The 288358-nt window shown below is 41.1% G+C and overlaps 1 protein-coding gene, 1 non-coding gene and 2 pseudogenes across 2 annotated transcripts; 1 reads left to right on the top strand and 3 right to left on the bottom strand.

Moving 5' to 3' along the window:
• Positions 1-87661: 87661 nt before the first annotated feature.
• On the bottom strand, positions 87662-249257 carry CD109 (CD109 molecule). Its single transcript, XM_055135354.1, has 33 exons — positions 249071-249257; positions 247717-247901; positions 222545-222573; positions 212138-212368; positions 207722-207847; positions 174689-174728; positions 170345-170429; positions 161273-161369; positions 160851-160992; positions 159494-159603; positions 158092-158313; positions 157224-157325; positions 157071-157133; positions 155147-155323; positions 149823-149975; positions 140203-140277; positions 139061-139121; positions 136688-136829; positions 135671-135788; positions 132855-132968; positions 130829-131047; positions 128695-128839; positions 125192-125368; positions 113664-113745; positions 111301-111529; positions 109641-109806; positions 107030-107220; positions 106435-106590; positions 105607-105672; positions 103448-103590; positions 99581-99728; positions 95916-96018; positions 87662-91106 (listed from the first exon to the last, which is right to left on the bottom strand). The coding sequence occupies exons 1-33, from the start codon at positions 249145-249147 to the stop codon at positions 90931-90933; spliced, it is 4350 nt and encodes a 1449-aa protein (XP_054991329.1). The 5' UTR covers positions 249148-249257; the 3' UTR covers positions 87662-90930.
• LOC105942856 (60S ribosomal protein L23a-like) lies at positions 120332-120845 on the bottom strand (annotated as a pseudogene).
• Positions 190062-190155, top strand: LOC129404606 (U6 spliceosomal RNA; annotated as a pseudogene).
• Positions 194809-194941, bottom strand: LOC129404744 (small nucleolar RNA SNORA84). The gene has a single exon (XR_008630100.1). It is a non-coding gene; the product is annotated as a small nucleolar RNA SNORA84 (small nucleolar RNA).
• Positions 249258-288358: the final 39101 nt, after the last annotated feature.

The following is a 288358-nucleotide window of genomic DNA, read 5'->3' as shown; positions in this document are numbered from 1 at the left end:
GATGCATAGACGACAAAGATAGAAACTGCAGGCAGTGAGCCATATCTCTTCAAGCATATCGTCCGATTCAGGTTGTTAAGCATTCGAATGAATCAATGCTCATGGCTAAGTTCGTGTTGACAAGGACACCGACACCACCAATGCCTCTGTTGTGCATGTTCCAAGGAACAATTCTTCTCCAATGTCGAAAATGGCATGATGTGATTGATGCCTCCTCATTTCGGTCAGACCAATAATGTCATACTTGATCTTCTGCACTTGCACCATCAGGTCCTCGATGGATGCTTCTGATGCCAGTGTCCGTGCGTTGAAAGTACAGACAATCATTTTAGTCTTTCTTTGTTTTGGCAGTCTAGTTTGTCCCCAAGATTTTTTCAGCCTCTCTTTGCTCATCTTTCTTAACGCTGCCGTATTGGGGGCTCTTTCGGTGACAGGTGAATGAGGCCAATTGTTGTTACTGTTGTTGGCATATCGAATACGCAACGGATTCTATATGAGGGAGGGGTTCCAACCCAGACGCCCCACCCTACCCAAGCCAGATAAATACCTCACTGGCCGACCCCCACTACATCCACTACCTAGTGGATGGACCTAAAAGGAAATAATTTTTATATCAAAAGACTGATTTTTAGTTAGATTCCTACTTCTAAACTTGTAGTAGAATATATGAGAGTTAAAATTAAAAAGCTCCGGACTGCACAGCTGCATAAAACACTTAATACCTATTATTCCCGCACCATATTTGATAGGGTTCAAATTTGGTGTGAACCATGGTAACACCTCTAAGGGCGATTAGAGGCCACCCTAAAAGCCTCCATCCCTCTCAGAGAGCCCGGCAAGCTACCGAGAGTACCCCGCCCACACGACAGAGCCTGGCAAGCTACCCATCGAGTATTCGATATCACAACAGTAAGAACAATTGCCTCGTTCACCTGTCACCAAAAAAGCCCCCAATATGGCAGCGTTAAGAAAAACAATCCCCCCAAAATAAGAACAATAAATTAAAATCAAAGATATTATCTCACTGCTTTTAAATTCATGATGTGGGGAAACACGTAAATAAGGGAAAACAATACTGGCAGTAAAAAAAAAAGATGGATAAAACAATCACTTGACTCTAAAAACCTAAACAAATGTGACTGGGTATATATATATTTTAATAGTCAAGGTTAAGAATCACTGCTCTTTTTTAAATTTATTCTTTTATTGAATCACCATGTGGAAAGTTACAAACTTTCAGGTTTAAGTCTCAGTTATACAATGCTCGAACACCCATCCCTTCAGTGACTGGGTATATTTGATATATTTTAGTATCCACCATAGTTTCACAGATATTTTAAAAAATTGAGAAAGAAAATAGCAAAGAAAGAAAGTAGCTACATAAATTATAACTATTTTACTTCAACAACAATAAAAACAATTTTCTATTAACTACATGTAAGCAGTGTAGCTGGAGCAATAGTACAGCAGGTAGGGTATTTGCCCTGCATGCAGCCGACCTGGGTTTGATTCCTCCGTCCCTCTCAGAGAGCTCGGCAAGCTACAGAGAGTACCCCACCCACACAGCAGAGCCTGGCAAGCTACCCGTGGTGTATTTGATATACTAAAAACAATAACAAGTCTCACAGTGGAGACGTTACTGGTGCCCGCTCAAACAAATTGGTGAACAACAGGGTCACAGTGCTACATGTAAGCAATAAAGTCCTAAGTTTGAAATTATTCATAAGATTTTGCTTGATTGAAAGTCTTATGACATAAAATAGGAAACAAGTCAAAATATTACTCATATGTACCTATTTTTAAATTTTTATGTGGGTTTAGAATATATCTATAATAGAAAAGCAGAAATTTTCATAAATGAGTTCTCTTGCTGTGTGTACCACAGCCCAAGGGAATATTATAAATATTAGTGCTTAAAACATTTTTTCAGATTATTACTGGCAAATGCACTGTGAAGACAACTCTAGCTGTAGGAAGGATGAATCCAGATGTTTTAATGATGAGTCATTTCTTTGTCCAAATATGAGTCTGTAAAGTTGGTGAATCATTTTTAAATGAACTTTTTTTTAAAGTGGACATGAGAAGAATGAAAATAGCCATTATGTTATTACTATGCAGCTGAATTTAAAACGTACACAGGGGAAAATAACAATCCAAGAAAAGACAAAACTCATACTATTTTTTCTTTGTCTTTTGCCTGGGAAAGAAAAAAACTGGAAACATCCAAGAGCAGTTCTGGATTACTTTCCTGTCCACTAATGTTTCAGCTGGGATGGAGACAAGAGGGATGTAGGGTTTGGGGAAGATTGAACCATGAATGATTTAGACAACAAAAGAAATGTTCAGAGATGTTCTATTATCACCTAATTGCTTAGAAAAGTGCAATTAATAAAATGTGAATGATCCTGGGCCAGACAAAAGCACGGGGACTAAGGCACTTGCATGAGGTTGACTCCAGTTCCATCCCTGGCACTACATTTGATACCCAGGGTAGCGTAAGAAGTGACCCTTGATGTACCAAAGTTTCTTCAACCAGTCATCTGTTCTAGGGTTTTTTCCAGATTCTGGCTATTGTAAACAGTGTTGCAATGAACATATAAGTGCAGATGTCATTTCAACTATACTTTTTTGCTTCTCTGGGATATATTCCCAGCAGTGGTATTGACGCGTGCCGAATGTAGACTAGAGACTGAATGCAATGGCCGCTCAACACCTTTATTGCAAACCACAACACCTAATCAGAGAGAGAGAGAACGAAAGGGAATACCCTGCCATAGTGGCAGTTTGGGTGGGGGGAGACGGGACTGGGGAGGGTGGGAGGGACACTGGGTTTACTGGTGGTGGAGAATGGGCACTGGTGAAGGGATGGGTTCTCGAACTTTGTATGGGGGAAACATGAGCACAAAAATGTATAAATCTGTAACTGTACCCTCACGGTGATTCACTAATTAAAAAAAAATAAAATAAAATAAAAATGAGTTCAAAAAAAAAAGAAGTGACCCTTGAACATAAGGCCAGATGCAAACCCTGAGCACAGCTGTGTGTGACCCCAAAACAAGACAAAACAGTGAACATTCTAGAGCTTATTTTGCAAGTGAATTCAGTATAATAACTGCAAGCTAGTTTTTTGAACCTGATCCATATGAATGTTCATAGTCAAACTATTTTAAAGATAACATGGACAGCCTCCAGACTGAATGGGACAAAGCACAGTGCACACTGCTAAATGTATCATCTTGAAAATGACAAAAAATCAGGGAGTTTTGCTGGGCTTTAACTTTTTCACTACTTGTATGTTTCTCAGAAAGATGGTTTAAAGGAGTGGTTTTCTACCTCTGAAGTGGTTTTTGAACTAATGATGGTCCGCAGAAATTTCCTACAGGGTCTAAAGGGCTATTATTCCTTAACTAACGTTGGTCTTCTGCCACTGGTCCTCAGGTGCAAAATGGTTGGAAACCACTGGTAAAATATATTTTTATATATTTTGCATATTTTATTTATATTTTATACATGTTATTTATATTTTATTTTTATGTATTTATACATTTTATTTATATGTGTTTATATATCACAGCAATACACACTTTATAATACAATTGTACTATAATACACACTTTATAATACAATTGTACTATAAAGTACAATTAGAATAACAATACACACTTTATAATACAATTGTACTCTGGAAAATGTACTCATATGAGAGTCAGTTACTTGAATGCACAGCCCTGAACTATCTTCAACTCTTACCACTCCCCTTTCATATTTAACATCTAAGTAGGCTTTAGCTATTCTTGCTACTAGAATCAGTTTGCCTTCCCAGGTTGAAGGATTCACCATGTATTACTTTGAAATTCATGTACTGAGGACCCCACAGGCAGGAGTCTTGCAAGTGGTATGCCCTAACTAGACTTCCAAATAGAAGTCACTGTATTCCAAGGAGGAAGGGCCAAAACTGGACCTAAAAGGAAATAATTTTTATTTCAAAAGACTGATTTTTAGTTAGATTCCTACTTCAAAACATGTAGTAGAATACATGAGAGTCAAAATTAAAAAGCAAATTCTTCCTGTTTGATAGGACTGATATAACAAAGAACTACAGATTAGATGACTTAAATAACAGAGTTTTGTTTTCTCACAGACCTAGAGATTAGGAATCTAAGACTGAACTGCTGGCAGGTGTGCTTTCTTCCTCCTTGAGGCTTCAGATGACCCTCTTCTCCCCATGGCCTTCCCTCGACACATAGTTTCTCTTCTTAAAAGAGCCCACTTACAACACATCAAGCTCACACCTAATTTCCTACTTAACTTCTTCACCACTTTAAACACACTATCTCCAGATTAAAGTATAGTCTGTGGAAACTGTGTTAACATGAATTTTTTTCAGACCTGAAAGACTGTATAAGGGTTAGAGTGCTTGCCTTGCATATGGCCCACACTGGTTCCCATGGTCCCCGGAGCACTGCCAAGAATAGCTCCCAGGCATCGAGGTTATCCTCAAAGTTCCACAAAATTACAAATTTCATCATAAAAAAAATCCAATTGAGATATACTTTATGAAATAATTGGTGCAGAATCATTAAAATATCACATATAAAAAATGTTATACATGACAAATCAAGGGAATCTGGATAAGATCATTTATAAATCACTGTATCACTGTATCACTGTCATCCCATTGTTCATCAATTTATTCAAGTGGGCGCCAGTAACACCTCCATTTGTCCCAGCCTTGATATTTTAGCAGGTTCTCCTTACTCGTTTTCCAACAATCAGAGGCTCTTTTCAGGGTCAGGGGAATGAGATCTGTTATTGTTACTGTATTTGGCATATCAAATATGCCACAGGGAGCTTGCCAGGCTCTTTTGTGCAGGCGGGATACTCTCAGTAGCTTGCCAGGCTCTCTGAGAGTATATATATATATATATATATATATATGTATAGGTATATATATACCTATATATAGGTATATATGTGTGTCTGTATGTATAGGTACATACATACATATATACACATATATGAATATATGTATGTATATACATATATATTTCCCTTTATGGGGATGTGTCAGTTTTCATATAGAGTATATTTTGAAGACCCACTTCAAATTTTTTCAAATATGTCAATTTCTTTTTAATAAAATTTTAGCTGAATATTTTAAAAAGTTTTTATCCTAAGTGCTGTAAATGGCTACATGAACATAGTGGGGGGTAAAATTCTGACTTTTAAGGCATACTTCTGGAATATTATTGAGATTATTACCAAAATTTGAGCTGGGCAAAAGGATGAAATGGGAGATGGGAGTAATGTGTTCATGTTAATTTCTCAATTTGTACAGTGATACTGCTTACTGCTAGAAAAATGTGCTTGTGGGTAGGTGGGTTGATTGATACACTGAAGATTTTAAACACAATGGGCAATAAATATTTCCTCAAATAATTTAAGGAAAAATGGTCTTTGTACTGTAATATTCTTAAAATTTCCTCTCTGTGATGAATTTAAAGATAAAAATATCAGAAACTTTATTAAATTGGATAACTTTCTAAGCAAAACAAAGATGTTACCATAGAGGACTGATATGTTATTCTAAATTGTATATATCTAAAAGCTTGGAAAGTCAAAACATATAGAAAAATAAGAAAATATATTTGCAACAATTTTTAATCTAAGTCTAATTTCCTTCCGTGGAGCAGTATAAAGAGCTACTGGTCCTAATCAGAGAGAGAGAACAAAAAGGAATACCCTGCCATAGTGGCAGTGTGGGGTGGGGGGAGACAGGACTGGGGAGGGGGGGAGGGATGTTGGGTTTACGGGTGGTGGAGAATGGGCACTGGTGAAGGGATGGGTAATCGAACTTTGTATGGGGGAAACATAAGCACAAAAATGTATAAATCTGTAACTGTACCCTCACGTTGACTCACTAATTAAAAATGAACTATTAATAAAAAATAAAGAGCTACTGGTCCTCCTGTTGGTCACCCAGATGTCACCTTTTCAATTCTGTGGCATCCCTTATTCCAATTTTTTTAGTGTATCAGCAATTGAGGATTTTCTGAGAAATTATCCCAAGCCAGAAATATCACCATTTTCCAAGTTTTTGTCAGTACAGAACAAAGCTTACTTTAAAATGAGCCCATTACCTTCAAATGAGCACATTTAAAGGAGATATACAATTACCAAAATGCAAAGATGTGTGTCCTTGAATTCAGCCTCATCCCAGCTCAACTCTTTTGCCCAGTACAACTTCCTTCTGTCTCCAGAGGTATTCCCCAGTAAACTTATCCATGCAAATAAATAAATAAACAGAAAGCAAACAAAAATCTTAGTTTGTTTCTAGAGAACTCAACATAATACATCAGGTACAAGGTATCCACCTGAAATGTGATCAGTCTCCTTTTATATATACTCCTTTTTACATTAACATCATTCTGATCAATAACTTTTTTGATGGAATTTCAAAAAAATATTTTTCAAAAGAGAGGAGAAAGACTTTACTCCTATCGCCCTTTGCTCTTCCCTGTCCTTATGGCCTAAAAGATTAATGTGGCGTATAGAAGCAGACCAGCATTGAATCTCTTGGATTTATCAAAATCAAAATCACAAGCTAACAAGGAATTGTTATACAACCCTAGCCAGCTTCCCCAGAAATTCTTCACAGGGAAGATAGAAATCAAACCCCACTCACATTAGTCACGAAACAATTAGGTCCTCTGTTACTTAGAGATGAATGCATTCCTAACAGATACGTGAGTCCACAATAATCTGGCTTGAGTCCATAGAATTACATGCTGTCCTTTTCGAGCAATCATGATCAAAAGGTCAGTCAATTCACAATTAAGATCTGAGTCTCGGGTCTTGTCATGGGCAAAGTCTAATGATTGTTATGAATCACTTCTGGCATCACATTAGGACAATGCACCGTAAGTGACCTCTACTCTGTGACCAAGGATGATGATTTTAACTAATAATAGAATCTCAAAGCAAATTAAAGACACAGAAAGTTAACTTCCTGTTGACTTTCTTCTTAATTCACTTTTGTATTCAGTGAAGATATCTTTTCTAAAAACCAGATAAGTATTTGATAGAGAAGGGTTACTTTACTGCTGCATTATAACCCTTCATATTACATGAAAAGAGTAGACAAATTTCTAGTTTTGAAAATTCTCCAATCTATTATGAGATACTTAGAAATTTCTACAGTTTCTCATTGTACTGCCTATAGTCTGACATGTATTTTTCTGACAAGACACATTTTTTTGCAGCTACATTACAGTATAACCTTTTTGAAGATGTAGGTGAGAGGGATCTGATATAAAGCTTAGCAATATGTGGATGTAACAATTGGGAGAATACACTGAGGTTATAAGCATAAGAACTGATCATACCTGTGTGTAACACAGCTCTTTCACTTACAATGATCACTGTATCACTGTCATCTCGTTGCTCATCGAATTGCTCCAGTGGGCACCAGTAACATCTCCACTGTGAGACTTGTTGTTACCATGTTTGGCATATCGAATATACCACGAGTAGCTTGCCAGACTCTGCCTTGTGAGCGATATATTCTCGGTAGCTTGCTGGGCTCTCCAACAGGGGTGGAGGAATTGAACCCGGGTTGGCTGAATGCAAGGCGAATGCCCTTCCCCTCTGCGCTATCCCTCCAGCCTATTTGCAATGATAAGTTGATCAAAAGTTACTTCTATACATGACTTTTCTTCTCTCCTTCTGGGAGCTTGGATTTATAGTCTCTGGATGTTGGCTGTTGATGGGATTTTACCACGCCAGGGTAGTTTCTGGGTGTGACTGCCTAGCTACTGGAAAATGGAGGATCTGGGCGGAAGAGGCCCATTCCCAATCCAAGCAGGCTTGGAGATGTCAGGTTCCGCACACCTGGGTTCCTCTGCCAGTTCCTTCATGTGTGAGTCGTTTTTGCTTACTTGTTAAAATTAAAATTCATTTTAAATATTTTTTAACTTTCTGATATTTTGGTACTTTGAAAAACTCCCTATTTTACAAATATTTCTCTCTATACTTTATTGATATTTCCTTAAAATAAAATGAGTAAGTAGAACAACTGCTTAGAAGGTAAATAATAGCTTCCAGAAAAGACGTTTTCCACTTAAGAACACTACTGATTATATGAAGTAAAAGGTGCAAGTTAGAAAATTGTTACTGACAACTATGTTCAATATAAAGAAAAATTATGATCTTTAAAGCATATGTTTAAGAGTCCACATAAAAAATATTTTTCATGATTTAAATTCAGGAATTCATTATAATGCTTTTTTTTTTCAAACCTTTTCTTTTTTTTTTGCTTTTTGGGTCACACCCAGAGATGCACAGGGGTTACTCCTGGCTCTGCACTCAGGAATTATCCCTGGCGGTGCTCAGGGGACCATCTGGGATGCTGGGAATCAAACCCGGGTCGGCCGCGTGCAAGGCAAACGCCCTACCCACTGTACTATCGCTCCAGCCCCCATTATAATGCTTTTTAAGATATGTCAACTTTAAACACACATATTTTTGTTAAAGTTATGATGAAAATTCATCATACAAAATTAATTAAGCCACTTGAAAAAACTCAAGATGAGAAATTAGCAAAATGTTTGATATCATAATCTGATTTAAGCTTCTGTCTGTTTTAACTTTTACTTAACTGATTCTCGTCTTTATGATAAACAGTTAATATATAAATTCTAATACATTGAAAATTTTCCCACCAAAGATACTACCCACCACTTAATAGGATATGAGAGCATATTTCTCCATATCTCACCCCCTACCACTTTTATCAATTCATTAAATTTACCAATTTTGTGGACAAAATGTACCATCACATTTTTTAAAATTATATATTTTCAAAAGTTTTGGCCACTTATATTTTACCTGTATTATCTACTCATCTTCCACTCATTTTCCATTATACTGAAAGCTTTTTTGTTGATAAATATTTTTATTTTCTTGTATATTAAGGCTTTATTCTATATGCTGAAAGATGTTCTATACATCTGTTCTAAACATTCAAGCTTGAATCTTTTTTTTTTTTTGCTTTTTTGGGTCACACCAGGCAATGCTCAGGGGTTACTCCTGGCTCTGCACTCAGGAATTACTCCTGGCAGTGCTCAGGGAACCATATGGGATGCTGGGAATAGAACCTGGATCAGTCGCGTGCAAGGCAAACGCCCTACCTGCTGTGCTATCGCTCCAGCCCCTCAAGCTTGAATCTTGTCAATTCTTCCTTTTCCTTTTTTTGGCACACATCTATCAATGCTCAGTGAATCAAGTGGCACCAGGGATAAATCCAAGAGCTCTTGTATGCAAAGCATTCATTTCAGCCATTTCAACTCTCTCATTAGCCCTGTCTATATTACATATTACCATATTATGTTGCGATATTACTTTTTATCTCATTAATTAATTATGAAAAATTAATTTATGAAATTAATTTTATAATGTTTTCTTTCAGACTTTCAGCTTATCAGCTTACCTAGTTTTGATCATTTTTTTATAAAATAAATTATTCAGGACCTGATACAGGAGCAGGCTTGGGTGATAGTTGAGAAAATTGAAAATAACGATGGTGGGAAGTTGCAAAGGTAGTGAGATTAGTGTCAGATTATTGAATGTAATAAACCATGAACAACTTTATAAAAATAAATAAATTTAAATTTTTTTAAAGGAATAAGCAGAATGTCCTGACCTACACCAGGCTATCTTCACCAGGGCACTTCAGAGGTGGACGGTTTGAGTTTCCCTTCCTACCCCCAGCAGAACCCTGGCAGTCGGAAATCTGAATGAACTCTTGTGAACTTCTTTATAAAAATAAAATATATAAAAATTGTAAAGATAAAATAAAATAAAAGTTTCTGCTGTAGACCATAAAAATGGAATAAGAAATAGCAAATAGCAAAAAAAAAAAAAATTCTTGCATTTGAAAGTCAACCCAGAGAAGAATCCCAGATAATTCCTTCTGACTTTGTCAGGGTAACATCCTATCACTCATTTAACATACTATTTTACTAATAGGTGAGCAAACCAATGAGGAAATTACCATGAGTAGCTTATCATAATATTAGGGTGATTTTTATATGAGCAAGATGTTGCCAAAATTATTTTCTTGGACCTATAGAGAGGGTACAGGAATTAAGGAGCAGCCCTTGCATGCACCCAATCCAAGTTTGATCCCTGGCATAATGTGTTTCCCCAAGTATTATCTGGTGCAGATGCAGAGATAAGCAGCACTGAGTGTGGCCCTGGAGGCCCAAGACCACCACTGGAGTGGCCACTGCAGGGCCCAAGAACACGATTCCCTTAACCTTCATATTGAACTACCTGTCTGGTTTCCTGAGAATCACAGGAGTCTATGGGCCTCCTGAACATTACTTGGGAGCTCCCAGTCCCCCAAATAATTACTTTCTTTACTTGAATATTGCTCTTTGAATGTTATATCACTGGGTCTGATTTATGAGGGATCAACATACTGCAAACTATACACTATTATTTTTAAGTTTTTTATTAAGGTACTTTGTGATTAACAAGTTCTTCTCAATATATTTTCCAAAAAAAATGTTTACCACTGAAAATAAAATTAGTTCTACTATAGTCTTGGATTTTTAGTTCAGCACTTTGCAAAAATCCTGAATCCAAACAAACCTATCCTATTAAATTCAGGATCTATGTCTCAAGCATTTTTCACTTTCACCCCTCAAAGAACTAATTAGCACATAGTATAATTCAATGTAATTGAGCAACACGATAGCACTTTGAACTTACATGAGTTTCAAGCTGTTTACAGAAAAAAAGAAAAAGGCTGAGGAAGACAAGGAGAAAAACTAGCAATTGTATAGTGAAGGTAATTCTTCCATCCACTCTACAATAGATCTCCATCTGTCTAAGGGAGAGAGAGAGAGAGATGTGGTGGTTTTAATGGAAAGTGTGAAACAGTTTTCACCCCATTCCTATTTCTGGCAGCCACTCTAGATAGAATCATGTCACCCAACTCATGAGCTTAGCCTTGAAATATGCGCATTTTTCATACAAGATGACACCAGAGCAAAGTCAAATATGCTATCTATTGCTCATCAAAAAACAATTTTTTTGTTTCAACAGCAGAGGTCAACTGGTTGTGCAAAACCTCACAAGGGTGGTGAACTTGTCTCAAAAAATGACATTTTCCCAAGGGTTTTTTTGTTTGTGGTTTGTTTTTGTTTGATTTGGTTTGGGGGTCATACATAGCGTTGACAATCCTAGAATTTTTCTGTTGTTTACTAGCTGAATTCTGTCTAATACAGATCCAAAGTCACACTAAATAAGACTACCCTGCAGTTTTTATACAACTCACTATGATTTGGGTGTATAGGGGGGTAGAAGTAGGGGATTGAGTTACAACCAGCTCTTCTCAGGGCTCTACTCAGGGCTTACTCCTGGCTCTGTGCTCAAGAAGTGCTCAAGGGACCATATATGGTGGGGATTAGAACTATGACCAACAGCATGCAAGGCTAGTGGCTTTCCCCTGTGCGATCTCTCCACCCCTCATTATAATTATTGTTTAGTAACTGGCAAAGAACAGAAACCAAGGAATAAAGGGAAAATATGAGAAACACCATATAAGCACAGAAAGTAATCCTATCATCCCATAAGGAAATATGGGATGATTCATTCAAAATCTGAATGCCCAAATATGAGTAAATGTGAATAAATGGTATCTTTTTAACTTATCATTTAATGTTAGATGGTTAATTTTAATTGGAATAAAAGAGTACTATACGTCAAACCTCCACGAACAACTAAACAATTGCATTAGTAAGTAAATTAACTCCGATCCTCAGAGACTCTTTCTTCAACTCTGTAGGTTTGGAAAATTAAGCCAGATCAGTGGTTCTTAGACTCTGGGGAGCCATCAACTCATTCAAGGATTTGATAAAAACTATGGACTCTTTTCCCAGAGCAAAAAAAAAAAAAAAAAACAAGACCTTAATCCCAAAAGTTTAAATACCATTTCAGGGATTTTCAGACCCTTTGAAGTTCATATGTGGTCTTTCAAATGCTTATGGGCTGATGATTATGATTCCATCATCTAGACCCTAGATCTAGATCTCCAAAGGTTCATTTAAGCATAAAATGTGTGGGGTTTCCCATATAGGGTCAGGAAAATTTGAAAAGACTCTCATGGTTATGTTTAATGTTTCCCAATAGACTAGCAAATAATAATTTTTCCAGTTCTAGGACATACTCTCTTTCCCAAATACTTGACATGAGAAAGGCTTCTTGAAGTTATCAACGTCCTGGCCAGGACAGGGAGTATGAGGCTGGAGTCACAAGCTCCCTGAGATGGACAATGGAGCAAGGCTGCTTGCCCGTGCCTTCTGGGTCTATGAAAAGGCAAGGATAAATCCCTGGAGAAGTGAAGAATGCTAACATTTATAACATTTCAGGACAGTCACAGGAAATATGAATGAAGGTCAAGTTTGAGTCTGTTTCTATATCACTCATTTTGAAGGTGTTTTCTCTGTCTCCCACACTTCAAACCCCTTACTCCCTCACTTAAACCTCTTAAACCCCGTCAATTTCTGAATCACCGTCTGCATGAACAGATAATGCCAAAATCTAATGGCAACACTTGCCTCCCATTAAAAATAGGCAGAGATCCAATTTAAATGAAAATGCTAATAATTCTAGAGTGCTATTGAGATAGTACAAGACCAAACATCAGCTTTACTAAATTTGAATTTGAAAACTGCAGCTTTCTTTATTTTGACACAAGATATATAATTTTAATAGATCTATTTTATTATTTTTATTTTTTATTTTTTTATAAATTTTATTGAATCACCATGTGGAGGGTTAAATAGTTCTCTCAGGATTACGTCAGTTATGCAATACTCAAATACCCTTCCCTTCACCAGTGCCCATATTCCATCACCAACCACCCCATTATACCTCCCGCCCCCTCCCGCCTCCCCAGTCCCCACCCTTGAAAGTGATAAATTTCACGCTTTATCTTGGTTACATTCCATGTTTCAACACATAACTCACTATTGTTGCTAGGGTTTCCCCCCAAAAAAGAAAAGACAGTTCTACTGTCAAGGAAGTATTTGATAGCTCTCCATTGCTGAGAATGTAGAGATATTAAGTCCCGCTGTTTGTTACATAACTTTTCTATTTCCCCCCGCCCCCCTCCTCGTCCCGCGCCACCGAGTTCACGCCTGTTTAGTAATCACCACGCTGCTTGACAAAGGGAAAAAAAAAAAACGAAAAAGATGGTTATTTCCCGTCATCAGCCGGCATGGGGCTCTGGCTTAGTTGATAGTCTGGAAGAATGTCTGCCAGCAGTTTCTGGAACCAAAAGTAATACGCTGGTATCGGCCCCAGCTCGAGGTTCCACCAGTGTCCCACTGTTCCAAGTACATAATAATTTATTCCCTTGTATTCCATTCCCACGCCACCAGGTCCGTGTCAGCTTAATGGACATCATACTATGGTTAACGCCATGCCGCGTTTCTTCCCGAGAAAGAAGGATATTTCTTCTCAGCCAGCGTGGGGATATGGCTTAGTTCAGTCTATAGAGATGGCTACCACTTTGATTGCCTTCAATATTTCAGCAAGAGACTTACTATTCTTATTAGGATTTCCCACCAAAGTCCGACCAGTTAAGAAGGAACCATTTCATATTGGTTATGATTAAATGACATTAGGTCGCGCGGCCATGGCAGCGGCCTCGCAGCTTTGAATTTCTGTATAAAGTCCAGGGAAAGTACAGCCAGAAATTACACGTCACTACAAACTTTAACCCTATTATGGTCCCCCCAAAGTCCAACCCGTTACAAAGGAACCATTTCCTATTGCTGATGATTAGACGACATTAGGCTGCCGCGGCCGCGCGGTTTTGGGTTTCTATATAAAGTCCAGGGAAAATTCTGCCTAAAATTCTATCGCTACAATCTTTTACCCTTCAGCAAAAAACTCAGTACTATTGTTTGGAGTTTCCCCCCACGGTAAGCCCTGCCAAAAAGGAACATTTACACGTTGCTGACAATCAAGAGATATTAGGTCGTGCGGCTGCGATAGCAGCCGCGCGGTTTTGGATTTCTATATGAAGTCCAGGGAAAATTCTTTTGGTAATTGCATCACTCGCTGGCGGTTCAGTTGCCTCCGGGGTCGATCTAACATGGCGGCACAAAGGAGCATCCCCACATGGCTCTGTGCTTAAATATCATTGGCTCTGTGCTTAAATATCCCCACATGGCTCTGTGCTTAAATATCATTGGCACAGGGTGGATCCAGAAGAACCGCCCCATCGGCTTTCCCGGGCTTCCTGCATAGTCTAAAAACCGGCTGTTGCCTCGCTGCGTTCAAAAAGAAAGAGTTGAGAGAGAAAGGACCATACCCTGCTGGCCGCGCCTGGGCCAGTAGCTCCGAGTACACAGTTTGGAGGCATTTTGGGGGCGCCGCTCGTGTCCAAAGTGGTTCAGTTGCCTCCGGGGTCGATCTCGCGTGGCGGCACCTTTATTATTTTTAATAGGTCTATTTTAAAGTGTATATAGTATACAGTGGCTGACAGTATCAACTATAATGGACTTTAGAAGACCTGAACTTTAAGTTTCAGGTTAGCCGTTATTTGTATTACCTTAGAAAACTTCAAGTCTCAGGCCTAAAATAAATTATCTTTGAATTACATTTTATCTCTAAAAGTCCTATGATACAGTCAATATTTCTTAAAGTATAACTTGGGGAATACTGGCCCTCAGGATGGTCTTTCAAAATAAAAAGTGTAAATATGTATATTTTGCAAAATACATATTTATATAAGAAGTAATATAAATAATATTTATATTTATAAAAATATAAATAACATATAAATAAATTTTAGGGACCCTGCAAATATCTTCTCATCTCTGTTCTCTCTCTTAGAGAGTCCCTCTTAATAAAGATTAGGAGAGATCCTATAAGGAAGATATGGCGGGATAAACATGCTTGGTTTGCCTAATTTACTATTTCCTAAATTTTTTGTCTTCAGATATCTTTTATTAAGATATACCTTTCTACAGTCCATGAAACTTAGTGAGAAATATTGCTCAATACATTAACAAAGATGTTGGTGATGAAAAAAAATGTATTCAAGAACAAGAACGTGGAGTTGTAAAAAATCAGATGAGATAGAGATTTCCATATCACATATAAATAAATGGAGAAAACTATTTTGTAATCCCAATTCAATATAAATCGAGTTCAAATGTTTTATATAGATCTCTTCACAAGCACCAGTTAATCATTCTTCTAAAAACTAAAGGATTGGCAGGCAGGTGGGAAGCATATCCAAGAGACCACATCACCACCTTCTACTTTGTGTCAGCGAGCTAAGCTCCCTGCTATGCCTGAGCCCCTGAGCCCAGCACATAGTACCTTCAGCACCTAACACACCAGGTCAAGCAGAATGCAAACATTAGTGGAAATACTCATTTCTTGGAACTGTAATAGCAAAATACAAACAAAAGTGGATGAAAGCAACAATCATGGTGTCTCAATCCTTAGTACTAGAAAACTGAGATCAGGGTGTCAGCAGCAGTAGGCTCCATCTCAACTGCAGAGCAAAGCCTTGAGAGCGAGTTGAGGGGATGGGGTGAGTGGGGATTAGCAGAAATCCGGTAAATTTCTAGATATTATGAATTTTTAGGATTTACTCCATCACTCCAGTTTCACATTCTATGTGGCACTCTTCTTGTGTCTCTGTCTAGATGGGTGTCTCCCTATAAGGACATCAGTTTTTTTGGATTAGCCACCCAACTTGCTCCGTTATTATCTCGTCTCACTGTCACTGTCACTGTCGTTGACATCCCATTGCTCATCAATTTGCTGAGCGGGAACCATTCTGAGACTTATTGTTACTGTTTTTGGCATATCGAATATGCCACGGGTAGCTTGCCAGGCTCTGCTGTGAATGTACTACCTCATCTCATCTTATTTTATTTTCAAATAATTGTATTTCAAATTAGTTCATAGTCTGAGAATGGAACTTAGGACTTAACCTGTATTTGTGTACTTCTTTTTTTTTTTTTTTTTGCAGTTGGGGAAGGAGGCAAATTTGGTTTGTAGCCACAGGCCTTTAGGACTTGTTCTAAAACATCTTACATAGTTTTATAAAAGGCTTTTTCTTTTTAAGACTTTGGGTCCTTTACTTGTGGAAGTTGTCCTCTTGTCTTATTTTGCTTAGTTCTTCTGCATGTCACTGACTTTGGACTCTGGCATAGAATTTTGTACATCTTAAAGTCTATGAATTGTGGGAACTAAAATTTTTATCTTTCTATTCAGTTAGCTATGAAGAATCTTAGATTTGCATATTGATATTCTTCATCTAGAAAATTTGAAGAGGAATGAATGGGTGGGAAAAAAAGACAAGCATCCTTTGATTTTGCTTTGCACCCAAATAACCCACTTCTTAATTACATTCATTTGGGATGATGATTGAATGAAACAAGGTTTCTGTGGCAAAGTCTCAATAAGTATTCGAAGAGAACAGAAAACACTAAACAGCCTTGTCAAACTGTGATTTTAGGCTTAGACACAGAATATAGACATCTAGCCTACAATAACTAACATTACTCAAATGCACCATCTGAACATGAATGCTTGCTGTTGTGTCTATATCACACATGCAGAACTAGAAGTGCCCATTTGCTCTCAAGCCCTTTTCCCATTTGCATCGGTTTGTCTGTTGCTGCAAAACATGAGTATCACAAAATGTTTTAAATAACAAACCTAGAGTCAGAGAGATAGTACAGCAGGTGAGGCACTTGTTTTTCACACAGCCAACAAACCTGTCACCATATATTGTACCCCAAACCCTGCCACAGGTGATCCATCAGCATTGAGCCAGGCGTATGCCCTGAGCATCGCCAGGTGGGCCACCGCCCCATCAAAGAAAAAAAAGAAAGAAACAAAAGAACTTAAATGTTCATACATACTTTGAATTAATGTTTTTGTGTTCTGGGGACAAGTATGGCTACAGGTTTTCACTGGATACACAAGATATTCTTATAAGTTTATTAGTTGTAGACAGAATTCATTCATTTTCTTCCAGCTCTAGGACTGAGGTCCTTTATTTCATGACAGCTGTTGCCCAGAGACCTACCCCAGCTCCTAATAGCCACCCTAGTTCTTTACCAACTGACCACGATAGGCAATGCACAGCAAGTATTCAGTTCACAGCATGTATTTTTCTTCCACACCACTTATAGCACATTTCCCTTTCTCTTAAGGCAAAAAATGAACTTTTCAAAAACTTTTTATTGGTGTACCACTAGCTTGTACTATTACAGAATTTCAAGGGTTTAGTGTCACGCCTTTATATGTGTATGTTTCTTTCCACTCCTACAACCAACAATCCATTGTCATCCCACCACCAAAATGTCTCCTCTATTCATTCCTCCTACTCCCTCTCCCTTCCCTTTAATAACCTTCTAGCCTTCACCAAGTCAGGAGTTCATTTGTGGTTTTTTTCCAGTTTGTCAGCTTTTAATATTTACATTGGAAACAGTGAGAGGTTCTAAGTAATTATCTTTACTTCCTTATTTATTCCACCTAGCATAATCCCCTTAAGATTGATTCAATTTTTCTACCAAGGACATAATTTTATCTATGTTAACAGCATAGAATTCCACATAGTAGAATACCACAACTTCTTTAGCCAGTCAAGTGTTATGGCCATTTAAGAGTTTTCCATGTTCTGACTGAAAATACTACTGTAAAAAGGGGATTGCTAATATCCTTTCAAATTAGTGTAAAAAGCTCAGATTTTTGAAAGTAAATAAAGGACCAAACATGATGGCCTCTCAGTATCTGTATTGGAAAACCTAGTGCCCAAAAGTAGAGAGAGAGTGAGAAGGAAATTGTCTGCCATAGAGGCAGGGGGTGGGGTGGGGTGAGGGTGGGGTGAGGAATACTGGGAACATTGGTGGTGGAAAAAGTACAATGGTGGAAGGATGGGCATTTGATCATTGTATGATTGAAACTCTATCATGAAAGCTTTGTAACTGCATCTCACAGTGATTCAACTAAAAAAAAAAAAAAGCAAGCTCAGCTTTTAATGGACTTATGGGATCAAGTCAGGCCCAGTGGGATAATTTTCCTTTCACCATATAAGGTAGCTCTGTAGCACTGTTGTCCCGTTGTTCATCGATATCGATTTGCTCGAGCAGGCACCAGTAACGTTTCCATTGTGAAACTTGTTGTTACTCTTTTTTGGCATATCAAATATGCCTTGGGGAGCTTGCCAAGCTCTGCCATGGGGGCTGGATACTCTCGGTAGCTTGCCGGGCATTCCAAGAGGAACGGAGGAATTGAACTGGATCGGCCACATGCAAGGCAAACACCCTACCTGCTGTGCTATCGCCCCAGCCTGCCATTAAATGTCCTTCATCACACTGACAGCTTCTACCAACACTCAAAGGTAAGGGAATTCACTCAAAGGAAAGGTCATCTTAGGCATCACCTTAGAATCTGCCTACCACTTTATTTCAGGTTTATATTGGATGTTGTCACTACCTTGGTGGTCTAAATTTTACAAGTAGAAACAATGTGTAACCGATAATAGAAGCCATATATTTCTTAGCATGGCAGTTCTAAAACTATTGCAAATATTTCTAAAAACTAGTATGCTTGGGACCAGAAATATTGTACAGAAGGGAAGGCATTTACCTAGTGTGTGACCACTTCAGATAACTCTGACTCAATATACCCAGCACTGCTTAGTACTGAGCCAGAAACAGCATCTAAGCACTTCTAGGCTTACACTCCCAGACACACAAACACACACAAACACACACACACAAAACTAACATGTTTTAGTTAGTTGAAACTATCTGGAAATTTATCATTAAGTTGATGCTACCTTTCTGTGCATTTGCCTAAACCATAACTGGATGGAGTAGATTCAGTCACTCTTCAATGTTGCCAATCAGCAGAAAAGGAGAGAGGAGGGCAACTGTTAATGCTTTACCCCTCCCTTCCCTTTGTTACTTCTGAAGTCACCAGTGACCAAGTTTGCACCTGTTTGAGTGATACACCCTTGACCGCGGTTCTCAGCACAGGTCGGCTCTTTTCAGGGGTTGCAGATTTCATAGAAGTGGCTGTGGTGCTGGCACACAGTTGCTGTCCACTGCTCAGAGGTCATCGAATGTATTTACTGTGGTGCCAGTAAGGGCTCAGACACCTGGACTTACGGTTCTTGCCAGGAATGAGCACAGTTATGTAGAACACTATTTTTTTTACATTTGACATAACATAAGAAATAAAACTTACTGTATTTCAAAGGATAAGAACTATGTGTTTCCCAGATGAGATCCGGAGCAGCCGCGCACGACACAGTCGGCCCCTCTGCTCCTTAAAGACTGTGATCCGGGAGGTCTACTAACCCATTTTGGCACCCAGATACTTATAGAAATGCACCTAGACTGTGAGCTGAGCTACGACTACAAGCCGCCCGGGGAGGGGGAAGGATTTTCTCTCCCAACGCTTTCTTTCTACAGGGATGATAGCGGCGACTGGAGCAGCAGCACCCACATGGCATCCGCCATCTTCTAAGACTCACAACCCAGAGGTACTTGCTTATTGTGACATGGCACACAAGAGATTATGGGATGGGGGTGTTACCGGCACACCCTCGGCCCAGATGAGATCCGGAGCAGTTGCTCACGACACAGCCGGCCCCTCTGCTCCTTAAAGACTATGATCCGGGAGGTCTACTAACCCATTTTGGCACCCAGAGACTTATAGAAATGCATCTAGACTGTGAGCTGAGCTAAAACAACAGAAATCCAAAACTGCGTGGGTGCTCGAGCTCCTGTAATCTCAATGAAAAACAAACTATCAAATGAAGCCTTTTAAGCATGTTTGATTGTTGGGGGAAAATTCCAAATAAGAATAATCAGTTCTCTGTTGAAATATTGAATGTATCCAAAGTGTAGAGAGAAGAAAGTGGTCATTGGCCACTCAGGTGAGGGGGGAAGAGGTGGGAGGGGGTATATTGGGGTTCTTGGTGGGGGAACAGGTGAAGGGATGGGGGTTTGATCATTATATGACTGAGACTTAAACCTGAAAGCTTTGTAACTTTTGTCACGGTGATTCAATAAAATAAAATTAAGGAGAAAAAAAAAGAACTATGTGTTTCACATTCAAAAGAACAAAAACAACCAGTGCTGGCATGGATGTCGGGGGAAAAAGGGATGCTCTTTCACTGTTGGTGGGAATGTGGATTGGTCCAGACTTTCTGGAAAACAATATGGACAGTCCTTTGAAAACTAGAAATTGAGCTTCCATATGACCCCGCAATACCACTTCTGGGAATGTATCCCGAGGATGCAAAAAATCACTGTAGAGATGACATCTGTACCTATATGTTCATTGCAGCACTGTTCACAATAACCAAAATCTGGAAACAACCCAAGTGCCCTAGAACAGATGACTGGTAAAAGAAACTTTGGTACATCTACACAATGAAATGCTATGCAGCTGTTAGGAGAGATGAAGTCATGAAATTTGCTTATAAATGGATAGACATGGAGAGTATCATGCAAAGTGAAATGAGTCAGAAAGAAAGGGACAGACATAGAAGGACTGCACTCATTTGTGGAGTCTAGAATAACATCACTTGAGGCTGACACCCAAGGGCAGTAGATACAAGGGTCAGGAGAATTGCCCCATAGATGGAAGCCTGATTCATCAGTAGAGGGGAGAAGGCAGATGTAGTAAAGAAGGGATCACTAAGAAAATGATGGCTGGAGGAATCAGTCGGGATGGAAGATGTGTGCCAAAAGTAGATAATGGGCCAAACATGATGACCTCTCAGTGCCTGTGTTGCAAGCCATAATGTCCAAAAGTAGAGAGAGAGTATGGGGAATATTGTTCGCCATGGAGGCAGGGGGAGGGTGAGAAAGGGATATACCAGGGATATTGGTGGTGGAGAATGTGCACTGGTGGAGGGATGGGTGTTCGATCATTGTGAGATTATAACCCAAACATGAAAGCTTGTAACTATCTCATGGTGATTCAATACAATTTTAAAAATTAAAAAAAGAGAACTATGTGTTTAACACCATTATTTGTTTAACACGCTCAATAGATCCAATTAAGAAAATTAAAATCAAATGGTATAAAGGAACTAAAGAAATCAACAATTCCTAAATATCACAATCTACTTCATTCATGGCTGAAGTCTTTATCTGTTCAGAATTGTTTTAGCAATTCTAACTTTTTTTTAAAAAATTTATTTCTCTTAATGTAGGAAAAAACACCACTATTGATAAAATTCTAGAGTTGAAATTGATTACATAACAAAGCTCCACTATTACAATCAATAAGTATAAAAATGGGTGATTTTATTTAAAATTGTCACGTGATCACTGGGTTCTTAAATATTTCTCTAAGAATTTATTGTGCTACTTGTTGCTATTTGAGCTCTCTGTGTTATTGCTTTTTGTGTTGTTGAGTTTAGTTGACTTCCCAACTAATTTGGTGTCCTTCTGGAATTTCAGTGTGGAAAAATCAGGAGTTGTTGGGACCACATGGTCCAGAAATTTCAGGATCCATGATCTGGGCCACTGAATCAACATGGCGATGCTGTGAGAGATGGACATGGCTCTAAGGGCTTGTGGAAATACAGGGAGTTGGGGGTGGTCTGGGTTAAGGCTGCCCATCCCACTCCGAGACGATCCCAGAGCTCTCAGCCTGGGCACTGGGTACCTGAAATTATTCGCAGTTTGGCATCTCTGCAGAGAATATGCATGAAGCAGTAGAACTGAGTTCTTGGAGTGGTGGCAGCAGTAGGGTGTAGGTAAAGCTGCCAGGGCTTTGACAGTCTGCTCACCTCCTCAGCCCACCCTGGCGTTTTCAGCCTTGGGCACTGGGGTATCTATGAATTTTAACTGCTTGACGTGCATCTCCTCAAAGACTTGGCCAAGAATCAAAAGAGCAGTACTGGTGGATGAGTCAACATGGCAGTGGTTGTGGGGACCAAGCCTAGAGAACACTATTTTTAATAGTTAGGGTTGTTTCCATCCAAGTGCCTGATATCTGGATATCTGGATATCTGGTTGTTCCCAAGTGCCCGATATCAGGGGCTGAAGCGATGATAGCACAGCGGGTAGGGTGTTTGCCTTGTAAGCAGCCGACCTGTGTTCTGTTCTTTCGTCCCTCTTGGAGAGCCCTGCGAAGCTACCAAAAGTATCCCGCCCTCATGGCAGAGCCTGGCAAGCTATCCGTGGTGTATTCAATATGCCAAAAAATATAGCAACAATTCTCACAATGGAGATGTTACTGGTGCCCACTCGAGCAAATCGATGAGCAACGAGATGACAGTGACAGTGACAGTGACAGGGTTGTTCCCTAGTGCCCGAGAACAAACAACTGGTTAAAGAAACTTAGGTACATCTACACAATGGAATACTATGCAGCTGCTAGGAGAGATGAAGTCATGAAATTTGCTTATATGAAATTTGGATAGACATGGAGAGTACCATGCTATGTGAAATGAGTCAGAAAGAGGGACAGATACAGAAGAACTGCACTCAAAATAACATAACATGAGACTGACACCCAAGGACGGTAGATTTAAGGGTCAGGAAGATTGCTCATAGTTGGAAGCCTGCCTCATGAGCAGGCAGGGAGAAGGCAGCTGGAATAGAGAAGGGATCACTAAGAAAATGATGGTTGGAGGAATCAATCAAGATGGGAGTTTTGTTCTGAAAGTAGATAAAGGAACAAACGTGATAACCTCTCAGTATGTGCATTGCAAACCATAATGCCCAAAAGCAGAGAGAGTGTAGGGAAAATACTGTCTGCCATGGAGGCAGTGGGAGGGTGGGAAAGGTGAGGGTATGCTGGGGATATTGGTGGTGGGGAATGTGCACTGGTGGGGGGATGGGTGTTTGATCATTGTGTGATTGTAACTCAAACATGAAAGCTCTCAACTATATCTCATGGTGAATCAATAATTTTTTAAAGAGGGTTGTTGAGGTAGGGAGGTCTTTTTAAAAAATGTTTAGTTATAGTTTTAACATATATTGGATGTTATATACATATATATAGGATGAAACAAATAACTGGGTATTTTGAGAAGAGTGGGGACACACTGAGCTGTGTTCAGGGCTTATTCTTGAGTCTGCTCATGGATCATGCCTGGTGGGCCTTGAGGGATCATAGTGCTACAAGTTGAACCTGGCTTGATCATGTGCATGGCAAGTGCCTTCCTTCACACTATCTCTCTGGTGCTCAGGCAAGTAATCTTGAAACTAAGGAGATCTGGAGTAACATAAAAATGTTTTAATGAATAAAATAAATTTTTATGCATCCACAAATATTTTTGTAGCTATAAATAGACATTAACTATGCATGAGCATCTTAACTGTCATTGGTTCCATGAAAAACCCAAACCCAAATTCTCAACTCATTAGATTTATTTTTTCCCTGATTGTGGGCTGGAGTGATAGCACAGCAGTAGGGTGTTCGCCTTTCACGCCACTGACCCATGTCTGATTCCTCCGCCCTTCTCAGAGAGCCCGGCAAGCTACCGAGAATATCGAGCCCGCAACGCAGAGCCTGGCAAGCTACCCATGGCATATTGGATATGCCAAAAACAGTAACAATAAGTCTCTCAATGAGAGATGTTACTGGTGCCCGCTCAAACAAATCGATGAGCAATGGGATGACAGTGACAGTGACAGTGGGGTAGGAGTGGGCAGCCTGCCACGGGCAGTTAGGCCAATCAGGCCAGTAACTCAATGTCAGAGTGGAAGATGCCGTGCTACGTAGGCCTGCAATTTGGGGAACCACTGCGTGGTGCTCAGAGGACCATGCAGTGCTGAGGATTTAGTTAGCGTTGGGCACATGCAAGGGATGAGCCCTAACCGTGCACCATACTTATTGGGGTCAAAGCCCCATCTTCAATATTCAACTTCTCTTATTCCCACCCAATACCCCAACATCTTCAAATTTGAGAAGTGGAGGTTTACAATTCAAATGATTCAAAATTATTAACTGCATGACCAATGCTAAGAACTTGGAAACAAATATTCAAATTCAGACTGAGAAAAAAGCATAAGGAACTATACAACTTATGAAAGCTGGTCATGAAAGATCATGATATAATATTCAAATGTCATGGGGTTTATATATATATATATATATATATATATATATATATATAGGGTATTGCTGCATGACAAGTTCTAGACATCTTTCCCAAAGCATTTTCCCACAAAATAGTTCTATCTCTAGCACAGTGGGGTATCCAAGGAGAAGTAAAAAATACAGAAAAGAGTAATAATTCATACACTGTACATATATAAAGACTAACTCATGTTGTTCCAAGGAGAACTTAATAATTCAATCAAGATGGGAACTGGAGGGAAATATGCTTTAATTTATTTTTAGATAAACTTTATTTCATTTGGAATCGATTTGGCTGTAGGTAGTACAAATAATAAGCAACAGTGGTTCAAACCAGAAGGATATTTGCTTGCGTACATGACAAGAAGGGCACAGGTAGTTTCGAGTGCCACAGTATTAATGAAGACCACTGCCACACCCACATTTTCCATCTTCCCTCCTCAGCCCCACCCCCATGTGTTTCGTTATAACCCAGAGAGGCTGCAGCAGCTCCACACACGACCGTGCAGCAACCCACTGAGCTAGAGAAAAGAGAGCAATGGAAAGCGGTTCTCTCCCACAGTGCTCTTCTTAGCTAAATCTTCTCCGGTTACTCCCAGCGGACAGAGTCCTAATATCTTATTTTCCAAAAGCGACTCACATGAAAACTAAGCAGATGGACTTTTACATTTTAGTGGCCTTTTTGTTCATCTCCTGATTTTTAAATAGATTTCCAAGGTCTTTGGTGGCAAAAGGAAGTGATACAAAAGATGTTTGTAGTTTTGCTATTCCATGCCACGACTAGAATGAAGCTTCTGGCTCTTGCTAAGAGAACAGAGGTCCCCATCTTCCAGGATGATTTACTTTCACAGGGTGAAAACAAGTGGGTTTCATAAATATCCTCCCAAATATTTGCTTCATACCCTCTGATGAGTTTCTGGTGAAGGCAGTGCCTGGGAAGAGGAATTGCAAGACAGCTGTGGTTTCTGCCAAGAGTTAATCTAGGACATGCTGCTGCCTCCCTCCACCTAAATCAACACTAGAAAAACTATTGCTGCTGGAGGGGAACACAGATTGGAACAATTAATTTTTTTAATGAAAAGATAAGAAACCCCTAGAGACTGGAGCCTGCCACAAAGTGTTTTGTGTGAGAACTGAGAGTCAGAAGCCCTGGAATCACCAGTAAGAGAAAGGGCTGGAGAATTTTCAGTTATTCTCTTCCCTCTCCCAACTTGCAATACTCACTTCCTGGCTCTGTGTTACAAGTATCAGTAGCAATCACCAAGGTCATTTGTGACCATGGGAAGAAAATCTTAGTCCAGTGCACAAATTTAGCAGGTAAAGAGGTTTGAAAAACAACTGGTGACTAACTCCTCCACCTCAACCCTCCAATCCCCAAACCCATGGATTATAATCCAGGATGCTGTTTTCTCCAAGGTCTTTAAATAGTTCTCATGACTAAACCAAGCAGGAAGAGTAAGACAAGCAGAGTTTAATGAGAACTTGGTGGTTGCTGGATTCTTGACTAACCAAACCCTAATTAGTTGCTACTGTTACTGACTTGCGTTCCAGAGGGAGAATTTTCCAAGGAGTCCCAAGAAGTCTCAAAGAAGCTGTTTCCTGAATTTAAGAGCCTTTATTAACCTGCAGGGGCTGCCCAGCCTAAAAGCAAGGGTCTCAGTGTACTGAACAGCCCCGAATCTGAGTCCAGGCAAAGTTTGTGAATATTCCTTATCACATTCTGCTTGGCTACATCATTCAGCTTTCTCATTAGTTAAAGCAAGCAAGCACAATTTCATTATAGAAACCAGATGTTAAATGATTGGCTTTGACTGGTTAACTGGGGTAAAGTTTGCCTCTTTCTGGCAGCTGGAGACTGAATGCTATCTATGCAGGTTGCTTTTAGGACATCCTGACCTTGGAGCACCTCACCCCACCTCCCAGCTATCTTTTAGCACCACTAGCTTTTCTGCTAACTTTAGGTCATCCCATCATCCCTTCTTCAGAATTACTGCTATAAATAGCTGTTTCCCCCAAAAGAACACCAACTCATGGGGTCAAATATAAAACAGATAGTTTGGGGAAAATAGTACAAGTGGTAGAGGATTGATTCGAAATTTGATTCTAGCACCACCTAAGCACAACCAGTTGTAGCTCTGGTGGTTTCTCACAGAAACCCAGTGATGTTATGAGTGGCCCATATTTTTTTTTAATATTTTAAAAATTTCAAATAGACACACCTGAAGAGTAAAGAATCTTTTGGGGGGGATTGAGTTTGTTTCTTGGGGTTGTTGGAGGGGGTCCCCATATCTGACAATGATCAGGGCTTGCTCCTGCCTCTGAGAACATGAATCACTCCTGGCAGTGCTCAGGGATATGTAATGCCAGGGATCGAACCACAGTCAGCTGCATGCAAGGCAAGCATCTTACCCACTGTACTCCCAAATCAGTCTACAGAATCAATTTTTAAGTGAGCAAAGTAGGAGACATATAAAAATTCTGAAGTAGGCTTATTGTAATAGACAAATCAAAATTTAAAATTAATCATAGCATATTTTAGAAGAAATCTTCTAAATATATGTATTTAGAAGAAAATATACATAGTATGTATATTTTAGAAGAAATGGAAAAACAATATAGAATAAGGACAAGAATTTTTATGTCTAAATGGAAATACTATATATGAAAATAAAATAATTAAAATTTAAGCATAAAAGTTTGGGATAATAGGAGGTATATATTTTAAAGAAAATTGTAGTCTAGATAAAGGAAATTTTCCAAAAGGTATCAAAAAGATAAAAAAGATAAAACCTAGGGACACAAGGGGAAAGGTAAAACTACCAATAATCAAACAATGGGGGTCGTAAGAGCAGACAAAGCAAAGAAATATTAGAATAAATAATGAACATAAATTTCTCATTATTAAAAATGAACAACCAATTACAAAAAATCAGGAAACCAAACATTAAAATATTAAAATGAAATTATAGTGGTAAGAACAAATAAATTTTTTAATATTCCAGAAAAGAAAAACATAACCTAGGGGGCTGGAGCGATAGAATAGCCGGTAGGGCATTTGCTTTGCACGTGGCTGACCCAGGTTCAATACCCGGCATCCCATATGGTCCCCCAGCACTGCCAGGAGTAATTCCTGAGTGCAGAACCAGGAGTAATCCCTGAGCATCGCTGGGTGTGACCCAAAAAGAAAAAAAATACCCTAAAAAACAATAAATACCATGTCAATATCAGACTTCTCAAAAGAATAATTAGATAAAAGGAAATATAAAAGTCCTATTAAAATGCTGGGACAAATATTCCAAACTGGGATTTTAAGTCCTATAAAAATGACATTCAAAGTCTTTAGCATCCGTGTTCTTGTTTCAACACCAGCATCACTAATCCTCCTTCTCCAACAAGTAATTTTGATCCCTCCATGAACCATATACCAAGGGTGTTCAGGCAGCACTCAAATAGCGAAGTATGAGCAGGAGCTTAGAAACTGACTACAATCTCTCTTGGCCATGCCTGGGAGAAACCAGGACAGTAGTGACTTGGCTAGATACAGAAAAGAAAGAATCTTTGTAGAAGTTCACCTTTCCAAGAAAGATATCATCACTCCATTAAAGAATTGGGATAGATCGGAGAGGTAGGGCCATATTTTGCTAGCACTGCCTCTACCGCCAGGCAGGATACGAGACTATCAATGAGTATTAAAAGGACACAGCACTGCTTTCAGAGACTCAGGAGGAAATCCAGCCACGAGCCAACCCTTGTCTTAGGATCTCCCCACCTGTCTACAAGCCCTCAAAGCCCCCAACTTCTAAATGAATTAACCCCTCCTCCCAGAAGAGGTAGATCCTGAGTTCCCAAGTGCCACCACAAATGCAAGCTCCGGTAAACAAAGTCCCCTCAGGGAACTGGCCAGGATCTTTCATCTTGGGAGAATCCATAACCTTGAATTGTAGTGCCACCTTCTGGAAAATAAAAGCGGTTTTTCAAAACTAGTGAGCTGTAAGAACCAGTTTAAAAAAAAAAAAAAAAAAACCCTGGGCCAGAGAAATATCATCGGGGTTAAGGCATGTCCCTTGCATATAGATTGCCCTGATTCAATAAACAGCATGATGTGTATGTATAACCCTGAGTATAACCTCCCAGTTGGCCAAGAATCATTGGAGGAGCCACAGTACCCCTGAAGACCACTGCAAATCCCATCCTGTGCCAAAAAGGGAATGAAGAGGAATTTTTCCACTAAAATGAGAAAATATAGAGTAAGTATATACATACAAAGTTAGAAAAAATAAGATATAAACAATACTTATAGACAGTATCTCCTGCCCAAGAAAAGACTTGAGATGTCTTCAACATTAAAGAAAAAAGCAGCCATGCAACACTCCAAGGACTATGAAGAACAAGGAAAGACACTATCATCAAAATATAACCACTATCTTACATTAACCAAATGCAAAGTCATGGAATTTGTGTTTAGGCTTAAAAGTATTGAAATAGCTGCTTTATTAATATGGGGGTTCATAAGCTATTGGAATTATCTACTTCTTTCCCATGCAAATCACACTTGTTTAGATACCAAGAGGAAAGGATATAGAAAACTTCCTACAAATTAATGCCCATTTTCCCACCTGTTTGTGTTGCTCCTCTTGCCTGCTGGTTCTAAAGTTCACTTACTGTCATTATCAAGTCCCTCCCTTCACCTTACACACACATATCGCCTAACACAATCATATAAATGGTGCCCCCGCATTACAGTGAACAGACTAGTCTATTTCTCAACTTTTGTATTCTATAGTTTATTATAATAAAGAAAAATTCAAGTAAATCTGTTAGTTTTGGCTCGAGGTTTTTTGTTTTTTTTTTTAAAAAAAAGAAATAATGTCAGTAGCTCTATCATTCTAGAGTTAAAGAAAAATAAAACACCTGAGGATACTTGATTAACTACAAGGAAAACAGAAAGACTATTCAAAGAACTCAGGAAAACAATTTCAGAAACAACGTGAAAGAAAATAATAGAGATCATTTAAGAAGAACCTCACAAAAATTCAGTTAAATTAAGTTAAACAATTAAGACACTATGACAATTAAGTTAAATAATTCAATAAGTAAATTTAAAAACTGCAATGGGGAGTCAACCAAGTGGAAGATGTAATTAGTCATCTAGAGGATGGGAAATTTGAAATAACCAACATGACAAGAACAAATTTTAAAAGAATGAACAAAGCTGATGTGACCAATGACACACTATAATGGCACACTATTAAAAGTCCAAATATTATGATTGAAATTTCTAAAAGATGGGGAAATGTAGAAGGGAACTTATTTTAAAAAAAAATAATACAAGATCCTCAAATCTGAGGACAGATATTGTTTACCAAGTTCAAAAAGCAAAAATAATTGTCCCGCTATCTCAGTATTAGATAACATGTTCCAACATACATCAAATGAAATGGTGAGAGATCAAAGACAAAGAGAATCATAAAAAATAGAGAAGAAAATAATTTTAATACAAAGAAAACTTCATTAGGCTATCAGTTGACTTCAGAGCCCAGAACCTTTCAGGTCAGGCGAGAATGAAATGAAATATACAAAATTTAAAAAAAAAAAAGTCAGCCAAGTATTCTCTATCTGGCAAAATTATCCTTAGATATGAAAGAGAAATAATGACTTTCCCAGACATAAGCTAAGGAAGTTCAACACCATAAGACATGACTTGGAATAAAATGCTAAAAGGAATTCTTTAAACTCAAATTAAAAGAGGCTACAATGAAACATCTGAAAATATACTACACTCTAGAGTTTGATTTTGGAAACTATATTTCCCTTATACGGTGGTGTGTTCACATTATGCTATATACAAAGGTTTAGAAGCTTGCCACAAAGTGGGAGGGGGAGTGCAGTTAGGACAGAGAAGAGACCACTATGACAATACTTGGAAATGATCACTCTGGAAAAACTGAGTGCTGAAAGGAGGTAAAGTGATATGCATAATACCCTTTCAATACCAGTATTGCAAACCACAGTTCTAAAAGGAAAATGGTGGCGTGGGTGGGGGGGAGAGAGGGAGAGAAAAAGAGAGGAGAAGTGGCATAGAGGAAGGCTATGTGGGTGGGGATAGGGATGGGGCAGGCGTAGGGAAATTGGGGACATTGGTTGCAGGAAATGTGTATTGATGAAAAGATGGGTGCTGGAACACTGGATGACTGAAAATCTTGAACAACTTTGTAACTATGTATCTCACAGAAATTTAATTAAAAAGGGGTTTAAAATAATAACTACTATAAATTTTTAATAAATAAATCAATATGAAAATAGGCAAATTGTGACATCAAAAATGTAAAAGGAGAGAAGTGAAATGGTAGAGTGAAATTGTACTGAACTGAAGGTGTTTGCAATTTTTTTATTAGGAACTCTTTTCTCTATAAGATGCTTTATAATAATCCTGTGGTAACCACAAATCAGAACCTATAGTAGATTCAGAAAAAAATAAAATAAAAAATAATCAAAAAAACCACCAGAAAAAAAAAAATCACCAACTCAGCATCCCACAGGCTTCCTGAGTACTGCAAGGAGATTCCTAAATGCAGAACCAGGACATTACTTGGTGTGGCCAAAAAAAAAAAACAAAAACAAAAAATAAAATAAAAATATTAATTCAGAATTATAAAGATATAGGAGTACATAAAATCTAAAAGAAAAAGCCAACAGTAATAAGGGTTTCAATACCCCACTTTCAGCAGTAGAAATACTTTATTTGAATAAGAGACTTAGAGATTCTTACAGATTATTCTCTCAAATAGCAGAAGAGCGCATATTCCTCATAAGCACACCCAGGACATCCTCAATAGCAGATCACTGTATACAAAACAAAACTTAGCAAATTCTTAGATCATTCATAAAAAAGGACGTCGGAGGGCAGTCATCTTGATCTTGTATTTGGTGAAGGACAGGCGAGAATTTCGAATACTTTTCCCGGCTTATGCTGCATCGGCCAACACTGCTGTTCTTCTCTCTTTGAGGTCTTTCTTTATCACTTTTCTGCACAGTTTTGCGAGCTCGGACATTAGCTTGTGGTTGCCTGAGGCTCATGCCAAACCACGTTGACGAATCAGCTCAAGAGTTTCCAAAGACAGGCATCTGTTTGTGGCTTTTTCACTCTTGGCATTCTTCACACAGTCATGGAGGTGCTGAGCCAGTCGATCGTATTCCTCGTCATTGTTGTCAAGAACAGCATCTTCCCACATTGCTGCGATACTGCCAAAGAGCTCCCAGATGGTGATCATTCTGGAGTTGCCTTCTTAGACTTAAATTTTGCAGACTTTTTTCCCCGCTCTGTGAAGTAGAATTTCGCATGAAGGAGATGGTGGTCCGATCCCATTTGGAATTTTGGGACAATAGCAACATCAGTCAGGCAAAACCTTCAATTGAATATGATGTGGTCAATTTCATTGTGGAACTGTCCACTGGGAGACTCCTATGTCCAGCGTTTAGATTTGGCCTTCTGGAACTGTGAGTTTCCATGGACGGTCTTGATTGACATGATGAATTCACACAATTTCTCACCCTGATCATTTCATTCTAGGCCATGTGTCCCAATGTGCAGTTCTTCGGGAGACCTTCTTGGACCTATCTTGGCATTAAAATCACCAACAATGATCTTGTAGAAAGTGTGGTCTTCTTTATAGAACTTCTCCAGTTCCATGTAGAACCTCTCAATTTCTTCTTGATCGCAGTTGGAAGTTGATGCATAGACGACAAAGATAGAAACTGCAGGCAGTGAGCCACATCTATTCAAGCATAATCGTCCGATTCAGGTTGTTAAGCATTCAAATGAATCAATGCTCATGGCCAAGTTCATGTTGACAAGGACACCGACACCACCAATGCCTCTGTTGTTGCATGTTCCAAGGAACAAGTCTTCTCCAATGTCGAAAATGGCATGATGTGATTGATTCCTTCTCATTTCGGTCAGACCAATGATGTTGTACTTGATCTTCTGCACTTGCACCATCAGGTCCTTGATAGATGCTTCTGATGCCAGCATATGTGCATTGAAAGTATAGACAATCATTTTAGTCTTTCTTCGTTTGGGCAGTCTAGTTCATCCCTGAGATTTTTTCAGCCTCTCTTTGCTCATCTTTCTTAACTCATATTTTGGTGTCAGGTGAATGAGGCTGATTGTTGTTACTGTTGTTGGCATATCGAATATGGCACAGGTAGCTTGCTAGGCTCTGCTGTGCAGGCAGGACACTCTCGGTAGCTTGCCGGACTCTGTGGGAGGGATGGAGGCTTTTAGGGCCTTCGACATCCTGATCACATCTTCCAGAAAGGCAATGGAGAGGATTATTCACGACTTCTACTCGGATCTCTTTGACAGCCATATACTAAATTCTGCAGAATGGATATGTCATTCCCAACATCCTCCCTTCAGAAATCTCACACGCCACTTCGTTGGTAAAGACCCATACAGCACCTGATCTGGAAAAGGTCAGACCCGAACACCAAAGTTCAAGATGCTGCTCTGTTTAACTTTCATCCACTTAAAGAGGGCCTTCAATTCTGTTGAGACTGAAGCAGTCATCGAAGCCCTGGCCAAATAGGGAATTCAAACTCAGTATATGAAAATCCTCTGTGAGCTGTATTGTGGATTCACCACCAGGATCTCACCATTCTACAAGGAATTGATCACTGATGTAAAGAGAGGGGTGCAGCAGGGTGATACCTTTTCACCAAAACTCTTCAACGCCACCCTTCATGCTATGACTGGAATGGGAAGGAATGGGAGTGAAGATAGACGGTCGGCAATTACACTACCTCCACTTCCCTGATGACATCATTCTCATAACACCAAACATTAGCCAAGTGCACAAATGCTGGCTGACTTTGACCACGAGTGTGGAATGGTCAGATTGCAGCTGAATATCAACAAGACAATGTTCATGAAAAACAAACTAGTCCCTGAAGCTCCATTTGCTCTCCATGGAAAGAACATCTCTGAATGTGGCAGCTATGTGTACCTGGGTCGAGAAATCAACATGAGGAATGACTTGGCACCAGAACTGCACAGGAGAAAGAGAGCAGCATGGAATGCCTTCAAGAGCGTCAAAGAAGTGGTTAAGAGGACAAAGAACCTCCGACTCCGGGGACATCTTTTCGATTCCACCGTTCTTCCTGCACTAACATATGCCTCAGAGACCTGAACCCTACGCAAACGGGATGAGAACACTATTCAGGTCTCCCAAAGAGGAATTGAAAGAGCTATGCTAGGAGTATCACATCTCACTCAAGTGAGAGAAGGAATCTGGAGTTCTGACCTCCATAGACAGTCAAGAATCAGGGACGCTGTCTCGTTTGCCAAGGCAGCAAAAATCAGATGGGCCGGTCATGTAATGCGATTCAGAGACGACCGCTGGACTAGAGCTGTTACCAACTGATTCCACGGGACATCAGAAGACCGCATGGCCGCCCACCAACTAGATGGGCAGATTTCTTCATCAAATCCCTGAATAAATGATTTGAGGCTCTTCCTGTTCCTGGAGCAAGCAGATATCATTGGGCTGCACTAGCATGCAACAGGGACAAATGGCGACATTACTGGCGCCTGCTTGAGCAAATCGAAGATCAACAGGACGACAGGTGATACATTCATAAAAAAAAAATCAATTTCAAGGCCAGAGTGATCGTACAATGGGTACAAAATTTGTATTGCATGTGATCAGCCCAGGTGCAATCCCCCACATCCCAAGTGGTCACCCGAGTTGGTCAGGAGTGACTCTAGTGCAGAGTCAGGAATAAGCACTGAGCACCACTGTGTGTGTCTCCAAAATGAACAAAATAGTTAATTAGAATTGAATTAAAGATGCAAACACATGTTAACATAAAACTCTTGGGGAGCAGAGAAATAGAATAATGGGTAGGGCTCTTGCCTTATACACACCAACCTGTTAATCCCCAGCATCACATAGGGTTCCCCAAGCTCCCCTGCCAAGAGTGACCCAAGTGCAGAGTCAGGAGTAAGTTCTGAATATTGCTAGGTGTGCCCCCACCCCCACAACAAAAAAAATTTTTTAAGGGAAATTTTTGAAATAAATATAGAGATTTTTTCCAGATCCACCCTGTGCCGATATTTAAGCACAGCGCCATGTGGGTATGCTCCTTTCTGCCACCACACGAGCTCGACCCCGGGGGCAACTGATTGACTTTGGACACGAGCAGCGCCCCAAAAATGCCTCCAAACTGTGTGATCAGAGCTACTAGCCCATGCCCCACCAGCGGGGCACGGTTCTTCTCTCCAGGCTCCGCCATCATGTGAGCACCACAAAAGGGGAGTAAAAGATTGCAGTGATGCAATTACCAAAAGAATTTTCCCTGAGCTTCATATAGAAATCTAAAACCTAATATCTCTTGATTGTCAGCAACGTGAAAAGGTTCCTTTTTAGCAGGTCTTACTGTGGGGGGAAACTCCAAACAGTAGTACTGAGTTTTTTGTTGAAATATTGAAGGTAATCAAAGTAGCAGCTATTTCTTTAGACTGTGAACTAAGCCAAAGCCCCACGCTGGTCAAGGTGAGGAAATATCCTTCTTTCTCGGTTCTTTTCCCTTTTCTGGGAGAAATGCGGTGTGGTGTCCACCATATTATGAAGTCTATTAAGCAGGCACGAACTTTGAGGCACGGGAATGGGAGGGGGAAAAAAAAAACTATATACTTGGAACAGCAGGACGCTTGGGAAGTCTCGGGCCGATACCAGCGCATGCCCCGCCAAGACTCGACCCGGGTGGCCACACTTTTGTGTGGCCGAGATGCTGCTGATCAACCAGAATCCAGAGGCTAACTAGACTACTTCCAGTTCCAGAAACTGCTTGCAACCATGTCTCTAGACTGAACTAAGCCATAGCCCCACGCCGGCCGAGGACTGGAAATATCCTCTTTTCTTGTCGGGCGGCATGGTGTCAGCCATAATATGAGGACTATTCATTAAGCCGGCACGAACTTGGTGGCGCGGGAAGGAGGGGGGAAAAATTCTATGTACTTGAAACAACGGGACTTCATATCTCTCCAGTCTCAGCAATGGAAAACTAATTATCAAATGCTGCATTGGCAGTAGGGCTGTCTTTCTTGGGGGAAAACTCCAACAATAGTGAATGTTGTGTTGAAATATGGAATGTAATCAAGGTAAAGTGAAAATGAAGTGAAATTTATCAACTAAGCAGGCAAGGATGGGGGCGGGGGGCAGGGGGTGGGAGGTATACTGGGGTCTTTGGTGGTGGAATATGGGCACGGGTGAAGGGATGGGTGTTTGAGTATTGTATAACTGAGACATAAACCTGAGAACTTTGTAACTTTCCACATGGTGATTCAATAAAAAATTAAAACTTTAAAAAAAATAGAGAGAAGAAGCTATATGAGTTTAGTTTGGGAAATGATTTGTTGGCAATAACATCAAAAATAGAAGCAACAAAAGCAAAATAAACAAATGTGAATACAGCAATCTACAATCAAATGGTTTCTTAATAGAAACCACAGAGATAGTACAATGGGCAGGGTGCTTGCATGGCACACAGCTGACCCAGATTCAATCCCTAGAACCCTATATAGTCCCTCAAGCCCTGTCAAGAGTGATCCCTGAGCACAGTGCTAAGTACAAACCCTGAGTACAACTCAGAGTGCCTGTCCAGATTCTTCTAATGTAAAAGAAACAATCAAAAAATAAAAAGGTAATCTGTAGTCTTAGAGAAAACATTTCAAGCTATTTGTTTGATGTGGAGTTAAAATATAAACTATAAAGAACTGTGTCTCAATAGAACAAATCCCAATTTACAATGGTCGAGAAATCTGAATAGGCATTTTTTTCAAGATTTATAATAGGACTATAAATAAATAAAATTATATTTAAAATAACTAATCACCAGAGAAACATGAATTAAAATCAAAATGAGATATTACCTCACAGATCTTAAAATGACTTACCCAAAAGATAAGTACAATAACTACTTGTGTGGAAGAAAGGGGATGTTATAGGAATGTAAATTGGTTATGACATTATAAAATCAGGTAGAGTTTGCTCAAAAAGCTAAAAATAAGCTACTATACAAAACATCAATCCCACTTGTTTATATATCCAAATAAAATATGTGAAAATAGTTTCACTGCAATGTTTATTACAATCATGATGTGCAAAAAACCTACTTATTAACATAAGAATGGATAAATGGGTGATATATTTGCTATGTAAGATATATTATTATTTAGATTTGAGAAATAAAGAAGAAATAAGAAGTCTGGAAACAACCTGAGTGCCCGAGAACAAATGACTGGATAAAGAAACTATGGTACATCTTGGTGGCGTTAATGGGAAGGAAACTTGGGACACTAGTGTTGGGAAACATACACTTGTGGAACACTATGACTGATGAAATCTAATTATAACCAGCTTTGCAAGGGTTGATCTCACAGTGATTCAATAATAAGAAGGAAGAAAAGAAGGAAGGAAGAAGGAAGGAAGGAAGAAGGAAGGAGGAAGGAAGGAAGGAAGGAAGGAAGGAAGGAAGGAAGGAAGGAAGGAAGGAAGGAAGGAAGGAAGGAAGGAAGGAAGGAAGGAAGGAAGGAAGGAAGGAAGGAAGGAGGAAGGAAGGAAGGAAGGAAGGGGGAGGGAGGGAGGGAGGGAGAGAGGGAGGGAGGGAGGGAGGGAGGGAGGGAGGGAGGGAGGGAGGGAGGGAGGATAAAATTAAATTTAAAGAAAGAAACTATGGCACACTACACAATGAAATCCTATGCAGCTATTAGGAAAAATGAAGTCATGAAATTACCTATAAATGGATGGACATGGAGAATATCATACTTAGTGAAATGAGTCAGGCAGAGAGGGACAGATATATAATAACTGCATTCACTTATGGTATATAAAAATATTTAGTAGAACACTAATATCCATGACCAGGGAAAACAAGGGCCAGGAGGAATGCTCACCAGTTATAATCTACCACAAGTGTGTTGGAGGCAGAGGGTAGGTAAGATACAGAAAGGACCAGTATGACAACAATAGTTGGGAATGTTCATGCTGGACAAAAACTGAGTCTTAAAAGTAGGCAAAGGGATATACATGATACACTTTCAGTATCTGTATTGAAAACCACAATGGTCAAAAGGAAGGGGGAGGGAGAGGAAAGAGAGAGAGAGAGTGACAGATAGACAAACAGATACAGAGACAGAGAAAGAGAGACAGAGAGAGAGAGAAAGACTGAGGGGGGTAATTTGAGGGAAACTGAGAACACTGGAGTGCTGGGAAATGTACACTGTTGGAGGAATGGGTGTTGGAACACTGTGTGACTGAAACCTAATTATGAATAGCTTTATAAGGATCTATCTGCTCAGGCACAAAGCCCAATAGAAATGTGGCTTGGCAAGATATATAGATTAAGTTCAGATGCCCCTCCTTCATCCCCATCTTTGACGACTTCAGAGTCCAACTGCATTGATTTACTCAGTAACTCTCTCACCTCCATCCCCCGGAGGTAAGCACCATGAATATTTGAGCAGATCCTGGATATCTACCTTGTGTTTTACTCTAGATATTAGAAGCAACTATTGTGCCATTTTAGCTGGAATCTCATTACTTTCAGGATAATGTAAGTAAATTAATGAAAACAGCCATTCATATCTGTAAGCAATCATACAAATAGTTTGCTTTGATTTGATTGGCATTCAAATCACCTTATTGTCGTCATCCCATTGCTCATCAATTTTTTTCGAGCGGGCACCAGTAACATCTCTCATTGTGAGACTTATTGTTACTGTTTTTGGCATATCAAATATGCCGCGGGTAGCTTGTCAGGCTCTGCCATGTGGGCGAGATACTCTTAGTAGCTTGCCGGGCTCTCGGAGAGGGGCAGAGGAATTGAACATGGGTTGGCCACGTGAAAGGTGAACGCCCTACCGTTGTGCTATAACTTCAGCCCAATACCTTATATTTAAAAAAAAAAGTTTCTCACACTGAAATTCTAGAATACAGTAAAATATATATATACATACCTCTCAGAGAGCCTGGCAAGCTACCAAGAGTATCTCAACCGCACAGCTGAGCTTAGCAAGCTACCCATGTCGTATTTGATATGCAAAAAACAGTAATGATAGGTCTCATTCCATTGACCCTGAAAGAGCTTCCAATCATTGGGAAAGATGAGTAAGGAGAGGCTGCTAAAAATCGCAGGGCTGAGTGTAATAGAGACGTTATTGGTGCCCTCTGGAGTAAATCGACGAACCGGATGACAGTGATACAGTGAAATTCTAGACAAGCACAATTGTTTATCAGCACTTTGTTATTTTATTTCATTATTATTATAAATGAATGACATGCAGTTTCTATACTATGAATAGAAAGATTGGCTTAGCATGTGCATGCCACTTACACCAATACTATCCTTTTCCGTGGGGTAGAATATATGAAAATGAAGTATGGAAAGGCAACTGTAAGGTTTGTTCACAACAAGACTGGATGTTCCAGCTTGGCCAAGGATTTTGTGCTGGGTCCCTGGAGTGAAAACTCAGCTTAATCTGCTGTAGATTCTGCTCACATTTCAGAAATATTAAGCCATAAAACACATTCATCACTTTCTACCAAAAATGGTTACTGAGGCCAGAGTGTTTAAGTGAATGTCAGGGCTGAAGGTATTTTTTAAATCATTTATCCTAGACTATATGAGCAACTCTAGTTTTTAAGAAAGCAATTTTTAAAGGACTCCTTCTATTTAAAAAGAAGTATTTTCAGTCTCTCCACTGTACCCCAAAAAAAAGCAGAGCAATGACTTAGATTAAATATCAGACCACATCCTATGTCACAGGCACCAAACAGTAACTTCTTTGAAAAGAAGTCTTGTTCACTTGCCATTCCTCGGGGATAATTACTTTTAAATAATAAAATTAATACTCCAAGAAAGCATGCCAAAAATTAATATACCCAGATACACAAGGATGAATTATTCGTCTCTCTACTACCCTCTACACACCCTCCCCCCCGCACACACACACACACACATACACCAGGAAAGCTCTACCAGACCCTGTTCTTGGCACAATGTTCAAGTCACATGCCAAAGACCAGAAGGCACCAAGGTTTGGAGCTGCCAAATCACATCTCAGATTTTCTAGTTTATTCTTCGGTTTCTTTCTGCCTTTCAAAAGCAGGCCAAGAGAAGAGAAGGCTTTAGTTGAATGATGTTTCTAACCTGGAGTGCCAAAAACAAAAATCAACTCTACTACCAACCTTGGTTGGAAAAATAGGTTTTCCCTATATCTTATAGGGAATTTTTGTTCCTTTGTAAAGAGATGAGACAATTGGGGAAAATCTGATAAAAACCATAAATGGAAATTCAAGACCACAATACTGGTTTTGTTTTTATTTCCCCAAATTTCTTTTTATAAAAATCAACACAATTTTTACATAAATCCTAAAATCCATAGTTAGAGTATTTTATGACTGGAGAAGCTACAGAAAGATGCATTTTAAAATCCTCTCTTCCAGGAAGGCAGAGCTAGGACTTGAACCCACATGTTTACCTCAAGTCCAGAATTCTTTCCACTCAACCATGTTGCTTTTGTGATAAAGACACATATGCACATTTTCCAGATAATTTTTAAATGAACTCTCACTAAAGCCTATCATGTTTTAACTCACAAACAAGTAATGTTACTGAACAATTTGAATACACCTATGTCTTCCTATAAAACCCATTGATGATATTTATGGTTTACTTAAGTAAACATAGCAGTCATACATGATATTTAACCAGAATTTCCTGCCTAGAATTTATACTGTGAAAGTCTTTTTAATTTATTTTGAGTAAAAGGATCATAATTATTATGAACATTTAGAAATATGTAGAAGAAAATAATTTATTTCAAATGGTGAATGCAGTATATCATAAAGAATAGAGAGAGAAGCCAAGTTTTTAAAAAGAAAGAGTTGGGGCTAGAGAGAGAGTGTGTATGTAAGACACTTATCTTCCAAGAGACTGAACCAGGCTCAATTCCCAGCACCACAGAGTCCCATGAGCATTGTCAGAAGTTATCCCTTAGCACAAATTCAGGAGTAATTCTTTATCACAGTCAGGTATGCACCCCTCCCCCAATGTTTTTAAAGCCATACCTGCTCAAGGATCCCACATCTATGTTTAACTTCATGTCACATCTTCTTTTGTCATGCTGCTCTCATAATCTACAACTGCACTGAAAAAGCTTTTGCAAAGGCTTCATTATTAACCACTGTCATTATTTTTGGGATCATATGTGATGGACTTTAAAAAGGAGAGAGGGCTGGGGAAATAGAATGGCAGGTAGGGTGCTAGACTTGCACACAGCAGACCTGAGTTCAAATCTCCAACACCACATCTGATCCCCTGAGCACAGAGCCTGGAGTAAAGTACCATACCATGGACTATGGCCCAAAACAAACAAACAAAAATTCTAATAGGGGGGAGGCACCGGCCCCTTCCGCCACCGAGATGTGATCCCAGGGACCGCACGCTTGTGCGGCCTCTCTGCAGCTGCACGAGCGTGAATCCAGACCCAGCAAAACCTCTTTCGGTGTGGGCAACTCCTCGCATAATGTCTCCAGCCTGAGAACTAAGCCACAGCCCCATGCCCGCCCAGGAGGGGAAAGGTATTTCTCTCTCTCTCACCTCTTTCTCTCTGGGGATGAAGTGCATGGTGTCCGCCATATTATGGAGACCACAGATGGGGTTTTCAAGCTTGCAATGATCCAATATCTGGAAGAAATCTCCCTGGACTTAGTTGTACAGAAATCCAAAACCACGCACTCGCTACCACGGCCGCGCGAACTCATTTTTCTTCACAATAAGTCTGACTCTAGTGGGGTACTCCTAACAATAATAGTGAGATTTGTGTTGAAATATTGAATGTAACCAAAGTAAACAGAAAGCAAAGTGAAACTTATTAGTTACAAGGCAGGAGGTGGGAGGGCGGGATGGGAGGTGTATTGTGTGATTTGTTTTCTTTTTTTTTTTTTTGGTGGTGGTATATGGGCACTGGTGAAGGGATGGTTGTTTCAGCATTGTATAACTGAAACTTAAGCCTGAAAGTATTGCAATCTTCCACATGGTGATTTAATAAAATAAATTTTTATTAAAAATATTTTAATAGGGAGGAGACTCTAGAATGTTTCATATATCAACGGAGCCTTCCACCGTCTTCCATTTCACTTTTTTCTTTAGCATACCGAACCTAGTGTCAGCACCAAAATGATAATCAAATTAAACTGAAACAATTGCCCTGTGGCTGGAAAGAAAAGCAGCAGCAACTTATTCCTGACATAAAGGCGTGAGTTCTGATTAAAACAAATGATTAAAAAATCTTCAAGTTTGACTACAAATTTCCCAGAGTACTAGCCAACTTATGTCATCAACTAGGGGCTAAGCTAAAGGAACATTCCTGTGCTGACTAGACAGCTGTCTGTTCAACAATGAATGCCTTTGGCAATTGTTTCCTATCTCACTTTCCCACTAAGCCCTTCATATAAGATGGAGCCATAATCAGTTTCACTGACGTGCACTATAAAGGCTTAAATGTATGGTTCTATTTTTCTTCTAAAGAAATGTTTTAACATGTCAGTTTATATGCATGTATTAACTTAGTTCTTCTTTCTGCTTATAAAGAATTAGACAATGACAGGCGCCCCTTGAAATAATCAGTATTCCATCTGAAAACCGAGAAAAATTAAATAAAATGAGACTTATACATGGTCAATTATTCATTTCTTCATCATTGTATTGCTATTTCCCATTTTCATTACTTACCATAATAACTGTGATAATATCATAATAAAAATGATATTATATCCAGTTTTGTTATTCCACCAAACAATATGCTTTACCAGTCTAAACTCTTACTCATCCAATTTTTAATATTTCTTTATAAAATTTCACACAACAAATATCTGAATATCTTATAACTAATTGTAATTCATTTACTTAGCCAAATGCCAGTTTATCTGTAAGTAACTGACTAAAGTTATAATAATTTAAATATTACATAATAATTTTTAAATACTAGCCACCATTCCGGAAGTTGTCAACAGTACCACAAGTGTAGAAGGCTGAGGTGTTAAATGTATTTATAATACAAAAGATGTTAGGTAAATCTACAGCAAGTAAATGTGTGTTCTTTGAATTAATGACAAGAATATTCACATTAGTAATTTAGCAATGCATCAGAAATATGCTCCAGAAATATGTAATAGACTATCCTTATACTGTGTGAACAGGGAAAATGTTTCAGAGAAATAACCATTGAACCCAAATATAAATGATGAGCTACAGGAAGGAAAAGCATTTCAGCAGAACCAGCAGGGCTGGGGGATGACACATGTATTTCTCTCTAACTCTTCTTCAGATGGTTGGATATGAATTAAACTTTTCTACGTAGAATGCCTGCCTCTGTAAAAACAGGGTGTAAGTTAAATTTTTCCTGGGTAACTGAAGATGTCCTAACCATCCATTTATTCCCTCTTTACCTGTTTACTAAGACCTAAACTTGTATCCCCAAACCACTCATCATTTTACTCCTCTTTCCACCACCCAGCTAGCAAAGGGTCATTACAATGTCCCCATTGAAGAGGCGCATTATCCTAGGCACACGGGGCTCAGCAAGTGCTTGACCTGTGCTATACGCTTCAAGGCAAAGATGATAAATATAATTATAGATCAGAATTTTCCGAGTTGTACAGTATTAAGAAGGCCAGGGATGTGGTTCCATGGTCAAGAATTTGCCTTCCATGTGTAAAGCCCTGGATTCAATTTCCAGCTCAAAAAAGATGAGGAGAAGAAGAGGAAGTAGAAAAAAGAGGTAGAGAGGGAAAAAGAGCTCTTGTTTCTTCTTAAATATATCTGAGTAGTATTCTAATTTATCATTATTACATATTATCCAAAAACTTTTTCAGCATCACTTCAGAGGCATACTTTATTTTTTTTTTCTTTTCGGGTCACACCCAGCGATGCTCAGTGGTTACTCCTGGCTCTGCACTCAGAAATCACTCCTGGCGGTGCTTGGGGGACCATATGGGATGCCGGGGATCGAACCCCGGTCGGCCGCGTGCAAGGCAAACGCCCTACCCACTGTGCTATCGCTCCAGCCCCAGCATACTTTATTTTAAATAAGGTAGAAAAGGCTATGACAACTGTGTATCTTCATACCACATTTGTTTAAAGTACTCATAATTACCCAATAAATCCTTGCAGAAATTCTTAGCTGGTCATTAACATCAAACTTATGTGTATAGATATCAAAACTTTGCCTATCCAAACTAAAGGCAGATGCAAGTCCTCTTGTCCTGTCTACCCTTTCCATCAAATTGACGCATGAAATTGCAACATACCTCTCAAGGTTTGATATAGGCAAAGTTATATAGCACCAGATAACTTTAAAAGAAGTTGAAGATGATGACTGGGGGAAATATGTTATAAAATCTAACCAAGAATTTGAATGAGACCTCAGAGGCAGAAACAGAAGCACAAAGATTAGCAGTCAGCACAGACAGCTCACAGCACATCCTAAAGAGGCAAGTTTTGCCATTATCTTAAATTATTATTTTATTATTATGAATTATTAGATTTATGGTATTTATAATTATATGGTGGAATAATTAATATTTGTAATTTGTTATAAATTTATAATTTATAACTTGTTAGTGAAATTACCAACTGCAAAAATTGAAAGGTTATGAAATGTAGTTCTGTATAATACATTTAATTACCCCAGGGTTTCATTATAAAATGTTATAAAATAAGAACAGTTGATTAAAAAGACACTCAATTTCAGTTCTATGATTGTAGAATCCATCAATTCAGTGCACCTAAATGCAAGATGCATTTGAATGTACATTAAATACATATAAACTAACGCTAGTACATTCAACTAGCTTTTGAATGTACATTAAATACATATGAACTAACACTCAACAAATAATAAATAAATTCAGATGATGGAATTACACATAACCTATTTTCTTTTTTCCCCTTGGTCTTTATTGTTTCATTTTATTTATCTAGATAATGTAAGCTTACTAATTTTTATCATATAAAGTATCTTTTAAAAACCAAAGGCTAGGAAGAGATACAAATGGCCAAAAGGCACATGAAAAAGTGCTCTGCATGACTAATCATCAGAGAGATGCAGATCAAAACAACCATGAGATACCACCTCACACCACAGAGACTAGCACAGATCCAAAAGAACAAAAGCAACCACTGTTGGAGAGGATGTGGGGAGAAAGGGACCCTTCTACACTGCTGGTGGGAATGCCGACTGGTTCAGCCATTTTGGAAAACAATATGGATGATTCTCAAAAAACTAGAGGTTAAGCTCCTATTTGACCCATCAATACCACTGCTGGGAATATATCCCAGGGGAGCAAAAAAGTATAGTCGAAATGACATCTGCACTTATATGTTCATTGCAGCACTGTTTACAATAGCCAGAATCTGGAAAAAACCCGAGTGCCCTAGAACAGATGACTGGTTGAAGAAACTCTGGTACATCTATACAATGGAATACTATGCAGCTGTTAGAAAAAATGAGGTCATGAAGTTTGCATATAAGTGGATCAGCATGGAAAGTATCATGCTAAGTGAAATGAGTCAGAAAAAGAGAGACAGGCATAGAAAGATTGCACTCATCTGTGGAATATAGAATAATAGACTAGGAGTCTAACACCCAAGAATAGGTAGAAATAAGTACTAGGAGGTTGACTCCATGGCTTGGAGGCTGGGCAACTCAGAGAAGGGAACACCAAGTAAAATGTGGTCGGAGGTCATGAGGGGGAAGGGTGATACGTGCCGAATGTAGACTAGAGACTGAACGCAATGGCCACTCAACACCTTTATTGCAAACCACAACACCTAATCAGAGAGAGAGAACGAAAGGGAATACCCAGCCATAGTGGCAGTTGGGGTGGGGGGAGATGGGACTGGGGAGGGTGGGGGGGACGCTGGGTTTACTGGTGGTGGAGAATGGGCACTGGTGAAGGGATGGGTTCTCGAACTTTGTATGGGGGAAACATGAGCACAAAAATGTATAAATCTGTAACTGTACCCTCACGGTGATTCACTAATTAAAAATTTAAAAAAATAATAAAATAAAAAATAAAAATATAAACCAAAGGCTGGCAACTGTAGAGATAGCATCGCAAGTAGTGAAGTAGTGTGTTTGCCTTGCATATGACTGGCCGAGGTTCAATCTCTGACCCCAAATCTTTGAGCACCACCTGGAGTGATCCCTGAGAATAGAAATAGAACAGTAGGTAGTTCTATTTCTATTCCTTGATAATAGAAACAGAACTGAGAATAGAACAGTAGAAATGCATAAGTACATGTAAAGCATGAGTACAAAAATTACTATGCGTATGTGTGGCAATAGTAAGACCCCAACATTAATTGTTCTTTGTACCCCATGAAATGGACTGGAGCGATAGCACAACAGGTAGGGTGTATGCCTTGCACAAGGATCCGATTCCTCTGCCCCTCTTGGAGAGCCCTGCAAGCTACTGAGAGTATCCCGCCCGCACAGAAGAGCCTGGCAAGCTACCTGTGGCATATTCGATATGCCAAAAATGGTCACAACAAGTCTCACTCACAATGGAGACATTACTGGTGCCCGCTCAAGCAAATCAATGAACAATGGGATGACAGTGCTACAGTGCTACCCCATGAAATAGATGTCATGAAAGTCCATTTATATCGGGAAGGCTGTCCACCTCAAGTCCAACTTCCATTCTGGTATTTCAGAAAAGCATACTTCTTGCAGTATTTCTAAGCTATCTAGAAAAGAGAGAGAGAGAGAGAGAGAGATTCAATAAATAATAATCATGGCATTAAACTTAAATTCTTTACACAAAGAGCATTATTGGGTCTTTCAAAAGTTGTTGGTTTAGAAGAGAACTAAAGAGAAGCTGACTGTGAAGTCTCTTCTCCTTGGAAGAAGTTAAGGGCTCCAAACACTAACAGCCCAAATGCAAACCACTTACTCCAAGCAGAGCATTTTAACTTGTTTACAAGTGCCTGGTGAGGAACTGAACTTTGAAAGAGTCTTTGATGAAACTTGGCATGGCTTTCTCAGGTCTAAGAAAGTGGCATCTGGGGCTTGTTTACACAGATTGGGATACAGAGCTATTTACATTTCAAATACATATTAGATTTTGAAAGAATCAGCTTCAGATGTTTTATTGGGGGGGGTGGTATTTGTAGACACTACCAAGAGAGTAATACCACTCTCTATTTTCTGTTGTCTGAGAATCACCAAGTACCATGTGTGGGACAAATGCAAACAACCAATAATTGTGCTGTCCAAAATGGCATGGAATGAGATAAAGACAGCCTCTTCAACAAATGCACAAATAATTAAATCTGTACCTGTATTTCACACTTTACACAAAATTTAAGTTCAAAGTGGATCTAAAATGTTGAGATCAGACCAGAAACTATAAAATATACTGAGGAAAATGTAGGCAGAATACTCCAAGATCTGGACCTCGAAGGTGTCTTCAGTGATAAAATGCCACTGGCAAAGGCAACAGAATCAAAAATGAACAAATGGAAATACATCAAAAAGTTACTGCATGGCAAAAGAAATATGGGCTAAGACTAAAAGACAGCTAACTGAATGGGGGAAAATATTTGCAGTCAACACATCACATAAAGAGTTTATATCCAGGATATATAGAGTACATACAAAGATCAGCAACAAAAAATCAAAAAAACCATCCAAAAATGGGGAAAGGAAATAAACAGGGGCTTTTCTGAGGAAGACTAACAGATGGAAAACAGGCACATTAAAAAGTGCTCATCATCACTTATTATTAAGGAAATCCAAATCAAGATGACAATGAGATACCATCTCACACTAGTGAGAATGGCACATATCAAAAATAATAGGAATAACCTGTATTGGCACGGATGTGGTTCCAGAGGTTCAACCCCTATGGAAAATAGAATGAAAATAGAACTACTCGGTAAACTTAAAATCGAGCTACCTTACAACCAAAAATTCTACTTTTGAAAAAATAAAAATTCTACTTTTGAAAAAATAACATTTTAAATGTATTGGTGAGATACATTGAATACCAGCCCAATTCTGAATCTGCTAAAATAAACCTCAAAGTCAAGAAAAGGTTCCCTTCTCTTGATCATTTATCAGTAAGCAAGGGTGAGGTCTACCAGTTAGCCATCATTCAAGGCCCAGTGCTAAAGTCCCATAAAATATCAACAATGATAAGCTGGTACAGTTCAAGTCCCTGGAGATCATGAATGGACTTTGGGTCTATAAAGTTTGTTCCAGTTTGGTCTTTAAAAGTTCATTCTATAACAGAGTGGGAGACTAACACCCAAGAATTGTAGAAACAACTACCAGGAGGTTGACTCCATGGCTAAGAGGCTGGCCTCACATTCTGGGGAAAGGGCAACTCAGAGAAGGGATCACCAACTATAATGTAGTCGAAGGCCATGTGGGAGAAGGGAGTTGCGGGCTGAATGAGGGCTAGAGACTGAGCACAGTGGCCACTCAACACCTTTATTGCAAACCACAATAGCTAATTAGAGGGAGAGAACAGAAGGGAATGCCCTGCCACAGTGACAGGGTGGGGTGGGGGGAGATGGGATTGGGGAGGATGGGAGGGATGCTGGGTTTACTGGTGGTGGAGTATGGGCACTGGTGAAGGGATGGGTTCCCAAACTTTGTATGGGGGAAGCATAAGCACAGATGTGTATAAATCCGTAACTGTACCCTCATGGTGATTCATTAATTAAAAATAAATAAATTTATTTAAAAAAAAAAAGTTCATTCTAGAGGATGAAGCAATAGCACAGTGGGTAGGGCATTTGCCTTGCATGGGGCCAACACGGGTTCTATTCACAGCATCCCATATGATCCCCAGAGCAACACCAGGAGTAATTCCTGAGCGCAGAGTCAGGAGTAACCTCTGCATCACCGGGTGTGACCCAAAAAAGCAAAGAAAAAACAGTTCATTCTATTTGGTCTAAAATCTAAAAAAAACTCATTTGTTTCTGACTGTGATTTTTAACATGTGCAAAATATCTTTTAAAATTACAAAACAAGGGATTAAGTGAGAGTACAGCAGACAGGGTGCTTGCCTTACACAAGGTTCACCTGGGTTTGAAATCCCAGCACCCCATATGGTTCCCCACCAGGAGGGATCCCTGAGCATAGTCAGGAGTAAGCCCTGAATATGGCAAGTAGAGCCTAAAAGCAAACTTTTAAAAATAGAAAATTGTCATATAAATTAGATATCATTCATTTTATTCAATAGTCCATTGTGTTCCTTAAAGATGAGATACTCTACCCCACAAACCATAATTATAATGGTTTTATCTAAAAATTTTTCTGAATACAACAGTTACTGGGCTGGAGCAATAGCACAGCGGGTAGGGTATTTGCCTTGCACGTGGCCAACTCAAATTCAATTCCTCCGCCCCTCTCAGAGAGCCCAGCAAGTTACAGAGAGTATCCCACCCCCACGCCAGAGCCTGGCAAGATACCCATGGCATATTCGATATGCCAAAAACAGTAACAACAAGTCTCACAATGGAGACATTACTGGTGCCCGCTCGAGGAAATCAATGAGCAACGGGATGACAGTGATACAGTGATACAACAGTTACTACTACCTAAGAGGAAAGAGAAAACACTTTAAATAGTTCTGCATGACCACATATACTATCAAGTTTAGTATTCAGATTCACAAATAGGAAAATATGATCTACCTATGGATAAATGAAGAGAGCTTCCATCAAAGGATTTCCTATTGATATACAAAGAAGCAATCAAGTGTTTTCACTTTTATATATTAATCCAAAAAGTAATAATAAAATAATTAATATATTTAGGCTTTTCAGAAAAATTTTATATGATATAACTAAACTAGTGCACTCTTCTATCTTTCTCTGAATGAAAACCAGAGGGTAATAACTTCTTAAATAGAAAAGAAAAACCCCATCTAGATAGAACTCTTATCTCACAAAGTGTATAGAGACAGAAAAGAAAATGTAGAACATTTTCTATACCCACAGCTCCTGAATGATCTGGAAACAAGAAAATAAGTAATGGAACCAGGTTCAAATCCACAGGCGTCACCAGGAGCAATCCCTGAGCATATTGCCATGAGTAAGCCCTGAGCACAGCCTAGTGTGGTCAAAAGGAAAGAAAGAAAGAAAGAAAGAAAGAAAGAAAGAAAGAAAGAAAGAAAGAAAGAAAGAAAGAAAGAAAGAAAGAAAGAAAGAAAGAAAGAAAGAAAGAAAGAAAGAAAGAAAGAAAGAAAGAAAGAAAGAAAGAAAGAAAGAAAGAAAGAAAGGGAGAAAGGGAGAAAGAGAGAAAGAGACAGAGAAAGAGAGAAAGAAATGAAGAGAGAGAAAGAAAGAAAGAAAGAAAGAAAGAAAGAAAGAAAGAAAGAAAGAAAGAAAGAAAGAAAGAAAGAGAGAGAGAGAGAGAGAGAGAAGAAAGAAAGAAAGAAAGAAAGAAAGAAAGAAAGAAAGAAAGAAAGAAAGAAAGAAAGAAAGAAAGAAAGAAAGAGAGAGGAAGAGAGATAGGAAGAGAGAGAAAGAGACAGAAAGAGAGAAAGAAAGAAAGAAAGAAAGAAAGAAAGAAAGAAAGAAAGAAAGAAAGAAAGAAAGAAAGAAAGAAAGAAAGAAAGAAAGAAAGAAAGAGAGAGAGAGAGAAAGAGAGAGAGGAAGAGAGATAGGAAGAGAAAGAGACAGAAAGAGAGAAAGAAAGAAAGAAAGAAAGAAAGGAAAGAAAGAAAGAAAGAAAGAAAGAAAGAAAGAAAGAAAGAAAGAGAGAGAGGAAGAGAGAGAGGAAGAGAGATAGGAAGAGAGAGAAAGAGACAGAAAGAGAGAAAGAAAGAAAAGAAAGAAAGAAAGAAAGAAAGAAAGAAAGAAAGAAAGAAAGAAAGAAAGAAAGAAAGAAAGAAAGAAAGAAAGAAAGAAAGAAAGAAAGAAAGAAAGAAGAAGAGGGAAGGAAGGAAGGAAGGAAGGAAGGAAGGAAGGAAGGAAGGAAGGAAGGAAGGAAGGAAGGAAGGAAGGAAGGAAGGAAGGAAGGAAAAGAGCTTGAAATTTTTGTTAATTTATTTATTTTTAATTTATTATTTTATTGAATCACCAAGTGGAAAGTTACAAAGCTTTCAGGTTTAAGTCTCAGTTATACAATGCTTGAACACCCATCCCTTCACCAGTGCACATATTCCACCACCAAGAATCACAGTATACCTCCTCCCCTCCCCCACAAGGAGCTTGAAAATTTTAACACAAAATAATATTGTTATCTTTAGGAGTTGAAACTTGACTTTGGGTGATACGTGTGTCTTTTCTGGGTTTAAAAGGGGGAAAAGTAAAGAAATAGGCCTACAGCTACTGTCTGTCCATAACTAAGGATATAACTAAGGATATAAGTCTCATCCACCCTGAACCCACTGAGAGTCTGGGTTCCAAACTTTGAGGTGAAATTTTCTTAACTACTTGTGCTTTGGATACTGAAGAAATTCTAAGTACCTTATTTTATTTTCCCCTTTATTTGGGTAAATTTCCTTTTTAAAAGCTTGCAAACATAAAATGTCTAGTTCTATAGTTTAAGAGAAGCTGAGACACCAAAAGTATGTCAAGAGTCTCCGACTGAAACCTATCAGATTGGATGGGAGTCTGCAGGCTCTCAAGGGAACTGTGTCTGACTGGTCATGCCAGTAACTGTACACTGCAAATTTCCTACTTGCAGAAACAAACACACACACACACACACACACACACACACACACACACACACACACACACACACACCTACCTTGTTTTCCTCCAAATATTTATCTTCTAAAGAGTTTAGCATATCACTTTATTGACTAAAATATCCCAGAGACGGATTACAAATGGCCCTGGATAAGAATTGGAAAAGTCCCTTGAGAGAAAACATCTCATGCCTTTTTCTTCTAGGGTGAATTGCCTGGGTTCCACTTTGGGCCAGGACACCTTACATCATTTACGGATTGCAAGGCTGTGTTTTATTAGGAGACAACTGGGAATTTATGTCAATCTGGATTCTGGTCATGTCTCAGAAGCCAAGTGCTGACAGTGGGTGAGACACTCTATGCCCAGCTCCCCTGGAATGAAAGAAAACAGCTGTATTTGGAGAAAACAGGTGGACATCATTAGCAAGATGGCCAAATATTTATTGAATAAAAAGTAATTTCTCTCCCTGAACAGAAGGCAAGGAGATGAGTCTGTCAGGGAATGCTCTTTAAACCAGGGCCTCAAAATGTGAAGAAATTACAAAATTCTCTTCATTACTACCACCTCCCTAGAGTCCACAAGACTTTTTAGCAATGACACATCTAGTGTCTTTAATGCCATTTTGTTTTGAGAAATACGTGGAATTCCCTGATGGAGTATTTTCCTTTACTCAAAATGTTAGCTATTTGTCAAGAACACTGTCTTTAGCACCAGATGTCTAGAACTACCTTCAGTTTGGATCATATCTCAGGCTAGGAGGGCATCTTTCAACTACCAGAGAGGGAAAAACAGATGCACATTCCAATGCCGTTCATCAGAATGACTCAAGGCATGTTAAGAATCTCCCGTGCCATCTGTTACAACCACTCTACTATCACCTAATCAGTGCTTCTAATGCTTCTCCTCTGACCCCCTGGGCAATGTGCCCTTTACCTCTCAAGAGTCATAAAACAGAGAAAGGAACGGAGAATATTCCTGAATCTAGTCATACCTTCTCTTGCAAGACTTTGCATCGCTCTGAGTCACCTATTCACTCAAGCAACTATTTGAGTTTTTTAAAAAACAAATTCCCTCTGTCACTGACACCTCCCCAATCTGAATTACTAGAAGAGCCTTAAAAAATAACCCTACTTTCACTCCAAATCAACTACTGCTCACCCACTCCAAATCAACCAACATACTATATTTGTCTTTACTAAAAGGAAAAAAGTTTATTCAGTACATTTGGTCAGTAATGAAAAATATTAATTAAATAAATAACAATAAAAATATTGCTTTCAAAGTCCAAATGCCTCACTACAACATCTGATCTTGTCTCATCCTTCCTATTTTAAATGCCTGATGACAGAACATTATGGTCACTAGACAAGTCACTTCAGTGCAGCTAAACACAGGTACGTACAGTTGATCTAGACAATCTGAGGTAGGACTGGCTCTACGTGGATATTAGTGAGCTATCGAGACTTCAGCAGAGGTAAGGGTTTTTAGAAAGCTCTGTCTTAACTAAGAATGGCACAAAGGGGGACCACCATGAACAGAGTTATGTACCACCTGGGCAAAAGCAAGAACACAGCCTTCACATTTTAGCCAAATGAGAAGTAAGATACAGGGATGGGCAGAGCCACATAACAGGGACTCCCTCTCAGGACCTTAACCTTGATCGTTTTATATCTGAAGTAACCTCATTGGGGAAAGGAGGCATCCCAAAAGAAGCTGATGAACCACAAAGTCAGAATGGGACAAAGATTCAGTGAGAAGTTAAAGAGATGGTCCTTTAGGCTCCTATGTTTATCAGCCAGGTATAAAAGGGAGCTGAGTACATATGGATCTAGATTTTTGTTCTTTAGTTTTAAGACTAGAGAAGCAACATCCAACTGGCAGCACATAAATTCATTTCGCATTTCCAAAAAAGGGAATCGTGACACAATCAACCTCACAGTTTGTCAATATGTGACTGTCAGCCCACCTAGCAAAAGCTAACAAGTAGATATTGGATTTTATTATACATGATGAGAAAGACATTTAGTCCAGGAGGCAGACCTCTATCCTAATCAGTTTCACAGAAAGTGCCACTGAGACATAGGGCCAATTGGCTGCACGCAGAGAGGGAGATCAATCTGCCACCACTGAAATTTTCTAAATTCTGTAAGAGGATAACAATGTCTCAAGTACCATTTTATCAGAGTGGACACAAGGTATATTTTCCTTGAAACAAAAACAATCAAGAATTTCTCCCAATTTCCTGTGAATTTACTCATTTTGATTTCCAGAGATCTGGCATTGAAGAATATCCTAGAGAAATTTAAGTCTTTGTGACTTTTTTCACTTGGCTTATTGTTGTTTTGTTTTGACTACATACCTTGCATATAGTGGGTGTGGTACAAGCATTGCGAAGCACTATTCAATGACAGGACACCTCTTGTCCTTTGTTACACAAAGTCCTTTGTCAGAGAACTGGCATCAAAGGTTCCGAAGCTCAGCCAACTATAGCCATTCACTTTGATGGACCCCCACAGATGGAATGAAGCAGCTGTCATCCAGCCTGAGCTGAGGTTAATGATGAATAAAGGGCTAGCCAAATAACAGAAGCAGGGAGTCCGCTCTAGCAAGCAGTGAAGTTACTGTTTTTGTTTTATTTTTAATCTGAAATGATTATTACTCAAATAAACACACCAAGTAGGATGTCTTGGTAATGGTCATTGTGATCAATCTAGACAACTCCAGGTAATTCTCACAACCTCCAAGGTAAACAGCTTTCTTTTTTTATGCTTAATGATAAGGAAATTAAAATGAATAGTTGTCTAATACTTGGAAATAACCAAAGCCAGAATCAAAGAAGTAGCATGATCGGATCCCAATGCCTCCCTTTTTTTCTTCAGCCATGGCATACTGTTTGAAAATGAATTTACACAACCTTAAAAATGTGTTCTACTGGGGCATGGGGACTTGCTAAATGAAATAACTTAGAGAAAGACCTATACCATCACTGTCTCACTCATATGTGGACTATAAAGAAACAAAGCAAGGTATAGATAATTTCTAATGAAAATAAACTGTCTCTGATCACGGAACTGTGGTTAGGTTAAGGACAGTAAGAGGAGGGTGGAGGGGATGCTGAAAGGGGTCAATGGAACAGCAGTAGAGGGATATCGGCACATTCATGACAGGCATCGTATGGTAATACTATATCTCTAAAACAAAAACATTTACACTCTTATAAACAAATGTTTCCTAAATAAAATAAATTTAAGATTTATGAATAACTAAGTTCATTCAGCTCTATTATAACAACCAAGATTTGGAAAAAACCCAATTGACTAACAACATATAAAAGAATGAAGAATTTACATATATACATATATGTGTATGTATGTGTGTGTATATATACATATATATGTGCATCAAATACACACAATGGAATACTACCAGGTCATAAGAAAAGATGAAATCCTATATTTCACTACAATGTAAATGCACCTGGAGAGTGTCATGTTAAGCAAAGTGAATCAGAAGGATAAATACAAATACCAGATGAACTCAATTATATATGGAGTATAATGAAACAAATTAGGTGGAAGCCCCACCCTGCTACAAGGGACCCAGCCTCGGCAGACAAAAACCTCCAGAACTCAACCATGCTCATAGTCACTCTTCACACACACACTGGGGCCAAGCCTCAGCCACCAGTAAACTTATTCCTGGACCATGCGGCCACGACACTTCATACCACACACCCTACCCATACTCCAAGAGTACTGCACCACATTTGATGGTGTTCAAAGTAGAAGCAATCAATCTTAGAAGGAAATATTTTTTTGCATATACATACATACATACATACATATATACATACATACATAATACATACATAGGTGATAGATAGATATAAGCACACAAGACTCAACCTTTAACAATATGGTAATGATCTCTAATAGAAAGGCTTAACGGTCCCTTGTTGAAATACAACCATCTTCACACTCTTTGCCCTACAGAAACATTTTTAGCATCTTCAGTGGTTTTCATAACAAACAATACAATGTATATTATTTGGGTTCTGCTTTGAGGCAGGGGTTGAGGTTCAGGATGGAAACATCTGAAATATGGTGGTGGGAAGGTGTAATAATGGTGGTGGGGTTGGTGTTTGAATATTAAATGTAATCAAATATTCAAATATTGTGAATAAGAATAAAATAAGAATTAACATTCCCCCCAGCATTAGACATCCCCCCCTTAGTTTTCAAGCATGTGTTTATTTTCAGGCAAAAGTCATGCTGAGATTGGGAAACACAAACTGGAAGAATAATCAAAAAGCAGTGTTATTATTCAAGAGGCAGAGTCTCTTTTGCCTGAACGCCTGGCTGTCTTCTCCGGGGCTCCAGCTTCCCTCCCCACCCAGAGCTCCCGGCGGCCGAAGACCACCAGAACCTAGCTACAGCCATGCTGGAGGCTTCTCTCTACACATTCGGACAGGCCTCATGCATGAAGGTACCGGCAGAGGAACCCAGGTGTGTGTAATCCCAACAACGGCCAATATCCAGAGAGAGACTTAAAAGTAAGCTCCCAGAAGCGATATCTTTAGCCTACTTCTCCCTCTGGGAGAAACTGGCAATCTACTGAGAGTTTCCTACCCACATGGGACAGCCTCGCAAGCTTCCCATGGTGTATTCATATGCAAAATCCAGTAACAAGCTGGATCTCATTCCCCTGACCCTGAAGAGCCCCCAGTGCAACATCCTTAGGAGGGCCAATTTGAGATAGACTTCTAAAATCTCAGGGAAAGGACGAAATGAGATGTTATTGAGCCCGCCCAATAAATCGGTGATAAACGGGATACTGTGACTGTGATTATTCGAGAAAGAATGCAAAGATAAAAAGAAAAGGCCACCATGACTGAATATTGTGACAAGACATTATGTCATACAAATATTGTTCATATACCAATTAAACATTTAAGTTTTTTATTTTAGAATAATTTGTTGGAATTAAGACACAATCTTTACTATTTTGAAGTTCTGGGTTTTTTCTTTTTTTATTGAATCATCATGAGATACAGTTACAAAGCTTTCATTATTGAGTTTCAGTCATACAATGATTAAACACCCATCCCTCCACCAGTAGACATTTTCCACCACCAATGTCCCCAGTACCTCTGGCAACCTTTACTACTTTGATCAATTCCAATGTAGCAAATAATGTAGAATATAAGCCCATGTTTACCTTTCAAATAGTCTTGATATTTGTTTCAGGTATGAATATTTAATGCAATTTTATGTCAATAAAGTCATTTAATATATAGAAGGTGAAAGAGAATTCAGGATAAGACATATAACTTAGTATCCTTTAAGTAACAAAAAAAATGAGCTCAATTCAATCAATAAGGAATTTATTATCTCACAGAGTAAGAAGTCAAAATATGAAATAGCTCCAGGTCTGATTGATTTAGCAGCTCACTGGCATCATTAAGGATCAGATTCTCTGCCTGATTTTGCTCAGCTGTTTTCAGCAAATTCACCTCACGCACAAGCAAATGGAAACCACAGTTTCTAGACATATTTTCATTACAATGCATTTCCCCCCACACACACCTGTTTCTTCTCATATTATAATTGGTTAAGCTTTTTCCAGAAGCATTCTAGCAGAATTTCCCTCTTAGCCCAAAATTGTCTCATAATCCCATGCCTACACAATTCACAGGTAAGAGCAAAGGACCTCTGAGTGTCTTGAACTATTGGTTTCCACTGATGTAGATACCACCATTGACCTCTACCCCAACCCCACCCTTAGCTAGCACTCATTCATTCCCATCACCATCCTCTGCTCGCATGGGAAATCTAGAAATATTTGGGGGTAAATTTTAGTTCCCAGGTGAGAGATATTTTGGAGCTTATATGGTAGCCAGAAATATTAAATGTGTAACAATACATAAAATTGTTGTGTAAAACAAAGAACTAATCAACCAAAAAATGCCTATTCTCCCATTTTGAGAATCACCTTCATTGACCGTGAGAGCTGGATACAGATACTACCTTCCCTGAAGCACATTATACCAGGAAGCATGAGTCCTGGAAGGAAATAAAATTCTGCTGTGGGAACAGCACCTTCAGAACCATCTGTGGAGTAGCAGCCAGTGAAGATAATTAAAAGATCAAGAATATGAGGAGCAAATTCTTCCTGAGCTCTTAGATTCACACATGATAAGTCTGACTGTTTTAAGATGGTTTTATAACAATCAGCTCTTCAAACATGATGCAACAAGAAAGGAAATGTTCTCAGCAAATGAAATGACGGATGTAATGTTCTTCACACTTAGTTCCTACTGTTCGGGCAAGAGTAATAATTACGCCAGTGTCCTGCTTTATTCTACAACGTAGAAAAACAAGTTGTCCTCATCAATAAATGATGACCAAGGAAGTATATATTTTATTTATCCACAAATTCCCATGTTTTTTCTTTAAAAGCAACTGAGAGGTTTGGCTCAGTTGCACACCTACACTAGGTTGGCGGTAAGGGCTGGCACAGAGGAAGCTTGTAAATCTTCTTATTGATGGCCAGGGAGAACAAGACCTAAGCAATGCCAGTTACCTTTGCTTTCCTCTTCTGCCACCTGTTCTGCCTTTTGAAATGAGCCTTGGGATGTACTGATGAAAGATTCCAATTTATTAAAGTAAAATAATCTTCATAATCTGCAGATTTACTTGTGGAAAACTGACTAGACACTTCTCTAAGGCTCCACTATATTGGACCAGGATGAGAGCGGAAATCTGTAAGCAGTTTTAGCAGTTTTCTAAAGTTAGAATTATAATCCTTAAGTGCTAAGAAGATGGTTTTATTTACTGAGAGGGAGGCCTCTGTAATAGTGCTCAGGCTAGGGATACTGCCCTTGTGCCACAAGACAGAGACCTTCAGTGCTACCCTGAGTTGTACTCAGAGGTTATCAGGGGCCATTCATCAGAAGTCATGAATTCAACTTCTCCCATAAGCAAAGCATGTATTCTAGCCCTTTGAACTCCTTTTGGCCCAAGACTCAGTGATCTTTAAAGGACTGTGTACCGTCTTTCCCAGTGATTCAGAGGCCATAATGAAAAACATGCAGTGGGAACCAGTTCTCACTTCCCCTTGCCTGCCTAAGCCCTATTGCACAACAAATTTCATAAGGTATCTTCTGTCCAAAATTCAAAACTGGGTGCCAATTTATATCACTTTAAAGAACAAGCACACTGTAGTTAAACTAAAATGTTTAATTACTTTAAAAGAAAAAGAGTGAATAGCATGTCGTGCTCATATTTAACTGGAATTCAAGCAATTATCATTATTAAATGATAAACACAGTAACTAAAAATATGTAAATAAAATTCCACACAGAACAAATCCAAATTTACTCACACGTTCTTCCTCATGCAGACTTTGGAAGCCTACCCCAAAATCTTCTGAATAACGTGAGGTCCAAAGAGTTCATTTTTTTATAGTCTTCAGTACTTTTTGAAGTCTTTTCACTTTTGAAAAGCATCATCCCATGTGAAACACTGCTTAGAAAATTAGCTATTTCAGACCACAATATATCTTTTTGCTCTTCGCATAGATAGGTAGATACATACTTCATTTAAAAGCCAATTTTGTGACTTCTCAGTGCTCTAACTATAAAAATATTACATATAATTCAAGCCTACCAGGATAGTTAACTTATAAGTTTACTTGTTCCTTTTCTATTTAGAAGGCCTATATCTAAACTATATCCTCTAAGTTCTTATACAATTCCAGAAGCAAAAAAATCAGTGTCTGTAGGAAAAGTATATAAAATTCATGTTACAAAGGCCAAAATTTTATTATCTAGTGAAATTGACAAATATTTATTCCAAATACTAGAACATCAACTACAATAAATAGATCTAAAAGTTTCAGTTATTTCTAAAATTTCACTTGTCAAAAGTTACATCACCTTTAATAAAATCCATAGCGTAATGCTTTAGAAATAACCTACTGAATTAATAATTTAAAAAGAAATTTGATGGGAAATAAGTTAATGGAAAAAAATACAAATTGTATGATGCCTTATAAGATGTACTTATAACTACAGTGAGATTCATAGACACAGAAAGAATGGTGGTTTCCAAGAAATGAGGAGAGAGGAGACTCCAGAGCAATTTAATGGATGTAGAGATTTAGTTGTGCGTGATGAAAGGAGCTTTGGAGATTGACTACACAACAACATTATGTACTTAATGCTAGAGAACTACACATTAAAAATAGTTAAGATGATAAATTTTATGTTATGTGTTTTATAATTAAATTTTTAATTAAACAAAAATAAATAAATATAACTCAAACACTGTCTTCTGAAAAGGCCTCAAAGCAAATACAACCCAACAGCACTGTGTCGAAGGACCCTCCACCGAAAAAAAAGATAACGGTAGTGATGAAAAAAACAACCAATCATATTGCATTAAGCTAGATTAAATACAGAAGTTCTTAAATTTTATAATCACTATACCACTTTGTGAATATTCTGCTTTTAAAGATTACTTTAAACACTGAAAATCTTAACTTTCAAGAAGACGAAGTTAAGATAGGGAAGGGACTCCAAAAATAAGATGGAAATGATCACTGTGGACAAGAATTGATTGCCGAAAGTAAGTAAAGGGATATACATGACAACCTTTCAGTACCTGTAGTGCAAACCATAATGCTAAAAGGAATGAGAGTATGAGAGAGAGAGAAAGAGAGAGAGAGAGAAAGAGAGAGAGAGAGAGAGAGAGAGAGAGAGAGAGAGAGAGAGAGAGAGAGAGAGGAAAAGTACCTATCATAGAGGCAGGCTGCAGGGGAGGTGAGGTGAGGGGGCGGGGCTGGAGGGAAATTGGGGAGATTGGTGGTGGGAAATGTACACTGGTAAAGGGACGGGTGTTGGAACATTGTATGACTGAAACCCAAAAATCCAATCACAAACAACTTTGTTACTGTGTATCTCATGGTGATTCAATTTTTAAAAATTTTAAAAGTTGAAGCTTATTGGTATAGTTTATATTTAATATTTCTATAAACTTGCTATCCTTATATTTATGAGACAAATTGTTTGTTAAGTGTATAATTTGTTCACAGAGATAATGTTAGATAAAAGTAAAGATACACTAAACTTCCAGTTATAAAATAAATAATACCTGAGATTGTCAAGTGCTGCGTGATGACTATATACTATGTTGTATAGCTGAAGCTGCTAAGAGAGTCAATCTTTTAAGTTCTCACCACAAAAAATAATAAAATTTGAAACTGCTTGTGGTCATGAACATTATTACAATCAATGCACAATATATTCAAGTATTGTATGTTATACACCTAAAACTAACATGTGTGTCAATTATAACTCAGTTTTTAAAAGCACACATATACTACAGTATGCTACTAAAAGTAACATTTTCATATTAGGTATGCAATAATTCTTCAATTATTACTTAATACTAAATGGATTTATCTTGTTATATTCACTTTCTCCTAAACGTCACAGCCCAGGCTTTCAATATTAATAGTGACATAACAAACACTTAATGAAAATGTCAGCTGTAAACTAGGACTGCATCTAATCAACTTAAAAACTAGCAGGCATCATTTCCTAGAGATATATCAAACCCATTTTATGGGAGACAGATTATTTCCACAATAATACTTGCCAAGTTTAACACTCAATCAGAACTCACAGATTTTATTTTTGAACAAAGCTTCATTCTTTGATGTTATAGTTTGGCAACCCTAGACTAAGTTAAAACTTCCTAACTTCTGACTCAGAATCCAAAATGGTCAGATTTAAACAATCAAAGGAAGCCCATCATTTTTGGAACAGATAGCTTTAAAATATCCATGAATTTAAAATATATATTAGACCCCTGGCAACACTATGATTATATGCCATATGGATGGAAAACACAAATAATCTTTTTCTCCATTAGGAAAAAGAGAACTGGTTAGAATTCTAAATTACATCTCACCTAGAATATTTGAAACGTTGAATGGGTCTTCTAAAATCTGGACTCATCAAAGCATTGTAGCATGTACCACTAAGAAAGAAATATATTATTTGGAGAGTAAGGAGGGGAAAATTTCCTTTCCTATATACTAGAGATACCACCTCATCATGGCAAAGGGGTGGCAATGGTGCCAACCAGCGAAGAGCAAACCAACAGGTGCTGCCCAGAGATGCAGGCAGGTGCAGGGCTGGACTCCTTACATCGACTGTGTTGATCTGGCGAGTATCTTCTGTACTTAAGCAGCACGTCCATGCACAAGGTGTGTGGCGTGTTTGTCAGCGTGCAGATCGTTACAAGATGCCACGCACACCACAAAGCCTGGCAAGCTACCCGTGGCATATTCAATATGCCAAAAACAGTAACAAAACTGGGCCTCATTCCCCTGACCCTGGAAGAGGCCCCAAGACGGCAACATTGAAAAGGGACAAATGAGGCCCTGCTAAAATCTCAGGACCAAACTAGGCTGCCAAAACAAAGAAGGAAAAATGACTGTCTTCACTTTTAATGCATGTATACTGACATCGGAAGAATCCATCAAGGACCTGATGGTGCAAGCACAGAAGATCAAGTCTGACGTCATTGGATTGACAGAGACAAGAAGGCATTGATCTCATTGCCGGCAGTTTCTATATTTGTCGTCTATGCACCAACATCCAACTTTGATGAAGAAGAAATTGAGAAGTTCTACATAGAGCTAGAGAAGTTCTATAAAGAAGGCCACACCTTCTACAAGGTCATTGTTAATGATTTTAATGCCATGATAAGACCCAGAGGTTGCCGAAGAACTCCATCCACATCAGGACTCATGGGCTAGAATGGAACAAACAGGGTGAGAGACTGTCTGAGTTCATCATGTCGACCAAGAGCATCCATGGTAACTTGTAGTTCCAGAAGGCCGAATCTAAATGTTGGACATGGGAGTCTCCCAGTGGACAGTTCCACAACAAACTTGACCAGATCATATTCAATTGACGGTTTTACCTGACTGATGTTGCTATTGTCCAAAAATTCCAAACGGGATCAGACCACTGTCTCCTTCATGTGAAATTCTACTTCATGGAGGAGGGAGAAAAGGCTGCAAAATTTAAGAAGAACTCCCAGACGACCACCAACTGGGAGCTCTTTGGCACTATTGAGGCAATATGGGATGATGCCATTGTTGACAACATCGACAAGGAATACGATCAACTAGTTCAGCACCTCCATGACTGCACGAGGAACACCAAAAGAGAGAAAATCACAAAAAGATGCCTGTCTTCGGAAACGCTCGAGCTCATTTGCCAATGTGGTCTTGCGCAAGCCTCAGGCAATCACAAGATCTGTGAGTCCGAGTCCACAAAGCTGTGCAGAGATGTGATAAAGGAAGACCTCAAAGAGAGAAGAGCAGCAGTGTTGGCTGATGCAGCAGAAGCCGGGAAAAGTATTCACAATGCCCACCTGTCTTTCGCCAAATATAAGACCAAGATGACTGCCCTCCAACATTCTGATGGCTCTATCACATCTTCCAGAAGGGCAATGGCAAAGGTTATCCATGACTTCTACTCAGATCTCTTTGATAGCCATGCCCACCTACCCACATATCAAATTCTGCAGGATGGATATGTCATTCCCAGCATTCTCCCTTCCAAAATCCTACATGCCATTTCATCAGTAAAGAAGCATACAGTGCTCCCCCCACCCGGTCCAGAAAAAGTCAGACCCGAACACCTGAAGAATCTGCTGCCAGTATTCATCAATACACTGGCTCGGCTCTTCACACGCTACCTGTCCAAATGCAAGGTTCCGCCCCAATCAGAAACCAGCAGGACCGTTCTGTTGCACAAGAAGGGAGACATCCACGACATTGGCAACTATCGCCCAATCTGCCTGTTGTCCATTGTCTACAAGTTATTCACTCGAGTCATCCTGAATAGGATTTTGAAGAACACAGACAAAGAACAACCATTTGAGCAAGCCGGGTTCCAAAAAGGATTCAGTATGATCGACCATATCCACATGGTGACCAAGCTCATTGAGGTTTCGTGAGAGTTCAAGATGTTGCTTTGTCTAAAGTTCATTGATTTAAAGAAGGTCTTTGATTCTGTGAGACTAAAGCAGTTATCAAAGCCCTAGCCAAACAGGGCGTCCAGATTCAGTACATCAAGATCCTCCTCGAGTTGTATTACGGATTCACAACCAGGATCTCACCATTCTACAAGGAAGTGGTCATTGACGTAAAGAGTTCGGCAGGGTGATACCATTTCACCGAAACTCTTCAGTGCCACCCTCGAGAACATCATGAGACGAATGGAATGGGAAGGAATGGGAATGAAGATAGACGGTCAGCAACTACACCACTTCTGCTTTGTGATGACTTCGTTCTAATAACACCAAACATTAGCTAAGCAGCACGAATGCTGGCCGACTTCGACTGTGAGTGTGGAAAGTTCAGACTGCAGCTGATCTCACAAAAACAATGTTCATGAGAAATGGACTAGTTCCTGATGTTCCATTTGCTCTCAACGGAACAAACATCTCTGAATGCAGCAGTTATGTGTACTTAGGTTGAGAACTCAACATGACAAACTACCTGACATTTGAGCTGTGTAGGAGGAAAAGATCAGTGTGAAATGCCTTCAAGAGCGTCAAAAAAGTTGTTAAGAGGATGAAGAACCTTTAGCTCCAGGCACATCTTTTCGACTCCACCATTCTTCCTGCACTAACATACGCCTCAGAGACCTGGGCCCTACGAAAACTGGATGAGAACGCTATTTGGGTCTCCCAAAGAGGAATTGAAAGAGCTATGCTTGGAATATCATGCTTCACTCAAGTGAGAGAAGGAATCCGGAGTTCTGACCTCCATGGACAATCAAGGATCAGGGTAGCTGCCTCGTTTGCCAAGGCATCAAAAATTAGATGGGCCAGACACGTAATGCAATTTGGAGATGACCACTAGACTAGAGCCATTACGAACTGGATTCCACAGGACATCAAAAGAATGCCTGGCTGCCCACCTATGAGATGGTTGGACTTTTTGTCAAGACCCTTTTAACGAATGGTTTGATGCTCTTTGTGTTCCTGAATCGAGCAGATGCCATTGGGCTATACTAGCACTCGACAGGGATGAATGGAGACATTACTGGTGCCCACTCGAGCAAATCAATAAGCAACGGGATGACAAGTGATATATTAGAGATGAAAATTATTTTTGTGCAAAGAAGAAGGCATTCTTAAATTTTGGCAACTCTTACTTTTGAGTTTCTCATAATTAAAAATTGTGTAGTCATCGGGGCTGGAGCGATAGTACAGTGGGTAGGGCATTTGCCTTGCACTTGGCCGACCTGGGTTCGATTCCCAGCATCCCACATGGTCCCCTGAGCATTGCCAGGGGTAATTCCTGAGTGCAGAGCCAGGAGTAACCCCTGTGCATCACCAGGTGTGACCCAAAAAGCAAAAAAAAAAAAAAAAATTGTGTAGTCATCTTATTCTTTACTTTTTCCATATGAAAAGTAGAGAAATTTTGCCAGTTATATAAATATAAATTTAGAATTAAAATTAAAATTTTATGGGAAAAAATTATTTTACCAGTAAAGAGCACTAATTTCCTTCACACAATACATCTACTCTGATAACATTCACAATCTCTGGGGTCTAAAGAAAATAAACATAAATCTGACAAATACTCTTTCCTATAACTAGAAAAATATATAGTCAATACCATAAAAAGGTATGTAGCAGGACAATAATTGGATCAACTGAAAGACATGTAGTGCTTGGAAATTTTATATAATTTATATAAACTGAGAAATTGTATATAATTCAAAGAGAATGTGGTAACATTCTCTCATTTAAGAAACATATATATGACTTTCCCTTTAATTATTCTAATATAACTATTACCTTATCTGTAAAATGTAAAAGTATTAGTCCCTTGTATTACAATAGAACTAACACTTATCTCATATTAGTTGCTCATTATCCAAAAATAAATCATTTAATATAGAATTTGAATAGTATTTGATAATGTTTAACTACTATTAATTGCATATATGTGTGTATATACATATATACATACTACAGCTTCCATATATAATTATTTGGTGATGAGTATACCCACAAATTATTCTAATTCTTGTTTATTGTGATCTGTGCTTCATTAAGAATGGGAATATACACACACATATATACATGTGTATTTTTTTCCTTGAATTGGTCTTTTCATAATATATGTGTCGATGCATGTTATTTCTTCCTAGAAGCAACATCTGCAAGCAATATCCTTTGACATGAGTACTATGAAATTGTACCCATGTCTAAAAAAGAAACATCAACAGGTTAAGTTTTTTATTTATAATATTTCAAAGGTTAATCTTATTGCTGCAATGGACTAGTTATTCTATTTTCTGATACAGTATTAAGCCTATGCAGCTCAAGTGGGAGCCTTCTCTACAGATCATATATGAGCTCACCACTACATCTCACAACTTTATACAAGGAAAAAGAAAAAGGAAGCTCTACCCATTAACCTCAAGGATGTCTTAAGAATTATTTTTGCCACCAAGAAGAATCCATTGCTTCAGCAACTCCACCCTGTCACTCAATCCTTACCACACCATTTGGATACTACACATCCTTAAATTTATTTTATGGAGCACTTGGTCCTGAATTATATTCCCATAGTTATCAACCATGAAGAAAACAAGTACTCATATAAACCTCTCTGTCCTGTTACCCCTTTCAAATGTCATTCCTTGACTAATGCTATACCAAATATTTCTGATGGCACAGACTATATAATCTTATTTATTCACACCTAATTCCAATTTATACTTATATTTTGAGTGTAAGTCACTACCATAGATGTCTTAAGTTCCCTTTATAATTCCAGTTACAGTTTTAATGATAATTAAGACTTACATTCATATTATCTTGAAAATTCATTAATCAACCCAGTCTGCTAAGCATTTATTTGTTGATTGGCATATAGAGGAAAGAAAAGACAACAGATCAATGAAATAGGCAAGTCCATAGAAAGGTTGTAGAGAACAACATAAAAAGCATTTGATCTAGGACATTTTTGGATATAAGCATGAAGTAAACAACATAATAGATTCAAAAACAAAGCCTGAGAAATATATATAAGCCTAAAGCAGAGATCTCCTAACACCTAAAATTAACTATGAAGATCAGAGGCAATAATTCACATCAGTTCTTCAATCCATGTGTGTCATTCATACAGATCACATAGGTGTATTTACTTAGCTAGAATTCATCATAAAGAAATTTGACATTAACAACTCTCCTCACATTTCTTGCTCATAAAAGTCAACTTTCTATAATTAATATTTCAAATGATGAAAGCTGTTGCTTCCCAGCTTCATTGTTAAAATCATTAAACTCTAAGGCTAATTTCTTCTCCTTCAGGAAATCAACCCAAAACAACCAGGAGAATAAGAAACAGAAAGTTAAGCTCCCCCCTTAATAAAATTCAGAGACTTTTATAACCCCAAAACAGACATGAGGATAAATTGCCAACTACATTGAAAGTCAAACAGAGGTGCGGGAAAATACAAAGAGGGAAAGTCCTTAGCTAAAGATCTCAAACAAAATGGTCAAGCACAAATCTGCAGGGCAGCAGAGCCAACTGACAAGTTATATCAAGAGAGAGCAGGGAAGGTTGTAATAAATGAGGAATCACTCCTGGCAGCATACATTAAGGAAACTTTCAGAAGGTAAGGCAGAGTAGGTTTTGAGCATTACTATGGTTAACAATCTCATGGGGTTGGGAAGAAGAAAAAGCTAAAGGAATTTACTCACACAACCCCCTATCATAAAAAAAATTTTACCCATAATGAAAGCTTTCCCAGCCTCTTTCACATTAAACCTCCTGTTGCAATTCACTGGCCATGATCCCATGATTCAGAAACTCATAAAAAAAAATCTCAAAAGAGACCAACAAGTCACATAGATTCTTCTAGACCCCACATAAGGCTGAGTCTCCAGGGGCATCTCAGGGGCAGGGGGAAGGGGCCAGCCCACTGACCACCCAAACAAAAACTCAGCAGCTGAAAACCCATACTCCACAACCTCCATGCTCCTCCCAGGATTGCACTGCTCTCGAATTGAGCCTCACCCAGAAATCAATCTGCTGAAAAACTCAGGTATGCAGGTTTTGTGACTGAAATCTCCAGCATTTCAGGGAATCTGGGAGGTCTACCTCCCCCCCCAACATTTCCCTGTACTTCCAGAATCCCCAGCAGTCACACACATGCCTCAAAGTTGCCATCAAGTTTGGAGTACTGTATGACTGAAATCCAATCATGAACATTTTTGTAAGGGTCTATCTCACAGTGATTCAATTTTTAAAAGTTTTAAGATTTTTTAACTCCAGCTGTATCACACCATTTAAAATTTTTGGACTTCCTTAAGCGAAGTTCAATGTCAACTCCTGAAGCAAATGCAAAAGCATGACATCTCCAACTCTACAACACTGATAAACCAGGAGTAGCACACACAGATGTTGTTTAACCTGTAACAACATCTTACTAATCTCTTATACAAGGACTTAATGGTTCCATACTGAGATACAACAACCTTCACTAACTTTCTTCTAAGAAAACATATTTTGATCATTCTGCTAGCAAATTGTTGATAACTAGCAATATAAGATAAATTATTTAGGGCCTGCTATAAGGTCAGGCTCAAGTGGTGGTTGGGAAAATTAAGAGACAATGGTGGAGGGAAGGATTAGTGTTGGAATTTTGAATGCTTGTAACAAATCATTATGAACAACTTTGTAAACCATAGTGTATATATAAAGTGTAATGGGAAAATTTTAAAAAGAAAGAAAAAAGTGGGGTAACTCCTGTTACAAGTGATACAAAAAGCATTCTTATCATTTAATGATGAGCTTTAAAAAATGAAGAAAAGAATTAAAGAATTCATCGGATAAGTCACACCAGAATACCCAAAAATGTGTGTTTGTCTGTGTGTGGTGAACGGAATGGGGGAAACTGGGGGAGGAAGAGGGGTAGCTTACTCAAAAAATAAATAGTGAAGAATTCACAAGAAAAATATTTTCATGGAACAGATAAAAGCAAATTTTAAAACTTAACAGATGATTGTAATTATGTCTACAAAACAGTAGCTCAAAGCAGACACAAAAGTTCAGACAAGACAATTGTTATGGAAATCCTATTTTGATAGTTTTTGCAGAATTAGAAAAATCCAACCTAAGATTTGCATGATTCTCAAGAAACCGGGAACAGCCAAAAATTATTGAAAAAAATATAAATGACAGATACAATACTTCCTAATAGTAAAATTTACTAATCTGTGGTCATGTTTCTTAACTAGGGGTCAAATCTGCTTTTCCCAAGGGCACCTAGAGTATCCCAATGGAGCTACAGCTACATGAATGGCACAAGACTTGGAGAATAGCCAGTAGAACAGGGTCGGAAGGAGGCCACAGTCAGAAAAGGTGAGAAACATTTATTAATGAAACTGTGAGAAACACTGATCTATGATATATTGGATATTAGCCCCCAAATGTTTTAGACTTCATCAGTGAACCCCTTTTCCTCCCCCCAAAGAAGCTTACACTGCTTTTACAAGCACTCCTAATCCTCCAAGTTTATCTTTAATCTTTTCTTTGTGCTTTACCTCTAATTCTGTTAGCTACTAAATTCCCCACCTCAGGCTTGGTTACTTATAAGTTTAAGTCAAACATTCTGCTGACTCTGGACTTTGTAGTGAATTACTTGCTTTTCTCTTTCCCCTATAACTTTTTCACATTTTACTATAGAACAATGTTCTTTGATTGATCACAGAAAAACCATTAATGCTATACTAGTATTTGGGAGTTAAATGACTCTAAAATCTATTTACTCTTGGACATCCATCACAATTACTCAACTCAGGCTTAAGTTACTGCAGTTCCTAAGACCCCAAAAAGCTGGATCCCACTGAGTGATCTCTGGGTGAACCCAGGGCAAGCAGTAAAGCAACCCTGGCTTTGATATGGGGCACTCTAGAAATCATAAAATACAGTCTTGATCTAAGTCGTTATAACCTAAAAGACAGGACCCCACAAAGCAGGAAAAGCTAAACCTGCCTGAGAGCTTAGTCTGGGGTTTACAGTAAAAGCCCAGCCGGCTTAGCCCCCAGAACCCAGAGAACTAAATTTTGGAATCTATATTTCTTACTGTGTTTATCCAAATAACTGCAAATATTAATAAGAAATAAATTTATTATTTAGTATTTACAAGCAGCAAAGGAAAGAAAAAAGCAATGTTTCTCCTGGGTGATTTCTCAAAATAGCCCCTGGGAGACAGAGTGTCTCCTGGAGTTAATCCTCCCACAAGAATTACCTCTATGGAAACGCTTTACCTCTGTAAATGATCAATCACACTAATGTGCAGTTCTGTACCTCGAACCCCTTCAAATTCTGTATAATAGGCTATCATGTTCTGAACTAAACTGTCCATTGACCATCCACTGTCATAGTCCCCTTCTCTTTGTTACTATGGGGAGGCAGCCCAGCCGCGTGATGCCAAAGAACCCCCAGGCCCTCACTTTTCTTCACATCTGGTGTCCTACATGGGCTCACCATTGACAATCACAATAGTACTAGAATAGAGACAAAAATGAAATGAATTTAGAATAGAGAGCCAAGAAGTAAGCACTCATACGTGGCCAAATGATATTTTAGCAAATGTGCCACTGTCATTATTAAACAATAAAAGGAGTTTGGGGTTTCTTAATGGTGCTAATTTCCCCATGAAAATGAATAAAGTCGGACTCTTCTCTTATGCCACACACAAAAATTATCTCAAATGGATCTTAGAAGAAAAACAAAGAGGGAAAAGCTTCATGAACTAAATTTGGTGACTATTTCTTGGATATGGAACAAAAACAGGCAACAAAAATAAAGTAGATAAGATGAGCCATCTCAAAATTTTTAATTTTACATTACTTTCCAAGAGTGTGAAAAGGCAACACATAGTATGAAAGAACATATTTGAAAATCACATATATGATAAGGAATTGATATCAAAAATATGCAACATGGAGGCAGGGGGTTGAAAAAACTAAGATAAGAATGGTGTGTGATGTTCTAGTGTGATGCTAGAACATTGATTGTATAATCTGTCACTGTCACTGTCATCCCATTGCTCGTGGATTTGTTCAAGTGCGCACCAGTAACGTCTCTCATTGTGAGACTTATTAATGTTACTGTTTTTAACCTGATTGTATAACCCAAAAAGCCCTATCATTTAATAATACTGTGAATCACTATGTCTCAAATAGAATTTAAATATGTATACATGTATAACTATGGAGAACTACAATGCAACAACAACAAATTAAAATAGAAACCTGAAAAGAAACTTCTCCAAAAAAGATAAACAAATGGGCAGTTAATGCATAAAAATATTGTCAAAATAATGAGTCATTATGAAAATGTAAACCAAGGCTCTAACATAGTCGCTCTTCACATTCATTTGGATATCTATTACCAAAATAGCAGAAAGTAACAAGTTCTGGCGAATTCAAACATAGAGAAAGTATAACGCTTGGGCATTGCTACTGGGAATGGAAATCAACAAAGCCAATACAGAAAATAATAAGGAAACGTCTCTAAAATTAAGTGCAGAATTCTCATATAATCCAACACACTACTTCTAGGTATATAACCAAAAACCTGAGAGCAAGAATTCAGACATATTTGTATACCAAAGTTCATAGAAGCACATTTCAATAGCTATACTGTAGAAGCAATTCAAGTCCACACAGAGAGATAAATGGATAAAGCAAATGTGATTTATCCATCAGTGAAAGATTTCAGCCTTAAAAGGATGGAAATTCTGATACATGCTACAATATGTATAAATTTTGAAGACATTATAAGTAAAATAGTTTATTCAAAAAGAGCACAGATATTTCTTATTTCATTAACATGAAGTACCTAGAATACTCAAATTCATAGAGACAAATAGGATGGTGATTGTCAGGGCACTGAGCATGGAGTGAAGAGAATGACAAGATGTTTTAGTTTAAGGTGAAAGAATTATGGAGATGAACTTGGCTATAAGAAAGGACAAAACCATGCAATTTGCTATTGTATAGATATATCTAAAGAGTAGCATACTGTGTGAAGTCAGCCTGAAGGAGAGGGACAGACACAACATGATCTCTCTTATATGTGAAATATAAAGAAACATTGGAGGGGAAAAGGCCAAAAACAATGGAGGCCAAGAACAGGTCTTCAGAATTGAGTTTATCATAATGGAGGACATCGGGGAGCAAGGGGCAAAGTTGGTTGGGGGCGTTCTGTGGTGGAAAATATGATGTGGGAACATTGTATGCACATGCATGAAACCTTGTCATTAATGGTATAGTAACTTATAATTCCTAAAATTTAAGGATGAGAATTCTGGAAATAAAAATTAATGTTATCAGGTTGGAGTGATAGCACAGTGGGTAGGGCATTGCCTTGCATGTGACCGACCCGAGTTCGAGTCCCAGCATCCCATATGGTCCCCTAAGCACCGCCAGTGGTAATTCCTGAGTGCAGAGCCAAAAGTGACCCCTGTACATCACCGGGTGTGACCCAAAAAGCAAAAAAAAAAAAAAGTAGTGTTATCAATAGTTATACAACATTGTAAACTGCAGTAATGCAAATGAACTGTATCCTTAAAACAACAAATTCATGCTAAAAATACTTAATCAATAAAAAAAATTGATTTGTACAAATAATTAGCTCAATATACTGCACACAAAGTAGAAGGGTCTTAATTTGTCTTGAGAGTCACAATTTGTCCTAAGGAATAAATTTTTTTTCTTTTTGGGTCACACCTGGAGATGCACAGGGGTTACTCCTGGCTCTGCACTCAGGAATTACTCCTGGCGGTGCTCAGAGGACCATATGGGATGCTGGGGATCGAACCCGGGTCGGCCACGTGCAAGGCAAACGCCCTACCCACTGTGCTATCACTCCAGCCCCTAAGGAATAAATTTTTAAATGCTTAGATCATCCTTGAACCTAGAGTATAGAGAGGACAGATAGGAAAGAAATTGAGGGAGGAAGGAAGACAAGAAAGGGAAGTAATGGGGGAGCAGGAGTCAAGGGCCTTGGTTACACCGTTGATGATATGGGAGAGGGATATAGTTATATATTCAAAGCACAGACTCAACAACTCTAAAAACATGAGATCTAAACTACAACTGGTGGACTCTGAAATGTGTCTATCAAGGTGGAGGTGAGTGTGGGGTGGGGATGGGGGAATGTCAGGAAAGAGTATGGGAACACTGGTGGAGGGAATTTGACACTGGTAGTGGGGTTGGTGCTGGAATATTGTATGCCTAAGACTCAACTATCAATAACTTTGTAAATCATGGTTCTTTAATAATTTTTCTTTAAATTAAGCCATGATGAGGACCTAGAGACTCTGCAATGGAAAGAATCTGCTTTGCCAGCATGAGACCATGAGTTTGAGTCCCAGCATCATTCAAGTATAGCAAGTTTAGTCCTAGCAGTTTTGTTGTCTGGACCCCCGGGGCTGCCACGGTGTACAATCTTCAGTGCAAATCAGTTGTGTATGAGCACCTCAAGCAGAGTGTGAATCTCACAGGCACTGCAGATACAAAAGATGTGTGAACATTGTAGACAGGACAGTGACCCCAGGGAGTACATATGTGAGCGCCACAGTCTGCCCACTCCCTACCCCAGTCAGCACAACAATCAGGATGGGTGCGATCACCCTAATCACACGAGAACAACTTTCCACAAACACTGACTGCATGTGCAAGCACCATAATCATACAGTAAAACACAATGAGCAACACTATCAACTATGTGTGGCCCCCAGTCATTACACAACAACAGCAGCAAAGGAAGGGGTAGAAGGAAAGAAATGATTCAAACACTGAAGAAAATAAAGAAATGTCATGTCTCCTCTCTCCCCTTCGGCTAGCATTTCTTTCTCTCACTGAATTTCTTAAGTCCACCTCCTCTGTTTAAGAAACAATCAAATAAAATTTCTTGGTCTCAGAGATCTGAAAAGAAATCTGCTGGTCCACATCTGCCCAGTAAGCTAGGAAGGCAAAGACGTTCTCACGAACTTGGCTGTTCCCACCCACTAAAGTCACTTGAGGGCTGGAGCAATAGCACAGTGGGTAGTGTGTTTGCCTTGCACGTGGCTGACCCGGGTTCGAATCCCAGCATCCCATCTGGTCCCCTGAGCACCGCCAGGAGTAATTCCTGAGTGCAGAGCCAGGAGTAACCCCTGAGCATCGCTGGGTGTGACCCAAAAAGAAAAAAAAAAACATAAAGTCACTTGAATGAGGGATGAGGAGAAAGGAGGGGGAAAATTCTGGTTATCACCAAACCGGAAATCCCTATGCTCTTGAAAGGCTACTGCTAGATGTCCACTCCAAACCTCCACAGCTAGCTTCTCCATTTTCTCCAAGTTCTTTTTCCTCTCCCTATCTCTCATTTTGTCACCCATTCTCTTCAAGTTTCTCGTACTCCACAAGCTCACTGACTATTTACATGGCTTAAATAAAATGCTCTGCACTGAGAATGAATTTCCTTTCTGCTACCTTCCACCAGGATTCCAGCCTACTCTCTTCAACTCAAAGCAATTCATTTGGCCAATACAATACATTTTAGTTAATACATGGTCTTCCTATCATGACCCTATTTTTATTTTTCAAAAACATTAATAGATATAACTTTTATTTCTCTATTCCACTACAACTGCTTTACAGCAGAAACTTTTTTACACTTCTCAAATCAGGTCATGTGGAAAAAGTGACACTGGAAAGTTAGTTTAGATCCGCTGTGTCCGATAAGCAAGAAAGAATAATTATAGGGCCAAAATTTATCAAATCAAAATTATATGTAATGCAAATTTATTGAAAATTCCCATCATAGTGCTATATAAATTCCATTCTTGGAGTGAAATAATAAAACTTCAAAGAAGTAAAATATGTATTATTGAATTAACTGCAAAAATGGTTTCCATAGAAAAAGAAACTAAAACAATACAAAGCACACAAAGGGTCTGAGCAAATCAATGCCAGATGATGGAGGTTGCGTACTAAAGAAAGAAAAAATGGTACACAGATGGCTCAAGAACAGAACAGAATCAGCAAAATAAAAGTCAGTATCACTGAAACCAAGTCCATACTGCTCCAGTTTCTTTAGGAAAGTTAAATGTCTGAATTATAAAACAACGCAGTGTCCAAACTCGGTGTTTAGAATACGGGTGCTGCCCCGGTGAAGGATACTTGCTCTACATGTATGAAGGCTTTGGTTCAATCCCTGACACTGCAAAAAAAGAAGATAAAAGGAGGAAGAAGAAGAAGAGGAGGAGGTAGAGAAAGAAAAATGACGAAGGAAGAGGAAAACAGCCAGAAAGATAGTAGAGCAAGTGGGGAACTTGCCTTGCAGCAGAAGAGTCTAATCCAAGATTGCACACAAATGTTTCTTAGCCTAAAATATGATTTTAGATTTCTTAAAGTATTAAGAAATCTAGCACTTTTACTTTTTACTTCATTACCATTTTTATTCAAAATGAGGGCAAAGAAGATGAGGAATTAGTCAAGTGCTACCTGAGAGAACTGAACACTGTTGTTGAACAATGGTGAAACAAAGCAATAACTTCGAATGTTAAAAAAGAAAAAATACCACCAGTGCAAATGCTGGCCTGGATTCCATCCCTGGCACCATACATGATCCCCCCACACACTAACCAAAACTGATCCCTGAGCACAGAGTCAAGTGTAAGCCCAGAGAATAGCTTTTGTGTGGCCCCAAAAACAAAATGGAAGGAAGGAAATCATAAGGTTGAATGCAAATGTCACTGTCTTTTAGAAAATACTGAAAATCACTAACAGGCCCTAAGCACCTTACCCTATTCTTTTACTGGGTGAATTAAGGGGCAATACAGGTAAAACTTTTTCTTCAAGTGCAGTTAAGTTCCAATATTTCAATAACTATTAGCTATATCATTTTTAGGTAATTTTAATGAATCAATATGGAATAACAGCAAAGGTGATATAATTCTTGTATGAAATTTTAACATCTCCAGTTTTCACTTTGGATTGCTCTCTCTAAATAAGAGCAACTCCCAAGCATGTGTTCATACCAGAATGTAAGGGATATCGTCTAGATTCACAGGGCTCTTTTTTCACCCACCTTTCGTTCCGAAAGAGACAATAAATGGAGTCTGTCTGTCTGTCTGTCTGCCTCTCTCTCACACACACACACATACACACACACACATACACACACACACACACACACACACACACACACACACACACACACACATACACAGTCAGTCTTCTGAGCCTCCCAGTTATCACATACTCAGAACTGACTGTAGGACACATAAAACCTTACTGTGCCTTCTCTTTCAATCAATGCTTCACACAGGTGTCCTTGAAAGAATTCCACCCTCAATAGGGACTGAAAGTCATGCAAATAATCTAATATTACATAGCACCCTTTGGAGTGGAAGATCATGAACTGGCAGAAAACTTTTGACTCATCTCCTGCTTTCTAGGACCCTGAAACTTCTATCCCATTGCAGAGTAAGACCTGGCCAAGGTTAAGGAAACATCCTATCTGTGGTAGTGCCAGAAAAACTTGAACTCAGGAAACCTGAGTTTTAGTAACAAGCTGTCCTTTGATTATGAGAAATTCAAAATTCAACCTCTCAAAACCAGTTTTTTTTTTGGTTTCCTCATCTGAGAACATTTGTGTGAGGGAGTCCAATTCTGAGTTGGTAATAAACCTAAAAAAGTCTCCTATTTGATCTTTTCAACCTAGTAATCAATTAACATGTGCAGCCATGCTACCTAAGCCACAATAAAGAACATTGAATTTTTTTTATTTATTTTTTTTTTTTAAAGAAATATTTTATTGAACCACCGTGAAAACAAAAAAAATACAAAGCTTTCAGGTTTAAGTCACAGTCAAATACTGATTAAACCACCATCCCTTCACCAGTGCACCCGTTCCACCACCAAAAACCCCAATACACCCCCCTCCCACCCCACCCCCCATCTAAGTAGCTGATGATATTCCCATTATTCTCTCTATATATTGAGTACATTTCATATTTCCATACAGAACTCACTATTGTTGATTGGAAATTTTCCCCAACAATCAGGCCTTCTGAATAAGCATCATCTAATAATTTCTCTTCCTTGGTAAAGGTGAAGATTTTGAGTCCGCGCGGCCGCAATAGCGGCCGCGCGGTTTTGGGTTTCTAATATTTTAGCTCAGTTCACAGTCAAAATGGATGGCTCCAAGAATCTGCTCTGGTGCCAAAATGGGTTAGGAGACCTCAGGATCACAGTCAGTAGGCGGGAGGCTCTGCTTCTCGTGCCGCGGCTCTTGGTTCATCTCTGGGCGGAAGGCGCGCCGGGAACACCTCCCCTCCCAGGATCACCTACAGGCTACGTCACTAAAGAAAGTCCTACCTCCTGGTGTAGGGGTCTTAGAGGGTGGCTCTCACTGCGTGGTTGCTGCCGCTGCCGCCATTTTCGCTCAGAAAAATGGGGTGGAGAGGGAAAAAAATCCCTCCCCGGGCTGCACGAGGTTGTAGTTCAGTTCGCAGTCAAAATGCATGGCTCCAAGAATCTGCTCTGGTGCCAAAATGGGTTAGGAGACCTCAGGATCACAGTCAGTAGGCGGGAGGCTCTGCTTCTCGTGCCGCGGCTCTTGGTTCATCAACATTGAATTTTTTTTAAAATGTCACAGTGGAAGGGATGAGGAATGGTGAAGTGGACTAGAAGTAACATTAGAACATAAGTGGGAGCAGGAAAACATTTACTGAGGAGTTTTGGGCATTATGTTGCTGCTAAGATGGGGTTATGGGATATCACCATCAGTATGTTCATACTACTGTATTGTTTCCTATATGATAAAATAAATGATAGAATAAAATGTCACAAAAATTTTCTTACAGAAAGGAAGGGTAGATACCCTGGATGGGGAGGTAATTCACTACATCAAATCCAATTAATACGCTTTCCTATTAGGGAATTTCTAAACAGTCCTTCCAAGTGAGGAGAGTTTCCTGGATTCTCATAAAACAAGTTTATACAGATAAACTGCTTCATGATGAAAAATAACGTGGGAGTTGGAGCTGTAGAGTGGAGGCAAGTTTTGAGAAACTTGCCAGGCAACCAAATCTCCACTAATAAGTCTACCTTGATTATCGATTTGGTTATATTTGTCCTTCTCTGGGCATGATTATAAAAGGTGCAGCATGGGAGGCAAAATAATATTTGAGGCATAGAGAAAAATAGGTGGGAAAGATATTAATAATGAATGTTTGAGGATTAATGGAATCGATTTGATTCCAAGGAGATTAAAATTCCACAAATTCTAGGTCAAACTTTACTTGCCATAACTTATTCCCTAACCAGAGTAGACTGGGAGAATGGTAGTTTAAAATGACAATAAGCTCTCTTCCTAGACTGTCCAAAGGCTAATTACCACTCAGATTTTTCAAATGATTATTACTTTTATTTAAAAAAAAAAAAACCTCCTAGTCTGGATATTTTTTTACTTTTTTTTTTTTTTTTTTTTTTTTTTTTTGCTTTTTGGGTCACACCCGGCGATGCACAGGGGTCACTCCTGGCTCTGCACTCAGGAATTACCCCTGGCGGTGCTCAGGGGACCATATGGGATGCTGGGATTCGAACCCGGGTCGGCCGCATGCAAGGCAAACGCCCTACCCGCTGTGCTATCGCTCCGGCCCCAGTCTGGATATTTTTTTCTCTAAAAATAGCAAATTACTATATGCCAAAAATAAGAATGCATCTTTAAAAATTATATATATGGTAATCAAAGCAAGAAGAATGGTTTAATAAATTTATTATCTGCACGTATAATAAAGGAGGGAACACCTTCATCCCCTCCCCACTCCTTTTTTCAACACAAAGCTAGAATTTTAAACTAGGAAACAATTAGGGAAAAATTTTTTTGCTCTAATCCTCTTCTGCCCCCTAGTGGCAACAGAAAATTTTTCCAGTCTTATTGAAGCTTGAAATTGCTTCTATTTAATTTGTCACCATGTGGATGGAACTGGAGGCTATCAGTCATGCTAAGTGAAGACTGAAAGAAAGGTACAGACATAGAATGATCTCTCTTATATGTAGAATATAAAGAAACAAAGTGGGGAAAAAACAAATGTCAAAAAAAAACAATTAAACCTGAAAACTGGTCTACAGAATTTAGCTTACTGAGGGCAGGAATGGGTGGGTAGGTAGGAGTGGATCCTGTAAATGGTGGATGGTGGAGTAAAACAAATACGGTGTAGAGGGTGTGTTCGAATGCTGTATGCATGATAGTATTATCATTAAGAGTAAGACAGTGACTAAAGTAAAAGAAGTAGCACTGTAGCACTGTAGCACTGTCATCCCATTGTTCATCGATTTGCTCGAGCAGGTACCAGTAATGTCTCCATTGTGAGACTTGCTGTTACTGTTTTTGGCTCTGCCGTGCGGGCGGGATACTCTCGGTAGCTTGCTGGGCTCTCCGAGAGGGATGGAGGAATCGAACCCAGGTCAACCGTGTGTAAGGCAAATGCCCTACCCACTGTGCTATCACTCCAGTTCCCAAAGTAAAATAAGTAAATAAATAAAAGATATAAACTGCCAATATTTAAGATACATGTGGTGATATTGCTTTGGTAAATGTACACATTATTAAATAATTATCAGACTCATAATATCTCCATAACCTCATGCTACTTGGGGAAGGGGAGGGGAAGGTGGCAGGGGTGAGTAAGGACACTTAAGATCTCCTTTCAGCAAATTTCAAGTACACAATATATAACTATCAGATAAATTCACCATGTTATATAACCTTATATTGCATTAATCTTGAGAACTTACTCATAACTGAAAGGTGGAACCTTTAAAATGGCCCCATCTTTCCCACCCATAGCCCCTAAAAACCACTGTTCTATCCTCTGGTTCTATGAGTTTTCAGTATTTTTACCATTAGAAATTTTTATCTGTAATATTCCTATCCATTCGAGCAAATCGATGAACAACAGGATGACATTGCTACAGTGCTACAGTGCTGATCTTACTCATCATCATCATCATCATCATCATCATCATCATCATCATCATTGTAAAAAACTAAAGCACGCCCAAGGACATGTGCATTCTCGGGCTCTCCAGGCAGCTCTGTCTCACATCCTGCGTTCAGTGCTCTGGAACCGCTGTGTATGGGCTGGATCGGGACGGCTGTTGGCCAAGGACAGGCGAAGGAAGAACGAGGACCAAGCTGGTTGCTGATTAGTTACTATTTATCCAATCTTCCATCTTTCTCATCTACCACACTCCCAGCTCCATGTCCTCTCTCTGGATCTACGACAGCATGGATTCTCCTTCACTAGTCTCTCCCCCTACTTGTCTCTTCCCACCTTGCCCTCTAGGCTACAAACAGCCAGGTAGCAAAATCAACATAAGAAAGCCCTTCCTGAGGGCAGCCTGGTTCAAAGGGAACACTACCTAAGGGCATTTCAAAGCCCTTCCTGACTCTTAAGGTGTTTTTCTCCTTTCCTTTGTTCAAACACTTATTAACATCTTAATACTAGTTATTTTTGGATGGACAGAGCAAGAGATACATTGAAGCTTGCAAGGCAGCTCTCCTGGCAACATCTTGCCACAGACTCAGACTACAGCACTCAGGCCAGATTAATCATTCCTAATCCTAGCAGGATCCAAATCTAGTTATCACTGTTTGGATCATGACAGCGTTTGTCCATGACCAAGCTCTTAACTTATAGTTAAGCATTAGACACTTTGGCCAGGCCCATCTTGATGCCAGGGTAGCACACAACTCACCGCTTGCCCTGAGTCTGTCTCATCCCTCTTCAGGACCCTGCTTTTGGGGGTGCTAGGAAGTAAGGGCAGCTGAGGCTTAGGTCGAGAGAACAGATGCCCAGGAGGAAAATATCATGTAGAGTCAAATGACTCCCAGGTTACAAAAGCATGGCATTTGCTAAGTCTTCCTGTGTCCATACAAAAAGGACATGGCTCTGAATAAACTATGCAAAGGACTCAAGGAGAAGAGAAAAACAATATTTACAAATCAACAGAACACTAAGAAAGAAGCTACAAATAAACACAGAGGAATGGGAGCACTGTGACAGGAGTAACCCAATAAACCTAAACTACCTGAGGCTATGTTATCCTACAATCATCATCATCCCATTGATTGTTGAATTTCTCAAGTGTTCTCAGTGACGTCTCCATTCTTCCTAGTCCTGAGATTTTAGAAGCCTCTCTCTACTCGTCCTTCCAACGATGCCGCATTGGAGGCTCTTTCAGAGTCAGGGGAATGAAACCCAGCTTGTTACTGGTTTTGGTATACTAATACACCATAGGAACCTTGCGAGGCTCTCCCATGTGGGCGGGAAACTCCCAGTAGTTTGCCAGGTTCTCCCAGAGGAGAAGTAGGTTATAAGGGAGCTTGCTTTAAAGTCTCTGGATGCTGGCCATGGATGGGATTACACAGCGCCCTGGGTGTGACCGCCTAGTTACTGGGAAATGGGAAATCTGGGCGGAGGAGGCCCAGTCTCGATCCGAGCAGGCTTGGAGGTCTCAGCCCCAGGTCCCACACACCTGGGTTTTCTCTGCTGGTACTTTCATGCGTGAGACCTGTCCGAACGTGTGGAGAGGGGCCTTGAGCATGGCTGTGGCTAGCTCCAAAGGTCTTCGGCCACCAAGAGCTCTGCTCGGGGCCGGGAAGGAAACTGGAGCCCATCCCCTCCGAGGGGCCCCAGGGAAGACAGCCAGGTGCACGGGCAAGAGACTATCTGCCAATGTTACTAGTACCACTGAAATATTCCTACCAACATAGTATCTCTATATGCCTGTCATAAACCTTAAAATTAACATATTTGACCATTTGATAAAAACTTCATAATGATCTTAATACTTAAGGCAGTAACAAATTAGAACTTTCACATGTCTATTGAATTTGTAACCTAAACTAGAAAACCTCAACCCTACCACTGGTAAAATACAATAAATAACCTTAATACTCCAATCAAAAAATAAGCAATGGATACGATAACCTTTATAAAAAGTGTCAACCACTACTGTTCATCAACATCTACTAAATCGCTCTAGGAACCATGTAACCATCATCCTCTAACAGGGATATTCTAGTTGATTCTTCTTAAGATCAAGCCAACATCTACCACCTAAAATGATTCTGCAATGTGAACCAGCACCTGGCAGCCTTTCAGACTCTGGAGAAAAGCCTCCGAGTCCACAGTGTTTCTTTCACCAGCTTAGCGGCCCACTTCCTTTGATCTTTCATCCTAACTCCTTTATGGCCACTCTGCCCCCGACACACTCCAACTGGCCTATCTTCCCAAACTGTGACATGAGCAACAGGGCACAAAACCTTAAAACTGTCCTAGAATTAATATTTCCTTTGTTGAGAAACTGGAAGATTTTGCTCTCTTGTCACTGACTCATTCTTGAACCTTCAAGTCTTTTTCATGTGTTCTGCCATCAAATGCCTCCCTCATCCTGGACGAATGCAGTTGTCTGATCTTTTAGCTAATTGGGATAACATAAAAGAGAAAAAAAGCCAACTACCAATCAGAATGGAAAATCAGCCAAAGTTCTTTCATCACCCCTCCCCCTGCCCCAGGGATGTGACCTAGCAGGAGAATAGGCGGAAGAGAGAAAGGCTTGACTCACAGCTCATGTGAGATGAAGAGAAAACTGGGAAGGGGGTGTGTGTGTGTGTGTGTGTGTGTGTGTGTGTGTGTGTGTGTGTGTGTGTGTGTGTGTGTGTGTGTGTGTTAGGAGGGTGGGGCAGGAGAGGAGGACCCTAGCACTTGCTGATTTGTGAGAAAGTGATACAAAGAGTGAAGAAGATAGAAACTTCAGAACAGAGAACAGCAATAAAAAAGAATGAGTAGAGGGGCCAGAGTGATAGTACAGCAGGTAGGGCAGTTGCCTTGCACAGGACTCGACCCGAGTTCAATCCCCACATTCCATATGGTCCCCCAAGCACTGCCAAGAGTAATTCTTGAATCAGAGCCAGGAGTAACCCCTTAACATTGCCAGGTGTGATCCAAAAAAACACAAAAAGAAAGAAGAAAAAGGAGGAGGAGGAGGAGAGGAGAAGGAAGAGGAGGAGGAGGAGGAGGAGGAGAGGAGGAAGGCCTAAGTGAGAAATGCCCTTTTGGGAACACCACAGAAATTTGAGAGGTGATATTTTCTTGTATAGCATGATGGGACAATATAACTAGCTCCAAGAGCACATATATGAAAATTGGAATCCTTAAGATTTCTATTTATCACTGGTGGCCTTGAATCTTCTTCAAGGTTCCATCTGTGAATCACCTTAGTGAGCCAATGATCCAAGCAGTAGTAGGAATGCAGAGAATTGTCAACCCTAAGGCCAAGTACACCTCTTGTCCATGGCCAACATTCGAGTCAGTGTCAAAGCAAAGGGACCTCCCAGAGGTAGCAACTCAGCACAAGAAGGCTCCCTTCCCTCGTACCCAACAAAAAGTTCACAAGCTAGAGGCAAAGCCAACCCACTGGTATATAAACAGACACAGTACAGGTTTCTCTTGCTATAAATTAGACAATGCAATGAACCCTTCCCTAAACTGAAATGGTTTAAAGTGAAGGAGTTATCATTTATGTATATAAATAATTAATTTATTTTTAATAATTTAAATATTATTTAATTTTTTTTTGCTTTTTTTGGGTTGCACCCAGCAATGCTCAGGGGCTACTCCTAGCTCCGCACTCAGGAATTACTCCTGGCAGTGCTCGGGAGACCATATGGAATGCTGGGGATAGAACCCAGGTTGGCCACATGCAAGGCAAATGCCCTACCCGCTGTACTGTCGCTCCAGCCCCTAAATATTTAATTTTAAGTTAGCATGTAGGAAGTCTGGGTTTGACTTCGAGCATGCTGGAGGACCCCTGAGCACAGAATCAAGAGTAATTCTCTGAGTATCGCCCCCACACGGGGGAGGAGGATGGGTGGAGAATTGTGCGTTTCCAGATCAAAAACAATCTGTCAAACCTTGTCCAAGTCCTCAGGTAACACTTGCATATAGTCAAAGCAGGAATGATAGAACACACGCATGGCCTGGATAAAAGAAAGCTGACGCGGATACAGCAGTTTCCCTTACCAGAACCAGAAAGACAGGAGTACACAGTTCTCTGCGATGCCATGCAGCTGGACAGTGATGCCCAGTGGTCAGACTGGTGTATGGAGAGAGGATGAGGGTTAACGGTCCTGGTCCCGGCTTCCCGCCCAGGGCAGGCGGAGCGCTGGTCGAAGCTCTTTGCTCTGGGTGGGGTGGCTGGTGCGGAAAGCTTGCAAGGACCTTGCTGGCTTGACTACGCAGAGCTTCACACATTTTCCTATCCGCTTTGCCGTCACCTAAAACATCTTGCAATCTTGTCCCCTAGACCTGGGTTTCTCTTCAAAATGAAACTCAAACTTTCCTGCCATCATTGCCTCCACTGTTCAAGCGGGAGAACCTCAAGAGAGCTTCGGGCACTTCCTGGACAGCTTCACCTTGCGGCCAGCTGCGGCTATTATAGGGAGTTGGATTCTGTTTGCGACACTTGATGCTAAGCACGAATAAGCTCGGGGGAAATCCGTGAATACGCTGGACTGTGGGTTCGTGCTGGGGTCGATGCTCAGAGACTACTCCTGGCTCTGTGCTCAGAGCTCCTCCAGCCATGCTCAAAGGACCATGTGTTGCTGGGGGTCAATCCCAGGCTTCCTACATGCTATGCATGTGCTCAGATCTTTGTGCTATTTCACTAGCACCCTTAAAGTCTTTCTCGGGTTATTCTGACACGTTAGTTCTTTAGTCTGATACTTCAGTTCGATCTTAATTGACAAGTGCATAGAAATCAAGATAAAGCATAGCTGCTCACAGCTTGATGCCCAGACGCTGGAAGTGGTCTGGGGAGGGAGCTTGGTGGGCACCTTCCCAACACAATGCATGCAACACCTCTCTGATGCTGCTTAAAAGGGGAAAACATCAATTACATTTAAAAACTCAAGAAAAGTGTAATTACATTGAAAATTTTTAAGAAAGATTTCTTAATTACATTTTTAAAAATTTTAAAGATGCTCGATATACTTTTACTTTCCACTTACTGTCACTAATTAAAAATCCCCATTGGGTTTCCCTTGATTAAAGAAAATAGGACCAGTAAGTCCTATTTTGGAATTGGAAACTGCAGCTCATGTGGGTGAGAAGAGCCACCAGAGGCCTGCTCAGACCAGACAAGGCACTCATGAGTCTCACCTTAGATGTCCAGGCAGAAGAGTTGAAAAACAGGACAGTAACGGTGGGACCTCCACAGCCACACCAGTAGTGCTTGGGACCTACAAGGGCAACACCCAGTGATAGTGGAGCCTGGGATGTTATGCCGGTCATGAAACTCAAGGTTTCATGAGCGCTGGGCACATGCTCCAGCTCTTTGTGCTATCTCCCTGGCCTAAAAAACTGCAACTTTAATCAAAATGATGTCTAATAAAATCAATTTCCCTATAGGCTAATTGATTTAAACAAGAGTTAATGTAGAACATATTTACTAATTTCAAAAGCGTCACCAGACTTCTAAATAAAAACCAAAATCGCTTCTAGTACTCAACACTGACTTGCTGTCATTGATTTTTCCAGCTCATGTTTTAGTTCAGAGCCTCAGACGGCCCAAACCCATCGCAGCTGCTCAAAGAACAAGGTGGGAACCAACTTTGGCAGGACATCTGCACATCACACACTCCCACACTTGGACAATTCAGACAGACACACTAATGAACCACATGTGCATATCCATGTGGTGTGAGAGGACACCAGAGCACAGGAAAAAGCCATCACATGGTGAGAATATGCAAATTCCACACAATGGAACCAACTGCGAATGAATATTTTTTTCCTTCATTAACTTTAAAATAAAACATAAAATGAAAATAAAAGGGTATAATGTTGGAACATGGTGTGCCTGAAACCCTGTCTTCAACAGTGTTTTAAGTTAATATGAGCAGGTGAAAGTACTGAAATCCTTACCTTGTTCCTGATTGTCGCTGGAGAACCAGGCTCAGACAGCACTCAGCACTACCATCAGCCCAAAGAAGATAAATAGTATAGAATCAAGGACAGAAAATGTCCTGCTTTAGTAAGAAAATCAGGGGACCTTTGGCAGAATGAGGACTCCAGAAAACACAGCTTCTCTCAGGCACAGAGACAGAGATGACAATGGTGGTAGAGAGTGTTTGGAAAACATAATGTGAAGTGTTTGCAACCCCTTAGGTAGAGAAAAAACTACGGGACCACCAGGTGCAACTGTTTGGAGTAAGTCATGTTGTCTATTGGTCTTCACTTGCTATATAACATATTACCACAAACGTGAGTTGTTTCAAAACAATGTATTTATTATCTCCCATTTTCTGTAGTGCAGGAGTCTGGGCACTTACCTGGCTTCTCTGTTCAGAGTCTCATAGGATGATACTGATGCCATCTTCTGAGGTTGCAGGTTGCCGGAGACTACTTTGTGGGCAAATCTTAGTTCTTAAACTCTAGGAGTATCATTTACTTGCTGGCTATTGGGTGGAGGCTGTTGGCTAGAGGACTCTGGGCCGCCCAACATGGGCACCCCAGATCATGGCAGCATAGATCTTCAGAGCCGTCATCATCATCATCATCATCATCATCATCATCATCATCCCATTGATCGTCTAATTTCTCGAGCAGTCGCAGTAACGTCTCCATTCATCCTAGCCCTGAGATTTTAGAAGCCTCTCTCTACTCGTCCTTCCCAAAGATGCTGCATTAGAGGCTCTTTCAGGGTCAGGGAATGAGACACAGCTTGTTACTGGTTTTGGCATATGAATGCACCATGGGGAATTTGTGAGGCTCTCCCATGTGGGCAGGAAACTCCCAGTAGCTTGCCACCAGTTTCTCCCAGAATGAGAAGTAGACTATAAAATATCGCTCGGTTCTGGGAGCTTGCTTTTAAGTCTCTGGTTGTTGGCCATTGATGGGATTACACAGTGCTGGGGGTAGTCCCTGGGTGTTACTGCCTAGCTACTGGAAAATGGGAAATTGGGCCCAGTCCCGATCTGAACAGGCTCTTCAGAGCCATACACTTCAGAGTCATAAAGTGTATGAAAGAGTCCAGCAGAAGGGATTCTTTGTACATTGTCACATTTGACAAGCAAGTCTTAGGTTGTGCCCTTTCTTGGGAAGATGATCCACAAAGGTGTAAAAACCACAACATATTCCAGAGGTTTCCCAAGAAAAATGATTATAAGAATTATCTGGAAAATTAACTATTAATATTAATAACCTAATCCTGCACAGACTAAGGATTTCTATAAATAAAAATCAAGACATGTTTGTTAAATCAAATTTTTTAGGCGAATCAGATGACCAAGCAAGTTTGGAAAGTGCCATTATATACTGTATCACTGTGTCACTGTCATCCCATTGCTCATCGATTTACTTAAGTGGGCACCATAATGTCTCCATTGTGAGACTTCTTGTTACTGTTTTTGGCATATTGAATACACCATGGGTAGCTTGCCAGGCTGCGCCATGCAGAAGAGATACTCTCGGTAGCTTGCTGGGCGCTCCCAGAGGGGCGGAGGAATAGACACTTTCAAAAAACAAATTACAGGTATCTTTTGCAAATTAGGTTTTCAAGAGTTGAGATAGACTTGTTAGTCTGTTCAATCATTCTAGTGACTCCTTTGTTTTGTGAAAATGACAATCACATTAAGTTCATCAACAAGACTAGGTGATCTGGAAATGACTTAGGTAGAGTTTTTCAACATAGACTCTACTGGTATTTTGGTCTAGATAATTCTTGTATGTAGAGAGCTGTCGTGTACACTGCAGACTATTTTACAGCATCTCCAATATTTGCCAATACCATCCTCTCCAGATCTGACTATGAAACTGTCTCCAGACATTGCCATGTGTCACTGGATTCAAAATTATGACTAATTCAGACCCACCATACTGTTGTCAGCATTTCATAGACACGTGGAAAATCCACAGTAGGAGAATGCGTTTAGTTTGAAAAAAAAAAAAAGTGGGCCAGAGAGATAGTACAGGGGTTCAGGCACTTGTTTTACATACTGTGAACCTGACACTGCATTTGGTTCCCAAGCACTGCCAAGAGTAACTCGAGCACAGAGGCAGGAGTAAGCCCTGAGCACCACTGGGTATGACCCCAAAACCAAATAATACACAAATAAACAATGTTTGAAACACTGGGTTGGAACCAAAGAAAGGATAGAATATTTACACTGTGTGCAATAATTCATGTCTCTACCCTCCCATGTATACCCACCATGCATTCTAAATCTCTAACTTCCAGAAGTTGAGTGAGTCTTCACCTCCTATTTTCTTTTTATATATCACTTACTTTTCCATGAACTGCACTGTAGATGCTAAAGCAAAGAATGTGGAGGGAGGTGATGGGAGCTGGAATTAACTTTCTTCCACCTCATGCATATCAAAAACTCCTTTAACATAACGCCTACTAAAAACTATTCTCAAACACCTCAGTGCTCATCATTACGTTAATTTGGTTTAAGGAGACATGCTATACATACACTTTAAACTGAAGTAAAATAGCACTAACAATAACATTAACAATAAATAGATGGAATTTTAATTTTCATTAATAAGTTTTATTGATAAACCATGATTTCCTTTGAACTACAAAATAAAGTACAATTAACAACAAACATTTATTTTCAAATTTTAAGTGCAGTATCACCTTAACACATAATGCTTTAATTTTGTCATTTTATCATTTTATTTCATTTTATTTCAACAGTATTCTTACATGCAACAGAGTTTACCAAAATAGAAGATTTATGAATACAATTTTATAAATTGTTCTAATATACATAAGAAATTGATTCTGCTACATCAGCTGCACTCTACTAAAATTCCAAAACATAAAGTCTTGAAGGGTCAAAAAAGACTCATACTCCATTGACATCACCAAAGATAAATCCCAAGCATCTAAAAATGAAATATAAAACTAACTTCTACCACTGATTCAATACAATTGTGACTTCATGAGAACATGAAGATAAAATTAATCTTTAAAGAGTAGTAACACATATATCAATATCATCCCCATTACAGAGATACACACCAATGTATAAAAGCCATTAGAAGCCAGAAAATTAGAAATAATTTATCAAATAGGAATCCTTGATCACAATCACTGAAATGAAAATGACATTTTATGGAATGTGAGACATGACATTGTCTTTTTGAAGCACAATTGAAAACACAAATGAAAACACAACTATCTAGAAGCAGATTTGAAACAAACCTCCAACTCTAATAACATATTTCATTTTAAATGCATGTTTATAAACTGATGACTTAATAAATTTATTAAATTGAAAAAAGTATGCTTACTACTGTTTCTTGAATAAAACGGAAAAAGAATTCTCTATTTAATCTAGTGATCAAAATAATTGCACTTCAAATTACTCCTAAGGAAATTCAAAATACCTCTGTCCTAAAATTTCATATGAACATATATATAAAACACTTGAATTAATGACAGAACAGTAAGTTTTCTGAGGTGTTGTGTTATACTGGAATCTGAAAACAAAGAAAAATTAGTAGATAGACTTCTAATGGAAGCCTCTACTCAGAGTAGAAAAGATTCTGAAGCTTCTCCAAGAGCTAGTGCACTTACTCTGCCTCAAATTTGCAACATGCAAAAAAACTGATGTACCCCAAGATATATACCAGGTAGTACAATAGGCCATGGTAACAGCTCGGCAAACTCACAACTTTCTTCATGCTAGAAAAGCCAGAGAGGTATTTATAACACATTTTTGTAGAAATTAATATAAGATACTCGAATCAATTTTAAGATTATTACTAAGAATCCCAGTTTATATACCAGCAGGTTAATAAGTCGGCTTTGTTGAAAATGATGAAGAAAAAACATAGCTCCAAACGTTTTAAATACCTAGTACAGAAGTGTTGAAAGCAGCTATTGAATATTTTCAAAATAAAGGTAATTAGTATATTGCCAGAATATACATAGGGCCAAAGAGTTAGTATAGTGGATAAGGTTCTTGCCTTTCACGAGGCAACCCGTATGTTTCCCCAAGGCTGCCAGGAATGATCCCTAAGTCCAGAGCCAAAAGTAAGCCCAGATAAAACCAGGTGTGCCCCCCTTCAAAAATGAATGAGAGTAAAGAAAATGACATTGTTTACAATTTTGAAAATTTAGGACTGCTACTGCATATGTAAATAACAAAATGTTAGAAAACAGATGTATATCTGGCAGAATGTTTCACAGATTAAAATGCAACATAAACACTAAATCAAAGGCACTAATCTTAAAATATCTGGAAAGGCGTAAAATGGAACCATATAGTAAAAGGAAGCATTTCATTGACAAGACATATTTTAATGTGCTTTAAATATGTTACATGCTTTATTTTGATAGATTCATTTTTATACAGTTAGAGATATTATAATGCAGTCTTTTTGGAATCCACAGCAATTATTTTTCTGATGTCCACTTGAGAGCTAGACCATGGAGTTAAGAAGCAAGATTTAACCATTTCTTCTTAGGTTTAGTAAGAGAGCTTTAGTTTTTTGTTTGGGTTTTTTTTCTTTTGGTATATATCTGAAATTTTTTAATACATTTTAAAGGAAGAAATAAAAGAATGGAGAGAATTTTTTAAAAGAGAAAGAAAAGAGAGAAAGTGAATTTTTCCTTAAAATTGACACCCAGGGGTCAGAGCGATAGTATAGTGGGTAGGATATTTGCCTTGCATGTGGCCTACCCAGGTTTGATGCCCAGCATCACATGTGCTTCCTTGAGCACCACCAGGAGTAATTCCTGAGTGCAGAGCTAAGAGTAACCCCTGAGCATTGCCAGATATAACCCAAAACCAAATAATAATAACAATAATAAAATAAAATTGACACCCAGACAAATGAATAACAGTCTTCTGAATACAAATGCTCAATGACTCAGATGCTCAAAATTCAAGAATCTTCTGAATAACTGAGAGCAAGCATTCCATGTCACCAGGTAGCTGATAGTCTGATGCCCAAACTCCATTCCTTAGAAGAGTTTCTATCAGATCCTGGGCAAAGCCCTGAATACTTTAGATTAACAGAACTGTTAACACTCTGATCCCATCAAACCCCAACCTCTTTCTCAGGCCCCATTTTGGTTCAGGATGAGACTCTCAAGCAGGAGGTCACATGCTTTTCATGTTCAAAGCCCTGAGTTCAATTACAGCATTGCACCAGGTGGTATGGCCTCTACAGTTTAAAAAAATATTTTTTGTTAAATTTATTAAACCACCATTTGGGGTTTTTTTTTTCACTGCCTGCATCCTAGAAAGAAAAAAAAAACTAATATTTGATTTCTAAAAAAAGATCAACAGTGATATTGAGGCCCTGTGAGCTGTAGGGAAAAGTGCAGATACGCAAAGAGAAGGGAACAAGCTCTTTCTTCCAGTTGTTTTCTCTGGAGTCCCAGGAAATTCATCTTGAATACTACAACCAACACCAGTGCAAAATGTTTAAGAAAGTAGGTTCATGTCTTCTAAAAAGCAAAGAGAATAGCTAATCTAAAAACCCCAAACAGAAACATCTATTCTGGAGAAAACAAACACTCCCCACCTCACCCACCGCAGTCCTAAAACATGTTAAGAGGCGGGGACAAGGCAGACAACCGCAATCATTCTGTCATTCATTCTGTGTAGTTTTGTCTCACCCAGAGTCCAGACATACTAGGACACAGGGTACACCCTCTTTGCACTCCCGCTATCCTATAAACCCAGAAAGGGAAAAAGAGTGGCCTCTCAAAATAGATGCAATCTTTGATTATAAAAATGAGACAGTCACATGTGACTTCTAAATGTTACAACAGGTCCTTAAAAAGTCCATCACAGCCAATAATGCGAAGAGAGTAGAAGCATGGAGGGCAAAACAAAAAGGATCAAGGAAGGAGAGAAGGTGGCCAACGCTCTGTTCTCACAGGAAAGGCAGCCGGGAGCGTCTCCACAGAGGTCGCAGGAGGACAGCTGCACTTCGGAGTTGTAACTTCTCACGGCTTGTCTCCCTGTTCAGAGAGGTAGGCATCAGTTTCCATGCCTTTATTTAGAAACATTCACTTTGCCAACAGTTAAGAGCATTTAAATACGCTTTTCTGTTTTTTCCATTCTTCACCTAATTTTATTGTCCTTTATATAAAAAAAAAAGCTGAAATTCCCCAAAAGGGGTCAACATTGCTAACCAAATCCAAGAGAGAAACAATGCTTTCATCCCAGACAATTTCCCACCACAATGGGCCAGCATGAAAGAGAAGGGCTGAGTCACAATCACAGACACAACCCTCCTCCTGCTGAAACAGGAGAGACTGAAAAGGGAATATTCTCAAAACTCCCAAGAGTTCGTGTAGGGGGACATTCAGATAAATTGTTTTTTGTCTGTTTGTTTTGAGGTCATACCCAGCTATGCTCAGAGCCTACTCCTGGCTCTGTGTTAAGGAACTCTATAAGATGCCGGGATCAACCCGGTTGGCTGCATGCAAGGCAAGCACCTTAACCTCTCTACTATCTTTGGTCCTTAGAAAAGATCTACTAGAACTACTGAAAAAAAAGAGATTTACCTTGAGTTTTATATAAAAAATATGGAAGCAGTCTGCCTATGCAATACCTTGTCTTCCTGCTTCAAAATGTTGAGCATATAGTCATTAGGAAACTCAGTTGGCAGCCTGGAGTGATAGTATGCCAGGTAAGGCACTTGTCTTGCCAGCTACCAGCTGGGATGTGACCAAAATTAATAACAAAACAAAACGTAACTTTCCGTTCGTGTAAGTTTTATAGCTCAAGTTAATATATCCCCCCAAATTAGGACATATAAATGATTTTTATTTTTTACCTTCTCTGAGATTTTTTCCCATTTCTTTGTGACTTTTTAAAATATTTAATATTACAAACATTTTTTAATTTTAGGGCACTTAAAATATCACTCTCACTGTCATCCCGTTGCTCATCGATTTGCTCGAGCAGGCACCAGTAACTTCTCCATTGTGAGACTTATTTGTTACTGTTTTTTGGCATGTTGAATACATATTGGAATCATTTTTATTATCCAAATCAACTTCATCTTGGGTTAGTCTTTTGTTTAGGGCAGAGGGGTTTGCTTGTTTGTTTGTTTGTTTGTTTGTTTGGAGGCTACTCCCACCAATGTTCAGGGTCTACTCCAGGGTCTACATTCATGAATCGTTCCTGGCCATGTTTGGGGAACAATATGGGATGCTGGGGGATTAAACCAGGGTCAGCCATGTGCTAGGCAAGTGCCCAACCTACTGTACTATCACTCCAGCTCCCTATCTTACAAGTTTTTAATGGGGCCCCTTTAAAATTAAGTTACTTTTCCACCAAAAAAAAATGTATACACTGAATCTTGTTTCCTAAATGTTTAGAATATTCCTTACAGACCTCAAACAGCTGTAAACTTTTATAACTAAGATAAACAACAATGTTAGATAACTAGATACTATCTTTGAGTCTCCAGAGTGAATCCTATTCTTCACTAAGAAAAAATAAGATGCTACAAAAGCTTTTTTCATAAAACATCCCGTAAGAATATGAGCAGGGCAGGAGCAATAGCACATGGGGTAGGGCATTTGCCTTGCATGCGGCCGGCCCGGGTTCGATTCCCAGCATCCTATATGGTCCCCTGAGCACCGCCAGGAGTAATTCCTGAGTGCAGAGCCAGGACTAATCCCTGAGCATCGCCGGCTATGACCCAAAAATAAAAAAAATTTAAAAAAAGAATATGAGCAGAGGCTTTTCCCAATTCCAATAGGATCAAAAGAAGGGATGAAATATTTTCTTAATTCAAGAGAGAAATGGTTCTATATACCTTAGTCATACATCAATATCCAACCAAGCACTGCCAACAATGTCGGAAAGTTAATTTTGAAGCTTTTTTTTAAAGTACTGTTAGCTTTGCTGACATTAATGTACAAAGTTACTATACCGCAGGACCACCAATGTGCCCAAGACCCCCTCCACTACTGTTCCCATGTCTGCAACTACCTACACCACATAAAAATGATGAGATAAAGAGAGAGAGAGAGAGAGAGAGAGAGAGAGAGAGAGAAGGAAAGTGCCTGCATAGAAATAGGTTGGGGGAAGGGTGGCAGGAGGGAAACTGGGGACAATGGTGGTGGGAAATGCACACTGGTGTATTTCCCTGGGAAATGCACACTGGGATGGTGTTGGAACACACTATGACTAAAACCTGACCATGAACAGCTTTGTAACTCTGTGTCTCACAATGATTCAATCACTGTCACCGTCATCCCATTGCTCATCGATTTGTTCGAGCAGGCACCAGTAACGTCTCTCATTGAGAGACTTATTGTTACTGTTTTTGGCATATGCTAATGATTCAGTAATTTTAAAAAATTAATGAATCAATTTTTTTAAATGACTCTCTAAGCACCCTGGTTATTCTGATCCCCAGACCTCTGGACGCAGGCTGACTCACTTCCTCAGCCTGGAGAGTAAACTCGTGCAAAAAAATCACACTAGGGCAGAATAAAAAGCAGTCCTAGTTAACTTGGGTGATGTCCAAACCAGATCTTTACTTTCACATCCTACATTTCTAGCTTTTATAAAGAGGTTACCAGTAAAATTGAAGCTGTTATTTTCCACCCTATGTTTTCTTAACATACCAAACATAAACTATAAGTTATACTATATGGGTTTTAGCACAATGGACTCTCAATATAGAAAGAGTAAACCCACTAACACAGTCCGTGTAAAACCAACTAAGGGCTGTTCACATTCTCTCCTGTAAAACTACCATTTTAAAGCAGGAGGATGATGGGTGCTGGGACTAGAAACAGAACTTGGACAGGCAACATAACTAGACCCTCTGTGACATTTTTCCTTTACAAATATTACACATGTAATACATGTGTTTGCACATTAAACACTTAAAATACTATAAATAAAAACGTCACTTTTCACTCTTACATGCTTAGTGCTATCAAGTGACCCTGATAAATTTGCAATTATCTTCACTTAAATGGAAAGTGACAGGGTCTCAGACATATTGGTGCTACAGAGATGAGATAACTGTATACACTGAAACTATAAGTGCCAGGGCTAGAGCAGTAGTACAGCAGGTAGAGCATTTTCCTTGCACGTGGCCAACCCGGGTTCAATCCTGGGCATCCCATATGGTCCCTCAAGTATCACCAGGAGTAATTCCTGAGCGCAGAGCCAGGAGTAACCCCTGAGCATCACTGGGTGTGACCCAAAATAGCAAAATAAATAAATAAATAATAAATAAAAAACCATAAGTGCCAGTATTATTTTAAACACGTGATCCCGCCCACATGGCAGAGCCTGGCAAGCTACCTGTGGCGTATTCCATATGTCAAAAATAGTAACAACAGTCTCACAATGGAGATGTTACTGGTGCCCGCTTAAGCAAATCGATGAACAATGGGACGATAGTGCTACACTGCAGTGCTACAGAACCAAACTATAATAATGTTTTCTTAATTTTTTTTGGTTTGGGGGCTACACCAGGTTATGTACTCCTGGCTCTGTGCTCAGGGCTCACTCCTGCAGGGACTGAAGTGCCAGGGATTGAACCCAAGATGGCAGCATGCAAGGCAAGGGATCCTACCTGCTATACTATTTCCCTGGATCCCAATATTAATTTTTTAATGAATCTACTTTTTATTAGACGGTTCCTCGGAGGGGGCAGATTGAGTTTCCCTCCCCACCCTGTGCAGAGCCCCAGCAGTTGAAGACCTCCAAAACCCAGCCACAGCCATGCTCAAAGTCACTCTCCACACGTTTGGACGAGCCTCATGCATGAAGGAACTGGCAGAGGAACACAGGTGTGTGGGACCCGGGGCTGAGATCTCCAAGCCTGCTTGGATCGGGACTGGGCCTCTTCTGCCCAGATCCTCCATTTTCCAGTAGCTAGGCGGTCACACCCAGAAACTGCCCCCAGCGCCGTGTAATCCCATCAACGGCTAATATCCAGGGACTATAAAACCAAGCTATCTCGGGCACGCAACATCTGATAGCCTAGTTCTCCCTCTTGGAGAACCTGGCAAGCTACCAAGAGTTTACTGCCCTCGCTGGGGAGAGCTTGGCAAGCTCCCTGTGGCATATTCATATGCCAAATACAGTAACAATGATGGGTCTCATTCCCCTGACCCTGAAGAGCCTCTAATGCGACACCATTGGGAAGCACAAGTAAAGAGAGGCTGCTAAAATCTCAGGGCTAGGATGAATGGATATGTTACTGGGCCCGCTCAAGCAAATTGATGATAAACGGGATGACAGTGATACAGGGATACAGTGAATGAATCTACTAAGAGGCAAGTGAGGGTGGTAGGGAAACTTGGGACACTGGTGAAGAGATGCTGACAATTGGTTTGGAGTTGGAAGGCTGTATGCCTGAAATTTTATTATTAACACCATCATAAATTACTGAACCTAAATAAAAGTATTTATAAATGAAATTATTTCTAAACAATAGTACATGGGGACCTTACAAGGGTCTCATTCCCCTGACCCTGAAAGAGCCTCCAGTAAGGCATTGTTGGAAGGACGAGTAGAGAGAGGCTTCTAAAATCTCAGGGCTTGGATGAATGGAGACATTACTGAGACCAATCGAGAAATTCGATGATCAATGGGATCATGATGATGATGATGATGATGAATAATACATAAATAAGTGGAAAATTCCCCCCTGCATCTAAACCACATGACTCTCCTCAAAGGCTGAAAATAATACAATCTAATCAGTGACCATTCTGAACAAGTGAAGGAAGAAAGAAAAGTCTAACCCAAATTTTAGAGTATTAGAAGCTCCAGAACACACTTACTTGGCTCATAGTAATCTACAATGGACACAGAAGCATCTTGTATATTTGAAACTTTAAAGTTTCTCACAGCAGGAATATCAACACAAAACTGGGTTTCATTTACCTTAAAAAAACAAAAACAAAAAACTCTTAAATGGATGACAGACTACATGTTCATGATAAACCAAAAAATTTGCTTTTCTTTTCTTTTTTTTTAAAAAAACTTACTTTTATTTAATGTTGACTCAGAATCCCAATGTCCTCTATAAACTTTGTTTTTAGTTAAAGGACCCCAATTTCTTAACAATATCCAATATCCATTAAAATGTGTGTGTGTATAGAATATACAACAGTAGTTGGGGGGGGGGGGTTGGTTGTTTTTTGTTTGATTTTGGTTTTGTTTCAGGGCCACACCGGCAGTGCTCAGCGGTTACTCCTGGCTCTTCACTCAGGAATTATTCCTGGTAGTACTCATGGGACCATATGGGATGCCAGAGATTGAATGTAGGTCTACCATGTGCAAGGCAAATGTCCTACCTGCTGTACTACTTACTACTCACACCGGCCCCTATATACTGCACTGGAGATAAAAGCAAAGAGGCCATGGTGATATCTCTTTTTCTTAAAAAAGGAAACTTAGGACAGCATAAGATTCCATAACTCAGTACTATGGTTACATCAATGATCTCATTTTAAATCCTTACGAAAAAATATTATTCTTACTTTCAATATATTAAATGGGAAACTAAAAATTTGAATGTTTAAAGAAGCACCAAGTCCAGGGTGCTGATCCCTGGTCCTACTGCCTCACCCATTTCCCATCTCAGGCAGCACACTCCACTCCTTGCACTACTAAGAGCTCATGGCAGCCATTTCTCCAGAGATATGTCCACAGTTCAGGGGAGCCACCTTGCCTGTAAGTGGGCTCACCCCAGGGCAGAGTTACCCAAGAACCCACAATCCACCCCACCACCAATAACTTATTTACATGTAATATGAAAGCCAGCTTTTTTACCTCTAGGAGGGGAGATTTATATTGATTTTTATAGACAATATTGGTTAGAGAATCTAAATTGATCAATTTCTTTAGATGTCACTACTCACCAATAGTCAAAAGTCTAATTAATAAATCAAAATGTATTGGTCATTCAAATTAAGACAACCATTAACAAGAACGTCACAGATCCAAGAAAAACTGCAAGATCAATTAATTTTTTAATCTTAAAAAATTATTTTTCAAGTTCCAATCAGGTGCATGATTGTCAAAGAGTATTAAAAATATACATATTAACAAACAGCAAGAGAATTCACACACTTAAATTAGTTTTAGTAGGGTCTTAAAGATTTTTTAAGTCCTAAAGCAAGTGACAATATTCAGAAGTAACTTTTTTAAAAAACATAATGTTTCTGATTCGTGCTTGACAAAACCTGAATTCAAAATGACACCTAGAAATAAATCTAGATTTTACCTCTAAGTTTAACAAACATGCTAGAAAGAAATAATATATGGTTGTTTTGAGTTTAACAAAAGCAATTTTGAAATTATTTACCTTCCTCAGACATTTTATGCACCTAATTCTTACATCAGTAATAATTCTCACACAGCAAAAGAAAAAAATAAATAAAAGTTATATAATCGTAGCATGTAAAGAATAAAATTCTAGGAATATTATTCAATTTGTTCAGTATCTAACTTTTCAGTGGAAGAATCAACATATTTTGAATTTATTATAAAGTTTTATGAACATATTTTAAGATACTCTTTTAAAGAGAGATACATACAATTTTGGGGGGAAATATTTTTTAACTTATTGATTTACAATTTCAGGAGTTTAGTTTTAATCATCATATATATATAGATGCCACATCTTCACAATTAAAAAAAAACTTTCAATAGAATGACATGCCACAGAGACGCCTCCAGACCCACACCAGGCTGTTTTCACCAGAGCAACTTGGAGAGGGGCAGGTGAGTTTCCCTCCCTGCGCAAAACAGAGCCCGGGCAGCCAAAAACCTCCAGAACTCAATTGTCAGAATGATCATGGCTGCTCTCCACAGGCTCAGACAAGCCTCACTCATGAGTGAATCTGCAGAAAAACTGAGGTATTCGGGACCCGTGATTTAAATCTCCAAGCTCGCTTGAAGCAGAAATGGGCCTCCTCCTCCCATCTTCCTAGTTTACCAGTAGGTTGGCAGTCACACCCACAAACTGCCCCTGGGTCCATATAATCTGATCCACAGCCTCACCCATAGGTGAATCTGCTGTATATTCGTATTCTAAATTTTAGAACTCCGAGAGTACACGGCCAGCCACTCATACTCTACATCACTGATGCACCAAGAGTAGCACGCAATATTTGATGTGGTTGAACAAACATGTTAGTAATCTCTTATACAAGGCTTAATGGCTCTGGGATGGAATACAACAATATTCACACACTTTCCTCTAAAGAAACTTCATTGGACCACTTTTAGCAGATTATTCATAATAAGCCATACAAAATTAATTGTTTCGGCATGGCTTGGTATTTGTGGTGAAAACATATGAAATATGATGGTGGGAAGGTGCAGTGGTGGTAGGTAGGATTGGTGTTTAAATAATAAATGTAAGAATTATTGTGAACAACTTTATAAAAATAAAATATAATTTTTAATAAATAAATAACTTTCTCATATGTGGGATATAAAGTAATATAGTAAGAAACAATAAATATTGGCAGTACTTGGAACTGGAGATTTGTCTATAAAACTGAGTTCACCTGTGGGGGTTCTGGGAGAGGCCCTTGGGAACTGGTGGAGGGAAGTGAGCACTGTGGTGATGGTTGCAGTGCTAGAATGTCATATCCATGCAAAAGTATGGTTAACAAAAGTACTGTAAATCCCAATACTTCTATTAAACTGCTTTTTTATAATATTCTTTTTCAGGGGCTGGATAGATATTACAGCAGGTAAGGCACTTGCCTTTCACACAGCTTACTGAGGTTTGATCCCCAGCACCCCTTAAGGTCCCCTGAGCACTGTCAGGAGTGATCCCTGAGTGCAGGGCCAAGAGTTAAGCCCTGAACACTACTGAGTGTGGCCTGAAAATCGAAAAACAAAGTACATTTTCAGTCTCTAGTGTAAAAAAAAAAACTCTTGGAAAATAAATGAAAGACTGAGGTTAAAGCTCAGAGCTAAAACATTTGTTTTGCATGAGTGAGGATTTAGATTCAATACATTTTGGGTTTTTTAAATAAAAAAAATGAGCTTTTATAATTATAATGTGGCAATTTCTATATATTTTAATACCTTGCTGAAAGAATGATTTAGTTACCTAGTCCTTCTTCAGGCTCAACATTAATTCTCTTTAATTAATTTTGTAATGACATGTTTTTAGCTACTTTAAATATTTGGCTGTCATTTTCAAATCATTTAGACATATAAAAAGTTAGAATAACTGACATGAACAAGGTAAGGTTAGTTTTTGAACATAAATAATAATTGCTTTATCAAAGATTCACTGTATCACTGACATCCCTTCATCGATTTGCTTGAATGGGTGCCAGTAACATCTCCATTCATCCTTGTCTCATTCAGGGTCAGGGGAATGAAGCCCATTATTGTTACTGTTTTTGGCATATCAAATACACCACGGGTAGCTTGCCAGCAAAAGTTACCTATAGGAAATTTAGGTTTTACTACTTACAGAATCTAAATATAAGTTGAGCTTTCCATGATCATGCTCCACTTTCTTCACTATTTCACTCAGAGGAATTGCATCTGGTGGCACAGCAAAACCACTGAGTAGGTTAACTTCCATGAGAGCCATGCCGCTCCTATCTGGTTCCAAAAACCTACATCAATGAGAAAAGAAAGGAAGAAACCCATTAAGATCCTTGAAGAATAGTCTAAAGTTCTTCCCAAACTACCTTCAGATGGAAATTGAAACTGCCAAGATATATTCCAAATATTTATGGTCTAGTTGAAATAATAGCCAATACAGAAAACCTCTAATCCTCTTCAAACATGCATGAAATTCTAGTAACTTTCAACCTGATGAGGAATAATCATCAGGATTCATCCTGATCGGACAACATGCCTGCAAAGTAACAAGTCCAACCTAGAGGCCCCCTGAACAGGCAACTTGAGTTCTAGCGATTGTTCCAAACCAATTTGCATTTTCCACTTTCTCTAAAGTTGACAGCACTCAAATTTCCAGCTGAAATCCCAGAACTGGAAAAGAGGCAAATCTTGACCACTCGGCGGGAGACCACAGCCAAGTCTTTAGCAACCTTGGCTTCATCTGGTTTTAGAAAAGAAGAGCGGTAGAGAGAGTCCTTTTCTTTGTTCTCCCACATACTTGGAGCACATTTTGTATTTTCTTTGGCCACCTTGAGAGAATTACCAAGCCCTGGAAAGTTTTATGACACTGCATCATTCTCTCACCCTGTAGTACACAATGTGAGCATCAAAGAGTCTGGGTACCAACAACATTTTGTCTCTTTTGAAATAAATATTTTTCTAAAATGAAGAGGTGGCAAGAGCTCTTTGTTCAGGGCCCAGAAAGCCCAGAATAGTTATGGAAAGAAGTTCCTCCCAAACCTGAGAGATCAGAGCATTGTCAAGTGAGTGTCTGTTGTCCTTTCAGATGACAAAAACAAGAAGGGCTGTTAGAAATTCTTGCTTTTTAGAGAAGCAAAGTTCTGCCTGCCAAACATGACTGACTAAAAAACCATATAGTTAGTTCAACTGTTGACTGAACTGGCTCGGCAACCCCAAGCAACTGAAACCATCTGCCAGTGGAACAATCAGCCAAAATAGGTGCAAGTGAATATGAGTAACTGCATGAATACTAACGGCGTTTATAGCTGAGCAAAAATACCCATGAAGAAAGCTTCCCATCTGCCTAAATGGCATTACTTTCATTATGTTATAAAAGATATTCTGATTTATTGGAGATACAACTTAATAAAAATAATTACCAGCCAGAATGTGTTAAGTTACCAAACCACACAGAAATCTTGTCTGAGGTAAGTAAAGTCTTGAACAATATTAATGAGAATAAAGTGCCTGACATATCAGCTCATTTTTTTCTATAGTTACTGATAAATTTCACTTTAAATATTATTTATATTTTGGGACTGGAGAGATACTATAGTGGGTAAGACACTTGCCTTACACATAGGTAACATGGGTTTGATTCCTGGCACCCCATATGGCCCCCCAAGCTCTGGCAGGAGTGACCCCTCAGCACAGAACTAGGAGTAAATTTTGAGCACAGCCAGGTGTGGCTCCCCAAAAAACAAACAATAATATTATTTGTATTTCATATCAGATGTTTCTAACACATCTTTTAGGGGGAGGGGTACACCCAGCGGTGCTCAGTGATCACTTCAGGCAGTGCTCATGGGACCATACGCAGGGTCCGTGATGGAATCTGGCTTGGCTAGTGCCTTAACCCCTGTAATCTCTGGCTCCTCCAAAACCCCTTTATAATATTATTATCTTCACATGAAAACCTCTTCCTTCCTGCTGAGGAGAAACTATGCAGAAAGATGGAGGGAGATCAAGATCTACACACACATATGCTTCCTCTGCTTATCGGACTCTGCTGCTCATTTGGTTCCTGACACTGAATGAATATTTTCAAATCCCACCCCCCTCCTGCATTCTTTCTTTTTACATCCTTATTTTAGTTTCCCTAAAGAATGAGATGCCTTTAAGGTTTGACTCCTGGTTACACCTCAAGTCCCTCCTCTGCTCACTCACCTGATCTCCCTAACAGAGAAGCCCCTCTCTTGGCTCCTGGCTCTATGAGATTTTCTTAGCCATTTTTAAAACTAAAGTTTCAGACTCTCTAAGGCATTTTATTTTATTAACTTGTGTCTCCCCCCGCCCTTAAAATAGTTAAAGGAAGCCAAGATTTGTGCCCTTTTTTTTTGGGGGGGGTCATAGTCACTGTTATATTCGCATATCTGATACTCTACTTGGCATGTTAAGAGACACACATTTACAGGGTAAGTGAATGAATGAATCACTGAATTAATTAAAAAGAAAAGGAGGGATAGAAACAATATTTACTTTATAGAGTCACTGTCAGTACGAGATGCAAGTGAAAGTGCCTGGAACAATATTTTGCTATATGTTTATAGTAAATATAAGTTTTGATTGCTTACAATAATAATTTCCTGTGGGTATTTTGGAACAACACCCAAGTATGAGCTTAGCAAAGAAACACTATTTTATTTTCTTCTCGGCTGAAAACAATCACTGAAGAAATTCTGCTACCCTCCTGCTGCTCCAAAATTCCCAGCAAGGTGAGAAAAAGGGAAAATACACTTGACATTTCTCTTGTATTGAGGGGGGGGGGATACCTGGATTTGAGAGTGAGTCACACCTAATAGTGCTCATAGCTTACTCCTAACTGTGCTCAGGGATCACTCCTGGTGGGGCTTTAGAGACCATATGTGATGCCAAGGATTCAAACCAGGTTGTCCCACATGCAAGACAAGCTCCCTCTCTGCTATACTATCTCTCCAGCAAACATGTGACATTTTATAACAAAACCATTTTATAACAAGATAACCAAAAGGTAGTATAGATGGTAGCAGTTATGGAGAAGAATAGGTTCAGGCTGTGGCTAATACAAATAAGGTTGACCATGTGGAGGAACACACCTGGCAATACACAGGGGTTACTCCTGGCTCTGCACTCAAGAGTTACTCCTGGCAGTGCTCTCGGGACCATATGGGATGCTGGGAATCAAACCCAGGTCGACCATGTGCAAGGCAAATACCCTACCCACTATGCTATCGCTCCAGCCCCATATCAATAATATTTATAATAAATCCCAGCTTTTCCCCAGGTAATGCATAGGTAAGTGGACATGCAGACTAAAACAAAGAAACCTGAAAGTTTCTTGACTCAATGAGTTTCTAAAATTGTCCTCAAACCCTTGTGTACATTCAATTGACCAATAAAGCTGAGACAGACAGCTTTACTGCCCTTCATTCTGTCAAGTCAGTAGATCTGAAGTGGAACTCCTTGTCCATGTGATTTAGCAAAATCTTTGAAAGCTTCTGGATACAAGCCAAATTCAAGACTCATGTTATAGAGTACTCCTGGAAGTAATAAACACCTACTTATCCATCGTGAGGATCTTTAAGCTGAAATTTTCTTTGCCGTAGCTATAAAGATGTGGTTTTTTTCACTGAACTTACATGTACTTAAAAAAAGTACATGTAAGTAGAAAGCTAAAAGTAATATATTTTATAAACCTAAAACAATTATATAACATTAAAATAACCAATTTTGCAATGCTATGATTAAGATTTTTATAAATTAAAACTGAGTTTACTAATAGTTATATTCAAATGTGTTATAAGTACAAGGAAATTTCATAAATTTTTTAGTAACTGAGAATTCCTTAAGTACAATGAGCAGCATTTTTAATTTACAATCTGAAATGTAATGCCAACTGGAAAGAGAAAATATTGTTAAATCTTGATTGTAATAATTATATAACTATACATAAATTAAATTTTTAAATGCATATTTTGAAGGAAGTACCAACCTTGTGCATACATTGAGATTCAAGTGATTGGTATCACGTTTATTCTCATGAACAGCAACATCTAAATCAAAGGCTTCTTGAGTTTCGATGGACCTTTTTCTTCTAGAAGACTCTGATTCTTTCACATTATAAATAACATTGAGCTACAATAAATCACAAGTTATCACTATGAGAAATTATCAATAAATTCCCATAGTTTTGTATTCTAAATATTGGCCAATTACTAATTCTTCTTAGGATAACCCTAACTAGATTGGTAATCCTCAACTTAAAAAATAATTTACTTTAGTAACTAAGTATAATTATTAATAAATACTGTTATTAAAGTTTATAAACAAATATTTTTAATTAAGAGGCTATATATAATTCCAAAGAAAGAACATTATAGGTTTATGGGAATTACACATTATACATTTATTATACATTCACAGGAATTTTTTTCCCAACCTTCCATTGAAGGGAAAAGTGAATGTATTTGTCAACTTTACTGGGTATATTTTTTAATATATATATTTTTTAATTGAGTTACCGAGATATACATAGTTATAAAGGTTTTCATGATCGGGTTTCAGTCATACAATGATGCAGCACCCATCCCTCCACCAGTGTCCTACAGGAGAGATTTATTTTGGGCTGGAGTGATAGCATAGCGGGTAAGGGCATTTGCCTTGCATGCGGCCAACCCAGGTTCAATTCTTCCGTCCCTCTCGGAGAGCCCGGCAAGCTACCAAGAGTATCTCACCTGCACGGCAAACTACCCGTGGCATATTCAATATGCCAAAAACAGTAACAACAAGTCTCACAATGAAGACATTACTGGTGCCTACTTGAGCAAATCAGTGAACAACAGGACGACAGTGATACAGTGCAGTGCAAATGAACATTAAGAAGATACAAATAAAATATATATTCTTTTATCAAGTCATAGTAGAAATCTCACCAGCATTAGAATTTCTGAGCTATATTTACACAGAGAGTGGGAGAGTTTACATGAATCACTTCAAAAAGTAATACTCAAATATTTTTCAAATAGATAACAGTCCACAAAGTCCACATCTACTTACTGGCTAATAGAAACATTGCTAATACTTTTTACAAAAAAGCTGAGTTTATTTTGAGTTCATTTTGCCTAACTCATAGAAATAAAACATTTAGAATTTTATACAAGTCCTCTAAGACAAAGAGAAATTTCCTGAGCCAAAGAATTTTTTGGGCGGGTCACACCCGGCGATGCACAAAGGTCACTCCTGACTCTGGCTCAGGAATTATCCCTGGCAGTGCTCAGGGGACCATATGGGATGCTGGGAATCGAACCCGGGTCGGCCATGTGCAAGGCAAATGCACACCCGCTGTGCTATCACTCCAGCCCCAAGCCAAAGAATTATTATAAAAATTTGTATTTAAACTATGCAGCCATAAGAAAATATGAAATCATGCCATTTGCAGCAACATGGATGGAACTGGAAGATATGTTAAATGAAGTATGCTAGAAGAAGAAGGGCAAATGCAGAATGATCCCACATATATGTGGTATGTAGAATAACCGTCCAGTTATTTGGAAGGGGAAATGCCTAGATCACCCATGGTCCTAGAGTACAAGAAGAAAAGCAGAGAAGGAAAGAAATCAAGAGGGGGAACAAAATATAGTTAGAAAACAACGGAAAGCAAGGGTCAAGAGGACCCGAGAACAGTAGTGGTGTAAAGGAGTAGCACTGCACTCTAGCACTGTTACCCTGTTGTTCATTGATTTGCTTGAGTGGGCACCAGTAACATCTCCATTGTGAGACTTGTTACTGTTTTTTGGCATATCAAATACACCTTGGGTAGCTTGCCAGGTTCTGCTGTGCAGTAAAGGAGTAGTACAACTAAATATCCAAACTACAGAGTCAGTGAAAGTGGAACAAGAGACCCCAATTTCAACAACCAAACTCAAAAAGGTGCCGGTCAAGGTGGCAGGCTGAGGATGGGGGTTGGGGGGGAAAACACAAGAACCCCGAGGGAAGTTCTCGTTGGAGGGAAGAAGACAGTGGTGGTGGGACTGGTGCTGGAACATATAGAAAGTCAAAAACCCAGCTATGAATAACTCTGCAAATCATGGAACTCTAGTAAAAATTTTAAAGGTTATATTTAAGTAAGCAAAAGTAAGGTTCATTACAGACCTGACAAATAGCAATTCCAAAGCCATTTGCAGAAATATCAACTTCAACTGGCTGTGCCAATTCAAGCTAAATAAAAGAAGAAAAAAACTGATTAAGCTAATTTCCCGTATTCAAGCTTTTGCAAAGTGCCTAGAAGTTATCACCTTCATCCATTTATACTCAACTTCCCCCAAGGCTAACAAAGGAAATCAAGTTAGGGGCTAATATATTCTTTTATATCACGTCAAAGGCAAAATTCTAATGCTGACTTGTCAATTCTTCTCAGAAGACATGTCCTATAGTTTAAAAAAATAATTGTCTCTGAAACCATGGGTTCAACTTCGGCTCTTAGTTACATGTTCATGGCTAAGTTACCTCTTCTCAGTCTCAATTCTGCTATGAATACAATGGAGACAAAAGCACTCACATCTTAGAATTAGCTTCAGAAGTAAATGCAGTAATTGCACATGAAAGAAGTTTAGCACAGTGCTTACAGAGGATGCTTACAGAATTCCTTTCCCAGTATAACAGTACCAGGCAGAAGGCAGCTCAGGAATTGAGCACTTGCCTTGCTTACATGAGCCCCTGGAATCAATTCCCAGTACAGAAAATAAATAAATAAAAACAAGTAAGATTCCAAATTAACATTGCCATGTTTTCGCTTTTTCCAAGTCTATCTAGGGTTCCCCTCCTCCCCTTTCTCTAGCTCAAAGGAAGACTCATCTTACTTCCCGTCTCTAGCATTCTAGGAACAAAATCTTTGTTGAAATCAAGAAAATAGAAATAAAGCGGTATTTCAGTACAAGGGACCGCCACATAGGTTGCAAGTCACCACCCCATTGTTCACACCTCTGCTGTCTGCAGGACAAAGCGATTCTGTGTTCCAATCTCAAACTTGACAGGATTTGGTGAAGTTGGCCTTGACACATTCACTTGTATATTTGTTCTTTCTGTGTTCATTTGGGCTGCAAATTCAGACAGGGCCTTCAAGGCCACAACAGTGTCCTATGAAGGAAAAAAAAGAACATTTGTGTGCATAAGTGTACCTCAAACTTTTCAAAAAGAAATTTAGAAATATTTAGGACACCAGCTATACATTCGTTCACTTTCCGTGAGAGTGGAATCTTCATTAGACATGTTTGAGTTTCCTGGGTCTAGAGACTTCTGGGTCAGGAAACACTCAGAAGATATGTGCTGAAGAGAACTGAGCATCTCCACCAGTTACAACAAATTGGAGAAGGCCCATACACATGGGGAGCTAACCAGTTCCACATAAATAGCAGATATGATTCATATCAGTAATGAAAAAATAAATAAAATTAGAAGAAAAATAAGTTTAACTGAAATTAACTGCCAGGTAATTTCATAAATTCTATTACATAACTTTCTTATATGTCTTAAAATATGTAGAGGAAGTTAAAAAAAATTAAAACCATCATCTCACCTGGGTAGATACGAAGCCTCCCAAGCTATTTCTCTGCCTGCTGAGCCACCTCATGATTGGAATTCCCTCTGAAACCTGATGCTGCAGGAAGTGTGAGAGCAGAGCATAGGCCGAAACTTCAATATCCTGGGAGCTGGGCTGCCAGGAGTCAGGATGTTTGGGCACTGATGAGGCCCAGAACTGGACATCTCCTGCCAGAGAGAAGTAGTGATAAACTGGCCAATAACAAACTTCTAAATTGCCTACCGTAAAATATTCCCACACTGGCTGAAGCGCTACTTGAATGGTATAAAATTTTTATTTATGCATATATTTGGTTTTTTTTTAATTGAATCACCATGTGGAAAGTTACAAAGTTCTCAGGCTTATGTCTCAGTTATACAATATTCAAACACCCATCCCTTCACCAATGCCCATATTCCACCACCAAAAACCCCAGTATACCTCCCGCCCCCCCGCCCCCAACTGCATAACTGATGAATTTCACTTCATTTTCTCTTTACCTTGATTACATTCCATATTTCAACACAAAACTCACTATTGTTGTTGGAGTTTCCCCCCAAGAAAGAGAGCCCTACTACCAAGGAAGCATTTGATAATTAGTTTTCCATTGCTGAGAATGAGGAGATATGTAGCCCCACTGCTCCGAGTATATAACTCTTTTTTTTCCCTTTTTCCTTTTCCTTTTTTTTTCCTCATCCCTCTTCCCGCGCCTCATAGTATGGTGGACGCCACGCCGTGTTTCTCCCCGAAAATGGGAAACAACTGGGAAAGAGGAATATTTCCTCTTCTCAGCCGGCATGGGGCTGTTGCTTAGTTCACAGTCCAGAGAAATGGCTGCTACTTTGATTACCTTCAATATTTCAACAAAAAACTCAACTGTTATTATTTGGAGTTCCCCCCCAAGTCAGAGCTGCTAAAAAGGAACCATTTCACATTGCTGACAATTAAGAGATATTAAGTCGCGTGGACGCGGAAGCATCCATGCGGTTTTGGATTTCTGTATAAAGTCCAGGTAAAATTCTGCCAGAAATTGCATAGCCCATCTCACAGTCCCAGTGCATTTTATGCATATATTTGTGCTTTGCAAGTATATGTACAGTTATACACACACACAGGCACACACACACGTACTTATATATCACTTTTAATTGAGGATGTTTTGATGAAAATATTTTTCTAAGAAAAATTTATTATGTTTAGTTACAAACCATTAAGTCACAAAGAAGAATAAGTAGTATATTGCAGAGGACAAAGCATATAAATTATCTAATCAGACCATCCCAAAAAAAATATTCAAGGAAGCACTGAAATGAATTCTGTTCTGGAAATCTGTCATTAACCACATCTAACATTCTGGGAACATTTTCCTTCTCTTTAATTATCTGAGAGCTGTAGACAGAAGTCCAAAAAACAAGCCCAAACCTCCCTCCTCCATGAGAAAACTCAGCTAACTCCACAATCTTCCCAGAGATATTCCTGTTAGCACTCAGAGGAACATTCTCTCTTGTGCTCCATCCTCTTACTTATATATTATTTAGATAATTATACTCAAGTGGAGTATGAGATTATTAGCATTTAGCAACACAAAGAAATGTCATAGATACTTCATCTTCTATGCAATAATCTTCTAGTCCCTAGCACTACAATACATAAGAATTCAATCTAAATTAGCTGCAAGTAAGGATATATCGTTTTATAGAGCTGAAGCAATAGTCCAGTGGGAAGGGCAATCATCTTGCACATGGCCTGTCAAGGTGCTCCCTCAAGCTCTGCCAGGAGCCAGGAATAAGTCCTGATTATCGTCATGTGTGGCACAAAATTTTAAAAATATAACATATACATTTAATAGTCCTAGAAGTCTCTGAGCACTTTCTATTTTACAAGTTCAAAGTTATAATGTAAAATTATAACTATAAGTTATTCCATCTTAAGTAAATGGACACTATTTATACTTCCTAATACCACACACACACACACACACACACACACACACACACACATACACACATACACACAGTCTCTGACTACAAAGGTTATTTAGGAAGTAATAACATTTGTTCTATGGTAGTCCATAAGCAATCTGCCATTCGGGGTGGGGGGAAAAATGCAGACATAACTGCATCTGCTTTGCATCTGTATTTCTGTTATTTAGCATTGTCATTTACACTTCTGAACACTTGATAGATGGCAGGCACTGAACATTCTCTCATGTAATCCTCACAGCAATTGGATCCCCATTTGGAGAAACTGAAGCCTACAAAGTAGCAGAACCAGACTTGGATCCCTAGTTTCTCTACAATCCAAGGTTCTAACAACTATCCAAAGTCACTACGCCAGAAATAGTGTCTTGAAACTATAAAGGTAGCTAACACAAGGCAGAACTTATCAAACAGAAAGAGACATTGGGCCCTAAAATTTTCTAGAAAGTTCTTGGGAAACTAGAAGCAGCATGGCTATGTCAGACCCATCCTGATGTCATCTGTGGTTCATTCTTTTCATCTCATTTATAAAATTTAAATGCTATCGATCTCATATCTGACTCAAAATTTTCTTACAAAATTTATGTCTCATAATGTAAAACAGACACTCAGATGGATCAAGGAATTACCTTCTCGAGTTGCTTTCCAGTTGAGCATATCCAAAGCTTCCTTTGCTTTCAAACTCTCCACCAATGACAGTGTATGAGTTACAAGGGCTAAAGTGTAACTGTCTGAAATTCCTCTATTGAATTCAGATTCCAGAAAGTTAATAGAATCTTGCACATCAATATTAGGCTTGAAAGAAAAAACATCAACACATTACTATGAAAATTACCACATATTAAAAAAATATTTTCAAACATCCATTCAAAGAATAATTTTAGTTTTATTTGAACATTTGAATTTGTCCAAGCTAATGGAAATCAACAGTGATCCTTGATGCCTAAAAATTACCATGGATTTTGAAAATAATAATGCTTTCCCGCTTTCAGAAGTAAACATTGTTCTTTAGGGAGAAGAAGAAATGAGAAGTGAAGCTTTTGCAAATGTTTTACCCACTAGCAATAATGAACTCAGATGGTTGCCAGAAATATAGGTTGAGAAATATGTTTCTCATACTTGATCGCATGTATTGAAGCTATAATGTTAGGAAGAAAATCTATCTCCAACATGCTGAATATTGGAATGAGACACAGTAGGAACTTAAAACACAAAAAGGCTTTTTTTGGTCATGCAAAATGCAGTCAGCATTAAACAGTGAAGACATCAATCACTGAGACAGCTCTGGAGAAAAATTAAGCTCATTAAAGCACAGAGTTCCAGGCACACATTCTCAGCTAGACATCGTGCCCTGTAATTACAGCTTTAGTATGTGGGTGCACTCTGAACTATATTAGAAGACATTATAATTGCTCCATGGTATTTTAGAAATTCAAACGTCCTCCACAACCTACACTTCCCAGATATTCTAACAATTCTGAAAGACTTTCTGCCCCTAAGAAATATTTTTTCTTTCCAAAATATTATAAATCAATGAGAAACCAAAGAAGGAAGGAATGGAGAGAAAGGAGAAGGAAATGAAAGAAGAAGAGAGGGTAAAGAAAAATAAAGGAAATGATAGGGAAGAAAGAGGAAGGGTGAGAAATAGAGAGAAGCAAAGAGAAAAAGAATAACTGGTGTGAGAGGTGAATAATTTATTATGGTACAAAGTCATAACCCACCTACAATCCAACCAACTTTGTCACATTAATTGATACAATTTCCATTCCTCCATGAAAGAGCTATTACTGATGAAGCACCTTCTCTAGCACAAGTATGTTCACAAGCCACATTATAAATCCATGCCTTAATTAAGTGCCACACCACCAGGCCGATAAAATGTAGGTTTAAAAACTGAAATTACTCTTGCTGGTAATAAAATATGCAGTGATTTTTCACCAATAAAAAATTGAGCATTTATATTAGGAAGTCAACTTAGAGTTCTTTCAGTTACTCAAAGTAATACTCTTTTCTCAATGTTTAGCTTTTGTATGAGTGTCTGCAGTACCAGCAATTGAACTCAGGGCCTCTCATAAAAGCAAGGCACGCAATGCACTTCACCACCAAGTCACAAATTCCAGTCTTCTGTCCTAGTCTTGGATTTGGGGGTTTGCCCACAAATGCAAATCAAAATAATGTTCAAATTCAGATTTTAAATGTGCTATAAAACTGCAAGACATAGTTGACCCATCCTAGTCTACTTTCTTTGTGTCTTTCCACCCATCATTTATTAAATTAAAGATTAAATACCTGATACTTTTTATATCTCAGGAGAGAAGTAACAATATAGGCTGTAAGCGTTACTGGACTTTTAGTGCCACCTTGAAGCTTACTGTTGATCACTCTTCCAGGCTCCCAAAATTCACCATTCGATTTCTGATGTCTTTTGAGCCAAGTATATGTTCTGTGTAGTACATTCTCATCAATATCTATGTAAGGGTCAGCTTCAATGAAACATCTTAAAACAAAAGCTGACAACCTTGGAGAAAAGGAAAAAATATTATATATATGGATACATATATAATATACATTAAAGTCCTCCAAAATACCCAGAGAAAAAAAATATCCACAAGAACACTTTTTTTCTCCCGTTCGAATAGCAACCAAAAGAGAACTTGCTAAAGAAGGAACAAAAAAAGAAGAAAAACAAAGGGAAAGTGAAGAAAACATAAATAACTCTACCCACCTATTAGCCCTGGTTTCCACTTGAATGTGGCCAAGAAATTCTAGGTCACCTCATAACACATCTTATTTGGAAAGAAATTTAGAAATCATCTAATTCAACCTCATTATTTTATAGTTTGGAAGTTCCACACACTGAGAGAACGGAATAAATTGTTCAAGATTATTTGTCTCTGAACTGTTCTTGGTATTTACAACAGAAGATCTCATTACATGTTTCACCAACCCTAAAGTATATATATTCACAATCAATCTGCAGTACTTTCCAATGAAAAAAATAAAAGTAGGGGCCAGAACAGTAGTAGTGTGTGCAAGGTACATGCCTTGCATAGCACCCACCTGGGTTGGGTGCCTGGCACCACATATGGACCCCTGAGCCCCACCAGGAGGGATGTCTGAGTGATGAGAACTTCAGTAAGCCCTGAAAAATGCTAGGTGTGACCCTTTACAGAAAAACAAAAAATAAGTATATGTTCTCTCAGGAATCAGTGAACTACAACTTCTAGGTCAAATCCACCTGCATCAATCCTAGAGCCTGAGTGATTGCAACCCAAGGTCCATTATGAGTTCTTGCCCTCGGTCTCCAAGAGAATCATTTTGACTGGGAAAACGATAAAGGATCAAAGTAGGAGAGAGGAAAAAGGAAGAAGGAAAACCATCCTATGGAAATTCTAAGTGGTTCTCAATGCCTAAAATATTTACTCTTGAGTTCTTTGTAGAAAAAAGTTTACTGATCTGCATTACAGAACATTAAATACTGAGGTGAAGAGAACACTAAGCAATAAAACACTGAAATTTTTCTAGTTATGAATACATATGCTGATTTGTGCCAAAAGAAAATTTAAAGCAGATCTATGTCATCCTATAAAATATTTCATATGGTAAACATTACTAATATTTAATAATCTCTAATTCTTCATGTTGAGTAATTCACTTCTTTACTTGCTTCAAATCAGGCCACATAACCAGCTCTGAAAATGATAACACTAGAAGAAATGCCACACCAGCTGAAGCATCTAATTGCCAGTGCTGCCTGTGCCAACCCTCTCTGGAAAAGCCTGGACCTCCTGTGAGCTGATGAGGTGGTGGTGGATGACGCATGAACTGTAGAGGCTGTGCTGAGTCATGAAAATGCAGAGTAAGAAAAACCCTTCGACCACTGAGATTAGGCGGCTATCACCACAGCAAGCTTGGTCCAACTCATGTGATGAGTAAATCAATCTTTTTTTTTTTCAGTGAATTTCACCATTAAAGATAATGCAAGGGCTGGAGCCATAGCACAGCAGGTAGGGCATTTGCCTTGCATGCAGCTGACCCAGGTTCTATTCCCAGCATTCCATATGGTCCCCCGAGCACTGCCAGGAGTGATTCCTGAGTGCCTGTGCATCGCCATGTGTGACCCCAAAAAGAAAAAAAAAAGATAATGCAAGTGAGAGTAATAATCCAAAAAACAACCACTGAGATTCCACAGGCTGGAGAGAACTAGGTACTCATTACTCAAGCCCATCACTGTATCACTGTTTCTCAATCTCTCTCTCTCTCTCTCTCACACACACACACACACACAAAAAAAAAAAAACCTTAAAGAAACTATATTGACTGTATTAATAATAAATTTGTGTTGATTGTGTCATATTAAATTAAGAACTACAACACAATCACCCAATTTCTAACTGAAATTTTTTTTGCCCACTGTACCATCATTATAAACATTTCTGCTTTACCCACCAAAAACAACATCAACAACAACAAAAAAAGGGTTCTGAAATAATTTCTGCACAAAAACATTTCATTCGTTTGAGTTTTTGAAATCAGATTAGGGAGAAAAAGCAGCCTCTATGATTATACAAAGTGTCAGTTTCAGGAGGCAAAGCTGCATTAGATAGAGAGAGCCTGTTCTGGAGACTCGATCTAGTCACAAAAATACTTACCAAGTGCTTCCAGATTTATCTTCATTTCCAAAAGCACTGAAAGAGCCATCATCCCTCTGGTAAAGAAGCTCTCTCTGGTAACCTGTAGACAGCAAAATGGATAGTCGATATAATCGATTTATAATAAATGAAAGTTTCTAATCCTAACTGCATGTGGAGGAAAACATGGAAGAAAATAGGAATGAAGACACTAAATCAGCAACTCACTTGAATACTTTATACATTTGGTATTGTGGGAGATACAAAGCACCAGGGATTTTCAAGCAGAAAATATACACTGAGAGCTGTGATATTCATAAAAATTTAAAAAACATGAGAACTGGTTGTCAGTAAGAAACATGCCATGTGAGGGGACTGGCAGATAGGACAGGGAGGGGGCAATATCTATGGTGCAGGGAAGTGTTCAAGCGGGAGGAGGCGGTGCTGCTGCAAAGTGGTAAAGTGTTGTGTATGAAACCCTATCAGCAACTCTATTATAAGCCACAATGCAAAAACTTATATATATATACACGTATATTACATATATGTATATATATATATTTATTTACTTACTTACTTACTTAAGAACCTCTCATAGAAGCAGAGTGGTGGGAGGGAGTCAAATGAAGTAGCTGGGGTATGATGAAGGGAGCACTGGTATTAAAATTGTATGACTGAGACCGGCACGCCTTCCACCCAGATAAGATCCAGAGATGCGGCCCGAGAAATGGACCCTCTGCTCCTAAAGACTATGATCGAGAGGTCTTCTAACCCATTTTGGCACCCAGAGCAGTTTCTTGCAGAAATGTATCTAGACTGTGAACTGAGCTAAAATATCAGAAACCCAAAACCGAGCGGCCACTGTCGCAGCCGCCCGAACTCAGAGTCTTCACTCTCAGCAATGAAAAGAAATTATTAAATGATGCCTTTTCAGCAGGCCTGATTGTTGGGGGAAAATTCCAAATAATAATAGTGAGTTCTCTATTGAAATATTGAATGTATTCAAAGTATGGGGAGAATAAAGTGAAGATCATTAGCTACTTAGTGGGGGTGGGTGGGAGGGGGGTATATTGGGGTTGTTGGTGGTGGAACATGTGTACTGGTGAAGGGATGGGGGTTTAATCAGCATATGACTGAGACTTAAATCTGAAAGCTTTGTAATTTTTTTCATGGTGATTCAATAAAATAAAAACTTAAAAAATATTGTATGACTGAAACCTAATCATGAATAACTTTGTAATTTCACCATGACTATAAATAGATAAAAAAGTAAAAAGAAAATTGTGATATTCCCAAATTTAAAAAAACAATCAAGCCCATAGATAGGAAAACTTTAACACTGGCAACAATCCCAACCATTCCCCAAAACAAGCAAGTTAAGGCAGCATTTTATTAAACCCTGTAGGCTGGAGCGGTAGCATAGCGGGTAGGGCATTTGCCTTGCATGCGGTAGACCCAGGTTCGATTCCTCCATCCCTCTCTGAGAGCCTGGCAAGCTACTGAGAGTATCCTGCCCGCATGGCAGAGCCTGGCAAGCTACCTGTGGTGTATTCAATATGACAAAAACAGTAACAAGTCTCACAAAGGAGAGGTTACTAGTGCCCGCTCCAGCAAATAGATGAGCAAGGGGATGATAGTGATACAGTGATACAGTGATACAGTTTTCCACCAAGTTTTCAAGGCCTAAAACTGTTTACTACCTAAGAAAAATACCATTTATAATATCATGATTATATTTTAAGGCTACAGCAAAAAGTAAAGAAAGTTACTTTCTATTTTCAGGCCAGCAACAGGGCATTTGGGGGAGTAGCAAAAAGGACAACGACCAGGACAGCTACACAGGGGCCATGACTAAATCATTTCAGCCAAGGTGAAAACATTCAGCCGAGGGAAAAGCAAAAGATCAGTCCTTCTGCCTACCCCATTGATTCCAAGTTCTCACTGCAAAAAGAACTGAATGTGGTAATAAAGTCTCGATTTAAAAAATCATTGAGGAGGGGAGGTTAAGGCTCATGAATCTGCTATCTACTAGAATAAAGCAGATGTTTCATATTTGCAAACAAGTGGTTACAAATAAATAGTTATAAACGAGAGCAGCTGTTTCATATTTACAGAGTAATGCATGCAGTCCAGTGACTGAGAAATCATAGGCTAAATGCTAAGAGGTGTACCAAGCAACAAACTAATTTGGTAAAGGTGAATATAAAATAGCAGTAATTGATCATTCAGGCTCAGGATAGGAAGACAGTTCAGCAGCCAGGAGCACATGTCTTGCAAGCACGAGAAGTCAGTTTAAATTCTGACACTGTATGGTTCCCCGAGCACCACCAGCTATGGCCCTGGTGGCCCCCACAATGGTGGTTCTGTTACCTGAGTGTCACCAGGAATAGTCCCTGACCCCCTTAATCACTGCTTGGGAGACACCCCAAAATTATTATTTTTCATAAAGTGTCAAAAACAGTAACAATAAGTCTCACAATGAGAGACGTTACTGATGCCCACTCAAACAAATGGATGAGCAATGGGATGACAGTGACAGTGACATAAAGTATATTTTAGAACACACAATCAGGAATAAAATGCAGTGTACTCAAGGCATTATCACTGATCCTCGGATAACCAAGAATCTGTACCAGATATCCCTACAGCACAAGCAGGGGCCAATCTGAATCCTCGGCTTGGCCAAAAGAGACCGTCAACCATTACACTGTAATAAGTTGAGTTCAATTCAATAAACTCCAGAAACAGCAGATATTTGTAAAAATGCCAAGGAAAGAGAGAAATGGAAGAGGGACGGGGGACACAATAAGAGAAGGCCCGGAAATAACATAGGGAAAGGGGGGCAGGGGCCTTGAACCGTTGTATGGTATAGGCGTGAGGTATTCCTATAGACCCAAACTAGGATAATTAAACCTTAAAAAGTACCTGTCGAGGGGTCAGGATAGGGGGTGGGAGGGAACCTAGAGTCAGTGTGGAGGGATGGGGTCCTGGGGTTGAGGAATTGGAGGGGGGAAGACTGTATGCCTGAAACCCTATTACAAACAACTTTGTAAACCATGTTGTGTATATAAAGAACTGGTAATTATTTTTATTTTAAGTTCTATGCAATGAATGCCATTTTAGAAGCATCAACAACTATAATTACCTTTGACTAATAAAACATGAGCATTAATGATTTTAAATTGGTTATTCTATTCTTGCCAATTTCCAATTTTTTTTTAGTCTTTCCACCCAGATCTAAGCAACTGTCACTGTCACTGTCATCCCGTTGCTCATCGATTTGCTCAAGTGGGCACCGGTAACATCTCCATTGTGAGACTTGTAGTTAACTGTTTTTAACATATCGAATATGCCACGGGTAGCTTGCCAGGCTATGCCATGAGGGCGAGATACTCTCAGTAGCTTCCCGGGCTCTCCAAAAGGGACAGAGGAATTGAACCCGGGTCAGTCACGTGCAAGACAAATGCCCTACCCGCTGGGCTATCGCTCCAGCCCATCTAAGCAACTAAACCTGAAATATAACTATTTTGTAGAGATCTCTAAAATCTGCTGAAAAAGAAATATAAACATGCAGACAGACTTTGCTTCCTTTGAAGAATGAGATGCTTGATTACAATCTTTACATTTAAAACTTGAACAGTCCGTCTAAACTGTCAACCTTTATCCAACAAGGACTGAGTGACAACAGTTGTCCTTTTCAGCTACTAGCCCAGGTCATTTCACAACAATCTTGTCATAAGATGCAGTTATTAGCCCCTTTGGAGATTTAGAAATGATGATAAGGCTGAAAGTCAGAATTTGGTAAATGCAAAAATTACACAGTTTTTAGGCTGAAGCAGCTTCATCAACAGTACAATTTTACATATGCAGAAGATTAACCATTTTGTATTATTAAAAAAATTTTTAAGTACTGAAAATTTGGGAACAGAGAGACAGTAAGAGAACAAGGCATTTGTCTTGCATGTGACTAACTAAGGTTCAGTTCAATCCCCAACACCATATGTCATCTTCAAACACTGCTGGGAATGACCCTTAAGCAACAGTGCCAGGAATAAGCCCTGAGCATAGGGCTTACTTACTACTTTTATATATACATATATATCATATATGCATATATGATAAATATATCCACATCCAGAGATTTAATTCATCAATCTTCACCATTTGAAGATTGATGAATTAAATGTGGCATATAGAGACAATGGAATACATGCAATTGAAAAAACAAAGTGAGGAATCTCTCCCTGAATTGATGGGAAACTAGCATATATGCTGTATTATATAGTATGCAACAAAAAAAAAAGAAAAGAAAAGAAGGGACTGGAGTGATAGCACAGCAGGTAGGGCATTTGCCTTGCACATGGCCAACCCGGTTTCTATTCCCAGCATCCCATATGGTCCCTCAAGCACCACCAGGAGTAATTCCTGAGTGCAGAGCCAGGAGTAACCCCTGTGCATCACCAGGTGTGACCCAAAAAAAAAACGAAAGAAAAAGCTAAGAGCAAATACATTAGGCGACATAGTATATAGTATATTACCTTTTGTATAAAAAGAAAATGAGAAAACATCTGCTAATTTCTGCAGAGATTGTAGAAACCAATAAAGGAAGTGGATATATCCACAGGAATAGACAAAAGGGATATAAATTTTAAAGGACTTTTGTGTTTAGAATGCATGCTAATGTTCTATATACTCAAAAAAATTAGAAAAATAGACAATATTAGCATAACCTTAGCTCACTTTGTATATAAAATCTTGGGAAATGAAACATATAATCTTTTTCTTTTCTAGAGCTGGTTAAGGGTCGCTGGAGAACAGATTAATTTTCCAATGTTCTCAAAGTAAAATTGACGAAAGAATCCAAGCCATTATTCCTCAGCTCCCAAATCAGAACCAAGTCTACCAGCAAAGAGTTTAACTGTTAACTCAATCTAAAAGAAAAAGAAAGAGAAGAGAAAGAACAGTAAAAGAAAAAGAAAATAGGAAAATGGGCAAGAAGGAAGGGAGGAGAGAGGAATGGCGATAAGGAGAAAGCCTAGGAAGGAAAGGGCAGGGAAGAGAGGGGACGGAGGAGGTAGGAGTAGGGGAGGGGAAGGGAGGGCAGGGGAGGGCAGGGAATGGAGGACAGGGAAGCACAAGCAAGGCAAAGCAAGGAAGGAAAAGGAAGAGAAGGCAAAAAAGGGCAATGGAAGTTCAAGCCCCCGTCATTTTGAAAGAAACTTCTGAAGGATGGGGACACAGCTAAAGGAGAAAATCATGTGCCTGCAGGCCTGGAACCATATCAACAACTGCAGTTCCAAGTATGAGTTATTGTAAAACCAGTCGTGGAGATGAGATCACAAAGATGAAATCAGTGCAGTGGAGATGACCCCTCAGGTGGCTGACCTCCAGCGATCCCCATTAATAACAACAACCTACACCATCCCTCCACCAAGGCAGCCGCCCAGCGGAGGGGGAGGACTCAGCTATCTCCAGCTGTGGAGGACATTTCCTGGGACATTTCTTGAGTTGGTTTAGATACCGCTGAGAATCCGAATGTGCAGGTCTGCTCCCATGACAAGACAGACGCAGAATCTAGAAGGAGGAACTTGCATGACTTTCCTAGTGGAGGGTCTCCAGTGAGATTTCCTTCCTTATCTTAAACTCCCCATGTGCATCCGAGACCCCTTCGCTCATGGTAAACCCATCATTCCATCAGTGGAAAAGGACATTGGCAATTTGGCTGTGATGTTTATGATTGATACAACAATTCAACAATCTCTGTTCCAATGTCATCACCTAAATTGGAAACTTTTCATCAAGATAAGTGAGAAAATAAAAAAAAAAACACCCAAGTTTGCTCCAAAGGTTTATGAGGAAATAAGAATGTCTGTAAGTTAATAGCCTGAAGAATAGCAAATGACTTAGAATGAAATAGTAAAAATTAGAATTAAGTCATATTTTTAAAATAGAGTTGTCAAAAGGCTAACATATGACCCTAAGACATGAACTTGGGCTTTCCTTTTTTATAAATTTATCATGAGTTTACAACAACTTTTTTTTTTTCTGTACCACACCTAGTGGTGCTTCATGACTTATTCCTGGCTCTGGACTCAGGGATCATTTTTGGTGTAGCTCAAGGGACCATATGTGGTGCAAGGGATTGAACTGGGGAAGGCTATGTTCAAGACACACACCCTACCTCATGAGTTTTAGAGTATTATAGAATGTCAGCGGTACAGTTATACCGCCACATGTCTGACCCCCCACACCTTCTGTGAAGGTCCTTCCTTTCACCAACCCTTCGCCCATGCCACTCCCTTCTCAGCCCACCTCACCTCTGGTAGCCACCCTAGTTTTCATCTAGCTGAGCAGTTCAATATTGTCAGTATTCAATCTGAGTAAATATCAGTTTATTTACTCTGGTTATTTATGTTCCATGTCTGAGTGAAACCATCAGAAATTGTCTTTAACTTCCTCATTTATTTCCCTTAGCATAATCATTTCAGTTCTATCCATTTGTCTACACAGCACCATTTTTTTCCAAGGGTGAGATAAGATCTATACTTACTGGGCTGTGCATTTTTTTAGAAGAGCCAGACATTTGAGGTATTTTATTTTTATCATAACAAAGATTAAAGGACTCTTCCTAACACATTTTTCATTAATATGATGAAAAAAATGTATTTAGGATTAGCCAGCTGGACTGTTTAGATGATCCCAATTTTGTTGGCAATATCCAAGGCATCAGAATCAGGAGCCAGCCCAACATACGCCTTTTTCTCTCCATCAGGCCTAATCAGGATGTTGGCCTTGGCCATGTCAATGTCATAGAGCTTCTTCACGGCTTGCTTAATCTGGTGCTTGTTGGCTTTGACATCCACAATGAACACAAGTGTGTTGTTATTTTCTACCTTCTTTGAGGCTGACTCAGTGGTCAGAGGGGACCTGATGATGGAATAAGGGTCAAGCGTGTTTCTCCTTGGCGCTCTTCCAAGGATATTTGGGCTGCCTTCTCAGTCGAAGTGCTTTGGGTCTTCCGAAGGTGAGTGATGTGTGGATCAGCTTTTTGTGCCAACGGATGCTTTTCAGCACTGTCTTCTTAGCCTCCAAAGTTTTGATATTGTCTTCAACTTTGGGAGGGGCTGGGAATTTCTTCTTAGCTTTCGGTGGCATCTTTGTAAAAAGTCTAACACACTTTTTTTATTTTTTGGCTTTTTGGGTCAGACCTGGCGATGCACAGGGGTTACTCCTGGTTCATGCACTCAGGAATTACTCCTGGCGGTGCTTGGAGACCACATGGGATGCTGAGATTCGAAGCCAGGTCAGCTGCGTGCAAGGCAAATGCCCTACTCGCTGTGCTATTGCTCCAGCCTCTCTCACACACATTTAAAAGCAATGTTCTAAGGTGCCCAGCTAGCTCAGTGAGCAGGGCAAGACATGAGACTCTTAAAAGAAATGTCCTAAGCATGATTTGACTTAGTTTACCTTGTGTCAGAGCTGCACAAAAGAGAGAAAATCAGCTCCTTTGGCTTTTTGTTTATTTTTTGATAAAAAAATAAATAAATATTCTCGGGGCCGGAGCGATAGCACAGCAGGTAGGGCGTTTGCCTTGCACGTGGCCGACCTGGGTTCGATCCCCAGCATACCGTATGGTCCCCCAAGCACCGCCAGGAGTAATTCCTGAGTGCAAAGCCAGGAGTAACCCCTAAGCATCGCTGGGTGTGACCCAAAAAGCAAAAAAATAATAATAATAAATAAATAAATAAATATTCTCTGTACTAAAAGTAACCATTCTCACTTTCTATATGATGCTACAGAGAGTAACTCTGTAGCATCATATAGAAAGTGAGAATTTTACCTGATTCACTTTCATTTAACAGCTTCACGATTGCTTTAAGTCATTTTGTGATGAACAAATGCAGAATTCTAAAACCTATTTTTTTCTGTTTTTATTTGCGCACTCGTGTGTGTGTGTGTGTGTGTGTGTGTGTGTGTGTGTGTGTGTGTGTGTGTGTGTGTAGCAAGAGTTTTTACTGAAACTTAGAAAGATGTGAGTGGACGGAAATTGAGAATATACACAAGAGACAACACAGGCTTCTCTGGAGTAGAAACAGGCAAGAGGCAAGCAAGTGAGATATATATCCAAGGAGGAACATGGGCTTGAAAAGCAAGTGACCCTTTTTTTGTTTCAATACAGAAAATAGAATATGTTTTCAAGCAGGCTTGCTATGAGTCTTACAGAAAATTTGAGGTGCAGGCACTATGGCTTAAATAGTTAAATATTTATAACTTAAATAGTTAAAACTCTTTTTTTTGTTTTTGTTTTTTGGGGTCACATCTGGTGATGCACAGGGGTTACTCCTGGTTCTGCACTCAGGAATTACTCCTGGCAGTGCTCAGGGGACCATATGGGATGCTGGGATTTGAACCCGGGTCGGCCACGTGCAAGGCAAATGCCCTACCCGCTATGCTATCACTCCAGCCCCCAAATAGTTAAAACTCTTAAGAAGAGTTTTAAGTACCAATTAACGGATTCAAGATTTCCAGTTCTTATCAAAAACAGTTTTCATTTTATGGTTCTATTTTCTTTCTGACAGTAAAAGACACTTCATTCACTGTAACTGTTGTTTTGAGAAAAAAATAAATAAAAATAATGGGTTAGGATTTCTGGGCCAAGCATGATTTAAGTAAAACAGTGCACCATTCCTAAATGACATTTAAATAATATAATCATGACTCATGAGAAAGACACTTTAATTTTGTAAAAAATAAAAACAACTATGGTATATTTAAAGGACTTTGACAAATTGTGATGGTGAATGAAGAGTCTCTAAAATGATCACTGTATGGCTGAAATGCAAACACGAAAGTTCATAAGTTTGTAACTGTACCTCACAATGATTCACTAATAAAAAATTTAAAAATATAATAAAATAAAATGAGACACTAATTCATAATAAAAATCATTACACCAAGGAGTTTTGTCTGCTACTTTGAAATACAACTTATTTCAGTGTATATATAAGTGTGTGCGTGTAAATGACATGTTTTGAGTAGCTCCACAGTGCTGACTTCTATCATCCTCTTCACCGGTCCCCACTAGTCACATTTCTCAGCAATGAGAATATTCCATGGACAACTAGAACTTTTACAAATTGCCACTGCATTGTAGAAGGACTTGAAAGATATTCTAGATTCAGTAACAACAGTTAGATGATGGGCCTGAAAATAATAGAATTTCATAGCGTCATTCATTCGTCCATTCTGCATCTACTTATATGCCTACATAAGAAGAGCTCAAACATGACCACTGTAGGAGCTATCATCTAGTGCAATAAATGGATAAATAAATAGATGGATAAGTAGCAGATTATTTTAAATAATCTAAAGTGTGATGGAAAATAAAATAGTGTAAAAAGGAATGTGGTTCAATGGTAGAACATTGTGTGAGGCCCTGGATACCATTCCCATATGGAAGGAAGGAAGGAAGGAAGGAAGGAAGGAAGGAAGGAAGGAAGGAAGGAAGGAAGGAAGGAAGGAAGGAAGGAAGGAAGGAAGGAAAGAAGGAAGGAAGGAAGGAAGGAAGGAAGGAAGGAAGGAAGGAAGGAAGGAAGGAAGGAAGGAAGGAAGGAATGAAGGAAGGAAGGAAGGAAGGAAGGAAGGAAGGGAGGGAGGGAGGGAGGGAGGGAGGGAGGGAGGGAGGGAGGGAGGGAGGGAAGGAGGGAGGGAGGGAGGGAGGGAAGGAGGGAGGGAGGGAGGGAGGGAAGGAAGGAAGTAAGAAAAGACGATTTGAACGTCTTCCAAAGGTCCCCTTTAGAGTATGTGGCTGCTGTGCTGCAGGAGACAAGCACAGAAGCAGAGACTCTGAGGCAGCTCTGGGGGAGGCCTGACGAGCAGCATGTGTGTTGAAGTGAACCAGTAGTAGACCCAGGGCGGAGGGGGCAGGCATGCATCTGGTTTTCAGAGAAAGAGTGTGCATGACTAACTTGCTGACGTCAGACCCCCACTCTCTACTTAGGTGCAGCCAACCCTACTTCTATGCAAACAACCATACTAGATTTGAATGGTATCGGGCAACTACTACAAGGTCTTTAAAGAAATAAAATGAGGCCAGAGCAATGGTATAGCCAGTAAGGCAACTACCTCGCACAAAGCTGACCTGGGTTTGTTCCCTGGCACCCCATATAGTCCCTGAGCACCACCAGAAGTGATCCTGAAAGCAGAGCCCAAAAAGTAAGCCCTGAGTACTACTGGGGTGGTCCAACAACCCAAAAACGTTGTGACAAGATATCCTGCTTAATCTTCACCAAGCCCAACTGAAGTAGGTATTCAGGTTGTCTTGGGGGCGCCAGTCAAAGCAGAGGCAGGATTTAGAGGCCTCCGTGGCTGGAAATGGGTCCACGGCTTGGTCTCTCTCGAGGTGGCCTCGGCCTTCTCCCTGTGGCCAGGCAACTCTCATTCTGATGAGGTCTTGGAAATGATTTGCATTTGGATGCTTTTCCTGCCCTCTGGCCCTCAGCCCTCCCAGCAGGCTGCACATGTGAGAAAGGCTCCAGGATGAGGTGATGGAGTGGCCCAGAGAGCTGCCTTGAAAACCTACTGTTTGGCAAGCGATAGGCTAGCACTGGCCCATTTAGAATAAAACAAAAGACATTGAATTTGAAATGGCCATTTGTTTAGACCCAGAGCAAAGTATCTAGGATACAAATGTAATATTTTTATTATTATTTTCTTTAATATGGGTCGCAACCCACGAAGCTTCACTGGCACAGGCTGCAGGTCTGCAGGTGCTCAGACACTGGCTCTCAGGGGCCACCAAAGCCACTCTCAGTGGTGCTGACACCACCGGGTGTGTCTCAAAAACAAAAGTAGAAATAGTAAAGTAACAGCAGTAATGAATCTCCCATGTTAAATGATATAGTAGGCGTAAAGTACTTAGACCATCAGTGCAACACACCAGCACAGAAGGAATGTAAACCGTTATTTTTGGCAAATGGCAAATACAACACATCTGGTATCTGTAAACATTATCTGCCACTTGAGCAGTCTAGGTGGAAGCATCCCTCTCGTGGTGTCTCCTGAGAGACCAGTAAGCCTCCTGCTCCTTCTCCTCCCCACAAGTCTCTCCTAGCCCCATCCGTTTGATGCGTCACGGGTGCTGAGAAGGTCTCCTCATCTCCGAGCACATCCCCATGAGGAGACGAACCTGACAGACTTGTTTCCTCAGCATCAGGCCAAGCCTGGCAACCGAAAGCAATGCTATAAGTGTGTAATAAAGAAATGAATGTTCCTTCCTTTAGTTTTTCAAAAGAGTTTTTGCAATTTCAGGTTCCTTAATAAAACGCAAGCCCTTCCAGAAATTAACCCCTTATATTGCTACTAACTCCCAAACACCTTAGCAGCTATTAATAAACAATTCACTGAGAGGTGCATGGTGACATCTTCCCATTGCTTTCATCAGCATACATTTAACAACATCCTGTCCCCTCCCCCCCAAAAAACCCAAAATTTAGTGAAGACAAAAAGGAAAAAAAGTATTTAAAATCTGAAAGTATATGAAATCTTACCTTGTCTCATATATGAAAGGGCTTTTTCTTTTAAATTTTCTGACAGTTGTCTCCTTTTAGTCATATAATCCAGGACATATATATTTGGAGCAAAATTTATCATGTTCTGTTCACCACAGCCATAGGGCATACGAATTAGTGAGTCTAATCCATTGATAGAAGAACCAAGAATATCTCCTGAAAGCAAAAGACATTCAAAACACCCTGTGAATATTCACTAACTAATCTCGTTGGTAGCAAAGAAACTTCCAGCGCACAGAGGCAACTGACAATGAAGTAACTGATTATTCCACTGCCTAGAACACAGTAGAAACTTTACATTAAGCTTTTGGAAGAATAGATAAGTGATAAAACAATGATATCAAACTTGTAGATTAAGAAATGAAGTAATCTTTTAGCTTAAAGATATCATATAAACTAAACCAAAAAAATAATTTAAAAACTCACTCTTTAAAAAATACAAGGTTATCTGAGTCTTAAAAGTTAAATAAACAGGGGGCTGGAGCAATAGCACAGCCAGTAGGGCATTTGCCTTGCACGTGACCGACCCAGGTTCAATTCCCAGCATCCCACATGGTCCCCTGAGCACCGCCAGGAGTGATTCCTGAGTGCAAAGCCAGGAGTAACCGCTGAGCATTGCCGGGTGTGACCCAAAAAGCAAAAAAAAAAAAAAAAAGTTAAATAAAAATTTAAAAACATAAAATATAATGTAAGAAGGTAACTATCATTTGTATAAAGAAATATCTTACTAATACAGTTTTCCACCATAAATAACAGACTACACTCAGAAGTAATTTTTTTGTTTAGTTCTGAGCCATACCCAGTGGTGCTGGGAGCTTCCTCCTGACTCTGAGCATAAGGATTACTCCTGGCAAGGCTCAGGGAACCTCAAGACATATTGGGACTAGAACTGGGGCTAATCCTGGGCCAATCAAGTGCCCGGGTTAACCCTGGACCATCTCTCCAGCCTAAGACCTGGATTTTTAAGGGCAGTGCTGTTCAATGTGCTATAGTTTGCAACAGCAAAGCAGAAATAACAAGTATGAGTATTTCAATGAATTTTAGAATCAAAAAGAAATATGAATACCCTTCAAAGTTAGTAATGAAAATTAAGTAAAATACACATGCTGAGCCTCACCCATGAGTGAATCCCCAGAAAACCCAGGTATGCAGGACTTTGTGACTGAGAACTCTGGGTTCAATGGAACCAGGAAGGGAGATCTTCTGCCCATATCCCCCTATCGCCAGCAACTCAGCAGTCACACCCTGAGTCACCTCTGGCCGGCACCAGATAATCTCCTCATCAGCCACCTTCCAGAGTCGCATGTCTTTCTCTCCCAGAAAAGAGCATAACATGGCACTCACCATAACCATGCCAGTGGACTCTGCGCCAGGCCATACCACACATCCTACCCATACTCCGAGAGTACCACACTACATTTGATGGGTTTCAAAATAGGAGGCAACCAATCTTAGAGGGAAATATTTTTTATTACATATATATATACGTATATATATACATATATATATATATATGCACACAGGTCCAACCTTTAACAACATGTTAGTGATCTCTTATAGAAGGGCATAATGGTCCCTAGGTGAAATACAACAATCTTCACACTCTTTCCTCTAAGGAAACTTTTTTGTAGCATTTTCCGTGGTTTTTCATAACAAACAATACAAAATATATTATTTTAGTTTTGCTTTGGGGCAGGAGTTGGGGTTCTGGTTGGGAACATCCAAAATATGGTGGTGGGAAGGTGTAATGGTGGTAGGACTCGTGTTTGAATATTAAATGTAATCAAATATTGTGAACTACTTTATAAAATAAAATAATTTTTAAAAAGTAAAATAATGCTTAAAAGACTTCCTTGCATACATTTCAATACCACAATTCAGAGAATACATAAAAAATCAGAAATTTGAGGTGGAGTTCTAGAATGGTATCCTTCTTTATAGTTTTGACTAGAACCATACAATGTACAAATCTTGTGATCTGATGTTGAAGTAATAGTACAGCAGGTAGGACATTTGCCTTGCATGCTTCTCACCTCGAGGTCCCTGAACCCCTTCTGGTCACAGGAACCTGCCAGGAGTGATCCATAAGAGCAGAGCCAAGAGTAGGAATAAGCCCTGAGCACTTCCAGGTATGACCAAACACCCCTCCCCCCATTCAAAAAAATCACTTACAACATCCAAAAAAGAAAGAAAGACTTCTTCAAATGAGTAGGCAGCATTTGTACTTGCATCTGATGTCTTAAGATAAGAGTTTCCATGGCTGGAGTGATAGTACAGTGGGTAAGGCCCTTGCCTTGCACACAGTTGACCTTGGTTTAATCCCTAAGACCCCACGTAGTTCCCCAAGCCTTCCAGAAGTGACCCCTAAGCACAAATCCCTGAACATCACCAGTTGTGCCCAAGCCCCCCTACCCTTGCTGCCGTCACCACCAAATAAAAGAGAGATCAGAATCTTCCTTAGTTCTTTTTCAGAACTGTATCTAAGGCTCTGAATGAAATCCTACATAAAGGATATAATGTTTGAAACCACAGTAACAAGAATTTTTCCTGCAAGTGAGATTTCAAAAAAACCTCTGAAACACTCTTCAGTTTTGACACCTTGAAGAATTAACAAAGGGCCAGAGAGACCGTAGAGTGGGGAGGGTGTTTGCCTTGCACATAGATGACCCGGGCTCGATCCCCAGCACCCTATGTGACCCCTCGAACACTTCCAGGAATGATTCCTGAGTGCAGAGCCAGGAGTAACCCCTGAGCACAGCTGGGTGTGGCCCAAAAACAAAAACAAAACTAGATGTCATGAATTTAAATACTTTCCTCAGTTATTTGTTAAGTGCAACCACATGTGAGCCATGTGCTACAGCTGTTTGATACACGATTCAAAAGCACAAGATTACCAGAGATTGGTGACTAGAAAAAGCACAGAAGGCTCCTGTTCTCTCCCTGTAGTCAAATCTTGTTGCTTAAAGAGTTTGCTTTAAATCCCCCAGAGCATTAGCTCATGGGACTTCCAGGGCCTCAGGTTTGGACCTACTAAACCATAAACTGTTTCCGATTCTTTTCCTTTGCCCAAGATTCTGGGTAATTCACATTAAGCATGGAAAAGAACTGGTCTAGGAAACACATCTTACTATCCTTCCTAAGGTGCGCAACAGTTGTTACAAAAGAGAACTTCCTGCAATCTCTTCTCATTTAGGAGTAACACACACACACACACACACACACACACACACACACAGAGACATACACACACACACATCTACATGGTCAGGGATGTAGCTCAGGTGGGAGAGCACATGGTTTGCACACTCCAGACACTGGGTTTGAGCCCCTACACTGCATGCCTCCCCTTGCCCCACCTCAGCCTCAAATTGCCCCACACAATTTTTAAGGTGAGTAAATATATCTATAAATAAATTTTAAATACAGATTAGCACACCCAAAGGCCCAGCAATGATGTTGATGGCGAGACATTCCCCTCTTACCAACTGCTGTGATCTGAATTCTTTCACTGCCATTCACTGTATTAGGAGGAAATGAGAAACTCAAAGTTTGCGTGGTGGCTTGTAGACGGCTGTCAGTCAAGTCCAATAAAACAGACTGTGAATATGACTTTTCTATTCCTTCAGCCTGGGGGAAAATAGGGAACACAGTGAGTACACTCACTCATCTCTGCACAGACAACTATACACAGATAATAAGCTAAGTATCTGCTGAGTCTGGCCTTTGCTCACAGTTAGAGAAGTACCTATCCTTGCTCCATTTTTTTTTCTTTTTAGGTCACACCTGGCAATGCACAGGGGTTACTCCGGGCTCTGCACTCAGGAATCACCCCTGGCAGTGCTCAGAGGACCATATGGGATGCTGGGAATCGAACCCGGGTTGGCCCAGGTTCAATTAGGCCGACCCAGGTGGCAAGGCAAACGCCCTACTCACTGTACTATTGCCCCAGCCCTTGCTCCATTATTACTTCAAATCTGTTTTGTAGGATAGCAGTGACAAAGATGAGGAAAATGGGATGGGGAAACTTCTCTAAAGTGATACTGTTATTGCTCTCCGCCCAGACGAGACCCGAAGCGGCCCCACAAGAACAGCTCCTCGGCTCCTAAAAGACCAAGATCTCGGAGGCCTACGAACTACTTTCAGCACCCAGCAGCTTCTTACAGAAATTCCTCTGACTGTGAACTGAGCTGCGACCCCATGCTGCCCCAGGAGGGGAAAGGTTTTTCTCTCTTGGCCTTTCCTTTCTGCAGTGGCGGCGGCGGCAGTGGTGACTGCGTGGCAACCACCATCTTATAGAGCCCACTAACCGGAGGTACAAGCTTGCAGTGACGCAACTTCTGGCAGAAATTTCTCTCGACTTAATTACTAAAATACCAGAAATCCAAAACCGTGCGGCCGCTGTCCAAAACTGCGGCTGTCGTGGCTGTGCAACCTCATATAGTCTTCATTCCCAGCAATGGAAAACAAATTATCAAATGATGCCTTTTCAGCAGGTTTGATTGTTGGGGGAGAATTTCAAATACTAATAGTGAGTTTTCTGTTGAAATATTGAATATAATCGAAGTACATAGAGAGAATAAAGTGAAGATCATTAGCCACACAGGTCGGGGGAGGGTGCGGTGGGATGGGAGGTATATTGGGGTTCTTGGTGGTGGAACATGTGCGCTGGTGAAGATATAAGGATTTGATCATTGTATGAGTGAGACTTAAACCTGAAAGCTTTGTAACTTTTCTCATGGTGATTCAATAAAAAAAAAAAAAATCAAACAAACAAAAAAGTGGTACTGTTATTAGCCAGAGAGAAACTAAATACCTGACCCAAAGATATACCTGACAGAACTGAGATTTGAATGCAAGGCTGTCTCACCCCAGAACCTACAAGCTTCCCCACTACACTAAGTAGTATTCCTGTGCATAATGTTTTCTCTCTAAAAAAATCTACATCTTGCGCTGGAGTGATAGTACAGTGGGTAGGGCATTTGCCTTGCACATGGTCAACCGGGTTCAATTCTCAGCATCCCATATGGTCCCCCAGCATTGCTAGGAGTGATTCCTGAGTGCTCAGCCAGGAGTAACCGCTGTGCAAAAAGCAAAGAAACAAAAAAAAAATCTACATCTCTTCTGTTTGTACTGAGAAATTCCAAAACTCCAAATGCACAATCTGATATAACTTAATATGCAACGTGGTTTGAAATACAATGCAGTTTTTAAATGTAATTGGCTATAAAACGCTGACTTTGTATTTATACTCTAAACTTAAAGTATGAAATTGGCAATTACTGCTAAAACATTTTGTTATCTGGCTTTACATACAACTGAGTAAACAATTAAGTCCTTGTATGCAACCCTGGCTAGTGAGTTGTCTCTTCATTCTTCTTCCTTTTTTATGGTGCTGGGCCCCGAGTTCAATCCCCAACACAGCATGGCCACACCCCAGAACTGCTGGGAGTGGTCCCTGGTCTTTGGATCTCTGCTTGGAAGACTCCCCAAATAAATAGAGGGGATGTGGAGGAGGTTATCTGTGAAATATTGCCAACACATTTAACCACAAGAAAAACCACTTTCTGTTGTCATTGTGCACTTCCATTCCCTTTCATTGGAGACTTCAGATTTTACCTTCACAAGAATCTTCCGTGTGATAGCATCAGAAGCAACAGATGAGATAGCTGTGACAGTGATAGGAATTTCCCCCAATTGTGTTGGCTTGACAGGGAAAAAAGCAGTTTTCCCATCCTCACTGGGAACCAGGATGATTTGCTCATGTTTTGTGGCATTGACTTCATTGGACGTCATTAGAATTTCAAATTGGTCACTTTTCTCAATGGTTACCTTAACCTGAAAGAAAAAAATTATCAAAGTGGTTCTGTGAAAGCAGTTCAAGTCTACTCTTATCATCATTTTAAGTATTGAACAAGGTTAGAGAAAGATAAAAGTGGGAAACTGAGACAAGGAAAGCATTAGCAGGTCATATCCTTTCCCATGCTTTGCACCACTGCCTAAAGGCCATTCTTCAGTGTCATTTTCTATGTTAAATTCTAGTAACAGTAAAATAACAAGCCCCCGCTACCACAAAATCCTTTATTATCCCAAATCTCTGAGTGGCTGAACATACCAAAATAGAGTTTTCAGCATGGTACTGCCCACCAGTTGACTTAACTATGTCATCCAAGAACACTGGCCTTATTAGAAAACTCTGAGATAGCATAGAAAGCTATTACATTGAGAGGCCCTGTCAAAATTATTCCAGGGAAAGTACGATTCATTGATCTGAAAGCTTGGTGATAAAAAATATTTTTATTAAAAAAAAAACAAAAATCAAAATTGGGACCGTAATATTGAGTGCAGTGTTTGCATGCTGGAGACCCTGAGTTTCATCCCCAGCACCACATGGTCCCCCCAGCACTCCCAGAAGTGCTCCTCAAGCACAAAGCTGGGAATAGCCTCCGAGCACCATGGAGTATGGTCCAAAAACAGAAACGAATGTCTAATTTGTCAGTCTCATCAAAGAGAGTATTTCTCTTCTACCTAAGAAACTGAGCTTTCATGGAAGTGAAAAATTGGGAGGGGCCTTTGGAATCCTACTAAGGGAAACAGCTCTCTGGTAATGGGTGTGTGTTGGAGTGTGTATCTATGAAAACTTGAATTAACAGTTTTGGAAATCCTAGTTCCTCAATAAAAGGTTCAAAATAAAATGTTTTTACAAAAAAAAAGGGAAAAACTTGCATTTCTCTGGACCTTGAATTTTGTAAACTGTTTTCCCACTTTTTTATCACTTGTTTCTCAACACATTTTTGGTAGGGAATATTAAATATTTTCATTTTACATATGAGAAAACTACAAGTAAATTGCTGCTACGTCGCAGAGCTGGGCACGGAACACAGGTCTTTGGATTCTGGATTTGTTGCTCTTTATCCTGATTACAACTTCTGCTCTTTGACTAAAAGATAAGACTAAACAATGAGAAAATACTTAAGGAGAACAAAGCATTTATGCAATAAAGTTCACTGTATTCCCTGGGAAGGGGGAATAAACCATGGGATTAACACAACTCTGGCACCACGTGAACGGGATCTTAATTTTGGCCTCCCAGGGACGTGCCAAGCCAAGAGGCACAAGACACATGACCCAAAATATAACGTCTAAAAAACAAAGCAAATGTACAAACAAGGAGGCAACAAATAGCATGTGTGAGATGCCTCAGGAAAAGTTATTCGGTTTTTAAGCGAGGCCTCGAAAGATATACACTCTCATGTCAACGCAAAGGGCACCAAACAGCCATGAGAAACAGCAATGCATTCCAGCTGTGAGGAGAACCAGGAGAAAGAAAAGAAAGATGTGAATCAGAAATCCCAGGGAACTTCATGGCTAAAGTAGAGAAGCCGGGTTCGAAATTGAGAAAAGAATGCTTAGATGGGTTGAAAAAACTATGAGATATTAATAAGCAAAAGAAATCCTGACAATATATATCTATGTTCATTCCTACAGGCTGAAGAATGTCTCAAGCAGCATTCTCCAGACTTCCTATACCCATGGTATCAAGGGATAAGATACCCCAGTTCCCATAGAACACACAACCAACCCTTGCCTGTCTCTCCCTTCTTTTCTGAAGTGAAAATGATGAACAAAGCTTTGAATATATTACCTCAGCTGTATTTTTCAAATAATTGAATATGGTTACTTCCAAAGCAAATTCTTCACCTCTGATAACCGAGTAGGGAAGATTCAGAAAGATAAAAAATGGTTGGAAGGCTTGTAGCTGGAAAGAACAGAAAATACATATTTTATTCAAGTCAACATCCTTCATATTTTGTATGCAGTTGGAAAAAAAATAACTCACAAAACCTTTGAAGTGGATAATTTCACCTCAAAAAATAATTCTTACCAACTGAAAGTAAATAGCACCTTACCCCGAATGAATGATGGCAAATTTATTTTATTTGTGGCCAATTTATTTTATTTGTCTTATTTAATGTAATCATGACATTTGATTGTCTACTGAAAACCAAACACTTTACACAAATTATTTTACTTAAGCATAACAACCCCATGCGGCAGGTGGCATGCTCATATTTTACAGAAAAGAAATCTGAAGTTCAGAAATCAACCTAACTAGAACAAGAGCACATTGCCTGCAAGGGGAGAAACCAGAATGTCTGAGATCCAGAAGGTCTGAGACCAGAGCAAGTCATTTTCCTCTAACTACACTGACTCCATTTGTCTTAAAAACCACTGGTCAGGGTCTGGAGCAGTAATACAGCAGGTAGAGCAAGAGTAGAGTAAAGCAGAGTAAGTCATTTGTCTTGCATGTGGCTGATTCGGGTTTGATCCCTAGCACCCCATATGGTTCCTCAAGTACTGCCAACAGTAATTCCTAAACGCTGGGCCAGGAGTTAACACCTGAGTATTGCCAGCTGGGGCCCAAAAACCAAAATAAAACCCACTGGCCAAAGCCAGGTATGTAGCTCTCCTGGTTCAACATGATCCCTGCATGTGTAAGGCCCTGGGTTCGATCCCTGGCAACACTGAACCCCTGATCACTGTAAGAAATGCGGGGGGAGTCACGGGTCAAATCCAGTGCCCCTATTTTATTAACCATGAGGGTTTTTGGGGAGGGTTGGGGCCACACTGAGGAGTACTCAGGGGTTATTCCTGGCTCCGTGCTCAGGACTAACTCCTGGCAGTGTTCCAGGGACCATATGTAGTACCAGGGATTTTAACCACAGTCATTGGCAAGATGGAAAACAAATGCCTTAATCCTGAACTATCTCTCCAGGAAAGACCTTATTTTGGACTTCCATGGAAAATCCAAATGAGGTTCTGATTGCAGCTTTCTACAAAGATACATACATGTGCACGTGCTCATTATAAGGGCCAAACCTCTCTGCTGCCTCTAGGAATAAACCTCAATTAGTTTAGGTGAGTGATGCTCCAAAAGAGCCATAGTTCTCTCCTAAGATCCAACTAGACATCTGTGGAAATACCACAAGGATTAGAAGATGCAACTGGTACTTAACAAGGTGAAGGTCTGCAGTACTCAAGACAGTCTCGGAGAGGGAAGAACTGTCCCATGTCTCTCGTGAGTCTTGAATATCCCTTTAGGGGACATTCATGAAGATTATTCCAGCTTGTAATGAGCTTGCAACACAATTCCGATTAACATACAAAAAATTTCCAAAACACATTGAATTTTTCACTAATCGGGCTCGTAAATCAAGAGAATACTTTAGCTTGGTTGGTTTGTAACTCACTAAGAGTTAATCGAGGTTTCTAGAACTTACATCACCACAGGCAGCAGTATCACTCAAGGTTTTTCTGTGACCAGAACAACACACACAGCTACATCTGCAGCTGTTACGCAATGTTACTATGCCTCCTGGTGCAGCTATGCCTGGTCTCTCACATACTGCAATACATATTATATAGATATATAGAGACAGAGATATAGAGATTTTTGTCCCTTTTTAGTTCACACCCGTGATGTTTAGGGATTACTCCTGGCTTTGCACGCAGGAATTACTCCTGGCGGTGCTTGGGGGACCATATGGGATGCTGGGATTCGAACCCGGGTCGCCTGCTGTACTATCGCTCCAATCCCTACATATTATATTAATACCTATAGCTTTCCTTTTTTTTTTTCCTCTTTGGGATTTATTTCATTTAGTGTTTCCCAAAGGGGGAATACTGCCCCCTGGTGGAGGGAGAGATGCTGAACCAATCCATGAGGTTTTAGTAGCATTGTGCACAACTGGCACCACTTTCTGTTTGCTAAATTAAAGAAGGGAGAGTTCCCAGGAAAAGGACTCGATAATTTTTTTCAGAAAGTGGGGCAGGATGCCAAATAAGTTTGAGGGCCTCTCATTTTGAGTATCATGTTGATCTCTTTAATTACTAGGGCCTCTCCTTTTGAGCATCACGTTGATATTTTTAACAACTCACTTCATTTTGGATAGTTTAGACACAAAACAAAGTATCTGTTCTATAAAAGGGTGTTTAGGTATTACAGAGGTGAGAGCTGTGAAGGTTTGAGGAGATGCCAAAGGTATGAAGAGAGATCTTCACAGATCTCTGCTGCCAAAGGTGTGAAGTCAACCATGGTCATTCTATTCCTCTTTCCAGTGACTGGTTTAGAGAGTGATATAAGATATAACTTGACCAAAAATATAGAAGAATTAAATATCAGGGGACGACTTAAGAAGTTTTGCTCCTCCTTAAAGAAGGAAAGACAGAAGTCTCTACTGGTCTTTGGAAGTGGTCAGATTTGGTTAATAATAAACTTCCCAAATCTTATTATGAGTCTTGAATATTTAGCAATTTAGTAAGTTCATTTGCTAACAAATTAAACATAAAAAAGAGGTAAAATCAAGGAATTGCTAAACTGTGCTCCTAAGAAACCGTTTTTCTTAATCTACACTCTGGTGGTCTGACATTGGGTTCAGAAGCAGCACTTCATTACTCTACCTCCACTGGGGTCGTTGTTAGTCCAAGTCCCAAATCATCATTGATCACAAAAGCAGTTGCCACCCAAGAAGTGATGGAATCAGGCACCGTAACTTCAAATTCTTGTAAAGTTCTAGAACTAAAGTCAAGATAAATATGATGATCACAAGACTGAGTATTGACATGTAAGTCAAACTATGTCAACATAACAAACCATTGGTGGGAATAATAAGTCATTTGCAAATCTAAATTTTTAGAAATTTAACCATAAAACAGTAGATCCCCAATTCTCAAGGAACAGGTCATGATATGATTTTAACACTGAGCATGAAACAATACTCAAATACGATTTTTCTAAATTGTTTTCTAAACTTTTCTCAAGACTTTCTAGTCTCCAGAATGAACACTGTCTTCAAAAATATGTCTGGGTAATAGATAATATGTTTTCAAACATTTAAAACTTATTTCTCTTAGCTTTCAGGTCTCCTCTGTATTTCAGAGCATTATTTGCATTTTTCTCTTAGGTTTATCTTGTGTCTATTTCAAGTTTCTGTGAATGACTAGCTGGAAAATACATGTAGACTGCATTATTTATCTGCTCAGTCATGACACAGGTAGCACAGGGTGTGTTGGCAACGCTGAATTCCTCCCACCACCTGGGCCCCTTCTCCCTGTAATTACTGGGCATCTTTTGATGAGTCATAAAGAAGAGGGAGTAATTAGAAGTGTGTCCTACTTGAGGTACGAATGTGCTTTCAGCAATTTTTCTCCAATGGAAACCTTGAGGCTTCAAAAAGGTTAAATTCCCCCATCATGAGGAAAAAGGTCTGTCTTCTCCCTGATGATATTCTCTCCCAAAATTGCATGTGGCTATATTATGTTTAGAGATTATAAATATTACACAATAAAAATCTCAGGAATCTATCTAGTCCTTAATCATACTGCATTTGTACTTATGTATCATCAGAAAGTAAGCAAAAATTTTTTAAAACTAACACTGAAAAAAACATATTCAGGCAAAAACTTTACAAATTTTACCCCATGTCCGTGTCAAGCCAAATCCAAGTTTCTGGAAAATGCTTTCTGACACGTGGATTGCCAACTGAAGAAGCTTCAGTAGACTCTTCTAATTCCAAGTCATACTCAGTGTCGAATCTCCAAGGAAAATCTTGTGTGTCATCTAAAAAGAAAATATTAAGAACTGTTAGGAGGAAAGTCACTGTAGAGAAAACGGGGAAAAGTCACACTTAATACTTCAGTCACTAAGAAATAAGTCATGTTTTAACAGTACTTCCGATTTTTTGCTGCAATTTTTTTAAGGCTTAGGTGGTATGGTAATGAGGGTGTTTAACTTTATGGTCTTGATGCAAAAAAGTTCTGCACCCCATCACCACCAAAGTGTTCTTGACCCTCCATCCTGTCCCCATATCACCCTTTGGTCTTACCTTCATTTCTCCAACCTTCCCTGGACTGTTTGCTAATCAGTTTTATAATTTGGGGCCAAGGATCTGTCATTGTTTGATTGTGTCTATTCCCTTGTTTTGTTACTCTATATTCCACAGATGAATGAAATCATCCACTACTGGTTCTTCCATCTCTGAGTTACTTTGTTTAACATGTGCTATGGCTAATTAGAAACATGATCTAACCCATGCCTTTTATCTCCTGTTTATTTGGAGGGTGATACCCAGTGGTGCTCAGTGGTTATTCCCAACTCTGTGCTCGGGGGTGCTCAGGAGATCATGTGGTGTCCAGGCCTCCTGTATACCAGGCACGCTCTTAGCCACTGAAGCGTCTCTTCAACCCAAACCCACTTCTTTAATAATGATAACTGGCCACATCTTGAGATCACGTTTTTAGTGTCTTTAGACTACATGTTTAGTGGTTTTAGAACTGGAGGAAGTGGACAGCTAGCTAGTGGTCTCGGGGTTATGATGACACTGAAGCTGAGCAGAAGAGAAACAATTTGCTCTGCCTCTTGGTTGGATTCCCTTGTTTGTGCCAGTAGTATCTTATATTTTCCTCATGACAGTCCTTAGCATACTCTTCTAATTATGTATTTCTTTGCTAAACTAAACTAAGTTGGACTTTACATCGTTATATAAATGCTAGACACATAACTCGTATCACTGACTGACTGAACGGTAAATAAACAAATTAAAACTGGGAGGTCACAGTAATTTCAGACTTGAAAGTGACAGACCTGTACTAAGTACCTTACATGAGTTTGGCTTTATGTAACCTTATAACAACCCTGTAGTACATGAAATATTATTAGATATCTTTAGGGAGAAATGGAAGACATAGAAAGTTTAACTGATTGCCACAAAATTATAAAGTCAGAACTCAAAGCCAGAAATACATGACAGTAAATTCCTTTCCTAGTCACTATGCTATTCCAACTCTGTCAATAATAGAAAGATAAGAATTAAGGATGAGTTCCAGGATTCTGATTTGAGCATCTGGGTAATTCTGATTTCATTATAATATGAAGTCAAAAACACTGAGTCAAGTGAAATTGATTCATGGAATTGCACACCAAAATAAAATTATATTGAAGATAAAGATAGTAAAAAGATAAAAATCATAAACTTGGTTTGTGACATATGAAATTTGAAGTGTGTAGAGGGTTGCACAGTGGAGGATTTAGGGACTTAAATAAATAAATGACATGTCCCCAGGTTGGATTGAATTAGGAAGACATCCTGAAAGAACAAGGAACTGGAGAAGAAAATCCCAGTCAACTGATTGCACATGTAGTCCAGGCCAAAAATCAGAGGGACGAAAAGGCAGGTGGACCAGAGAAACAGTTTAGGCTCTGCGGACTAAACATGTTTTGCACATGGGAGGCCTGAGTTTGATCCTGGCAACATATGACCCCCAGTGCATTTCTGAGAGTAACCCCGGGGCACTGTTTATGTGGCCTAAACTTCACCCTCCAGAAAGAAAGAAAAAGGCAGAACGAGCAAATTACCCAGAGTACCCAGGAGAAGTCATGAAACTGAAGATGTTAAACAAGGAAGATGCTAGATGAATTTGAGGTGAGAGAGCAAGGGAATATAGAAGGGAGAGAGAAAGAGAGAGAGAGACACTTCAAATGTTGGGAGAACAGCAATTGGGAAAATTGGGTGAGAACCCCCAGCATCAAAGCATTCAAACAACATTGCATCCTTGGCATGAGCACCGCCCAGCTGGCCTGCCCAGCTGTACACCGCCAGGAGTGGCCCTGAGTGCGATTTTGGAGCTGTGCCCGCAAAATATTCAAGAAGAAATAAAATTAAAAGCACAATATTCATGTTCAATAGCTAAGTATCCATACCTACAGAAGTATTTTCAATACAATAGGTAATTTTTAATATCAGCAGTAAATAACTTTAGTAATTGGCAGACACATTGCTCTATTTTACTTACAAGTACCATCGGATGAATCCTTCACCAGGTCTGCATCTGTAAATACCGAGAGGCCACATTCCTGAAAAGAAACACTTTAGTTTGCTTTAATTTTTTAATAAGACACTATCACTGACAAAGTTGTTCCTAATAGGGTTGTTTCAGGCATACAATGTCCCAATATCAATCCCATCATCAATTTACTTTTAAAGTAAAAGTTTAAATGTTCCTGAACTTATTACAATAGTCCTCCACACTCCTAACTGACCCTAGCTCACATTATATTATACATAATGTGAAAGTATTTCTTTTAACTCTTGCTCATTTTGAAAATACATGTAAAATATCTTTTCTCACGTGTATACACACTTTCTCTTCACACACACACAAACAGCACACACATACTGAGTAAAGAGTCATTAGAATGTCAAGGAAAATTGTTATAAAGAAAAGAAATTATTTGTTTATGACAAATCCACTGACCCATTAATTTTGCTAATGTTAAATTTTTCTGTATGCTTATATGATTGGAAAAATCATCTTTCCATTTTAAATTACACTTATAAAACACACTGCACTTCGACTAGGAGACTAACTCCCAAGAATAGTAGAAGTAAGGACCAGGAGGTTTTCCCCATTGCTTGGAAGCTGTCCTCATGTGTTGGGGGAAAAGACAGCTCAGATAGAGAAGGGAACACCAAGTAAAGGGTGTTTGGAGGATGCATGCTGAATGTAGACTATAGATCGAATACAATGGCCACTCAATGCCTCTATTGCAAACCACAACACCCAAAAGGAGATCGAGAACAAAGGGGAATGCCTTGCCATGGGTGGGGGGGAGCTTGGAGTGTTACTGGGACCATTGGTGGTGGAGAATGGGCACTGGTAGAGGGATGGGCATTCGATCATTGTATAATTGAAACGCAATCATGAAAATTTGTAGGTATGTAACTGTACCTACCCCACGGTGATTCACTAATAAAAATAAATAAATAAATAAATAAACAAACAAACAGGACTTGGGCTTAAAAAAATAAAAATTGCATTTCAATATCCTATTAAATAAAAGTTTACCATTACACAATGCTTTCATTAGATATAATGTGGTTACTTTAATAAAAGATATTAATAACTCTTCAAAGTAGAAGGCCAAGTACACTTACCTGGAAGACTGCAAAAGAATTCATGAACATGCCTAAGTAATATCCTGTGTTGTAAAGTTCCAGCTCCTGGATCACCTAAAAAGTAGATAAAATGTGCAAAATTAATGTGTTCATATGAGTCCGCTCTGTTCTCTGCAACACTTATTAAATCTAACTTAGAGAAGATATACCTACACACATCTATTCTAAAAAGACATAAAAGGAAACTGTGTGAATCAGTCAAAATTACAATTCTTATTGAAACTTATTTTTACATTGTTCAATAATCCAAAATTCCAAAGGGCTGATATAAGTTTTTCCCAGAAGAAACTAAAGTGTCACTGGTTGGCAAGATCAACACACACAGGTCAGCTTTAAAAAATGACCCAAACACAACTCAGAGAAGGGAACACCAAGTAAAATGTGATTGGAGGTCATGTGGGGGAAAGATGATGCGGGCCGAATACAGACTAGAGACTGAACACAATGGCCACTCAACACCTTTATTGCAAACCACAACACCTAATCAGAAAGAGAGAACAAAAGGGAATACCCTGCCATAGTGGCAGGGTGGGGTGGGGGGAAGACAGGACTGGGGAGGGGGGGAGGGATGTTGGGTTTACTGGTGGTGGAGAATGGGCACTGGTGAAGGGATGGGTTATCAAACTTTGTAAGGGAGAAACATGAGCACAAAAATGTATAAATCTGTAACTGTACCCTCACGTTGACTCACTAATTAAAAATAAACTATTAAATTAAAAAAAAAAAGAAAAAAAAAAAGAAAGTTCCCAGCATCGTCTACAACAGTTCATGCTCTGAGTTCACATAGCTGGAATAAACAAAGTGCATTATATACAATCAGTGTCTAATAATAAAACAATAAGATTTAAAAAAATAATAATAAAAAAAATAAAAATAAAAAATGACCCAAACAGATGGGAGATGTGTGCTGAAGGTAGACTAAGACCGAACATGATGGCCCAGATTGCAAACCACAACACCCAAAGGGAGAGAGAGAGAGAGTAAAAGGGAATGCCACAGAGGTGAGGGGTATCGGTAGGATTGGGAGAATGGGGTGGGGGTGGTGGGAGGGATACTGGGAACATTGGTGGTGGAGAATGGGCACTGGTGAAGGGATGGGTACTCAATCATTGTATGACTGAAACGTAAGCATTAAAGTTTGTAAGTCTGTAACTGTTCCTCATGGTGATTCATTAAAAAAATTTGAAAAGTTAAAAAAAAATAACCCAAACATTTGGCAGAGACATAAAGAATAAATTTGATGGTTGATATAGTTTCCAAAAATATTTCCAGCAGAACTTTTTTTCAAAACACTATGAGAGGGGCTAAAGTAATAGTATAGTGGGTAGGGTGTTTGCCTTGCACACAACCGACGCAGGTTCGATTCCCAACATCCCATATGGTCCCTCGAGCATTGCCAGGAGTAATTCCTGAGTGCAAAGCCAGGAGTAACCCCTGTGCATCACTGGGTGTGACCCAAAAAGTAAAAAAAAAAAACAAAACACCACTATGAGAATTTACAAAACAGGAAATTCAAACTATTTATAAGGCAAATTTAATATCAATGAGATAGTTCTTTTCAATAATAACATATTTGTAGGGCTGGAGATATCGTATAGCAGGGAGGGCACTTGCATTCGGTCAACCAGGGTTTAATTCCTGGCATCCCATATGGTCCTTGAGCACCTCCAAAAGTGAAACCTGAGTGCAGAGTCAGGGTAACCCCTGAGCACTGCCAGGTGTGGCCCCAAAACAAAACCAAACAAAACATTTTTTATGCATCACATTAGCAAGTAAAGGCTCTTAAGTGTTAGGGGAATGAGGCCCATCATTGATACTATATTTGGCATATAAATACCTAAAGAGCCTCTAATGCTGCAATGTTTGGAAGGACAAGTAAAGAGAGGCTGCTAAAATCTCAGGGCTAGGATGAACGGAGACTTTAATGGACCTACTCGAGCAAATTGATGATCAACGGGATGACAGTGACACAGTGATACAGTGATACATTAGCAATACTATTTTGAGGGTGGAGCATTTGAGATCACATTCAGCTGTACTCAGGACTTACTCCTGTGGAGTGCTGGAGATTGAACCCAGGGTAACCTCATCTGAGACAAGCACTTTACCCATTGTACTTTCCAGTCCCAGCAATAATGTTATTTTTAAATAGTACTCATTATCCAAAAAAAAATCCAAAATGTGCACACCCAATTAACTGCAGCTCTTTACAATACCCAAAATATGAAAATAACCAAGAACCTAGCAACAAATGAGTAGATAAGGAAGATATAATATATACACACAATAAAATAGTACTCCATTGTAAGATGGAAATTTTGCTATTTGCAACAATGTGAATAGGATTGGAGGAGAGCATGCCAAGTGAAATAAACCAGGAAGAAAAGATAACAAATATTTGAATAACGTCAGTTACATGTGAGCTATAGAAAATCAAAGCAAGGGAGTCAATAAAGTCAAATGAAAGCAAACACTTGAATTCTGACTGAGGAACTCAGGTTGGGGACAGGGGTTGAAGGAGGAGAACAAAGGTAGGAGGACGGTACTGAAGAAATATTGGAACCTTGGTGTGTGTGGGGTTACACATCTGAAGGTGTGAAACCAGACTCCCAAAACAACCACAAAAGCCAGCATTACTGCAACAGAAAAGATTTTTTCTTAAAAAAATAACAAAATAAATAATATCCACTGCTGGCAAGAGTGTGTAAAATAATATAAAAGTGAGCAACTGGGCATTTTCTAAAATCTTAAAACATTTTGTTTCCTTAAAACAAAATCATAATATGACCCAGCGATTACACTCCTACATGTACACTGGAAAGAAATTAAAAGAAACTCAAATAGATGTAAGTAAAGGGACCCACATGATAACCTTTCAGAATGTTTAAGTATCTGTATTGCAAACCATAATGCATAATGCCCACAAGGAGAGAAAGAGAGAGAGAGAGAGAGAGAGAGAGAGAGAGAGAGAGAATAAAAGTTTTTGTCACAGAGGCAGAGACAGGCAGGGGTAGGTGGGGGGAGGCACAGCAGGAGGGAAACTGGGGACATTGGTGGGAAATGTACACTGGTGAAGGGATGGGTGTTGGAACATTGTATGACTGAAACCCAATCATGAACAGTTTCGTAATGGTCTATCTCACAGATATTCAATAAAAACAAATTTTTAATAAAAATTTGTATGCATAAACTATGTAATATTGTTCATTCATAAAATGAAATATATTTCTGTTATAGACTTCAAATAGGTTCATCTTAAAAACATTAGATGGGGGCTGGAGCGATAGCATAGCAGGTAGGGCGTTTGCCTTGCAAGCAGCTGAGCGGGGTTCGATTCTCAGCATCCCATATGGTCCCCTGAGCACTGCCAGGAGTAATTCCTGAGTGCATGAGCCAGGGTAACCCCTGTGCATTGCTGGGTGTGACCCAAAATGAAAAAAATTATAGAAGTTTTTAAAAATTAACAACTTTTATAGGTTCTGCCTCTATGGAATACATGTTGGCAAATCTATGAAGACAGAAGTAAATTAGAGCTTGCCAGAATTGAGGGGAAGAAAACGTGGAAAACTATTGCTTAATGGTGATAAACTCTCTAAGGAGATTAAAAACATTTGGAAAGAGAGGTGATGACTGTGATATTGTGACTGTAGCAAATCCTGCTGACTTGTACACTTACAGTGGCAATTTTACATCCTATACATTTTATTACTATAAAAAAATGAAGATATCAAACACTTTTGGATAAATTTTCCCCTATCGACATGAACATGAAGCATAGAAGTTAAAACAAAAGCAGGAATAAAAAAAATCAAGAAAAAGGCCAGAGAGACTGCTTACAGGAGTGGTGCATATGCCTGATACGTAGAAGAACCTGAGAGCAACTCCCAGCATTGCATGCCCAACCCCAACATGGCCGGGGCAGCCCTCCTCATCCCTGGTGCAATAGAGCCCCAGCAGCCTTAGACCAAAACACAGGGATTGCACCAAGCTGCCAAGCATTGCTGGGGAAACTCCTATTTTTTTTAATGAGGTCAGAGGACACAGGGGCTAAGACACTTGCCTTATACACAGCCAGACCTGACTTAATCCTTGGCATTGGATGTGGTCCCCCAAGCACAGAGCCAGGAGTGATCCCTGAGACCAGAGCCAGGAGTAGGCCCTGACACAGCTGGTGTGACTCAAATCCCACCCTCAGCCCACCCCCCAAAAAATCATAAAACATTCTATGTAAAACTGTTTAAAGATAGGAGAAAGATCTAAAACTAATTTTTTAAAACACAGCACAATCAAGATTGCTCCACAGTTGGAAGCCTGCCTTATGAGCTGGGGGAGAAGGCAGCTGGGATAGAGAAGGGATCACTAAGTCAATGATGGTTGGAGGGATCTCTTGGGATGGGAGATGTGTGCTGAAAGTAGACTAAGGGCCAAACGTGATGGCCTCTCATGATTTGTATTGCAAACCATAATGCCCATAAGTAGAGAGAGAGCAAGAGGGAAACTGTCTGCCATAGAGGCAGGGGGAGAGGTGGGTTGGGGGAGAGGGGGGTGACAGGGTAGGGATACCGGGGACATTGGTGGTGGAAAATGTAAACTGGTGGAGGGATGGGTGTTCAATCACTGTATGACTGAAACTCAAACATGAAAGCTTTGTAAGTGTAGCCCATGGTGATTCAAAAAAAAAAAAAACCAAAACACCACAATTAATATGTCTACTGTGCTAACAATAACCACTACTGTATCCATAGTAAGCAAATATGGTGCTACAATGGGAATGAAGACGCAAACAGGATAAGAACCTGGAAAACGTCATCATATCTCAAGGAACTGAAAAATAGTAGCCCAGCTACAAAATACAAAGCCAGAGGTGGACACGATGAGAGAAGAACAGGAAACATGAAAGACTGCCTTCAGTTGACACTGGCACTGACTGATGACTATTTGGGGACACACATCTCTCTTAACCAAAAGAATTCTCCCATACTCGCTGGCGCAACAGAACTTGTCAGAAGTGTAGTACAGACTAATGAAGGCAAGACTGGGATCTGAAAGCTATTTCTGGAAGACCTAGCCTACTTAAATGATTCCAAGGTGTTCAAAACTTACTCGGCAGCACATTCAAATTTCACAAGAATGGAAGAAACCAAATGGTCTGTTTCCGCAGACTCCCAACTCCGTCTTCCAGAGCCAATTCTGGAGACACAATAAAGCAAGGAAGAAACATAGAGAAGTGGGACCCAAAAAAAAAAGAAAGCCTTGAAGAGTGAAGTCTGGATCATATCAACTGGTGTACTGCAGGGGCTAGAGCAATAGCACAGCGGGTAGGGCGTTTGCCTTGCACACAGCCAACCCGGGTTCGATTCCCAACATTCCATATGGTCTCCTGAGCACCGCCAGGAATGATTCCTGAGTGCAAAGCCAGGAGTAACCCCTGAGCATCACCAGGTGTGACTCAAAAACAACCAAAAAAAAAATAAAAACTCAACTGGTGTACTGCAAGGAAGTGAGTAGTAGAGCACTGCTAGGAGAAGCCTAAAATGACAGGCTGGAGAAGGAAATGTTTCTCAGCCCTGCTCTTACTTCTCTTCAGAGGCCAACCTCAGGACAATCATTCCTTGCCATTTCATTGCCAAAATCAGCAGCGGCAGCAGCAGCCCAGACTGTGCCTGTGGGTGGTGAGGGATCCCCAGATCAGCACCTCAGTCCTCCAGTGTGAGGAAATGAGAAAAACATGCAGACAGTCCTGTGAGCCTGGAGCAGTCAGCTGCTTCCTGTGCTTCCACTCCCTCGGGACAGGTGGAGTATTACCTCTGGGAACTGCCTTTCCTGGCATTGCTTTCCCTTTTCTCTAGGACACTGAACACTGAAGAGAAGCAGCAGTACACAGAGCCGATCAAGAATAGTTTCCAAGACTGGAGTGATAGCACAGCGGTTAGGGCGTTTGCCTTGCATGCGGCCAACCCCAGTTCAATTCCCAGCATCCCATATGGTCCCCCGAGCACTGGCAGGAGTAATTCCTAAGTGCAAAGCCAGGAGTAACCCCTGAGCATCGCTGGGTGTGACCCAAAAAGCCAAAAAAAAAAAAATAGGACTTAGACCTAGGCTAAATAAGCTTATCCAAAGATAACATTAAATTTGAAATAAAAAAAAAAATGTGTCACCTACAATATGGAATGAAAACAAAACATTGCAAAAGACTGAAAAGAAAAAGATGAGGAAATATACCAGACAAGTACAAATATAAAGAGGGAGAGCAATCTTAATATTTCACAACATTTAATCATTTAATGTGAATTACATATACAAAGACAGACACAGAAAGAAAATTAGCACCAGATAGGGAAGCAGGAGGAAGAAAGGAGGGGAGAGAGTGAGAAAGAGAGAGACAGAGAGACTGAGACAAAGAGAGAATACACATGTACAGTGGAAAAAATTACATATTTTAAATGATATTTAGAAAGCTGCATGATGAGAGAGTACAATATTCAGTTTAAATTAAACGCAAGACCCTACAGACCTTAATTATTTTTGTAAATTTAGAAAAAAGGAGAGTTCATAAGTTTGTAACTATACCTTAGAGTGGTGATTCACTAATAAAAAAAGTTTTTTAAAGGAGAATAAAAGAACAAATTAATTTTAAGCTTTTATTAAAAAAAAAAAGACTGGCAAGTGGCCAAAAGGTCACACACTTACCCTGCAAATGCAACAGCAAGTCCTATCCCCAGGGGCATCCCTACAAGCTGAGCTCCATCCCTCCTGGCCCCTTGGCCGATGGGTACAAGCACACAAGTGCTGCAGCCAAGAGCATGGCCCCCAGCAGTGTGTGAGCACCGCAGTGATGCCAGCCAACACCATAACAGAATATGTGGGATCATCACTCGAGGAGTGCAACCCCCGGCAAACACATATGCCAGCAAGCACTGCAAGAGTACAGGGCTTCCCGAGAGCACCAGGCTGAGCATGCAGACACCACAACCAGGCATGAACGCAATCCCAAGTCAATGGAACAACAGTGGCATAAAGGAAGTGAAGGAGGTAAAGCCTGAAACAGCAGAGCCAAGGAACTAGCTGGTCAGAGAGCCAATGCGCACACATTGCGCGCAGGAGATAGCTGGTCCCCGACACTGCAGGGCCCTCTCCAACCATCCCCAGGATCTACTCCTGAGCAAGAAATCAGGAGCAGTTCCCAAGCAGCAACAGGTGTGATTCAAAAAAAAAGGGAGGACAATTAATTACATAAAATGAAGAAAATGCACAATTTTTCATGAGTGGAGTAATTTCTTTTTCAAATGACAAAATTAGCCCAAACATATCTTTCTTCCTAATTAATTTTAAATCATTGGAAAGAAGTCCACAGAAAGAAGATTGGTCTAAACTTCAAAATATAACATTTTTAAAATGCAGATTAACATGATTTCAATCCTCCAGTACAATATAAACTCCTGATTCAGTGATGACTATAAGCACTTATGACCATTATATATAACAAAAATGGAAAGCATTTTAAATTATCTAAAGCCCTTTCTCCAGCAGCATCCAGAATTTCATAATACTGCTTTATTTTCTGCCGCCGCGCGAGCTCGACCCCGGAGGCAACTGAACTCCTTTGGACATGAACAGTGCCCCAAAAATGCCTCCAAACTGTGTGATCGGAGCTACTGGCCCATGGGCCTCCAGCGGGGCACGGTTCTTCTCTCCAGGCTTCTCCATCATATGAGCACCACGAAAGGGAAGTAAAAGATTGCAGTGATGCAATTACCAAAAGAATTTTCCCTGGACTTCATATGGAAATCCCAAACCGCGCGGCTGCGACCTAATATCTCCTGATTGTCAGCAACGTGAAAAGGTTCCTTTTTAGCAGGTCTTACTGTGGGGGGAAACTCCAAATAATAGTACCGAGCTTTTTGTTGAAATATTGAAGGTAATCAAAGTAGCAGCTATTTCTTTAGACTGTGAACTAAGCCAAAGCCCCACACCGGCCGAGGTGAGGAAATACCCTTCTTTCTCGGTTCTTGTCCCTTTTCTGGGAGAAACGCGGTGTGGTGTCCACCATATTATGAAGTCTATTAAGCAGGCACGAACTTAGAGGCACCGGAATGGGAGGGGGGAAAAAAAAACTATATACTTGGATCAGCAGGACGCTTGGGAAGTCTCGGGCGGATACCAGCGCATGCTCCGCCAAGACTCAACCCGGGTGGCCACACTTTTGAGTGGCCGCGATGTTGCTGATCAACCAGAATCCGGAGCCTAACTAGACTACTTCCGGTTCCAGAAACTTCTTGCAACCATGTCTCTAGACTGAACTAAGCCATAGCCCCACGCCGGCCGAGGACTGGAAATATCCTTTTTTCTCGTAGGGCGGCATGGTGTCAGCCATAATATGAGGACTATTCATTAAGCAGGCACGAACTTGGTGGCGTGGGAAGGAGGGGGGAAAAACTCTATGTACTTGAAACAACGGGACTTCATATCTCTCCAGTTTCAGCAATGGAAAACTAATTATCAAATGCTGCATTGGAAGCAGGGCTGTCTTTCTTGGGGGAAAACTCCAACAATAGTGAATGTTGTGTTGAAATATGGAATGTAATCAAGGTAAAGTGAAAATGAAATGAAATTTATCAACTAAGCAGGCAGGGATGGGGGTGGGGGGCAAGGGGTGGGAGCTATACTGGGGTCTTTGGTGGTGGAATATGGGCACAGGTGAAGGGATAGGTGTTTGAGCATTGTATAACTGAGACATAAACCTGAGAACTTTGTAACTTTCCACATGGTGATTCAATAAAAAATAAATTAAAAAAAAAGAATTTCATAATACTTTCTTGAGATTTCAAACTAAAATACAATGCGAAAATTAGAATTCTAGGTAATAATTCTCATCTAAAACAGCAAAGATACTTAACCACACATAAAATTTAATGTAATACAGATGTTTTTTTAAAAAAATTTTGCTTTTGGGTCACACCCAGTGATATTCAGTGGTTACTCCTGGCTCTGCACTTAGGAATTATTCCTGGAGGTGCTTGGGGGACCATATGGGATGCCGGGGATTGAACCCAGGTTGGCCGCATGCCAGGCAAATGCCCTACCCGCTGTATTATCACTCCAGTCCCTACAGATTCTTTATTTGGAAATTCTGCTAATTTTTTACTTATACATGAAGAACTATTAAAACTTTCCTCTGGACATTTGAAGTACTAGCATTACCTTTCTCTTAATATTATTTTTCATGTATTTTTATTTAAAAAAAACAAGGATTGAAGAGAGTGTTCAGGAGTTAACGCACTTGCTGGAATGTGGCCAACCCAGCTGGATTCTGAACTCTACATATGGTCCCCAAAGCACTTCCAGGAGTGGTCCCTGAGCACAGAACCAGGAGTAAGCTCAAAGCATCACTCTGTGTGGCCAAAACAAAGATAAAACATGTAGAACCAGAGCATGTGGTCAAACCCCAGGGCCAGCGATGTGGTCCTGATGGTCACAAGTATGGTAGGACCCCAGCAGCATCACATTCTCATGCCCCAGCAGGTCCAGAATGTTGCCAGGAGTATACCCCAGGGTCCCTGAACATTGTTTAGAAAAAAATATCCTTTCAGTAAACTTACATTTTCCATCGTAATATCATTTGACATACTCATCAGATTCACACTTTTGTCAACAGCGACGATTCCAACTAGAGAGTGAGGCTGTGTCACAGAGATCCGAAGAGAGACCTTCTCAGATGGCTCAGCGTTAGCTTTGCTCCAGAACAGATTTACCTAAGAAAAGGAGAAAGCAGAATGTACTTATTTTATGTTTTCACAGCATCACTTACCTGTCTGACCAACAGTAGATCAATGATCTACTGTTCAACACTCTACATTTGCCTCATCTCAGATATAAGTCTAAAACTACATACAAGTCTCCTCTGAAGAACTGAACCATAAAAAGCTACTGCCAACATGTTTGCAAGTCATGAACCCTCTCACAGAGGCATCCATTGGAATTATCGTCACTTCGCAACCTCTCCTCCTCCCTGTCTCCATGTCCTACTCCTCCACCACCTGTCAGCACTGAGGAGAAGACAGCAGTATCTAACGCTGCTGAGAACAGGCCAGTAGCAAGAGGGGACACAAAAAAGGCGATGGCGCTTCAGATGCTCATGTTGGTGACCCGGACTTAGTCCCAGCAACAAAGTGAGAGTTTGCCAGGGATCCAAAGAGCTGAAGGCAGAGAGAGGAGGAGGCAATTAGACCAAGAACTAATGAGCCCCCACACCTTTTGTCCCCATGACTACCTGAACACCCTCGTCCTTATACTCACCAAAACATGGCTGTACCAGTACTTCTGGGTTTTTTTTACTTTTTGGGTCACACCTGGCGATGCACAGGGGTTACCCCTGGCTTTTCACTCAGAAATTACTCGTGGTGGTGCTCAGAGGACCATATGGGATGCCGGGAATCAAACCCGGGTTGGCTGCATGCAAGGCAAACGCCCTGCCCACTGTGCTATAGCAACAGCCCCTATACCAGTACTTTTTAAAGACAGTCATAGTAGTCTTTATAACATAGTTATACCAATGTATAACTCTCATCATAGTTGTACCAAATGGCTTTGTCCTTGGGGCCTTTCCTGCTAAGATCTTGTTCTGTCTCCACATCCCACTGTCCCCGTGATTATACCACCACACCAACATCCTAACTCATCTACTCCATGCAACTAAAATTTATGCAACTTCTTCCGACTTAAAGCCCCAGATCTCTATTTTCTTGAAGAACCTATTTGCCATTTAAATCATTTTCCGCACCTTTGTATATCTATCTCCCAGTTTTACAGCCCAGAAATGTCTTTCTTGGGGATGTGGGAGGAAGAGAGAGCTCTATTTGATCTTGCAATTCCTGTGAGAACGGGGAGCTTAACTGAAAAACTGTCAAGCAGCTTTTCAGTTAGGCAAACACAGATGGTCTGATCACATTGACCAATCTCTCCCCACGTTCTCCAGTATTTTCCCTCCAACTCACCCTACTGCTTGAAACTCTCCTGCCTTCTATTTCTTAGCTGGTGAGTTCCTTGCACACTGCCAGTCTCTCCCCTATTGCAATGGTAATGAAAACATCTCTCTCCCTATTGCAATGGTACTGAAATCATCCAGCCTGGCCTGGTTGTAGCACTGTAGCACTGTTGCACTGTCATCCCCTTGTTCATCGATTTGCTTGAGCAGGCACCAGTAACTCTCCACTGTGAGACTTGTTGTTACTATTTTTGGCATATAGGATACACACAGGTAGCTTGCCAGGCTCTCCCCTGCGAGAGGGATACTCTCGGTAGCTTGCTAGGCTCTCTGAGAGGAATCGAACCCAAGTCGGCCACGTGCAAGGCAAATGCCCTACCCGCTGTGCTATCACTCCAGTAGCTATCCTAATGCCATTTTTTGCTTGATATACCTCCTTTTTTTCCATAAATCATTATTTAATGACGTCATAAATACTTTTTATGATAACAAAATTTACATTTGAATTATAAATGTGATATATACGTTATTTAGAAAATTTTAAACTTTAAATATAGTCTTTTACACAATATTCAAATTATTAGAAGGCTATTATATTTTTGTGATTAATAATCAAATTTATTGAAACATACATATTTGTTAGATATACATGTATATAAGTACTTTTTTTAAATTTTTATTAGTAAACAACCGTAGGATACAGTTACAAACTTATGAACTTTCATGTTTGTATTTGGTTTACATCCCTCCACCAGTGCCCATTCTCCTCCACAATGTTCCCAGTATCCCTCCCACCACCCCCGTCCCAACCCCCACCACCCCCGTCCCAAACCCCACCACCCATCCTGCCTCTGTGGCAGGGCATTCCCTTTTGTTCTCTCTCCTGTTGGATGTTGTAGTTTGCAATAGAGGTATTGAGTCGCCATGTTTGTGGCCACTTTTTTTTGGGGGGTCACACCCGGTGATGCTCAGGGGCTACTCCTGGCTCTGCACTAAGGAATTACTCCTGGCAATGCTCAGGGGACCATATGGGATGCTGGGAATCAAACCCGGGTCAGCCGCGTGCAAGGTAAACGCCCTACCTGCTGTACTATCACCCCAGCCCCGCTTGATATACCTCTTAAGCCACTACATCTAGTTTATTTCTCTCCACCTATATCCTAAATGTGGGGAAGTACAGTTCAAACCCTGAACCTGTCACTCTTTACCTTGTACCTCAGGGACCCCATTATTGAAACTTGCACTTCTGTGTGGCCATTTTCTTTGAACAACGGTGATAAACATTATCCTATAAAAACTAGAGAAAGGTTCTGTTTTGTTTTGCCTTGCTAAGGATTGAACCCAGGGCCTCACATATGCAATACAAGTGCTCTACCATTGAGTCACATCCCTGGTCCCTAAAATATCTTTGTAAGTGTAACTTAAACAAATTTCTTGTCTCTCATATTGAAGAAATTTCTTGCAAATATGCTACTTAGGGGCTGGAGCTATAGCACTTTGGGTAGGGCATTTGCTTTGCACGCAGCCAACCCTGGTTCGACTCCCATCATCCCATAAGGTCCCCTGAGCACTGCCAGAGGTGCAGAGCCTTGCACACAGCCGACCCAGGTTCAATTCTTCTGTCCCTCTCAGAGAGCCAGGCAAGCTACTGAGAGTATCCCACCCGCACAGCAGAGCCTGTCAAGCTACCCATGGCATATTCGATATGCCAAAAACAGTAACAACAAGTCTTACAACAGAGACATTACTGGTGCCCACTCAAGCAAATTGATGAACAATGGGATGACAGTGCTACACTGCTACAGTGCTATGCTACTTATACACTCTGCTTCATCTTTTGCACTGTTAAATTTTTAGAACTTTGTCTCACTGTCATTGAGGTACAAGCCTGCCTCATTTTATTTTTCATTTTTTCCCACTTCAGCACCATAATTTATATTATTGGTTACTATGAATGTTTAAAAAATATACTGTTGGGGATGGAGAGATAGTACAAGTGGGTAGGGTGCTTGCCTTGCACACGGGCCCACCTGGGCTCAAACACCAGCACCCTATATAGTATCTCCAATCCCCAAGAAGTTATCACGAGGGCAGAGCCAAGAGTAAGTTCTGAGCCACAAGATGTGACCCCCAAACTACAAATTAATCAATAATATAATGTTGCTACATAGTACCTGCCACCATGCCCCCATATTTTCTTTAGGTCCTTTTGACTTCTACCTTCAAACTCACCTTTGTCTCTCTGAGATACTGCCACCAGAACTTAAGCTACTGGGGAATGGAGAACATGTACCTAGGAGTGTGGTGGAGGGATACTGGCACTCCAGTGGTGGGTGTGCTAGAGTAGCATCATGATCAAAAACCAATACTATTAATACTATTGGACACCATGACACCTCAGTAAAAATTAATATTATTCAAAATTCACATCTGCCAGGGTGTGAATTTGATTCTAGAAATCAAAAATTTTGCTCTGAAACTATTGGGTATAGTTTTGTCTTAAAAATCCATCTTCAAAGGCTGGAGCAATAGCACTGCAGGTAGGGTGTTTGCCTTGCACGCGGCCGACCCGGGTTCGATTCCCAGCATCCCATATGGTCCCCCGAGCACTGCCAGGAGTAATTCCTGAGTGCATGAGCCAGGAGTAACCCCTGTGCATCACTGGATGTGACCCAAAAAAGAAAAAAATCCATCTTCATATGAAAAACAAAAGTTTGCGTTATATTTGACAAAGTTAGAAGTAACAGTTCTCAATAAAAAGCATCATGGACGGTTACTACTACTACTACTACTGATTTTAACAAATTAAGGAAAAAGAAATTCTACTAATAGAATTGCATGCTATAAATCACTATTTCAAGAATTATTAATTTTGCTTAAGTGGGCCATAAAAGGTAATAGATATTAATGATAACAACAACTTCTTTTAATGCTCATAATTCTTTACTATGTGCCACTTTTGTGATTGGGTCTTTTTCAGAGTTGGTTTCCAAGAGGGGTTCCACCAAGCTGACGAATATAAGGAGAAAAAGAAATCACTGATGCAGGCAGGAGAAATAGGTCAAAGGTTAAAGTGCTTGCCTTACTTGAAGCGGAGGCCCACTGTGATTCTATCCCTAGCAGTACAAAACACCCTTGAACATAATCGGCAGAAGTAATCCAAGAGCACCAAGGGTGTGGCCCAAAAACCAAGGAGGGGGAGGGCTCAGGGAATAAAAGAACTGACAGGACCTGAGTTTACCAAGAGGAGGAGGGAGGGTTGGGGTGAGGGGAACCCCCAGGTCACCAGTGGAGGGAAGCTGACACACAAGTGCAAGGTGTGGTGTTGGAAAGATACAGGCATGAAACTGTCGCTAACAGTACTATAAACCATGGTACCTCAATAAAAATTGGAAAAATCAGATAAATATCCCAAGAGACCCTTTACAAGTCACTGGTTGTCTGGAGAATCCACACACATCTCCATTAGCAACGTAGCCACTTACCTGTCTTGGGTTCGTTTCCAGGCTGATAAAATGGGTAAACCAAAGCTCAGCTGGGCTGCCACATATCGCCCAGAAGAGCATACTACCTCTTTCTTCCACCCTCCAATCCACTTGCACGCCAATATTAACACCACACAAAGCCAACATTACCCCCGGAATTCCATACTGGGACAATGCTGACTTAAATACTAAGAACGCCTGCAATAACTTCATGGATTTGAGTTACGTCTTCAAGTGAAGTCAGAGCTTACAAACAAGAATCCATATTGCCCAGTAAGTCCACATGCAAAACCAAATAACCAGTAACAAAATTTAAAGAGATCTTGTCACATTAAATTTCTAACCAACTTGATGATACGTTAATGGTTAAATGATACTATTGTGAAGAAATATGACGTTTCTCTCCCTTTGCTTAATAACAAGGGTTTTTTAATGTCATTTTCTTATATCTTACCTTATTTTTAAAAACAAGCTCAACAGGAATTTTTAGAACATCACTTATAATTTCCCCATCCTCTGCAACATAATACACAATCACACAGGCTTTTGGAGCCCAGGAGTTTTCTGGCACTAGGGAGAAGGTTGTTGACTTTTGCTTGCCTACAGCAACCAGCTGTCCCCTGGATACTACCTGAAAAGAAGAATAGCAATTTTCATTTTATTTTTTTTTGTTTTTTTTTTAAATTTATTTATTTATTTATTTATTTTAAACTTTTTATTAAATCACCATGTGGAAAGTTACAAAGTTCTCAGGTTTATGTCTCAGTTATACAATATTCAAACACCCATCCCTTCACCAGTGCCCATATTCCACCACCAAAAACCCCAGTATACCCCCCGCCCCCACCCCCTACCCCCTACTGTATAACTAATGAATTTCACTTCATTTTCTCTTTACCTTGATTACATTCCATAATTCAACACAAAACTCACTATAGTTGTTGGAGTTTCCACCCAAGAGAGACAGACCTACTACCAAGGAAGCATTTGATAATTAGTTTTCCATTGCTGGAAATGAAGAGATATGTAGCCCCACTGCTACAAGTACATAACTCTTTTTTTTTTTCCTTTTTCCTTTTCCCTTTTTTTTTTCCCCCTCATCCCCCTTCCCGAACTTCATAGTATGGTGTACGCCACGCCACGTCGGCAGTGTGGGGCTTTTGCTTAGTTCACAGTCCAGAGAGGTGGCTGCTACATTAATAACCTTCAATATTTCAACAAAAACTTACTGTTATTATTTGGAGTTTCCCCCCCAAGTCAGACCTGTTCAAAAGGAACCTTTTCACATTGCTGACAATTATAAATGTTAAGTCTGCACGGTTTTGGATTTCTGTATAAAGTCCAGGGAAAATTCTGCCAGAAATTGCATAGCCCAGCTCACAGTCCCAGTGCATTGCTGGAAGAAATCTCTGGAATCAAAGTGTTTAGGCGCAGAGGGTCCACTTCACGCTCAGCGGCTCCGGATTTATCTGGACTGAAGGCGTGCCGGTTACGCCCCCTTCCCATGAGTTCCTGGGAGCCCAAAACGTAAAAACCGAATACCTCTGGGTTTGGAGTCTCAGAAGATGGCGCCTGCCACGTGGGTGCCGCCAACCCGCCGTTTTCCGTGCAGGAAGACAGGGTGGGGAGGAAAAAAATCCACCCCCGGCAGCACAGAGTTGTAGCCCAGTTCGCAGTCCCAGCGCATTGCTATTGGATGCTGCGCTGGATGCCCGAATGTGTTACATCTCTGGAATCAAAGTCTTTAGGCGCAGAGGGTCCCGCAATTTTCATTTTAGACTAAAGTCAGAGAGGACCTAAACAGCGGCCAGTTTTATTAGACACTGGACCACACACACACAAAATCTTAGTCCAATTTGGAAGTATTTTTGAATGCAAAAACACTTTCCTAGTCACCAAAGAGAGAACGTGCTGAGAAACAGGAATGGATACGATAAAACAGCCCTGGCTGAGACAACAGTCACTAACATACATGCAGGAATATATTTTTAAGTGGAAGGAACATGGGGCATCACTGGGCAAAGCATGTTAGCTAAATAACAGAGCTGTGGGGAGCAACTGTTAGCTCTCTTTTGGCATTTCTTAGATTTTTATAATTTCCTACAATGAATGTAGCTTGTTTGCCTCACAGAAATTTAACATTTGAACATAATGAAAGATTAAATTATATATCTAAAATGGGAGACTAGAATATAAGGGGAAAATGGTTACTTTGATTATATTTCTAGAAGGGCAGGCTAAAAAGACTGTGAGTTGAATTTTTTTTAAGTGTAGGAAAATAGTTTTATTTAAAAAAAGTTGTAGCAATAGGAGGGGAAAGGTAAACATTGCTTAGGAAGATCCTATAGTAAATCATAAATTTATATTTTTATAATTACCATATAGCTTAAATCCTTCAATGGCTTGTTACCAATAACCACCAGTTCAAAAGGTGATCCCACCTAGAAAAAAAAAACCAGAATTAATATGTACATTTAAGGTCAAAATAACCCACTTGTCTTGTAATTATCAAAAAAAATTGTAAATATTACCCTTATGTCTTCTTCTCTTGTTTGTAATTGGATGTATGTTTTACTAGGAGACTTAAACATGCCATTAACTTTCATTTTATTTACACTATCAAGAAATGAGGCCTGTAATAAAAGAAAAGGAAACTATAAATTTTCATTCTAGTAACAGAGAAAATATTCTACTTGCTGAATAATTACTAAAAGGCAAAATTATTCTCACTTTTTATCACACAGAAAAAATATTCCTTAGCACTTTATAGTTTATAATATAAAGAAACTGATGTTTTCAACATCCTCATAATCTAAGTGGAAAAAAGGCTTCATTTCTAACATTTTTTTTTCAGAAACAAAGGTACATTATCAGAAAACACTGTAACCAGAGAAAACAAAATGGAAAGACATATCATTTCCTTCTCTCCACAATGGAGAAGTCATTTTCAAACAATAAATTCTATCATCACTCTCTACCCACTAGTAGAGTAGATTTGGAATAACCAAAAGGAAGGAAGCAAGAGTATTTGAGGAAACTGGGAAATCACTCTAGGGAAAAGCCTAGAAAAGGAGTATAAGCATAACCATTTATTTCCTTTCATTTCCGTTTCAATCAACATAGAACATCCAATGACAAAATCAAACAATGGCGAGAGTTTGGGGGAGTTTCTCCAACCTATCTTGAGCATGCTATAGGTTATGGTGCTCTTTAAAATAATTTCAAGGAAGTAGATGATCTAGCTGTCACAAAATTTCTCTTAACAATTTCCCCCATTTTACAGTTTCCCCCATGTTTCAAAGCACTTTCTGTGCACTGACTTCCAGTGGACAGAACACTTTTCACAGATCAAAATTTCAACACGATCAGTGCAGTAGCATGAAGACAAACAGGCAGCACCTTCAATTGTAGCTCACTGCTATCAGGCAGGACTGGGATTTCAATCTTAAAGATTCCACTCTGGGGCACAGTGTAATTTATGGTCTGGACCACTGTCTTTTCATCACTACTGTGCTCTCTGTTTGAATAGCTGGAATAATTGGACTGTGTCACTGTTATGACTACATCATTTTTTCTCTCTTCGAGCGTCAGTGGATTATCATCAGAGCGGAATACTTTCACCTACATTTCAAAACACAACATTTTAAAACAGGTAACAAAAGAAACAAAGGAATTTCATGCAGTCAAATTTCCATTTGCACTACTCCCATGAAACTGAGTTCTCAAGAATTACGGGTTGTGCCCAAACTTCCAGATTGAGTGTTCCCTCTCTAGAAGGCCTCCACATCACTGACCACACTCTTGGTTTGCTTCTTTTCTCTTCCTGTCTCCACACCAGTCTCCTTTCTCATCCCACCTTCCCCATTCTCATCTCGGTGTGTTTGTTTTGGTTTGGTTTAGTTCCTCTTCCTCTCCCTAACTGGGGATTTGTCCATGCCAATTACTTATTCTCTCGTCCTCAAAGGTCTCAACCCTCCTACCAGTCTCCTCAGGTTGCTATCATCACCTCCCTCTCTGCAGGAAACTGCTATATCCTCTACCACCACAAATTCAGTGTATCTCTCTACCTTCCTAAACTTCTCATGCCTCCTACCATAATTCTACTAGACTTAATATCTCTGAATAGTTCCTCCTTTTCACTTTCTAAACCCACTATTTCCAAGTGCTGTATCCTCTCTTCACTTAAATACTTTTAATATATTGTTTAAATTATACTATGGGTTGGAGCAATCGCACAGCGGGTAGGGCGTTTGTCTTGCACACAGCCAACCTGAGTTGGATTCCTCTGTCCCTCTCAGAGAGCCTGGCAAGCTACCGAGAGTATCTTGCCTGCACAGGAGAGGCTGGCAAGCTCCACATGGCGTATTCAATATGCCAAAAATAACAAGTCTCACAACAGAGATATTACTGGTGCCCGCTCGATCAAATCAATGAACAGTGGGACAAGAGTGCTACCGTGCTACAATATTATATTGTAAAATGTAATTTTGCTCATATATTATGTATTACATATTATAAAATCAAATTAAAATTGTTGACAAGTAACTAATTTCTTTAATTAATAATAAAGCCCCAATATGACAATACAAGTCTAACTAAAATTGTACACTAAGGAATATTGAAAATATTCTCATTAGAAATTAATTTTTAGATGTTCCTTGGAAACAATTCTGTATGTCTCATATATATGAAAAGGAAAATTAATCAACCTTTAGCTCAAATTTTTTAAAAACACTAAAAACATGATTTCCCATTGTATTGAACTTATTGCTTTAGACTACTAATAAATGTGCCAACTTACATTGGCAGTGAAGTTAAGAGATGGCTTCAAGGCAGAATAATAGTCAAAAAATTCAATGACGTAATCATGTTGCTTAATGAAGACATTGGAGCTTGCATTTCTTGAGATACCTGTTGTGGACATTGCACCATTTTAGAAAGCAAAGGTAATATTTCAACAACAGCTTCTAGCCAACAAATCTCTCTGCCTGGTTATATACCCGAAGTGGCAAAAACATCAGGATACAGCCTCATTCAACATTGACAGAAACATACTGTTCTATCACATACTGTTTATGAACATAAACATACTGTTCTATCACATCTTCTACAGGAGCCTTTATTTTTTAACTTATTTATTTATTTATTTATTTATTTATTTATTTATTTATTTTAATGAATCACTGTGAGGTACAGTTACAGACTTACAAACTTTCGTGATTACTTTTCAGTCATACAATGATCCAGTACCCATCCCTCCACCAGTGCCCATTCTCCATCACCAGTGTTCCCAGTATCCCTCCCACCACAACTCCCATTCCAATCCCCTCCCTCCCCGCCTCTGTGGCAAGCACATTCTCTTTTATTTTCTTTCCTTTTGGGTGCTACGGTTTGCAATATATGGTTTGCAATATGGATATTAACTGGTCATCATATTCGGTCCACAGTCTACTTTCATCACTGTAACTGAAACACACAGTGTTCAGTGACATTTGCACTGTGACATTTGCTCCAGCAGATTAAAGCCACTAACAGAATAGTCTTTTGCTCCTTTGGGGATTAGTTTTAAAAAAAAAAACACTCTTGAAATAGCAATAGTAAGATCCAAATAACTAACCTTAGCTTATTGTTAAAGGGAAAACTGTCAAGGAGAAAGAAGATTTCTGAGTATTTGGGGACGGAAAGATAGTACAGCAGGTAGGACTCTTGTCTTGTGTGACCCAGGTTCAATTCCCAACGCCTCACCAGGTCTCCAGATCCCACCACAAGTGATCCCTGAGCAAAGAGCCAGGAGTAAACCCTTAGTAAAGCCAGTGATCAGAAAAAAAAACTGGGAGGGTGGGGGAACAGATTACTGAATATTTAAGTGATTCCCCAAAACAACCATCATCTGAAAATATTAGTTTTCCATGTAATTTTAAGGCTAACCATAAATGTATAAATGTGTTTAAAAAAATCTATCACATTTTGAAGTTCCATAGGAAGTATATTTCCCTTCTTGATTATGAAAACATTCAACAAGTAAGGGTATTCAGTAGACATAATAATCTCAGCACTAAATAGCACCTTTTAGAAGAGAATAACACTACCAAAATGAATGGAAAGACATAGAGAAGCATCGCATGAATCACTTTATCTCCACTTCCACACATACAAACCTGTGAGTGATTCTGTCACTATGGCTAAAATTTCTATAGGACCAAAAGGAGATGCATGCGTGTACTCAAAACGTTCATCCAAGAAATCCATTACTTCTTTGATTTCTTTATCACTAAAAGAGAAGTTTGCAGACCCATCTATCTGTTTTGTTAAAAGAAAAAATAAAGATTTTATTTTTTTATTTTAACAATTTAAGTAGAATAAATAAAATATGAATAAAACTCAAACTAAGACACAGTGATACAATGGCTTTCTCTGTCCCATTTTATTCACTATAAATAGGTAAATTCTCAATATTCCAAAACTCTAAAGCTCTTGATTAATTTTACACTCAATTTTTGTTAATTCAGTACAAAATTTCATTTTTCAAAAATGTAAACAAAAATTTTACCCACAAGAAATTATAAAATATGTATGTTACCTTTAAACTTTTTTTAATATTTTTCTTCTCACCCCAGAAGGATAAAGGTGAAAATCTAAGTGTCACCTCTCCTTTCACTGGCTTCCCGTATGTATACCTAAAAAATAATTTTTTTTCACATTTTCAATGATATCAAAATAGCATAATGAAAATATCACATCTAATAGCATGTACTGGCTATGTTAACTTATTATTTTTATTATTTTCATTAACTTATTATTCTTATTATTTTTTGAATACTCTTACTTAAAGCCTTTTGCAATTGAGCACAAGGACTCTCTTCACTGAATAGTGATATGTGAAACTAACTCTCCAAAATAAAGAATGTAGACCGCTATACCTCCAAAGAGTCATAATGTACAGTTTATCTCTACTATAAACCACCTAGAAGATTCCAGAGAAAAATTGATTAGAATTAAAGTGACAGGTTTCTATGCAAAAGTTGTGAGGGTTACTAAATAATTTCTCCCTAAGGAACCTGAACATGCCCAGGAAAATTTTACCTTTTAAATATTTTAAATGTTGCTAAAATTGATTAATATGGTTTATTACTAGATGCTCTAGTACTAACCATGGGACTTATTAGAACACACATTCTAGGATACCACAAGTGCTTATGACTGTTTAATATCATTTTTTATAGGACAATTTAAAAGAGTAAATTTTTATAAATTAAATTTTGTGTACATTTTTATGTAGTCCTCTACTTAAGCCCGAGTTCATCATCTGCTTTGCATTCTATGCATTAATTTCATTCCACCTCATGATAGAAAAGTCTCCGTGTGAAAGAGAAAGATTGTTTCATAAGCTGTTTTACTGCAAGGGCCTTCTTAAAATTTTTTTTATTTAATTAAAGAACTGTGTTTTGCAAAGTTATTGACAGTTGAGTCTTAGGTATACAATATTCCAACACAAATCCCACCACCAGTGTCAACTTCCCACCACCAGTGTTCCCACATTCCCTCCTGCCCCCATCCCACCTACCACCTTAACCAGCACATTTCAAAGTTTGGTGGCTGCAGTTTAGATCTCATATTTTCAGTATTATGAGTCTGTGCTTTGGATACACAGCCACATCACGCTCCCACATCGTCAGTATGCCTGAAGGCCCTGATTACTATCCCCCTGCTACTTCTCTTTCTCATCTTCTTTCTTCCCCCTCGATTTCTTTCCTTCTCTGTCATTTTCCTCCCTATATTCTGTCAGAGCTTGTTTTAAATGTTTTTCCTCGACACCTTCCATCTGTATTGTAAAAAACACTCAGCCAAATGTAGAAGCTAGTTTTGCTTTGTACTCTATAAATCTACAATAACCTATTGCTTCCTTAATCTATTAATTGAATACAGAAGCATCTTCTTGTCTGGATCAACTCAAGTTCAAAGCAACTGGAAAAATATAGCATATTCCAAGTTTAAAAGTTTCAAATCCACCACCCTTTCAAATGAAAACAGTAAAATTACTGCAAACCCTGGCTAGCAAGTTTAGTATCCAATTCATTTGTTCAAAACAATCCTAAAACTATAATACAGTAATGTCTTGCTAACATTAAATAAATGCATAACCTAAATACCAAAACATGATATTTCAAGTTATACCACACAGAGATCTTAAAAACTCAGACACAATTTAAAGTATTTTTAGACACAAATATTTTTCATTTTGACTTAGATGAAAAGTAGATTTAGCTTTCCAACCACCAAGTTTATCATAATTGTGGAATAAAGATACTAAGATTTAAGGAAGAATTTGGAAAACCTTTGGGATAAACTATTTTTTAAATTATTTGACAAAAAAATAATTTTTTAAATGGCATCTCAAGATGCCATTTGCACAGCAGAGCCTGGCAAGCTACCCATGGTATATTCGATATGCCAAAAACAGTAACAATAATGGTCCTCATTTCCCTGACCCTGAACGAGACAGGGACAAATGGAGGCATTACTGGTGCCCACTTGAGCAAATCAATAAGCAACAGGACGACAGTGATACAGTGATACAGCATCTCAAGATACAAAAAATAAAAATGAAAAACCAAATCAAAAATATTCTGGGAGAATATCATTAGAAAAACAATTTTTTGGGGGGTGGAGGAGTCACACCCAGTGATACTCAGGAGTTACTCCTGGCTCTGTATTCAAGAATCACTCCTGGTGGTGCACCAGGGACCATATGGGATGCTTGGCCATGTATGTGCAAGGCAAATTCCCTACCCACTATTCTACTGTTCTGGACCCAACAATCATCTTCTGAACCTTTATTGTACTTCACTGTAATTCAGTTTATTGCTATCTTTTTAAATTTTTATTTTGGGGCATGGGGGCACACCTGGAGGTGCTCAGAGCTTACTCTGGCTCTGAACTCATAAATCACTCCTGGCAATTCTCCAGCAATACTTAAGAGTATTAACTATGCCTTAATAATGTAGATGGCTAATAGCAAAAGAGTAACTTAAATTTTTTTTTTTTTTGCTTTTTGGGTCACACCTGGTGATGCACAGGGGTTACTCCTGGCTCTGCACTCAGGAATTACCCCTGGCAGTGTTCAGGGAACCATATGGGATGCTGGGAATTGAACCTGAGTCAGCCACATGTAAGGCAAGTGCCCTACCCTCTGTGCTATCGCTCCAGCCCCTAACCTAAATTCTTTATCCTCTAGTCAAACATAGGATTAAAACAATAATGATGAAATATACATTTTAAATCATCCCTATAATCTATTAACATCCAAGTGGTAAGACAACAGAATTCATCTTTCAAGTTCAGCATGAAACTAATAAATTTCCAGTTCTACACTATATCCCTTAATTCACTGCAGACAGCGTCTCACATGCCAAGGGCCTTCCTGGTAGCACAGCCCTTTGGGAAGCCCTAAAGCCACAACAAAGTTTGATACATAGAAACCAAGTGTGCAAGCAGAAGGGAAAGGTGGGGGGGAGTATTAAAACATTTTAGCTAACTACTGCACAAACAAGTGTTTGCTTAATTTGAACAATAGTGAAAGATGTCATCGTGATGAAGCAGGGACTGCTACACATCTAGCTGAGGTGCTCATCAGAGGTCCCACCTTAGGTTGCAGCGCCTGCACATGTGGCCATGGTACCCACAACCTTTGTATTCCTTTAGTTGTGGTGCCATACGGTGCTCACCTCCAACCACCCTCTAATTTGGAGCACGTGTGTCATGATGCATGTGGCGCTCACCAGGATTGCCGCAGTGCTTACACGTGTCCTAATCAAGTGTTGTACTTCCCAATCATGGCACAGCTTTCTAGTGGTGGTGCTCACCAGGGGTTACACCCCTCTCCTGTGGGCTGCTTACACATGCCTGGCTGTGGTACAGCCAGAAATGGCTCATGGTGCCACCGATCACAGACAGCATAGCTTCTGGGATCAAATAGAACCATTGAAGGACTTCACATTGAACAGCTGGACACCAGAGATTTGAACTCATGACCAGATGTTTGCAAGGCAGGTGCTCTAGGCCCCTTAACTATTCCTCAGGTCAAACATAAGCTTTTGTTTTAAAATTTTATCACTTGTATCACTTGTAGTCCCGTTGATCTTCAATTTGCTCGAGCAGGCACCAGTAACGTCTCCGTTTGTCCCTGTCTCGAGCTAGTGCAGCCCAATGATATCTGCTTGCTCCAGGAACAGGAAGAGCCTCAAATCGTTCATTCAGAGATTTGACAAAGAAATCTGACCATCTAGTTGGTGGGCGGCCACGAGGTCTTCTGATGTTCCGTGGAATCCAGTCTGTAACAGCTCTAGTCTAGCGGTCGTCTCTGAATCGCATTACATGACCGGCCCATCTGATTTTTGATGCCTTGGCAAGTGAGACAGCATCCCTGATATTTGATCGTCGACGGAGGTCAGAACTCCGGATTCCTTCTCTCACTTGAGTGAGACATGATATTCCCAGCATAGCTCTTTCAATTCCTCTTTGGGATACCCAAATAACATTCTTATCCTGTTTGCGTAGGGCCCAGGTCTCTGAGGCATATGTTAGTGCAGGAAGAATGGTGGAATCGAAAAGATGTCCCCGGAGTTGGAGGTTCTCCGTTCTCTTAACCACCTCTTCGACAATCTTGAATGTATTCCATGCTGCTCTCTTCCTCCTGCGCAGTTCTCGCACCAAGTCGTTCCTCATGTTGATTTCTTGACCCAGGTACACATAGCTGCTGCATTCAGAGATGTTCGTTCTATTGAGAGCAAATGGAGCTTCAGGGACCAGTTCATTTTCATGATCATTGTCTTGTTGAGATTCAGCTGCAATCCGACCTTTTCACACTCGTGTTCGAAGTCAGTCAGCATTTGTGCCAGTTGGCTAATGTTTGGTGTTATGAGAACAATGTCATCAGCAAGCGGAGGTGGTGTAATTGCCGACTATCTATCTTCACTCCCATTCCTTCCCATTCCAGTTGGCGCATGATGTTCTCAAGGGTGGCACTGAAGAGTTTCGGTGAAATGGTATCACCCTGCCGCACCTCTCTCTTTACATCAATGATCACTTCCTTGTAGAATGGTTTCACTTTCTTGTAGAATATGGTTTCAATTGTGTTAAAGTTTATCGCACTGTTGTAGTTACTTTGCACTACATTCACCACCATCAAAATATTCATTACCCTCTATCATGAAACATAAACTCTTAAAGGATGGATAGGAGAGAATTGCCTTCACAGAGTCTCAAAGGACGAGGCAAAAGGAAATGAGAAAAATCAAAAAGGAAAGGGGAGAGAACAAACAAATGTCCAATGCAGCAAAGAACAAAAAAAAATTGTAAAAGGGCTAGAGAAATAATAAAGTAGGTAGGATGCCTTGGGCTTCATCTCCAGTACCACATATGGTTGCCTGAGAACCACCAGGAATGATCCCTGAGCACAGAGCCAAGAATACACCCTGAGTGCAGCTAGATGTGGCCCCCCAAAAAGTGAAAAATAACTTAGACTCTGGAAAGCTGACTCTAAGGCTGTTGCTCTAGGTTTGCACCTGTACTAAGCTACAGACTAAATAATAGAGAGGGAGAGAATTGGAATTGAATTGCATTGTTCAAGTAAATAACTAAACAAGTAATAAATGAGAGCACTGGTGAACTTTGAGCAAAACTGAACAAGAAATATTTAGAAAGAGACCCAAGGGGGCACAGAGTTGGACTTTTTATATCGACAAGAGGCTGAGGGCAATTGTTCAATGGCAGCAGTGCTGAAAACATAAGCCAATGATGGCTTTAAGTAGAGAATGGCTGAAGGGTTGCACCCTGGGTCATTCCAGTTCAGTGACACGTAAAATCGTAGCTAAAAAAATTGTATCTGAGTACTGATCTTTCTTATCATTAAACTGTTTGTATCAAATAAGCATCACAAAAGTTTATACATATATATATATATATATATATGTATACAGACTGGAGCAATAGCACAGCGGGTAGGGCATTTGCCTTGCACTCAGCCAACCCGGGTTCAATTCCTCCGTTGCTCTCAGAGAGCCCGGCAAGGTACTGAGAGTATCCCGCCTGTATGGCAGAACCTGGCAAGCTACCCGTGTCGTATTCAATATGCCAAAAACAGTAACATGGAGACATTACTGGTGCCTGCTCCAGCAAATTAATGAACAACGGGACGACAGTGCTACAGTACTACATATATATATATATATATATGTACATATATATAAGAATATAAAGAAATATTCTCAAGATTAACAGGGAAGTAGGGTTTTCCATGGAGAAAGCTGTTTCAATGTTCTGCTGAGGATAACAGGCAAATTCCAAGGGGGTGAAGAACGAATGGAATGTGGAGAAGTGGAAAATGCAATCCTAACTTGACTAGGAAGAGGTAAGAAGAGATAGAGCAGTAGAAGTAGTTGGAAGTAGATAGAGAAGCACTTGGAAGGAGTTGAGAAGTCAGGAGGATTTGCTCTTTAGTGACAGGAATGTTCAAACACTGAAAGATGTCACTAACGAACCTAAGGTCAAAGATAGCAAATGGAGGAAGCCAAGATGCAGGTGAGAGAGGAAATGGAATAGGGACTCTCCTGACAGGAGAGAGATTAGTCTCTAAACTGTCATTGTGACAGACATAGAATCATCAGCATTACCATTATCAGCAGAGCATTGTGTCCATCTTTTCTGGATATTTACAGAGCAGCAGGGCCATGACAATTTTTAAGGACTGGTTAAAGATCTTGCTGGACAATACAAAATATATTACTATAGTTCTGCTTTGGGGCAGGGGTTGGAGTTCAGGATGGAAACATCTGAAATACGGTGGTGGGAAGGTGTAATGGTGGTGGGATTGGTGTTTGAACATTAAATTTAATTTAATATCGTGGACTACTTTATAAAATGAAAAAAATATATATCAAAAAAATGAAAAATCTTGCTAGTCCAAAGAATTCCTCACTTAGTTTCAAAGTTGTACAGTGTATTCTCAGTCAGAGTAAAAGCAGAGGGGCTGGAACATTCTGGCAGCCGCAGAGCACAGGACAGCCAGGCTGAAGGGAGAACATTCAAAACCTGTAGAGGAGGGTGCCTAAGCCATGACCCGGTGAGTCATGAAGATTTTCACACCCTGGGGAAGATGCCCCCTTCAACCATCTCAGGCATCATCCGGAAAGAAAAGAGATTTGATGGGAAGGACTCAGACTGGACCAGTACCAGAACTGTCAGATCTGAGGACTTTGAATCACCAGGAGACTATCCAAAACAGACATACCAGAGCCAGTGGGACAGTGTACAGAGCTGGAGCACATGCCCTGCACACACAAGGCCCCAAGTCCTCAGCCCTGCATGACCGTCCTCCCGGGAGCACCACCAGAGTGGCCCTGGTGGCCCTTCCCTAGCCCTGCTGGTCGTGAGCAGCCTTACATCACTGGTCCAAGCCCACCAGCCAACCAAGAGAAAAATCATAATGAGGTGAGTGATCCCAGCAAGCACAGTAACCAAGTATGCTGCTCTTAGTCACTGCAACGGTGCAAAGGGATTCTTTTTAAATCCCAGACAGAATGTGTCTCCGGCCTGGATGAAGGGCAGGATAGTAATTATGGAAAATCTAGGAGGCCTCAGCACGGCTTGGCCTGGGGACAGCTTCTGCCAGAACACTCACTGCCCAACTTCTGCCACCGCCACAAGTCTTACAAGCGGAGGAGCCTTGTGATGATAAAGTCGGGAGGTAAAGTCCAGCTTTTATCACTTACTACATATAGAATTATGAAACAATTTGATTTCAGAAGCCAAAGCGTAGACACTGACACATCTAAACTACAACCTAAAAAAGTTCTTGCCTTGGGGGCTGGAGAGATAGCACAGCGGGTAGGGCGTTTGCCTTGCATGCGGCCGACCCGGGTTCAAATCCCAGCATCCCATATGGTCCCCTGAGCACGGCCAGGGGTAATTCCTGAGTGCAGAGCCAGGAGTAACCCCTGTACATTGCCAGGTGTGACCCAAAAAGCAAAAAAAAAAAAGTTCTTGCCTTGAATTTGTTTTGTTGTATGACCACACCCCACACTGCTCAGGACTTACCCCTGACTCTGCTTAAAAGTCACTCCTGGCAGGGCTCAGAAATGAAGCCAAGATGGACCATATTTAAAGCCGGTGAAAATGTACAGTAACTTATTTTAATTATTCCATGAATCATAATAGGAAAATATTAAATTTAATATACTTCTTTTCGTGTTATTAAATTGTTTAATTAATTTTAATTACTAATTATATTAATTTACAAAGTTAAACTTTAAATTTTAGATACAGTGCCCGTGGCACTCTGTCCCCTAGCCCTTAAATTTCTTGGAAGAAACCTCGGCCTCTACTTTTGAGAGCTGCTGGTTTCTTCACCAACAAATCAAAATACTGTGCTATTCCACCATAATGCCCAAAACTAGAGAGAGAGTTAAAAGGAAAGAGGAAAGTGCTTGCATAGAAGCAGGGGGTGGGGTTGAGTGGGGGGGGGGGTGGAAGGGATACTGGAGACATTGATGGTGGAAAATATACACTGGTGGGGGATAGGTGTTTGATCATTTTTTGACTAAAACTCAATCACGAAAGGTTTATAACTATCTCACAGTGATTTAATTAAAAAAATTGTGCTGTTCAAGGCAATGGGTCAAAATCTCAAAATTAGGACTTTTAGGTCAATAAGGCAAGATGGGAGTCTCCCTGCACACTGGCTGAAATGAATGGATGTGGCCTATGTGCATCCAAAACTGCAATAAAGCAACTGAATCTTTCCCTATGATTCAACGATTCAATTCCCATAATTGATTAGAGTGATGGGGAGTGGGTGTGAGGGGGGGAGCCTGGGGAGGGAGGGAAGTAAGATTTAAGATGAAGTAAACTGTCTTGAATCAGGTCAATTGCATGGGGAATAAGCAAAGACAAACTATTTTATTAATCTGACACAGTCTGTAATATAAGCCCCTTAATTCATTCTGGAAAGACACTGGCCTATTAGAAATAATGTGTGAATGAATCTTTTTAGAAGTAAAGCCCTATGCAAACATGTTCCACACGTATTTGTGACAGATACTTGATTTCCTTTCACAGTGTTTTATGACTTTAGTAGTTTAATGAGCATAATGTTGAGCTAATATTTTAGAGCATATAATGAGCTGCCTGTCATACAAGTTCATAGTGGTTCACAGTCATCTAAAGAAAAATGAGGGCCTGAGAGAGGACTCAAAGGGCTGGAGTGCTTAATTCACAGGCAGCCCAGGTTCAAACCCCAGCACACATGGTCTCCAGGGTGAAACCAAACACTGAGGTGAGAGCAAGCCCTGAGCACTGTTGGGTGTTTCTCCATGATTCAAAATAAAGAAAAAAGAAAAAAAAGAAGAAAGCAAGAAAGCAAGAAGGAGAGAAAGCAAGAAGGGGAGAAAGAAAGAAAGAAAGAAAGAAAGAAAGAAAGAAAGAAAGAAAGAAAGAAAGAAAGAAAGAAAGAAAGAAAGAAAGAAAGAAAGAAAGAAAGAAAGAAAGAAAGAAAGAAAGAAAGAAAGAAAGAAGGGAGGGAGGGAGGGAGAGGGAGGGAGGGAGGAAAAGAAGGAAGGAAGGAAGAGAGAGAAAAAAAAAGAAAAACGATACTTACTTTGCTGTGACAGTACCATGTAAATCCTTAGAATTCAAAGAAAAGTATAATGGAGTCTTCAAAGTCACTTCAAATGTTGGCAATACTGAGGGAAAAAGGTAAATATTTTAAAGAATCTATTTTGCTATCATATTCAGCTTAACAATTTAAAGAAGAGAATAAAGCTCTAAAGAGTTTATATTTGATGTTATGAACTTAGATTGATTAAGATTCAAATGTACATTAAGGCATAAATGAAAAGCACTTCCTTTCTCCCAGAACTAAAAACCACTCTGAGACTGGAACACTGGGACAGCCACACTGGGACCATTTTAAGGGACACTTGTCTCGGAGAAGCTGAGTCCAAATTCCTCATGCAAGGAAACTTAGTGCTAGAAGACCAGATTTGTATTCCACTGTCCTCCACCAGTGTGGATTTGGTGGATGTTAAAATATTTCCATATTACCAGGTGTGTGGCTGTTTCCAGAATAGCCCCTCTCCTAGAACTCTTCTCAAATTCATTATAAAATTCACATCCTAGGGGCCTCTCCCCTCCTATGTGACTCATTACACACTGTCCTTTGAGATAAAGGCAAATCTGCAAATAGTCTAATGTTACCATCTGCTCAGAAGAAAAAATTGTGTGGTAAGATTTCTAGTTAACTAAAATATGGTGACACAGTAATGATGCTTTTCCTTTTGTGGCAGTTACTGGGTCATAAAAGTACTTTCAAAGTTAAAAGCCCTTTTTGGCCAGTTTTAGATCATCATCATCATTATCACCATCCCGTTGATCATCGAATTTCTCGAACAGTCTCAGTAACGTCTCCATTCGTCCTAGCCCTGAGATTTTAGAAGACTCTCTTTACTCCTCCTTTCCAATGGTCCTGCATTGAAGGCTCTTTCGGGGTCAGAAAAATGATGACTGATCATTGTTACTGATTTTGGCATATGAATACACCATGGGGGAGTTTGCGAGGCTCTTCCATGTGGTATTAAGTATAATATCTAAAATGTATATGAGTACCATTGATATAAAACTCTCCACCAGAATGTAAATGTTGTTTCCTTTCAGTCTGTAGAAACTGTTGTTTTCTATAGCCTCACCAACCAAAGGAAAAGTTTAGTCTCCTAACAAGGCATCTCACCAATCAATTAACAAGAGAAGAATTAAGCAGGGCACCTATATAAGGTCAAGCTCTTGCTCCAAATCATGATAAAGGTTCTTGGTAGGCCAAGACACTGCTGGACTCTAATCCAGTCTGGAAGGTGAGAACAAAATGCCCACAGGTGAACTCTGACGCTTCTCCAAGATGGTCATGAGCTCAGTGAGGGCCACTGGGGGTTGTGTTTCTCTAGAGCAAGGAAATCCAAATGTCTCCTCTTCGAACATCCAAGTGGACATTCCATTCCACCTTCACTATATCCCACTCAACAGCACACAATCATCCAGCACCACCCCTGCATGCAACCGAAGAACCTACAGAAACCATGGCCTCCTCTCATCCATTTTTCAACATTGGGATTTTCCAAAAGAAACAAAATGTCAATATGTAAATATTTTCAAGTATTTTAAGTAAAAAGAAGCGAATGAAATTAACGTTTGAAGTGTTTAACCCCATACATCCAAAATTGACCAGGTAATCAGTATAAAAATTATTAATAAGGGGCTGGAGGGATAGCACAACGGGTACGGTGTTTGTCTTGCACGTGGCCGACCCGAGTTCGATTCCCAGCATCCGACATGGTCCCCCGAACACCACCAGGAGTTATTCCTGAGTGCAGAGCCAGGAGTTAACCCCTGTGCATTGCTGGGTGTGACCCAAAAATGCAAAAAAAAAATTATTAATAAGCCTTCTTTTTTTTGGGTCTTCTGGCAATACTCAACCAACCACACTGATCAAGCCAAGGCCCAGGAGCTGCTCAGGCACTGCGGTGCCAACCACCACCCTAGTGGTCATCACAGAATGCCAGGACCACACTTGCTGTATGAATGGGTCATGGAGTACCAGTGTTGGCAAAGCTCACGCCCAAGTGAGTGCTGAGTTTGGCCCCATATCTTTCCTCCCTTTTTCGTCTACATCTGGCAGGTGTTTGACACCTAGAAAATATCTCCATTTGAACTAACCACATTTCAGGCACTCACTGGCCACATATGGTGAGAGACCCCATACTGGACATTGTGTTCCAGATCAAGAGTCAATAAATGAGGGCCAGCAGGAGCTAAGCATGGTTTGGACATTTTTCTCTGGTTAGGGGAGGGGGAAAAATGAAATTCAAATTCCCATGTCCAAAAATAACATTTTGGCAGATCACAGCCTCATTCAGTTACATCTGTCTGTAACTGCATCCTGCTACAATGGCAAAGTTCCTCTGTCAATAGCTATAACAGAGACATATGGCCCACAGAGTCTGAAATATGACTATCTGGCCTTTAATTGGAAAAATTTGGCCAATCCCTGTTCTAATGGACCAGCTGTACAAGAGGTGTGGCGTCTGAGACAGAAATCTGTAAGCAAATTCCTTTCCAGCATTTCTATTGCTGGGGCAGGGAAACAGCTCAAAGAGCCAGAGCGTGTGCTTTGCCTGTGGGAGCCCTCAGGTTTAACCCCTGGCTCAAGCCATGCTCAAGGCCTCTCTCCATAGGCTTGGACAAGCCTCACCTACGAGAGAAACTGCAGAAAAGCCCAGGTATGCCAGACCCGTGACTGAAATCTCCATGCTCTCTTGGAGCGGGATTGGGCCTTCTCCCTCGAACTCCCTAGTTTTCCAGTAGTTTGGCAGTCACATTCACAAACTGCCCCCAGTGCCATATAATCTCATCCACTGCCAAGAAAAATGCGACATAGGCCTTAGGCCTAAGTGCATGAGTGAATCTGATCTATGATCATATTCTAAATTTCAGAATGTGCAGATGTGAATACTCAATAAACTGCCACTGATATACCAGAAGTAGCACACATTTTGGGCGGTTTAACATACATGCTTGTAATCTTTTATACAAGGGCTTCATGGACCCAGGATGAAATACAACAATCTAGACTATTTCATTTGGGGCACCCCAGAGGGGGGACAGGTAAAAACCCCTCCCTACCCCAACGGACCCAGCCCTGGCAGCCAAAAATCTCCAGAATTCAACCACCGCTTCTCACATGCTCGGGCTGAGCCTCACCCATGAGTGAACCTATTCCTATACCTAGACTATGCTGCCGCATTTGCGGTAGCATGACACTTCATACCACACACCCTACCCATACTCCAAGAGTACCACACCACTTCTGATGGGGTTCAAAATAGGGGGCAACCAATCTTATGAGGGAATTTTTTTTTCACAGATACATATGTATATAAAAGCACACAAAGCTCAACCTTTAACAACATGTTAGTGATCTCTTATAGAAGAGCTTAATGGCCCCTGGGTGAAATACAATAATCTCACACTCTTTCGTCTAAGGATATTTTTTGTAGCATTTTTAGTGGTTTTTCATAACAAACAACACAAAATACATTATTTCAGTTCTGCTTTGGGGCAGGGGTTGGAATGGAAACATCCAAAATATGGAATGAGGTTCGGGATGGAAACATCCAAAATATGGTGGTGGGAAGGTGTAATGGTTGTGGGACTGGTGTTTGAATATTAAATGTAATCAAATATTGTGGAAAAAATAACAGAAAAGACATAATATTAAGAAGAAATCTATCTTTCAAAAAAGAAGAAGAAATACAACAATCTCCACACACTTTCCTCTTATGGTGGTGGGAAGGTGCATGGTGGTGGGATTGGTGTTTGAATATTAAATGTAATGAATTATTGTGGACAACTTTATAAAAATTAAATTAAATTAAATATTAAAAAGTGAATCATTTATAACTCCATAATAGCTATTCAAATTCTAAGGTAATTATCTTTCACTCTCATCTTTCCTTCCTTCAAATCCGCCAAAAGAATAATTGGGTCACAGTGTTTAACCAGTGTTTCTATATTATGTAGGTAGCACCTACAAGAAGAGGATTTATCTGAATCAAATAAGCTGCCATTATCAGTACTAACCAAAAAATTGTGGAGAATAACTTAATTTTTCTCCCAAAACATACAAAAATGTTTTTATCACAATGAAGCTAAAAACCAGAACTCTATAAGCAGAGTGGAAATAAAATGTAACTGTATATAGTCTTATTCCTACTTTATTCCTTAGGATAGGCTTTCATAACTTTGACTTTTACAGAGGAATAAATATTTAGGCTGCTTAGAAACGTCAATTCTTTATCTTCATTGAGATTTTTACTTTAATGCAGCTCTCGAAAAATTGTCTTTGTATAAAGTAACAAAACTATTTTTTTCAGATAAATTGAAGATCTCTTACCATATTCTGAAACTTGAAATGCCTGATAATATGTCTGGTCCTATTGAGAAGAAAAAAATAAAACATAAGTAAATATATTCATTCTTACCGAATTATATTGCCTTCTTATATATCTGCATTTTTAAAAGGCTTAAAACAGGTTTTGTCACAATTACAATAATGATCAAATCATTTTCCTTGTCTCAATAAATTCACTGCCACTTAGCACAATTTACACAAACTCCTAGGAAGTCAGGGAGACAGTTCGGTGGTCTGCAGCACAAGGGCCAAAGAGATAGTACAATGGGCAGGGCATTTGCCTTTGGCTGACCCAGGTCTAACAGCCCCGTTACCCCATATGGGCCTCCAAGCCTACCAGAAGTAATACCAGAGCTCAGAGGCAAGAGTAAGTCTTGAACACTGCCCCAAAAGAAAACAAAAAGCCACTAGCAAATACCCAAATACCATGCCCAAATCCACTACTGGAAGGTATAGCCTGGAAGTCCTCAAGTTTTCTGAGAATTACTTAAGAGACCCCCAATAAAACTTTTTAATCTGTTTCCCATCATTGTGAAAGGAACTATAAACTTAAGAATTTATCATGCAAACATAATATATATAAATAAGAAGAAATTACTCTAAATTTATTTTAAGACCCTTCACTTTCCTAAGTCCCAATGCTTCCAACCGAATCTTAACAAATAATGTTAATTTTGTTTGTTTGTTTTTTTGGGTCACACCTGGCTATGCACAGGGGTCACTCCTGGCTCTGCACTCAGGAATTAACTCCTGGTGGTGCTCAGGGGACCATATGGGATGCTGGGAATCGAACCCCGGTCAGCCGAGTGCAAGGCAAATGCCCTACCGCTGTGCTATCGATCCAGCCCCAATAATGTTAATTATGTCTTGACATTTGATCTTGAAAAAGATCAACAACAACAACAACAAAAATCTAACCTATTAACACATTTGGTAACACATTAAATGCAACCTTCTCAGAATAGTCGAAATTCTATAAATAAAATTTATATTCTAAATCTAATTCTCTATGTTTTTCAGAAACAAATACACAGAAGCAGCTACAAAATATAAGCTTTTAAGAAAGTCTAATCTAAAGCAGCAGTACAACACATTGGGAAGGGGGTAGTTTGTTTCACTTTTGGTTTTGGGGCCACACCCATAGTGCCGGGTATCAAACCAGGAACTGCCACATGCAAGGCAAACACCTGAACCCTGTACTATCTCTCTGGTACCTATTTTATTTCAAAGTGTAAAACAAATGTAAATATTTATATGCAAACAAAACAATTGTGCAAAACTTTACTTCAATATTGTCATTTAAATTAGATAAGCATTTTACATTATTATCACAAACTTTAACACTATTATAAACATGTTACCTGAACTACAACAATTTTTTTTATTTTAACAAAAATAATAGATCCCAAAGTAATTGTGTATTGTGTCAGTTAAAATCTATGACCTCACAATGCCACTTCTGGGAATATATCCCGAGGATGCAAAAGAGCACAGTAGAAATGACATCTGTACCTATATATTCATTGCAGCACTGTTCACAATAGCCAAAATATGGAAACAACCCCAGTGCCCTAAAACAGATGACTGATTAAAGAAACTTTGGTACATCTACACAATAGAATACTATGCAGCTGTTAGGAGAGATGGAAGTCATGAAATTTGCTCATAAATGGATAGACATGTAGGGTATCATGCTAAGTGAAATGAGTCAGAAAGAGAGGGACAGACATAGAGGGACTGCACTCATTTGTGGAGTGTAAAATAACATCACATGAGGCTGACACCCAAGGACAGTAGATACAAGGGCCAGGGGGATTGCCTCATAGCTGGAAGACCGCTTCATGAGCGGAGGGGAGAAGGCAGATGAAATAGAGAAGGGATCACTAAGAAAATGATGGCTGGAGGAACCAGTTGGGATGGGAGATGCATGCCGAAAGTAGATAATGGACCGAACATGATGACCTCTCAGTGTCTGTGTTGCAAGCTATAATGCCCGAAGTAGAGAGAGAGTATGGGGAATATTGTCTGCCTTAGAGGCAGGGGGAGGGTGGGAAAGGGGGGTATACCTGGAATATTGGTGGTGGGGAATGTGCACTGGTGGAGGGATGAGTGTTTGATCATTGTGAGATTGTAACCCAAACATGAAAGCTTGTAACTATCTCACGGTGATTCAATAAAATTTAAAAATTTTTTAAGTAAATTAATTAATTAAATAAAATTTAATCATCAAGAACCTCTCCTCCCTCCCTCCCTCCCTCCCTCTCCCCTCTCTCTCTCTGTGTATGTGTGTGTGTCTCACTTCACTCTCTCTCTCTCTCTCCCCCTCCCACTTTCTTGCTCTCTCATTTGCTCTCTCTCCTTTTGGATATTATGGTTTGCAATACAGATACTGAGAGGCCACCATGTTTGGTCCTTTACCCACTTTCAGCACACATCTCCCATTCAGATCGATCCCTTCCAACTATCATTGTCACAATGGTCCCTTCTCTATTCCAACTTCCCTCTCTGCCCTCTCCCCCAGCCCTTGAGGCAAGCTTCCAACCATGGACCATTCATTCTGACACTTGCTTCTACTATCGTTGGGTATTAGTCTCATAATATATATATATTTTTTCCTATCCCACAAATGAATGCAGTCATTCTGTGTCTGTCCTCATTTCACTCAGCATAATATTTTCTATGGTCTATTCATTTATAAGTCATGAATTTCATGACTTTATTTTTTCTAATTTCCAATCAAAAATATTTATGTATATGCATTATCTCATGAAAACTTCTTAGAGAGGTTCATAATAGATTTTTTTCCTTCAATGCTGGGGATCAAACCCAGGACCTCACACAAGCAAGGCAAGCACTCAGTCACTGAGCTACATCCCTAGTCCATGATGAATCTTTTTTTTTAATCCCATATGGTTTATCCTTTGAGGTACAAACCTTAAAAAATGCCTGATATAGACTGCTCAGTAAATATGTGTTAAATGAAGATGACTCGCTTTGGCAGATGTAGGAATAGAATTTGCTTTACTACTCTAAATCAGCACTTCTCAACTGGGAGACAAATGTCTTCCTATATGTCCCCAGGATATTCAAGACCACAGATGAAAATACTGTGAGTCATATCATAAGACTAGGGACCAACCAGTAGGACAAAGGAACAACAGAAAGGAAAAATGGTCAGAAGGGGACAACGGTCAAAACACACTGCTCTAAATAATGCCCTTGAGACCAAATCTCAGATTGGTTTAAAAGGTAAATAGCAACACTTGAGGGTCGGAGCGACAGTACTGTGGGTAGAGGATTTGCCTTGCATGTGGCCGACCTGGGTTCAATCCCCAGGATCCCATATGGTCCCACAAGCACCGCCAGGAATGATTCCTGAGTGCAAAACCAGGAGTAACCCCTGAGCATCGCTGTGACCCAAAAAGAAAATAGAAAAAAATGATAAGTAGCAACACTCAATTACATTTGAAATGAATTCTCTCTTCCTGTCTACCACATTACCAATCATGCCAAGTAATTCCAGGATTTCTCACCGCTCCTTTTACTATCTCCTTCCTCTTCATTTAATCTGTGAACACTTTCAAGTCATCTGTTCTTAGTTTTCTTCTATATCTTTATAACTCTTATCTTGTCCCTTCACTGGATCTCTTTCTGATCCTGAAGTGTTGATTCTTACCATCCTAAGCCCAGTGCTCTTCCCACTCTCCAGACTTTGGGGGTTTTTTGTTTGCTTTCTTGCTTTTATAGTGGCCACCCCATTAGAGCACAGGGAGCTATGTAGCACCAAAGATCAAACACAGCACCTCACACATGCACACAAGTGTTCTGCCGCTTGAACCATCTCCTGGGACCCATTCTCCACTCGTAAGTGAGTTCATCAATTCTTGAGTCATCTCTAAACTCAGACTCCTAAATCTCTCACTTTAGCCCATACTTAAACCTGGCCATTAGACTCAAATCCAGCCTTCCATTTTAATGTCTTATAGAACATCCCAGTCTTAACTGTCTGGATTTACCCTCCTCCAGAAGCCATTTCTTGATCATCTTTTCCCAGGTTGTATTAGAGGCCCTGTATCTCCCATAATTTTCTCCATATAACCCATCATTGCACATAACACAGTATACTATTATTATCACTTTGTGTCAACCTCCTACAAGAAACTATAAAATCCTTGGGGACAACCTAATTCAGCAGGATCTTAAAGCTTGTTGAGCAAATATCTGTACTAATGAATGAACAAATCAACTCTTTTCTTATGGGTACATCAGATTAATCTTAGTTATTGCCGTATATCCTACAAGGCACTAAAATAACCTTTTCATGAGCACAACCAAACTAACCTGAAGAAGCACAACCATCTGCCAAATGACCCACAGCGTAACCGTAACTCTCTGCCCTACATTTGGAAAGAATATAAATGACAAACAGTAGAAGAATCCAACCATCATCGAAAACTAAAGTAAAAACAGAAGAAAATGCTACTTCTCAACTGTTGCTTAAGATTGGTTCCAATCAGGCAAGAAATCATCTTGTAACAGTGTTGACAGTGTGCTTTGAACTAGCTGAGAGCTTCCCAGGGTGTGTGTAAGTAATGAAATGCAAATCAAGAAATAACTTATTTCCTACCCGACTAATTTGAAAAGCAGAAAAGAGTTTTGTCAATTCCAGCATACTGTCTAGTTACAAATTTTACCACACCAATTTCCCTTAAGTTAATTGATTTGATAAGATATTTTCTACAAAACAGATCATCAAGAACAGTGAACTACACTAAAGTATTTAAAATTGACTGAGAGAATAAGCAGCAATGTATGGCGCATAGAACCACACAAGCACTGACCCTGAGTGCTTTCATTAGTTGACAACTGGACTCTGCACACTTTTTCAGTAAAGAGTAGTACAGTAAGGGGCTGGAGTGATAGCATAGCGGGTAGGGCGTTTGCCTTGCATGCAGATGACCCAGGTTTAATTCCCAGCATCCCATATGGTCCCCTGAGCACTGCCAGGAGTAATTCCTGAGTGCATAAGTCAGGAATAACTCCTGTGCATCATTGGGTGTGACCCCCCCAAAAAAAAGAGGAATAAAGTAAGTATCTTAGACTCTGAAAGCCACTATTCAACTATTCAATCATGCACCACTGCTGGGCAAAGAGAGCCAGTGGCAATACACAAACATATAAAACTTGGGGCTAGAGCAATAGCACAGTGGGTAGGGCATTTGCCTTCCACGCAGCCGAGCTAGGTTTGATTCCCAGTATCCCATATGGTTCCCCAAGCACCACCAGGAGTGATTCCTGAGTGCAGAGCCAGGAGTAACCCCTGAACATCGCTTGGTGTGACCCAAAAAGCCAAAAAAAAACAAAAAAAACTGGTTATGTTTCAATAAAACTTTATTTATAGGGTGGGAAAGAAAGCTCGAGAGGCAGTGCACAGGCCTAGCATGTACAGAGTCCTGAGTTTGTTCCTCACACTACATGCCCACTCTTGCACCCCCAACCAGCACCACCGGATACAGTCAGCTCAACTCCCACCACTAGCACTGCAGGGTGTGGCCCCTATTTATTATTTTTTAGTAAAGCAAAATAGTTTTTATTGAACAAACTTTACTTAGAAATATGTTGGTGAAAGAAAGAGAGAACAAGGACTTTTCCAGAGTAGAAAAAGTTCAAGAGAGAACATGGGCTTAAAAGAATAAGTCTTTTTTTTTTTTTAATCAATTCATAGACTCTATTTTCAAAAGAGGACTGGGCTGGAATGGGCCTTTGGGCTAAGATCCACTTATCCCTGGTCTTAAAAGTAAAATTCAGCAGGTTTAGAGATAGTACAAGAGTTTAGGTGCCTGCCTTACACAAGGCTGACAATGTCTGATCTCTGGCACCATATAAATCCCTCAAGCACTGTCAGGAGTGAGCCCTGGGCACAGAGCCAGGAGTAAGTCCTGAGAACCCGTGGGTATAGATCAAAATCTTAAAATAAATAAAGTTTATTTCTCAAACTATCAAAATTTATGGGACATAGAAAAAGCTGCACTAAGGGAGAAATTCATAACAGTATAGGCACACATTAGGAAAGAAAAGAAAGCTTGAATCAACAACTTAAATTCACATCTAAAATACCTGAAGAAGGAACAACGAATGTAAGGGGAAACCAGCAGAAGGAAGCATATAATAAAAACCAAAGCAGAAATCAGTGACGTAGAAATCAAGAAAATACAAAGAGTTAACAAAACCAGGAGCTGGTTCTTTGAAAGAATAAACAAAATACACAAACCTTTGACTATATTCACAAGAAGAGAGAGAGAGAGAGAGAGAATTTCCAAATAAATCATATCAGAAATGAAAGAGGAGTAATTACAAGAGAACTGTCAGAAATTCAAGATCGCAAGAGAGGCTACTATAAACAATTCTATCTGTTAAGCTGGACAGATTCTTAGAATTATATAATCTTCAAAACTTAATGAGGAAGCAAGAGAGAACCTTAACAGTCCAATCACAAGCAAGGAAATTAAATAGGAATTAAGAATCTCCCCAAGAACAAAAGTCCTGGTCTAGACAGATTCATTCGTGAATTCTATTAAAACTTCTAAGACTTACTACTTTTACCCCTTTAGCTCTTCCAATTTACAAACAGAAACCCTCCTTAATAGTTTCTATGAAGCCAGCACTGCACTAATACCCAAAACAGAAAGAGACATTAATAGAAAAGAGATTTTCAAACCAATTTCCCTGATGAACATCAATGCAAAAATCCTCGACAAAAACTTATTAATCAAATCCAACAACATATTAGAAAGGTCATAAACCACAATCAAGTTGGACTCATGTATGCAAGGGTGATTTAACATATGCAAATCAATTAGTGTAATACACAACACCAATAAAAAGAAATATTAAAAAAAATCACATGCTCACATAAATTGATGCAGAGAAAACTTTCAACAAGATATAACACCATGTATGAAAAAAAACCCTCAACAAAACAGTAACCTATTACAAGGTAGTAATGGTCATCTATAACAAACCCACTGAGAAAAAAGAGATTGGGAGGTATCTTATTACCTCATTTGAAACTATACTATAAAGCTATAGTGATACGATAAAGCTATAAAAAAAAAAAAGCATGGTACTGGAGACTCTATCACCAATAGATGTTAGAATTGAGTACCTAAAGACAAAGCCCCATATATATCACTTGTATCACTTGTCTTCCCGTTGATCTTTGATTTGCTCAAGTGGGCGCCAGTAACGTCTCCATTTGTCCCTGTTGCGAGCTAGTGTAGCCCACTGATATCTGATATTCACTCCAAGAACAGAAAGACCCTCAAATTGTTCATTCAGGATTTTGACAAAGAAGTCTGACCATCTCGTTGGTGGGCAGCCACATGGTCTTTTGACGTCCCGTGGAATCCAGTCAGTAACTGCTCTAGTCCAGCGGTCATCTCTGAATCACATTACATGTCTGGCCCATCTGATGGGCCCCATATCTATGGTCAACTAAATTTTGACAAGGAACTGGGTACATGCAACAGAGTAAAGATATTCTCTTCAAAAAACAGTGTTGGGAAAACTGGATATCCACATGTAGGAAAAAAAGTGAAGCTGGATCAATATCTCACACTATCCTTGAAAGTTAATTCAAAGTGGATCAAACACCTTGAGATCAGACTGGAATCCAAGAAGCATACTGACGAAAACATCAGCAGACCTCTCCAAGATTTGGACCTCAAAGATATTTTCAACAATGTGATTCCATTGCAAAAGAAATAAAAATAAACTAATGGGACTACATCAAATTAAAGAGTTTCTGCATGGCAAACTAAACATGGACTAAATCTAAAAGATAGCCAACTAAATGGAAGAAAATATTTGCACTCAACACATCAGATAAAGTTTTAACATCCAAGATATATAAAGAACTCACAAAGATGAACAAAAAAATTCCCAGGGGCCAGAGCAATAGTGCAGCAGGTAGGGCACTTACCTTGCATGAGGCCAACCTTGGTTAATCCCTGGCACCACATATGGTTTTTCAAATTCTCCAGGAGTGATTCCTGAGCACAGAGCCAGGACTATGCCCTGAGCACCTCTTGATGTGGTCCCATCCCCAAAAAATTTTCAATGAACATGGAAAGGAAAATGAACACTTTTTCAGAACCGAAGGATAAATAAATCAGGAGGCACATGAAAATGAGTTCAGCATCACTTATTTTCAGGGAAATTCAAATCAAGACTACAATAAGATATCATCTTACTCCGGTGAGAATGGTTCATATCAAAAAAACTGAGAGCAATTTATGCTGGAAGGTATGTGAAGGGAAAGGAACCCTCATCCACTGCTGGTAGGAATGTTGTCTGGTCAACCCTTGTGGAAAACAGTATGGAGATTTCTCAGAAAATTAAGAAGAGGGTTACTGAAGAGGGTAACTGGGTTATAAGGCCCAGTTACTTCACTTTTTTTATAAAGAAATACCACTTGTGCTCATTCACTCTGCCAGCAATTGAAAAAAGACTGTCCTGGCAATTCAACTGTAATGGCAATTCAATACCTCTACTGCAAACCACAACACCCATAAGGAGAGAGAGAGAGAGAGAGAGAGAGAGAGAGAGAGAGAGAGAGAGAGAGAGAGAGAGAGAGAGAGAGAGAGCAAAAGAGAATTCCCTGCCACAGAAGTTGGCTGGGGTAGCAGGGAAAAGTGGGAGTGGTGGGAGGAACACCAGGATCATTGGTGGTAGAAAATGGGCCCTGGTGAAGGGATGGGTACTCAATCATTGTATGACTGAAACGTAAACACGAAAGTTTGTAAGTCTTTAACTGTACCCCAATTTGATTCATTGAAAAAAATCACTGTCACTGTCACTGTCATCCCGTTGCTCATCAATTTGTTCGAGCAGGCACCAGTAACGTCTCTCATTGAGAGACTTATTGTTACTGTTTTTGGCATATCCAATACGCACGGGTAGCTTGCCAGGCTCTGCTGCTCGGGCTCGATACTCTCTGTATCTTGCTGGGCTCTCAGAGAGGGGCGGAGAAATCCAACTCGGGTCGGCCGCATGAAAGGCGAACGCCCAACCGCTGTGCTATCGCTCCAGCCCATTGAAAAAGATAAAAATTAAAATTAAAAAATACTTGGGCTGAGTATCTTTCAAGCAAAAGCCTTCCCAGGATAGAGAAGACATAATGTACCTACATTTTCTACACTCTTCTTTCCCCATCCAGTCACCGCTCTATGGGAAAAGCTCTCCTTTAGAAAGCCAGCTCTTCAGCACATACATTCTTTTTTTTTTTTTTACTCACTGTAAACCTGTCTCAATTCAATTTTCTAAAAAATTTCTAAAGCAGAAATGTTTGAAAAGAAGCACTTATAGGAACTTGCATGAGTCATATTTCTTTGTTCATCGTGATGATATACATTATGTGAATAGACTAAGTAAAATAGGAAATAATAAAAACATAAATTTTTACTACATGTCTAAGGAATAAGCCATGACTCGAGTGCAAATTGGAGAATGTGAATTTGTAAGACCATCTATTTCAGTTACAAATTTCCCTTCTCTAACATGAAGACAATCAGCTCTGTGGAGTTCTATTTTTAGCAATCTTGAAAAAGACCTAGAGTGCTACATGGAAAATAAAATTGTTTTATCTTAAAAATGCAAGTCAGCATCTGAATACTTATTCTGGAGTAAAAATGAACGAGCAGGAACATAATCAAAGTGCTGGATGAAGAATTAAGCTCGGACATTTAAGTTCATTTATGATCATTTCAAGTTCCCAAGAGTTCACTAAGGTGAACAGCATTAATCCCCAATGTGTGAATTTAATTCTAATTTCAAGATTAATAAGGACATTAAATTTTTTAAATCTACACATAAAAGTATATATAAATAGAATCATTTCAGATTCTGTTCTAGCTATGACATGAAAGCTACAGATACCAGCTGGGTTCACATTCCAAAGCCAGGTGCACAACTAGAATGTAGATATTGGAAAAAAAAAGTGTCTAAAAATCTGGTCCTGCAACTCCCAAAAGGGTAAAGATAAAAATAAACTCAAAGGAAATTTCAGGAGAAAACTTTGATGGGCTAGTAATCATATGCAGCCTTTCCATAGAATCAGAGAGGAGCTGCTTCTTACTCACTTCAAGCCTCAAAAGGTAGGGGTTGTGGGGGATGGGGTGGGGGTGGTGCGAGGGATACTGGGATCATTGGTGGAGGAGAATGGGCACTGGTGGAGGGATGGGTGAACGATCACTGTATGAGTGAAATGCAAACACAAAAGTTCATAAGTTTCCTCATGGTGATTCACGAATTAAAAATAAATTAATTAATTTAAAAAAAAGTTCATAAGTTTGTAACTGTACTTCACAGTGATTCTCTAATAAAAAAAAATATTTTTAATAAAATGAAAAAAAAGTAGGTTCCACAAGCCTGCCTCATGTGCTAGGGGAGAAGGCAGTTAGGATGGAGAAGGGACCACTAAGTCAATGATGGTTGGAGGGATTGCTCAGGATGGGAGATGTGTGCTGAAAGTAGACTAAATATCAAACATGAAAGCCTCTCAGTGTCTGTATTGCAAACCATGATGCCCAAAAGGAGAAAGAGAGTAAGAAGGCAGGTGCCTTCCACAGATGCAGGGGGTGGAATGAGGGGTAGCAGGAGGGATACTCGGCACATTGGTGATGGAAAATGCGCACTGGTGGAGGGATGGATGTTCAATCATTGTATGACTGAAACCCAATCATAAAAGTCTTGTAACTGTATCTCATGGTGATTCAATTAAAATAATGATAATAATTTTTAAGGGAGGTTTCCTAGGGTGATCCAAAAGTGTGTCTTCCAGGAATGATCTCAAGTTGTCTACAGGCAGGTACCTGACATATAAGAACAAACCAAAGAGCAAAATATTGCTGCTGCTACCCAACCGTGCTGATGCCAAGCTAGGCACACCCTGTGCCGTGGGTGCTCACTTTCTATATTCCTGCGTTCCAAGGAATATAGAAAGCATCATGAGCACTTTCTTCATCAAGGCCTGGAAACAGAGAGTGTCGGCAAGGCCCTGTCTTGTGTTCTGAGCAGTATCCGCCCCAGGAGGAGGAAGGAAACCTCAGGAGAGGGAAGCCTGGGTGCAGACAGGTGGCCCAAGAGCTGAACATGCCCCCCTAACCCACCAGTGGCAGAAGACAGACTCCAAAGCAGCCAAGATACTCCGGATGAGGGAACTCCTCGCAATGGTAGAGGAGCTCGAGGAACTCGTAAGCAGGAAAGGTGTTCAACTGAAATGCCTGCCACACCGAGAAGGCTCTGGTGCCAAATGACAACAGGTCTACCTGGAACCACACTAAACAGCTGCTTTGCAGGACAACGTGGAAGATTCATAAGATTGATCCCTATGCATGAAGCAAAGATTTCTTTCTTGCTTGCTTGCTTGCTTTTTTCTTAATTGTCTTCTCTTCTCTCTATCTGATTCAATCCTGGAAGAATTTAACACAGTGTAGTACAGTGGGGACAGACAGCCAAACAAATCAGAGAGAAGGCACGTTAGTGTTTGGAACGGAGATATATTAGCTACTCTTGTGAAATGTGACCTTTCTTACCAAAAAATAGACAGAAAATAAATGGTGGGATTTGCTTCTATTTCGCAGAAGGACTAGAAGAATTGTTACCCCTAAAACAAGTCTGAATGATCAAAGGAAAATTTCGTGGGGTTGGCAAGTGTGGGGGGGTGGGGGGAGAGGGGTATTGCATACTGCTGAGTAATGCTTTTTTTTTTTTTTTTTTTTTTTGCTTTTTGGGTCACACCCAGCGATGCACAGGGTCACTCTTGGCTCAGCACTCAGGAATTACCCCTGGTGGTGCCATAGGGGATGCCCGGGAATCAAACCCAGGACAATCGTGTGCAAAGCTAACGCCCTACCCGCTATGCTATCACTCCAGCCCCACTGAATAATGTATTTGAAACCACAAAGTTACACATAAATAACTGAGCACACCAACGCTGACCAAGTGGTTATGTTAAGAAAAACTAAAGAGGAGATTCACATTTCTGAATCAAAAAACATTTCCCACTGAACTTGGTATGGTTATAGTTTTAGACTTATCCACAAAAGCTGATTCATAAGAATAATATTATAAATGAAACCACATGGTGTTTTGTTGCTATCCACACCAGATACTGCACTAATTACCCCCTTTTTAGGAGCCAACTGTTGTTGTTGTTGTTTCTTAATTGTTGCTGTTTTACTTTTGTGGTGCCCAACCAGAGCTGTTAGGATGAGCCTGTGGAGACTGACCCGCAAGGGGGCAGGAACACGAGCCCCATGAAAATGGGAGAGCCAAGACCCCTGTGTCTGGACTGGTTTGGAAAGGGTTAACATCTCTTCCTTTGGCTGCCTTTTAGCTCTTAGTGTTACATAGAAGCAATCTTCCCTTTCTCACTGATCTGTAACCCAGTTCAGCTTCCTAATGCAGACATTCTCTCACATCCCCCTATCACTCCAGGTGCACGGGGCTGTAGCTCATGGTGCCAGGCTGCTTGGCCTTGCATTCCTCTCTGCAGGCTGGAGGCTGCATCCATTGGGCTTGCAGAAATGACAGAACAAGGTAGCCTTGATGTCCTGACGTCCCTCCTGTAACCCTTTTCCCCGTTAATGATCTCTTTGTACTGAGTGCATTAGATGTGTGTATGTAGGATAGGACATAAAAGAGGCCATGGGACGCTTCTTTGGTGCTTCTCTGCCAGAGTGAGCAATTAGCCTCTCCGGCGAATCTCATTTCTCTTGCATCTTTTATCTCAATGCTCCCAACCGAAAGAATATTCACACAACATACTTTCTAATTTTTTAATTAATAGGGCCGCACGACCTCTCATAGCCTAGTTCTCCCTCTCAGAGAACCTGGCAAGGTACCGAGAGCATCCTGTCTGCACAGCAGAGCCTGGCAAGCTCTCCATGGCATATTCAATATGCCAAATACAGTAACAATGATGGGTCTCATTTCCCCTGACCCTGAAAGAGCCTCCAATGCGGCACCACTAGGAAAAAATAAGTAAAGAGAAACTGCTAAAATCTCAGGGCTAGGAAAAAGGGAGACATTACTGGCGTCTGATCAAGCAAATCAATGATCGACAGGATTACAGTGATACAGTGATTTTTTAATTTGGGGGGCCACGCCTGGCGGTGGTCAGAGCCTGCTCCTGGCTCTATGTTCAAGGGTCACTCCTGGAGAAGCCTAGGGGACCCTGTGGGATGGCAGGGACTAAACCCAGATCAGCTGCATAAAAGGCAAGTGCCCAAACCACTGTTACTATATAGCTCTGGCCCCAATATTTTAAAAAATTTTATTAAGGCACCGAGACTTATACAAAGTTATTCATAGTTAAGTTTTAGGTCGACGATGTCCCCATACCCATCCCCCCACCAGTGTGACCTTCCTTCTACCAGTGTCCCCAGGGCCCCTCCCGCCTCCCAACCTGCCTCCTTGACAGTACCACTTTTTAGTTTGGTTGTGGTAGTTTAGGAACCAAAGTTTCTTAAGCTTCTATATTCTTTTTTTTTTTTTTTGCTTTTTTGGGTCACACCCGGTGATGCACAGGGGTTTCTCCTGGTTTTGCACTCAGGAATTCCCCCTGGAGGTGCTCAGGGATGCTGGGAATTGAACCCAGGTCGGCCGCGTGCAAGGCAAATGCCCTACCCGCTGTGCTATTGCTCCAGCCCCAAGCTTCTATATTCTTTATTGTGGCCAACCATCTGCATTTCCCCTCTCCCATTGACTGGCTCAGAAGGATATTGGGTGGAGATGGAAGCTAGCGTCTGCTACCTGCCCATTCCCCATCACAGCCCCGGCACTGTGGTCCCCTTTCAAATCCCCTTCCCTCTGCTCTGTGGCTACTTTTGCTCCTCTCCTCCCAAAACCACTTGCTCTTTCTCTGTTGCTTTGGCTGCCTCCACTTCTTAGCTGCTGGATATAGCGATTTCTCAGAGAAGCCGAAGCACTGCCCGACTCTCTCCTCCAGACCAGCTCTGACTTCCCTTGCACCTGTAATGGGCTACTGTGCTAGAGACCACACATGAAATCCCAGTATCACTTTTGTTTTGGGGGGTTTAGTTTTTGCTTTGGGGGTCACACCCAGTGATGCTCAAGGGTTACTCCTGGCTCTGTACTCAGGAATTACTCCTGGCAGTACTTAGGGGACCATATGGGATGCCAAAAATCAAACCCGGGTCAGCCACTTAACAAGGCAAACGCCCTACCTGCTGTACTATAGCTCCTGTAGTATATAAAATCTTTGACCAGGGCTAGACAGGTAGTACAGGGTTTGAGACATATGCTTTGCACGCAGCTGACCTGGGTCGCTCCCAGCACCCCTTAGGGTCCCCTGAGCCCCATCAGGAGTGATCCCTGAACACAGAGCCAGGAGGAAGCCCTACGCACAACCCTGCACAACACTATCTGGCCACAAAACCAAAATAAACAAACAAAAATTTGAAAGCCCTGGTCACTCCCCCACCTCCGTTAACAACTATGAAGAGTTTAGGAAGGGATAGAGGAGGATCTTTAAGTCATTCAGCGCCAAAAAGTGATTAGAGTATGAAAAGAATAGGAACCTGGAAGAGATTTGCATGAAAAAAAGGCAGCCGCAAAGTAAGAAATTATTGCTTGGCTGTAGCCTAAAGCACAGCAGGCTGTTTCTAATTAGTTGTCCTTCGCATTTTGATTTTATAGTCTTTAGGCACTGATAAGCTTTGATCTGTGTTGTCTTATATACTAGCACTACATCTGTATTAAAACTTCATCAGTACTAATTTAATTAGCACTTTTTTGATTTTTCCTCTCTGACCCAGGTACAATCTAGTCACTAAGGCCTCCCTACCTAAACTGGGGAGGAGTTCCATGGTGATGGCAGGCCACTGTGGTAGCGGGGACTGAACCTGAGATTTGAACCTGGCACCCAGTGCCTGCCAGGTATGCACTTCAGCACTCTGAGCTTTTCTCCCCGGAGCCAAGCTAAGGATTCCTTCTTTCGAGTGTCTCTTGACGGGTCAGAAAGATAGTACAGAGGTGTTAAGACACTTGACTTGGATGTGGCTGTCACTGATCCCCAGCTGGCTTATATCCCCCAAGTAGTGCCAATAGTGATCCCTGAGTGCAGAGCCAGGAATAAGCCTTAAGCACTGCAGAGTGCGACCCAAAACAAGCAAAAAGACAAATGATCTGGTCTTTGGGATGAGTCTCCACAAATGACCAGATTGACTTTTCCTAGCACGTTCATTGTAGGTATTTTTCTGATAAGTGTCCCCTTGATGTAGAGAACACATGTCACTTGCAAGTTACAGAAACTGTTAGATCAAGAATATAGATTATCTAGTGTTCATTTAAACTAAAATTGAAACAAAACAGAGATTAGCATGCACAAGCATGATATACAAATTCATGACGCACTCCAAACTTTTAATAAAGTCACAGTCTCGGTCACAATCATCTCGTTGCTCATTGATTTATTCAAGCAGGCATCAGTAACGACTCCATTGCGAGACTTGTTGTTACTGTTTTTGGCATATTGAATACACCACGGGGAGCTTGCCAGGCTCTGCCAGGTGGGCGAAATACTCTTGGTAGCTTGTCGGGCTCTCCCAGAGGGACAGAGGAATAGAACTCAGGTCGGCCGTGTGCAAGGCAAACGCCCTACCTGCTGTGCTATCACTCCAGCCCTTTAATAAAGTAAAAATATATATATTATAGATTGCCTAGATTATAGAATATTGTTAGGGACAACTTTTATCATAGAAACACTTTTAAGGAAATGTATATTCAAAGGTAAGGTTTTCTCACATCAAATCACTACTTCTTTTCATGTGAAGTTTCTCTTTCCTTTCTCCTTGGCGCCCGAGTCCCCCGAACACATCATTTATAACTATTTCTTTCCTCACTGACCAAAATTAGAAACTGCCTGATCACTTTTTTGTCTATGTACATTATTGGACTGATTTTTTCTATCATAACTCGACTGATGCTGTTTGAGTATTCATGCAGCCAGGGAGGAACATAGAGGGAAGAGAATGCCCTCTGCTTCCCACCGGATCCAACCCTGCATCTTACAGCTGAGGTAACTGAGATTCACACCTGGAATGACTTAGCCTCAGTACTTCAATTAGAACATGCAAAACCACATCTTGTCACTCCCAACCTAATGCTCTTCTCCTTTACTCTAGGAAGACTGTCCTGACTTCCTAGCTTCTTACGGTGTCATCTGTTAATGGTCTTGTCATCTTCACATGCTACTTACTGGTGTTTCTTTGTACCTTCCCTGCCTATAGTCGGGAAACTCCATGTTTTCAGCTTTATTCAGATGCCTACGGAGGTCCCTCTGCTTAACCCTAGTTCTACAGAATAGTCATCATATAATGCCTTATCTTGTTCCCATTCTGATTTTTATCCTAAAATTAATGAACAACTTAAAAATAAATAAGAAATCACTACATAACTTGTGCTGTGAAAGTGTCAATTGACATATACAAACCTATTTATAGGAATCACAGATTTTCCAAATGACTGAATATGTTTACTAACATGTCTTTCCCTTCCTGTTTAGTCTAAACACTTGTGGTCCAAATGACCATCGCAACATATTTCTCTAAGAGTTTTTAACCCAGACTGAACATTAGGATCAACTGTGGATCAAAAAAAGAAACAGAAAGAGAGAGAGTGAGAGAGAAACTGGTTTCCAGCCAAGAGTCACCGAGTCAGAATGAATAGGGCTGAATCCAAACATAACAAATGCATCAAGTCATCTGTTCTGCAACAGAGAATTATGGCACCTCAGAGCCAGGCACTGTGCTAGGAGGTGGAGATGCACTTTCCCAGTCTGAAACATCAATCAAGTGTGGGTAACTATGTTTACCTAATAATCGCACATACGTATGGCAAAGGATGATAAAGGCTATGGATTCAATGTGGAATAAAGATTAGGCTGACCAGGCAGAGATCTATGTAGGCCCTGGCAAAACATCTGAATTTTATCCTGAGAGTAATAGGAAGCTTTGGGGGGACTTATATGCTAAGGAATACTATAATACAATTTAGACTGCTTTTGCTTGGAGAATGAAATTGTTGCAAGTAGGGGAAAAAACTTAGGCAGCCATTAAGAGATGCTGCAAAAATCTTTTTTTTTTAAGTAAAAGTGTTTGTGTGTGTGTGATAGTAGCTCAGACAAAGGAGGGGAGATAGAGAAAGTAATAAAGAAGGATAGTTACATATAAGCCTGCAACTGAGAAATTTGGTTCTCTGAGAGAGAGAATTTTTAGATTCATTAGTGTGTATATAAACCATTAGGTTCATTAGTGTGTATATAAAATCATTAGTGCGTCCTTAAAACCATGTCTATGAATGAATTGTCTACAGGGAGAAATGGAAGTTCTTAAATCCAAACCTTACAATATGTTAATGCATAAGAGAATAAATGACAAAAAGAGACTGAAAAAAAGAATGCAGATAAATATGCAGCTAGAGAAGTGGCAGAGAAAAAGAGATTAGACAACTTTTATTTTTAGATTAAAAATGGGAAAGATTTAAATGGGAAAAATAAAGAAAGTTAAGTTAATGAAGTAGAAATAGTGTTTCTCCATCTATTTTTTTTAATCTGAGGTAAACTCTATGAAAGAACCAGGTTGAAAATAAAGGAAAAAGAGATGGCCAATACTGTAAAGATTTCTAGAGTGTTAAAAGGACAAGTGAAGAAAGAGGTAGAACTCATTATGGCCTTAGATACACACACACACACACACACACACACACAATGCAGCTTTTTTTTTTTAAAGAAGAGACTAAGCAAAAATTGGGTGCAGAGGCAGATAACTGTGAAAACTCAGGCATAAGAAACTTAAAATGTTTTCCTAACTCCCGCTTTCATTTGGGGGAAAAGGGTGGGAAGAGACACTCTACTGATAGTGAAGGATGGGGGGAACTATAATCTCCCCAGGAATGGGAATTTTCCTGAACCCCTTCTCTCTTCAAAAAGAAGCACGAGTCGTCTGGTATTCAACCAGACTAGAACTAACCTCTGCAGAGCTGACATTGTTCTAGGCCCAACAGTTCCCCACAATGATCAGATGTGAGAAAAATGAATCTGACCAAACCCCAAGATGCAGCCCAAACAAGACTGCAGTCAGACGAGTGTGGCATCAGATGCTTTCAATCGTCATAGAACTAGAACATGTTTATTTTGTCATACAAGGTACACAAGGAAGAAAGAGGTTTCCTTAGTAGAGAAGCAAGCACAATAACCAGAAACACTCATTGAAATCAAGTAAATGGTGGGTCAGATCAATAGTACAGCAGGTAGGGTGCTTGCTTGCCTTGCACAAGGTCCACCTGGATTCAATCTTTGGCAACCCATGTGGCTCCCCAAACCCACCAGTGGTGATCCCTGAGCACAGACAGGTGCTTTCCCGCCCAAAAAAAAAACACAAAACAAACAAAGCATAAGGCAGGCATGAGCAACAGGACAGCTGGTAGGGCCTTTCATGAGGCCCATCTAGGTTCTGGCACCCCATCCGAATACCTAAGCCTTCAGGAGTGATCTCTGAGGGCAGAACTAGGGTAAACCCTGAGCATACTGGGTGTGATCCAAAAAACAAAACAAAACACCAAGCCAGAGATTTAATTCAACAGTTAGGACACTTACCTTGCCTGAGCAAGAATTTGTCCTTTTGTTTCATTTGTTTAATTGGTTGCTTGGTGCACTGGTTGGTTTGGGAGCCATATTTAGTGGTATTTTGGGCTATTCCAGGTAGCTCTTGGGGTCTCAGGGTTTGAACCCAGGACTCCAGCATGCAAAATATGAGCTCCAGTCCTTCAAGCTATGACCCCAATCCCAAGAATTAGGCTTTTTAAGATACGTAACATAAATCCACTTTTGGGGGGCCCCCCTATCTCAAGGAGAAAACTTGAAAGTTTACTATAGTTTTATATTAAAAGAAGAAGCTATTGTTGAGGCAAAATAATTCCACTCCTTGCTTCTTTTCCTTACTTCCTTACTCACCACCTCCACCCTGGTGCCAAATACTGCTACCATCAAGGTCAAATGAGTTATAAATTGACAAATCTCCCTCTGGTGCCAGGAGGACCACCTGAGCCCCAAGCACCACCAGGTAAAGCCTAAAAATATAAAACACCTCTATAATTTAAATTAAATTAAAATTTCTTTTAAAAAAAGATTTTCTGTCTTACATCACAATTATAGTCTACTAGAGGATAGAAAGCTCATCTTTAATAATATATTCATGGTCATTAGCATACCTATTAAAGCATCTTCTGTGCTCTGACCTGAGAATCCTGGGCTCAAATCCTCAATTTAACACTGAGCCATATCACTGTGCTTCCCTTCTACCTCAGTGTTAGTGTTACCTAAATGAAATTGTGACTATATTAAAAGGTCAGTGTCACCTATTGTGACTATATTAAAACTACAGTGTTGGGGCTGGAGCAATAGCACAGCGGGTAGGGCGTTTGCCTTGCACGCAGCCGACCCGGGTTCAATTCCCAGCATCCCATATGGTCCCCTGAGCACCGCCAGGGGTGACTCCTGAGTGCAGAGCCAGGAGTAACCCCTGTGCATCGCCGGGTGTGACCCAAAAACAAAAAAATTTAAAAAAAATTTAAAAAATTTTTTTAAAAACTACAGTGTTACCTAAATGAAACTGTGACTATATTAAAAGTTCTTCTTTTGAAAATAACCAATCTACTACATCTATTTTTTCCTATTCTTAAAGTAAGAAAACAGGTACAAAAAAAAAAAAGCAACTTGTCAAAATCAAAGAACTTTCCAGTAACAGATCTAGGAACTGAGTCAGATCTCTTTCACATACCTGCCTGTGTAGGGGGTGGGGAGGGGAGGAGAGCTGGAGAGATGTCACAGGGGTTACAGTACTCACCTTGCAGGTGCATGTGGCAACTCTGGCCCAGATGGTCCGGTTCCATCCACACATATCCACACATCACCACTGGGACCAGCACCCAACACTGCCAGGCATGCCCCCTCAATCTCCCCAAACACAAAAACTGTGGGAGGACTTGATATGGCTACAGTGGTTAATTCTTTTTATTTTCCATGTATCAGTGGCTGGGCTACAGAGGCTGCTAAAGAAAAACAACCACCATGCATCAGCCACAGAATTGGTCTGGTCCCTTCAATCCACTGGAGAGCTGTATACAAACCACAGCATCCAGGAACCTGAGGACAGACCGTGGTTCATTCTTAACTGGAAAATCTTAGCTTTTAAATTTCATTATCAGAGAGTCCAGGACATTCATCTAAAAGGCCTGGATTCAACTGGGTCACACGAACACCAAATAGAGCAAAACAATATATGTATTCTCCAAAACAAAATAAGAGGACACATTTCTATAATATGGCATTAAAAGAGTGGAACTAATAGTCAAAGACGATCACCAAAGTGTAATCATCAAAGAAGCGCCTATGATTTGCTCACTTATTCCCTCTATCTTTCATCAACAAGCATCCATGAATTCCTACACCAGGTCAAAAACTCTATTAGAAGGAATAAACATGAAAATTAATAAAAAGAGTTGCTACCTTCACAGGACTCACTGTCTCACCAACAAGCTGTCATTTTAGGGGACTCCACCATACTCAGCCAGGACTTGTGGGATTACCAGAGCTACAGGCAGCAGTGGTGCCCGTGTGAGAAGAGAGGGAAGTAGTGCCATGGACTCATATGGGCACTGTACTCCTTTGAGTCATATTTTTTAAATATTTGTAAATTTTATTCATAATAACCCCAAGTAGCCAACAAACAACCCAAATTCTTATCAAGAGGTGATCACATTAAAAATTCCAGAAATACCCGTACAGTGGAATACTATGCAGCCACAAAAGGGAACTTATACACAAGAAAAGTGGTTTGATTGAACAATTGTCATATTTTTTTAAAGCTTCACAAAGGGTAGTTTGGAAAGACGAAACTAGTCCTGAAGACACACCATAGCCAATGTTGCTCTATGTCCGCGTACTTGAGCCACCAAACTATAAGCTGAAAAACCTGGTTCAAAGGACCAACTTCATGCTCCACGTGTCTGAGCATGACTTCTGAAAGGAGGAAGGAAGAGCTGGGGAAGACCTCCATTCATTAACAGCAAGCCCACCTTGCAAGCATGAGGCCACAGGTCTAATCCCCAGCACCATCTCACACAGGGCACTGCCATGTGGGACGCAGGTGCCAGTGCCTGGCAAATACACCTGCCTGTGGGCCAACCCCAGTCCTTGTAAACACAGCAACAAAGGGGAGATGACTCACGTACAAGAACCAGACTCTGGGATCAATCCTCAATACATATAACCTGCCCCTGGCCCCAGCATCACCAAATATAGCCCTGGAGGCCCCCTGACACCATCAGGGCATCCATTAGGTCAGGCATTGCCATGAGTGACCCAGGCTCCTCCCCCATAATAACTATCGGGGGAAAGAAGTTTCTGGTTGGAGGTCACATTCAGCAGGGTTCATGGCTTACTCTTGGCGCTGTGCTCAGGGGTCACTCTTGCTGGGGCTCGGGGGACTGTATTTAGTATCAGAGATCAAACCCTGGTCAGTCACACGTCAGGCAAGCACCCTACCTGCTGTAATCTCTCTCGGGTTCATAGGGAAAGAATTTAATGAAAAGAGGGGAAAAGAAAGGGAAAAAATTAAATTAAAAAATTAAAATTGAAAAATTAAATTAAATACCTTTCACGTATAAAGCTTTTTTTCTTTTTTTGATAAAAGGAAAGACCTGCGCCGGGCAGTGGGTGCTATGGGGGAGGTGAGACGGAGAGCAGTGAATGAGGAGCTGGACTCCGCCTGGGAAATCAGAACAGCCACTCCCTCTCCGGCCTGTCTCTCCAGCACGGGGAAGGAAGGCTGCCAGTCTGTCCCGGGATAAGCCGTCTTCTTCAAGGCCGACGCTAGCCAATGTATTTTGGAAGCCACAGCTACACTCCAGACAGGATGCCACTGTTTTCTGACCTGTCACAGTTCGCTCCATGCTTTCTGTTCAGTTGTCACCACCCGCCAGCAGGCGCTTACCAGATGCCACTTGTAGAGTGCTCCAAGGACAGAACTGTCCAAACAAAGATGTGAGCTCTCGAAAGGGACAGGCGGTTCCAGACAAACCTGACAGCAGAAGCAAACTGACCCAGGCAGCTGCGGAGCAGCAAGGCCGGAAAGATAAGGACTTTCAGAAAGGTGGTAAACAGCAGTGAGATGCTGACAACCTTTCTGGGACCTTCCACAGCCACTAACTCCAAAGAATGTCCGTATAACAAAGGAGCAACTCAATGCGGATTGCTTCTGATTTACATAGTAATTTGACACCCACAATGTCTACAAAATGGGGCACCAAGAGAAGGATAGCAGGTCTGAGGCTATTTCTTATTTACACCCCAACATGGACTTGACAATGAGAGGAGGAGATAAAACGTGGCAATAGTAGAACAACACTGTGAATGTGCTGATGGCACTGAATGTGATGCTTACAATCGAATCCAGTGGTGTATTTTGTGTTATCAGGAGTTGATCAGAGCTAACAAGCCCTCAATACTACCTCGTTTACTAGTTCCTGCTTGTATCTAAATTCCCAGAGCAGCTCTTGTAAAAACACAAAATTAACTCCCTGATATTGTAAATCTAGGATGCCAAGTTATGCAAGTCACCTAGAGAGGACAAATGCACCGTATAAACTCTCACCATCAAGGAATTGCCAGAATTAATCGGAGGCCCCATTGCTTCCTCAGTTCATGCCTTCATCAGACAACACTGCCTTCTCAGTGGGCTAAATAAAACTACTCCTGGCTGTCTGTATACATCAGTGCTTCTTAAAATGTGGTCCAGAAAACACAGAGAATTTTCTAGAGTTCTTTCAAATGCAGATTCCTAGGTCCTCTGCCAGCAACAACAGTGGCTTATCAGCTGACTCAGGTATACACAAATGTCTGTGAACCACCGGGAATTCTAACAGCTCCAGCATGAGGTGGGCAATTTGGCCAAATAAATCACTCAGGAAGGGAAGACACATGTCCCCCTGCCCTAAGGACAAGGCCACAGGGTTTAGACTATCGTGGAATCTGGACTCTCTGGGACTTTGCTCTTTCTGAGGTCAGAGGAACAGGAGCAGTTATGCCCAAGTCACCAAGATGCCAGATGCCAGGACTCTGGGTCTTGGGAGGCCTGTGGGGAGAAGATTGGCATAGCCAGACCCCCTCCTGGCTCAGAGGAGCCGCGGCTTCAGACTCTAAACAATTCGACTTTTATGTTATTTTTCATGAACCTGTAAACAGTCTCATAAAAAGCTGCAGTGCGGTTTTAAATAATAAATGCAAAAAAAAAGTTTGCGACTAAATCTGGTATATACATGCAACAAATTATTCATCCTTAAAAGGGCAGGAATGTCTGACCATGCTACAGCAGGGATGGACTGCGGGAACACAAAGAAATGAAATAAGCCAGTCATGAAAGACAAATACTTCCTGATCCCACTCACAAGAGGTATTTAGAGCCAATCCCAGAGACAGAAAGCAAACTGTGGTTGCCAAGGGTGGAGGGGTTAGGGAGGGCAGGGGGACTTATCATTTAATGGGTGCACCGTTTTAATTTTGCAATATGAAGGGTTAGAGCGATGGTGAGAGGTGATGGTAACCCAGAAATGTAGACAGGTCTAACTCCACTGCAAGTGGGTACTCAAGGGAGTGATGAAAGCCAGTTTCACATTGTGCATATTTCACCACAATTTTTTTAAAGCTTAGGGTGGAGGTGAGGCAGAAATATTTTCAACTACGTGAGAGAGTCAAGGATATCAGTTAAACACAGTAACCACCAGAAGCCGGGGATGTGGCTCAAGAGGCTGAACCTTGCATGTGTGGGGTACTGAGTCTCAATCTCCCCAATACCACACTTCTGCCCTGCCCAGCACCCCTAGGAGTAGTTCTGCCAGCTCCCAAGGATCCCTAGAGGTAACCCTTATTTAAAAAACAGCTATTTGGTGGGTTGAGGAGATGGCTCAAAAGTTAGGGCCCGGGGGGCTGGAGTGATAGCACAGAGGGTAGGGCGTTTGCCTTGCACGCAGCCAACCCGGGTTCAAATCCCAGCATCCCATATGGTCCCCTGAGCACCGTCAGGAGTAATTCCTGATTGCAGAGCCAGGAGTAACCCCTGTGCATCGCCAGGTGTGACCCAAAAACAAACACAAAAAAAAAAAGTTAGGGCCCGGGCCTTGCATGGGGAGAAGGGGCTGTAAGAGTTCCCAAAGCCAGAGGACTCCCCAAGCATCATCAGGTGTAGTCCTAGAGACCCCAAAGCACTGCTGAAGAGGCTCAGCTAATCCCAGGACCACAGGGCCCAATTATGCTGTGTCCTCTGGCCCTCACATTCACCTGAGCAGCTGATTGGCTCAGAATCAAATAAAAAATAGTATCAAGAGGTATAGTACCACTAAAAAATGAAACCACAAGCAATGTGTAATTTTTGGTTCTCTTTTGTTTTTGTTTGGGGACCACACCCAATAGTGCTCAGGGATTACTCCTGACTCTGCACTGGGGAATCGCTCCCAGTGGTGTTCCAGGGACCATATGGGATGCTGGGAATCGAACACAGGTCGTCTGCATGCAAGGCAAGCACCCTAACCACTGTATTATCACCTGGGCACCACAATGTGTAACATTTAAAGCAAATCCTTTCTCAAGGGACATTTGAAAGTTTAATTTTACTGAAGAGTGCATCTGTTTCACCTATAACCTATAATTTACCTGCACCTAACCACCCTGTAAAACACCATTCCATACAGAGATGCTCTAACAAAAATAATCATCTTCATCTTGGTTTTCTGGAAACTTAAGGGAGAAATAATGAAAAGGGGCCTGATGAGGGGAAGGGTTAGTGTGATTTTTCTCAAGAGAAGAAATATAACCAATACCCAAAGCAATGAAGATCTGTTCATGTTCAATGCAGGCTTACTTAGGTTCTTACTAAATTTTCTTGATTTTAAGAGAATTTAAAAAATAATCACCAAAAGATGCTTTATAGTTTAATTAGCATTGTAAGATATACATAAGATCAAAAGAGAAAAACAGATCATCTCTGACTACATACTTACTATATCCTCTCACCACATACAACACAATCAAGGATAAGAAATAGGAGTAAAAGCCTAGAAATTTCACTATTAAAATAATTTTTCAGGAGCTGGAGCAATAGCACAGTGGATAGGGCGTTTGTCTTGCATGTGGCCGACCCGGGTTCGATTCCCAGCAACCCATATGGTCTCCTGAGCACCTCCAGGGGTAATTCCTGAGTGCAGAGCCAGGAATAACCCCTGTGTGTTGCCGGGTGTGACCCAAAAAGCAAAAAAATAATAATAAAACTAAATAAATAAATAAAATAATTTTTTATAATTTAAAGCTCTCAAAAGCAATTTAAATACCTCAGAAAGTTATCAGCATAATTTTATTATAAATTCTATAAATAACCATAAATTCCAAGTACCCCATCAAGTGTGCTTCACTTATAAGGTTCTTTACCTGACCTGCACAAAGAATGATTCCAAAATGCTAATCTGAGACCAGATAACAGGAAAGCAAGTGGTCACAAAGCCCATCTTGATCCCTGGCATCACAGATGGTCCCCTGAGCACCTCCAGAGCTCACTCCTGAGCACAGAGGCAGGACTAGTCCCTGAGCACCACTGGATGTGGTCCAAGTCCCCACTCCCCCCTCCCAACCACAACCAAAAAAAAAAAAGTTTGTCTGCCACTGAATAATTAGGGCACATGCCTGATATATACCCAAGTTCAGTTCAGTCCCAAGCATCACTGAGTACAGACTTGGGAGTCCTTCCAAATCCCTCCACCACACCACTGGGGTGGTGTGAGTTATCCCCCCACACCTCAGGGCCTGAACAGCACCGCATCCTCAGGGCCTAGCACTGTACTGCTGGACTTCCAAGAAACACTTGGGAGTCCCCCCAAAATGTTAGCCTGTTATCCATGCCTTCACTATCAACCAAAACTCTAAGAAGTTCTATATTTTATTTATTTATTCATTTATTTATTTATTTTGCGTTTTGGGTCACACTCAGTGATGCTCAGGGGTTACTCTTGGCTTTGAAATCAGGAATTACTCCTAGCGGTGCTCAGGGGACCATATGCTGGGGATCGAACCCATGTCAGCCACATGCAAGACAAAAATACCCTGCCCGTTTTACTATCACTCCAGTTTCAAGCTCTATATTTTAATAGCTTGTTCTTCAGTAGTTATTATATGAGCATTCCTCATTTTTTAGAGATAAAATGGGATTTCAAAACTAGCTGCGTGAAACCCTACATTAAACTGGGGTGCCTAAATTTTTTTTAATAAATAAATAAATCTCCTGGAAGTAAATATTTCCCCTCCATAATATTTAAACATAAAAGTAAAAGAAAAAAATATTCACTATTGTCAGACTACTAAATAATAAATATGCCCTCCATAGTCATTATTTATGACCAAAGAAAAAAGTAAGTTTAACAACAGAGTCGTGGAGTTCTTGAATATAGTTCATTAAGTCAAAGACTTGAGGCTAGAGCATTTCTTTGATTTTGCTGACCCCTGGTGGCTCTTGATCAACATTTTTTCTTTAGTCTATATACTATAACAGAACTTACTTTTCTTAGTTTTGTGCCTAATATTACATCATTTTGGGTGATTCCTTTAACAGTGTACACATAATAAAATATCTATGTTGTATACTTCAAATATCCTGAAGTTTTGTTTATCATTTATACCTCAATAACTCTTGGGAGTGGGGAACTACACTAGCATGAAGTACTTGACTAACGGGCCTTGATTTAGAAGGTTCAAAAGATCTTGATTTAGCCCAAGTCCCATCTTATCCACCCGCAGCCATCCTTCAGCACAGCTTCCAGTTTTCTCCCTCTCCCAGTTCAGTGCATCAGAATGGGACATCATTCTTGCCCATCCCCCCCAGCCCCGCCAGCTGTGCCCCAGGCATCCTCTTGGACCCTGAGCCACCCAGCCTCCTAGAGCGCCAGCCATCCCATCTGCCCCACCGCCATCCTCCAGCTCCGCTCCCAGTTTTCCCCCTCTCCCAGGTTTATGCCCTCCCAACCTGGCACTCCACCCACATCGAGGTAGGAGGCATGGCCTCTGCAGAAGTGGGCATGGCCTCTCTTGGGGCTGGTGGGGGCTCATGCGGCCGCAGTTATTTTCATTTTTTTCTGGCACTCTGGACTCACATCTTCATCTCCATCACCTAATACTCACGAAAATATCCTGGCCATATCAAACACATGATGAAAAGGGTCCATACACCTCAACAAGCATTACCTACAAATACTATCTCTCCAATAAAGAATTCAGAGATGAAATGTTGAAGATGTTCAATGAACTCAAAGAAACGTTTCAACAGACATCCAGTAAATTAAAGGAGGACATGAAAGAAACAATGGAACAGACAGCCAAGAAAATACAGGAAGAAATGAGAGCAGAAATAGAAAATCTACAGAAAGAAGTGTCACGTATAAAGGGTTCTGTAGATGAAATTAAAAACTCAGTGGGTGCCCTCAATAGTAGAATGGTCACAGCCAAAGACAGAATCAGTGAGCTTGAAGATGAGCTTCAGGAAGCTTACAGGCAACAACAAGCAATGGGAAAGGACCTCAAAATAGCTCTTAGGCAGATCAGAGACCTAGGGGGATGATTTCAAGAGGAACAACATTAGAATCATCGAAGTACCAGAAGGATAGGGAGACAACCCCAATGAAAAAGCCACAGTTAAAAATATCATTGCTGAAAAGTTCCCAGAGCTGGAGAATGTGGGTATGCAGATCCAAGGAGCCCGAAGTGTGCCAGCTAAAAGAGACCCTAGTAAAAAGAGCTCAAGACATATTGTAGTGAGAATGATAGATGCATAGATAGATAGAGACATAATACTGCAAGCAGCAAGGTCAAAGAAGGAAATCACATACAAAAGAGCACCCTTTAGATTTACAGCAGACCTATCAGAGAAAACCCTCCAAACCCAAAAACAATGGTGGGATATAGTGAAAAAACTCGATGAAATGAACACCTCACCAAGAATACTTTATCTAGCTAAAATCTCACTCAAACTCGAAGGAACAATACACTATTTCATAGATAAACAACAGCTCAGGAACTTCATAGACTCAAAACCAAACTTAAAAGAAGGCCTAAAAGGGCTACTGTAAGAGAAGAAAAAAGCCTACAAGCACAACAATCCCCTACAGAAAGATGGCACAAAATCCCATGACAATAATTTCCCTCAATGTCAATGGTCTAAATGCACCAATTAAGAGACACAGAGTGGCAAAATGGATTCAGAAACTAAGCCCAACATTTGGCTGTCTACAAGAAACTCATCTGAACAGTTAGAGCAAACACAGACTCAAAATCAAAGGATGGAAAACAATCCTGCAAGCTAACAATTCCCTCAAAAAAGCCAGGGTGGCCATACTAGTATCCGACAACATAGATTTCAGGTTTAAAAAGATTAGAAGGGACAGCAAAGGCCATTTTTTACTAATCAAGGGATATGTACCACAGGAACAAATCACACTCTTAAACATATATGCACCTAATGAGGGATGAGCAAAATACTTAAAACAACTGCTAACAGATTTTAACAAGAACATTGTTAGCAACACAATAGTAGTTGGAGACTTCAACACTGCCCTATCACCTCTAGATAGATCAAAAGATTAAAACTCAGCAAGGAAACACTGACTTTGAAGGAAGAGATAGAGAGAGAGGGCTAACAGATCTATACAGGGCTTTGCATCCCAAAAAGAAAGAATACACATTTTTTTCCAGTGCACACGGAACATTTTCCAAAATAGACCATGTGCTGGGTCACAGAACATACATCAATAAAATCAGGAAGATAGAAGTTGTATCAACTATCTTTTCAGACCACGATGCACTGAAGATAGAAGTTAATCACTCACAGACACGGAGAACCAAATCAAACACCTGGTAAATAAACAACTAAATGTTGAACAACAAGTGGGTCAGGAAGGAAATCAAAGAAGAAATCAAAAGATACATGGAAGCAAATGAGAATGAAGAAACGAGTTACCAAAGCCGATGGGACTCAGCTAAAGCCATGTTAAGGGAAAAATTTACAGCTTTGCAAGCATTCCTCAGGAAGGAAGAAAGGGCCCACATAGATAACTTGACTTCACAGTTCAAGCTATTAGAAAAGGACCAACAAAAGGAGCCCAAACCAGGCAGAAGAAAAGAAATAACAAAAGTCAGAGCAGAAATTAATGACATGGAAACCCAAAAGGGTTGAATATCCTGACACACGGTATCAAATATATGATCATCAAATCTTTGATAAGGGAGCAAGAAATGTGAAGTGGAGCAAGGAAAGTCTCTTTAACAAATGGTGCTGGCAAAACTGAACTGCTACATGCAAAAAAATGGGCTCAGACCTCTACCTAATACCATGCACAAAAGTCAGATCAAAATGGATTAAAGACCTCAACATCAGACCAGAATCCATCAAGTACATTGAAGACAAGGTTGGCAAAACCCTCCACGACATTGAAGCTAAAGATATCTTTAAAGGTGACACACCATTGGCCAAGCAAATGGAAGCAGAGATAAATAAATGGGACTACCTTAAACTGAGAAGCTTCTGCACCTCAAAAGATACAGTGACCAGAATACAAAGACAGTCTACAGAATGGGAAAGAAGATTCACCCAATACCCATCTGATAAGGGGTTGATATCAAGGATTTACAAGGCACTGGTTGAACTCCACAAAAAGAAAATTTCCAGCCCCATCAGAAAATGGGGCGATGAGGGGCTGGAGTGATAGCACAGCGGGTAGGGCATTTGCCTTGCATGCGGCTGACCCAGGTTCGATTCTCAGAATCCCATATGGCCCCCCAGCACCGCCAGGAGTAATTCCTGAGTGCAGAGCCAGCAGTAACCCCTGTGCATCACTGGGTGTGACCCAAAAAGCAAGAAAAAAAAAATAATTTGTTAAGCACCACCAGGGGAGAGTGAAAGAATTAGGAGAAGAAGAGCATTATGGGAATATCTACAGGGATTAGGTCACTTTAGAAGATGTCTGAAGCATCAAGCATCAAGAATTAACAGTAGGCAAATATCCGAACCAAGAGAGACAGTACAGAAGTTTTAGCTGACCCTGACTCAGCCTCTGCTACCACATATGGTCCCCTGAGCACTACCAGGGGTCACTCCTGAGCACAGAACTAGCTAGGAACACAACCACAAACTTTCTGGGTGTGACCAACCTCTTGCATCCCCTACCTCAGAAATAAATGTAATAAATTTTTGTAAACCCCCTCCAGGAAGAAGGAACATTGGAGCATCCAGGCTACGTCAGACTGGCGAATTGAAGAAACTTAAAGGGGGCACCTATAGGGCTGAAGAGGTGAGAAGGACCAAAGCTAGTTCATGTTTCAAATTTTTTAAGCACCTGACTTTTCTTAGAGCTGTCTCTCTGTTGTTTATTTCTTTGGCGAGCATGATTACAGATAAAATTCACAAACCCCCACAGGAGAAATCCTCTATGTCCTCCCACCTTCCCATCTGCCTCCATGAGTCCCTCATTCTCTCTTCTCTCTCGTTTGATCTGTTTATTCCTCAATGACCAAAGCAAGGTGTGTATTTTGAATTGTTGGGCTGCATCTGTACTTCTCTGTTGCTACTCCTGCCTCTGTGCTCAGGGAATCACATACAGTGATGGGATCAAAATCCAGATGTGTTATCCACATTCTAGGAAAGCATCTTAACCTCTGTAATAGTACAGGGGTCCCCACAAAGAACTTTTGTCCAAAATATCAGCAGTGAGAACCCCTGTTTTAATTAAGTTGTTTTTAAAACTCTTATTTGTGAATTTACTTACATTTTATGCATTCCAAAGAAACCCGAGAAAATATTCACTAAATCTTTAGTATAACACAAAACAGAAGAGAAACAGAGGAGAAACTAAGGCAGAGAGATGAAGGGCCTTGTAATGTCTCTATCCTCTAAGAGCTCAAAACTTTGAGTTGACAGCAAATAAATGAAGTGAAGAGATGGGGAGCAAAAAGTGATTAGGAATCAACAGATTAATGTGGCTATTTTAAGATGCTAGGCTGGAGCGATAGCACGGCAGGTAGGGCATATTCGACATGCCAAAAACAGTAACAACAAGTCTCACAATGGAGACGTTACTGGAGCCCACTTGAGCAAATCGATGAGCAATAGATGACAGTGATACAGTGACAGTGATTTTAAGATGCTGGTCTTGGAACTGGAGAAATAGCATAGCAGGTAGAATATTTGCCTTGGACAAGACCAATCTAGGTTCAATCCTCAGCATCCCATGTGGTTCCCTGAACCCAGGAGTGATTCCTGAGTGTAGAGCCAGGAGTCAGCCCTGAGCACAGTTAACTGTGACCTCACATGCCCCCAAAAAGACACTGGTCTTTTTAAAACAAAAATAAAGTGGGGGGGGGGGGCTGGAGTGCAATCCCAGCGGGTAGGGCGTTTGCCTGGCACGCAGCTGGCCCAAGTTTGATTCCCAGCATCCCATATGGTCCCCTGAGCACCACCAGGGGTAATTCCTGAACGCAGAGCCAGGAATGACCCCAGTGCATCGCCGGGTGTGACCCAAAAGGCAAAAAAATTAAAAATTAAAATAAAGTCGGGGAGGCGCATGTCCTTCTCTCCCGGAGGGAGCATAACAAGACATTCGCCATAACCATGCCGCCAGACCCGCACCAGGCTATTTCATTGGGGTGCCCTGGAGGAGGGCAGGTAAGACCCCTCCCTGCTCCAAGGAACCCAGCCCTGGCAGGCAAAAATCTCCAGAACTCAACTGCTGCCCTGCTCACGGCCAGTCTCCACATGCTCGGGCCAAGCCTCACCCATGAGTGAACCTATTCCTGGACACTTCATACCACATACCCTACCCATACTCCAGGAGTTACTGTCACTGTCATCCCGTTGCTCATCGATTTGCTCAAGCGGGCACCAGTAACGTCTCCATTGTGAGATTTGTTGTTACTGTTTTTGGCATGTCAAATATGCCACAGGTTAGCTTGCCAGGCTCTGCCGTGTGGGCAGGATACTCTCGGTAGCTTGCCGGGCTCTTGGAGAGGGGCAGAAGAATCGAACACGGGTTGGCCTCATGCAAGGCAAGCGCCCTACCAGCTGTGCTATCACTCCACATTTGATGACCTTCAAAGTAGGAAGCAACCAATCTTAGAGGGAAATATTTTTTTTACAGATATATATATATATATATATATATATAAAAGCACACAAGGCTCAACCTTTAACAACATGTTAGTGATCTCTTATAGAAGGGCTTAATGGCCCCTGGATAAAATACAACAATCTTCACACTTTTTTCCTCTAAGCAAACTTTTTCATTGCATTTTCAGCAGTTTTTCATAACAAACAATACAAAATATATTATTTCAGTTCTGCTTTGGGGCAGAGGTTGAGGTTCGGAATGTAAACATCTGAAATATGTGGTGGGAAGGTGTAATGGTGGTGGGTTTGGTGTTTGAATATTGAAGTAATCAAATATTGTGAACTACTTTATAAAATAAAAAAAAATTAAGTAAAGTAGGATAATTCACTTTTTTATCAATAACTACAGTAGCTATTCTGATACATAAAATTTGCCATGTAGCTATATATTCCTTATTTAACTTTAAAATATTTACTACATACAATAAATAAAAATCATTTTAATAATTTTTATACTAAAAGCCTAAAAGTTTTAACTTTTAGCATTATATCACAGAAAGACAAAAAAAATTAAATTCTAATGTTACAGAGGTTAGTCCATTAATAAGCAAGGTCAATTAAAAGTAAACCACAAAGGTGTTAAGAGAAGTTTTTCTGTTTACTGAATAAACTTTGGAGATATTGTCCCACATGACTTATTTAAATCAGTGTAATATTCTCAATCATATGTATTTATACTTACGTTCACTTGAACTTGAATGGACCAGTCACCAAGTATCGGATGGGAAGATAGCTGAAGTGTTTTGGAAACAACTCCAAGATCACTTCGTACTGACAACCATTGCTGAATCAAATTTGACTTTGGATCCTACAATGAAAACGATGCACATTAACTAAATAGAAGTCACCCATTTGTATATGTATCCTATTTGCCCTATATACAAGCACATCAAAAATATGACACAGGGGCTGGAGTGATAGCACAGCGGGTAGGGCATTTGCCTTGCACACGGCCAATCCGGATTCGAATCCCAGCATCCCATATGGTCCCCTCAGCACCGCCAGGGGTGATTCCTGAGTACATGAGCCAGGAGTGACCCCTGTGCATCGCCGGGTGTGACTCAAAAAGAAAAAAAAAATATGACACAAAGATGGTTTTGGGAAAACATCAACTTTGTACTTCAAAAGAAGTCAAATATTCTCTTGAGAGCACTTTCATTCTGCTTCACCATTTTAAATTCTGGCACCATATTTTCCTTCTACATAAAGATGCTAAAACATGAGCATCACCAAAACTATGTGTGTCTTTCGCGGTGATATTATTTCTGTCAGTAAAATCCCACTGTAAAGAAAACAGTTTCTAAGCATCAAGGGCACACTAGTTGTCAAGAACCTTACTTACCATTACAACTTATACATGCTATCATTACTATTTCTCCTTCAGTGTAGAATTGCCTCACATTTTACTGAGAAATAGAATTCCTAGAAAAGCACTTCACACTAAGCTATTGGCATGGCCCAATATGACACAGCACTAACACATGAGAGAACTGAGGATTCCAACTCATGTCTTTTAATTCCACAATGGTGTAGTGAGAGATGTGTAGCCAAGCAGGTACCTAAAAAAACACACCTATCTTCCTATAGGCGCCCAGAAAATAATCCCTTATCCAACATCATATTCACTATCTATCTACTTGGTTCTGTCTCTTTAATCTCTTGTCTCCTTTCTATCCTTAAATCCAGTCACCACGTGCTATTGTATAACAATTGCAATGCTCTCCTCCCTCCAGGATTAACCCTCCAATATCTCTTCTCATGGCCAACAATATTATCCATCTAAAACACAAACTTAAGACAAAGGCTACATACATGCTTAACACAGTTCTTGGAAAGTAACAAACAGTGAATATACATAAGCTGAAATCACTTTTAGTAGATCACAACGCAACAATAGTTTTTGCTAGCCTACAGAATAAATTTTACATTGCTGTGCATAGTTTGCAAGACTTAATAACCTGACCCTATCTACACTTTGTGATTATCTTCTTCCAAACCTAAGGATATATTTGCAATTGACATCGAAAGCCTATATATCCAGAATGCCATCCTTCTATGTCTGACTAGTAAAATATTCTCCAGTTTCTTGTTTTTCTATTTCTTCACTCAACAAGCAGAAATGGTCACATTTAGGTCATGGAGTTTATCTCTGAGAGGTTTGGCTGAGTTTTGTTTGTTACCAAGTAACCTGTGAACTCCTGAGAGCAGAGAGCAAGGACTTCCCTTACTGATTCTCCATGCTTGGACTAGAGGCTGCAGGTTGACCCAGCAACCACAATCAGAAGAAACCTCTTTCCTCAAGCGGGAGACAATGTAAACACCTGGCAAAAGTACAATGCCAAAAACTGAGTAGGGAATGATCTCATGACCCAGAAAGTAATTGAGAAAACCAAAGACCAAAGCAAAACATGAAGAAACTGGTCAATTGTCCTTGGTAATCTCCTGGGACAGGCATTATAAGTGGCAGTTGGTGCTCATAGGCCTAACAGAGTATGGTGCTTTCAAAGTCCAAAGAGCCAGGCCAGAACAATAGTACAGCAGGTAGGGCATTTGCCTTGCATGCCACCGACCCAGGTTAGTTCCCCAGCATCCCATATGGTCCCCTGAGCACCACAAGGAGTAATTTCTGAATGCAGTGGCAGAAGTAACCCCTGAGCATCGCCGGGTGTGACCCAAAGAGAAAAAAAAAAAACCACGGAGCTTAAAGCTTCCAAAATGAAAGAGGAAATGATGATCACTATCAAATACATGTTGTCTATTGACTATGAAAATGCAAATAAAAACAACCAAATGTTTTTTTTTTTCAGTTATATTATCAAAAATTAAAGATAACTATTGAGAGGTGGGTAAGGTGCTTTCCTTGCTCAAAACCAACCTAGATTCACTGACAGGATTGATCCAGAGTGCAGCACCAGTAGTTAGCCCAGACCACCAACAGGTGTGGCCCCACCCCCCGAAAAAGAACTAAAGAAATAAAAATGTCAATTGGTTCCATAAATAAAGGAAGTCTGCATGAAGTCTTTAATACCTTTGTCGCTGGATGAGCAGGAGGGAATGAGACCACGTGACTTGCACCACTGCTGCAGACCAGAGCAATGGGGCACAATGACAGGCTACACCTCGAAGCCAACACTATGTGCTTCCCTACAAGGGCATTCAAGTGTACCAGACACAATCACTTTTGCAAAAAGTCCGGGGAGAAGTCAGCCATGCCAGTTTCCGCCCAATGCTGGAGGCACTTACTTACACCCACCGTGTTGGGTCAGACTAACCAGAGGAACCAGAAACCACTCGTTCACAAGGAGGGTAAGTTTTTCTTTTTTTATGGTTGGAAGGCCAGTCAAGCACCTTTCCTCCTCGATAAGGCCAGTTACCGGGAGAGGAAAGAAATGAACACTACAAAATGATCCACCAAAATAAAATAAACCACTGAATATGTTATAATGTTCAAGATATTTTAGCCACAGTCCTCAGCAATTGTCGGCTGGGCAAGAGGGCTTGGAAAGTGCGCCTGAACACTTTCAGGTGCAATTCTGTATATTCGCCTGCAGGTGGTGCTGCGCCCAGCACTACAACTTTGTCCAAGCCTGAGGTTCTTATGAACATCAATTCTTTCTTTTTTCTGGGAATTTTTGCCAAGAAACCTATACTACTGTGAAAGACACAGAAAAAAAAAAAAGGATCACAGTCCGGTGACCTCTGACATCACTGAGTGAGTGCTTTCAGATGAGAAGTACAGCAGGGTTTCCATTCACATCACAGCTCAGCCCAGCCACTGAGAGAGGAAGCCCCCAGACACGGACACCCTCCTACAGCGCTATCCAGAGGCAGACACTGGGTTGTGGCCACCCCTCACTCACCGCGGCAGCCTCTGGAGGCTGCAGGAAACTTCATGTAAATTTTTCTCCTGCCCAAAAGGAGCCTGAATTGGCAAGGAGAGCAGTCTCCCTGAGGACCAGAGGCAGCAAGGGAAAAGTGTACGGTACCTCAAAAAAAAGCCAAATGTGTCTGGTTAAGTCCATAATTGGGGAGGTCAAAAAAAAACTACAAATCTGGGGGCTGGAGCGATAGCACAGCGGGTAGGGCGTTTGCCTTGCACGCAGCCGACCCGGGTTCGATTCCCAGCATCCCATATGGTCCCCTGAGCAGCGCCAGAAGTAATTCCTGAGTGCAGAGCCAGGAGTAACCCCTGTGCATTGCCGGGTGTGACCTAAAAAGCAAAAAAAAAAAAAAAAACCTACAAATCTGTGATAGACGAGCTTTTCCTCCCCTATGGAATTATCTCTGAAGAAAAGGAAGGGATAGATTAGTAGGTTTCACTCCATGGAATGTCCTGATCCCAGGCCAAGCTGTCTTTAGGGGGGCAACTTGGAGGGTGGGCGGGCTGAGTCTTCCTCCTTGCCCCAGCAGAACCCCAGCAGCAGAAAACATCCAGAACCCAGCCACAGCTATGTTCAAGGCCACTCTCCACGGGCTCAGATGAGTCTCACCTATGAGGAAACCTACAGAGAAACCCAGGCACGTGGGACCCGTAGCTGAGATCTCCAAGCTTCCTCAGAGTGGGACTGGGCCTCCTTCCCCCAGCTCCCCAGTTTTCCAGTAGCTTGGCAGTCACACCCACAAACTGCCTCCCCAGTGCCATATAATCTCATCAATGGCCAATATCTCAAGATTATGAAATAAAGCTCCTAGAAGAGAGCAACACAGGACATCCTGGAGCACGTGGCCACCCACCTCTTATACTCTAGTCCACTGATGTATCAAAAGTAGCGCGCATTTGCTCGGGTTTAACATACACGCTTGTAATCTCTTATACAAGGTCTTAAATGGCTCTAAGATGAAATATAACAATCTTCACACACTTTCCTCTTATGGTGGTGGGAAGGAGCACGGTGGTAGGATTGGCATATGAATATTGGTGTATGAATATTATCTGTAAAGAACTATTGTGAACAACTTTATAAAATTAAAAATTAAAAAAATATCTTGTTTATGGTGAAATCTAAGATATTCAAGTATCAATAACATGAGCAGAACTTCCCTGAGAGCTTCAATAAGATACCATGAACTTCTTGCTTCACATCTGCATGGCACTTACCTTAATCAGAATGTTTAGAGGAGTTTTGTAAGGCTTAAAATCTGGGAAAAGGGTGAGAACACGAAACTTGACTTCTTGCTTTGGCTTATACAGGGGCTTGTCTGTTTGAATGAAGACAGATATTCTCTTGGTCTCGAATGTTAAGCGAGTGAAATTGGAGAACAAAATCTCATCTTGGTCATATCCAGTGACATGAAGCTCATAAATCTCATCTTTACTATTTAGAGGTATCTGGGGGTAAAAGAAGAGAAAAAGAAAAGAAAGCAAAGATCAAACACATCAAGGTCACATTATTTTACCTCAAAAAAAAAAACCTAAAAAAAAAAAAAAAAAACCTAATTATAGGTTAGTATGGAAAGTTTAAATAAATAGTAGAATCAACAGTAATTGCAATGCTCAAAAAAATGTGCACCTCCTAGGCAGCAAGGTTAAACAATTTGTTTTCCCTCATTCATATCCTGTTGTTTGCTCTCCAATTACAGTGCAGTTCCTGGAATGCAGACCCACATCCCCCAGCGCTCTCAGATCAGTGACCTGGTCACTGCCAGCTCCCAGTCAAAATCCTTTCTCACTCTTGTTCTGGCGGTCTGAATGTCTGATATTCTTCCACGTGCTTGTCCATTCCCCACCAGGAATGCAATGGCCAGTGGGTGACCGGCATGTGCACACACTCATTTCCTCATTCATTACTCTCCAGCTCTGTTGTGTGCAGTATCTCGCCCTGCCTTTTGCTCGTCGCCTGTCCCAGTCCTGGGAAGAACAATGGCTCTACTTCTGTTGTGATGGGTAAGGGTTAAACTGCAGTTTTGCTCTCCTTCCCATGTACTCCTTTGAAGTAAGAAATGCTTTATCTTGACGTATTGTTAGAGTGATGGGAGAGTTAGAAACACAAGTAGCTAAGCACAGGTAACCAGGGAGGCAGCCAGAGGGGGGAGCTCTGACCTGTGCTGAGAGCTGGGCAGAGATAAATCGGTCATAAATCTTAAAGCTGACCAGAACAGAACAGAAAGACCCAAACCTACCGGTACCTCGGCAGGAAACAATTAGAGGCCAATAAAACAACTAGCATATTAATAAATGTCTCTATGGGAGCTATAACAGAATGAACCCACTATAAGTATTCTCAGTAAGATGGGCCACACCCCAAGTACAATGTTGTTCCCCTCCTGCCTCAATGTACCTCAGTGTATTGTGGCAAAGTAACTAATTAAAAAACTCCCTTCCTGGGGCCGAAGTGATGGCACAGCGGGTAGGGCGTTTGCCTTGCATGCAGCCGACCTGGGTTCAATCTCCAGCATCCCATATAATCCTCCAAGCACTGCCAGGAGTAATTCCTGAGTACAGAGCCAGGAGCAACCCCTAAGCATTGCTGGGTGTGACCCAAAAAAGCATAAAAATAAAGACTTGTTCCAGAAAGAAAGAAAGAAGGAAAGAAAGAAGGAAGGAAGGAAAGAAAGAAAGAAAGAAAGAAAGAAAGAAAGAAAGAAAGAAAGAAAGAAAGAAAGAAAGAAAGAAAGAAAGAAAGAAAGAAAGAAAGAGAGAGAGAGAGAGGGAGGGAGGGAGGGAGGGAGGGAGAGAGGGAGGGAGGGAGGGAGGGAGGGAGGGAGGGAGGGAGGGAGGGAGGGAGGGAGGAAGGAAGGAAGGAAGGAAGAAAGGAAGAAAGAAAGATCGCCCTTCCTGTGCACTTCTTCACTTTGTTTCACCATTGCTATGACTGTCAGCAGTCATAACAAAACTCCTATAAAGGAGGCTCTGTACCCCCTAAATGGGGCCACAATTTCAGGCAATTGCCTACTTTCGATCCATCACTGTATTACTGTCATCCCATTGTTCATCGATTTGCTCGAGTGGGCACCAGTAACATCTCCATTGTAAGACTTGTTGTTACTGTTTTTGGCATAACAAATACACCAAGGGTAGCTTGCCAGGCTCTGCCCTGTAGGCAAGACATTCTCAGTAGCTTGCCAGGCTCTCCGAGAGGGGCGGAGGAATGGAACCTGGGTCAGCCACATGCAAGGCAAACGCTCTACCTGCTGTGTGATCCATCTTGATGATAAATAATTAACTCTCCTTACTTTCTCACCTAGAACAAAAGCACAGCGGGTAGAGGGTTTGCCTTGCACATGGCAGACCCGGGTTCCATTCCTCAGTTCCTCTCAGAGAGCCTGGCAAGCTACCGAGAGTATCTTGCCCACTCGGCAGAGCCTGGCAAGCTACCCATGGTGTATCCGATATGCCAAAAACAGTAACAACAAGTCTCACAATGGAGATGTTACTGGTGCCTGCTCCAGCAAATCGATGAGCAATGACATGACAGTGCTACAGTGCTACAGACAGTGCTACTTTCTCACCTAAAGATGTGTACAGTGGTGTGACTGATTAAGCAAATTCCCTCACAACCCTGTTAGTCACTGATATCCCGCCTTTCATGCCTTAACCCAGCAAAGGCGCACTCAGCACTTTCCACGCACTGTGGCTTTCCACCCACAACAATCCTTCAGATGGGGGCGCCTACTGACACCCTTTTATAAACAAACAGGGAGTTGGGGCAGTTGTTCCAGGTCGCCAGCTGAGATGCAAAGCCAAGAGGAGCTTCCTGGGGGGGCTGGAAGATAACATTCAGCCCCAAGTTCTCTCACCTCGTTCTTTCACAAGGGAGTGCTTAATCCCACAAAGTAACTTGCTTCTCAAGGAGAGTGAGGCTGGGTCCCAAACGGAGACTTCTGCCTGAGTGTCCTGTGCTCGGGTCCCTGGCTCTAGGGAACAGTCGCCTCAGAATAAGGTTCCTTGAGAGAATTGTGGAGAGGCCTTCGAGGGAGATTGGAGTCTCGGGTCAACCTGCAGCTCCTGCTCCAACAGCTCTGAGAAGAAAACCCCTCTCAGCAGACCCCCGGCCAGTCAGCTGGAAAGGTCTTGGACGACTGCAGTGTCAGCAAATGGACACCTTGATGCAGCCTCCTGAGACCCCACAATCAGAGCTGCCCAACTCTGTGGGTCCCAAACCCCTGCCCCAGAGAAACAGTGAGAGGCAGCAGAAATCTGTTGTTTTACACCAAAGTCTTGAGATAAGTTACACAAGATAACTAGCACAACTGCCTTGGGGTTGATTTCCATACTAATGAGCTTGAGGTTCTGAAATTACATCCTGACTCCTTTCAATAAATCAGTTTTATCTACAGAATCCCGGGGTGGGGGTGGGGGCGGAATTTGCAGGCAACATAATGCCAGCAATATGAATAAGAATGAGGCGCGATATGAATAAGGATGAAAAGGAAGTGAACCAAACCCCCACAAAATGATCAGTAGGAAATGTAGAGGGAAAAAAAGTACTGATGTCTGCAATTTACTTGGAAATGCAAAAATGTGATAAATTCAAAGATGACTAGAGAGATGGGGAGATGAAAGGAGATATGATAGAGGACGTGTTCTAGAATATTGAGTGGCAATTCTGAGTATACATATGGGAGCTTATGCTAGAAATGTCAAGTGCATTGTATATTTGAAATTTTCATAATAAAATGGTAGGGGGGTAGATCAATAACAATACCTACAAAGGGCCTCTAGTATTCATTTTTGCTTTTCTCAAATAAGCCAGTGTTTAGAGTGTACCCAACTCAGGGTCTCTATGTGCAACACAAACAAATATATGCACTGTCATGGGGTCAAGAGTCTAAAAAAGAATTTATGTTCTACTTTAGTCTCTCCTTAATACTTTTTGTTTTGCTTTTTGGGTCACACCCAGCGATGCTCAGGGGTTACTCCTGGCTTTGCACTCAGGAATTACTCCTGGCGGTGCTTGGGGGACCATATGGGATGCCGGGGATCAAACCCAGGTCAGCTGCGTGCAAGGCAAACGCCCTACCTGCTGTGCTATCACTCAGGCCCCTCCTTAATACTTTAAATAGGAACACATGCACTGTTAGGAACCAGCCATCTGCATACAGTTAGGTAAGATTAATAAACACAATATTGAATGTATTATACCCCGTCCCAATGATGGGGTATAATTTGATCATTTTACATCAAAAATTTAGATATATCTAGATATATGCAATATATTTAGACTACATCATATCTATCAAGATTTATCTAGATACATGCAATATACAATCTAGACTACATCAGAAATTGCAAACACATCAAATAAATGCACAGGCCTGAACTAAAGAGATCTGAACTAAAGAGACCTGCAGAGTTTCCTGATCTGCACACTTCAACTCTCCCCTGAGAGAAACCCTGCCCCTCAAAAAAGAAAAATTAGGATCCAAAAATGATTTTGCATTCGCACAGCCTCAGCACTAGTCTCAGGGCTGGAAAGTCTGAGCTGATAATACAGGCTTAGTCTCCGGGTTGACCCAGAGTCCATATATGAACCATGGCCACCCCAATTCACCTCAGCTTGTCACCATGGACTATGGGTGACACTACAGTATGAGCTGTCAGCACGAATTTGGGCCCGCATTGTTTAGCCAACAGAGGCCTAATGAGGAACCTGGAGAAAACACTGAGGATGTGAAATAATCACTCTGAGGGGCCAAAGCAGAGAGGGCACTTTCAGGATGCTGACCTAGATTTGATCCCAGGTATCACATATGGTCCCCAAAGCCAGTCAGGAGTGATTCCTGAGCACAGAGCCAATAGTAAGCCTGAGAACCAGCAGGTGTGATCAAAAAGCCAAAAAACAAAAACAAAGCAATCATTCTCAAAGTTTCTCTTTAGAGCAGAACTGAAATAGGTTGCAAGTGGCTTCTCATAATAAAGAGGACACCAGATAATAATGAAAGTTCCTGAATACATGTTCAGTGATTGTCTTCAGCCCTCTGGAGGCCACAGTCATTCTGTATTGTTTCTGAGCTCTCTCAATTGGTTCCCTGATATGAAGACTTTAATATCTGATTCATACACACACACACACACACACACACACACACACACACACACACGCACGCACGCACGCACGCACGCATACACACATACACACACTCCTACAAGTTGAGCTGAGGCAACAGGATCGAACACAACGCATTCTCACCGCTGGATAATAGGCAATAGGCAAGAGCCTAGGAATGTACAATTTCCTGGGGCTTTGATCAACAAATCATGAAATTGCCTCTGAGTTGGGTTGATTTTCAATTATGCTAAGTCTGCCTTGGGTATGCGTCAATGCAAGCTGCCTGTGTAGATGGCGGCTCTCTATGCAGGGTACATAAGGAAGGCATGTGCAGACAGGTCCTTCCTGGACAACAAACAAATTTCTCATTCTAGTCTGGGCTTTCTAGAGCCATTTCTGTTTCTCTGAAAAACACAACTGATCAAAGAAACTGAGACAGCACGGTACCATTTGTCCTTAGTTCACTCGTTAACAACTTTAGTTACTAATGATAAATAGGGTTCTCAAATAATTTTACCCCAAAAAAATAACAACTGTAAGATGAAATTTTCTATTAAAAACAAATCCATTATACTTAATCCTTTAAAAATGATTTAGGTGGGATCAGAGCAATAGTACAACGGGTAGGGCATTTTGCCTTGCACAGGGCCAACCCCAGTTCAATCCCCGGCATCCCATATGACCCCGCAGTGCTGCCATGAGTAATTCCTGAATTCAGAGCTGGGAGTAACCCCTTAGCATCGCTAGATGTGACCCAAAAAAGCAAAAAAAAAAAAAAAAAAATTAGGAGCCAGAGACAGTACAGGGCTTAAGGGGCATGTCTTTCAAGGAACTGATCCTATTCAACTCCTGGCACCACATGGTCCCCAAGTACTGCTGGGTACAGCCCTGGAGGCTTTAAGTACCTCCCAGGTGACTAAGGAGCAGGGCCTGGACAGCACTGTGCTCAGTCTCCCACACAGAAAGCAGGCTGATTTGCCAAGAATCTCAGGGAGCGGTGCCTATGCCTTCAGAGTGTCACCTGGGAGACAAAGAAATAAATTAATTAAAATATCTCAATGGGGTGAGTGTACCCTTGGAAGCCACCATGAGTATCAGGTATGAGCCTAAAGCAAAGAAAAAAATTAATTTCTAACTTAAAAAAAAAGAGCACTTCCTCACATGACTTACATTCTTTTACAGAAAAATGAGTTTGTTATGACACATTTTATACAAAAAAAAAAACTTTCCAGTAAACATAAATTATGCTTTTAACTTCTGAGATTGTAGAGATAGTACAGTGAGTAAAGCTCTTGTCATGCATGTGGCTTTCTAGGGTTCAATCCTCGGTACCCCATATTGTCCCCTGAGTCTGGCCAGGAGATCCCTGAGCACAGAGCCAGGAGTAAGCCCTAAGGAGAGCGAGGTGTGGCCCAAAGAACAAAAAAAAAATCTTTTTTAATCAACTTCTGTTAGGATAGAGAAGGGACCAACACAATAATAGTTGGAAATGATCATTTGTGTTTTGGGGTTTTTTTTTATTTTATCACACCCATCGATGCTCAGAGGTTACTCATGGCTCTGCACTCAGGAATTACTCCTGGTGGTGCTCGGGGGACCATATGGGATGCTGGGAATCGAACCCAGGTCAGCTGCGTGCAAGGCAAACGCCCTATCCGCTGTGCTATCACTCCAGCCCCGGAAATGATCATTTTGGACAGGAACTGAGTAGATAAATGGATATAACTGATAACCTTTCATTATCTGTATTGCAAACCACAAGGCCCAAAAGGAAGAGAGAGAGAGAGAGAGAGAGAGAGAGAGAGAGAGAGAGAGAGAGAGAGAGGAGTGTCTGCCATAGTGGCAAGCAGTAGGGATGAAGGGCTGGAGGGAAACTGTGACCATTGGTGGTGGGAAAAGTACACTGGTGACAGGAGAGGTGGAACATTATATGACTGAAATCCAATCACAAACAACTTTGTAAATGTGTATGTCACTGTAATTCAATTTTTTAATTAATTTTAAAATAAATAAAATAAAAATCAACTCCTTATGGACAGCTGATTTAGTCTATCACAAGTAGAAACAATGAACTAGTCACATATTTTAAAAACATTTGTTTTAATACAGTCTACAAATACTCATATTTATGGAAAAATTCATATTATATTCACAAACATAAGAATGTGAATACTCTTTAAAGGTTGGGTCTATTTTAATTAAGAATGCATAAAAATACAAAATCTTCTTTCATATTGTTTTTTAATGAGCACTGAGTCATTTACTCTCTTTCTTTATATTTGAGCTACATTTGGCAGTGCTCTGGGGCTACCTCTAGGTCTTTGTTGGGCAGAGAGAAGGGTGTCACTCCTTGTGATGCTTGGGGAACCATATGTGATGCCGGGGATAGAACCAAGTTCAAGTGCATGCAAAGCAAGTGCCGTAACCCCTGTACTATCTCTCTAGTCCAGAACTTTTTATTTTTGCTAAGCATTACCAAAATTTCCAAGGTACTTAATGGCCATCTTTAAATCTTGTTTTACTTTTTAGTAAATATATTTGTAGGTATAATCTCTTGCAAAGTTTTCAACAAATCATTGCTACTGCTCTATACAATAGAAAAGGCAGAATATTAGGCAGATAGATAGGTGTGGTGGGACTGGATTTCATACAGTTAAGACTTGAAATGAGAGTTGCCAAATTTCCAACTAATGCTAATTTGAATGAGGACATGTTAATATTATGCTTGCATATCAGAATTAACACAAGTTAAGACTTTCGGTCTTGCTGTATACAGTTCCTCCACGCAACCGCAGAATTCTTTAAGGAAACAGTTATTGGGCTTTAAGGTGGGTGCTTGAACTGAAATCCTACATCCTTCCTCTATAAAGTAATGACATTGCACAGGATCTAATATGCTCACTGGAGCTGTCAATTGACAGTTATGCATCCAGGCAACGGTGCATATGCCTGAGTGCACACTGAATGTTTTCTAACTTCTTGGGTTACAATAATGTAATTAAATATTTTACAGTTACTGAGATTGGCTCACTAACATACACATGCTCTCTCCCTCTCTCTCCCTCTCTCTCCCTCTCTCTCCCCTTTTTCCCCTCCCTCCCTACCCCCTCCCTCCCTTTCTCTCTGTCTCTATCTCTCTGTCTCTCTGTCTCTGTATCTCTCTGTCTCTGTCTGTCTGTCTGTCTGTCTCTCTCTCTCTCTTTCTCACACACACACAAACTTCGGCCTACTATGCCTCTCTTTTCCCCACTATTAACAGAAGAGCAGCATATTTCTAAGTTGATAAAATATATATATTAGAACTGTTTGGAAGCACTGTATTCTCTAGGCATCACCCAAATGAATGTGGTGTCTGAATGTGGCAAATAACCTTCAAAGGTCATCCAAGACCTAGTTCAGCAGATAATGCTGATCTTACATAAATACATGCCTCATCAGGTCAGTCATTCGTCATCTTCTAACCACAAAGTTGAACAGATTATATCTCTAGTTGGATGCTGTGTCTACTGCACACTCAACATGCAAATGCTCTAAAACAAAGTATCCTAAAAAAAAAATACAAACTTCACTGGTGAAGGAATGGATGTTGGAACATTGTATGACTGAATCTCAATTAATGAACAACTTCGCAACTCTGTACCTTACAGTGATTCAATTAAAAAATAACAAAAAGAGAATGGAAAGTATAAACTTCCCAATCAAAGTTATGGTGAGTGGGATGAGCTTATAAATAACATTTCATGTTCAGGTTTGATGACTCTTTCAATAAAATAATGACCCTTTTCCACTCTGACAGCAATGGGACAGAATTTTCACATGTCATCTCACCTCTAAGGTATCTCCCATGAAATAAAAATAACACCTTAGTATATGGACATGGAGAGTATCATGCTAAGTGAAATGAGTCAGAAAGAGAGGGACAGATATAGAATGATTTGTGGAAAATAAAAGAACTCATTTGTGGAAAATAAAATAACATAGTATGAGACTAATACCCAAGAACAGTAGAGACAAGGGAGAGGAGGATCACTCCATGGTTGGAAGATGCCTCATGTGCTGGGGAAAAGGCATTTGGGGGTTGGAGCAATAGCACAGCGGGTAGGGCGTTTGCCTTGCACGCAGCCGACCCAGGTTCGATTCCCAGCATCCCATATGGTCCCCAGAGCACCACCAGGGGTAATTCCTGAGTGCATGAGCCAGGAGTGACCCCTGTGCATCGCCGGGTGTGACTCCCCAAAAAAAAGAAAACAAAAGGCAGTTGGGATAGAGAAGGGACCACTAAGTCAATGAGAACTGGAAGGGAGATGGGTGGGAGATGTGTGCTGAAAGTAGACAAAGGACCAAACATGATGGTCTCTCGGTATCTGTATCGCAAACCCTAATGCCCAAAAGTAGAAAGAGTGTAAGAGAAAAGTGTCTGCCGTAGAGGCAGGGGTGGGTTGGGGGTGGCGGAAGAGACACTGGGGACATTGGTGGTGAAAAATGTGCACTGGTGAACGGGATGGGTGTTCTATCATTGTATGACTGAAACTCAATCATGAAAGCTTTGTAACTGTTTCTCATAGTGATTCAATATTTAAAAAAAAAAAAGAAAAGCATCTTTATTTTGTTTTTCAAAGTGGGTACTACAGTGAGGTAAGTGAGGCACTAGTCTGTAGTACAGAATTTAAGGGGGTAGGCTTGAGAGATAGTACAGGGAGTAAGGTGTTTGCCTTGCATGTAGCTGACCCAGGTTCAATCCTTAGCACCCCATATAGACCCCCTTGAGGACATAACCAGGAGTAATCCCAAAGCACTGCTTGGTGTGACCAAAGAAAAAACTGGGAGAGGTACCACAAAACTCAGAAATCAGAATAAATACTTTTAATATTTTCATTTTCAGAAGAAATAAGGACCAATAATATTTTTAAATACCAAAAATGATGCAAAAAAGTAAATAATGGGCAAAAACAATAAAAAAGTGAAACAGAAACAGGAGCCCAGCATGGTACTGCCACTTCCAGGACAAGAAAGCTGAGGACCAGATGCCAACCAGATGACACCTAAGCTTGCAGGGCACATTATGGCAGATGCAGGCCCAACCCAGCTCAGGCTTCTGGGCAAATCACAGTCCTGGTCAGTTATCCTCAGTAAAGCGCTCCTCTAAAAAGAGGAAAGTCTCTACACAATATTCTTGAAGAGTCAAATAGTCAATCTCCTTGAAGGAATATGATTGGGAGAACTAATTCAAGACAGTCACAAGGAATATAAATACAAAAGCCAACTAGAAAAGAGTTGATTTGAGGGCCAGAGACATAGCACAGCATGTTGTACAGTTGCCTTGCACAAGGTCAATCTGAGTTTGATTCTGTGCTTCTATATGGTCCCTGGAGCACTGCCAGAAGCGATTACTAACTGCATAAGAGGAGTAACTTCTGAGCATTGCCAGGTATGGTCCCAAACAACAAAAAAATAGTTAACTTAATTTACTGAGAAAATGTCTATTTCTGAAATAGATTTTTAAACTAGATACTTACAGATGGAAGAGTAAGTGTCTTGAAAGAGCCTAAAAGAAAAAAAGAAAACAGTCATAATTTGAATTTCATGATATAATACAGAACTCATAAAGACTTTCCTAATACTCTTACATGAAGAGAGAATCATAAATATCATTTTAATTATTACAGTTTAGGTAACTGGATTACAAGAGTGTTCAAGGTTCTGATACTGATGTACCCATACTACCCATCCCTGCCACCAAAGTACCCAGGACCCTCCTCCACCCTTGTCACCTCCAGTCCAATGTCCCCCTACCTCACTACTTGTTGATTGACAATTATTTTCATGCAAATGGTTTCCTCCCTTAGCACAGTGCTGGAGACCCTACACCTCTGTTCCCGTGTTACTTCCCAGTAACCTATTTGCTACCCTCATCCCTCTCCCCCCCACCCCGCCCCGACCTGAGATCAGGTCTATTCTAGTATGTGAGGTTTATATCAATTGACAACAAACCTCAATTAAAAAAACTGCCTTCGGGGCTGGAGCGATAGCACAGCAGGTAGGGCGTTTGCCTTGCATGCGGCCAAACCGGGTTTGATTCCCAGCATCCCCTGAGCACCGCCAGGAGTAATTTCTGAGTGCAAAGCCAGGAGTAACCCCTGTGCATCGCCGGGTGTGACCCCCCCAAAAAAAATCTGCTTTCAAGACCAAAACACCTGAGAACTTATTGAACAGCCTTGGACCAAAGATTTGATGAAAGTTGGGCCAGACTCAAAAGACTCAATGGATGACTCCCCCGAGAATTAGTGAATTCTGCTTCTGCTTCCTGTTAACCTTTCTGTCATTGTTGCTGCTGCTATTGCTGCTGTTTCTAGGTTATCCATATTTGAAGGGTCCTTTACACAGGACACAGAAAAAATCTAAGGTTTATTCCTTATGTTCTCATACCCTCATGATGAAGGGAGATAAGGAAGACATTACTCATGTCAGGAGTGAGCTGCGACTCATACATGACTCATTAATATTAGAATGAGGCAGAATTTTTTTTCAGGCAGTTTCTAAACATAGGCTGCCTTTAATTCACGCTCATTTCTTAGCAGACCAATTACTTCAAGAAAAAAAAAATGGCTCAAGTTAAATGTAAAAGAGAGCTTATCCAAAGTTCCCATCTAAGAGACATAAATTCAGAGCTGGTGATAGGGTATCAGTTCTACTATTCAGTTAGGAAATATTTATTAAGGGCACAAGAAACTAGACAAACATCATCCTTCTTTCTTGAAGGCCATGAGGGCCTCCCAGGGGAAGACAGGCATAAGGGCACAAAACATAGCAAGGTAAAATGAGTGACCTCAGAAATCAGACCACAAAAGTCCTACCCCAAATCAGTCAGGCACTAGTTCTATCCTTGAACAAGTTACTTGGTTCTCCCACCTCACTTTCCTCACCCAGATTAAGAGCCTATTAATAATCAAACCATGCCATAGGTTACCTGTGATGACTAAATATGTGAATGCCTGTAAGGTCCATAGAACAGTGTCTGGCACAGAGAAAATCCTTGATAAATGTCAGCTATTCCATTGCCAGAAAGCCTGCAGAGAGGCCCCCAGAGGCTGTGAGTGATGCCCTAGAAAACAGTCTTCAAACTTCCATGACGGAGCACTCAATGAACCCAAATATTTCATGCACTTTATGAATGTCAACTTAGATTTATAATGTTAGACACATGTACTTTTCTCAACCAAAACATCAAATGCTAGAAAATCATAATTTCTTCGTGTGTGTCTATAAAATATTGCAAACAAGTTAGTGTATTTTAAGTTTACACCCTTAAAAATGGTCCTGCAGAGGGGCTGGAGCGATAGCACAGCAGGTAGGGTATTTGCCTTGCATGTGGCTGACCCGAGTTCAATTCCCAGCATCCCATATGGTTCCCTGAACACCACCAGGAGTAATTCCTGAGTGCAAAGCCAAGAGTACCCCTGTGGATTGCCAGGTGTGACCCAAGAAGAAAAAAAATAGTCCTGTAGAGGCAAGAGATAGTACAGCAGGTAAGGCAGTTGACTTGCATGTATCAGACCCTGGATGGGGACCCCTGAAACCCACCAGGAGTGACCCCTGAGCAGAGAGCCAGGAGTACACTCTGAATACCACAGGGGCTCTTCAAAAAAATAATAAAAATACTAATAAAAGTCCTGCAAGTACAGTCTCTGAAAACCAGGACTCAACCACCAGGCCACAAGAAAATACAAATATGTTCTCAGAAGCAGGTAAGTATCTCATCAACAGCACTGATCACCTGGCACATATCATGTTACCCAATAATTGCCACAAGAGGGAAGAAAGGGTCAGACTCTTAAATAATGTTATAATAGACAAAATGTGATTTGAAACAGTCAAGAAGAAGCCACTGAGTAAAAGTCCAAAAGAGAACAGAAAATACATAGAAAGGATCAGGGGAAAGCACCGAAAGAAAATGATGCCAATTTCTAGGGTTGTCGGATAAGGAGGTATTAGTCAGAAGAGGAAGGAAGGAGTTTCCAGGCAGAGTCACAACAAATACAAAGCAGTGGAGAGAAACATGATTCTGCCAAAGCGAAGCGCTGGGTGAATGAGAGCTAAAAGAATGAGAACTATGTTTTCAAAGACCTTTAATGCCAGCATGAATCCAGATCTTCCAGATGTCGCTGTAATCCCAGCACCCTGCTTTAACTTCTGGCCTTGTATTTTTAATTCAGCAAAATATTACAAAGCTATGGGTTAAATTTGCACATGCTTTAACAAAGAAAATCTATAACCATGCGTTGGGAATCTCAACATGGAGAGAAAAAATTCCATTCATTAACCTCTTTAACATTTTCTACTGTGAATTAAAGAAAACTGCTGATCTTGGGCATGGTCATGTCTTCTAAGATAAAATACCAAAGATGTGGTCCCTACAAGAAACCATTGTTCTGCAAGCTGGGGTCCCTGTGGTGTCACAAACATGCTCACAGGGGGCTACACTCTTGGCCACAGTGTTCACACACTTTTAATCATGGCGCGCAGCAGTTGTTGTACACTTTAGCGGTGGTGCATACACACAAGTGGCTGTGTGGCCAGAGATCACATGCTCTGTTGCAGAGTCAGGGGTCTTAGATGCCAGACCACTAGGATCATGTTTAGTGCGCATGTGCAACATGAGGCATTGAACTCAAGGTCAACTATTTGCAAGGCCCTGGGCCCCCCAAACTGCACCTACTTTTATCTGACAATCACAGTCCTTGGCATTTGTCAAAGGAGTTTTAAACTTATATCCACAAAAAGCTCCACACACGGATGTTTACAGCAGTTTTATTGTAGTTGCCAAAACTTGTAAACAATCAAGATGTTCTTCAGTTGGTGAAAGAACAGATAAATAAACGGTACTGGCAGCAATGCTAAATTTATAAAAGTAATGTGGAGTGGGGCTGGAGCAATAGCACAGCGGGTAGGGCGTTTGCCTTGCACGAGGGCGACCCGGGTTCGATTCCCAGCATCCCATATGGTCCTCTGAGCACCGCCAAGGGTAATTCCTGAGTGCAGAGCCAGGAGTAACCCCTGTGCATCGACAGGTGTGACCCAAAAAGCCAAAAATAATAATAATAATAATAATAATAATGTGGAGCTTTCCTGTATCCTCTGTGGCTCACTCTTAACTCAGACCATTTATAATAAGACAATATTGTTCACGTTAAAAAGAAATGAAATCTCGGGGCGGGGTGAGGGGGAAAAAATGAAATATCAGGCATGGAAGAATCTTAAAGGAGTGCTACACTAAGGTATAACAGGCAGGCTGAAGAATGTACATATGGCAAAACATTATTTGGCATTCTGAAATAATTAAAACTGCAGAGAAAATAAAAATATGGTTTCAGAGGGCAGCAGGGACAGACAAACAGGCGGAGAAAGGATAATTTTAAGCTAGTGAAAAATATTCTATATGATGTAATGATGGATAAATGTTATTAGTTATTTGTACAAACCCAAGAGTAAGACTTACAGTGAAATAGGGTGACAATGATGTGTCACTAGAGAGTCACCCTTGATCAAAAAAGAAAAAGAAAAAGAGGTGTGTTGTTACAGTGAGTGATGTAGGCAGGCAAAGCCATGTACACAGGGGAACAGGAACAATAGGGGCAATATGTGAAAAAAATTAAACTTTGCACATATAATATAAACATACAATATCTAACTATATTTTAAATATGCATTTTAAATGGAAAAAAATGGAATGCTGGGCCCCAAGATATAGTATAGCAAGGAAGGAGCTTGCTTTGCATGTAGCTGACCCACATTTGATCTCCAGCAATCCATGTGTTCCCCTGATCCTTGCCAGGGGTGAATTCTGAGTACAGTTGAGGAAAGAAAGAAAGAACAGAAAAGAAAGAAAAAGAAGAAAGAAAGAAAGAAAGAAAGAAAGAAAGAAAGAAAGAAAGAAAGAAAGAAAGAAAGAAAGAAAGAAAGAAAGAAAGAAAGAAAGAAAGAAAGAAAGAAAGAAAGAAAGAAAGAAAGAAGGAAGGGAGGGAGGGAGGGAGGGAGGGAGGGAGGGAGGGAGGGAGGGAGGGAGGGAGGGAAGGAAGGAGGGAGGGAAGGAAGGAAGGAAAGAGAGAGAAAGAGGAAGAGAAAAAGAGAGAGAGAGAGGGGCGGGGAGGGAGGGAGGGAGGAGGAAGTCTTGAAAAAAAAAGATATAAATGTGTGCTACAATACAACCCTCAGTTGTCAAGGCCAAGATCCAGGACAAGGAGGGCATCCCCCCAACCAGCAGAGGCTGATCTTTGCCAGCAAACAGCTGAAGACGGCCAGCTGAAGACGGCCGCACTCTGTCCACTACAACATCCAGAAGGAACCCACTCTGAATTTGGTCCTGCATCTGAGGATTATAAATACCCCCTTTTCTTTAAGTTTTCAACAAATTTTACTGCACTTTCCTTGAATAAAGTCGTTGCATTTAGAAGAGAGAGAGAGAGACAGAGAGAGAGAGGTTCCCCCTTGCCCCACCCAACCACCACCACCACCAGTGCCACGGCTGAAAGAGATGAACACCACAGCCAGGTGTGCCTGCAATCCCCAGCACTGAAATATCAATGGAGAAAAGTGGAGAAAATAAGGATAAATAAATAACAAAAACAAATATATATGTATATATGCTATGATTGGACATCTTAAACTTTCTCATAAATACTGTATATATTAAATACTGTGTCTATAAATCATATAACCTGCTAAGTAAAACAAGTCTGTGAGCCTGCACTGCCAGTAATTAAGGAGATAATGAAATGACAGGGAAGGAAAAGCTCTTTTTACAACAAAACTGCAAATAAAAATTATAGAGGACTTCCTGGAATCCAAAAACTTTGTAACTATGATCATGGCAATAATCGATTTGGGAAATAACCATACTGGCAGGGTAAATGAGACTCATGAAAAATAACAATAAAGGGGCTGGAGTAATAGCACAGCAGGTAGGGCGTTTGCCTTGCACACGGCCGACCCAGGTTCGATTCCCAGCATTCCATATGGTCTCCTGAGCACCGCCAAGGGTAATTCCTAAGTGCAGAGCCAGGAATAACCCCTGTGTGTTGCCGGGTATGACCCAAAAAGAAAAAATAAAATAATAAAAATAATAATAAAGTCATTGCATTTTTAAGCTACTTTGCTTGGGTATTTTATTTCACTATAGAAAACTGGTATGCCTGAGATGAAAAAGATAAACAGATCACTAAAGCTGCTCACCCCAATACAGCTACCTCTGGCCACCAGCAGCCCTGGATCCAAAACATATCACAAGCATGAAACAAACCCCTAGCTCCAAATCCTGGGACCAAGAAATGAGCATGAAATGCTTCAACAATAATTTTATAGCTTTTTATTTTTATTTTTTTAGGGTCACATCTGGTGATGCACAGGGGTTACTCCTGGCTGTACACTCAGGAATTACCCCCTGGCAGTGCTCAGGGAACCATATGGGATGCTGGGAATGGAACCCGGGTCAGCTGTGTGCAAGGCAAACGCCGTACCCGCTGTGCTATTTCTCCAGCACCTAATTTCATAGCTTTTACACACTGATTTGGTAATACTTATAAATAACTGGATTAAGTACATTATTAAAATGAATGGAATTAGTTTATTTTTACCTTTTGTGTGTAGTTACTAACAAATACTAAAGTATTATATGGTAAGAATATACTCCCATTGGACAATGCATGCCGGGAGTAGGGAAGCTAGCTTCTTGCTTAGAAGAATTAAAACCACCAACAGATCTAATGGTGCAGAATATTTTAATCTTGTGATAAAAGTGGTAGTAATAATAGATACTATTTTCAGTTGTCTAAGAGCATTAAACTGGCATAATTTTGAAGAAACTTTGACAGTACCTGGTATCAGTCTCAGGGTGTACAAGCAAGACAAACATGCTACCACTAAGCTATAACCCCCAACCCGTATTATCTTTATAAGTGAGAACATAGACATTCAGTAAGCAGCCCAGAGTTACACAGCAAAGAGAGTCAATATGCTAACCTAGGCTCTTTTAAATCTCTAAACCATTACTTTGTATAAACCATTACTTTGTATTGCATCTTAAAAAGGCCACTGTTCTTTTAAAGTATATTCTTCCTGCCTTGGAGTTACAGGAAAAATTCCACAAGCAAGGATCCTCTTTTTTATATGTCGTATCACCACTCAGGCACAGAAGTTCACAGTGAAGCTCTGTATCTCTTCAATTCTGCTGGTGATCACCAGAATATAGGTATCCTTCTTCCAGACTGTTTCCCCTACCTTGGCATTAGACTACAAGCACGATGAATTAATTCAGTAACACAGTTCTCTGGGTTTTGTTGGGGGGGGGGCTGTTTTTGCTTGGGGGACCACAGCAGGTGGTGTTCGGGGTTACTCCCAACTCTATACTTAGGAATTGCTCCCAGTGGTACTCCGAGCAATGTGCCAGGTCACACTGAACCCTCTCTCCAGTCTCAGAGAAAACTTTTTTTTCTTTTTGGGTCACACCCGGTGATGCACAGGGGTTATTCCTGGCTTTGCACTGAGGAATTACTCCTGGTGGTGCTCAGGGGACCATATGGAATGCTGGGAATAGAACCCGGCTCGACTGCGTGCAAGGCAAATGCCCTACCCGCTGTGCTATCACTCCAGCCCCTCAGAGAAAACTTTTAAGTAAGTTATGCTATACAAGAACTTCCAAAAAAGATATGAGAACTAGAAAATTCCCCAACTCCGCAATCAATTCTCTACTCGATAAAGCTATGATACATTAGAATTTCATTTTTAAGGAATTTAAAATTCCTCCTCAATGACAGTCAAACAAGAACCACATCTATTGAGGGGAAGCTCAAGACACTGAGATGGGGATTCAAGGGCCAGAGGATTTTTAAAGGCTTGGGCCCAGCAATGGAGAGAGAGAAGGAGGTGCAAGAAGGCTGGGGAGTGGGGGGAGGACCACATCCGGTCCTGACAGCACAGCACCCACGAGGAGATCCCAGGCTGAAGAAAATACAAAAAAGTATGTTACACTAAACTGAACTCCAACAAACAGTTCGCTCAATTGCTGAGTTACTTTAATTATTGGAATTGTTTTAGCGTGATTTTTCATCACTCTGTGATAAATCAATCATCGGGGTTAACTATTCTGTCAGCCTAGTGACCGAGGGAAACAATGTGCTTCCTGACATATGTCTACCTCCCATCAGGGCTGCATATACAAAGGGTGTGTGCATGCCTCTGTGTGTGTGTGTGTGTGTGTGTGTGTGTGTGTGTGTGTTTACAAAGACCACAAGTGTATGTGTCAGGGGACTATTTTTATCCAGGGACACAAAATGAAGAAGGTCTAGACTCCAAATTAATCTTAGAGGTTGATTCAGTGCTTGTAGGGCAAGCATTGGGGCAATTCAAAGCAAGCTGCCCAGAAATTGACATGCAGGAAAACCTATTTCATAGTGGAAGTCTTAAAAAATTCATAGATCTTGCAAGAGTCAAATATTTGAGAGGTTCTGTCATTCGAGAGAAACTGGAAGAGGAAGTTTAAGGCGTGCCTGAGCCCCTGCTGGGATATGGCTTTGGGTTCACTCAAAGACCTAGAAATGGAATCAGAGCCAGGAACAGACACTCCACCCAAAAGCTGAAGAGGAGGGACAGAGATGCCCCACCCTGCCCTCGTGTTTGTTGGATTTGGGAGGGACTCGAAGATCTCCAGAAGGATCCAGTTCACTCATTGCTCCCTGGTGCTCTTATGAGAAGGTCGACTTAACCACTCAACATTTTCTTGACTGGTCTTCCCTCTAAATTTACCAAAGCAGCTTGGAATTTCCTTGGAATTTCATGGTCTTATTTGAAAATCTTTGCACTCTAGCAACCTGTCACTGTCACTGTCATCCCGTTGCTCATCGATTTGCTTGAGCGGGCAACAGTAACGTCTCCATTGTGAGACTTGTTGTTACTGTTTTTGGCATATCAAATATGCCACGGGGAGCTTGCCAGGCTCTGCCATGCAGGCAGGATACTCTCGGTAGTTCTAGCAACACACACACACAAAAAAAAAACATAAACCCAGGGGCAGAGTAAAGAGAATGTAGATAAGGAATAGGGATCTCTTTCAGGGCTGGTGCTACTGAGAACTAGGTAGATAGTATTGACAAATAATTGTCAACATTACTTCCCCCTTTTGGTGAGCTCCAAAAATGGGAAATAGTCACCATCTCTGGAAGACTGCCCAGCACACTTTTATAAAAATGCCCTCTGTTGGGGCTGGAGCGATAGCACAGCGGGTAAGGCGTTTGCCTTGCACGCGGCCGACCCGGGTTCGGTTCCCAGCATCCCATATGGTCCTCTGAGCACTGCCATGGATGATTCCTGAGTGCAGAGCCAGGAGTAACCCCTGTGCATTGCCAGGTGTGACCCAAAAAGCAAAAAAAAAAAAAAATGCCCTCTGTTATGTCAAGTTCTTCTCAACTTTATTGCAGAGAGCTTTGTAAAACTCAAATTGTTGTTGTGAATAATCAGGAGGTGGGGGGGAATCCATCTTAAGACACATTCAAAACCTTTCTCTTTCCCAAGGCCCAAGAAGCAACTCAAAAGAAACCTTGTTTTGAACCTTCATTTTTGGCACAAGCCTTAAAGTCAACCGTTGGATTTACAAATAGAGTCAAAGGTATTTTTAAATTGTATAATAAGCATACACAAAAACTAACCTTTCCTTAACTTTTTTGACTCACTCTATAATGGTATGTGCTGTCTCTTCTGACAGCTTTCTTCACCAAAAACCGCAGAGAATCACTGCCGGCAGGAAGAGTGTGTCAAGGAGATCCGATTAGATCCAGAAATATTCTCTGAGAAAAAAAGTGACTCTCCACTATATATGCCTCACTTCAGTATTTATTGCTTTGTTGTCAGTTCTCTGCTATTCAGTAAGAAAAATTAATTAAATATATTACTTCTTTAGCTTAAAACATTTACCTTGTTACCTAGGTATTAAATACTCTCCTTATTCAACAGCTCCTTTCATCAATGATAAACAAAGAAATAAAAGAAATTTTCTACCACAAATCTGTGAAGAAAAACACTATAATAATATTTCTGGGACTGGAGTGATAGCACAGAGGGTAGGGTGTTTGCCTTGCATGCAGCCGACCCGGGTTCAATTCCCGGCATCCCATATGGTTCCCTGAGCACTGCCAGGAGTAACTCCTGAGTGCATGAGCCAGGAGTAACCCCTGTGCACCGACAGGTGTAAACCAAAAAAGCAAAAATAAAAATAAAGGTAGGGGGGAGTGGGAGGGTACCTAGATCAACCTTGGTCCCAGAGTATGGGAAGGAGGAGGAACAGAGGCAGGGCAGGGTTAAAGGGGATTGGGTACATTGGTGGTGTTAAGGAAAAACAGAGCTAATTATCCAAACCACAGCATCAACAACACTGAAATAACAAGACCCAAACTTTAGTAACCAAATTTAAAAGATGCCTGTCAAGAGGGCAGGCTGGGGCTGGGGTGAGAGGTAGAGAGAGAACCTGGCAACATTGGTGGAAGGAAGTTGACACTGGTGGTGGGATCAGTAATGGAACATTATTATGTCAAAGGCCCAACAATGAAAAACTTAATAACTCATTGTGCTTTTAAAAAATAGAATTGATGGGGCTGGAGCGATAGCACAGCGGGTAGGGCACTTGCCTTGCACACGGCCGACCCGGGTTCAAATCCCAGCATCCCATATGGTCCCCTGAGCACGGCCAGGGGTAATTCCTGAGTGCAAAGCCAGGAGTAACCCCTGTGCACCGACAGGTGTGACCCAAAAAGCAAAAAAAAAAAAAAAAAAAATAGAATTGATTTTAAAAAAATAGAAGAGGGGCTGGAGCAATAGCACAGCGGGTAGGGTATTTGCCTTGCACGAGGCCAACCGGGGTTCAATTCCCAGCATCCTATGTGGTCCCCCGCTCACCCGCCAGGAGTAATTGCTGAGTGCATGAGCATTTTAAATTTTAGAATTCCTGCAGTGACATCTCATACTCTACACCACTAATGTACCAAGAGCAGCACCTGGAAATGGCTGCTGGGGTGGGGTGTAAAGTAGAAGGTAGCCCATCTCAGGAAGAAAAGGGTAAGCACACAAGGCTCAACCTTTAAGAACATGTTAGTAATCTCTTATACAAGAGCCTGATGGCTCCCGGGTGAAACACAACAATCTTCACACACTCTCCTCGAAGGAAAAATTTGGGAATCAGGGGCCGGAGCGATAGCACAGCGGGTAGGGCATTTGCCTTGCACGCAGCCAACCCGGGTTCGATCCCCGGCATCCCATATGGTCCCCCCAGCACTGCCAGGAGCAATTCCTGAGTGCAAAGCCAGGAGTAACCCCTGAGCATCGCTGGGTGTGACCCAAAAAAGAAAAAAAAATTGGGGAATCATTTTTAGTGAATTATTCATAACAAGCAATACAAAATAAATTATTTAGGTTCTGTTTGGGGGGCAGGGTTTGGGGAGCAAGGTAGAAATATTCGAAATATGGTGGTGGGTAGGTGTAATGGTTGTGGGATTGGTGTTGGAATATTAAATGTAACAAATTATTGTGAACAGCTTTATAAAAATAAAATAAAATTCAAAAAAATTTTTTTGTTTTTTTTGTTTGTTTGTTTTGCTTTTTGGGTCACACCTGGCGATGCTCAGGGGTCACTCCTGGCTCTGCACTGAGAAATTACTCCTGGAAGTGCTCGGGGACCATATGGGATGCTGGGAATTGAACCCGGGTCAGCCGTGTGCAAGGCAAATGCCCTACGCACTGTACAATTGCTCCAGGCCCTCAAAATAATTTTTAAATGGTCTGAAGCATGGGCTTCACATGCAGAAGGAGCCTCAGGTTTGGTCACGACATTGGCTGGTCCCCTAAGCCCACCAGGAATAACTCCTGATCACTGAGTCATGGGTAGCCACCAAGCACGACCAGATGTGACCCCAAAGAAAATTTTTAAATAAAAATTCTAATATTTAAAACAAATAAAATGGCATGGTACAGAATTAGATCAGTGGTTGAGCAGATGTGTTACATGGATAAAGCATTGGGTTCAATCCCTAGCATCCCCAGATACTAAAAAAAAAAACACAAGAAATATAAATGGAAAACCAAGAGTCACGGACAGCCCTTGGTCACTCAATGCACAGAGCCCTTATTATGGCAGGTCAGCAAGCAAATAGAGCCTACACCTGCTATTGTACAGTTCACGAACTAAAAATGGTTTTACACAGAATCTGAGAGCTGGTCTTACCATGGTGGAGGAAGATGATGAGAAAAGGGAACACTCAGTTGGAGGAACGTTGGTGTATTAGAACATTGTATGTATGAAACCCTGCTTCATTAGATCATTAACAGTATTGTAAATCTCAGTGCCTGAAGTTAGAACATAATAAAAAACAAAGATGGGTTTACAATTTTAAATAGCCGTGGGGAAATAAAAAGGAATATCTCATTACCCACGACAATTACATGAGCTCCAAATTCAGAGCCCAAGGATCAAATGTGTGGGGACACAACCACACGTACTTGTTATTTGCTTCGTCCAGGGCTGCTTTCCTCCGCAAAGCAGCGTTGAGCAGCTGCAATGAGACTGAAGGCCAGGAAGGCCAGTGTTGGCCAACTAACCCTCACAGAAAGCTCACTGACCCCAACAGTATGGGGCTCTTTTTATGGAGACTTCCTCCTTCCTGCAGGGATTAAAGAATGGGCTGAAAGCCCGTTCAAATCTCAGTGCAACAGCTGTTAACAGAGACCTGGCCTCATGCCATCGCATGTGCCTGAGGAAGATGCCTCAGGACTCATGTCTGATGCTGTTATAACACAGCAGCCATTTCCAGGTGTGAACTATGTTCCCGAGACATGCTAAATGTCTTAGACAACATTTGGGTGGGAGGGTGGGGCAAGAAGAAAAAAAATATTTTGGGTTTTTTTTTTTGTTTACTTTTTTTGTTTAGTCCTGGATCACACCTAGTAGGGGTCCTGGGGCCCAAAAGTGTCCAGGTAATAGCCTTACCCTCTGTACTATCTCTCTGGCCCCAGAACTTTCTTTTAGAACCTCTATGACTCCCAAAAATATACAGGAGCAATCCAGTTACTTCTTCTAAGTTATTTGCCATACATGTGGGAAATCATCCCCTTAACTATAATCCCAAGGTTGGGATAGTCCCTGGGCTATCAGTTTAGGTCTTTTAGAACATAATCTGGGCAGGGGCTGGAGTGATAGCACAGCGGGCAGGGCATTTGCCTTGCACACGGGAACCCGGGTTCAATTCCTAGCATACCATATGGTCCCCTGAGCACCACCAGGGGTAATTCCTGAGTGCAGGAGCCAGGAGTAACCCCATGCATCGCTGGGTGTGACCCAAAAAGCAAAAAAAAAAAAAAAAAAAGAATATAATCTGGGTAAGCAAGCAAGCAAAAACGCTGCCAAGAAAGATAAGAATAGATTACAGGTCGGGCAAAACTGCACCCAGGAAAGAATGGGGGAGTGACATTGTACTGAATAAATGGCCTGCCTGTGAGCTCACTGATGGCTGCCCAGCTGACCCTAAAGTTTGGACAGTCCTTGTGTGTCAGTCTCCTTATATATTTGTTTGTCAAGTTCTCTGAGATGACCTCCCTCTCCCTCTCCTCCTGCCGACCACTACTGGCCTGAAGTCAAAGGTACCAAAGTAACTGGCATTAGTCACAAACAAAATCTGTCTATCCTCATGTTTGTATTTGGACACAGCAACTCTTCCATTTTTTTCTCTCTTATCCATGTTGTTATTAACTCAAGCCACTAGATAAAGTTGTGGCAATCATACGTACCTCTGCAACCCGGTAGGCTCACTGGCAGCATTCATACCTCACTTCCCATGACTCAGGCCCAAATAATTGGTCTGCTGTATTCCAGAAAACATAAACTAGACCCGAAAATATCAATACAGCACTCAAAGCAGCCCCTGTCATAACTAAAATGGGCACATAAAATAAAACCTACTCCGCTTCCCTGCAAAGAACATAGGAACAAGAACTTTGGTGAGCAACTGAGGTGTACCAATATTATGCAACATGATCTGCAAATATCTGGAATTCTCAAAAAAGCAAATGCCCATAGTCCTGAGGTGATGTAACACATATTGCAGTGAATTTTTAATTTATAATTTTAAAGACATTCTGCCAGCACATTCTCATAAATGTAGCTTCCTTAACATTGCCCCAAAAGAAACTACCAAAAACTCTTCTTACAAAACTTGCCTCGTGGTTTATATCCATGTTTTCTTCCACTCTTTTTTCAGATTTAGATTCATGATTCATTTTTTCAGAACTAAGAACCATAGATCTATTTGCATATTGCCTCCTTACTTGACTCCCTCCACCAAATCTTTGACCAACTGCACCCTGACCACTGTAAAAGAGGGAAGTCAAGCCATGGAATTTTCCTACTATAAAATAGGATCCTACTATAAAAAAAGATCCAACAAGACCAGGAATCATGACAGTTCCCTTTTCAAGTTTTGCAACTACATTTCTGGTGTAGTGATGATCTTGCTAGCTCGGACCAAGAGATGATACATTCCAATTCCATTTCTGAATCTTGGCAACCATGACTGAAACACAGGACCTACCCTATTCGTCTATTCATTCCCTCTCACTTCAAATATTAAGCCTCAATCACCATCAATAGCCCCTTTCTCTACTCTGCTCTCCTGTAATCCCCCTCCCATATTCTATCACAATTATCAATCTTTTTGATCCCACAAAAAGGGACCCAGACTACGAAATACCTCCAGGTCTTCATTTTCCCTTCCAATGTACTACCTCCTTTTAAAGAGATCACCAGATCTGTACAATTTAGAGACTTGGGAGACAGGGTGAACATTGAGCAATGCTGGGAGGGCGGTGTGGGAGACAGAAGGTGCTGAGTATTGAACCCAGGGTGCTCGCTCCAGCTCTCTGAACCATCTCACCGACCCCTAAACTTCAGAGCTAAGTAGGTAGCTCGATGTCTAAGCTTTCCTAATGCCAAATTTGATTTTTACTCTTCATCTTAAATTTTATACCTCAAAGATATCTCTTTCCTTTTTTATTCTTTATTATTATTTTTTTATTTACTGTGAAGGGAAAATTAACCTGAGATGCACTGCATCTGACCCCACTCCTTCCTCCCCGCCATAGAGCCCTCTCCCCACCCCTCTCGCCCATCAAGCACCACCAGAACCTTAACAGCCACCCCTCTCTCCCTCCAAACAGCAAACACTCCCTCCAAACAGCAAACATCTACAAAGGCCTACACTTTTTCATTTCCCTTCCTCAACATTCTTTTATTACTTAACATATGACTTTGGGCCCAAATCCCCAACTTAAAACCATTAGCATGAGGATTGCCAAGACTCTTCCAACTGCTCTCATCGTTCGTACTCTGGCGATCAGGGACACTTGCTACTATTCAGAGCTTCCTTCCTAGAACTCGTTTCTCCCTGGTCCCCAGAACTATCTCACCATCTTCAAGTATCCCTGCCCCTGCTAGCTAATGTTCCCTCCCACTGATTTACTTCCTACTCCCAAGCTTCTGCCCTGCAGCTTGTAATTTTTCACAAGCTTGTGCATCTAAAACCTTTTCACGGAGACTCCAAATGCCTCAGTGGAAACGATGCCTCAAATGTTCTCCCTGGCTACAATTTCAAAACTAGATGTGAGACCTCCTCCCCAAACTAACACCGAGGACAGAAAGTAACAGCTCCTCTAAAGGCACACTCAGAGGGCAAACACCCTCTCTCCACCAAGGAGCCACTGCCAGCCATGCCCACTCACACCCTTCTCTCCTCCAGTCCCTGAGGAAGGAATGGCTCCCTCTAAATGCCAAATACAGCAGCAGAGGCGAAACCTTTACAAAAGGACAACTGTCTCCTGCTGGAAGCAAAAGACAGCATGACCAGGCAGAGTCACACTCAGCAGCACAACTTTGAAGCCACATCTGTGTATTTGTCTGTTTGAATATACAAACAAGTAATGAACACCCTACAATTCGTCTGTGTTTTGAATATGACCAACTATTTTTTTTTTTTGCTTTTTTTGGGTCACACCCAGCGATGCTCAGGGGTTACTCCTGGCTTTGCTCTCAGGAATTACTCCTGGCGGTGCTTGGGGGACCATATGGGATGCCGGGGATTGAACCCGGGTCAGCCGCGTGCAAGGCAAACGCCCTACCCACTGTGCTATCGCTCCGGCCCCAGACCAACTATTCTTGTGAGATTTCTGAACCTCCTCAGGGCCTTTCTTCTTTTTTTTTTAAGTAAATTCCATTTTATTTTTAAGCAAAAAGTAAAAATTTTTATCCTAAAACAAATCCATAAAGCAAAATAAAATAAAATTAATGAAATAAAATTAATTCATTTTTAATAAATTATAAATAATTTTTTAAGTGAATCACCTTGCGGTACTGTTACAGACTTACAAACTTTCGTGCTTATGTTTCAGTCATACGGTGATCAAGTACCCATCCCTCCACCAGTGCCCATTCTCCACCACCAATGTTCCCAGCATCCCTCCCACCACTCCCCCTCCAGGGCCTTTCTTCTTTATTCTCTACCCACACATTCAATGACAGATCATATATACAACAAATAACAAGCAATAAATAATATAGTGATGGGGGCGCCTCCCCCTCCCCACGACGTCCTTAGGGAAACAACTCCTGCAGATGGCAAAACCCTCTTAAGAACACAATGAGCCAGCCCAAATTCCTCCAGGATCTGATTTCTGTTTCCACCGCAGCCCTCCGTGAGTCACGGTGACAGTGACTCAGAGTTAGAAGAGGGGTTAGAAGCACATGTCTCACTTGGAAAAGTCTGTATACGGGTGCTCCACTTCACTCCGTCCCTGATTCATAATCAAACCCCAAGACTTGTTTCTCCGCTGCTGAAAATGAAGACCAATGCTCAGGGCTGGGGGATTGCAGGGGCAACCAATGAGATGCCGGGGAGGGGAGTTCTCTGGAAGCAGCTGGTGACTCAGGCTGGACTTGCCAAGGCATGCCGCTCCCTCCCCGATTTTCCAGGACTCCGTGGCCATCGATCTGTGTGATCCTAATGAGCCATGCTTCTCATTCTAATACGTCTAAGAATCATGGGTGGTAGTGGCTAAAAATAAAATGGCATTTTCTGAACCCAACCTATGTCCCGAGGGTATGTATGCATTTGCACTCCTAATCAGTTTGACTTCCACTTTAAAAAACACAACAACATAATTTGGCTTTAGAAAAATTTCTGAGGGTCCTCACACCGCCCCTGATGTAGAACCCTAAGTATATAAAAGTCAACTCTACCTCAACCTGGGGGTCGGAGTTGGGGGGGAGGGGGGAAGCAGGGTGGGCGGGGGAGCGGGAAACCTTGCACAAATAATGCATATGCAGGTTTTTTAAAGCCCTTAGGAAATTTGTGTTTTGTTTACAGCAGAATAAATTTTTTAAGAGTGCAAATATAGCCTAAGTCTTACACAGTTCTCCATAGCAGGAAAGTTGTTCAGAGTAAAATGACGATAGTCCTGGGGAGAAGATGCAGGGACCTTGAGGCTGGAGAGATAGATAGTACAGCAGCTAAGTCAGCTCTTATCCCTGGTACCACATATGGTCCCACAAGTCCCTCCAGCTATGATCCCTGAGTGTAAAGCTCTGAGCCCTGCCAGAGGTGGCTCAAAGAAAGAAAAGAAAATGTAGGGACCTGTGATGTGTTTCCTGCTGTGCAACCAAGCAAGTGATTCACCTGGGATAAATCAACACACACCACCCCTCAGTGCCCGGAGGGAGGGACAAAAGTCTCTTCCAGCTCAAAATTCCATGGAGCTCAGAGTAAATGAAGAAGAGAGCTTGCATTGCATTCGCCATGCTCTGTATCTGACAAGATTTCTTTTTTCACTGTTGTTGTTTAGGATTTTATGAATTTTTTTAAGTTTCTATTCTTATTGTAGTGCAGGTAACATGGTTCACATTTGAGTTTTGATATACACAGTTATTGCCCTTCAGCCCCTTCATCACAGTCCTTTTTTTATACTTGCAGTCTTGCTACCCCATGCCCACCCCCAGAGTGCCAGGATCCTTCCAGCATTATCCCAAGGTCCCCCACACCCACAATCTCAGATAAACGTTCTAGTGACCATGTCTCAGGGTTGTTTCCCCAGGGAACTGTCTCATCCCTTGCTTTGTTTCTTTACATGAGGCCTGAGTAGATTTCGTCAGGACAAAATAAAATCTACTAAATGTCCACAAGCAAATATAAAAAAAGATTTTAGAGGGATGTGTCTTGAGTTCACACAGTAGTAATCTCTCAAAGTGGGAAAATAGTTCACGCTTCTCTGAGTAGTAGGAAAACCTTTTAATTCAGAGCCAACAAACCCAAATGCAAACAGTTTTAACGTTTACTATGCTAACTCAGGAAAAGTCATTGTTCCCTCTCAGCTTCAGTTTTCCTCATCTCTAACATGAAGATAATCACAGCTTCCTCCCAGGATCACTGAAGTTAAACACTGTGCATATAGTCCATAAGGAAACAATATTTCACATAGTAAATCTCTTCCCATTTCCACATCATAGAGGGTTCACAGTACCTTTCACAGAATCCCAAAGAGATGGTTAGCAATGACCACTGACATGATTGTTGCTATTCTCTTTTAATAATGAGACACCATGTTCGTGAATAATTCATATGTGGTAAGTGCGGTAAGCAGATTACCTCATTTAATAACAATAACATATAATCATATAAGGCAGGAACCACTATTCATCAGATAATAACACTGAAGCCTGTTGAGATTGTGACTGCCCACAGTCACAGAACCATGGATGGGAAGGACAATAAATATCTGACCTCTGAGCACACACACTTTGTCATTACACTCTAGTTCTTTACATTTGGGACCACCTACCTATTTATCTACATGACACACAATTGCAAAGACACTTGAGTTTAGAGCTCACGCCCTTTAAAAACCATTCTCACGTACCTACAAGTTCAGACTAAGTTCTACTGGCAGAGCTGCCTGTGAAAACCTGCCCAGGAGATCTGCCCACACACTAACTAATTAACCTGCTTTCAAAAAAGCTACGGGACTGATTTTGATCTCTAGGTCATGAAATATATGTTCAGGAGTTTTGTTTCCTCTGAAAACCTATCCAAACTGAATTGGATCCTTTTTTCCCCCAGCTATTTAAGAAACTTAATTATTGACTGCCCACACTTACTGGTTCAAGATGTACACAGTTACAAATGTAGCTCAGTGGTAGAGGGCATACTTTTCATGTATGAAGACTGGGTTGGATACCCAACAGGAAGGAAGGAAGGAAGGAAGGAAGGAAGGAAGGAAGGAAGGAAGGAAGGAAGGAAGGAAGGAAGGAAGGAAGGAAGGGAGGGAGGGAGGGAGGGAGGGAGGGAGGGAGGGAGGGAGGGAGGGAGGGAGGGAGGGAGGGAGGGAGGGAGGGTGGATTTAAGATATACAAAATAATTCACCTATTCTGTAGGATTAATAGATGAAAAAAATAGTTGTCATTTATGATCAGTGAGTTGGAATTATATTTGTTTGCTTGCTGTTTGTTTTACAGTGCCAGGGATAGAACCTAGAGCTTCACACATACAAGGCACATACTCCACCACTGAGCTATATCCTGGCCTGAATTCAATAGTTTTAAAGTGTTGTGTTTTCCCTTGATTTAACATCAAACTCAAAGGCATTATCACAGCAAAGAAAGATAAAAACAGAAGAGATAGGGAGACAGACTTCACTCAAGAATATAATCTGACTTGATTACAAATGCCCACAGTTGTTCAATCTTCTCCCATCCAATTACTATCTGCTGCCCTTTCAGTATGTTGAGACAAGGGTGTTATATGTAAACCCACTGTTTATAAGAATGATAATAAGGACTGGGTTTACCTCAGCAGTAGAGCACTGGCCTGTTACATGCACAGGTCTGCTTTTAATCCCCAGACCACAGGGAAGAAGAAGAGAGAGAGAGAGGGCTGGAGCGGTAGCACAGCAGCTAGGGCATTTGCCTTGCATGTGGTCAACCCCGGTTCGATTCACAGCATCCCATATGGTCCCCTGAGCAACGCCAGGGGTAATTCCTGAGTGCAGAGCCAGGAGTGAGCCCTGTGCATCACCACGTGTGACCAAAAAAAAAATGAAAGAGAGAGAAATAGAGGGGGGGGAAGAAAGAGAAAATTTCCATTTACAACAAAATAAAAGCCTTGTGGAATTACACAAAGTAAAAAAAGTTAGAAGGGAAAAGATAGGTATCAGATAATTGCACCCTTGTGTGCAATCTGTTATAAAATCAGGAACATACAAGACACAAACCAGTGAACATGGATACTACAACTAAGGTTACCTGAGGAGAAGGGGAGGGAAATAATGCTGGGGGGAGAGGTGCAGAAAAAAAAAGAAGAAAAAAAACTTGTCTCTGCCTGTTACTCAGTTCACACACAAGATTAAAGTCAATAAGAAATGAGTTTTCTAGTGGTAAAAATGAATAAAGTTAATTCGACTAACTAATATAATCAATGCTGCTGTTCTGAAAGGTAGAAATATGAAGAATTTTTTTTCCTTTTCTGTCAAATAACATTTTCATAAAGACAAACCTTACTGTTTCCTGTATTCTTCAGGGACCAGAGAGATAATGCAGGGGTTAAGGCACTTGCTTTGTATGCAGTTGACCCCTGTTTGTTTTGTTTTGTTTTGGTGGTGGGTGGGGGATGCAGGCACACTCAGCAGTGCTAAGGACTTACTCCTGGCTCTGCTCTCAGGGATCACTCCTGGAAGTGCTCAGGGGACCATTTGGGGATCAAATCTGGGTAAGCTATGTGCAAGGCAAATGGTGTACCCATTATACTATCGCTCTGGCCCCATAGATGACCCTGTGTGATCTCTGGAACCACATATAGTCCCCCGAAACCACCAGTAGTGAGCCCTGAGCACAAGCCAGGTGGAACCCTCTGAGAATTGCCAGGTATAGCCTAAATTCCACCCTACCCCCCCACAAAAAATATAATCTGCAACTCATTAGCTGTTAGCATTACTAAGACATGTAAATCTAGACATGCATTCTAGTGATGGTGAACTATGCCCTGTCCCTAGGATTTCTATGATCAGGGGTGCTGAATTACTCCCTAAGAAAAAAGTTTTCTCCTGCCCAACTCTGCTAGAACATGAACTTCCATTAAAACTAACATTTTCAGGACGAGAGTGATTTGCCTTGCATACAATCAACCTGGGCACCCCAGTAGTCCCCTGAGCACCACCAGGAGTCATTTTTGAATGCAGAGCCAGGAGTAAACTCTGAGCAGTTGGGGCTGCAGTGATAACACAACGAGTAGGGCGTTTGCCTTGCACGTGGCCGACCTGGGCTCGATTCCCAGCATCCCATATGGTCCCCCGAGCACAAAAGGAGTAATTCCTGAGTGCATGAGCCAGGAGTGAGCCCTGTGCATCACCGGGTATGATCCAAAAAGAAAACAAAAACAAACCCTGAGCAGTACCACTAGGTATGATCCCCCCCAAAAAAAAACCAACATTTTTTTACAGTACCTCACATGAAAGTAGTGAATTAATCTAACCTAAAATTGTGTGATTTGTGTTGCTGTACAAGGAAAGAGGTGAATCCCAAGAAGATCCAGACCTCACTGATTTATCTTCAAGTATTCCTTTATCTAAAGATGGTTACAACTGGAGGAGTCAGATAAAGCAAAGGATGTGAAGACAAGGAGGGAAAATGTCTTGATTTCTTCAGCCCTAACATTACAGGAAGCATCTGCTCTGAGAACAATAACTCACAGGCCCTGAAAGAGAGAAACGTTCTCTTTTGAAGAAGGGAGAATGCTCGCAGCAAAGTCCGTTTCAACGAAACTCACTATACTGACCAGTCAAAAACAGTCCCTGAAAAACTAGGCTTTTTTTTTTCCCTTTTTCAAAGACCCATTCTATTCCCAGGATCACAGTGTCCAAACCAGGCTCAAGCACTTTAGCCTTCCCAGGGGATCAAGTCATTATCCTCCAGAAGAAAATCTAAGAATCAAGCTTAACAGAAAGAGAGAGAAAGAGGGAGAGAGAGAGGGAGAGAGGCCACAATATTACACACACACACACACACACACACACACACACACACACACACACAGTATTAGTATTATGTACAGGAAAGAGAAAGAAGGCTGTAGAAAAGACAATACAGAAAATTCTTGACTGAGAGTATGTAAACATCTACGCAAACCCAAATATTTATCAATACCATCAATAGCACAACAGGTAGGATATTTGCCTTGCACGCAGCCAACCCGGGTTCGATTCCTCCATCCCTCTCAGAGAGCCTGGCAAGCTCCCAAGAGTAGTTTGCCCGTACGGCAGAGCCTGGCAAGCTACCCGTGGCGTATTCGATATGGCAAAACAGTAACAATAAGTCTCACAATGCAGACGTTACTGGTGCCCACTCGAGCAAATCGATGAACAAGAGGATGACAGTGACAGTGCTACAGTGCTACCATCCATGTTATTTTGCAGCTCTGTGCTACAATAAAACTACCACAGTAGCTGAACCAAAATGGTAACACTAGTAAATAAATAATGAATATGGAACTGCCTCAGTATTACCTGCTGGGATTTAGTATTTCAATATTCCCGTTAGCCACTATCATAAAACCAAATTGCTTTCCTTTTCATAAACAATAGTTCAATAATGAAAGTACAGATCTGCCCCATGTAAAACAAGATGATGGGCAGGGGTGTGGCACAGAGTCAAAAGCGCATGCCTTGGGGTCAAAGCACAACAGGTAGGGAGCTTGTTTACACACATCCTAATTGGGTTGAATCTCGGCACCCCATAAAGGTCCCCCAAGCACCATCAGAGCTCGGGCCCGGAGTAAGACCCAGGCAGCCAAGTGTTTGTATTGCCCACCACCACCAAAAAAGTACATGCAAGAGACCAGGATTCCACTCTCAGCGCAGAGAAAGGAAGGAAGTGAGGGAGGGAGGGAGGGAGGGAGGGAGGGAGGGAGGGAGGGAGGGAGGGAGGGAGGGAGGGAGGGAGGGAGGGAGGGAGGGAGGGAGGAAGGACAACCTACTATCTTTTTTTTTCTTTTTTTATCCTCCTACCTCTTTTTTCTTTTTTTACTCTTAATTGAATCACTGTGAGATAGACCCTTACAAAGATGTCCATGATTAAGTTTCAGTCATACAGTGTTCCAACACCCATCCCTCCACAGTGTACATTTCCCAGCACCAGTGTCCCCAGGTTCCCTCCCATCACCTCCCACTCCGCCTCCCACAACCTGCCTTTATGGCATTTTCTCTCTTTCTCTCTCTCTCTCTCTCTCTCTCTCTCTCTCTCTCTCTCTCTCTCTCTCTCTCTCTCCCCCCCCCCACCGCAGAGAACAATGCCTACTTGGGGGGCATTGTGGTTTGCAATACAAATACTGAAACTCAGATACTCCTTTTCACTATTACTGTTGTTTACTGACTACCTAATAGGAGTTAGAGACATATTTTTCACATGTTTATCTTTTATAACAAAGTTGATGTGGGATCTTAAGCAATGACTCAGGAGTAGCCCCTGGGCAATGCTGAGTGAACCCCACCCCTACCTCCTCACCCCACACCCCCAACACACACACACACCCCCAAAATAAGAGAACCCTTGGGCCAGGGAGAGAGCGCCTCGGACCTAGGGAAGCTGTTTTCATGGGGCGGCCCAGGTGCCAGCACCATCACATGGATGGCCCCGGGCATTTCCAGGAGCAACTTCAAAGCACAGAGCTGTGACTAGCCCCTGAGCACTGCCAGGATGGCCAAAAATCCCTAAATAAGGAAGCAAGTAAAGAACACCAACCAAAGTGCAGTGGAGGATCCACTCAGGATGGGAGAGGCGGGTTGAAAGCAGACTATAGATTGAACATGATAGCTACCCATTCAAACCATGACACCCAAAAGGAGAGAGAGGAGAGAGAGAACATTAAGGAATTCCCTGTCACGAGTGGGGGGAAGGGAGGGAGGGAGGGACCCTGGGGCCATCAATGGAGGAGAATGGGCACTGGTGGAGGGATGGGTACTCAGTATTGTATGACTGTAACACAGGCACGAAAGTCTGTAACTGCACCCTCACGGTGACTCATTAATAAAAATTTTAAGAATAAATTAATTAATAAACAAATAAAATAATAAAAGTTTCATTATATTAATCAAAAGTGTTGAAGTATTTCTATTTACCTCTTGCTCAAGGCCAAGCACATAGCAAAGCAGCAGAGTACTTTACTTGCAGGTGTGCAACCCTCGATTCCAGCACCACAAAAATAAATCAACATATATCCCCAAATTATTTTTTCCCTAGCACCAAAAATAAAGACATTCATTGGCCTGTCCCAAACTTGAAATCAGACACCTGGATTCTTTTACAAATAGCTCCTGTTTTTATACTAATTTTTTTCTTTTTCTTTCTTTCCTTCTTTCTTTCTTTCTTTCTCTCTTGCTATCTGTTAATTTAAAAATTAAGAAATAGAGACAGGAGAGATAGTTAGTACAGGGGTCAGGGTACCTGCCTTGCATGCAACAGACCCAGTTCAATCCCTAACACCAGAATGGGTCCCCTAAGAACCGCAGGAGTGATCTCTGAGTATAGTAGAACAAGAGTAAACCCCAAGCACCTCCAGGTATGGTCCCCAAAATTATTAAATATTTCACAAAACCTGGTCTTGACTATTATGTAGCTTTTGTTTGCTTTCCCCTGAGTTTATTTAGTAAAATCGTCACACCTAATAAATACAACTGGTGTCAGACTTCATCTCTTCCCATTTCTCTCATGGGGCACACACTAGCCTCCATTTCTCAGCCTTTCCACAGTCAACTGAGGCCCCAGGAGAATGAGCATAAGTGATAAGCCACTTGTAGACTTAGCCCATGGGAGAAATTCCAGGTTCTTCCCTTCAGACTTAGAAAACACTTGACCATACTGTCACAAATTGGAAAGTACCCAGATCAGATCTCTAAATCTGCACACAAAAAAGCACCCAGAAAGACTGTTTTGAACTTCACATAAAAGAATTTAAAAATGTATTGGTGGTGGAGGGTGGTGGAGGCTTAAGGCTCACCTGGGCATCCCATAGGATCACCCGAGCACCGCCAGGAGTAAAACCAGAGCATCTCTGGGTGTAACCCAAAAAATATATAACAAAAAATAAAGTGTACCGGGGCCAGAGGGATAGTACAGTGCATTGAGGCACTTGCCTTACAGGCAGTTGGCCCAGGTTCAATCCCCAGCACCACCAGGAATGATGATCCCTGAGCTCAGCCAGGAGTAAGCCCTGAACACAGCTGGGTGTGGCCCAAAAGTGAACCAAAAGATTAATAAAGAATAAAAGTATATTGGGGTGAAGCAACAGCACAGCTGGCAGGGAGTTTGCCTTGCACACGGCCAACCCAGGTTCGATTCCCAGCATCCCATATGGTCCCCTGAGCACCACCAGGTTAATTCCTGAGTGCATGAACCAGGAGTGACCCCTGAGCATCGCTGGGTGTGACCCAAAAACAAACAAACAAAAAAAAGAATAAAAGTGTATAAATAAACTACTGCATAATTGAAGTTTCTCTCTTATTCTACCTACCCCCTGGTTTAATTTTCATAGTTCAGGTATAGGGTAAGATATTATGCTGTTTATCATACCTTTTTCAAAGACTCCTTCTGCTTCCAGCACGGAGACGGAGAGGTTGTTCGCTTTCTTGAGCACCTCTGCCTTCACAGTGACCTGTGGGGGACTGTGTTCCAGAAGCTCTACTCCTAATGTCACATTTCCTCCAGGCCTGATGATCCCAGGTGCCGTCACCAGAAACTGGGGCCTACGGAGTTTTCTACAAGAGAAAAAACAGATTTCTATTTTTTTCTTTTTTTTTTTTAAGGCAGATTTCTTCTCCTCCCATCTCCATTCTCTTGTTATGCTCAGATTTCATTGACAGTCAACATACTGTGGCAATGGCAATTGTTGTAATTAATATCACCCACTAAAGCAATTGCATGGAAATGCCATTGAAACAACAATGCACATGAAACGAGTTTAATGTCGTTCCTGTTCCCCTAGAGAAGGGCCGTGTCATTATGTCCGTTTTATAAACCACAGTCCAGAAAGGGTGTAAATGGTTTATAGTGGAGCAAGCAGAAGTTATCAGCAAAATATACGGTAGGAGCCTCTCTATACAGAGGTCTTTATCACAACGTGATCTTCCTTGGTCTTAACACACACACACACACACACACACAAACGTGTGTGTGTGCGCGCGCGCGCGTGCATGCTTCCTGTTTCTTATTCAAACCTTCACATCCGAGCGTTCGTCCAATAAAGCGTTATCAAACTAGCATCACTGTTTGAAATACAACCTCTGCAATTAATCTCTGCGTGGTAACCGTTCCAAGCCAGGCAGAGCCGTGAAGTCCTAACAGTGCGTGTACTCTGCCCCCACGGAGAGCTCGGGGTTCAGCTGCAGAATCCCCTAGGTGCAAGGGCGGCACTTTTGTCTCACTTGGCTACGCCCCGATTTCTCCTCCTACCTAGGCTGCCTGCACCTGAACAACTTCGGCAGGCTCGCATTCACTTGCCAAGGCCAAAGTCAAGGTGGCACGGGGGTGGGGGGGGGGGGGGGCTTTTTTTTTTCTTTTTTAATCACGTGTCTTTGAGAAATAAGGGGCACGTTAGGTGGGAGCAAAAAAGTTGAGAAAAGAGCGCAGGCAACGTGGACTGAAAGTTTGAAACCACGGCTCTCTCGGAAAAAGGACACGGCCAGAGGCGCGCTCAGACCACTGCTCTGGGTGAAAAATAAGTGTCCATGCAGAAAACCACCTCGAGGTCACCGCTGGCCGAGGCTCCGGGTCCGTGCCCCGCAGGGACCCTCCAGCCGGCCGCGCCACATCCACTCCCCGAAGTCCCCGCCCGGGCCCGGCGAGACCGAGTGGCCCGGAGCGCGAGCGCCCGCCCCGCGCGCCCCCGGCCCGCGCGCATCCGCCCCGCGCGCGCCCGCACTCCTACCCGGGGTCCGCACTGCACGAGCAGAAGAGGTGGGCGGCGGGCAGCAGCACCAGCAGCAGCTGCAGTGGGCTCCGCATCTCGGCAGCGTCTGCCTGGCGAGCTCGTCCGCTGCTGGAGAAACGCGGGCACGGCGGGGTGTGGCTTTCCACCGCCTCCCAAACTTTTTTTTCCCTCCTCCCAGACTCGAGTTTAGCAATCTGAAAAGGGCGCGCCTCGCGGCCCAGTGGGAGTTCTAAATTGAGACGGGACGGGGTGGCTCCACCCTCCCGAGTCGCATCACAATGGCGCTTCTCGCTCCTCCTGCAAACGGGGGGGAAAAAATCCGGAGACTCTGGGGGGGCGGGATCCGAAAGCCACCAACCACCCCCCACCCCCCACCCCGGATCGCGGTCCGTGCAACCTTGCACAGCCTCGCTTCCCGGAGGAGACCCGGGGCGCCCACCCCAGCCCACCGGATTCCCGGGGCTGTTTACACTAGCTCACTCCCGGCGGATGCCCAGAGTGAACAAACAGGCCGATCCTTGTAGGAGAGATTCATAGCAGCAATGTGACGTGGGAAAAAAAAAAGAAAAAAGAAAAATCAATCACTGCCTTCCAGACTGTGAGTCAGAGTTTTAGAAAAACGGCGCGCGCGCGTGAGCACACACACACACACACACACACACACCACACACACACACACACACGTGCTCACCCACGCAAGCACGCACCTCTGTGTATTTTCTCGGAAATTGACTTAAGTATATGAATGCGCACCAGTGACAAGCCCGTTTTATTTCCCTTCAAACAAAAATTGAGGAAAATGTGGTTTCTCGGCTTTCAAAAGAAAAGGAAAGGATTCTGGCATCCGCCAAAGTGAGCTCTTATGCCTTGGCACCACGAGAAGCGGCTATCTGGGGAGATGTTTCTCGCTTTGGGCGGGCTCTGAGCAGACTAGCCGGGGAGGGCTTTCGTTTGAACTCTAGCGCCTGGGAAAGGGGCGCAGACACAGAAGCCTGTAACCCTGCGGCCCCCACGAAGGCCAGTGGCCAGTGGAATCCAGAGTTAGGAGCCACCTTAATGCCCCCACTTTCCTGGCAGGTCTGCGGCTCCTTCCCCAGCATTTTGGCACTGGCCACCAACTTGAGATGACTCAGGTTTCACCATGACTACACCATAAAAACAGAAACCGTTGGAAAACAGCACATTTTCAGTCCTGGCGACCCAAGTTTTCTAATTCACGACGAAAAGTTGGAGGCGGTGACATTTTATACGGGGGCAGCATGCAAACGGAAAAGAGGTCAGCAAAGGCTTGTCTCAGAGCAAAGCCACGTGCTAAAAAGAGGCCCCTAGATAAACTGCGGTTTCTGGAGTCCAGGAACTTGCTTTCCTCCCTTTCCTGTTCCACCCTGCTTTCCCCTGCTGAGCCGTGAGCGCGGTCCCGCAAGTCTTCTTCCCAGGACAAGCAGCCTATCTTTAGCAGCTGCCTTCCTGCACAGGTGGGACGTGGGTCCGGTGAAAAGTGTCTGAGGACAGGAAGTGACCCTGGCCACAAATGTGACTGTCATTTGCTCGCTTCACTTTGTGGTTGTAGGAGGACGACCCAGGTCAAAGAGGAGCCAAATGTCAGGTGGAGATGCGGCTTCTCCAGCCCTGGTGTGTACGAGGAGCACATAAAAATCAGGCACTGATTTAGCAGGTCTGGTAAAGGCTGAGGTACCCTTTTGTTTCCATACACAGTGGACCACAGAGAGTTTATAGATAAAGGTAATCTGGGGACCCGCTGAGAAAAAGAAGTAGGAAACATGGGGGGGGGGTAAAACTTCTTTTCAGACTTCATAAATGGATCAATAAATTCAGGTTTATTCTAAAAGTAAGCACGTGTCAGAGGGACTCCAAGAGATTAGTTGATTGTGTCGCGTTCCAAGAAGACGTCTTCAAAGGCTTAGAGTCACCTAGTCGCTTTTAAAATTAAATTACAGGTTTTAAATCGATGCAACTTTACTTTGTATGCCCTCCTTCTCACAATTCACATTTGTTGAACAGCTTAACTATGCAGAAAGTTGATCCTGTGAGTTTGCATAGAGATGAATCTAGTTCATGCCTCGCACAAGTTGCTGCGTTGAGAGGGCCAGATAGTACCGAGATAGTGCAGAAAGCAAGGCACACAGCTGACATGGTCTGGTTTGATCCTTGGCAAGTGACTGGAACGATAGTACAGTGGGTACGCGCTTGCCTTGCTGGGGCCCACCAGGGTTTAATTCCCAGCATCCCATATGGTCCCCAGAATACTTCCAGGAGTGATTCCTGAGTGCAGAGCCAGGAGTAAACTCTGAGCATTGCTGGGTGTGACCCAAAAAGCCAAATAATAATAATAATATCATCAGTAGCTGTAAGGTTCCAGGAGAGCACCACCAGGAGCAATTACTGAAGCACAGTGGGGTGTGGCGCAAAACTTACAAACAAAAAGTGTTAAGGGCCAGTGGCTAAGTGCTTGCCTTGCATGCATGAGACCTGAGTTTGGACTCAAAACCACAGGGGGAGAAAAGATTAAAGAGAACTAAGGAGATAGTTCAAAGGCTGCAGTGTAGGCCTCTGCAGGAGGCTTAGGTTCAATGGAGGCGTGGCATGGACACCTAGCACTTCGAGGAGCATGACCATGTGCGGCAAAAATAATAATAATAATCACTGTATCACTGTTATCCCGTTGTTCATCAATTTGCTCGAGAGGGTACCAGTAACGTCTCCATTCATCCCAGCCCTGGGATTTTAGCAGCCTCTCCTTCCTCATCCTTCCTAACAATGCCACATTAGAGGCTCTTTCAGGGTCAGGGGAATGAGACACATCGTTGTTACTGTTTTGGCACATCGAATACGCCACGGGGAGCTTGTCAGGCTTTGTCATGCAGGCATGATACTCTCCGTAGCTTGCCAGGCTCTCCAAGAGGGGCCAAGAATGTATATGAGAATATAAACAAGTATGTTAAAGACAAACACATGTGTGCTGCTTTAGGTACATCAGTGGGCTAGATTATAAGAGATTACACAGCTGCAAATGCCACTGTAAACTTCTAGGAACTTTGTTTTATAGTCTCTGAATCTTGGCCATTGATAGGATTACACGGTTTACACGGCGTGGGGGTGGGGGTGCAGTTTGTTGGTGTGACTGCCTAGATACTGGAAAATGGAAAATGGGGGATCTGGGTGGAGGAGGCTCAGTCCTGATCTGAGCAGGCTTGGAGATCTCAGCCCTGGGTCCTACATAACTGGGTTTCTCTGCCAATTCTTTCATGCTTGAGGCTCATCCGGGCTTGTTGAGAATGGCCTTAAGCATAGCTGGGTTCTGGAGGTTTTCAGAGGCTGGGGTTCTGCTTGTGGCAGGGAGGCAGACTCAACCCTACCTCCTCCAAGGGGCCCTGGTGAAAACAGCCTGGTGCAGGTGTAGGAGATTCTGCACCAATAATAATAATAATAATAATAATAATAATAATAATAGGGCCGGAGCTATAGGACAGCGGGTAGAGCGTTTGCCTTGCACGCGGCCGACCCGGGTTCGATCCCCAGCATCCCATATGGTCCCCCAAGCACTGCCAGGAGTAATTCCTGAGTGTAAAGCCAGGAGTAACCCCTGAGCATCGCTGGGTTGTGACCCAAAAAGCAAAAAAAAAAAAAAAAAAAAACTGAAAAAAAAATAATAATAATAATGGAAAATGTTCATCACAAAACTGTTTTGGCTTTGGTGTTTTGGTTTTGGGACCACTCCAAGCTCAGTGCTGAGCTGACCCTGTGGAATCAGGGAGCAAGCCTAGGGCTCCTGCTTTCAAGGCATGTTCTCTGGCCTCTTGAGCCATCTCTCACCCCCCCTCACCCCCACGAGTTAATTTTTCTAACTAATTAAGAAAAATTAAGAAAAACCAAACTAACCTGAGCACTTGTGCAAGTGATTGTGTTAATTATGATACACCCACCCCACGCAAGATAATGGGATGAAGTAATTTTAACATTACATTCTTGAATTGAAAACTATTTAATTATCTAGAGATAGATATTCATGCCATGCTATTAGTGTGAGGAGTCTGTTTTCTAAAGCAAAAGATCAAATGTGACCCATCTTATAGAAAGAAAAGTGTGCCAAGTGTACAACCATTGTAAATATATGCATTGAAGAAATGTTAAGAATATTTATTGGTAGGTTATCAATATCCTGGTAGATTCTGTATCTGCTAAGTTTTCAACCACATACAATTTTTTTCTTTTGGGGTCACACCCGGCGATGCACAGGGGTTACTCCTGGTTCTGAACTCAGGAATTACCCCTGGCAGTGCTCAGGGGACCGTATGGGATGCTGGGGATAGAACCTGAGTTGACCACATGCAAGACAAACGCCCTACCCACTGTGCTATAGCTCCGGCCCCATCAACACATATATATTTTTTTTTTGTTTTTGCTTTTTGGGTCACACCCGGCGATGCACAGTGGTTACTCCTGGTTCTACACTCAGGAATTACTCCTGGCGGTGCTCAGGGGACTATATGAGATGCTGGGACTCGAACCCGGGTCGGAGCGTGCAAGGCAAACGCCCTACCCGCTGTGCTATCGCTCCAGCCCCAACACAAATAATTTTTTTTTAATTTTTTAATTTTTTTTTTTTATCACCGTGAGGGTACAGTTACAGATTTATACACTTTTGTGCTTATACTTCCCTCATACAAAGTTCGGGAACCCATCCCTTCACCAGTGCCCATTCTCCACCACCCGTAAACCCAGCGTCCCTCCCACCCTCCCCAATCCCATCTCCCCCCCACCCCACCCTGCCACTGTGGCAAGGCATTCCCTTCTGTTCTCTCTCTCTAATTAGCTGTTGTGGTTTGCAATAAAGGTGTTGAGTGGCCGCTGTGCTCAGTCTCTAGCCCTCATTCAGCCCGCAACTCCCTTCCCCCACATGGCATTCGACTACAATGTAGTTGGTGATCGCTTCTCTGAGTTGACCTTTCCCCGGAACGTGAGGCCAGCCTCGAAGCCATGGAGTCAACCTCCTGGTACTTATTTCTACAGTTCTTGGGTGATAGTCTCCCACTCTGTTATTCTATATACCATAGATGAGTGCAATCTTTCTATGTCTGTCTCTCTCTTCCTGACTCATTTCACTCAGCATGAAACTTTTCATGCCCATCCACTTAACTACAAAATTCTTGACCTCCTTTTTTCTAACAGCTGCATAGTATTCCATTGTATAGATGTACCAAAGTTTCCTCAACCAGTCATCCGTTCTGGGGCATTCGGGTTTTTTCCAGATTCTGGCTATTGTAAACAGTGCTGCGATAAACATACATGTGCAGATGTTGTTTCGATTGTACTTTTTTGCCTCTCTGGGATATATTCCCAGCAGTGGTATTGCTGGGTCAAATGGGAATTCAATATCTAATTTTTTGAGAATCGTCCAGATTGTTTTCCAGAAGGGCTGAACCAGTCGGCATTCCCACCAGCAGTGAAGAAGGGTCCCTTTCTCCCCACATCCTCTCCAACAGCGGTTGCTTTTGTTCTTTTGGATGTGTGCTAGTCTCTGTGGTGTGAGGTGGTATCTCATGGTTGTTTTGATCTGCATCTCTCTGATGATTAGTGATGCAGAGCACTTTTTCATGTGCCTTTTGGCCATTCGTATTTCTTCCTTGGTAAAGTTTCTGTTCATTTCTTCGCCCCATTTTTTGATGGGGTTGGATGTTTTCTTCTTGTAGAGTTCAACCAGCAACACAAATAATTTTTAAGAAAAGGTAAATTATATTGTTTTCCAAAAGTCCCTTTTTTTCATTCAAGAAACCCTAGAATAAAATTCATAAATTTTGATAAATCATTTTATCTGATTCTCCTGTGAAAACTAAATAGCATTTGGCATAAGAAACCCTTCCTGGGGCCAGAGCTATAGCACAGCGGGTAGGGCATTTGCCTTGCATGCGGCCGACCCGGGTTCGATCCGCGTCATCCCATAAAGTCCCTCAAGCACCACCAGGCGTAATTCCTGAGTGCAAAGCCAGGAATAACCCCTGAGCATCGCTGGGTGTGACCCAAAAAGAAAAAAAAAAAAGAAAGAAAGAAACCCTTCCTGGAGTCTCCACTGCTCTTCCTTCAGGATGTGGCTCACAGAAAAAAAAAGCAGAACAGCTATCTGACAGATGGACACTGTCTGCATGGCAAGAGCAGGTAGATTGGCACCCCTGTTGGCTCTGAAGCTGGAAGAAAAACAGTTGTTCAGTGTCAGCAGGGGTAGAAGCTACGTATGGACTAGGAAAGGGAAATAGGGAGAAAGGGAGAAGGAGAATCTCAGTCTCTCTTACTCTCGCTTCAATGCCTTGGCCCCCTAGCAGAGACGGGGGGGGGGGGCGGGGGGGGCGTTAGGAAGTAAAATGCTCTTTTTCACTCAGAGCCATAAATGCACTTGACCCAGTGTAGGATAACATTGGTTTGTCCTTTCAGCCTTGCCTCATGTGAGCTTAGGTTATTGGGTTACTTCCATCACAGTGCTCCCATTCCTCTGTGTTTATTTGTAACTTCTTCCTTTGTGTTCTGTTAACTTGTAAATATTGTTTTTCTCTTCTTCTTAAGTCCTTCGCATAGTTAATTCAGAGCAATGACCTTTTTGTATGGACATAAGGAGACAGTTAAAAAAGACATGCTTTTAACCATAACACCCAAAAGGAGAGAGAGAACAAAATGGAATGCCCCATCACAGCGGCGGGGTGGGGTGGGGAGGACAGGATGTGGGGTGGGAGGGATCCTGGGGCCATCGATGGAGGAGAACGGGCACTGTTGGAGGGATGGGTACTCGAGTATTGTATGACTGTAACACAAGTGCAAAACTCTGTAACTGTACCCTCCCTCCCAGTGACTCATTAATAAAAAAAAAAAAGACATGCTTTTGTAACAATTAACTCCAGATAACATTACCTCCGGGGCATCTGTTCTCTCGACCTTAGCCTCAGTTTCCCACACTTCCTAGAACCAGCATTCCATGTGGTCCCCTGAGCACCGCCAGGGATAATTCCTGAGTGCAGAGCCAGGAGTAACCCCTGTGCATTGCCAGGTGTGACCCAAAAAGCAAAAAAAAAAAAGTTAAGTGTATGGTCATGGACAAATGCTGTCATGATCCAAAAAGCATTAACCCTGCTAGAATTAGGAATGATTAATCCGGCCTGAGCACCATAGTCTGAGTCTGTGGTGAGATGTTCCTAGGAGAGTTGGCCTACAAGCCTCAATGTATCTCTTACTGTGTCCATTCAAAATAACTAATATTAAGAAGTAGAATTAAGATATTAATTAACCAAGAAAAGCATAAACACCCTTAAGAGGTATGAGCAGAAGAAGGGCTTTTGATATGTTGATTTTGCTGCAGAAGGGGGGGTGTTGACTAACCCCACTATGGGGAGTTGGAGAGACAAGAGAGTTGGAGAGAGATGAGAGAGAGAGCAGGGCAGCAAGATGGAGCGCTGAGAGATTAGCAAGGGGAACAGAGGGAGAAGAATGTCGAAGAAGAATACAGGAGCAGGCACGTGGAGAGAAAGCGCCCAGGCTGTGGCGAGATGGAGCATGGAGAGATGAGCGGGAGAGACAGGAGGAGACGGGAATGAGGGGCAGTGTGAGACTAGGATGGGGAGCTCAGAGAGACTGGAACAGGCACGTGGGGAGAACGAAATAAATGGCAACTGATCATCAACCAGCCTGGCCCTCATTTCCTCCTCCATCTGCCCATGACATGGGCTGCCCCCAGTGGGGGAGTGCCCCGAGACCACCCCATCCAGGCAGCAAGGGGGAGAGCCACTGGGGCTTTCCCTAGTCGCCCAGGAGACTCTACAATCCAGACTTCAGAAAAGCTCCAGGAGCAAATCCTCTGAGAACAGGAGCTGCAGGCCCCATTGCCACTGGAGTTCCACAAAGCAAGTTAGCTGAACAGTACCACTATAGGCCAGCAGCTCAACTTCTGAGAATAAAACTGGAGGATTCTACTTCATCACAGGCTTTCAAATATGAGCAAAGTGTCTCTTGTGACCAGCACCAACCCAGAACCACAAAGGGGGATAAACTTTGTTGGCACCATATAAGACTGCCCAAGTCCTTGCCCTATCTACTGGATATCTGTAGACACCTATTTTAACCCTACTTGCCCCTGTGCCTGGCTGTCTTCCCCGGAGCCTCTCAGAGGGGGTGCACCTCAGTTTCCCTCCCCGTCCCTAGCAGAGCTCCTGAGGCCGAAGACCTCCAGAGCTTAGCCACAGCCATGCTCAAGGCCCCTCTCCACACGTTTGGACGAGCCTCAAGCATGAAGGAACCGGCAGAGGAACCCAGATGTGTAGGACCTAGGGCTAAGACCTCCAAGCCTGCTCAGATCGGTACTGGGCCTCTTCTGCCCAGATTCCTTATTTTCCACTAGCTAGGTGATCACACCCAGGGACTGCCCCCAGCACCATGTAATTCCACCAATGGCCAACATCCAGAGACTATAAAACCAAACTCCCGAAAGTGCGAGGCCCCTTTGCAGCTGCACAACATCTTATAGCCTAGTTCTTCCTCTGGGAAAACCTGGCAAGCTACGGAGTTTCCTGACCACATGGGAGAGCCTCGCAAACTCCCCATGGCGTATTCATATGCCAAAACCAGTGACAATATGGGTCTATTCCCTTGACTCTGAAAGAGCCTCCAATGCAGCACCATTGGAAAGGATGAGTAAAAAGAAGCTTCTAGAATCTCAGGGCTAGGAGGAATGGAGACGTTACTGAGACCGCTTGAGAAATCTACGAGCAATGTGATGATGATGATGATGATGATGATGATGATGATAATGATGATGATGATGAATAACTCTACTTAACTTCCAAAACATTAAAACAATAGAAAAATCATACTTCCACCTAACATGCTGCAACTACCCTTTATACAACCCAAACCAATCTGACCCTTATTCCCAACAGATGGTATCAATTCCCTCTAATCATCTTTGGGCACAGTGAGGAATGCCTCTGCTGGCTGACTTACATCTCGTAATTTTTGTACTGCAGTCTATGATTAACTGCTACTAACATGTTATATGACAGAAGAGTGAAAGGACGAACATAAAATATCAATTTACATACGTAAATGTCTTGATATCCAAACAAAAAGGAATGTAAAGAATGACTACACTTATTTCTGTTACCTGTCACATGGTTGTAGATATTATAGCCTCTTCCACTTCCTCTCCCTGTCCCTTCAGTGAGCACCTAGTTTGATCATGCTTCTGTGTATGATCTGTGACCCAAATCTCTATTCTAGAAAGATCTGGGCCATTGCAATCAATTCTCTTTCTATTAAATTATTCTTTCTACTGATTTTAATCACAGGGAGTTCTGGATCTAAGAGCTGCCCCCAAGCAAAATAAATCAGGAGAAAGACATATGGGGTGACCTCACTCCTACGTGGGATATTAATAAACAATGCCAGGGAATAGACCAATCCCAAGGAAAACAAACTCTTGAACCCTGGCAGCAGAGCTGAAGTTATCGAACGGGGAGGACAGTTGCCAGGAGAAGAGGTGCAGCATGCAGGGGTGGAGGAAGAGAGGTACTTTGGTGGTGGGTGCAGGGTGATAGCAGGCATTTTACAGTGCTGGAACCCAGGACCTTGCATAGGCAAGGCACATCCTCTACCACTGAAGCCATGTGGGCTCAGCCCAGGTAACAGACATTTTAAAGAGGTACATATACTCCCAAAACACAGAGTCTTATAAACCAACATTATCTCAATTTTAAAAACAAAGTACTGACCTGAGGAGTGGAGGGGAAAATCATGTATAATTTCATACAATAAAAACTAGCAATCTTGACTAAGGAAATGACTAGAAGGATGGAGTATATGCTTTCAGAGAAGAGCCCCAGGTCTTATTTGCAGCAAGGGATGTTCCTCACACCACCACCACCTTCACCACCACCCCCACCCCAGCATAACTAGGAGCATCCCACTATCCCCCGCCAAACAAATATGAAACCGTGTTATTGAGGATTTGGAGGAATTAAAGTCCTTTGCAATGCTGGTAGGAATGCTAACTGGCCTTGCAGCTATGTTACCAAAATGGCAGTTCCTGACATTTTTCAACATAAATTACTACATAGTGGACAAGCCCACATCTGAATTGAGATTCAAGGAGTTCTTCGTACATCTGTGGTTAAACACACTGTTGACAATTGCCGAAGAAGAAATCCAAGTTTCTGTTCACGGAGGAAAGAATAAACAAAATGGGGTAAAACCAAGTAATGGGATTATTCCTTCAAAAGGGAAGAGAATTCCTTTCTTCAACTACAATATATTTATTTGAACTTGGAAGACATTGTGCTACATGAAATAAGGATGTCACAAAGGATCATGGAGCAGTTCTTTTTTCCAGGAAGTAACCAGAGGAGTCAAATTGATAGAGAGAGGAAACTCGGGATACTCCGGGGCTGTAACCGAGAAAATGAGGAAAGCAGAGCTGTCATCTAGCGAGTACGATGTTCCCATTGGAGAAGCTAAAAAAGCATCCTAGAAATGGCTGGGCCTGATGGTGCACAGCAATTCATGTACAGAGCTGCTCTGAAATGCTTCGAACAGGGGCTTGGAGAACAAGCACCATGGCTCAGAGATTCTGCCTGCAAGCCCATGTCACGAGTTCTGATCCCCCATCACACATGCTAAGCATGAGCCTAGAAGCTCTGCCTCTGCCAGCACCACCTTCCCAAGCAATTTCTGACCACACTGCAGCCAAGGGTGTGCAAGCACAACCATCACCTGTGTACCCCCAGAATAGTGGGTGCCCCAGCAAGCTCCACCTAAACTGTGAGCACCACAGGATCACTGTATCACAGTATCACTGTCATCCCGTTTTTCATCGATTTACTCTCAAGCGGGCACCAGTAACGTCTCCATTCATCCCAGCCCTGAGATTTTTATTTAATTTTTATTTTATTGAATCACTGTGACAAAAGTTACAAAGCTTTCACGTTTAAGTCTCAGTCATGGGGCTGGAGTGATAGCACAGCGGGTAGAGCGTTTGCCTTGCACGCGGCCGACCCGGGTTCAAATCCCAGCATCCCATATGGTCCCCTGAGCACCGCCAGGGGTGATTCCTGAGTGCATGAGCCAGGAGTGACCCCTGTGCATTGCTGGGTGTGACCCAAAAAGCAAAAAAAAAAAAAAAAGTCTCAGTCATATAATGATCAAACCTCCATCCCTTCACCAGTGCACATGTTCCACCACCAAGAACCCCAATACACCCCCCTCCCACACCCACCCCTCCACCTGACTGGCTAATGATCTTCACTTTATTCTCTCTATACTTTGAATACACTCAATATTTCAACAGAGAACTCACTGTTTTTTTTTGTTTTTTTTTTTTTTTTTTTTGCTTTTTGGGTCACACCCAGCGATGCTCAGGGGTTACTCCTGGCTTTGCACTCAGGAATTACTCCTGGCGGCGCTTGGGGGACCATATGGGATGCCGGGGATCGAACCCGGGTCGGCCGCGTGCAAGGCAAACGCCCTACCCACTGTGCTATCACTCCGGCCCCAGAACTCACTGTTTTATTTGGAATTTTTTCCCAACAATCAAACCTGCTGAAAAGGCATCATTTGATAATTTGTTTTCCATTGCTGAGAATGAAGATTATATGAGCTCACGCAGCCACGACTGCGGCTGCACGGTTTTGGATTTCTGTTGTTTTAGCTCAGTTCACAGTCTAGATGCATTTCTATAAGAAGCCGTGGGGTGCCAAAATGGGTTAGTAGGCCTCCCAGATCATACTCTTTAAGGAGCAGAGGGACCATGTCGTGCACAGCTGCTCCGAATTTCATCTGGGCAGAGGGCATGCCAGTAACACCCCCATCCCATGATCTCTTGCGCACCATGTCACTGTAAGCTCATACCTCTGGGTTGTGAATTCTAGAAGATCCAGCCCTGAGATTTTAGCAGCCTCTCCTTACTCGTTTTTCCTAACGATTGGAGGCTCTTTTCAGGGTCAGGGGAATGAGACCTTTTATTATTACTGTATTTGACATATAGAATACAACACGGGGAGCTTGCCAGGCTCTTCCGTGAAACTTAAAGGAATTGATGGAAGGGCACCACCAAGAGTGGAGCCTGTGGCTTAATTTGAATCAACACAGGAAGCCTCACCCAGCCCGGACACAGACACAAACAGGATTGACAGATTGATAGCTCTTTCTGGATTCCATGGGTGGTGGTGCATGGCCATTCTTAGTTGGTGGAGTAATTTGTCTGGTTAATTCTGATCTAAAAAAAAAAAAAATCAGGGGCTGGAGCAATAGCACAGCGGGTAGGGCGCCTGTTTTGCACACGGCCAACCCAGGTTCGAATCCCAGCATCCCATATGGTCCTCTGAGCACCGCCAGGGGTAATTCCTGAGTGCAGAGTCAGGAGTAACTCCTGTGCATCGCCAGGTGTGACCTAAAAAGAAAAAAAAATTAAAGTAAAGAACAGACAGAAAAGATATTCACAAAACCCAAAAAAGATGGTCAAAGAATGTTCTCTGTCAAGACAAATTCTGGAGTGAGACTTTTTTTCTGGGGGAGTTTTGCGCCACACCTAGCAGTGTTCTGAGGACCCTGTGAAATGATGGGGATTGAGCCCAGGCAAGCTGCGTGCAAAGCAAGCGCCCTATCACCTAGCGCACCTGATCTGGGAAAGATGAGCACCGCAGCCCTAGTCATTGCAATGTCAGCAGAGGGAAAGCAGTGGGAGCAGAGTATTTAAAAAGCATTAGTCTGATGGAAAGTATCATGCTGAGTAAAATCAGTCAGAACGAGAGGGACAGATATAGAATGACTGCACTCATTTGTGGGATATGTTATTATATATATATATATATATATGCATATACATATATGTAAAATAAAAAGTAGTATGAGAATATACAAGGACAGGACAAATAGGGACCAGGAAGACTGGTCAATGGTTGGAAGCTTGCCACAAGTGTGTGTGTGTGGGGGGGGGGGGCAAAGGGCAGTTAAGATAGAGAAGGGACAGTATGACAATAGTAGCTAGAAATGATCACTCTGGACAAGAACTGAGCATTGGAAGCGGCACGGCCAGCGGGGCTCAGGGTTTACTCCTAACACTGAAGTCAGGGCTCACTCCTGCTGTGCTCAGTGGACAATTTGGAAGTTAGGGATGAAATCTAGTCTCCTTCTTGTAAGGCAAGTGTCCTACAGGATGTATTTTCTCTCCAGTCCCTAAAATAGTAATTTTTTTTAAAAGCAGATGGTATAGAGTGTAATTATTACTGTGAACTGATGATTTTTTTTTTAATTTATTTATTTTTAATTAGAGAATCACCGTGAGGGTACAGTTACAGATTTATACACTTTTGTGCTTATACTTCCCTCATACAAAGTTTGGAACCCATCCCTTGACCAGTGCCCATTCTCCACCACCCGTAAACCCAGTGTCCCTCCCACCCTCCCCAATCCCATCTCCCCCCCACCCCACCCTGCCACTGTGGCAAGGCATTCCCTTCTGTTTTCTCTCTCTAATTAGCTGTGAACTGATGATTTTTAAAACTGAATGATAGATGCAACGGTGTTCATCTTTCTCTTCTCTCCACTTCTGTGCAGGGCTGGAGCAATAGCACAGCGGGTAGGGTGTTTGCCTTGCACACAGCCAACCCAGGTTTGATTTCTCAGTCCCTCTCGGAGAGCCCGGCAAACTACTGAGAGTATCCCACCCGCATGGCAGAGCCTGGCAACCTACCTGTGGCATATTCGATATGCCAAAAACAGTAACAACAAGTTTCACAATGGAGACGTTACTGGTGCCTGCTTGAGCAAATCAATGAACAATGGACAACAGTGGTACAGTGCAGTGCTACTTCTGTGTATATTTCTAGTTTTCCATAATTAAAAAAGGGATGGGGCCTTGAGATGTGACTCAACAGTAGGGAACTTGCCTTGCATGTGTGATATTCAGGTTCACTGCAAAAAAAGAGAGAAAAGGGGAGTCCTTCAAGAGACCCCTCCCATTATGTGGCAGTTGCCTGCTTTCTTTTCCCTTCCACTCCTTTCCCTGAAATATGATATTTTCTGAAATCAGTAAAAGAAAGTGAGGGATGGGGTAGGGTTGGAGAGATAGTCCCAGGATCAGGGCACTTTCCTTGCCTCTTGCCAACCCTTGAATCTCCAATACCACATATGGTACCAAAAGCACCATCAGGAATGATTCCTAAACACAGAGCCAAGCATAGCCCCTGAGCACTGCTGGCTGAGACCCCAAGCCCCTTTAAAAAGTTTGGGGCCCAGGAAGTGGTAGTCTAGGCCTCGCTTGTTCAGTCCCAGCACCATATGATCATCCCTCCAGTACTAGAGTCTGTGGCCCCACAACAATAAAAAATACATAAACTGTACCAAAATAAGATTTTCACATCCATAAGAAAAATCAGCCTTATAAAATAAAACTAGGCTCTCCGCCAAGATGTAACCCCCGCGGTCGTACGTGTGCGGCCTCTCCTCTTCTGAACAAACGTGATTCCAGAGGCCGTCTAAACTACTTTTGGTACCATCAGCTCCTTGCAGAAATGTCTCTAGACTGGGAACTAAGCCTCGGCCCCATGCCGCTCCAGGAGGGGAAAGGTTTTACTCTCTCCCCTTTTCCCTTCTGGGGGGCACAGCATGGCGACCGCCATCGTATGAGGACCACTAATGGGAGATACGAGCTTGCAATGATGCAATTTCTGGCAGAAATTTCCCTGGACTTAGTTACTAAAATACTAAAATACAGAAATCCAAAACCACGGCCGCGCAACCTCGTATCTCTTCATTCTCAGCAATGGAAAAGAAATTATCAAATGCTTCCTTTTCAAGAGGCCTGATTCTGGGGGGGAAACTCCAAATAATAATAGTGAGTTTTTTGTTGAAATATCAAATGTAACCAAAGTAAAGAGAAAGTCAAGTGAAATTTATCAGCTACACAGGCAGGGGGTGTGGGGGAGGTGGAGGCATGGGAGGTTTACTGAGTTGTGATTTTTTGGTGGTGGAATATGTGCACTGGTGAAGGGATGATTGTTCAAGCATTGTATAACTGAGACTTAAGCCTGAAAGCTTTGTAACTTTTCACATGGTGATTCAATAAATAAATAAATAAATACAAAAAAAAACTAAAACAGAAAATGCATAAAATAAAATCAATCAGCTTAATCAATAGCTGAGTAAATAGCAGTACTCCTACATTAAAAAAAAGAAAAGAAAATGCATGAAAATACTCACCAATGGGGCTGGAGCGATAGCACAGCGGGTAGGGCATTTGCCTTGCACACGGTCGACTCAGGTTCGATTCCCAGTATCCCATATGGTCCCCTGAGCACTGACATGGGTAATTCCTGAGTGCAGTGCCAGGAGTAACCCCTGTGCATTGCATTGCCAGGTGTGACCCAAAAACAAAAAAAAAAAATACTCACCAAAAATATTATTACAGGAAAGACCAATTATGACCAGAAATGCATCCCAAGTTACCATAATTAGAGAAAGATATCAATGCTTACCACTATACAATATAGAAAAGAGCTATAAATTCCCATAATAAATTTTTATCAGAAAAAAAAATGAGAGTCTCTTGCCCGCACGCCTGGCTGTCTTCCCCGGGACCCCTCAGAGGGGATGGGCTCCAGCTTCCCTCCCCTCCCTGAGCAGAGCTCCCGGCGGCCGAAGACCACCAGAACCTAGCTATAGCCATGCTGGAGGCCCCTCTCCACATGTTCGGACAGGCCTCACGCATGAAGGTACTGGCAGAGGAACCCAGGTTTGTGTAATCCCATCAACAGCCAACATCCAGAGAGAGACTTAAAAGCAAGCTCTCAGAAGAGAGTGATGCAGAGAGTCTCTTGCCCACACACCTGACTGTCTTCCCTGGGGCCCCTTGGAAGGGATGGGCTCCAGCTTCCCTCCACACCCCGAGCAGAGCTCCCAGCTTTTCGGCCGAGCAATATCTTTAGCCTTCTTCTCCCTCTGGGAGAAACTGGCAAGCTTCTGAGAATTTCCTGCCCACATGGGACAGGCTTGCAAGCTTCCCATGGTGTATTCATATGCAAAATCCAGTAACAAGCTGGATCTCATTCCCCTGACCCTGAAGAGCCCCCTATGCAACATCGTTAGGAGGGCCGAGTGGAGATGGACTTCTAAGATCTCAGGGAAAGGATGAAATGAGAGGTTACTGAGACTGCCGAGAAATCGGTGATTAACGGGATTTTGTGATCGTGATCGTGAATAAATTTTTATATTTAAAATGGAATGCTCAGGGCCAGGGAAATGGCACGGCAGTAAGATGCTTGCATGTGGCTGACCGGGTTCAATCCCTAAGACCAAATGGTCCCCCAAGCACTGCCAGGAGCAGGTCCTGAGCACAGAGTCAGGAGTAACCCCTGAATACTATCGTGTATGGCCCCCAAACAAAAATATTAATAATAACAAATCAATAAAATGGAATTCTCTAGAAATAGAAAATGTTAGAAATAGAAAATGAAAGGAGGGACTGGATGTTTTCCCGCTGCTTTTCTACTTAATCTTATAGAATTCTTTGAATCTTTAATTACACACATATGTAAGTTTTTGACCCTGAATATAAATTTTAAGCGTGCGTATTTCTTAAGAGGCAAAGCTTCTGTGACAAATTTTGAGAACTGGTTAGCATTATATACACCCCAAAAACTCATTGTCACACGGATCTGATGCCTTTGTTTCTCTCTCTTTACTCACACATTTAATCTGTTGAATGCATTTGCTTTTTGTTTTCGTTGTTCACCTGATTTTTGAACTTCATAGCAGCACCCACTGAGGATCAGCCACAGAAAAACTCACCAGCCTCCCTGGCCCCTGTGTTCCTACGTCAGAGGTGGGAGAAGCTAAAAATATACCTTTTCAGGCGCAACCCAGCTAGACACAGCCATGTCACACAATTCCTGGTGGCATTGGTGGTATAGTGGTAAGCATAGCTGCCTCCCAAACAATGAGATGCCAAAAGAAGACAAGACAAGGGAAGCACTTCCTCCCTGAATAAAAATTCTATTATTTCCCTCCGCCCTCTTGTCTGACCCCAGGCATCAGACCTTGCAACTTTGTTATGCAGGTCAGCCAAATAGAAAGGACTAGAATGAGAAGGCAGCCAGGGCCCGAATGTGCAGTAAGCACCAATGCAAACCCTGGGGTCTCCAATGTTTCTTTCCCCCATCCAGTCCTTTGTAAGGGGGACTTTCAGCAGGTGACAGACATTCAGGCCTTTCCTGTTTGGACCATCTTGGCAAACTGTAGGCAAGCGCCTATTGCCTCTCCATATTCCCTCTCACTGCCTGTCTAGAACAGGAAAGCTTATTTTTAATGTTGTATGTGCATGGCCCCATTAAAATGAATCTTTGGGCCAGAGCAACAGTACAGCAGGTCTGTACTGTTGCATATGTCCAACCCGTGTTTCATCCCTGGCACCCCATACAAGCCTCTGAGCACCTCCAGGAGTGATCTCTGAGCTCAGAGACAAGGAATGCCTTGACATAGCAGGAGGCCCCCGAACAAACAAAATCTTTGAGGTTAATGGCTCCCACCAACATGAGGCCTTAGAAGGCAACGGTTAAGCCCAATAGCTTAGCTCTCTTGCCAAAGTGAGCAGGTTTCCTACTCAGCCTGAAATATTTTCTGTTGAATATGGCAGAAAGATCCACAGTCATATTTTAGTCCTGAGCATCATGCAATCAAGCTTCGTGCTTCTGTCAAATCACAGATTTTGTATGCAAACACCATGACTAACCAAAGGATTGGGCCCTAGAAAGTGTTATGGCTGAGTGGGAGGGCATCCTAGCCAAACATGTGTGGTGTGTGTGTGTGTATGTGTGTGTGTCTGTGTGTGTGAGTGACTTCATGTGGGACACCCGCCATCACTGAAGCCATAGCAGCTCCAAAGGGAAAGTGGGAGGTAAGGTATTTAAAAAATAAAGAGAAGGGGCTGGAGCGATAGCAGAGCGGGTAGGGTTTATGCCTTGCATGCTGTCGACCCGGGTTCGATTCCCAGCATCCTATATGGTCTCCTGAGCACCACCAGGAGTAATTCCTGAGTTCAGAGCCAGGAGTGACCTCTGTGCATCACCAGGTGTGACCCAAAAAGCAAAAAAAAAAAAAAAACCAAATAAAAATAAAAAATAAAGAGAAGGAAATTATGAAAAGGAAAAGGCAACTGACAATCCATGGCTCCTGGGGTCGAGAGAAGTCTCTGAAGAAGCCCTCATCATTAGGGCAGTGAACACCATCTTTCCGTCAGAGGTGGCTGGGCGGCTGGCGCAGGCTCTCTGCAGTTGTGTGTAGAGGTGGTCCCAGAGAAAGTGAGATGCTGAGAGCAGAAGCTATGTGACTCTGTGCTGATCTGAGTCTGGGAGGGGAAAAGAAGCCCAAGGGAACAAAACTTGTGGAATGGGCATTGGCTGGGAGAGTTTGACGGTGAATTACCTTTGCGTGACAACGCAGATTCTGGTGGAACTGCAGAAATGGGTCTCAGATCTGGAAGCTGGGACTCAAGAAACAAATAAGGGGACACTCTCAGGGATGTGGGGACTTATGATTCTTTCCTCTTGTCCATTTTCACTTCCAGTTACTGTTATTGTTTGTAGTAGGGCCCTTTCCAGCAGTGCTGGGCTCTTTGGGGGGTACGCCCAGAGATTCTTCACCCAGCAGGGCGCCACAGAGGGATCAATGCTCAGCCCTGCCACAGGGCCACACCAGTAGAGGTCAGTTTGTCCGCTACCAGTTAAACAATTCTTCCTGATTTCCACCTTCAGCGATTTTTATTATTGTGCGGCGACTAATGCTTTGTATTCTATATGTACTAGAAATAATTTATATGATCATATTTATGCTTTTTCATTATTACTTTTCTTAATTACTTTTTTGTAAATACCTGTAATTTATGATGCCAGAGAGAGAGAACATATAAGGTAAGGTGCTTGCCTTGCATGTAGCCACCCCCAGTTTGACACTCAGCACTGCATATGGTCCCATGAGCCCACCAGGACTGACCCTTGAGTGCGGAGCCAAAAGTATACCCTGAGCACAGTCAGGTATGGTCCAAAAATGGAAAAAAAAACCCACAAATTAATAATGAAATTCACAACTTCATTCCACCGAGGCTTTCACAGAGTATTAGTGGGGTACTCCTACATGGTACTCTGCGTTCCCAGAGCACCACTCCCAGCAATAATCAGTCTGGCTGTGTGGTTTTGAATGTCCAACATTGTCCTACCAATGCAATGTTACTCAGGTGCAAGGTGGTAAGTGGCCACCAGGCAACAACAGGCAGTGCTGGGATCAGCCCCCTTTGTTTTGTTTGTTTATTTTAAGCTCTCCAGGCACAACTGATGCTTCAAGGAACCATCAGTTACTTTATTAAGAGTTACCGGGATTGGGGCCAGAGCAATAGTACAGCAGGTAGGCCATTTGCCTTGCACACGGCCGATCTGGGTTCAATCTCCGGCATCCCATATGGTCCCCGGAGCACAGTCATCACTAACTCCTGAGAGCAGAGCCAGAAGTAACCCCTGAGCATTGCTGGGTGTGACCAAAAAAAGACAAAAAAAGAAAAAAGAGAATTACCAGGACTGGCTAAAGAAAATCTGCCAGAAAAGGTTTGATGGGTAGGTGGGAAACTGGAGCAAATGATGGAGGGAAGGTCACACTGATGTTGGAACATTAAATGCACCATCGGGTGGGGCGGGGGGGGCGGGCGGAGAAAGACCCTATATTATGAACAACTTTGTAAACCACAGTGTTTAAGAAAAAAAATTTTTTTCTTTTTGGGTCACATCCGGCAATGCATAGGGGTTACTCCTGGCTCGTGCACTCAGGAATTACTCCTGGCAGTGCTCAGGGGACCCTATGGGATGCTGGGAATCGAACCTGGGTCGGCCGCATGCAAGGCAAATGCCCTACCCGCTGTGCTATTGCTCCAGCCCCCAGAAAAAAATAACTTTTTTTTTAAAAGAATTACCATGCTGCAGCCACGACAGCCAGCTGAGAGAAAACCAATGGACTAGGGTATCTGTATGGCTCTAGGAGCCAAAGGGCAGAGATGCTTATTGAAAGTGTCAGAGAAAACAGGTCTGCACAGTTTTGGAAAGATTAGGCATGAAACAGATCTGTGGTCTGAGGAGGAAGTGGGGGGGGGGAGAGGGAAGGGGAAGGGGTGTCCTTAAGGCACAGGTCCTTGGGAGCAGTTGTGACACTACTGGTGATGAGCATAGTGTGGCAATACCGCAAATACAGAACAATAATATCTACACTACCGTAAAGTGTGGTGTTGCCATAAAAACTGATTCAGAAGGGGAAAAGATAAAGACATGCGTGGGAGAGGGGGAGGCCTTTCTCAGACGTCAAGGATGCAGGTCGGAGTGATAGTACAGCTGATAGGACACAGGCCTTGCGCACAGCTGACGGGGCTTCAATCCCCAGCACCACATATGGTCTCCCAAACATCTCCGGTGGTCATTCTTGAGCATACAATCAGGAATACTAATCCCTGAGCACCACTGGTTGTGGCCAAAAAATAAACAACAGAGACGTCAAGGATGAATTGCCCTGAATTTCCCTTCATTTAGAGAAGGCAGGAAGAGAACTAGAGCCCTAGGTGTCTGCATCAATGTTGGTTGGCCCTCAACGGGCACGGCCTGCCAAAGAGCAAGGACAGGGGCTGAACTGACAGCACTGCTGCCTTGCCTGCAGCCAACCAGGGCTCAAGCCTCAATGCCACACACAGTCCCCAGTCCCTCGGGCTCCTGTCCGAAGCACAGAGCCAGGAATAAGCCCTGAGCGCAGCCCCCTAGGACTCCTCTTCAAAATAGAACAAGGACAGATGCAGCCACCCAGGAGACAGAGTGCGGTAGCCCTGCAGCTGTCCCTCCACTCTATTTGGAAAATGAGACACATGCCATCCAAGAGAATGTGAAAAAAGTTGATGAAACTTAAAGCAAGTGTGCTCTGGGGGCAGGAAGCTAGTTCTAGCTCAATGCACTGCAGAGTACGCTTTATGCAAGGAGCCCCAGGGTAGAGCCTCTGCACTCAAGGACCCCAGCACTGAGCCTGGAGTAGCCCTGAGCACCACAAGGTGTAGCCCAAAACTAAAACTGGAAAGAGAACTTGGTGGGGCAGCTTCTATGATAGAGCACCTATCCTTCATGACAAGGTCGTGGCCTTGACCTTTGGCACAGCACGACCTAGGTAGTGAGGTACAGCCCTGGTGGCCCCAAGAGCACAGCCAAGACTCCTGTTCCCCGTCCCGTCCCTCAGTAAACTGTCCATATGTGGTTCCTGCCACTAACCCCCGCCCCACCAAAAAAAAAGATTTTGTGGTTAGGTTTTTTTTTCCATATTCATTTTTATTTGACTTTGCTAACTGCCAACTTGGGCTGGAGTGATAGCACAGTGGTTGGGCATTCGTCTTTCATGCGGCCGACCCATGTTCGATTCCTCCGCCCCTCTCGGAGAGCCCGGCAAGCTACCGAGAGTATGGAGCCCGCTCGGCAGAGCCTGGCAAGCTACCCGTGCGTATTGGATATGCCAAAAACAGTAACAATAAGTCTCTCAATGAGAGACGTTACTGGTGCCCGCTCGAACAAATCAATGAGCAACGGGATAACAGTAACTGCCAACTTAAAGGCTGGGCTTATATAATAAGCTAAACTGCATTTCATTGTGACCTCCAGTCCAGTGTCTCGCTGGATGTTGGGTACTGTCAACCCAGAAGCAACATCAATGCCACACACACACACTTTTCTCCCACACAACCCCTCAACTATGTCAGGCATGCTTTCTCTTTGTCATTGCCATTCTGCCCTCCTGCCCCATATACTGCTTGACTTCAGCAAAGCGGTCCATGGACAGTGGTGATGCAGCGTGTTGCTTCAGAGGCCTTTCAGGGACCTGCCTATCTTCTTTGAGCAGGTTTCTGTCCAGCTCTTCTTTACTAGGAAGCTTACCACTGGGAGAGGGACAATGGTGGAGGGAAGAGGACACGTGGGTGAATGGTGTAGTGCTGGAATGCTTGGCGTATGAAGCCCTACAAGTAACAGTTTGTAAATCACAGTGCTTAAAATAAAAATAGCATTACCCCTCAAAAGTGAAAATACAAGAGCCCTCGGTCCCCAGCTTCCTCCCGATGAACGTGCACGGTGGGCGAGAGCACCGACCTTGGGAAAGCCACTGACATTTTGGATTGTCAGGAGCTCACAGAAACTCCAGTCAGCTGTCACAGTACATCGATCTTGTCGTCAAAGCTTCGGTTCATTTCTGATATCAGTCTCTGGATCTGTCTCTGCATCATACGCCACTGGTTTCATGGGTGGAGTTTTACACCAAGCTTTGCTATTTGCTAGGCTAATCACTGCTCTAGATCATCTTTAAGATTGTTCTTGTACATTTCCCTCTTCCTTTCCCTTTGGTTGCTCTTATGACCACTTGGTCACACACACACACACACACACACACACACACACACACAATCTATGATGTTGTCTGCAGTTGGCACACACTGACATGCCATTCTCACACACGCAGTGCTCTCCGGGGGTGGCCCATTTTAGTTTGGGGGCTCAAACACCCCTGGTTTCAGTGTGTTGGAGAGTTCAACAGGAATGACAAGTAACGGGGCTTTGAGGGCATGGGGGCTGGAGCTTTCGGACGAACTCTTGGCCTCTATCTGCAAGGCAGGCACTCTGCCAGGGAGCTCCACCCACAGCCCTCCCTGGAGATGTTAGAGTCCATCCAGTTCCAGAGGACAAAGCATGATGGACCAGAGGAGGTGACTCAGGGGTAGAGCACATGCCCATGTGTGTGCAGTCCTGGGTTCAATTCCTGACAACAACAAATGAATAAAATAGCATAATGGCTTTAAAAAAAAAAAGAATAGGGGGCTGGAGTGATAGCACAGCGGTAGGGCGTTTGCCTTGCATGTGGCCGACCCGGGTTTGATTCCCAGCATCCCATATGGTCCCCTGAGCACAGCCAGGGTAATTCCTGAGTGCAGAGCCAGGAGTGACCCCTGGGCATTGCCAGGTGTTACCCCCAAAAAAGCAAAAAAAAAAAAATAGGGGCCTCCCCAGAGGTGCTCCAGGTTATATTCAGCCTAGCAGTGCAGGCCTGAATATTGGATGCTGGGGTCTGGCCACGAGGCAGTGCTTAAGCCCTGTGGGGCTGGAGTGCCCAGGCCACATCCAGCACTGCTGGGTGGGGAAAACATACAGTCAGTCCCCTGTATCCACTTCAAGGCATCAGGAATACGGGGCATGCAAATCCACCCCTCTGAGCTATTTCCCAGGATGGCTTTTTTGTTCGAATTTTTACCTTACTTTGTATAACTTAAGAAGCATCTTTATGATTTGGGGGGAGAGGTTGAGCTACATCTGGCAGTATGGGCAGCTCAGGGCTTATACCTGTCTCTGTACTCAAGCATCACTCCTGGTGAGCTCAGGGATCAGTGTAGGGTAAGCGCCTACCCTCTGTGCTATCACTCCAGCCCCAACATGTTTGTGATGTTTGATGTTTCCATATACGAGCATGTTATAGACATTTATTTTTTTATGTTCTACAAAAACATTTTGTACCTTTTTTCTCATAAAGATCTGTTTATTCTTTGTCAGATTTATAGTCCTTGCCGAGATTATAAGTCGTAATTTTAATTGTGTCTCATAGCTTACTGATGATGTAAAACATTGGGTTTTATTTGAGTTTGGTTTGGGGGTATGAATTACATCTGGCTGTGCTCAGGGCTAACTCCTGGCTCTGTGCTCAGGGATTACTTCTGGTGGTGCTATAGAAGACCACTATATATAGTGCCAGAGATCAAAATCAGCGTTAGCCACGTTCAATGCAAGTGCCTTCCCCACTGTACTATCTCTCTGGCCCCCACCATTAATTTTTGTATTCAACATACAACTTATATCTGTAAACTTGCTGAACCCTTAATATTTCTTGGAGTTAGTCACTTGAATTTTCTATTAATTCTTTTCAATCAAGCACTCAGAGGGAAAAGGATGAAAGCAGAGTAAAATTGTCTTGACGAGGGCAACATTGAGAGCTTTGAAACAGAATGAATGCAACAAGGTAAGAAGTTCCGGTCCTTGCTTCTAGCCAAAGAAACAGAACAGGGCTAGAAGGGGAGACAGGCGCAGGCACAGAACAATAGTATGACCGGTAGCACACTTACCTTGCAAGCGCTGACTTAGAGTTGATCCCCAGCATCTCATATGGTCCCCTAGCACCGCCAGGAATAATTCCTGAATGCCACTCCAGGAATAAGCCCTGAGTATTGCTAGGTGTGGCCCCCAAACAAACAAAAAGACCAGCATGTTGAGAACTTGCTGGGTGTTCAACTTACCCAGGACCTCCATATGGTTCCCCCAGGACAAAGTCAGATGTAAGCCCTGAGCATAGCAAGGTGTGGCCCAAAACAAATAAATAAGTGCTGGGTGTTCATAGAGGAGCCTAATGGGTAGGTAACATGGCAAGAGGACTGATAGGGCAAGTTGGAATTTTGAAAAGGGACATAAACTAGGACTGGGGAGATAACTCAAAGGGTTAGAATACATGCCTGGAACACACAGGACTCAGGTTTGATCCATGGCACACTGAAGAATCCCTAGGCACCACCAGCTATTATCATGACATTCTATGAACACCGCTGGGCCTGAGCACCAGGAACCAAGTATTGAGCCATCGTCCACACTGCCAGACTGAGTATAGGGAGTGGCCCAGAGGCCCAGATCTGCCAACTCTCAGAACTGCAGGAAATATTTGCCCACAAAAAGTAGATACAAGGCTCGCCGCCGAGATGTGATCCCGGGGGCCGCACATGTGCGGCCTCCCTGCAGCTGCACAAGCATGACTCCAGAGGCCAGCTAAACTACTTTTGGTATGGGCAGCTCCTCCCAGAATGTCTCCAGACTGAGAACTAAGCCGAGGCCCCTTGCCTACCCAGGAGGGGAAAGGTATTTCTCTCTCTCTCTCTCTCTCTCTCTCTCTCTCTCTCTCTCTCTCTCTCTCTCTCTCTCTCTCTCTCTCTCTCTCTCTCTCTCTCTCTCTCTCTCTCTCTCTCTCTCTCTCGCCTTTTTCCTTGCTGGGGGTGAAGGGCGTGGCGACTACCATATTATGAGGACCACAGATGACAGTTACAAGCTTGCAATGATCCAATATCTGGAAGAAATTTCCCTGGACTTAGTTGCTAAAATACAGAAATCCAAAACCATATCTCTTCACAACAGGTCTGACTCTAGTGGGGAACTCCTAACAATAATAGTGTGGTTTTTGTTGAAATATTGAATGTAACCAAAGTAAAGAGAAAGTAAAGTGAAATTTATCAGTTGGGAGTGGGGCAGGGATGGGAGGTATACTGAGTTTTTGGTGTTTTTTTTTTTTTTTTGGTGGTGGAATATGGGCACTGAAGAAGGGATGGTTGTTTCAGCATTGTATAACTGAGACTTAAACCTGAAAGCATTGTAATTTTCCACATGGTGATTCAATAAAATAAAATTTTTAAAAAGTAGATACAAGCTAGTGCCTATGAGGGGATATGCTAGCCCTGTAGCCACAGAGAGCCATGAAATGCGTTGCCCATTAAAAAAATACAAATACAAAGACGTAAGAATTAAAAAATTAAGAAAAGTTTAGCTGAGACATGGAATGTTACCATAGGAACTGATAGCCCTAAAAATCAGGAAAGAGTCTGGTAAAAGAAAAAGAAAGTGTGTTTGACACAGTAACTAACTTCTCAGTAGCTGTGTTGCAGACCATAGTGCCCAGAAGGAGAGAGAGACAGAGACAGAGAGAAACAGAGACGTAGACAGAGGGAGAGAGTGAAAGAGAGAGAGGGAAAAGGAGAGAGAGGGAGAGAAGGAACGATGCCTGCCATACAGTCATTGAGGCAGATTGGCAGGGGGTGGCAGAAGGGAAAGTGGGGTCATTGGTGTGGGAAATGGATACTGGTGCAGGAATAGGTGTAGGAACATTGTATGACTGAAACCTGATCATGAACAGCTTCATAACTATGAATCTCATGGTAACTCAATTAAAAAAATAAAATTAAAAAATATATAAACAGGGACTGGAGCGATAACAGAGTGGGTAGGGCGTTTGCCTTGCACGCGGCCGACCCGGGTTCAATTCCCAGCATCCCATATGGTCCCCTGAGCACCGCCAGGGGTAATTCCTGAGTGCAAAGCCAAGAGTAACCCCTGTGCATCACCAGGTATAACCCCAAAAGCAAAAATATATATATACATAAATGAAACTGAAAAAAAAGTGTGTTTGATAACGCCCAAAAGAAGGGAGCACAAGAGAGAGGTGGGGGGGAGAGAGAGATAGAGAGAGAGAGAGAGAGAGAGAAGGAAAGAGAGAGAGAATGAATGAAAGTATCTGCCATAAAGATAGGCTGGAGGAGGGAAACTAGGGCCATTGGTGTTGGGAAATGTACACGGGTGGAGGGGTTGGTGTTGGAACACTGTGACTAAAACTGGACAATTAACAGTTTTGTAACTCTGTAGCTAACGGTGGTTCAAGTACATAAATAAATAAAAATAACATTTAAAAATAAAGAGGTATGTTTATAATCTAAGATGTACCACTGGGAGTCATCCGCACTGAAACCTCTTACTTCCTTTTGAAGACTAGGAAGAAATAATCTGAGTGGCCACTCGTGTCTCTCTAGGGACTGATCCAAAAATTTCTCCCTACAATTTCCTTTATCAATTTCAGAAGTTTTCACTCTGTTGCAGAATATACTGAGTTTTTAGAAAGAACCCAGTGTTTTGTACAGCAACCTCTGAAGTCTAGGCATAGAGGCATCCTGGAATCATGCAAGCTCGTAAATTTGAGGAAATAACTCTCTTATTAGGAACAGGGCCCTTAATTGCTTTGTCTTTGATGATATAAAAAACAAAAATGAGGGATAATGGTAATTGGGGCAATTGGACTATGCAATAACAGTTGTTTGTATTTTAAATCCAGAAAAAGTCTGACACTGTTAGCATCATGCCAGTGGCCCAAGTACACACACACACACACACACACACACACAAACACACATACACGCACACATTTTCCAGGTGCTGCTGTTCTGTACTGGGCTGCCACCTACTGGTTACAGAAGTTAATGCAACATGTTGCTGGACTGATGACATCATAGATGATTAATCGAGAGATAGGTAGATGGAGAAAACATAGAGAGAGATGGACACAGAGAAAGAGAAAAACTTTGTTCTCTTTTATACTTTAGTGAAAAGGTATAGTAGGTAAAAACTAATGGAGAGAAGAGATATTCCTGTTACAATGTGATCATGGTAATATAGTTATTGATAAAAATTCTTATGAAAGGGGCTGGAGCAATAGTACAGAGGGCAGGGCATTTGCCTTGCATGTGATCAACTCAGGTCCAATTCCCAGCATCACATATGATTCCCCGAGCACTGCCAGGAGTTATTCCTGAGTACAGAACCAAGAATAAGTCCTGAGCATCGCGGGATGTGACCCAAAAACAAAACAATCATGACCACCACGAAAACAAATTCTTGTGAAAATATATTTCCAAGTACAAATAAATGTAGCACTGTAGCACTGTTGTCCCGTTGTTCAGCGATTTGCTCGAGCAGGCACCAGTAACATCTCCATTGTGAGATTTGTTGTTACTGTTTTTGGCACATCGAATACGCCACAGATAGCTTGCCAGGCTCTGCCATGTGAGTGGGATACTCTTGGTAGCTTGCCAGTCTCTCCGAGAGGGACGGAGGAATCGAACCCGGGTCTGCCGTGGGCAAGGCAAACGCCCTACCCACTGTGCTATCACTCCAATCCACAAATAAATGTAATTATTTTTTTAATTTTAAAATAATAGAATTTGTTTTGTTTTGGAGGGCCACACCCAGGCTTACTCCTGGATTTTTTTTTTTTACTCAGGGAATACTCCTGGCAAAACTCAGGGACCCTATGTGTATTAGGACTCTAACCCTGGGTCAGTTACATGCAAAGCAATCACCTTATCCACTGTCTCATCTCTTCAGCCCTGGGAATATAATTCTTGCATAATTAGGAATCTACCTAAGATAATTATCTCTTTTTTTAATTGAGTCACCATGAGATACAGTTACAAAACTTTTATGTTTGAGTTTCAGTCATACAATGATTAAACACCCATCCTTCCACTAGTGTACATTTTCCACCACCAATGTCCCCAGTGTCCCTTTCCCTTCCCCCTCTCCTTGTCCCACCCTTCCTCCTTCTTTTATGACACAACTTTCCTGTTACTCTCTCTCTACTTATGAGCATTATGGTCGCAATACAGATAATGAAAGGTCATCATGTTTGGTCCTCTATAAGATAATTATCTTAATGTCACATGCTTAGACATCAGTGAAATGGACCACAAATAACCTCAATTTATATTACATTTTCATAGTTTTTAATGGAGCAAAGGATTTTCAAGAAGTTTTATGTGTAGGAACATATCTAGACAGCACAAGCAGATTTACCTGCAATAAAGTATAATTTCACAGACATCCTTATAAAAAGTTGTCTATTCAAAAAACACTTCAGTAATTTTTAACTGTACACATTATATGCTTTCTTTTTCACTAAATTAAATGATTTATTTTTTTGTCTGGGACTATACCTAGCAGGCTTTTTGCGTGAGGGTCACTCCTGGCCATATTTGGACCATAAGTGATGCCAGAGTTTGAACCTGGGCTGCTCCCATTCAAAGTAGATGCTCAATCACAGAGTTATCTCTCTGGCCTTGAGGGATTTATTTAAATAATTTGCTGCTGATGCCAGAGAGGTAGTTCAAAGAACTGAAGCATATGCTTTGTATGCAGAATGCCTCAACTCGATCCCCACTTGGCATGGTCCCCTGAGTGCTACCAGGAACAGCCCCCAACTACCTTGTTGTGAATAATCCCTAAGTACTTGCAGGTGTGACACACACAAAAAAGGTAAATCTATATATAGCACCATTATTTACATATATATCTATATCATTTTATCTATATATAACTAACATATATAACTAAGAACTGGAGCGATAGCACAGTGGGTTGGGCGTTTGCCTTGCATGCGGCCAACCTGGGTTTGATTCCTCCGTCCCTCTCAGAGTGCCCAGCAAGCTACCGAGAGTATCTCACCCACACGGCAGAGCCTGGCAAGCTACCCATGGCTTATTCGATGTGCCAAAAACAGTAACAACAAGTCTCACAATGGAGACGTTACTGGTGCCTGCTCGAGCAAATCGATGAACAACGGGACGACAGTGCTACAGTGTTACACACATAACTAAATTTATATATTATTTTAGATATACATACATTGAAAATATAAGGTATTAATTCCATTGATTTCAGGTTGTCTTTTGGGTTCTTCTGTTTTCTCACTGTATTCAAACACTATGGTTTACAAAGCTGTTCTTTATACAGTTGCTTCGGGCATTGAATATTCCAGCACCAATCCCACCACCAGGGTGACCTTCCCTCCACGGTTTCCCCAGTTCCCACCCAACCCCCAAACTTACCCCCTTAGCAGGCAGAAAATAATTTACTTTATATTGCTCGTCTTTTTAAAAAATAAAAGTTACTGTTTTAGCCAGCATATTCTTCATTAGTCAGAAATGTTAAATATACTACAGAGAAAAATCTGTCCAAACAGTATTATCAGGAAGAACTGGCACAATAGCAGTATGGCCTTCCATATTACTTAGAACTTTTTTTTTTAACCTTAATCTTTGAATCTGCCTGAGTCAGTTGCTTTGCAGGCACTTTTAGCTCAGTTCTGAAGGTCCTTCTGTTTCTTGAGGCTCTTCCCAGCTGATTTGTTATCTGCTCTGCGGTATTTCACAAGATCTGCAAAACATATTATTTGGTTTTAAATTCCAGAGAGCTGACAAGTTAAAACTATTACATGCTTTCTAATCTTTTTCAGTGTACTTAAGTTTTACTTATGTCTATTTTTTTAGAAACTCATGTTTTTTTACAGAGGCAATAATGCATGTAACTTTTTTTTAATATATCTGTGTTTTCAGTTCCCCTATAGCAAGTAAATAAAAGAAATTTGACAAAGAAAATGTCATCTAACTTGTAATCACCAAATGATGACTGCATTTATGTTATCCTTATCATTGAAATGATAAAATAACTTTCAAGATGAAGTGAAATTGTACTTACAAGTTTTAAGAAACAAGGGTAATATATAAAGAGCAGTAAGTTATGGGGATTGTGGAGGAAAAACTGTCCTCTGACCCAAACGGTGGGAAAGTGGTATATTTGAATTCTAATAGTAGGTCTGTCTGATTTTGGACCTTTCATTGCACTTAGTTGCTATTTATTAGTTTCCTCTTTAAAATGGTTCTAATAATACTGAATCTCTATGGATTTGTTATAAGAATTACTCTTTTGGAAATCACTAAAGAAACTTAAATTCTGCTATGAAAACGACTGGGTGCATGCTATCATTTAAACATAACAGAAAGCTGTGTGCATTTACCTGTCCTGTTTTGTTTATACTTTAGTTACTGCCTGAGAACTTCTGACCATACAGCTGCTTAAAGGAAACAGGATATGGGGAAGTATCCGGACTGTTCGTTTTTTAAATTCCTTTGTAAAAATGTTATTGATCTTCCTCGGAAATACATTCATCATATACAAGCAGCTTTGGAAAATATAAACTAAAAACTATGACCCCTAATTCTCATAATTGCTAGGGAAATATTTATCTCTTGGATGGGAATAAAGTACTTCCTTTGAGGAGCATTTCACTTACAGACTCCCTGAACACAGACACTTTGTTTATCCATCGTGTGTGTACCCCCACAGCAACCAAGAGAGGCCTTGCACATAATATGAGGCTCCATAAATATTTCTTAAGCTGTAGTTTCTCCTTAGAGCAAGGAGTGGAAGATAAGTAAGTCAGGGTTTCTGTTCTCAAGAAATGACTCACACACTGGATCAAGCTGTCTTCAGTAACTCAACCACAGTGGGCTGTACTAAGGGGAGAAGAATATACAACAGCCTGGAGTGGGGGAGTGATGGTTAAGACATCTTTAATTCCAGGGGCTGGAGCGATAGCACAGCGGGTAGGGCGTTTGCCTTGCATGCGGCCGACCCGGGTTCGAGTCCCAGCATCCCATATGGTCTCCTGAGCTCAGCCAGGGGTAATTCCTGAGTGCAGAGCCAGGAGTGACCCCTGTGCATCGCCGGGTGTGACCAAAAAGCAAAAAAAAAAAAAAAAAAAAAAAAAAAAGACATCTTTAATTCTGGTAACTTGTTGGTCTCAAAGAACAAAGCAGAGTTCTCCCTATCCAGGGGACACCTATGATACGGTTCAGGGAGTCTGCCAACATAGAGAGAGCAGGACCCAGCAAGTGTTAGAACATGAGACTGGGCACCTCTAAATGGTTTGAAAAGGTCTTCTTATGTTCTGTATCTAATAGAACATAACCAATGTTCTATAACCTGAGATCTGGGGGATCTGGGAGATCTGCACACCTGGCAATGCTAAGGGGTAACTTGGGCATGGGAGTTTGGGGTTTCGGGGTGTGCCATACAGGAGATGATCAAACCCTGGGACTTACACACACAAGTGCTCAACAGTCCTAACCTAGAATCACATCCCTAATCTAGTATTTATAATTGTGGTGTGTGTGTGTGTGTGTGTGTGTGTGTGTGTGTGTGTTTGGAGCCACTCTCAGCTGTGCTCAGGAATTACTCCTGACTCCACACTCAGGTACAACTCTTGATGAAGCTCCCCATAGGATCATAGGGAGTGCTGGGCTCCAACCTGGTAGGCAGTGTGCAAGGCAAGCATCTTCCGTGTTGTACTATGGCCCTGGCCCATGATTTGCTTCTTAAACACTTTCTACTCATAACTCCTTTTCACCCCAGAAGTGCAACACAGGCAAGCACTTCCAAAAAACACCCTGGATTCATTCTGAATTTGATTTTGACTTAATTTTTGGTGACAGTGCATTCAAAAATCTTTCACAGTTTTCCCAGACTTCAGATTCAGTTATGCAATTCACAATTTAAGAAGCTAGGCTCTATGAAACAACTCAAGTGTTGAAGCGGATAAAGACAGAATACTACTCAGTGATGAGAAGGGATGAAATTTTGCAGTTTATTGCTGCTTAGGTGGAATTTGGAGGAAGTTATGTTAAGTGAAGAAATCAGAAAGAAAAATACACACACACTATCTCAATCATTTGGAAAGTATAAAGAAACAAAGAATTAAAGATTCCCCAATGGAAACAACCTTGAAACATGATCGATAGAACTGTGATTTGAGGTTGCTGGGGGCTGAGGGAAGGAACATTAGGATAATGGTGGAGGGATCCTGACTCTCTGTTTTGGAGCATGGGGTAGCAGCACTGCAGGTATGTACACACACACACACACACACACACACAACTGAGATTCAATCCTGACACCACATATGATCCCCTGAGCACAGAGCCATGAGCACCACTGAGTGTGGCCTAAAAACAAAAACAAAAATATGTAAGTTAACACTACGACAACCAGACGTAAAGATCCTCAACAAAATATTAGCAAATAGAATCCAATGACTCATCAAAAAGATCATACACCATGACCACGTAGGATTCATCCCAGGGATGCAAGGATGGCTTAACATTCGCAAGTCAATCAACATAATTCATCAGATTAATAAAAGAAATAATAAAAACCATATTATCATATCAATAGATGCAGAGAAAGCATTTGACAAGATTCAGCACCCGTTTATGATGAAAACTCTCAGCAGAATGGACATCAAAGGAACTTTCCTCAATATAGTCAAAGCCATCTACCAAAAGCCCATGGCAAGTATCATTCTCAATGGGGAAAAACTGAAAGCCTTCCCTCTAAGATTGGGCACAAAGCAAGGTTGCCCGCTTTCACCACTCATATTCAATATAGTACTGGAAGTCCTGGCCATAGCAGTTAGACAAGGAAAAGATATCAAGGGCATACAAATAGGAAAGGAAGGATCAAGTTCTCACTATTTGCATATGATATGATACTATACTTGGAAAACCCTAAAGACTCTACAAAAAAGGTCCTAGAAACAATAAGTCGATATAGTAAAGTGGAGGCTACAAAATCAACACCCAAAAGTTTATCGCTTTCTTATATACAAATAATGAAAGAGAAGAAAGAGACATTAAAAAAGAAATCCTGTTCACAATAGTACCTCAGAAAATCAAGTACCTTGGAATCAGCTTAACCAAAGAGGTGAAGGACCTATACAAGGAAAATTACAAAACACGACTTCAAGAAATAAAGGAGGACATTAGGAAATGGAAACACATCCCCTGCTCATGGATAGGGAGAAAATTAACATTATCAAAATGGCAATGCTGCCCAAAGCACTATACAAATTTAATGCAGTCCCTATCAGGATACCCATGAGATTTTTCAAAGAAATAGACAAAACACTCCTGAAATTTATATGGAACAATAAATCCCCACGAATAGCTAAAGCAATCCTTGGAAAAAAGAAGATGGGTGGCGTCACCTTCCCCAACTTCAAACTCTACTACAAAGCAGTAATAATTAAAACAGCATGGTATTGGGATAAAAACACACCCAAAGACCAATGGAACAGAGTTGAATTTCCTGTCACAGACCCCCAGATATATGGCCACTTAATCTTTGACAAAGGAGCAAGAAATGCAAAGTGGAATAAGGAAAGCCTCTTCAACAAGTGGTGCTGGGAAAACTGGATAGCTACCTGCAAAAAAATAAACTCTGACCTCTGTCTAATGCCAGGCACAAAAGTCAGATCAAAGTGGATTAAAAACCTCAATATTAGACATGAATCTATAAGGTCCATAGAAGAAAATGTAGGCAGAACTCTCCATGACATTGAAGCTAAAAACATCTTTAAGGATGAAACAGCACTGACCATGCAAGTGCAAGCAAACATAAACAAATGGGACTACATCAAACTAAGAAGCTTCTGCACTTCAAAAGAAACAGTGACCAAAATACAGAAAAAGCCCACAGAATGGGAAAGAATATTTACCCAATACCCATCTGATAAGGGATTAATATCCAGGATATACAAGATACTTGTAGAATTGTATATGAAAAAAACCTCCAACCCCATCAAAAAATGGGGAGAAGAAATGAACAGAAGTTTCCTCAAAAAAGAAATACAAATGGCCAAAAGGCACATAAAAAAATGCTCCACATCCCTAGTCATCAGAGAGATGCAATCAAAACAACAATGAGATATCATCTCACACCACAGAGACTGGCACACATTCAAAAGAACAAAAGCAATCAGTGCTGGCGTGGATGTGGGGGAAAAGGGACGCTCCTTCACTGTTGGTGGGAATGCCGACTGGTCCAGCCTTTCTGGAAAACAATATGGACAGTTCTTCAAAAACTAGAAATTGAGCTTCCATATGACCCTTCAATACCACTTCTGGGAATATATCCCGAGGATACAAAAGAGCACAGTAGAAATAACATCTGTACCTATATAATCATTGTAGCTCTATTCACAATAGCCAAAATCTGGAAACAATCCGAGTGCCCTAAAACAGATGACTGGTTAAAGAAACTTTGGTCCATCTACACTATGGAATATTATACAGCTATTAGGAGAGATGAAGTTATGAAATTTGCTTATAAATGGATAAACATGGAGAGTATCATGCTAAGTAAAATGAGTCAGAAAGAGAGGGACAGACATAGAGGGACTGCACTCATTTGTGGAATGTAGGGTAGCATCACATGAGGCTGACACCAAGGATGGTAGATACAAGGGCCAGGGGGATTGCCCCATAGCTGGAAGACTGCTTCATGAATGGAAGGGAGAAGGCAGATGGAATAGAGAAGGGATCACTAGAAAATGATGGCTAGAGGAGCCAGTTGGGATGAAAGATGCATGCCGAAAGTAGGGAATGGGCCAAACATGATGACCTCTCAGTGTCTGTATTGCAAGCTATAATGCCCAAAAGTAGAGAGAGAGAGTAATGGGGAATATTGTCTGCCATGGAGGCAGGGAGAGGGTGGGAAAGGGGAGAGATACCCGGGATATTGGTGGTGGGGAATGTGCACTGGTGGAGGGATGGGTGTTTGATCATTGTAAGATTGTAACCCAAACATGAAAGCTTGTAACTATCTCACAGTGATTCAATAAAATTTTAAATTTTTTTTAAAAAGCACTATGATAACCATGCTACCTAAACAGAGTAAAAATTTTTTCCTTATTTATTTTCAAAAACAGGAAGTAGCATCTAACCTAGGAATAGTGGGTTCTAAAGTAATGTGCAGTTACTTAAGAACATATGCAAAATGATTCAGGAAAAAAATCAGAACATCTGTTTATATTAATCTTTTTATTTATTAAAATATCACCTAAAAATTTGTTCCTATTACATTTTACTGGGGAAAACATGTCTTTTCTTTTTGATTATTATATTTTAGATTGTTGCTCTCATTCTAGGACTAGAGCGATAGCACAGTAGGTAGGGCATTTGCCTTGCACGCACTGACCTGGGATCAATTCCTCTGTCCCTCTCGGAGAGCCTGGCAAGCTACCAAGAGTATCCCACCAGCATGGCAGAGCCTGGCAAGCTACCCGTGGCATATTCGATATGCCAAAAACAGTAACAACACATTTCACAATGGAGACGTTACTGGTGCCCGCTCAAGCAAATCAATGAACAACAGGACAACAGTGCTACAGCGGTACAGTGCTACAGTGCTACTCTCATTCTAAATGAGTTGAGTGAGTACAGCGTATTTTATGAAAAAAAATTCATGTTGAGTGCACAGTCAAAGAAAAAAATTTTTTTTGCGTTAGGGCTATACCTGTCCTTTTCAGGGGCTACATACTCCTACCTCTGTGCTTGAGGTTTGCTCTCAGTGGTGCTCAGGACACCATGCAGTGCCAGGGATCAAACCCAGGCCTCCCTGCAAACATGCACTCAGTTCTTTGTGCTATCTCCGTGGGGCCCCCAGATTTTTATTGATGATCATATGAAATAGAAAAATAAAAAGAGTCCAGAGATAGTCTGGGGAGGAAAGGCACTAGTCTCGCATGTGGCCAACCCCAGTTCAATCTCAGCATCACATATGGTCCCCACATGTGATTGGTCAGGCATCATTCCTGAGCCAAGAGACAAAATAGTCCCTGAGCTGCTGGAGTCGGGGTGATAAGTTAGGGAAGGGAGCACTAGAACAACGAGGGTGTGGGAAAGTGTCTACCACAGAGGCAGGCTGAGATCTGGGAGGAGAACTGGAAACATTAGTGGAGAGTAGCAGGAACTGGCGACGGGATTGATGTTGGAACAATATGCGCCTGAAATTCAATCATAAGTATCTTTGTAATTCATGATGATTCAACATAAATTAAGAAAACATTAAAAAATAGTTTGTGAGCACTGCTGGGTATGGCCCAAAAAACTACCAACCGCCCAGGTTAAAAAAAAAATTACAAGGCCTAGGCAGTAAGGGAGTCAGGTACTCACACTTGCAAACAAGTTGTCTACAAATCTACATCCCTGGTGAGAAGATATTACCTTTATTTCCTCTCTGTATAAACCAAGAAGTAGAATTATTAGATCAGAGGATAATTCTATTTGCAACTTTCTGAAAAATATCCATATTCTATAGTAGATGTACCAGTTATATTCCCATCACCTATGTACAATGCTCCCTTTCCTTCACAGTCTTGCCAATGCTTGCTATAGTTTATCTTTTATTATAACCATCATTGTAACAGTTTACTTAGTCATATCTCATTATGGTTTCCCTCATGATTAGTGTCGTTGAACATCTTTTCATGTACATATTGGCCATTTGTATATATTCTTTGAAAAAATTGTACTAAGATCTTTTACTTGTTTTTTTAGTAATTAAATTGCATGAATTCCTTATATTTTTCTATATTTATTTCTTATATGATAGATTGTTGGCAAGTATTTTCTCCCATTCCACATATTTCCTTCTATTTTGCTGCTTACTTTTCTGTAAAGAAGCTTTTAAAGTTTGATGCAGTTCCATTTGTCTGCTTTGGCTTTTGTTGCTTGTGGTTTTGGTGTCAGACACAAGAAAACTTTGCCAAGATCAATGTCCCAAAAAGCTTACTCCCAATGTTTTCTTAATGCAATTTTAGATTATCAGACTTTCTGTTTAAGTCTTTAATCTAGCTTGTTGTTGTATAAAATAAGGGTCCAATTTCATCCTTTCACATGTAGCAATCAAGTATTTCCAACACCATTTGTTAAAAAGGCTCTTCTTTCCCCACAATAGTACTGGGTCCCTAGTGAGTATTAATTGACTTGGGCTTCTTTGGAATTTTTGTCTATTATGATTACTCATATATGTGTGTGTGTGTGTGTGTGTGTGTGTGTGTGTGTGTGTGTGCCTCTCGGAGATCCCAGCAAGCTACTGAGAGTGTCCTGCCCACACGGCAGAGCCTGGCAAGCTTCCCATGACGTATTTGATATGCCAAAACAGTAACGATAACATGTTTCATTCCCCTGACTCTGAAAGAGCCTCCAATCATTGGGAAAGACGAGTTAGGAGAGGCTGCTAAAATCTCAGGGCTGGGACGAATGGAGACGTTACTGGTGCCTGCTCAAGTAAATCGATGAACAGCAGGATGACAGTGATACAGTGACAGTGATGATGATGAATGTGCATTTTTAAGGAAGTTTCATACCAGTTTGCTTACTATAGTTTTGTAATAAAGTTAAAATCAGAAATTGAGATGCATGATAAAGGGGAAGCACTGCCAAGAGAACACATGAGAGTAGAGAGAAACTTAAGGAGAAATTTCCCTACTAATCATATATTTTCAAATATTTTAACACTCACCCTTAAATAATGACATGAGGTTATTTTTTTGTAGGTTGATCGGTATGGTACTTTTTGTTTTTGACTAATAGACTCATGCATAATTTACAAAGACATTAAGAGGGAGAAAATGATCAGTGGCATTTAACCCAGAAAACTCTGAAGGGAAGATCTCCAAACATGGGCATGCTCTTCAAACATAATGATGTGATACACTACAAAGAAAGTAGCACTGTCCTCCCGTTGATCATCAATTTGCTCAAGTGGGCACCAGTAATGTCTCCATTATGAGACTTGTCACAGTTTTTGGCATATTGAATACGCCACAAGGAGCTTGCCAGCTTCTCCCATGCGTGCAGGATACTCGGCTCTCCAAGAGGGACAGAGGAATAGAGAGGAACCCTGGTCAGCCACACGCAAGGCAAATTGCTATTGCTCCAGCCCACTACAAAGAAAGTAGCCACTAAAATCCACAGATTCAAAACCATGACAAAGAATTTGGAAATTAATTCAAAGAACTCAACTCTGACATGGTGCCCAGCATGAGGGAAAATAGTTGTCAGTGCTGGAAATGCTTCCACAGACTCTCTGAGAGAATGGGACAGGTGGCAAGTAGGTCCTAAGAAGGGAATGAGAACCAGGAAATGAGACATTCCAGGTACAGAGGCTGGAGCACAGGCTTTGCATGTAGGAGCCCCATGCTCCAGCCCCAGTACCGCCAAATATCACTTGTCACTTGTCATCCCATTAATCCTCAATTTGCTTGAGCGGGCACCAGTAACGTCTCCATTTGTCCCTGTCACATGCTAGTGTAGCCCAATGATACATGCTTGCTCCAGAAACAGGAAGAGCCTCATATCGTTCATTCAGAGTTTTGACGAAGAAGTCTGACCATCTCGTTGGTGGGCAGCCACGTGGTCTTTTGAAGTCCCCTGGAATCCAGTCAGTAACAGCTCAAGTGCAGCGGTCATCTCTGAATTGCACTATGTCTCCGGCCCATCTGATTTTTGACGCCTTGGCAAACGAGACAGCGTTCCTGATTCTTGACCATTGACGGAAGTTGGAACTCCGGATTCCTTCTCTCACTTGAGTGAGACGTGATACTCCTAGCATAGCTCTTTTGATTCCTCTTTGGGATACCCGAATAATGTTCTCATCCTGTTTTTGTAGGGTCCAGGTCTCTGAGGCGTATATTAGTGCAGGAAGAACGGTGGAGTCTTTTCGACACCACCAGATATAGCACATATATATAACACACACATAATATTATGTAGGACTGTCAAGGAATTCCAGCAAACATCAGGAACTAAAAGCAGAAAATAAAGAATCTCCCTATAGCTGTCAGTAATAGCATGTCCCATCAACATTCTGATTTTGGCATCTAATTTCCAAAACTATAAAGAACTAAATTTCTTTTGGGGGTGGGGGTTGGGGAGCA

This window comes from Sorex araneus, chromosome 4 (genome assembly GCF_027595985.1).
Source record: "Sorex araneus isolate mSorAra2 chromosome 4, mSorAra2.pri, whole genome shotgun sequence".
NCBI lineage: Eukaryota > Metazoa > Chordata > Mammalia > Eulipotyphla > Soricidae > Sorex > Sorex araneus.
Note: the sequence above shows the minus strand (reverse complement) of the source record. Positions and strands in the feature narration are given on the sequence as shown.

Coding starts and splice junctions, on each gene's coding strand:
- CD109 (XM_055135354.1), bottom strand. CDS start 249,147: ATGCGGAGCCCACTGCAGCTGCTGCTGGTGCTGCTGCCCGCCGCCCAC. Junction 222,574..247,716: donor AGAAGGAGTCTTTGAAAAAG/GTATGATAAACA, acceptor TTTTTCTTTTAG/GCTCTTTCAAGACACTTACT. Junction 106,591..107,029: donor GAGGCTTCGTATCTACCCAG/GTGAGATGATGG, acceptor TTTCCTTCATAG/GACACTGTTGTGGCCTTGAA.